The following is a 288,358-nucleotide window of genomic DNA, read 5'->3' as shown; positions in this document are numbered from 1 at the left end:
ATTAAAAGAGAGATTAGAGTGAGGAGTTAAAGGCACAAGTGCAAGGGAGACCACAAAGAGGGATGTGACTGTAGGACAAGCAGAGCAGATGGACAACAGAAGAGACCTGTATGACAGGGCAGAGAATGGAAGGACAGCTGAGTTAAAAATGAAGTCATAAGACAACTCCTTCTTTGGGGTTCAAAGCAGGTGGAGAAAAGTTGATTGGAAACTTAGATACTAGAAGATGAAGATACAGATGGGATTTAAGGTAAGATTTAATTAAATAGTAGTCTTTAAATGTTTTATTCACATGCAATTTGTGGTTACCATTCTTGATGCATTTCATAGAAATGTGGTAAAATCACAAATCCAAAGAAGCCTGCAGAAAAATTTGCACTAATTACAATGAAATTTATACTTTGGCAACAAATATTAGGTATGTTCTATTCCTCCCCTTCCATTCCCCAACAAGGCAGGTTGCTTCTTTTCAAATAACTCCATTAAATTAAGTTGCACGTTCAGCCTCATTAGCCACCATCTCTATCTTCCTGCAGTTTTAATTAGATAGGTCTTTGTGCATGGTTACCTCAATCCTTCCCCTAAACAACCCCCTAACATTGCTTTTTATTGCACCATTCTTCAAATGCTCCTAATTACACGGGGGGCTGCCAGCACTCTCAGAGCAGAGCTCTCCCATGGAAAAGCCAGGAGGTGCAGCCTGCACCAGAGGTAGAGAGGCACATGTATCCTTAGGGCAGGTCTAGGGGGTTAGATGCTTTTCCATGCTGTTTTACCCACTTTAACCAAGACAACAGATCAGGAAATAGGGTCAAGTGAAGGCTCAGACCTGCTGCAGGGACACCAAGCCACATGGAGCTGACTTCTCACTGCAGCTCCACTCCTGCTCCATGAGCTCACCTGCTGGTCCACCACCTTCACATCCAGCACACAAACACAGGGCAGGAAGGAGGTCCTGCCACCCCACTGGAGTCAGGGGGACATCAGAGACCCCTGAATTTCAGATTTGTGCCTGACCGCAGCATCTGCCACAAAGCAACCCCCGAGTGAGCCAGCATTTCCCCATGGGAAACAGGATGTGGCACTGCCCCACAAGACAAAAATCCTCAGGAAGACCTTCTCCAGCAGCCTTTAATCAAGGGTCTGACCTAACCTTCAGTCCATTATTTTTTTTTTTTTTTAAATCAAGCACAGGAGCAAACAAATGTGCCAAAAATCACACAATTATCTGCTTCCAGCTGGAAATTGGGAGGTAAAGGCTGATTGAGCTCCACCCCAGGAGCTAAGCCCCATTGAGGCCATTCCTGGCCACCAAAGGTCAGGGCAGATCACCACAGCTGCTGGGATTTATGCAAGAGACATGTTGCTCCCAGCTCCTCTCAAATCCCAAAGACACTGCTGTTATGTAACGGGAACAATCAAACCAGGCAGCTTTTCAGAGATTTGATTCTAAAACTGCTGAGCAGCTAAAAATGAATGTGCCGTGGTGTTTTCTGCCTGCACCGGGTTAACCTGAAAGCTGCTGCAGCTCACAGTGACTCAGCTAGCACGTCACCCGAGGCATCGAGATCCAGAAGGTGAAATAAAGCAACATTTGCCCATGTTCCCACCAGGTCCTCAGGGGAGCACAAAGCTCTGTGTCTTCTGACCTGAGCCTCAGGGCTTTCATTTCTTCAGTATCAGTGGCTGGCTGGCTCCGCTGACATTAAAGGATTACTCACATGAATAAAGGCAGAGGGCCTGGACCTGAACTTTGCAGCATGGACAAAGCAACGCTGTCCTAGCTACTAGCTCCTGTTCCTGCAACATCCCCTGCCTTGTGCATGCAGCAGTTTGAATTCAGAGGCTCAGGTAGATTATTTGACTACTGTTCCCTTTTTTAAAGCCTCGCTCTATCACATTGCACCAACAGCTAAGCAGCCTTTTCATCGTAACAGCAAGAGAAGAACCTCAGATCCCAGCGGGCTGCTACACCAGAACAAACACGTTCATTCCAAGAGCACGGCTCTGCCGGGTGTACTTGACTGCAATTTACTTGTGAATGTCTTCTGAGCACAGCATCCTGCCAGCTTTCCCTGTGCACAGCATGCCACGATTCCTCCTGGCATTCTGGCATGAACAAATTACATCAGACCCAGAAATGTTGAATACAAAGCTTTATTTTTCCCCCATCAATCTAACTCTTATTGAATAACATCAACGCACCCTGTAGCATAGAAGTACACTACTCAGGAGTCATCCAGTCCCTCTGAAATTTGCTAATAGTATAAGCTTCAGAATTATTATGAGGACTGCAAGCAAATCTCAGGTGGCTTAAAGGGTTGTTCCACGTGCCCTGTGCAAAACTTGGCAGAGACAACACATGCCAGAGGGCTGGAGCATCTCTGTTCATCATCCAGCACTACCAGAGCATCTTTGTTCAAGCTCTCCTGCCAGGTTGGCTTCTTGGCAGCCTTAGTATTTTGCCATAACTTAGAGCTGCCTGGAGGGATAATAACCACAGAAGCCAACCCATTTAGGATAAGCTATCAAACAGTTAAAATCCAAAAGCAAAACTTAATAGAGAAACTAATTAGCCCAGCATGTGTTTTGGATGCTTGTTTACTTTTAAGCTATGATTTCAAAGGGAAGTCATTCTCCTGTAAGTGCTTGCTGAAGTGATACTCACAGCTGTGCAGAGAAAGAGCACAAGTTATGCCTTTCTTCCAGCCCTGCATCCAATGCAATAGCTGCCTCAAAGTTTATCACTGGGTAGAACAGCCTGAAGGCTCACACAAGGAGCAGCAACCTGTACAGCACACCATCAGCTCAATGAAGGGTCACGATCGCAGACTGGGAGCGGAATCCAAGGAATTTTGCAACTGATGCTCTTGCTAGTTTTAGGGCTTGCATAAAATCACTAATCTGCATGTGATGTCACTACCAGCAAAGCCTGGGAACTGCTGCTGCACCAGATGCTTCGAAGGATTAACTCATTTGCAGAGTTTTGATACAGATGACTCTGCTGGAACAAAGTGGGCTTCTCCATGCAGTTCCCAAATGCCCTGCAAGAGTGGGCCAGCATGCTGCTCCCAATTTCTCGAGAGGAAGCTAAGGGCAGTCTTAAACTTACTTTAACACAATTACAGAGGAACTTAGATCTGCTTGTCTTCCAGCCAGGGTGCTACAGAGGTCACTTTCTGCACTGTAGAGCACCTTTAAACACCAGCACACAGGAGCAGAATAACTTCATCTCTACCAAAAGCCAGTTCCTGCCCTGAAATGTGAAGGTTCGCAGGCCCAGGAGCTTTGACAAACTGCCAGCTTTATAGCTACTTAATTGCAATAACAATTCTTCCAATAAATTACTATGACGACTGCTTAAATAAAGCCTTACAGACAGCCCTTCCTTGTATCAAGGAAGTCTTTGTACTTTTTAGATGTCTTCAGTGTTTTTCAGACATACCTTTCAGCTGCACAATGGTAATCTGATTCTATAGCACAATGGACTAACAGATCTTTAATTGACATAAATCAGTTCCTCACCCTGAAATCCAGAACATCAGATGACACCCTTGCTAATTGCAATGGGCAGAATAAATTAGGCTTCTGGAGAGCAAAGCATCAAAAGTATACCCAGTCATAGTAAGATAGTGCTGGAATAAGTTACAAAAATCCATCTGAATTACTTTCCTGAAGACTGTTTCAATAAGTTTGAGTCTGTAAGGAGCTTGCTATTGCAAAATCATCATGCACCTAAGCTTTGCTGCTTGCTACTTTCCACTTTCAACTACTTATGACCTCCTCAACAAAGCTGACTGCAGAATTTTCTGTAAGAGTTGCATTTAAACAAGGCCAGCATGATTATAAATAACATGCTAATGCACAGTCCTTTTGTTGGGAAAGCGTTTGCTAAATCTGATGTGTTTCAGTAGTCTTAGGAGTTGGACTCCACAATCCTTGTGGACCCTTTCCAATGCAGATATTCTGATTCTTGTTAGCAAACCTCAGCATCCAGCCAACGTATCTCCTATTGTACCACTTGTTGCTGACATTTCAGCATCTTTACTGACATGTCCATTATTATGCTTTATTTTTTTTCCTCCTCCAGAGTGCTCAATCAAATATTATACCACTGTACAAGTCTATTGTGCTTCATGTTATCTACCAATGTGTGACTCTCCAGAAAACACATTTTTGGAGCCTGCAGTTTGGTCTGCAGTTCTGTCCTACGCTGATTTCTGGTGACTCCTTCAGGAATTTAGGAAATAAAGCTGAAAGTTTTACTTATGAATAAAAGTTCTTGCTTATTACTATTTCTTAGTGGATACTGAATTCCCTGCCCAGCCTCTGATGTGCTGCTGTGCTTTACAGATGTGGAGAACAGCAGTTCTGCAATATCTGTGCTGCTAATTCTTGCCTCCTTTATCTCATTAAGTATCTAGCATTGGTTGCTATATCCTGATGTGTTTGGCATAGAAATAGACACTCCAGAAACGTGGCCCAGAAGCATTAAACTTCTTTCTTTATACAGTCACTATCACTACAGACAACACCTTACAAAACTTTACCATAGGAGACACTGCTGAAAAGGCAAGTAGTTTCTCTATCAGATCCAAACCTCTACCTGTCATTTGTTAGATCAGTAGCCAAATACCAATTTCTGTCCTTAAAAGATGAACATATGGAAGGATCTGGTATCATATCAAAAGTTACTTCAAATGAGCCACATGGACACAGCCTTGCAAAGCTTTCCTCAGCCCCCCTAGTCTCATGCAGTGATTTCCAAACTCACAATACATTGCTGAAAGGCTCACTTACAAAATCCCCCTTTTGTACATTGTGCTGCAGCTCTATTCTGCTGGAATTAAGGCGCTGATAAATAAAGCAAGAGTGAGAAGTTAATCTCCATCTTCACACACGTAGCTCGCTGCTACCACACTCCTGCAGTACAGGCTGTGCTGCTCTCTCCAGCAGATTGCAGAGATGGAAGGAGACAAGCAATCGGGTATATTTAATGGCATTGGAAAACAACAAACCAGCTAAGAGTTCACAGAGCAGGGGATATAGAAAAGCCCACACCCCTGCTTCAAACAGGGGGTGAGAAACAGTGAGACCCACAAGCACTACACAGAACATACAGAGAATATAATAATTCCTGTAGGAAATCAAACCAGAGCAAGGCATTTCTGCATCACATTACATCCAGCTCAATTGCTGCCAAGTGCTTCCTTCACGCAGCCATCCACCACGAAGTTACAACCTGCGTGCAAACACTTGACATTTAATTATTGTGCTACCGCTACCTGAATACCCGCAAATATTTCCAGCGCTTGACTTGTTGGGAAGTATTTATTGGGGTTTTGATCTTTGAAGTTTCATACAGTGATGAATGGCCAGGCTCTTTTCATGCTCAGAGCAACTGGGCTCAGCTGCTCCCTAGTAGGGAGAGGAAAGGGAGCAGCCTAAGCAGAGTTGGAAATTGCCAGCCTAGATGAACAGCTCTTCAAGAAGAGGTGCTTATGAGTAGGGAGAGCTGCACCCAGAACCCTGTCCTCCACATTTTTGCTTTTTCCCTTTGCACCGAGGGGAAACACTGGCTTGTAACTCACGGTAGAGGCTTTATTTGCCTTTCAGCAGCGAGGAAAATCGAGGTGCACCTCCTCGGAAGGGTCACCGGGCTGGGGCCGTGCCCAGCGGGATGCTCTCCCCCTGCCCCTCTCGCACCCAGCGCCCGGAGGCCCCCAGGACGCGGCGCCCCGCTTCTCAGCATCCTCCAAACTTTCGCAGGAGCGGAGCTCACACCGCACACCGCCCACCCCAGCCAGCAAGGCTTCCTCCTTCCCTGCTCTCCCACCCCACGGAGAGGCTCCCACACACCCGCTACCCCCTCGGAGCACAGCTCGGGGACCGCTGCGCATCCCCGGCGGCGTGGGGACCGCTGCGCATCCCCGGCGGATTTTTCCATCCAACCTCCCCATCCCATCCCCAGCCTCCCCATCCCACAGGGATGCGTGGCAGAGACAGAGGGCAAACCCCACGCACTCCCATGGCGCTGCCCCGAGTGGGGCAGCGATGCTGGACTCTCACCTGCCTCCGTTTCTACCTCCTCCTCCTCCTCCTCCTCCTCCTCCTCCTCCTGCCGGCAGGACGGAGCGGGGGCCGCCGCCGGCCTCCTTTATATAGCGGCGGGGGGCGCAGCCTCCGAGCCGAGCCGAGCCGAGCCGCAGCGCCCCCCCGCGGCCCGAGGCTCCCCCCGCGCCGCCCCCGCGCCCCGAGCATGGGGGGGGGCCGTGGGAAACGCGCCCCGCTTCGGGCCCCGGGATGCTCCAAGCGGAAAGGAGGAGCTGGTCCCCAAAAAGGGGAGCCCGCAAGGTGAGGGGAGGGCGTCGGGGTGGAAAAGCGGGGGGTGGATAAGGTGGAAAGTTAGCGGGGATGCGTGGGGAGCAGGGTGGTGGTGGGAGCTGCGCGTGAAAATTACACGTGCGGGGGGGATACAGGAAAAATTGGGGAGGGTATTTATTGGGTATGTAGCGATAGGACAAGGAGAACGGCTCTAAAGTAAAAGAGGGAGGTTTCGATTAGATATTAGGAAGAAATTCTTCCCTCAGAGGGTGGTGAGGCCCCGGCACAGGCTGCCCAGAGAAGCTGTGGCTGCCCCATCCCTGGAGGTGCTCAAGGCCAGGCTGGATGGGGCTTTGGGCAACCTGGTGTGGTGGGAGGTGTCCCTGCCCATGGCAGGGGGTTGGAAATGGGTGAGCTTTAAGGTCCCTTCCAACCCAATCCATTCTGTGATTCCATGATCCTATGAAATTAAGGCTCTGTAACACATAAATGGTTCATAGCAGATTACTCAGTGGGGATCTTGGGCTCTCACTTTCCATGCTTTCCAGGGAAAACCGGCCTCTGTGTGCTGTCACTCCCTCGGGTCTGGAATCCAGGTACAGGTCGGCATCTGCTGGGGAAGGCACGATGTGGGCAGAAATGTTATCGGGCAGAAATGGGGCTTGTCCATGGCAAAGCTTTTCCACGCCTTGTCTGGCTGCTCTCCGGTTCTCCCTTTCTCTTTCACTTCAAAACAAACAATAAAATGTAAAACTAAGTGGAGGCACAAATTTGCTTTTCAGTGAAACTCGCAACTCGAACAGCAATCCCCATTGCTTTTGCTATGTTTAAATTCTTGCCCTGGGGTTTTACTCCTGTTAGGGGAGTAAGCTGCATGGTGCAGGCAGGGTCTCTTTGTTGTATGTTTAAAGCCTTATCTGCACTGTGTTACAGCTATCTCGGTGAGTGTTGTGGTATTCTTGATGAGCTAGCGCTCATTGCCTCCATCGGCTGTTAAAATCAGCAGCAGGCACGAGATCAGATGGGAGCTTTATGATCTGTGTCTAATGCTGGGCGACGCAATTAATTTTTATGAAGTCCTCCGGGCAGATGCACGCAGAGCTACTCAGGAAGAGGATGCCAGCCAGATGCCACATGGCCTTCTCTTGCCTAGGAGCCCCCACGACAGCTCTTGGAGACACCAGGAGAAGAGCCAGGACTTCAGGACATGCATTCAGAGGCGTGAAATTACATGTAACTGGAAGACTGGGGAGACCTGGGCAGGAATATCCATTGTCTGCATCCCTAATCAAACCTAGCCCTTTGGCAGCTGGGATCCAGTACAGTGAGCATCCCCGAAAAATATCCCTTGCCCGGTGCCCACCTGATCAGGCTGATGTTACGGTCTCATGTGGCAGGGCAGTCGTATCACAGGGTGTATCCTTATTTCCCAGGAATGCGATAGCTTCCTTATTTCTGCCTGTGCTCAAACACGCTGTGCTCGCATCTGTCTGCAGTTTAAAGTGCCAAGTACATCCCTGTGGCACCATCAGTCTGTCTCCTATCCTTAAAGGACCTTCGTTTAGAGTTTGTTCTTCCCTGCTGAAAAAAAAATTAGCTGTATTTCCCACCCTCATCCCCACCACCACCACCTTGTGGACTAAATGATACTCTTGAACTATAAAGACAATGGAGATGAAGCACCTCAGCTGGTGAAGTGGCTGAGAGCATCCCTCTCTCCGGCGTGAAGGAGGACCCTGATGAGACCGGCTCTGGCAGCTTTAGCCGTGGTGGGTTAGGGATGGAGAAATCTTGCTGTTGATGTTTCCCTCTCATTTACTCCAGCCCAGCCACCCAGACACCTTGTACCCCCAAGCACTTCAGCCACTGACTTTCAGAAAGCAGCAACAACGCTTGTCATATCCAAAGGCATCGCCAGGAGACTCCTGAAGTCAGGGGCTTACATGGGAGGCAGCCTTTCACTACCCTCATTTTACACTAGAGCCTGAAAGGACCCACTGGCTATATTAAAACAGTGTCATAATTGTGGAAGCCCAAATTCATGCAAGATATTAATCAGACTGCCAAGATCTGTTATATGAAGAAAAAACAAATCCGTGCTGGCATTGAGTTTCTCTCCTCAAAAGAACATTTTAGCAAACAATTATCACGCCGAGTGCTTGACTTCTGATCGCGGAGCTACCGCAGTCTAAAAGATAATTCATGCTATTATCACACCTAATTAAAAGCTACTTAGCTGCAGAATGTGGGCTCCACTTTATTTTTAGATTCCATACAGAGGTGAAATTATCTGCTGGAGATAATTCACCTAAACTTGTTTTTCTTAAGCATTTGAGAGAGAGATTTGTAGCCCATACAAATAAACAGTGAAATATTTCACCACTCCAACAAACAAAAATACATTGATTGCACTGTGAAGTGTAAAATAAAGTGATGAGAAGCAGTGGGTGACTTTAACAGGGCAGAGCACTTTCCAGTGCTGTTTCAAGCCACAACCACTGTCAGTGTGTTTTAGAGCAAGCTGCTGCAGCTGCAGAGAGGTGGCAGAATAGCCTCACACATAGACCTGCAAATAAAACAGCAAGGAACCTGTGGCCCAGAGCAACTTGTGAGCGAGCAGAGTGTGATCAGAGATGGATGTGACCCTGATGGGGCTGGGAGGCCACATGTCATAGCCACGATGAGCCCCCCAAGCCTTCCTTCCCTTGTCATAAGGGCATGGATCAGAGGCACAGTGGAGGCACCCAGGCTTCATCCCTCATGTTCAAACAAGCGCCCCAATGCATGTGATATATACTCTGCTTCATGCAATAAAGCACTATGCCTGTGGGCTGAAGCACAGCTATTAGTTTAGACAGCATAAATTAAAAAAAAAAAAAAAAAAAAAAAAAAAGCGTCTTCATATTAATAACATTGTCTTAGGGCCACAGGGGCACCAGATGGGAGAGCAGAATCAAGGGATGTGTAGCATGGATATAGCCAGTCTGTGTCATTTGGCCTCGGGATCAGAGAGCGGCTCCTGGCTGTGTTTACTTAGTAGTAAATGCAGAGCTGGTGGTGCCAGAAAGCTGCACAAGGCTTATTTCTCTGCAGAAATAACTGAGAGGAATGAAAGAATTTAGCTTTGCAGAGTTCTGGGAAACAACATGAGTAAAAAAAAGATAGATAGATAGATAGATAGATAGATAGATAGATAGATAGATAGATAGATAGCCTCCCCACATGCTTAGATCAAGCTGCAGCATCATATTAAGGCTATTAGTCCCGGAAGACTTTTCAAAGGTTGCTGCACCAGGGAAGATGCATCTCAGATCTGCACGAGGGAGGGTGCACAGAGCATCTCCTGGGATACCTCCCCAGGAGCAGGAGCACTACCAAAGGCAAGTGTAAAGAAAATGGTGAGTGAGCAGGTGGGTGCCAAGCAGAGCATGCTACAAACAGGGCAAGGACCCGGTGTGGCTCCTGGGGCCAGCTGGTTTTGTTTAAATGTCACCTTACACTTCACCAGCTAAAACTCAAGTGCTGACTTTCTTGTGTTGGAATGAAGCCATCTGATATTGACTTAAGCATCTTCTGGTCTTGAATAGCTGTAAACACATATATTGCATCAACACGAGGGGTGAGAATGATACTTAAACCGTTATCAGTACAATTAAAGTGGGACAAATACTGCATCAAAATAAACACTGAGGAGCTGGCTTGGACTGTGACTGTTGCTCTTTTCAACAGGAGAGAACCTGGCTCGTTGCAAACCCCCACAACCTGTGCTGGAAAGATGTAGTGGAGCTCTATATAAATTACAGCTAAATCAGTTGAATCCCTCATCTGTGAATGTTGGCTGGCTAATTTAATGAGAAATAAAATGTTGCAGCCAGAGCAAATCTATCATGTAAAGCAAACAGTCTGGCCAGAAAAATATCAGCTTCATCCATCAAGCCAATTGATCCTTGATTCAAAATGAGGAGGAATATCTTGTATGCTGAAATTACTAGTGACTGAATATCCTGCTAAAACATATTGCATTAGGCACAGAAACAGCAATAACCTGATCATTTTTGAGTGGAGTACAACCAAGTGGTGAGGATGAGTGCAAATACTCTTTTTTTTTAAATGGCTCTGATTATTTTAAGCCGTAAATTCAAAGTCTTCTGGGATCACAATAGTTACCTCTCTGAGCTGTGTTACTGCTTGATAACAGCAGCAAAAACACTACAGACACATGATAAAGCAGTTTGAAGTGAGTTCTTGTGAATGACACCATGGAAGAAATCCGTCCCGTGAGAGCCAAGGAATCCCAGTCATGAAGAAGAGCAATCGCAGTCAGATAAAAATGGCAGCTTGCTCAGCGCATCGACCTCCTGTCTGAACAAATAAAATTGAATGCATTTACTTAGACTAAGGGGACTTTTCATGTGAGTGATTTCTAATCACCATGAGTAAGACTGCTCAATTTAAGTAACAAATACACAGTCCTTTCAATTTTCGTTCTAATTTTTAGTAAGGAACCATTATAGTGGAGGAAAATACTGTGATAGTATGAGCAATATGATTCTATACATTTTATGAACTTTCATTGATTCATGACCCTGCTCCCCGTGGGGTCCCTCCCATGGATGCCGTCCTTCCCGAACTGAGCCTGCAGGGGCTGCCCACAGGCTGCAGCTCTTCAGGAACTGCTCCCACACGGCTCCGTCCCACGGGGTCCATCCCCCAGTCCCAAACTGCTCCAGCACGGGTCCCCCACGGGTGGGCGGCAGCTCCCCCCAGACCCCCTGCTCCTGCGTGGGCTCCTCTCCACGGGCTGCAGCTCTGGCCCGGGGCCTGCTCCTGTGGGGGCTCTCCATGGGCCGCAGCCTCCTCCAGGCCACATCCACCTGCTCCACCGGGGGCTCCTCCACCCATGGGGGGGCTGCAGCGTGGAGATCTGCTCCATGTGGGACCCATGGGCTGCAGGGGGACAGCCTGCTCCACCAGGGGCCTCTCCACGGGCCGCAGGGGAACTGCTGCTGCCTGCCTGGAGCACCTCCTGCCCTCCTGCTGCACTCACCTGGGGGCTTCAGGGCTGCTGCTCTCTCATCTCTCACCCCTCTCTCCCAGCTGCTGTAGCTGGCAGAGCTGTTTATCTCAGGTGTATCATGCAGCTTTAGGGCTAGAAGGCAGCTGGTCCCACAGAAAAGCTGCCTTAGCAGCCAGCCAGGCCAGCTCTCCTTCCTTCCTGAGCGCCCAACAAGAAAAGGGGCTGGAGGGAGTGGGCTGGAGAAGGTTGAGCAGCTCCTTCTCCATCTGACAATGGTTGTGAAACCACAGTCTGAGCATTAAACCCACAGCCCACACTTCAGAAGTAAATGACACATGTAGCAGAGTTGTCCTGTACAACCAACAGAAAGCATATACATCTCTGTTCAGAAACCATGGGTAGGAGAAAGGGCCTGGACCTAAACTTAACAATGTGTTAAAGTCAAGCTGGGGACATGCACACACTAGCAGCATCCCTTTGTCCATCATCCTCTCCATCTCTCTGGAGATCCACAGTCCATTATTCAGGCTCCTGCTCCATTCACCATCCTCACTACCACATTCTCCATCCATCAGCTTGACTAGCTCTTAATTTGTCTGAGGATGAGGGAGAGGAGGAAGAAAATGTGGCTATTGAAAAGAAGCAGCTCAACACTCTTGGAAATTTTACGTCAAGTGTTCAGCCTTGCAGGAGAAGTGACTGAGTTCAGTGGATAGTGAAGCAGTTTTGCCAATCAGAATTAATGACATAGAGGAGGATGTGTCAGAGACTTCAGAAATACATCTTAAATACATAGGGATGGTGCATAATGATGTAGAGGATGAAGAGGCAAAAGCAGGATCCTCCAGATCATTCCCTGGAGGGGACACAGGCTTTCTGGAGCAGTTCAGTGTTCAGAAAGGCCTTGGCTGCTTTATCTGTGAGAAGAAATGCCCAGCACAAGTCTTTTCCTGTGAGTGTTTTCAGTGCCTCTTTCTGAACAGTCACATTCAGCATCATCTTCCTCGGCTGAATCAAGATCAGTCAGGTCAATCGAGTGTGAAGGACAGAAAGGCGGATCATGGTTGGGCGCTCAGAAAGAGCAGCCAAGATCATCTCAAGGAGTATTCTGCTCATTAATTCTGATGGGAAAATTGCTTTGCTATCCATTTCAGGGCTAAATCTCACACTTTTCACGAACTCATTCTCAATGGGAAGTGGGGTATGTCTTCATGCCAGTGAAAGTAAGGCTGGAGGCAGTTTACAGCTCTTTCAAGACCCATGATCTGAGTTCCTGAGGCACTGAATGTTGCTGCAGGATGAGCAGGAAAACCCAAGCACATCCACAAATGCAGCTGAGATGGTCCTGTTTTGTCATGGTGTCAGCTAGATTTCCTTTGAGTGTGTTTAGGTTATAACACTGAAGAAAACAGCAGCTGGTTTACAGTAGAGCTGCCATCACCTGTGGTATGGATAATTTGTAAGGAAAAGCTCGGTGTGAAATAAACATCTGAGGGGTGAAAATACAGGCACAGATCAGGAACAGGTGGAAAACAACAGTCATACAGTCAGAGCCAGGAAAGGGAAGGGAACAGACTCTGCAAGATCCTGGAGATGTGGATGCAGGATAATAAGGTTGGTGGAGCTGGACAGGGGGGATTACAGCATTCCTGCCTGGCAGGGATGCTTTTCCAGGGAGCAATGCAGCAAATGAAGTGGAAGAAGGAAAAACAATGTCAGTGACCCTGGCAAGCTCCAAGGCAGCAGAGGGCTTCAGAAACTGTTGGGAGAGCAGCAGTGATGTGCTGGCTGCAGCCTTTGCCATGGGGGTGGCTCCACACAGCAGCCGCAGAGAGAGGGAGCTGGGAAAAAAAAAAAAAAAAAAAAAAAAAAAAAGAGCCCATCTGTGATAAAGTTCATGCTGCAACAACTGGAGATCTTGTGCTATGAGCTGTACTGCAAGGACCTTTATTTACACAGTGTTTATATTAAAACCTGTGCCTGTTCTTTTGTGCTGTCCTCTTATATTCTTATCTGTCAAGCATCTCTGGTTTTGTGGTACCATCCAGTAACACCCCAGTGTTTTACTGGCAGAATTTTGACTCTCGCAGTGCCTCAAACACCAAAGAGCAGCAACTGGGACCAGAGCTGATCCACCCTTACAATTCAAGGAATGTTTGAGGTACTTCCCCTACTTGCTATCCACTGCTGCAAAGCTTCACCAGGCTGCAGAGACAACACAAGGTTCAATAATTCCCTGTGGATGTTGAGGTTACCTCCTTGCCACCAGGGACTTCACTTTGAAGAGGGGGTGGCTGGGGCTTGCTGAATCCCTGCCTACCTGTCGATGTGTGCCTGGTGGTTTCATAGACTCATGAAACACAGAACGGGTTGGGTTGGAAGGGACTTTAAAGTTAATCTAATTCCACCCCCTCTAGGCAGGGACACTTCTCACTAGATGAGGTTGCCCAAAGCCCCATCCAACCCAGCTTTGAACACCTCCAGGGATGGGGCATCCACAGCTTCTCTGGGCAACCTGTGCCAGGGCCTCACCATCCTCATAGTAAAGAATTTCCTCTGGATATCTAACCTAAATCTTCCCTCTTTTAGTTTAAAACTGTTTACTTGTGTCCTATCACTGCACTCCCTGACAAAGAGTCCCTCCCCAGCTTTCTTGTAGGCCCCTTTAGGTACTAGAAGGTTGCTGTGAGGTCTCCCTGGAGTCTTCTCTTCTCCAGGCTGAACAGCCCCAACTCTCTCAGCCTCTTTGGAATTTGTCAGGGATTATCCCAGTCCTGGGGCACCATCAGCCTCCACAGCAGAGAAGAGGGACAGTCCCAGGGGAAGGGGAAAAACTGCTCAAGGGACAAGCCCATCTTACAGAGCATCTCCCCAGGGAGCCCACCTGGTACCTCCTTCCCAATGGACATTCCCTTAGGATATCACCTTTTGTACTTGACCTTGCTTTGTAACAAGGCTAAGTGAACACTGAAGCAATGAAGCAATGGAAAGAAAAAAGAAAAAAGAAAAAAGAAAAAAAGAAAAAAGAAAAAAGAAAAAAGAAAAAAGAAAAAAGAAAAAAGAAAAAAGAAAAAAGAAAAAAGAAAAAAGAAAAAAGAAAAAAAAAATCCATATTTAAAGAACTATAATGCACTTGCTGTTCTGTAAATAATGTATATCTATAAGTCTGATAGGCTCAGAGGTCTGAAATGGATTTTTCTCCCCCTCTTCATCTCTTTACCTCCTTGGTTACTAAGCACACCTGGGTTTTGCAAAGCTTTGCTGAACCAACCTCAGAGGTGGACACATTCTCATTCCTGGCACTTGACCTCTTATTCTGGGTACTGCATTTAACCAAAGTGAGCTCTAAGCTCCTCAAAAACTAGGATTACTGTCTCTCTGCCCCCCTGCCCCAGCAGCTCAGGGGGGACACATTTGGGCCAGGGGAACAGTGGGGGTTCTGGGGGACCAGGACTCTCCCACCTACCACATCTCCAGCCCAGGCTGCTGCCCACCTACCCCTGATGATGCCCAGGTGTCCACAAAAGGTCATGGGGCCTGGAGGAGCTCTAGGCAGCTTGACTGGGGCAGGAAGGAGCTGGAGGAGATCTGCACCTGGACAGTGCACTGAGCACAGGAGCAGGGTGTGCATGTGGTGGTGGGGAAGTTATGGAAAAGTCCAGAAAGGGTGAGAAATGTCTCCTGTAAGGAGAGCATTCATTTTTTAAAATATACATACGAATCAGGAGCAGGAGATAAGAGGAGCTGGCATCAGTTCTTACCCTGAGTGGTCTTGGAGCTAGAAATTACACAAATTTGAGCAAGCCCATCCTGTTCTTAAAAATGAGCAGTATGTATAGATGCCAACTGCACTGACATCTGCTTTGTCCTTAATGAGTGATAACTGAAAATGTCTCTTCCCCTCTAAAATATGCATTGTATTGACATAACCAGAAGTCATTCCAAAATGTGCAGGCAATTAGTGATAATCACATTTCAAATACCAACTAACACAGGAGTTAATATTCATCTAGAGAGTGAGAATCCTTGTGTCATATTTAAATAATTTTATTTAACTAAAGTGATGCTGATGTTAGTTCATCTTTCCACAAGCACATCTCTTACTCTGCTACCCCAGCCAAAACAGTTCTCTGAAGCCCCTCTTTCTGTATTAAATGTATTAAAAGCCTGTAGCATTGAACACAGTTTGATTGTTTTGCAAGCTGCTGCTATGATAAAACTCATTATAGGAGGCTTCACCCCCTTGTTTCAGATGCTCACAGGGAAAAAAAACACCCTTGAAAAAGCTACTGAGCCTGGTGGCAGTAGGGTCTTGCCCTGCATCAGTCAGCTATTGCCTGTCCGAGTATGATTCAGCATTGCCTGCAGCAGTACGTTTAGCTTTGTTTCTCCATTTTTGAAGTCAGGTATGAAATTATATACCGAAAGGTGAAATCTTGTATGAAAAGATAATGTTGCTATTAAGCTGGTATTTCATAGCCATCCCGGTATCAAATGGCTGAGCAGCTGCACTTGCCTTTAGTTTTTAGATGGCACTTATTAGCAAAAAACTGTTTCATAGCCTAACTGGAGCACAAAACCAAACACCTAAATCTGTAAAAGTTGGGCTTTTCTGTATTGCTTTATTAAACTGAAAGAGAGAATAATACCCTCTGAGCTAATAGTTGTTTCTGCAGGGATTTTCTTTCTCTCAGTATGGCTGAGATGCTGGATCTCTCGCTAAATTGGTCATATATGCTCAGCTCAGCCTGTCCTGAGTCTGGATGATTTAAAAAGGATTATGATCCAGGCTGAAATTGCAAGCCAGATCTAGGGCATCTGTGCCTGCTGTATTGTTACTGGAAGTTGCATTGTCCGCCAGCGCCATTCAATCCCCGTGCTTTCTGCATTCAGTTCTTATAAATACAGTAAATACTGCCTCGAGCTTAAACTGTGCTTTTTCAATTGCAGGTCTCAAAGCTGGCAACAAATAGGAGATAAGCATTGCTAACAAGATTTTGCTGAAATCTAGGTAGGGCTATTCAAAGCAATTTTCCTGTGAGCTCCCGTGTTTAAGATAGGAACCTGTCATGCCAAGGAGCAAGCTTATGTTTCTGCTTCTGACACAAATCTCCTGATAGTGTTTTAATAAATGCCACCTCTTGGTCACCTCCTGAGAAAGGATGTGGGTTCAGGACTGCTACTTTTGGGAAGTGATGGAGAAAGCATATTTTAACCCAGTATTGGAGTTTTTTTTTTCAGTTCTGAAAATGAGTTTGGAGTGCTTCATGCACTGAGTACATAATCGCCTCTGGCTTCACATTTCCTTCTGGTTTTCTCTCTTTGCACAGACTTGCATCTATTCTCAAATAATTGTAATTTCATTCTTCTGTCCTTGAAAACTGGCTCTTGTATGAAATAATGTCAAATTCTAGCCTCCCTTCACACAGCATGTCATATTGTGCTTTTCTTACACCCACTGATGAGAGGCACCAGATGACAAGGAGCTTGTTTTAAAGCCTTTCCAATGGCATTCAACTTGCTAATTAAAACCCAAACTTCAATAAAATGTCGACTAAAGTGCAGACGTCAGTGCAGAGGGGATGCTCTTCCATTTGCCGATATATTGGGGAATTCCGAGGAACAAACCTGGCTTCAGGACAGGATTGCAGCTGCTGCCACAGCAGCAGTCCCTGATGAAAGCTGCAGCCTGCAGGCACCACAGGAACCCCACAGGGACCCTGCTGTTCCTCCAGGCTGTCCCCGGTCAGCAGGGGGCAACACAATCCCAAAAAAACATGCGAAAACTTCGCAGGGAATGAACAATTGCAGCTCACACGTTCCTCTGCTAACCTGAGTAAGGATGAGGCTTCAATCTACCGCAGAAAATGAAACTTTTTGTACCAGTAAAAACTCGTTCCTCCAGCTGATAAACAGATGAAAGAACACGACATAAACAAACTGCATACAGTTATCAAGCTCCCAGTAAACTATAACAGACTTTCTGCCTGTAATAACCAACCAGCAGCAGGCTACGGCAAAAACTGCGAGCCGGCTGCATGCACTTTAAAGATGAGTTCACCACATGAAAATGGGGCAGATACTAAGCTGGAGAAACAAACGAATGGAAATTCTGGTGTGAGGTTGACAAGAAATTGTAAGAAAGCAATTTTCATGACTGATGGCAATGGTACAACTCTGGGATGCTCCTCTCCTGGATCCACAGAGCTCGCGTCGGGTTGGGGTTCAGGTGAGGGCAGGCACGTCTGCGGTGAGGATGCTCAGTGGAAACAGGAGGAAATGGCAGATAGGAAATGTGGCAGGAGAGAGTCATCCATGGGAGATTTCTGGGCTTTTTTATATATATATACATGTATATATAAAAATAGTTGCTGTCTGTATGCCAAGTCTTAGAGAATGTAAAAACCGTATCAGCTTGGATCAAGTGCCCATTTATGTTTTTCTGACAATGACCAGAAGTAGACACCTAGATAAATGCTTAAAGCAAGGAAATGCCTGTAGAGATACTGCCCAGAATATCCTGCAGCCATGTATGTTCTCTGTCAATCTCCAGTCTAGATATTCAGGTGAAAACAACTGTAACTATCCCATCCCATCCCTAAATTTCTATCCCCTTTCAGTTCCTAGTACTAGATTTGACATCAGAGACTGCCTGAATGATGGGTGGTATTCACCAGCCCTTCATTGATTCCTCTGGTGACTCTAAACTCTTGGAGACCTTTATCATTCCTTCTCTATTCCCCATCCTGGAGAGGAAAAACCTCACAAGCGAATGCCTTCTTTCCCATTCTGCGACACAGCATCCTGCATCTTACTGCAATAGCATCTGTTCGCATCCCATTCCCGTAGTGGGAGCAGCAGTTCCAAGTTTCCAAGCCATGCACAGCTTTTTCTGCTCTCCTCCGAATAGTGCCATGCCAGCATATCAGATATAATGTGGTTGCTATGGAATTCAGCTTCCCTATTGCTGTGAAAGGCTCTTGCTCGTTTAGCAGCATGCTTCTCGATGGCCAGGACTTGGAAGTATCTCCAGCATCTGGCACACCAGAGGCAGCTGCTGGTGCCTCTTCAGGTCTTGATGACCCAATTCTCATTTTCCATATGGCTTCTGACCAAACAACCGCCCATCGCTTTTATTTTTTTCTTCTTTTCTTTATGAAGCGTGATGAGCTACTAAAGATTTTTGAACAGAAATTTCCATTTTTGGAAAGGGAAAAGGCATAAATGCAATCTGTAGCTTTGCTTGCTACCAGGCTGCTCACTGCCACTGAAAGCATTTCTGCAAACACCATGGCACCCTTTGCTGCTTACTGAGCCCAATCTCTGAATTGATGCTGGAGGGTTTCAAAAGTGATTTGTGACTGCTACGTTGTTGGCTGCCAGGGAAAATGTAGCATCCCACTGGGTCAAACGAACCAGCAGCCTCAGCAAAGGAAAACCAGACACAGTGGACTGCCTCTTACATGTCACTGCAGAGCTGCCTGTGAAATCAGAAGAAAACTGGAGGCTGTCAGGGGACATTGACTCAAAATTCCAGGGTCAAAATATCAGGCTCCAATCCAAAATGTGTAAAAGTGATGCCCTCTAGCACTAGGCTAGCACTCATCTCAGTGAAAGAGAAAAACCTTCAGTTGGTAAGCATCTGCTCGACTAGAGAGCACCGATTTTGTCATAGAAGAGATAGGAAATAGTTAAAGTAATGTAAATGCTTTTTTATTAAATCACAACAACAAGAATAATCCTTATCTTACAAAACAAGTTGGACCTGTTTGAGCGAATAACGAGTTGGCAAACCAGGGTGAAGCTTAGTGATGCCTGCCAGCCGCCCACAGGCTGGGTGGTGGTGGTCAGAGGAGGAGAAATCCTTCTCCTGCTGGGGCTGAACCTGGAAAACATGATTCGGAAGAACACCTCGAGATTTGCTTGTTACAGCCTAGGTAGGTCAAAAGTAAGATTTGGAATATTGGAATGGGGTATCTTCCAATCTGCCCCATCAAAACAATACAAGAGGATGGAAAACCTCATCCCTGGAAAAACCCCTCAGGGACTTCAGTGAGTGCTGGGCTCAAAAGTATGTTCAGTGTTTTCTCATCTCTGGGCAGGTCTGTGGGGGAAGACAGGGCTGTCCTGGGAGATGAGGGCATGTGGTTACACATCATTGTGGTTAGTTAGGCAGCCTGCCATGAGGCCAGGAAAGCCCCGAATTCCCCAAAGCAGCTAACTCCCATGGGGAGCCACTGCACTGCTGCAGAGCATGAAAATCCCTTCCATCTGCTGGTGTAGGAGGGTCCTCATCAGCCCCCCAGCTTGGGCATTGTGGAGGCACAGATACATTTAAAATGCAGATTTGTATTCTGTTGCATGAAAGTACACATAACACCGGCTATTTAAGGCGAAAAAAAAAATAACCTGTGTGGCCTAGCATTTTGTTTGTACGCAAAAACTGTGTCAGCACCATGGAGGCTGGTGTGTGCATGTGATCTCCCAGCAGACCTCATGGTCTTTTGTTTAGAAAAAAATAAGAACCCCCCTCCTGTACTGTCCCTGGGAGATTTTTAATTTGGATTTCTTCCCTCCCTGAAATCCCCTCTTCACCAGGGGAGGTGGTATTTAAGCGCTCTGATGTTTGCCAGCTTATGCCCAGCACAAAGACCTAGAAAGACCTGTGTGAATATTTAGAACAGCATGGGAAAACGGCAAAAATAATAAATCACATTAGGAAGGTTCCATCAGTCACCTAGAGTGTCCCGTTCCCTTTTTACTGAGTGTGCTGGTGGGCTTGTGCTCGCCAAAGGGCAGCCAGGACTTCAGAGGAGCTATGCATCCTGAGCCGCGCATCCTCTGTGGTCGCAGCACAGGGAGGCGGTGTTGCATTGCCCGAGCTGAAATCCTCTCCGTTTCCCCTCATAACTCAAGTCACTCTTAGAACTGATTCAGGGCAAGAGTCTTTATTCAACCTTCTTTGTTTTACCAGTGGGAGCTTTGTGTTTTCCTGCCCAATTTGGAACAATGTGCTGGGTAATACTTCAAAGTCATTTGGAAAAAGAGAATGTGTGTATCGAGCCCTGAAACTCCTGCAGAATAAAGAGAATTTGGGAACAGGGTTGTGGGTGTTTTTTTTGTTTGTTTGTTTGTTTGTTTGTTTGTTGTTGTTGTTTTTTTTGCACGTAGATTATGTTATCCAGTTGACGGGGAATTGTTACTGACAGCTTCAGGGATGGAAATGTGTTTGCTGTGGATTAGACAGACTTTATTGCTCCTGCTCCTAATCACATCAGTGTTAATGAATGGAAAGTTTGTTTTGCAGTTGGGAAACCAATTAATCTAACTCTAGCACTCTAGAAACAGGACTCCGCTGTAAATCTGTTGCCAGTGCTCCCCTGATGAGCTGTGGTGAGCAACAAGTGCTGTCAGAAAGTGTTTCATTCACCGCTGTAGCAGACCCTGCCCTAAGATGCACGCGCTGCTGCTGTATGAATGGCACTCCAAATCTTGAATCATTCATCACAGGAGTCTGCAAATGAAGAATCCAAACTCTGAGGGCTCTCCAGAAGTACTTCCTGAAGTTTGGCTAATCACACGAATTTTTCATTTGTAGTTTGTAATACCTTTGTAGTTGATAATACCAAATGATGCTTTAAGGATATCAGAGGTCGTGCAGCTCCCTGTGACACATTTGCTACTTTTTGTTTTCCTGGAATTATTCAGCCTTTGTTTCTCTTGGAGAACATGTGTGTATCAGGACTGACACAGCAGATAGAGGAACCGCAGAGCTGGGCGTTGTTGCACTTCATGTTCTTCTTCAAGGTCTCAGGGAAGAAAACTGAGATACTGAGATGAGAACCCAGCCTTTGGCTCACAAACTATGAATAAGAAATTTTGTTTTGTTTCTTGCAGTTTGGTTAATTTGTACTCAGCTAATTAAAAATCACCCTTTGCAAAAATAAATCCCATCAATGACTTAATGCCAGACCACAAAACAGGATGTGTAATAATTCATCTAATCCTTTATTCACCTGGAGGGGGAAAAAAATCACATTAAACCAAAAAAACACCATGATGCTCTTTGCTGAGGCTTGTTTACCTGCAGGCCCTGAAGTTTCAACATTCCTGTTTAAACAAGCTTCACTCCTTGGGAGAAGGCAAATCAAGTGCTGTTCTTGTGACTATTCCCACCACAGAGTGGTGGGACATGGGACATGGGACCTGCTGAGTGTTTTTCCACGCACCTCCTCCCCTTCTATGGCCACCCAGACCCACTCCTCAGAGCTGTTAGGCTACGTGGGCTAGTACTGCTGAACTGCCTTTCCAAATTGATGATGCAGAGCCCCAAATCAGGTGTGGAAAGCAGCAAACACAAACCATCGATCTTTCTGCTCACTGCATGCCTGTGTCACCCGTGTCCAGCTCTGCAGTAGCTGCTAGAAGTCAAGGTATCATTGACTTGAGGGTGGACAGAGAAATGAGATTGTGGAGGCACCTTTGGTTGTGCAACCTGCATCTGGTTATAATTTCTAAAAGGATCAACTTTGTGTTTGAATCTCTGGCCAGTTCTCTTGCTTTTCAAAGAAGTGTTTTGCACAGAAAAAATATAAATCCCTGATTCCTAAATTCATCGCTTTCTCCTGTCTCATGGCCACAGCTGCTTTGTAACCTGGAAACCCATCTGAATTTCCTAACTGATAATTTTGTCACGTATTAGCATAATGGTTCACATAAATAGACTGCTTGAATATGAATGCAACCATTGCTGCCACTCTTCACCTGCAGCAGGCATGACGAACACAGTGGGTCTGTTAGTGATTGTTCATCTTCTTTTGCTCAGCCTTTGCAAAACCTTTTATTTTATTTTATTTTATTTTATTTTATTTTATTTTATTTTATTTTATTTTATTTTATTTTATTTTATTTTATTTTATTTTATTTTATTTTATTTTATTTTATTTTATTTTATTTTATTTTATTTTTGAGAAGGGATCTTACTGTAAGCAGCAGTGTCCTGATATACCGTGTTGTCCCAAAGATGTTGCCATGGCCAAAAGATCCGACCCGTGTTTTTAGGTAAGAGTTTAAGATAAATCAACAGCCAGTGCAGGTGGTATTGCTGTTTCTCCATTGGAAATAAAAATCTGAAAGTAAAACAAAAAAAGTGCTGAGATATTTATACTGCTCACCTTCAGGGTTTCTTTATAAGATCACATGTTGGGCATGGGGTGCAAGTAGGATTCTGAGGCAGCATTTCTCCTCCTGCTCCTGAACGTTTATTATTCCACTTCCTGCCTTCATACGTGCATTTTCACAGATTCACTGTAAGAGAACTGCCTGTGTGCCATTCAACAACCAATTCTAGCACTGCAACGTGTGCTCCAGAGTGTCTGCCTGATACTGCTCTCACATCCTTTCGAGATGTATAAAGGCAACAAGAATAGCACCAGATGGCAATGGGAATGGAAATGATATGATGTACGTACGTGATGCGATTTTCTTTTTTTTTTTTTTTCTTGTGAATAAAGCATCTTGTGAAAAGAGGAATTAGATGCAGTATTTATAACAGCCCTTCATAAACATCCCCAAATTCTAAGCAGAAGACAAAAGGCATGAATCATATCACAGCAGGCGCTATAGCTGGGGAAGTGGCCTTTATGAAGATTGCTTCCGTAATTTGGGCTCCAGAATGAAAGAGAGCTGCTCTTACGAGATCTGTAGGAAGTTGATAATGGCTTATTTAATTGTAGTATCACTAATAAAATCTGGGTTTTCATCAAGAACATTTCCTTAGCTAAAAATGCCACGATTCTTCAAGCTGTGGTTTGATCCTGTTAATTTTGTCTATAAATGATATGAAGCCAAAAAGGCAGATTGGGACATTATAGTTTCCTTTAAAAGGAAACTTTTAGGCTGTGGCTGCAAGCTATGCTTTACAAGAAGGTAAAACCCATAGTAAGTGATTTGGTAGGCAGAAATAAAACAATTACTCATAAAACTGAAATTGGAAAGTGTGGAAAATTATTCTCTATAAATAAAAGAGGAAGAGGGACTAAGAGGGACTATACTGTGCTCTGTATGACTTGACAGCTGAATATCTCCCATCAATTGACAAGAATTAAAGGTGATTCTCCTGCATCATTTTCCTTGGTTTGGTGATAATTTTGAGTTCTTACTCTAGAACAGCAGTTGGCCTCATTGAACTTACATTACAGTGCTTGTACCAGAAGAATATCACCACGTTCATAATACTCAAGTAGGGAAATTGAAAGGATTTCAATAAGGCTGTAGGTCAAGTGATAGAAAACAACTTGTGATGACTACACTAAAAATTATAAGACCCTCTCTATCCCCAGCATTGATGGATACCAACTATCAAATCAAAGGGATCTATATATACCAATCACTTTCTGATGGAGCTGGTTTCTAGCATCTACACCAGAAAAAAATGTTGATATAAATATAAGTTAATATTAGAATTTAAATGTAAAGTATTGTTATACCTGTTTTCCCCACTAATAAATAGCAAATAAATAAATAAATAAATAAAAATAAAAAAGGCAAAGATGAGAGTAAATCTCAGGTGATGCAGTGACGCCAGCTCTGGTTTATACCTAGATTTTTCCTTCTGAAAGCAGGTAGTGAATTTTTGTGAAGCAAACAGTTAGGGGCATTAGTGAGCTGTGCATTTTGTTGCACCCAGAGAGCTGCCAGATGTTCCCTGTTATACCTACAACCACGGGCCAGTAGCTCCTGTAAATCACAGGGCGATGCAGGGCAGCGATGGCCAAATACCCAACAACCAGGTGCTGATTTTACTATGATTATCACCGTGTCCATGATACTGTCATTGTGCCCACTTTTTGTGTGTCCTGCATGGCTAAATTTGGTGTTTCCTTACTTTTGTGTCAGCCATCCCCAGTGCAGAGTCCACAGCTGGACCCAGAAGATGCACAGAGGGTACAAAAGATGTATGCACCACAAGGGTGAAGAAACTCCTCTTCTTGCATGTCGACATTTAGCCTCAGTGGCTAAGCTACGGGAAGGCCAGGAGGAAAAGGAGGCAATGAGATGCTAATGGGAATAAATATATTGCCAAGAGGACAGGTCTCCAGCTCGTTAGGACTGCAGTCACCACGGGAAGATAAGGCTGGGGCATTGCTTGGCACTCTTCCATCAAATTGAGGAACTGCAAACGATAGCTGACAACAGCTCTAAGGAAAAGAAGGGATAAAAGCAGAGCTTTGGCAAGCAAAGCTTCAAAGCATGAAAAGGCAAAACATTCTCAGAGCCGTCTACTTGCAAGAAATATCCGTCTGCATGCAGATCACTCCCAACAATAATAATAGCCTCGAGGGGATAGGCAAGATATTATGAGAGGCATGAAATCAAACACTGCCAGCTATGCCACCGCAGTCCCACGTAAGGCATGGCTGAAATGATAACCACCGCTCCCTAATAGCAACTTTCCTGTGATATCGCGCAGCATTCAGAAAGATGATCAGCATGAAAAACAGGGTGGGAGGCAGGGAGATTTATTACACAGAAATTTACAGCTTTGTCGTGGCTGAAAGACATGCGTCGCAATTGCTTTTATGCAAACTGTTGGAGTAAAATTGATTGCATCCAACACTTTACATATTTTCATCAGCAGGGGGAAAAAAAATCTATAGGCAGTAATTTGGAAAATAAAAACTCAAAATGCAATCAGAAAATAAACATCACCTGTCAGTTTTTACTAGCTGAAGAAAATGTCGTGAAAAAATGGCTTTTGGGGGTAATTATTGTTTCCATTTCAGATGTGCTGTCTGGTGGGACTCAGCAACTGCGACAGGCTTGCTCTGATAATGCCAGCAGTGTCACAACGCTCTGAGGCTGACAGCTTATTTTCTCATGACTGCTTGAGATACAGAGGACGAACTCATACCATCTCACAAGAGCCAGTGATGAGGAAACCGAAGCCCTTCATACTTTGCTGCAGCTGCATGGAGCAGATTCCCAAGGGATGTTAGAGCATCCATTGCTTTTCACCTTCCTGAAGGAACTGCAACCGTTTTCTACCTGCAAGCTTGCCGTCCTGCTGAGAGCTTGTATTTCTACAGCACATCCAGTATTGAGGGGGAATGAATAAGGTGTCATAACAAGCAAGCAGACACTTGCTTTGTCTTCCTAAATTCCTTTATCACTACAGAACACATTAATTTATTATAATAGCTACACTCATGTCCTAATCTGCACCCACAGTGTTTGTTCCGTTATGGGCTGTGCTGATATGGTCGTTGCACAGGTATCAGTGTTAACAGCCATGAAACATCACAAAGCACTTTTGGGAGGAGGTATAATATCAGTGGTCCTATAAATCCCACCTTGTTCATGTTTTTTCCATTGCAAAGTCATCTTTGAAGAGAATTTTTGTTGCATTTTTAACAGTTTCCCACGTGCTGCTCAAGAACAATATTACTGTTCAACAGCCTGGTGATTTTTCATCATGAGGAGAGGAGAGGAGAGGAGAGGAGAGGAGAGGAGAGGAGAGGAGAGGAGAGGAGAGGAGAGGAGAGGAGAGGAGAGGAGAGGAGAGGAGAGGAGAGGACACTGCAGTAGCCTCGAAAGATGGTGAGCAGCAACACTGGGGCTGCGCCTTCCCTCCATTTTTCCCAAAGTTATATGGCTTTTTGTCATGGTTAGTGCCCACTGAGGTCTTTCAGTTGAACAAGAACCAACAAAATGCAGGTGGCCTTAGCTTTATGACCCTGAGATTACCCCATCAGAAAATCTTTATTGCTAATGTAAAGCATATAGCTTGAGAGAAACACCAGCAGAGCAACTTCTGTCTCTGACATTTCTCCCTGGAGTTGCCTTCACCATTCTGACCTCCCAACATCCTCACAAAAGCTGTTTCTTTTAACAAACCTCACCACTGAAATGGATGTAATCAAATGGCACTTTCTGGAAAATATGCCCTGCTTTTCTTTATGGTAGGCAGTGTGATTCATTGATCTTAAAATTTCACCCTAAATTTCTACCATTTCATAGCAGATTTCATACTATGTGATCCCAAAATTGAGCTGAATTTCCTACTAGCTTGGGAACAAAATCCACTTGCTCTTGAAATGCTGTGAATAATAGCCTGCTCTCTTTCATGTAGTGTTCTCTGAACCCTGAAAGTACACCCATTTCCTTCAGTTGTTCTTGCTATAAAGGTAATTAGTATAATGGGTTTGTAAAAGTCTGAGGTGATTTCACCAAAAAAGTGTAAAGTGTTTTAAACTGAACTCATCAGCAATGAACTGTGAAATTGTATTGGGCTTAGGCTGAAGAATTGCACTACGATGAAAAATTAAATAGGTCTTTGAGTGCTAATTTTGGGGATACTTACTTTTTTAAAAATGTATTTTGCTCCTCTCAATTAAAGTAGTCTTGAGGCTATGTTCATTTTAGCAGCTCTTCAAAGACATGTAAATAATGCCAATCTTACTACGCAGGAAGACTCGTGTAGTGCAGAACAGTTAGAATACCAAATTTTCATCAGCAAATGCAGAATCCTGATGTTCTGATTACAGCTGCAATTAATAATGTCAGCCTAATGGGCATGCATGCACTGACAAATTTGATTTATGGCTACCAGGTCCAAATGCCCTGTATTTCTTAAGAAGTCGGCTCAGGAAAACTAGTATTTGTCAGCTGTCTTTTCTGGCCAGTCTCTGTGTGCCCATGGTCTTGATAAGTAAAAGAATCTTCTCATTCTCATGGTAAATAAAAGTATTTTAAATATTTCAGGTTGGACCTGTATTGTAACCACTATAAAAAAGTGTGCACCAGTTTCTGAAACCTCTGGAAAACAATTCAGCCCCACCTCATGGGGCTGAACACCGTGATATCCCATTACCTTTGACCACAATCCTGTTGCTTGCATGTCCCACAGCATGAAAAATAGTAATGTTTAGGCAAATTGAATTCCTACTTTAGTTTATTAAGGGACCGAAAAATAATTGTAGAGGGCAAGTGACGGCAGAAGCAGGGGAAAGCAGCAGAGGTGCATCCTGATGCACAGCAGGCAGGGCTTCTCCTTCACAGCTCTGCCACTGACTGCCAGATTGTGTTGCAGGAGAAATGTGATCCAGATTAGCTGCAGGCATTATAATCACACTTAAATCAACTTAAATAGACTTTCTCCTAAAGTCATGTTTTTATACTGGCTCTGCATGGCAAAGGGAGATAGCCTGTGGCTGTCGTGTAGGCATAACACGACAGCGGTGTGGTCAGGCACCATCTGACCTGCAATAAATCTTATCAGCACAAAGTAGCATTGGTGGTTTGGATCCTGGATGACGCACTTGAAATTGGATTTCCTGTTTTGTTAGCCCAAGGCCTAAGGACAAAACCAGCGCCAGTTGGAAATGTTATTCCCGACTAGAGATTAAAAAGAAATAGCTAAGAGTGGAGAGGAGATGACAAAATTTAAGATAATGTTTCTGCTTGATTCTCACAGTAAATCCATTAAGATCTTATAAATAATTATAATTATCAGTGATACTTTGTGCACATGCCAAAAAGTCAGGCCAGACAGCCTGCCAGTCTGGCACAAGCAGCTTACACCCGAGCTGTACATGTGGTCAGGGGCTGCTACAGCTCCTGGAGCATCCCAGAGGAGCTCCAAGCCCTCAAGGAGGCAGAGCTGGGCACGGAGCTGGTGCCTCTCTGGCAATTCCTCCACAGTCATTTAAAGACTAAATAAAATTCCCAGCCAGGAAATATGCAATAGAAAAGACAGACTTCAAGCTGTGATATTTCTGAATGAGCATGTCTCCATTTAGCTCACAAAGTGTTTTCATTTATTTATGTATTTTTGACAAAAAAATAGTAACGTACCTAATGGTGTTATAGTCAAGTCATCCAAAAGCTTAAAACCACAGAAGAGGGAAAAAAAAAAAAGAAGATAATTCAAGTATTCACTGTCTCATGTGTCCAGATTTTTCTGAGATACACATTATTTTTACTCAAATACACTATGTGATATTATAAATCAATTTTATGCTTTTCTTTGAATTACTGAAGACATTTAGTAGTGTCTTCATTACTGTCTTTCTGTTTTAAAATAGCAGAAATGTTCAGTTTTGTAAGAGAAACTTTTCCTGTGTTTGTGCTCAAAAAATTCTTCTTGTAAAGGATTTTGTTCTCAACATAAACTTGAATAAACTCTGTCAATTCTAAAAAGAAAAGGTACGAGAAGGTATAACCACTTCACTACTGAGGCTGAATCACCAGTGCTGAAATAGTGCATGCGGATGGAGCAGGACAAACAGAAAGTGAAACTGGTGCAAAACGAAAGTGAAGGTAAATAGAATCTTACTGCTTTCACCTAGAGGGGGTGGAAAGCAGCTAGACCTGCTGGTAACAGCTTGATTTTTTGCTTTCCAGATCCTTTTTGTATTCTTCCACCCCAACCAAGGGGACCCAGCTGCTTCTGTGAGGTGTCAGGGGGGAATCAGGCATGGGAAAACCAAGAGTTATTCCCAGGTCACAGGCGTGCCAGAGGGAGAGGAGCTGCCAAGGCCATTGCAAGAGCTCAGCCAAAGAGAAGTGGTGAGAGCAGAAGGATGTGTGAAGCTGGGCAGAAGATGCACCAAAGGAGGGCACAGGATAGCAGGGATCTTGAAGTAGTCATGAAGAAAACCCTCATGACATTGTCAACAAGAATAGGAAAGTAAGCAGCAGACAACAGCTGCTTGGAAAGAAAAGGAACAAAGAGCTGCAAGAGTCAGACGATGTTTTTTGTGGTTGTTTTTCAAGAAGGCTGGATAAATTTTGCAATCAAGTCCCAAAGTGCTTTGCTAGCAATCCTTTTTCGCATTAAGCAGTTAAGTCATGGTGTTCAAACACAGTCGGGGGAGCAGACAGCACAGTGATGAACAGGAGGTGACTGTCAAGTCTGTTTTGCAAAAACCCTTGTTAGCTTCCCCACCACAAACCTTACCTTAAAAATAGACAGAAGGCAAAACCTGCTGCCCACAGTGAGGCAAACCTCATGCTCAGCAAGTTCTGATCAAGCTCAGAGAGCCACTTGCAAAGCTATCTGGAACATACTTGTGCCTTCTTATAGAAAAAAAAAAAAGCAGCATGAACAGGCTAAGAGTTTTTGCGGAAAGCTAAGAGTTTCTCCAGTGTTGTCAGTCAACTTCTCACCAGCTTTCTGGAACAAAAGAAGAAAAAAAGACCATATTCAAAAAGTACACTGGCTCTTACTGCAGCAAATTCTCCAATTTTATCAGTGTCAAGTTAATATGTAAAATTGAATATAAAATGGGAGATATCCCATTCATATACTATCACATTTACAGTCAAACCACTGAACTGCATGGGCCTTTTGGCCTTTCCCAGTGGCATAAAAAGTCACAGAAGACAATCTCTACTCACTCTCTGGAAATGGGAGAGAGCCTGTATCTGATAATAAGGCAGCCTCTAGCATGGAATAAAAAGAAAGGGCATGAAATAACAAGATGGTTTTCTGAGCAGGATGTGTGTGTACCTTAATGGAGATATTTCCAGCCTGTGTTATCGCCCACCTCAGCTGTGTGCTGCAACTTGGTGACCCTCTCCCATCGCATACTGAGTAGCCAGAAGCCCATGTAGTTCAAATTCCCCTCTCTGACTAACGACAGCTGCTTAGGAAACGGAATGAAACCCAAGCAAATGTTGTGCTGGCTGTTCTCGATGTGCCTTCCCTGCTTCTAGGAATCAGCAGCTCAGGAACAGTTTGATCCAGGAGCCGCATCTGTCCCGGTCAGGCTGCCGTGGCGAGTGTGTCCCCAGAGGAATGTGTTACCAGGTGCTTAAACTTGGCTGTCACACTTGTTATTAAACCAGGTGAGCTGAGGACCTCCCAGTAATAAGCAGCAACCTTTCCCCAGGAATGGAGCTGCACTATCTATTATTTACTTTCCCTGTGGGGCCAGTAAATAGCTCTCAGTACTATTGTAAAAGAAATTCAGTTCTTATGATGCCTGAAGCTGGATCCATGTGCCTCTCTTGAGGGTGACGGGAGATAGTAAGTCCTTATCTCTGAAGAGGGAGTTCAGCCAGCCAGTCCCACCAAGTTTGCTAGGAGTGAAGAGCACTTTTCTCTAGCAAACTGCAATATTTGTGGAGTATAGGAGATGAAGTGCCCTGAGACAGAGTCCTTAATTGGGTCTCTGCTTGTATCAGGTAACAAGAAACACCAACTCAGAAGCAACTCGTGAGATGTCTGAAAAAGAGCAGATAAAATTTAATGGCTTTCTGCAGCAGCACAGCGGGTGACTCAGTGGCAGCCACTCCAGCCCTGCCTCAGCTGCCTGTTTTCAGTTCCTCATTTCAAGGTGTTGTTTACATTAAATTAAAAATAAAACAAAATAAAGAAACCCACCATTTCAGTTCAAAATTTTTGTGCAAGCATTATGCCTTTGTCCACTTCTGCAAAGGGGTGAATAAGTCGCAAAGAGAAAGCACTTTGCTGATTCACGTCAAGCAGGAATGCCAGCAGCCACTGCTGATCATCCCCACCCAACAAGCAGCTTAGCAGGGAGGGGGCAGAGAGTGACAGGCAAGGCAGCAATACCAATGTTTATTTTTAAAAGCGGTTTTGCACAATAAGATGATGCTGGAATGGAGAAATTAAGAGATGCAGCCTGACTTGTGCAACCTACCTCATGTATATACAGTGGAAAAAAAAAAAAAAAACAAAACTATATGTCTACTACTTCAGTGTGACCAGAGGCAACATAGGAAGGAAAACATACAAACCACAAGCAGAACCAAGCAGCTGCATAAAACAAATTTCAGATCATCGAGGTGCCTGAAAGGCATCCACAGCGTGGTTTCAAGGCTCCATGAAGCTTCGTTTCAGACTGGATGCAACTACAAAGGGCCATCTATGCAGGCCACACCTGAACCCAGTTTGAAGAACTCTACTGCCCCAAGTCATTTAAACAAAAAATCCACCAGAGTGAAGGGCTTTGAAGGCAAAAACCTGAAATCAAGATATGACACAATGAGAGATAAGAACTGAGGACTTGTAAATACCTAAGCATGAGAGGAAAAGTAATTAAAAAGCAAAAATACTGAATATTTTTTGGAGATGACTGCTGTTATTTGGTGTACATGAATGTGAGGCCAGTGAGAAAAATTGTTTTGTTAAGATCATCTAATTCAGAGACAATAGATATATCCTGAGGCCTTTCAATGTCTGAGGACTCAAACAGGTACAAATTTTCAACACAGTACTTAAGAACAGCAACAAGTGCCTTGTGACAGGGAAACTACAGTGCTCAACCTGTGACAGAGGAGTTCAGAACAGCACCTGGGTTGGTGGGATGCCTGTGTTTGTAGGTATTACCTTTCCAGCATCTACTTCCACACCAGATGAACTCAGTCATGTTGTTTCAGATATTCTGGACTCCAAAAAGATAAAAATGTTATTATTTGTAATTATATACATTTAGTTATACCCTGGGACCACATGCTGGGGGAGATGCCATTAGTAAACAGTCAGAGACCAGAGATGCCTTTTTTTGGCTTTAAGCCCTGAAAATTAGTGATGATTTGCACCGAATGAAAATTAGCAAATTAGCGACATGAAACTGGCACAGGTTGAAACTCTGGGTTGGATGATGGCAATTAGTAGGCTCTCATTATCACTTCTTACAAAATAAAGTTACTTCAAAAATGTGTGGATTTTTTTTATTTTATTTTTATTTTTCACAATTTTTGCCTAGCATGTTTTCTTTCAGCCTCATATTTAAATCTTCATTACTACTCTTTGTTGTCAGGGCTTGCATTCAAGCTTCATCGGTCACCTATGCTATAATAAACACAAAATGAACAGTTGCACCTAAAACCCTGCCTCTGCAGAATTCACAGCTTATTCCCTTCTCCTTTTTTTTGCAGCTGTAGTATTTGGAGAACTGTCATGTATCTCCATTTGCCATGCTAGAGAGCAAGATGCAAGGTATGCAAGGTTTCTGCAGAGCTGGGCTTCTGTAAAACTGACTGTGCAGAAAGTGTGTTTTTATTTCTTCCCTCTTTGATTTTTTTTTTTAATTTGTGCTAAACATTGTTATCAAGACAGTGTTGAAAACATGAGATGAATACTACCAGATAGAGTACTTTTTACTGTCATTGTGTAATCCACTAATGATATGTAGAAGGTTAAGGTTCTCCGTGAACTCAGGTGACTGTTAACATGGAAAATTAAAGTCACCTCAATTTGAAGAAATACTTAATATCTTAGAAGGCAATTAAAGTCACATTTTACATGGCAGTACTATTTATTAAATCACTACTAATTCTTTGAGAAAAAAAAAAGTTTAACAAATGAAACAACCCAAATACCTCCAAATTAATTTTCATTGGAAGAACTCACTAGAGAAAAAAAAATGCATTTACAGAATTATTGATTTTTGTAAATATACAGATTTTTTTCATAAACAAAACTATCTGGGAATGTAATCATAGCAATTTCTGAATGCCAAGATCTTGCCACATTAATCATGCACAATTTTTTGAAGTGCAGGACGCTTTCTTTTAAGATTTCTAATGCTGACTGTGTTTGCCCTTTGACCAGTGCTGGTGTGATCTCTTAAAAGGCTCCTAATGTTCTGAACTTTGAATTTCATTACATACCTCCCCTGTAACATATTTCTGCCTGCAAGGAGAATGGTTCAAAACCTTCTAGCAGTTTTTTCTGTGCCCTGACAAGTGAGGTACCACCTTTAAAGATCAGTAATCTGTTTCTTTTTTAAGGTTGTTTGACTGAAAGCTTAGCAAGTGCCCCCAGAGAGGTGACCTCCGCAATGAACACACAGACACAGTGCTTCAATTCTTCATGCACTGAGGGTGTCAGTAAACAAATGATGTACACTTCAGAGCAACAGATACCACATGCCTGTGACCTTCGGGAAGACTGTTCACCTGCATATCACTCAAATTTGGGCCAAATTTTGACTGCAGGTGACTGGGAAGAGCAGCAGCTGCTTTGCCATGTATTGTGCTGTTTGAAAATGCCTGTCTTCAGAGGATAAACACCACCCAACCAAGTGTGACCGTAAAGGTTTAAAATCACACCTGCTGCATTTACAAACGACTTGCTGGACCTAGCAAGAAACCTAATGGGGCTCTGGCATCCTTCTGTGTAAACAACACAAAGCTTCCGTGGACTTAAAATCCCTTCTTCACCCCATCCAAAGAAATGTTAACCACTGCCTGAGTGACCTGATCAGCCCTGCTCACCTTGCAGCTTATTTGCATATAACCCTTAAGTGATCACTTTTGCTTTATCTCATAACAAACAAAATATTGTCACAGGACCGATAGGACTTTGGACCTGGATGGGCAGAGGAGGACAACGCTCGCTGGAGTTGATCTCAGGCCACAGCCCTCCTTCTTTAGAATTGCTGTGTCTGTGAGCAAGCCTACATGTGAGACCAAACCATCCGAAATAAATGATTGAGGCACTGAGCTCATACTTTGGGGTGATCCTGAACTAAGAGATGCGACAGCCCACTGCTACCCCAAAATTTGGGGCTGACTGGCATGTCACATGCCAGTGAAACACATTCAGGTCTTATGACCCATGTCGCTGTTTTCAAATAGGTTTATGAAGGAACTGAAAACTCATGAGGTAATGTTTATGTTTTAAGAGATGCTTCTTGTTTTAAGAGAAAAGCTGCATCAGGGAACCTTCCAAGTTTTGACACGTTTTTAGCAAATATGTCTTTCTGCAACATTTGTCATCGATAATCACAGAATTGTAAGGGTTGGAAGGGACCTCAAGAGATCATCAGGACCGACCCCCCAAAGTATTTAAGGCTGAAAGGAGGCCCTTTGGGCTTCAGTTTTGCAACTACGTCTCCTGTCCTTGTCCACACCAGCATGCTCCAGACTTGGAAGGTGCAAATAGTTCCCATCTAACCAGCAGCACCACAGCTCCGCAGACAGCACCCCCGACACCCAACTGCTGGGAAAACGCGGTGTATGCACCAGAGACGGACCAGTGGCCACCAAACACTGCTGGCTCACACCATAACAAGCCAAAAGCGTGACAGGGTAGTAGCCCAAGCAGTTTGGGCTCAGCCCACCAGAGGAGGCTGCGAGCGGGGGGCAGCGCTGGAGCCCCCTCAGCCACCACCGCCTGCAGCGGGGCCGCCTCAGCCGCCCCCGAAATGGCGGCGCCGCCGCCGCCCGCCTTCCTCCTCCCGGCGACAGGGGCGGGAGCGGGGCTGGCGTCCCCACCGAGGACACTCCTCCGGCGGAGGGACGAGTCCTCCCCTCCCGGCCCGCCTCTCGGTGTCGGGCAGGGCCGGCACAGCGGGCCGAGGGGCCGGGGGGCAGCGGCGGAGGGCAGGGGGCGGCCGGCTGAGGGGAGCCGCCGAGCCGGGAGGCAGCCGGGGCAGGCAGGTGCAGCGGCGGCAGGCTGAGGGGTTCCTGAAGGGAGATTAATTAAAATTACCGCGTGCTGCTCGAGGTGGGTGTTTTGTGGGTGTTTTATGGGGTGAAGCTCGGACTTGTGCCCTTTCGGGGTGGCTGGCACACGCTGGAGCTGAATACAACAGTCGTTTTGCATTCGGTGAATGCTCATGACCTTTTTTATTTTATTTTTTCCTTTTTTTTTTTTTTTTTCTCTGGTGCACAGATTTAAAAGCCGAATCCCGAAATGAGGAAGGTTTTCTTCGTGGAGCCGGTCATTTTCGTCTACATGTTTGCTTCCTACTTGACCAGCCCGGTGGTGCAGCAGTTTATTTACCGGCGGCTGTGGGAGGAGGAGTACAACTCCACTTTCATTAGCAGCAGCAATACCAGTTCCTGCGAGCAAAACAAAAGTAGCCCGGCTTATATCAAGCAGAAGGTAAGAGTGAGGAAAAAATACAGCTGTAAGTATACGAAATGAAACTTTCAGCCAATAGGCGCTGCCTCAACATAACCTCCGTGTCTATAACCTTATTTAACCTTGTATGTGTAGAAAAGCCATAGATTTGCAAACTGCTATCGTTTTACTGTCTCCTTGCTCTTGTGTTGCACTGTACATAGTTGTCATGCTTTAAAGACTATGAATTATGTCCAGGAAGACACAGATAAATTCATCTCTTAATGGTTGAAAAACATCTTAGAGGATCAGGCCCAAGCTGGCACTGGCCTTGCTTGTCAAAGTACACAACTGAAGGCTCCCCTTCCAGTAACTCCAGTAACAGTTGTACAAGTGTTTATGCACCACTGGTAGTGACTGCAACTTCTAGTCTTCTAGATAAATATCTAGTTTACCAATCATCCCATAATTTTCAGGAATAAGGTCCAGTTTACAATGTATGTATATCAGAAGAATTCAAAGAATGAAACGATAGGGGTCAAATTTTTTTTTTTCTAATTTTAAAATGTGAAAAATGACTCCGCTAATCTTTGCACAAACAAATACAGTTGATGTTTAACCAGTCAGAAAATCACTTGTCTGCCTTGTTGAAATACTAAGATGGCACAATGACAGCATCTTATGGTCAATTACATTTTTAGCACGTTTTCATGGTCTAGCATGCTGGATAACCAGATGTTGATTGGGATCTCTGCTGTGGTAATTCAGTGCAGTTTTAATGCTAAATGTAAGGGCTGTGGGCTGTCAACAGAAGAGGTGATCATACTGCACTTTTCCTTTCCTTTCTTTCCTGTTGTTCTCCCTTCTTCACTAGATACCTTCTAGAGATCTTCTTCACTAGATACACGTTGTATCTAGTAATTATTACAGTTAGAGGTTACAGCTTGGGTTGGATCAGAGTGCTGGCTCAACAGAAGGCTCATCATTTTTCGAGTTCATGTTTGTTTTTCTGAAGCAGCGAATTGCGCTGACACACTCTGTAGCCACATGATTGCAGAATCTAGCACGGGGATGACAGAGGGAATGTATTTACAGAAGGATACAGCAGAATTGTCCTTGGCAACAACAGCTGGGACTTAGACTGGATTAAGTGGAACATGAAACTACATAGTAGAGTCAAAAAAGTAGGTGGCTTGGACTGTAAATTACACAGAATATGGAGTTAAATTACACAGAAAATGAAGTTTATGGAAGCTATCAGCCAGTATTCTATGCTGCTGAAAGGGTTTGCTGCAGTGTCACAGGTGGCACTAGAAAATTTTAGTCACATCTGAGATTTTAATCTGATGTGATGTGTATGCACAGGACTGAACACCTGAGCTTATCAACCTCATTTGTCATATATAAAAGAAAATTTCAAATGGTACGTGGCTTCCATTGAAGGTAGTTAAAGAAATAGTTCAGAATTTGTAGCACGGAGTTGGTTCTTCCTCAGGTGACACAAGTAGAAAGAATTTAAAAATAAAAAGGTGAATAGAATTCCAGTCCAGCATGCGTTCTGGGCTGCCTGATCAGCCAAGGGAGGTTATATATGCCACTCATTAGAACTGATTTGGAGATAATAACCAATGATTGGCTCCATAATGCTTGTATGTTCCTCCCCCAAAGTGTTTTTCTTTAGTGTCGTCTCCTCATTTGGTGCTGTATGTGGGCATTTTGTCATATGGTGTTGTGTCAGTGCAAAGGGCAACTATAAGAATTATACGTGGTGCTTGCAATTGCAGTCACAGATCCCATCAAGAAACCTACATTTCACAGACATTTCTGCACTTTGCATTTGCTAGTACACCCTAGATTCAGCCTGATCTTCCAATTGTGATCACAGATGTTTCAGGATATAAAACTTGATTTCTGTTTTGGCAAAACACTGAAGCAGAATGCTTAGTTTCACCTGAATTTTAGATGGCGTCTCTGATTATTATGACAGTGAATTTACAAATTACAGTATTTGGGGCATAAAGGAAACAAAGTGTGTTTTCTGTAAACAAAGGAAACGATACTTGAAAATAAAAGTCCTTCAGGATGGTAGTTGAGTAATGGCCAATAGAACTTCTTTGTTTCCCTTTCCTGACAAATTTCCATTCCCTTCATTTATGTGATTGTCCACAGGCCATGAATTATTGAACAGTCACGCTCTTGTCTGGATGACTAGCCTGTATTTTTGTACCATACTTGTTAGCACAGTATGCAAATATAAAACTCTCAAAACAGCCATTAATTTCAGCAGAACCTGGTGTCTGTGCTGAGCAATAATCCCGTGTATGGTGAAAAGGGTAGCTCCAGTAATGCAGTCCCATGCACTTTGCTGATGATATAAGTAGGTGTTTTGGATTTTCCAAGACCCTCCTAACTGAATTATATATAAACACACTATAAATTTTACTGTTGGGAATGTTTGGTGTTAACTTTTAGAGGGACAACTCTTTTATCAGTTGGTTTAGTTTAAGTCCTTCAGTTTTGAGAATGGAGAAGTTTGTACTAATCTCATCTGTTTCAAAACAGAACGTAAAAAGAAATTGAAGTCAAAATCACTTGAAGCCTGCAAAGAGAGCAGACTCTAGTTCAGAATGCATAGTCTTGGCAGTTTTTAGATTGATTATTTTTTTGGATCCGAAGGAACCATAGTAATTTTTATAATAAATGAAAAGTAATTAAAATACAAGCTGGAACATTCTAATCACTGGCTTGAATAATCATTTTTTTCTAGCTCAGGAAGAGCTGTACTATTAATTAAACATTGTTTATCACTTAGAACACACGTTTTCTGTTGTCACTCACTAATGTTTTTTAATTTAATGAGCCTATCTATTTATCTTATCCTGTACATTGTAGCTTCAGGCAAAACACTTCTCCCGTAATTTAATTCTTATATAAGTGAATCATTTCTTCATTTTCTTGCTTTTAATTTGGAAATCTGTATTTTTGAGAATTACTTCTATACAGTGTGAATGTTTTTTTTCAGAGTAGAGTGAATTTACAGATTAGGATGACTAGACCTTTTATTTATTTTTTTAGTTACATTGACTTTAATAGTTACAGGATTGTAAAGGAGCTGAGGGTTTGAGCAGTCATTTTCTGTATTAATTTCTGTTGGCTTTGTAAAAACTTGAAGAGGTGCAGTCAAGTTCCTTACACTCTTAACAGGAATTTTTCTTTACTCCTGTCTCTTAGTCATCTTGTCAGTAGGCAGCGAGTCATTTATGTCAGCAGGGTTACGGTCACTTGGGGCATCTGGATTTGTAGCCACCTTCTTTATGTTGCACTCCTACTTCCTAAACTATAAGACCCAAGTCTTTGTTGTTTTCTTCCTCCCATTTCATACTTATTTATGTTTTAGTGATATTTGTCTTGTACGGTTAACATCGTTTAGAATAGATTTAGTTCGATTTAGCTAGATTTAGTTTTATTTCCAGTATACTAGCATTTCTATGACGGTCTTGTCTTAGAACCTGATACTAGTAAAGAAGCAATGCCTGCAACAATGCAAGAGTTCTCTTTGCCTGATAAACTGTACAAAAAGCACAGCCTGTTAAAGAATGTGTTTTGTTGTTTGTTTGTGGTTTTTTGTTTGGTGTTTTTTTTTTTTTTTCAGGCTTTATATATGCCTTTACTCATTCCCCTGGAGTTGCCTGTGCTTTGTTTGCTACGCCCCATTTGCTGAGTTGCTTCCCTTCGCATTGACACTATCTTTTCAGAGCAAATAATGTCCCTTCCCGTGCTAGTCCTGCTGCCTTTCTCCTCTGAGTTTAGTAGTTTAAATTGCTTCCTTTCCTACAGCTTTCTTCTCTGGGCTGTCGGGCTTCCCACTGCACTGCTATATTCTGTAGACAGAGGCCCCCAGCACAAGAAGGACAGGGACCTGTTAGAGTGAGTCCAGAGGAGGGCCACAAAGATGATCAGGGGGCTGGAGCACTTCTTCTATGAAGAAAGGCTGAGAGAGCTGGGGCTGTTCAACGTAAAGAAGGCTCCTGGGAGACCTCATTGCAACCTTTCAACACTTACAGGGGTCTTACAAAAAAAAAAGATGGAAAAGGACTCTTTACCTGGGTAGATGATGTTAGGACAAGGGGGAATGGTCTCAAACTAAAAGAGGATAGGTTTAGACTAGACCTTAGAAGGAAATTCTTCATTCAGAGGGTGGTGAGGCCCTGGCACAGGCTGCCCAGAGAAGCTGTGGCTGCCCCATCCCTGGAGGTGCTCAAGGCCAGGCTGGATGGGGCTTTGGGCAACCTGGTGTGGTGGGAGGTGTCCCTGCCCATGGCAGGGGGGTGGAACTGGGTGGGCTTTAAGGTCCCTTCCAACCCAAACCATCCTGTGATCCTATGTTCCAATGGCTTCCTTACCCACTGCATGTAGGCCACATTTTATTCCTTGTTCTCAAGCACAGCCAGCAGGAATGCAGAATAAAGTTCCCTGCTTCCCCCCCAACATCTGGTACTTGTCCCAAAATCTGTCAGCAGGGAGGGAGTTGAAGATCAGAATATCATTTTCCATCTCAGTTTGTTCAGTCTAAATGTTTTTGACTGTTCCAGGGTGGCTACAGTGCTGGCCAGAAGACATCATGGATTCTAAGGTAGTCAGATACCATCAGAGAAGAAAGTAAATTACTCTAAAGTGTTAAGGGACTTGCAGGCTTTCCCTGAGTGCCTCAGCATGAGCTTAATTTTCCTCTTGCAATAAAACCTTATATCTTGTAAACAAAGGAAGATGTTGAGCTAGAAACTGATGGTCTTTGCCTGTAAATATAAATAAGAATTCATAAGGCCTTTGGCAGCCTTAAAAATTGCCCTAAGTACTTTCCTGAAAGTTCTGGTGCTTTTTTTTTCATCATTTGGATGCTTCTTGGTGGAGATTGTGTTGGCTACAGAGGAAACACCAGAAACTTGTAAAACAGATGGCTTAAAGACAGGCTTAGAAGGCAGGAAAGACTTTCATGCCTATACTTTCTCCTGATTCTTGGAGAGTGCAGCCCCCTGCCCAGCTCCATGTGACGCCTCAGAGAAATGTCAGAGAGTGACTTTGCTCCCTGCATCTGAAGGTTTTATTTTGTGGGATGATTCGGTAGGAAGGGTTTGTGTGAATGAAGTTACAGCCTTCTCTGCTGCTGCTCTTTATTCTGGTCTGCTTGTTCTCTTTGAAGGGGCTGTTGGGACTGCTGTTTGTCTAGCCTGCATGAATATATTAAAAGCATGATCTGAATCCTTGCATGCTTGTAATTGTTTAAGTGTAGCATTATATATATCTATGTTTACAATGTATTACACTGTTAACTGTTATTTTTTTGTTTTCTCTTTGCAGGGAGTTCAAGAAAAGACTTCTCTATTTAATATGCAGCTGGACTTAACTGCGGCAGTTCCCAGCCTTGTAGTTGCCTTTATCATTGTAGCTAACGGAGATCGCCAGGGACGAAAAAGATCTTTAGTTTTACCATCAGTGGGAGCTTTGATTGCAGATATTTTCCAGACTTTAATATCATATTTTTCCTTGCCACTCTCTATCCTATTTGCGGCTACGTTTATTTCTGGACTGTTTGGGAGTATGGCAACTTTTCTTGGAGGAGGCTTTGCTTATATAGCGGATCTGTGTCACGATGAGAAGCAGAAAACAACGCGAATAGCTGTGGTTGACTTGATTTTTGGAGTTGTATCCGGGTTGGCAGGACTGTCTTCTGGCTACATTTTAAGAGAAATAGGTTTTACGTGGACATTTGGGACAGCATCTCTGCTTCATGTTGTCAATATTATCTATATTATATTTTTTCTGGAAGACACAATAAGCATATCTGAATCCCAGCAACAAGCACAAGTATCTTTTAAAGAACTTCTAAAAGAAACGTTTTCTGGAGTGTACATGCTTTTTAAAACTGCCCCGTCTAAAAAGAGAATTTTAATAATTGTGTTACTTTTTACATTTATGACTTACTTGTTTACCGTGTTTGGTGGGAGTTCGCTTTTTACACTGTACGAACTGAATGAGCCACTCTGCTGGAATGAAGTATACATCGGATACGGAGCAGCTGCATTCACTTCTGTCTCTCTGACCAGTTTTTTAGGAGTTTACTTTTTTTCAAAATGTCTCAAAGACATTTATATTGTATTTATTGGGATATTTTCTTACGTTGGAGGAATAGTCATGGCTGCCTTTGCCAAAACAACACTGCTCATGTTTCTAGGTGAGTTCAGAATCATTCAGTCCATGCTCAAAAACATAAAAGAAAATAGTACTATGTTATCTTTAGCAACTGTTGGTAGATATTGGATGTACCACCTTGAAAGGATCATAATGAGGTAAAATATACAAGGTTGGGTCATGCCGATTTAGGATTTAATTAAAAAATGAATAGTGTGGAGAGTGAATTACTTGCTTATGTTTTGGGTTTAGTGCCATATAGACATATTGGATTTAGGAATTTACAATTCATTTACCACGTGTCTGTAAAATCCTGGATTTGTATTACTTTGATGTCTCACTACTGATTCGTTGCTTTACAGTAAGAGTGCCATCTTTACTCTGCCTTATGCCTGTTCCTGTTCTCCGATCCATGCTGTCAAAAGTGGTTCTCCCCAGCGAACAGGGTGAGTGGGATTTGTTTTAAAAATATATATATATATATATAATAAAATGGTATTTCAGAACAGAGATGCATCAAGGTTACTTTTAAACAAAAAGATATAGAATTGGTATTTCAAGACTGTTTTTTTTTTTCCTTTAAGTTCGTATAATATGGCCCTATGTCATGATATTAATTGCTTTTGATTTTGAAGTTAATATTAAAAAGTTGTGTTTAAAAGTACTGCAAGTTTCAACCTTAAAAGGAGTTAACTGATCTGGAAATAAAGATTATAGAGAACACAAAGCAGAAAAATGTTCGAGATTAATACAGATATTCATTGTAAATGTGACATGTAGAACAGGTTCTACATTCACAAGATTTTTGGTAGAGAAAGATAATGCTTTTGTTATTTTATCAATGTCACACTTTATAATTTAGAAAGGTAGGCATTAGGTGGCTAAAATCAAAGGCCTTTTGGTACTTGTACTTGTCCCAAGGGATATAACATATTACTTCCAGAGGTACTTTCTGTAGTGGAACACAAACACACAAAAAAAAAAAAAGCACGTGAGGCCTCAAAATGTGGCTCTCATGTCTCATATTTTGCTGTGACCAGATTTTGAGGCACACAGACTGTCTAGAAGCATTCTTGTGAATTGTTTGGTTTTATTTTTGAAAAAGCATTTCTTTAGATGCTGAAACAAAGATCTCATTGTACTGAACAATGCTAACATACACTTGGTTTTGCAGTTTCTTGGCATTCTTCAGAGCTTGGAATTCTTGAGTAGTTTGATGCAGGTGTCAGGTTGCCTCTTGCCACCCTTTTCTGCTTACCTGTTGTGATTTTTGTTACAGTCCCATGAACATGAACGCAGCTTGGGAAAATGTGTTTAAAAGTACACTGATGAGTTAGACTGACATCCCAGTGGGTATTTCAGCACAAAAAAAAAGATTGCTTCTTTCAAAAATGAGAGGGATATGGTTACGTGCTGAACCAGCAGTCTTTGTTACTTTTCATTCCAAAGAGCCTCTTCCACATATAAGGACAAAAATTAGGAAAGGAGGAAAGAAGGAAGGGGAGAGTGAAAACAGAGAGGCGTACTGGAGCAGGTAAAGCATGGGGCTGTGCAGAAGATGTTGAGTGAGGATGGACAGCTTGCGTTTCGTGTGATAAGTAGATTCTGTAGAGTAGGTATGGTGATAGGATAGCAGCAAAGAATAGTTTTCACTAGCAAAACTTTTTTATTTTCATTTAAAGAGTCTTTTGTAGGAGTCCCCATGGAAGACACTTCCATAGCAAAGACATGTTATACATAATATATCATATTATATAGGTGCTTGTTACTTGCAAACTTGCTAAAACATTGCAGCTAGAGAGATCTTTTGAAACAAGTTTTAAAACTGTAGTACTTTGAAAGGTTTTCTGTTTTAATTTGGTCTGTTTGTAACCCATTCATTTGTTTTTGGCAGGTGCTGTGTTTGCTTGTATTGCCTGTTTAGAAGTTGTGACCGGCACTATTTCCCTTTCAGTTTTTAATGTTCTCTATGCAGCTACCGTTGCATGGTTTTCAGGCTTTAGCTTCCTCTTCTCAGCAGGCTTTTGTCTAATTCCACTGGGTGCACTGTGGTGAGTACATGGCAGGAGGGTCCTTCTGGCTGCTTTTACTAGTGATTTCTGTTTTGACGTGAGTTGAAGCTGAATGGCTTAATCCGTTCTCAAACTTCACTATTTTCTAATGTACTGAATGTAATTTGTGTAGCCTTCCCTTTGGTTTCCACACAATTATATATAGCTTATATACATCAGGCCTATGAAAGGTGCTCTGAGACTTGTGTGCAGGGAGCTGCTTGGAGTGGGGCAGAGCTGAGACTAGGGTAAGATGTCTTCCACTTGGGGGACAGGACAGGACAGGAGGGAGGGGGCCCCAGCTGTGGAGAGCTGTTTTGTCTCATGAAGCTTGTGATCGCTTCTCCAAGAGCTGCTGCCAGTTGCTGTAGTTCCTGCTGCTTCTCTCTTCAACACCTACCCTCCAACACCTTGCTGGAGATTTCCCACAGTCAGTCCAGTTCGAGCCCTGATCCAGCTAGCTCCTCACAAATTCATGCTGTGAATTTGTCTCCTAATTCCCCCAAACTGAAATCTGTCCTGAATTCACTACGAGATGGATATGCTGTACCCTTGACTGCATGTGTGTGCCTTCCTTTGGTTTGAGACTTACACATGCCTTCCACATAGAACTGAAGTAACAGATCGCTGTAAGGCCACGAGCGTAGGTTTGCAGCCCTTGTAGGTGCTAGTGGGGTTTATAAATATGACCAAACACCCAGTAAATTCAATGGAAAGCTATCTTTCCATGTCATTGGTCATGGATACATTGTGACTCAGAGCCATTGAAACCTGTAAAAGGTCTGCACTAACTTTAAGCCCCATGTGAATAAACCTCTAGACGTGTTTAAAAATACTATTCTATAGTACTTGCATATAATCATATTTAATGACCATCTAGTCAGTGAAAGATCATTTTTCATGAGTATTCACAAAAGCTGAGTTCACTTTACGTTATTTGAGTATAAATTATGTCTTTTTAGGATGCTGGAACATAGATCTAAATGGCAAAAGGATCACTTCATTAAATAGATTTATATTCAGAAAAAGAAAAAAGGTTTTTATCTTAAGAGGATAGTACTTCTGCAGGAGAATTGTATCTGCAGCAGAAGCGTTTACCTTGCAGAAACACCTTACATAGCCTTTGCCTCAGTCACCTTTTATCTCTACATCAGCTGCATTTTCAGTTTTACACAGGCAGTGATTGTGCTGTAAATCTGGCACAATTCACATACTTTCAAACCTGTTCCTGCACGACCACAGTATTTTACTCAGTTTATTCAGAGAAGTTGCACAAATGGCATCTCAGAAGAAGACTAAGATAGTGGTGGATCTCAGACCTTATGGAACTGAAGGAAAGGGGCCTTGGGCTGCACGTGGAGAATACTTTTTAGTAAGGTAATAAAAGTAGAGAAGTTCAGTTTTATGGCTGTAAGTGTTTTTGTTTTATGAAATATTAGTTTAGTTCAGTGCTGCATGGTATAAAAAAGTTTCTGTTACATCAGTATTCTCTCCTGAGAATGTCCTGAGCAAAAGTTAACAACTACTTACTATGAAATCACATCATCCTGCAATGAAAACTAGTCCATCATCATCATAAATTTAGGAAAGCTATTTATCTTTTTCTTCCATCATTATTGTCTCAAATATCCCACCCTTTCAATAACCTCTCTCTAAAACCTTTCTTCTGAGTGTGTCAGGTAATCTTACTGTTTGAGAGCAGGAAGGGTATTAGTTCCAGTCTGTAATAAATAAGGCCTGGTAGTTTAGTGCTTTTCACAGACAGCAGAAATGATTTCACCTACTTTGAGTAATAAGGGGAAGAAATGTCATTGTTTTTGTTTACTAAGATATGTCAGCTGCTTTGTGCTGCAGAAGATGGCTGTAACAGAACTATCGGGTGTGTTTGTTGCTGAATCAGCACGCTATACTGAAGTATCTCAGCTAAAGATATCTGTCTTATCTGTGTCTTGCAGCTGGCTTCTGTGCACAAGCTGGAATGGGGAGGACTTGGCTCTGCTTGTACCTGACGAAGTATCCAGCATAGACAGTGTTGATAGTTGAACAAAGGATTCAGCTACCTGACTTTTATCTGACATGCAGTGGCAGAGACCACGTCTTATCGAGACCACAGAGATAACACACAAGTTGCAGATGAGATCTACAACTAGCACTGAATTGGTAGCACTCTATATCCAGTCTCTTTTTAGCACTTAGATAAAACAATCTCCTGTACCTAACTATGCAAGTAGGCTGGCAATGGAGATTTTCATGCTGCTTTCAGCATGGAGAAAAAGTAAGGTAGGATGACACTCTTCCGCCACTTACCCATTCTCAAGTTTGAAAACGTCAGCTGGGGATTGTGATACATCTTCTATCGTTCTAAGTGGGGTGACAGAGATAAGTTTATCAGCCCGTTACCCAGAGGGTGTTGGCAATTCTCCTGAAGCCGCTGGAGCTCATGCCAGCTGTGCGTGCAGCCCACTGTGTACATCTGAAAAGGTCTGTCTTAACTGGGGAAGTCCACAAAACTGTCTAAAATTACTAAACCTAAAGGTACTTTTTGTTTTCTTTCTGAAAAACTGGAAGCAATACTTGTACCTGCTGTAAGGAGACTGCTCTGCAGTTAGCAAAGAATGTTTGTGCAAGTTTAATGTATGATGTGTGGACCTCGCCTGTGACTTAGTTCTTAAAATAGATTTTCATGCAGAACTGCCATACTTAGAAAATTTCCAGCTTGCAGAGTGTGAAGTTAGGCCTATGCCTACATTTTACAGAGGCCATATTGCACATTTATTTTTACATTATAAATTTCTCATTGTTTTTTATATATTAGGGACTACATACAGACAAGTCTATTTTTTGTCCCATAGATGTCTTCCAGCTAAGCTGGCTTTAATGAATTTTTTTTTTTTTTTTTTTTTTTTTTAGTGAAAGGCTGTAATAGAATTATTTTCAGAAGATCTTTTATTATTTTTTTATTAATTAAAAAAAAATCTGAACCACATATCTAAGCATTTGCAATGAATGCAATAATTTATTAGCATTTGAATAGCATTTCTTATCTCCCAATCGCTTTACAAATGCTATTGTGAACCTCCCTCCACAATAGATACTATCCTCCCTATTTCAGAGACAGAGAAATCAACAGAGAGGGCCACAGTGCAAATCGGTGAGAGTGCTAACCCTAGAAATCAATCTCTGTGTTGATTCTTCAGCTTTTTGTTTGAGTTCTATATGTAGAAACTAGCTGGAGCATTAGCTTCTGGAATACACAGCACAGCAGAAGTGTGAATGTAAACACCATGTTGAAGACCACAGCCATGTATTGTTTTCAGACTGAGTTTTACAGCCAATATTGTCCTCATCCCTGAAAGTACAGGTAGGTAGTATGTGACTTTCTACTCCTACAAACGACTAGGTAGAAAAATCAAAAGAACAGTAAGTGGTTGACACTTACAGGTGGAAAATTCTAGGAAAACAACTGTGATATGGGAACTGACTTCGCTTGCACAGTGTGTGATAAAAATGAGGACAGCCATGAGGACATAGCATATGCTGTGTTATCAAAGATCTACTTACAGCCATTAATACTTGTCCCATCAAAGAATACTTCTCAGAGGTACTCTACCAACAAATATTAGCACCTCATCATGATGATGCTATTGCAGATCCTTTCTGTTTGAACAATATTGTTTCCATACTGCACATCCTGGTCACTGAGACGTTTGCAAGAGGGGTCAAATAAGGTAAATGAGAGTTTATATTATCCATGAAATTGTAGAATGGCTTAGGTTGGAAGGAGTCTTAAAGGCCACTCAGTCCTAACCCCCTGCCATGGGCAGGGACACCTCCCACCACACCAGGTTGCCCAAAGCCCCATCCAGCCTGGCCTTGAGCACCTCCAGGGATGGGGCATCCACAGCTTCTCTGGGCAGCCTGTGCCAGGGCCTCACCACCTGAATCCAGGAGAATGCTATTAAACATAGCCTGCCCTTACGGACCAAGGCTGACGTTGCCAATTTAAGTTCATTAGCTTTTTCTAGCTAGTTTATATACTAGCCAGTAAATAAAACTGCTGAACTCTCTTCTCCTGAGGTGTCCGAGTTGCTGACAAGTTGCTGAAATGAGCTGAGTTTTAGAATAATCACTGGGTCCAAAACATAGCAAGTAATTGGAAAGAGTTTAAGAATACACTGATGTAAGGGATTTCAGCACAAAGACTTCATTGTCATCCTTTCCTCTTCATCATGCAGTTTTGTAAGACTTCATGAAATTAACTATTTTGCACAAAATGCCTGGAAAAAGTAAAAACAAGTGAAAGGGTATACGCCCTCACTTCTTCAATGCAGACCTCTGCCAGCTCTCTACAGGTAGCAACAAAGCAAGCCAGTTCCACAGCAGCATTCAGTTTGAGGATGAGAAGGTGCACGTGCACTTTGGGAATGGCTTTGATAAGGTTTGATTTTGCTGTATGAAGTATTGGCTGTTTGCAGAGTATTTCTGGTGGACACAGAATGTGAGTTCAGATCAAAGCACATCAATACAAATTGTGTTATTAAAGTGCATGGTACAAGCTGAGGAAATTAGGTACTAATGTGCTTCATATTATTAAATCAAAATCCTCCAAGTTTGTTGTAGTTGTTTTATTTCTATACAAATGCAATTATTTTGACAAATTAATAGCAAAATTCAGTCTTTTGAACTGTGTTGTATGTAGTTCTTGATATGGCTTTTGACAAATGCCCAACAGGAGGACAGGTGGAGTAATGTTATGTAAACAGAAGCAGCAGCACTATGGCATCGTCTATTTTTGCAGTGATAACAAACAAACAGTGGTGCAGGAAGACGTGTTTCTGCTTTCCTTCAGTGCTGGGGGAGAGGCAAGGCTGCTGCCTGGAACATCAGCACCGATAGGAGGTGGGGAACTGCAGAGCAGGGGCAATGTTGCTGCCTGCCAGAAGTCAGGTCCAGGACATGGGTAGGAAGCTTGTGACAGCTTTAAGCATACTGAAAAGCACTTGGCCTCAGCCCTGTTTGACTCCCATTACTTTAACAGCATACCACATAAATTCTTAATGTGCCTCTTAAATAGACCATTTGCTTTCCAGCCTGGCTAACCCTTAAAGGCAGCTTCCTTCAGGCAGGATGAACAATGAAGTTTCCTTGCTCTGAATATGGCTCGATCTCACTGAAGATGAAGTACACTAAACCTTGAACAAAACCACCTAGAAATTAAGGCAGGCTTCCTAATATGTCCACTCTGCTTTCACTAATGAGAATCTCTACTAAATTACTTATCTTGATGTAGTTTTGCTCAGGTGCAACGGCATCCAGCTTTCAACCTGCACCAGGAAAGGCTGACCAGCTACATATGCAGAGGCAGGGAGTTTAGAAAGTAGCAGTCCTTGAACAACTAGGCCAACTGTTTTCTGCACACCCATTCCTGGAACACTGCCAGTAGGAAGGCAGACCTGAAAATCCTCCTACGGTATCTTAAATCATCCCAGACCTGCCTAGGTAATCTCTTAGCCTTTCTGGCCTGACCCAGTTTGCTTTACAACAGCTTACTCTTGCTTTATACATAATTGCCAAGAAACTTAAGCCACTTATAAATTAGCAGCCAATCCCACTAGCCAATGAAGTATACCAGCTCATTGAAAGAACAGCAACATAAGATAGTGAGTAGGTTTGTCCTTTCATGTTAAATTTATACGTCCCATTGTTTAACTTCACTGAGGCAAAAAATACAAGTCTTAATTTCTATTTCATAGCAAAAACCTCTAATCTCTCCAACTCTCAATAGGCAATTTTAAGTTTCACTCAAATGAATATATATAAAGCAAATAAAACAACCAGTAAAGTACCTTGTGTTGTCTCACTTTTTAACTTGAAATGTTTTGCAATAAATACACAAAAAAGCACTGCAAAATTTACAGGGGGATAAAACTAGAAGCTTTTGTTTGAGATTTTGGGATTGTGAAAGGAGGTTTAGAGCAACATCTCTGCAAAATTGATCTACAACAGGACACTAAGTACACTTACCACTCTTCCTAAGAATAATCAAAATCTGCTGGATAAACACATTGTTTCAGGCTCCCTGTAGATATGAGACTAGTCCTTTTGAACCACAGACTTTTTTTCCCATTACAAAAAAAAAATGGAAGGGGCTCACCAGTGCATAGAATCAGATAACATCTGAAACAAGATAGGAAAATCTGGAAAAGATGAAGTAATATTTAAAATCCTAATCTGTAAAATCTTATAAGTTGCCTTACAGATTTATGATGCATGTGTGTGCATATATGACATCAGAATTAATTGTTACAACCTTAACAACAACACCCACACAAGCACACCCACACCTGCCAATGGCCCACTCCTTGTTAAAAAGTTAAAGTATAGGTCTTTTCTTCCCCCTTTATTAAGGCCTGATTTTGGTAAAGCCTCAACATTTTCTGATCTAGTACCCCTGTATCTTCACATTCTTGCTGTAGCAGCTTTGTTAAGTACTGTCACAATGAAGCAGCATTCTTTATTTCTGAACACTGACATACCAGATATAGCTGTTCTTTTTGATTATGTCCCCAAATGGATTTTAAAACACTTTTTTAAACTCCAAGTGGAATTTACTTCTGGTTTCAGAAACCAGAATATCCTCTCAGAAACAGGTTAGAAACAATCCAGACCTTTAACTCCCTTCATACAGCAATACTTCCAATTCTGCACAACACTTCAATGACTCACTCATCAACTGTCACCTTAACAGGAGGGAGAAGATGTATGTAGCAGGATTCCACTGGCAGAGCAGAAGTTAAAGACCTTTAAAGTAGCGGCAAGAAAAACAAACACCACTGTGTTGCGGACAAGAGATTTTTGATTTACAAGTAATTATATTTTGGAACACAACAGTTTATAGCAAACCTTTATTCAATACTTTAAAAAAAGTGTATGGAAGTTTTCATGAACAAAGAGTTACTCAATGGAAAACACCTTTTTTCCCCTTAAAAAGTTCTTCTGCAAGAACATCCATTAAATGCATTTACCTACAATAACCAGTTTTAAAATGCACGGGTATTTCTGGATTTCTTGTATACACAGATAGGATTTCCATAGTTAAGCTATTGTCCTGAGCAGTGTATGAAGAGACATCATTTAAACTATTTAGTTACAGGACATTTATATAATTGACAACAAGCACAGAACAATTTATAGACTTTAAACATTTAATGTGCCTCTTCATCAAGGAAGGCAAGTGATACCTGTATGACTGCTTAACACTGAGTGTCAATTAAGTAATCGTGTATTTAGATCTGCAGTATAAAGACATGCACAAAACGTTTGAGGAGTAGATTTTGTTACAATAAACCAAGCTTGTATTCCATCATCATGTGTGGTTCTCCCATAACCTCACTCTGTGAAGGATCTGAAAAAAAAAAAAAGTAAACAACATTAGGCTTTTACTTTGCCACAAAGACCAACAGGAACTACAAAAGATAAACCATATTCAATTTTGGAATTTTTTTTCATTGTAATGGTTAGTGCAAAAATCATTTGACTGATTCTTGACAGTGCTGTGTAGTGCAGGTCTGTCTAACTCATATGCCTCTGTCCAAAGCAATAATCAGATAACCAATGCACCTTCAGTGGAACACGGGTAAGAGTGTTTTGTGAAGGGGTAGGGGAGAGAACAATTCAAGTAAAACCAAACATTATTACATAAGCACAACCTCCTATAGCCTGAACCTCCAGGCTGAGTTTTGTGTCTAATAAAAAGCAACTCTGGCCAAAGCTCTTCCTCAAGTGCCATACATTTTTTCAATGCAACTTAATCTGAGGTCTAGCACAGTAGGAGCTCACACTCCAGCCCTTCTGCAAGTTGGAACATACTTGTGGTTTCTCTTCTCCTGTCAAAAGGATTTTTGTGAAAAAAGGCAATGTCCTTAAGTATCTTTGAGATCTCCTCTCTATAGTTCATATTAGCCAGTATATTCAAAGGTTAGCAGGCAACATGCAGATGACACGAGACATGCCAATTACTGACAGCATGAACTTCATTTCCATATGAAAGCCAAGGCCAAAAATAAAAAAAATGTTGCACGCAAATCTTGAAAGAAAAGTACCTTTCTTTGCAGGTGTACTTAACTATTTTTATTCCCCCATAACTAAGGTATCTTAGTACTTTTCTGATGTTCATCCAAAGACACCAAAATTACCTAATATAGCTCCCTGTGATAAATATAGCCTTACTGTAAACAATTTTAACTAACCACTCACTCCGCAGCACTCTATAAACATGCGACAGCTTGTTACAAGCTATGGCAAATACCAAACAATTTATAGGAGCTTGGTCATCGCTCCACCCCCTGAACCACGATCACCTGAGATTCCTTCCCCTGCTCCCTGTAAATCCATTCCAGAAAATAACAACACATTTACCCTGTCTCTAGATTCCCACTTGCTCCTTCATTATTCCATTTCCTATATCCCTGTCTTTTTCCATTCTCCAATCCCACCACCTCAAAACACCCTCTGCTTCCTCTTATGTCCTTAAGTGCTGACTAGACAGAAGTCAAAGTCACTTTTTTTCACTTTAAACTATTTTCCCTGGCTTATTCTATTTCACACGTACTGTCAGTCAGTAGCACATCATACAGCTGTTAGCTGTTGAATTAGTATGCAGTGGTGGGAGTTCCATTAGTTCAGTATCTCTTCTTATGCCTTTCTTTCTAATAATAGAACTTATAAAAGCTTTGTATCTTCGTAACCTCTGCCTGCCAAAATTTGCATAAGTAGTTCAAAAATTTCTGGGGAAACAGGCATAAAATGTAAGCTACACATTAAAATACATAGTCTTCTACTCCTTAATAAAGCCAGCCCAAAAGCAAACAGATTTATTTAGTATTTCAGAATAATTTCCACACAGGTAGCAGCTGAACTACATCTATTCCTCCTTCCCCTGGTGCTTCTTTACCTCTGGGAATTCAATTTTTATTTGCATTTTGCATGTTTAAAAGTTCTTATACCCTAGAGGCAAAGAACTTCACAGTTCCCAAATTTTGCCTTTAAATGTTTCTATAACATTAAAGCAAAGTATTTACCATTAAGAATATCCTCGAAACCAATGCATTCATCATTTCCCCTTAGAGTATCCACTGCCATGTTTGAGCTGTGAAGAAAGGGGAGACGCTGGGCCTGTAGAAAGACAACAAGAGTTAAAGTTTTTGCAAAACTGAAATTGAGATTTTTGGATTTCTGCCTGAAGTGACTGAGAAAAGAGACAGTCACCTCTTTGTCTGACCACAATGATGAAATAAGAACTACTAGCACACATCAATATCAAAACCTATCCATCATCACCGTCTTGTGTTTTTATCACTATTTTGAAAACAGCCTTTTACTTGATTTGTAGATTTCACTGCAGTGCAGCTACTAGTAGTCAAAAAAGTTGGTTCTGTCCCCTTCCTTGATCTGTTCCCACATAGCTGGCAAGAGTCTCTGCAACACATCTACAGCCTTGAGTCAGTTCTGGAGACTGACCTTGCAATGTTTGGAAACCACATTCTAAGTTTCCTGCATCTGACAAGTCAGAAATATAATGAAAGAGCTATACCAATTTTCATACATAATCATAATCCTCCTTACAATTAAACTAAATCTGTTTCTCAGATTTCCAACAATTAAGTCTAAGTCCACTCCCCGTTACTTTCAAGCCTATTTTATGTGCCCTTCACCTACAGTATTACAACAAAATCAAGTGGTTACATAAAACATTCAGACTAAGTATTCAGAGAATGGAACATCTGCATTCATTACTAGTGATAACTAGTAATAATGAGACTAATAATAATAAAAATAACAACTAATAATGAGACCTCGGTTATACCAGGAATGCATTTTACAAACAGATGTATCACATAACTATCTCTTTATACACAAAATACTAAGATTTCCATAATACCCTGTAGTACAATTGTCAGAAGTTCAAATACACATACTATGTATTCCCTTAAATTTTAGGTGAAAGGTGAATTTATACCAAAAGGGAGCTTATATATATCTAACATGATACATAAAAGCCAGCAGTGAACAATGTTCTAACCACCATATTGCCCCCCATCATCCCCAGAAACGCCCCTGGAGACACTTTCAATATCCTTGTCCTCACCTGTCTCGCTTTCTACCATGTGCTAACATCAATTAGAAAAATAATGTTCTCACAAGAGAGCAACATTGAGATCAAGAGACATTTTCTTACATTCTGTTTGCCTTTTGCATCTTCAGGACAAGAAGTTTCTACCAAGTTTCACGTCACTCACTGCGGTTCAGCAGCAACTGATCCGCAGGAAGGAAGTACAAAATTAGTCCTAGTCACTTAGAGAAACAATTCATAATAGCTTGACTACCTCCAACAAGCCCCAAAAAAGTTCACTAGGATCACTGAGATCTCTGCGTATCCTAACGGACAAAGTCAGCTACCATCCACTTACTCTCCAACCTAGGAAATAAGAAGGAAGAGGAGGCAGCCCCAGCTTCCCAATTAAAAGTTAAAACCAGTGAACTTATCTCTCTGTAGACCTTCCCTGATCTTACAAGAACAGCTGCAGAATAATAACGACAAATTTTCTGCTTCAGTTTTCACATAACCTCTATATCCATTCCTACATCACTACCTGCTTCAGACCCTTAAGGTCTCCTTTCTCTACAGATGCAGAAATTGCTTCTTATGAAGGTCTCATGCTCCACACAGGGGAGTACTAATTTTAGAATTAATACTCAATTCCTCCTGCTTTTCTCTGAAGGCTTACAAGGAAGCTCATCCACAGAAAACCCAGAGTGCTAAACACTTAACCACACAAAAAAAGAACAGCAGCTGAAAGCCTTTAGCATCTTGACTGATCTGGACATTATGAATTGCAAAAGTTGCTTTTAAACAAAAGCAGTTACATTAAAACCTCTTTTGGAAACAAAGTGGTTGTATTTCAAGACACAAAGACATCTTCCCAGATAAAAACTCCTCCAATATTTTTAAGTTATATCAGTTAGATAAAAAAGCCTACCTGTTTCACTGCTCTGAGTTCCATCTGCAGCTTTAAAGGTGCATGGAGTCCTTGAATATTTCTCAGCGTGGCAAAGTTTGTTTTATCTTGATTTAACTGGAACTATCACAAACAACATTTTTTAGAAATAACTACTTTCAAGTACAATTATAGAACAGATTTGTGACATCCTTCTTAAATGAACATGCTTATAACATTTACATGTAAAAATCAGGGATACCATGATATACAACTGAAATGCACATGGAAGGTAGCAATGCACTAACATCTGTTTTATAAAGCTAAAATTGAGTTTTGCTAGATTTGATTATAAATCAGAAGTGGCAATTTTATTTTTGTTATTTTTAAGTATCAGGACATGTAACTCCACCAAGTGGTGGAGTTGAGCATTACTTTGCTACAATATTACAAGCATAGAATCTAGTAATTTCGTGAAAAGTATTTATCGGTTCACGGTCTGAAAGCCTAGAAATGAAGGTATGTGGCAAACCTAAAGACAAAACAGGAGGATCAGCTTTCCAGATGTGAAAGGAGTGCCTAACTACCTAACTACAGAGGCAGCAAACACAGCCTTTAAAAGGCTACACCTTACTGGGTAAACCACAACTTGGAAGCCCGCCTACAAACTTGAAGAGTCACAAGTGGGAGGTTAAAACTTCATTTAAGTTGCCAACAATGTTACTTCCATACATAAAGTGTTACTATTGCTAACCACCTTCATTTTGTTAAAAGCAAGGCTTTGCTCTTCACTTGCTGCTGCATCAAGCAGCCCCATCAACCACATTGCTAATTTAAAATCCCTAAGTAGTTAAGGGTGAAGGAGACTCCATGTAACACTGTACTTACATTTTTTTCCGACAACTCCAGGGGGTGGCTGGGCAACAACTCACTTCTCACACTTGTAAAGCTAGAAATGCAAGGAAGATTTGAACTTCAAAAACTTAATCAGGATACCAATTTAAGTTGCATTCCAAAGTAACCCCAGATACAAGTATCAATCCTCAGAGACACAAGACACGGGACTGGTACCGTTTGAACTATTAAAAAGAATTAATGCTTGATGGTGAAAAAGCAAATAAGAGCTATTTACAGCACTACCAGAAGACCAAAAAAAATGTTAAATTTCAGACATATTTTTTCCTTAGGTTTTAAGTTCAACAAAATAGAGCAACAGTTGTTCTTGTCTCCCTTCAGAAAGGGAAAGCCATTAATAAATGACAACTGTATAGGTTTAGTTATGTCCCAGCTACATATCTGATTTTAGAAATCTCCAAGCTTTTGCAGCTGAAATACATGGTGTGTTTTAGGCATACTTAGATTAATTTTTATATCAGCGCTGAAATTAACCACTTCATGCACTGCTACAGGGCACTTTTATACATGTATATTACAACTATATTTCATCAGTATTTCATACTGATTAACATTTAGACATCACTTTTCTAAAAAGGAGCAAACGGGTGGAAATCCATTAATACTACCTAGATGTCAAAGTGATGTTTAACAGAAATTTTAAGATTGAAGGACCATCTAACTAAACACACAGGCTTCAGGCTATGGCATATGAAATACACCTGCCAAGAACCTTCTTTAAAAAACAGAAGTTTAGTACACGCTTTCTTCCTTTATCTGAAGTTCAACATCAGCTATAGCACAATTTAACAACAATAAGCAAAGCATACCCTCTGCGCAGAAGATCATGACCTTCAAATGAGCCAGAAGCTGAAAAATCAGTAATTGGGATACTGTCCTTCAACAGAGAAGCAGCTCCTCTGGAATCCTGGAACACAAAGTGAGGATTACTTTAATAGAACCAGCTGCCTTTTGCATATGCTCTTAAGACCTGGTAAATGAAACAAATTGCTAAAAGGCTTCCCAAACTACTCACACACAAGCCTTAGACTTCAGTCCCTTTACAAAAAACTTCCAGTAAGTTCTTTCAGAGAGTCTAATGACAGCTGGAGGTAATGATGAAAAGTTTGGGGGTTCTGGTTAAAACAGAATTTCGCAACTACCCCTTGTTTGTTCCCACCGTGGGCTGTAAGGATGAAAAGGAAGATGGAAGGTCATGCTCAGCTGATGGAGCAGAGCTCTGAGCATTCATTTACTTCAGCATGGACACAATCGTGTAAGATCTGAGTACGGACAAATAGTTTAAGGCTCACATAAAGAGGAAGGTGTGCTCAATCATTCCGGTATGCTAGTTCATCGAAAGAACAAAGATGAAAGAGTAACTTGTAGCAGCAGATGAGAACACCACACCACAGATATACAACGTAAGGCCATCTTAACCTACACTGCAAACTTAAAGACAGCCTGTCTGCTTTTACTGAGGTGATTTTCCGATTGTTCACACAACGTGCCTCAGCAAGAGAGCAACGAATAACAGCCAATAACCTAATAGTTATTAGAAAACCCCTAAACAGCGGTTATAATATGCATAAATACACATGGACTTGGGGTGCGGGTTGACGAGAAGCTCGACACGAGCCACCAATATGTAATTACAGCCCAGAAACCCACCCACACCCTGTGCTGCACCAACAGCAGCATGGCCAGGTGGGTGAAAGAGAGGCCTGTCCCCCTGCGAGGCCCCCCCCGAGGGCTGGGACCCCCCTAAGAGCCATCCCCGAGGCCCCACCAAGGCCGCGCCGCCCCCGTGACTCAGCACAGCCCCACCACCCCCCAGCGGGGCAGCCCGAGGGCCGGGGCAGGCCTTGAGGCACCCTCCATCCCCTCATGGAAAGGAACTGAGGCGGCGGCGCCACCCCCAGCCCCTTCCCCCGGCTCCCGGTGCCGCCGCCCCGCCCGCCCGCCGCGCTCACCATCTTGGCTCCCCGCTCCCGGCCACTTCCGCCTCCTCCCCCCCGCCACTTCCGCCCCGCCCCGTCACGCGCGCGGGGAGGGCTGGGGGCGGGGCCTCGTGACCGGGGGGCGGGGCCTCGTGGATGGGGGCGGGGCTTGGAGGTGGGGCGGGGCTGCTGATGGCGGCCGGTGGAGGGGCCGCCATGATGGGGGCTGCCATTATAGGGGAGGCATTGGGGTGGCCATTAGATGTATGGCCATTAGATGTGTGGCCATGCCAGGCCATTAGGTGCTGCAAGGGGCGAGTGCTCCCAGTTTCTCCCCTGTATGGCCATTCCTGGGTCCCTCCAGCCCTGCTGCCATGAGATCACACCAAGGCGACGATGCTTGATGTGATGCTGATGGGGAAATATGGCCTCAGGGGAGACCCCTGGGGGGCAGCACAAGATGAATGTGGGGTGTCAGGGTGTGCTGCCCACCCCGGGCAGCCCTCAGTTGACCGCTGCACCAAAAGGGTTTTGAGAACTTCAATAAAGGCTGCTGTGTTAGTGGGCGTTAATAGCCATAATAACAATATGGTAACTCCCTTAATGTTAACTTCTACTTAAAGAAGTCTAAAAGGCTTCCTGGAAGCCATAAAGGTTGCCACAGGTTTTGCTGCAAGGCTCCAGATGTACACCTGGCCTATCTATTTTACCTGTTTCTTCTGGGACTTGTAGTTCACTGAAGCCCTTTACAGTTTTACCCCAAATTGACATGGCACTATAAATTTCATACGTGACAATTAAACATTACATCGTGTACACACAAAAGAATGATATCAACAAGAGAACATTATATATGTTTCCATGGCACGCAGCTTTGCATAATAGTTACTCGGATATGCATACCCTTTAAACTCTATTTTCCTCTTGAGCAAAATCAGATCACCACTTAGAAAAAAACACGATCAAAGTTCTGGCCCTTTGTGTTAAGGTCTGAGGCTGAAAGCACAGACTTCAAAAGAATGGGAATGGAGGTTTGGGCTTTTTTAAATCAATTTTAGGAAAATGGGTACCACAAAGGTTTCTCTGATCTTATAATGGGTACTCAGATATTGTGGTGCTGGATTCATTATTATAGAACAGAAGTGAATACAGAAAAACAAGTCAAGTTCCTGTTTAACTGCAGCGTACAGAAAAGCTAGGTTTGTCACTAAATGTATTTATTTATTGACTGAGTTTGTTGATCAGGATATGACTAGAGATGAAACATTTAACTTTCAAAGTCATTCTTGCAGGACACAGACAGGATACAGTCACTCCATGTACATTTTTGACATCACTGCAATCCAGTCAAGGCTGCATAACATAAAAGAGCGTACATTGCAAGAAAGATCTGGTTTTCCTTTAAAGACAGGCTTTCACGCTAGGGAAAACTTCCAGACATAAACACAAATCATGCACATATTTTCTCATCAAATTATCAAGTATTTCAGATTTGAGGAAGGCTTCTTTTAATGAATCTTACAGCGAGCATCTCAACGGTGGATGGCTGTAGTAGTATCTCATTCCTATCTGTGGCTCTGCTGCAACTTAACACGAGTTACGTGAGCGATTGTCAGGCTGACCAAGCCTTTGATGAAAAAAAAAAAAGAGCATGTGGTGAATGATGAGTGCTTCAGCTACTCAGAAGCAATGCGTATGGCTGTCCTCAGTGCTGCAGATGTTTTCAAGGCTGCCCCAAAGCCAGGCTCACCGCAGCACAGACGGCAGCCCGCAGGCATGGCCCCAGGCATGAAGCTGGGCTGCAGAAGCAAGTCGCTGGCCTGCAGCTCTGTCTGTCTGTCTGTCTGTCTGTTGGAAGGCATCTTCCAGGCTGATGGTAACGGCGTGGAAAGTGGGATGCTGCTCAAGAGGCCGTTCTTTTAGTGTTTGTGGACACTCTAAAATTAGTGTGGAAATAACTACCGCTCCTCGAAAATTACTATTTTTGCAAAGTTGAGGTGGTGAACTCCACATGTTGCTCTTAAAGATAACCTGAAAATTATTATTATTTTTTTTAAGAACAATTTTTTTTTTCCAATGTTTTTCATAGGAAGGTCTGAAATGTGTGAATGTTTTAAATTCTTTTCTGCATGTTTTTTACCTCAACATTTTTGGAATGTCAAATATGGTCTCTTTGATTTAGCTGGGGAACTTCCCTAAGGTTTCAAGAGATATATAGACCATGAATTGTTTTATCTTTTAGAAATGGGGAAAATGGGGAAAGTACCTACTCTTAAAAAAAAAAAAAAAGCAAAAACAAACAAACAAACAAACAAACAAAAAACAAACAAACAAAAAAAACCATACTTTGCTTCAAATGCTCTTTTAGCGGTTAAATTGGTATTAACAAACAAAAAACCTCATTAAGCTGGGTTTTAGACAGTCTGACTTAAGGTAAATTCCTGTTTCAATCACTTAGCTATTTCCTGCCTGGATCCCAGCATGGCATCATTTCACACGAGGTCTATAAGGTCACATCGAAGCACAGGGGATGACAGAGGTACATCAGGGCCAGCTGGACAAAGGCTGGAATATCCAAACTTCTGCCCAGACCCGTGGAAGCCAGCTCCTACCTGGGAACTCTACTGCTATGTTACAGCAGTTTTTAAGCCAATATATCCTGCCCCTCCGGTAAAATAAGTGGTAATTTTTACTTCTCCCATTCCCAGAGATTTTTTTTATTTTATTCTATTTTATTTTTTGTGAAAGGATGGAAGATACAGAAATACCCATTTATGTACAGCATCAGTCCTACTTATTGAAAACAAAAGGAGTATGTTGTCCAAGGAAACGTGTCTTTTATCCATAACCTTTAATATTGATGCAGCTTTGTCTCTTTTCAAAATATAATTCTTTTGACGTATCAGTGGGCAAGCTGTTCTGAGTACGTGAACCTCTACCAGCAGAAAACCTTTATCCTGTGGTTCTGGGAAACTCTTTCCCTGGTTTCTGTCAACAGCCAGCTATAACCTGTTAAAGTGAAAGTACTTTTTATTTGTTTTTAATCAAATCAAATAAACACTTTTTCTTTGATCTTTAAGAAGTCCATTCTTGTTAACTTGCTTTATACTTTTATGTTTTGTCATTCATTGTAAATCTAATTATTTAAAAAATTATTTTGTTTTAAATTATTAAACCTTTTCTGAATTAAGATAAACAGGGGCATGTTTTGTTAAAGATTAAAAATAAATTTCACACAAAACTGCAAAACGTAGCAAAGATAATAATGTGTAGGCGTCAGAGTGTTCCAAAACAAGACTCTCTAGGGGCTCTTCTGAACACACGGCTACGTTAAAACCATGTTCTGAAAAGGCTCAGGAAACCCCTGACTCTAACCCACCCTTTCCTGAAGCTGGTGAAAGTATTTAGAAAAAAAAAGTTACTGTTGCAGGGGGAAAAAAATAAAAGGAATCTCACATATTGCCAAAGCAGATGATTTTTTCCTGTTTGTTTACCAGCAAACTCTACAGCTTGCGGGATTTTCTTGAGTCAAAACTTACCCATCCTCATCACTCACATGCAGCAAGCAGTCCAATATATGACAAAAAAAAGTTCATTGTTATCTCCCAATGAAAAGTTAACTTTGTTAATGTGCCCTGGGATCTAGTGGGAAAAGTATGCCAACAACCTCTGTTTCCTTATTTGATGTATAAGTCATAATTAATTTTAAATGAAAAGATAAAGTGTATCTTTAGAAGTGTCTTTAGTTTCCATTTTGGTCGATCAGTCAGGGGCTGCCTGTTTTTAATCCAAGTTAGGTTCTTGGGAAGAGGTCCTCGTTGTCTTGAAGTGTCAGCTTATTTTGTAGCTCGTCGATGCTCCTTTAAGTCCAGGCTTGGCATCTATACTCCTTTACTTGGAGTAATCCCTTGTTGAGACTCGGAGAAATCCAGGCGTCTCTTTTTCTGTGCTGCTGATGCGGAGCCAAAAAAGCAGGAGGAGGCTGCAAGGGGCAGAGCCAGTCGCTAGAGGATGCTCCGGAGCCGAAGTCCCTGGCCCTGCCTTCCCTCTCCTTGCTTGCCAGCTCAATCTAGCCGGCAGCTAGGTGCTTGTGGTACATTTTAAGTAGATTTTCCCCTTTATTCGCAATGCTATGAGAATTATGAAAAAATAGGGTCAAAAGGGGAAAAGCAAGGTATGAAACAGCTGAAGCTGCGAGGGCAGTACCAGGGGAAATGCCTCTACTAATGGCTGAATGAACTACTTTCAGTGAGCTCTGCTACCAAATTGTGATACTGTTAACCTTAAATTAAGCCTTCAGCCTGAGTGCAGTGTTTAACCTATCCAGTGTTCACGTAGCCAGGACCTCACTGCTCTGTAAACTTTTTTTTTTTTTTTTTTTTTGGAACCAAAACCAAGTGTCTCCTGAGACCTCACAGAAAGACATGTTTGTCTGTCCCCTCAGCCCGGCGTGATATACCATCCAGAAACCTTACTGCCCTGCACATATAGGTGAGACTAAGAGCACGTTTCCTGTGAGAGTGTCTTCCTAAGGGAAACCTTGAAAATAATTAATAGTAGTCACAGCTGAAAGAATTGAATGGAACATTACTTCCCATTCCTGCTGCTGTGCAGGAAAAAAAAAAAAAATCCCCCAAGAGTTTGCCAAAATGCCTAGCTGCAAGAGAGAAGTCTGAGACTACTCTGAGTCATAACCATATCCATTAAGCATCAAGATAATCAGAAGTCACCCTAATTTCCTCTTACAGCTGAAAGCAGTACGTGAGCCAGCGACCGCCAAAGTGAAAAGCCAATATTTTGCCAGAAAACAGACATTTTTCAGCAAACAGACATGTATCACTCAAAATAATATTTATTTTCACCATGCTGAAAATTTATTTTCACCAAACTGAAAATTTTCTCAATCTTCTTCTTCTGTCACTTTAAAAATAAAATGACAGAGTGACGAAAGTTTCTGATCCAACCACATTCTTCTTAAGAATGTTATAATTAGCCACATAGATGATGGCCAGCTTAGAAATAGTTAAGGGTAATCGTGAAGGGTAATTATGTGCTGAACTCCCCAGGATGTGAGCCAACAGTGCCTACTTTTAGCCAGCAAAAGCAGAAGTGGGTCTAGAGCCTCCTAAATTTTGGCCAGGCTTAAGTCTGATGACTCATTTCAGAGCAAAAGCTATGATTAGATTGCATGTACATAAACAGAAGTAGTAGCTTACAGTAAGCAGCGTGTGTGCCTAGACTGGCACTTGCAGGGAGCTTTCTTGAATTTCCAAGGGTTTCACACAGATGCAGTGATCCCACTGATTCACTGAGTCCAGATGGGAGCAAAACAGCAAGGCTGGTTTTGTACAGAGGAATTATTATCGTGCTTCCTCAGGAACAGCTTTTAGTAAATTCAAAGCTTTTATATTTTGAAGGGTATCGGTGGTTAATAAGTTGTTTCTAAGGAGACAAATATGTACTGTGAATTTTATTTTTGTTCATTTTTTCTGGAAACTATGATTAAACATTTTCCATGGGTGATTTTATTCATACTTCCTTACTGTAGGTTTTCCACACAATGGGCTTAACATTTTTTTGCTCTTTGTATTGCATCTCTTCATTCCGAGTCTCTACAGCTACCTGTTTTATGAAATGAGTTACCTTTTTTGTTGTTATTGTTGTATTTGTTATATTAACAGCTTAAGTCGTGTTCCTATGTTCAGATTTATGGCTGAAAGATGCTAAATATATGGTGCCGAAACTTTGCTTTACAATGAGATTTCCCATTCGGTTTATATAGCATCATTAGGAAGTGCTTGTGACAGAAACTGTCAATGGATTTAAGCAGTGGCAGCCCTATACTTACTGAATGGGGAATGTTGCAGCAGATAGCCAATATAAGTTTATTTACACTAAGGTATTTAAGCACATCGCTGCAGTGTTGTAAAGGTATTTTTAGTTAACATATTGAACTAAAACTAAAAGGAATTGGACCAAATTAAGATAGTACCACCTGGAAAATTCTCCATTTGAGTTCCAAAAGAAGTCTGGAGCATTGTTTTTTAAAGAAGGACTGTGAACTGGGTTCAGAGGGACCTTCTGGGTAAATAAAATAAAATAAAATAAAATAAAATATTAAAGCAAATATTTTGAAGAATTAGATTTCTGGAACAAAGAAGATGCAAATGAACTGAGAAAACTTGTGTGGTTTCTTCTTCGGAAGGACTTTTTTAAGTTTTAAAAGATTACCGGAAAAACAAACCCCAAGTCGTTTATTCAAAGAGGCAAACAGTCCTGAAAGGGTTTGGGAAATATATACAGTGGACATTTCATGAGAGACTGTCATATCCTCCTCTGAGAGTAAATTTGTGTGAATACCTTTGTGGTGGAGGATCTGAGTGGGCAGATCAAAGTAATATACAGGCTCAAGGGAGACGGGGAGGGGGAAGGGAGGTTGACATAGGATCACATTTGGATTCAAGGGCTCCTCTTGGCTCGTTGAGTCCTGTCCACTGCTGTTACAAAGAGCCTTGTTATATAATTATTTTCATAACATGTTAATAAACTTCCATATTAAGTTAACTTGATCCCGTTCCTCTTCCTACTTCCCTTACTGTTCTTATTCTGGGAAGTTGTGCTGGAACCTCATTGCTCTGGTTACAAAAATTTTACATCTGGGCAGAAATCCTCTACAGCCAGTTTGTACCTATTTGCTCTTGTGGCTACGCTGACTTTTAGCTTGCATGGTTCTTCCTCCACGAAGGGGACATGAAGCCTCTAGGCTGTCTGTCCCCCTACTAATCCCAGTAACCCTTCCCAGAACATGCTCCAGTTCTACATATCTTGAAAATGAGTAATCAGAATTTTGTACAGTACCTCAAATCAGGCCACATCAGTGCCTACTCAGCTTCATTAATGCAATTCTCTTTATACAGTTTAGGATGACATTTGCTTTTTCTTCACAGTTGCATCAGACTGGTGTTTCATAGTCTAGTGACAAACTTTCTCATCACATGAGAACTTGTCAATGACCTTGTTTTATTCTGTTACATTGCTATTATTCTAATGTTATCTGTGTGTGATTAGTCTGATGTTCTTCCCTCTGGCCTGAGATCTCCTGACTCTCTGGGCAACCATTAACTATAATTAACAGATTCTACTTCTTGTGGCACCATCAGTTATGGAAATATAATATAGAAGAGTGGCCGTAAAACCATTCTCTGAGGAACTCCAATATATCATGATTCATCCCATTTAAAGGCAGTTCAGATTATTGACTCTATTGTTATCTAGAATACCCTTTCCCTCTCTTTCTTAAATATTGCTCCTAGGTGTACCAGTAGTCAACAGATTTATACAATTTATTGAATATCCTTATTGTAAGATTTGTGATTGCATTGCTTGTTCCTTGAGTATTTGAGGATGATTACCTAGGTGATTAAATGTTGCCCATTCAGCTTTTATTTTTTTTCTGCCATCTTAGAAATTAGACATTTCCAGTTCTATGTTTTCTTCAAATTTACCATTCAGCCCTACTATTATGTTCTACCTTCTTATTCTGCTTGAAAACTGAGTCAGAATACTCATTTTTGGGGCTCCACTTTAGACAGAAGTTGGATTTTTACCAGATCTTGTGAACAACTATATTTACATTAAAACTATGATTTATTATTTTTTTTCCAAATTTAATTTTCCCTCTAGTTTCCTACTAAATCTAATTGTAGTAAGAGCTACAGGTTTTGGCTTCTGTTTGAGAATATCATGCTGACCATCCTGAAAAGATGAAAAAAAAATCCTTTGAAAAAGAAAGGAAGGAAGAGTGTCTGGAGCCTTCTCCTCTGGGATTCATCTGTCTAAAGAGCATAAATAAGGTCTCTACCCTAGAAGGTGTGCAGTATTGTAGCTTCTCAGTGCAATACTGATTTGCTGTGGGAGATCAAAATATTCTTTTTAAAGTCATGAGGTGACATGGAGATCTGCTCTGTGTCCAAGAGAAACAGCTTAATTTTCATTATATGCTGAGAAGTAGCATTGAGATTGGGTGGCAAAATGTTTCAACTTCTCTCTCCCTCAGCATAGGAGATATTTCTGAGTACACTTATGTTTTTTGTCATTTCACACCCATTTTTATAAATGCAAGACTAAAGACCAGGCCTCACATGCAGATACCATACAGAGGCAATAACTGTGCTATTCCAGCCTTAGTCACACAATTCTTAAAATATATCCATTACATTTCTAAAGCTCTACGGAGCAGCATTTGCCTGCCCTTTAAATAAAGATTACAGACATCAGGTGTACTTCAGCATTTTACATCACCCGCATTTAGCTATGCCTGCCAAATACTTTGTTCCTTGAAGCAGTCCTCAGATCCAGCCTAAAACATGTGCCCCTGTGTTTTCATTAGGTGGTTGTTGAAGACAGACTGAAAATCACAATGCATCTTCAAGATATACACCCAAACGTCCACTATGAGGAGATCACCGGTTCATTTAATTAATAACCCCAGATAGCTTCTTGCTAGTCTGAAAGTGAGAAGCCAATACATTAATATTCTGTTTTGATGCCACATTTCCACATGCCTTTTTCTGGCAGTTTTCCTTAAAGACTTGTGAAGTTATTCATCCTTAGTTTCATGCCCAATGTGCTGCGAGCTTATGCTTTCTTTAGTCTACTGACATATATTATGGAAAAATCTGTTGTTGGTTGATATCTTCATCTGCACTGCTTTCAGCTACAACTCACATATGTTGTGGGGACTGATAAACTTGCCGAGTTCCCTGCAGTTTGTTATCGCTGTGGTTTCCAGAGAAGTTGCCCCAGATTCCAGAAGAAGAAGAGAATTCCTCTGAATGAGGATTACAGAGATAAGGAGCATGAAATTATGTGTTTGTCCTTCATTCTTAGATACACTTATCTATTATTAACTACTGTCTGGTGTGTATGAATGTAATAAGAGGTGAATGGTAGGAGATAAGAAAGAGAAGAGTGGATTTCAGGATTATTTCTCTGTTCAAAGGATTTTGTGCCTGTTTTACCCCTACTCACTCCCTCTTCCCACACCTTTCCTAGCATTTTAAAACTACAAGCTATGAAACGATGATAGGTAAAATATCACAGAATCAATCTTCATACTATTCCTAAAATATTTTCATCAGTTGGAAAATGATGGAGAAAGAAACTCAGCTCAGTAAGCTTACTGAGAAGTGAAAAGCCACAGCAGGAATTGCAGAAGAGAACTCCTTGAACCTGTATCTGTGCTTATTCACAATAAGACATTACAGAATTTAACTATCTTCTAGCCAAGGGGAGGATGTTATGTGTTCACTTACTAAAATACAAAAGCTAGAGAACAGTTTTCCACTGTCTCCATCTCACGTATTTTTGTTTTTCTGAGAATTTTCCTGTAGTGAAATGTAAGACGCTGACTTTGCAAAATATGTTGTTAAAATTTTGGAAAACATTTCCTGTTTTCCGTAAAACTTATGTGAGTGTAACTGCCAGTTTTTCCTTGAAACACTGAGGGAATCAGTGTCTGAGCATGGACTCATGGCACTTTGCTGGGAAATCCCACTTCATTATCAGTCTTATAGTCTTTTACTTTCTTTTTCTTTTCCTGAGTGCAGAGCCCTTTGCTTCTCTTGGAATCCATATTCAGCCTTGGCTGAATATGGTAAGGAGGAAATCCTTACCAGCGGTGAAATCCATATTACAGGTGTGTTTTACAAGACTTTTTTTATCAAGCAGGAGAGAAGCAGAAGAGGAAAACAATAAAGACATAAAATAAAGCATTTGCTTCTTGTCATCTAGGTGAAGATTGTAGAAAGACTCATTTATAACAGGCTGTGAGCCTTAATTACAAAGTTTATAGGTAGGTGATGTTTAGTCCTCACATCGCAGCCTCTTCCTTCCTCACCAGATCACTGTTCCTTGGAGCTCACAATGTGTCTGCATTTTCCTAAAAAATCAGTGCATCTTCCTCTCCAGGAAGTGGCTTGTTCTTTTATAGCAAAGCCAATCTTTGTCCTCTTTAAAGGCCATATATCCTCTGCTGTCTAGGGACAACACCCCTGGACACATCTGTCTAGACATACTAGAGCCTGCCTCCCTCTTCCTATACTCAAAAATGGACATTTCTTTAAGACTGGCTTTATAGAAAACCTCATGTATCCAAGAAGTATGGTGCAGAACTGTGATTTTGAATGGCATTTTTCTCTTTGCTGTCACACAATTTTCTTCATAACTATGCATGTAATACAAACCTAATTTTTTAATATGTAAGCCTGTATGGGTCGCTTCTCATTCCTTCTTTCCCATGCTATAAAACAAAACAAAACAAAATGCATCATCGTATTTTTTGAGTAAGCTGGACCCTAACATTTCAAAAATAAAGGACGGCCCATTAGTTCCCTGTTGATTCTTTGTGGTCCACTGGTAGGGAATGTGGGGTGCCCTATAAATGTTATTTGATAAAAGCTGAGGCTGGGCACCCTGCTGTTTTTAAGGATCATGCTGAGACGAACTGCTGGTAGGATATGCAAGACAGCAGATTTGTTTATCCTTATTTCTCCGCTCACATCCCTGAGCACACATGGTTGCTGTTTTTGTTTTGACTAATTTTGACTTTTTTTTTTTTAAATGTGAGAAAAGTGGTCAAAATGATGTAATCCCCGTCTGAAGTTCGGGCGCGTGTGAAAGAGTGGAAATGCTGACAGGCCTCTGGCTCAAGCTGTCCTCCAGGCTGAAGGCTGCCCTGCCGCCTCTGCCCCCTTCGCCTCATTGTTCTCAGACACCCGAAGGAGGAAACCAGGCAGCGGCGTGAGGAAGCTCGCACGCTTCAAACGTGCGCTCGGTGGGCTCTGTCAGACTCCAAGGGGATTGCCCAAGGCCTTGTACCAGCCCAAAATGTGATATATTCGCTGCTCTTATTTGCTCGGATCTACTTTATGACTTCCCTGAGACCCAATCAGTTGTGGTTTTAATTATTTTAAATTGCATCCTGTCGTTAAGATCTGCCAACAATGACAACAAATGTTGTTCATTTTGTCTTCTAGATTTTACTTATCCTTATATGTGTTGATTTTGTTGGTTTCTTAAATTGAAAGCCATTTTCTTCCTGTGCAGGTTTTTCCTGTTAAACAGACCCACAACAAAGATTTTGTTTATCGATATTAATTACTTGTATTAGTGTAAAATATTCAGGCAATCAGATATTGGACAATGATTGCCTTGTGTAAGGTAGTGTACATAGAGAGAATGAAAGAGATCTGTTCTACTGTAACATGTTTACAGTCAAAGCATAAGCAAAATGTCAAGAGGTGAAGTTTGTAGACCAGCCCTACCACCTTTAATCTTTTTGTGTTATAGCTGAGTAAGTGACATGGATTTAAAATGCCCTAGGTGTAGATTAAGATGCATTTAGGGGCAGAGATACATGTTTATAAGAATGTAAGCAATACTGCAGTAGAATGTGTATGCATCATCTTCATGTTGATTAAATTAAGTTGGGCTAATAGGAACTGGGATTCCAGGAAGAATGTCAAATGGAAGACATAAGAAAAGAGAGTTGAGCTGGGACTTTCTAGAAACATGGTTAGGAAAACAGACTTGGCAGGAGATAACAAGTTGGTGAACTCAGTTTGCTTTTGAGAGAACTCAATAGCTTTGTATCAGTGATAAAGTAACTGGACAATTTTTTTGTTTTGTTTTTCTTTTATTGAACTCAAGCTTGTAGTAGAGGTGCACTCTTGCTTCATATGTATGTTGTTTAGCTTACTGCCCCACACCTGGAGAAGTAATAATCAAGGTAGGATGATGGAAATTGCAGGCAGACAGACCACCAGGTGTAAAGAAAGGATGCAGTCTCTACTAAACATATGGAAGAAGTCATCTCATTTTTGTGGTGATCCTGACATTATAAGAGTGCAGTGCAAATTTAAGAGTGCAAGGAATTTGTGCTGTTTAAAGAACTAGCAAAGATCTCCTCGATATATGTAGCAGTCAATGTATTTGTCTAAAGACAATTCCAAAGGTATTTTTCCCAACCATCATTCAGATTTAGCCCAAGTTAATTTATTGATAATCACTGAGATAATTTTGTGATTGCAATATATATATATTAATGCAGAGATTATCATGTGTTTTTATCAGTGTAATATATTCATCCCGATTCCAACTCCATTCTGATTAATGCTGCATCTGAAGGCTTCTGGCATGAGGAAGTAGTTTTACATTATATCTTCCTGGGTGAGATCCTTCTAACCAAATGAAGATGTCTACGTGATGCATGACCCCGGAGCTAATCCCCCTACCTTTGCTGTCAATGGCACTCTTATGGAACATTTTGTCTTACACTAAGACGGATGACTCAAAACTTAAGGAAATGCATCCTATCCTTTGCTCTGTTGGATTCCACTTGTAAACATCATTTTAGTATTACTTGTGGGATCCACAAGTATCTAAGTATTAAGTGATTTATCCTGTTACGTAGTAGATTGGCAACTGATTTATTGTGAGATTAAGTCATTTACCCCAAATCACAAAAGATATTTTAAGAAATTTTGGAAATGAAAAATTATCTTGGCTTCAACCTTGCAGACTAGACAGAACATCCTTCCCCTCTTCCTGATTTTTTGAAGCTATATATAGGAACTTTATCTCTGTATGTATCTCTGTATGTCATGCAGCTGTATTTACTTCTTAATTCTGATTCAAACACATGGTTAAATACCACTGAAACTAAACTGGATTTCATCATCTGGCTTAGGTTCTTCCCTGAATTTTGCCCTTGTCACAATGTCGTAAATAAGACAATAATTTAGCTTGGAAGGGGTCTTAAGAACCTCATCTGGTCTAAACCCCTTGCCCCACTCAAAATGGAGTCAACTTTGCAATTGCACCATGTTGCCTATGGCCTTGAGTATCTCTGAAGATGGGGAGCCTGTTCTACCTGAGCACTTCATTGGAAAGATTTTTTTTCTTATATCTAATAGGAGCTTCTATGGTTGCTGCAACTTGCCTCTCCAAGAAGAATCTGTTTTCTGTAACCACCCATTAATTAGCTGTAGAGAGAGATCAGATCCATTCTTAGCCTTCTGTAGTCCAAACTGAGTGAATCCAGTTCTCTCACGCTCTCCTTGTATGTCATGTTCTCCAGTGCCTTAAAAATTCTGTTCCCTCTTGTACTGGTCTCTAGCTTGTCTGCGTGTTAGTGCTGAAGATCCCTGAACTGGTCACCATAATTCAGATTTATCTCATAAGTGCTGAGCAGAGGGAAAAAACACAAAATTCAGTCTGTGGGCTATGCTCTTACTAATGCAGCACATGGTTGTTATTCACTGCTGCAGAGTGGACAATATGGCACTAATATCACAAGCATTATGCAGGTCCTGCTTTTATTCATAACCATGCGAAAACACTCCTATTTGTTGCCGAAAGGCTGTATTTCTGCCATGGGCAAGAAGAAATTAGTATGAGAAAATTCCACAAATTCAGCACACGCTACCTGCCTTTGGACTTCAGTTCCAAACCCTGTTTGGTTTCAAAACCATATTAGGTGATTTATTCTGTTTTGTCTATACTTAATGCAATGTACTATTTTAATGCATATCTCTCAGCTGAACAGTGAAATGTTCTCCATGCAAAACTGTCTTGCTCTTGTAAGGTAATAGCATCCTTTATAGGAGCTGACTGCTTTTGGGTGAGGGTTGTACTCAGTGAAACTATGGCAAACTTAAATACACCAGGCAAAAAGTAACTATTGTTGTACCATATTTTACATTTGGGTTTTCATGCCGGAAAAACAAACAAACAAACAAACAAACAAACAAACATGTTTTCATGCAATAGTTTCTATTTTGAGTGATAAAGGCTAAGCTTGTCAGATTGAAGATGCTCAGTAGAAGACCAAACTGTGAAATCAATCAGAAACTTTGCTATTAATATCTTTCTAGTCTCTTTGTAGGTGCTGGGCAATTGTTTCTTCTCTTCTGAAATTCAAAGCTAGAGGGGAAAAAAAGAGGAGAAAACAGAATAAGAATGGTGCCAGATGTTAAAAAAAAAAAAAAAAAAAAAAAAACAGAAAAGTATTGAAAGTATTTTTTAGACCTAAGTAGATACCTGAGTGGACAAATTCCAGTGTTAGCAGCAGGTAGGATGTGGGTTTTGATCCTGAACTGCTACCAAACAGGCTGTTCACTGGAGGGAAGACCTGCATCTGTCCCCTCTGTGTCTCCTCAGGAAGAGGCAGAGATTCAAAACACAAAATTAAAGAGAAATCAAGTGTCCACTTGAGTGGCATATCGCACCAGTGCTATCGTCCACCATTGCATTACCTGTCTTCCAGGTGAGCACATTCACCCCTAAATCATATTTTCCTATGAGTATATCTAAATGAGGGGCTTGGACTTCTCCAATTTTTGCATCTCAGAATTCATGCATCCTGACTTCATGTTCGAGCAAGACTTCACAGCCATCTAACCTTCCTTCTGTGACTTCATTTCCCTAGGGAGGACGTGCAGGACTGCATGTGGTGGGGAGGTGTATGGGTCCTGGTATCTGCGGGTAGCTGGGAGAGGGAAGTAGAGGGCACACCACCAAGAGTGTCTGCCCTGTGGTTCAGACATAGCCTTTGATGTCACCTGCAGTCCTACAACCAGGCAAGGCAAAAACATGTCCTAATTAGCTGGAATGTGCTCCAAACGCTCATCAAATTCCTGTCTAGTGTGTAAAATATTTTCTTAAACCAAATGGAAGAGAACTACATAGGCTTGAGTGTCACGTGTTCCAGAAACTTTCTTGCACTGTTTTCATCGTTTATGTACAGATCCCTCTCTTTTGGATGACTTGGCAGACCCCTAAGGCTCTTTCAGATGTTTAGTATTTGACTTTTCTTTAAACACGAGTTAATTTTCTGGTGATGGGCTGAGTTATTGTTCGTAGCCTTTTGTGGTCCCTGGTTGACATTTCCTATTATTTAAACAGCTAATCAGCCTTATTTTATTAGGTGTAAATGTTTTTCCATGCTCTGACTGGCAAACACTAATCTCTAAACTTCAGTAGCATGTAAGAATTTATTGCCTGTTAATTGTGCCCTAGGGTGCAGTGACTTTTAAAAGTGAAATAACAATCATTATGTCTCCCTGTATAGTCTCCCTATATATATATGTACATATATATAATATACACATTTAAATGCCTGTGTTGTAGCATATGTCTTGCTGGTATTATCAGACATTCAGAGGGCAGCCATTTAAAATTGTACTGATTTGTGGAATTTTGGGTATTAATACTAATAAAAAATACAAAGATATGGTTGCTTTGCTTCTGTCCACAAGCAATTGCTTCTAAATGGTTTTGTATTTTTGGTTCTGACTGTCCTTATGACAGCATAAGTACCAGATTGTGTGGTTGTTACATGATTTTACTCTTTATGCATAATGACTTTAAAGCCTCTTACATTCTGCTGCTTCTATAAGGGATTTCTTGGCATTATACTCTATTATTTTGATATTTTGTATGTTATGTGTCAACAGAAATACTTCTCAATGTGTGACTCAGTGATAACACACTGAGTTTTCACTTCACTTTTCAACTCATTTGCCTTTATGTCATAAATTCTGAATGTTTTGTGGGATCTTATTCAGCCACCCACTCTTCCTTCTACAATCCTTTTCTCAGAAACAACAAATTAGTCAAAATTCCTTCTACTTGTCTCTAAATATATTCCTTAATGTGACTATGAATTCATGCAAGGATTCATTGTCAGTTTAGGGCCAACTTAATATAAATTCTCTTTATTTTCTAGGCTAATGTCTGTCCTTGGAAAATGTACCAGGTGAAAAACTGTGAAGGGACTGGAAGAATGATACCATACTCTAACTGCTGAACATTTTGATCGGGGACTTCCGATGTGGGTTTCTATAGAGTAAGATTAATGCGTTGCTTACACATTTTGGAATCCTAATGTGGTTCCCTTAGAACTCCTAAGGAAATGACTCCATAACTGCGAGTGATTAGATACAATATAGAGAGTGTGTGTGTGATTGGAAGGGGAAGCAGTGTCCTTGATTGCACAGTTTTATTCTTTTTGGGCCTCATTCCCAAGCATCTAAAAATATGCTGCACTGATCCCTTTTATTCTGAGGCTATATCCTACCTCTTACTTCAGCTGCCACTTCCTTTTGGCTTACCTTCTTTGAGTTCTGACCCTGCAAGATATACTGTCTAAAACTGCTTCAGCCGTAGATATCTAAAACCAGACAACCAGGGGGATAACTGTGTCCTGTTATTCCAAAGGATGCAGAACATTTGCACCTCCCATTAACTTAATTTAACAATGCCAATTCTTAGCACCTTTAGAATTAAGGAAATGTTTTCATGATAAGACAAGAACCTCAGTATGAACTTCTTAGCCTGTGTCTCTTCTTACAAGTCTTTGCCACAAGATAAGGGTGTACAAGCAGAAGAAGTTATATAGAACTCTATTAATCCTTTAGAATAGGCTACAAAGTAGAGTTTTGTATTATTTTAGAAAATAAGAAGTTCAATGGAAGTCTTGTATTGCTACCTACCTGTTGCAGTGCTGCTCCAGTAGGCTTCACTTGGGTGGATTTGGATGAGAAAAGGAATGCAAAGAGAGGCTCACTAAAGGTCTTTCAAAGTGTTTACAGAGATGTCACACAATTTTATATATATTAGAGAGCATACAGAAAGGTAAAATAAAAATAGTCAGATAGACCATGTACAGTAAGTTATGCTATCTAAAGGAAGGGGAATAGGGAGTGAAGACATACTGAATAATAAATAATATAGTCACTCTGACAGCAAAAATGGTAAGCAGGATATACTGGAACTTTTTAAGAATATTTTTACAAATTTCTGTCCCAAACTTGCATTTTACATCTAATGGAAATGTTTCTGCTATCCCTTTAGACTAACAATACAGGAGAAAAGGAGTTATCAAAATGACAAGAGGGTTTCAGGAGGCTTGGAAGGATGTCAAGATTTTGCAGCCATGTTACAGGATAAAATATCACATTTACAGTGTGCTTACAGTGTACCAGACAGTGCTAGCCAGGGAAACAAAACCTTCTGGGGTCCCCTGATAAACCTATGCACTCCATTTCTTTCCATTCCATTCTACTTTTATTTTGGTTTGATTTGTTTTATTTTGTTAATTGCCGGAAACTCTAAGGTGAAGAGCCTACTGCTTTTGCTGGCAGGAATGGAAAGGGCGATTCTACAGTCACTGTGTGGGCTGCCACAGAGGAGGTTTTATGCTTCTGCTTAAGTTTCTTCCTCATTAGCTCAACAGTTTCCTGGCTGACACCAATATCTGTTTTACAGTCAGGGACTACCCTTTTCCACTATTGCAGTCTTATCTCCCGACATTACTGTCATCTCTGATTCCCCTGCTGCTGCTCCTCCACAAGTTATGAAGTAAGTACAGTGTTTACAGATTGTCAGAGATGGTTTTATTGCCTAATTTTGTAGGCAGCTTACATGACAGTCTCCAAAAATCTTGAATTTCAGAACCTGGTACTTTCTGAAGATCCGGTCCACTTAATATACTTCTAGTTGGACACTTACAGTTAGGAGCACCCAACACCACTACTTCACTTGTGGAAGTTCTGGCTCTAATGGGTGCATCCATTCCCTCACCACATTAACACTGTGTGCCAAGGTGTCACTTTTATCGGTGTTCTCACAGTATCCAAGCTGAGGCTTGGCTTTGGGATCTTATTTTTCTTATGGTCCAAATACATTTATTATACTGACCATAATCACTGCATTAGTGGTGTTTTCTCTCTCTCATACAGGAATCAAGCCTCATGATGACTTCAGTTCAGCCTTCTTTCTGTCTTCTATACTTTTGCAGCATAGGAAGCTCAATAATGACATTGATCTCCTTTAGAAGATGTTTTCAGATCTATTTCTGTAGCATTTCTGACACAAAGGTTTAGGGTATTTGTGTTTGTTTTTTTTCTTGACAGAGAATTTGACATAGAACAGCTTTATCATTGCCAAGATCCTGCAAGAACCCAGAAGCCCATCATTTGTTGATTGTTCCCATCTCTATAAAGGCACTTCTATTGTTTGCAGGTTCTTACAGCTCCTCCACTGAATTTCATGGGCCCAAGGGGAAATCCACTGGTGATCCATTGCTCTAGATAATATTTGATTAATTAGGGAGAGGGAGGAGGGAGAAGGGCAGATAAACCAGATTAAAAAAGAAAGAAGAAAAAAACACAGCTAAAGCAAACATCAGTCAGTTAGGTTATTAAAACATATAAGCATGCAACAGAGAAAAGGAAAGGCAGTGCAGCTGTTGATTACAGAGCACAGAGTCATCAAAATTGATGCTGACCTTCTGCTACTCCCACATCATGGAGGACCTTGTGGAAGAACATCAGGCGGACTCACACAGCCACCTGGGTGTTCCTGTTGGCGGCATGAGCTGGATCCACTCAAGGATGAGAGTTGGCTCAGTGGAGATCTTGGCAAGGGGATGATGTAGAATGCATTTCCAGCACTGTAATACTAATTAGGGAGACATGGACACGTCCTTAATCTAAATCTATGTTAGTTGTGTCTGAATTAGGATATGTTTAGTATTTTTTCTGATGTATTACTTGCATTTGGCAGAATGCACAGAGCTGGAAGAGGGCCCTGTGAGGCTGAAATACAGACAAGTATGAAATTACTCTAAAAAATTGTGGAAGCATCTTTGACAATGGTAATATAACTTACTTGGTATTACTTGGAAAAAAACACTGCATTATTTGAAATTCTGTATTGTTAAGTTCTTCAGTATTATAATCCAGAAATTAAGCTAAAGTGAACTTAAAGCTAAAGGAACCTCAGATAAATACTACTATTGTTGAAATTAACCCAAAAGAAGTCAATTTTCTTCCAGGTTTTAAACCCATTTTAAATAGTCAGGCTCTGTTCTAGTCTTTATGGGTCCTTTAGCAGTGATACACTGCCAGCAGAACAGGAGGGGCATGTGAGTTTCTGATTTTTTATTACCAGTTTCTGTATGTACCAAAATTTGGGTTTGCTATAAATTGTTTTAGTTACAAGGCACAAGAGGTGGGTAATGTTTTTCAAGAATCTGGCCAGTTGAATAAAATTGTGTTGAACAAGAAGCTTGTGCTAGGTTAGGGGAAGTGGTTCAACAGCAGCATGGGTCTGTGGGTATCTCCAGTCTTTCTTGGCTAGAAAAGGATAAATAGTTTTTGTTCTTGGCCTTTTTCTTCAAAAAAGGAGAAAGATAAGTACAAATGAATGTGGGCAAGCAGATATTTAAATAAAAGATGTTTGTAACGTCTGTTCTCTACATTCTGCTCACAGTGCTCAGAAGTACATTATTAACTGCTGTTGGCTAAATGAAATTCTGGGATTTGGAAGAGGAAAATATGAATTCTTGCTTAGTTGTCTCTAGGAATTTCCAGCTATCTGACCAGAAGAAGTAGATTTTAATGTATATTTTCCATAGTTCTCAAGAAAAAAAGTATACTGATTGGTTCATCTGCCTGCTATTAACCATCAAATCATTTAAAGAGTATTTTCAGTTGGTTTTTATGGAACTATTTTTTTCTTTCTTTCCTGTTTCTGCAGCATTAGTTTCTCTCATGTTCTTTGACTCTGATTCTAGTCTTATCTTTCTCTCCCTGTGATTATTTAATGACTACTTCCATTTCCATAGCAATCATCTTACTATTGTTTTATGTCTCTGTGCCCAGGGCTACTGCTGTTTGCCAGCATACTTCATGTTTTCTTTTTTAATTAGTAGCTGAAAACACCACGCAGAAAAGCATAAAATGATGTATTGCTATGCTCTGGAGCAGTGGCTGTGGCATAGCTTCGAGGAAGTAGTTTGTAAAGCTATTTAAAAGTTTTAAAGATTTAAATCATTACATTTAAAAGGGTGAAGTGATTTACAACCTGGACATTTTTCTTCTGTAATTGTAGCAATTTGAAAGAGAGACTGAGGAAAAGATAAATGTGTACTTATGATACTTTATCCAGATGGTACAGGCTCTATGTTCTTGTATATGACAGACATTTTTTTATTACATGGACATTTATTTTTCTTGTCCTTCTATTTCCTTAAAAGAAGAAGAAAAAAAAAAAAAAAAAAAAAAGGCTAGGTCTCTTTCAGCTGACAATGATAGGTTTGACCCCACAATAACCATGTGTAGTTTCTAGGTAAGTACAACTGAAGTCTAGACAACTAAGAACAGTGCAAACTAAGGGAAACCTAAGAAAGGAAGCATAATCTCTTTAAGGTAAAGAAGCAATTAATGAAATAAAATAAATAAATAACAGCAGCAACAACAACAACAAAAAACAATAACAAAGCACTACAAAAAATAAAAATAAAAAATGAAGTAATATAATGAAAATGTAACCAAAGAAGTCACTTGTGAAAGAGAGAAAAAGGAAATGCTCTGTCATATCTGCAGGCTCCTGGCTTTCAAAGCCTTACCAAACAAGACAAGTCCTTGGAAACAGGAGACAGAGAGAGACTGAGGGAAGAACACTCTTAAAGAATGCCAACCGAAAATGAAACACCGTACCAGACGCTGTAATATTTCCCATCACAATTGAAGTGAAAGATGCCAATATTTTATTTTTATTTTTATTTTTTTCACAGGAATGGTGCAGGTGAAGATTAACTTATGGGGAAACACTTAAAAGTTTGTATGGCAGTGATGAGGAAACATCATGAAGTCTCTTCTGTTAAATAAAAGGAAGTTGTAAACACAATGGCAAAGAAAGGTGAACAAAGTGACGGTGGCATCTGACTGTGTGCTATGTTTTGTTCAGAGACAGAGGAGCTTTCTGCAATATTATCCAAAGCAGAATAAAGGAAACAACTTACGATAAATAAGGGAAGCACAGGCTGAATTTAAAAATAAGGAAGATCAGTTCTTCAACCGCAATTCCTCAAGCTACTGCCTGTGAGTTAATTTTGATTCTGGAAAAAGTAAACCACAGAATAATTTTAATTTCCATATTTCAGCCAGAACACACACACACACATTCTCCTCTCAGGCAGGGAAGCCAAGAGAATCAGAGGAAAATAAACATAAAAGCATCTCAGCCTACTTTTCATTGAAGTGGAAAAAAAACGTAACAACCCTCCAAGAAATTCTCTTTAGATTTTCTTTTTTCTAAAAAGGATAGGTATTCTTTGCATTAACAAAAGATTGACAACCCTTAAACAGAGTGTTAAATGGGAAAGAAAAAGAAAATAGCAGACACTCCTCATTCAGTTTATAGGTGTAAAGATGATGTTTAGACAACAACCATACCAATACACTCGGGAATATCTTAGGAGTTGTGGTATGCCATTATATTGATGAACTTTGTCAGTGGTTTATGTCAAGATTCATGGATTAAAAGTTACATCCAATTTAGATTTCAGCAGGAATAAAAATCAATATCAATTACTTTCCCTTCCTGTTTTGTATTGATGCTGACTTCACTAAGAGTTAAAGTCTATTCTACTGAATTGACATTGCTGGAAGATCTTAGTGGTGCTGGCAAAATGGTGTAGTAAACTCACAAAAGAAGGTTCTTCATCACTGCAAAAGAGATGGGAGAGCCAATGTCAGAGCTTTTAAACTCATTTTCTCAGGAAGGAAAAAAGTTCAGGAGGAATTTCTGTTTTCATACCTTCCAGGAAGAATGCCACTAGTTGACAATGAAGCAGCTACATTCACCACCTTTGACATGACTTGGTTGCTGAAATGCAACCTAAAGTCCTTCCAATTTAAGTGTTGTCCCACCTGTGCTTAGGGAAAACTACTGAGAAAACACAAAAAAACATATCTCCACCAAACACCAGAGCCTGGAAGGCAGATCCTCCTTGAGGCCAGGCACAGTCCATGCAACAGTTTGCAGTAGGGTGCCTTACACGTAGCTCAGGAACAGCCTCAACCAAACATATATGTGTTGTTTCCAGATCCAAGCTGGCTTTCTTTGGTCACCTGAACTCATTCATCTCCTTGGTATTTCCAGTTCTAAGGTTAATGATACTACCTCTGTGAGTCTGGGTCTGTCTGCACCCACTGGTATGATCATGTCCTTGAGCCAGGCAAGCCAAAGCCTCCTTTGGTCTCTGAGCCTTGTGTTTCCTGCTGTTTCCCTCTGGGCCCTCAAAGGTGTGCAGACAGTAGAAAACATCAGTTGCAAGGACTTAGTCTAAATCTAGGCCTAAATGCCTTTGAAAGTAAATTCCTTGGAAAGTATCAGGTATTAAGTGGTATTAAATTACAACAAATTTCAAAAGAACTCAGCAGTGCCTTATCTGTAACATGAGCCAGAACAGAAGATGGAACTTTCTGAGATATGTCGATAAGAAAGCCTGAGGGACAATTCACTTGTCCAAACACTGGCATCTGGAGATGTAGTGGAGTTGTGGAGGCCCCAGTGAACTCTAGGCGTTGGATCTCTCATGAAATCTAGACATTGCTCCTGAGGAACCTGGTCATTCTTGACCCACACCATCCCTTGGTGAATGACTCCTATGCCCCAGGTTATTAGAGGTGGGGTTAGACACCTATGTTTGGCACCAAACTGAGCCCTGTGTGTCCGCCAGATTGGTGAGGGTTATCAAAGGAACACAAAGTATTCCTCTCAACAGAGTTGAGGGGAAAAAAATATTTCATAACACATTTTCAGCTTGAGGGAACTCTCCATCCTGGACAGAGAGGCTGGGGAAGCCTTTTAATGCCCTCAGCAGGATGTAGTCACTGAAAAGCAGGCTGTTTCAGAACAAAGCATGTTCCTTACAGAAATGTTGCACATTTTCATCTGTTGATTCTTTGAAAGAGCTTCAGGATCTTCCAGTGGGAGGAGAAACAGAAAAACAAGCAGGTACATTTCCTGTGAGTCACAAAACTAAGCATTCACTTTTAGATCCACGTATTTGGTTTTGAATAGACTGGGGTTTCACAGACACCTTGCTTTTTGTTTCAATTGTGCAGCAGTCTTCTGAAACAGTATGCAGTTTTGATGGTTGGAAACTATCAGCTACATTTCCAGAGTGTTATCTCCTAATACAACAGTGTGTTTTATTTTATTTAACCTTAAAATATCCTGCTCTTCTTTTCTGCCAAGTGCCCATCTCTTTCTTTAGCAAGGTGAAACAAAACTTTTTGATCCTTTTCTAGCATTACAAATTGCTGTGTAAATATGTAGGAGAGAGTAGATCTCCAATAAAACCACATTTCAAAGTGAAATATTTCTGTACGTAACACTAAAAATAACTCACCAAAATCTCTGAGCCAAGCTATGGTCACAGCCCCATGAGACCGGAAAGCAGGATGGTTCAGTGAGTTCTGCTTTGACTCCTCAAGTATATCTGCTGTCAGTTTGGCAATCATACTTTGGCGATGACCGAGCAAAAAAATCTGGATGTAGTCAGTGTCTCAGAATGGTCACAATGCATCAGTATGAAATTTCCATGAAAAGCTGTGGTGGTTTTTTTATTCTCAATAAATATGAGTTAAAACTGGGATAGATGAAGGGAGCATTTGCTAGAGCAACCCTGTCCTATGAAAGGAGGCAATTATAATAAAAATAAAGCTGATTACCTCTGAAATAAATAATTATCAAGGAGTAAATACCAGTAAATAGATGGTATTTAAGTTAGAAAGACAATGTCAGCATAAAAACAGAAAATTGTAAACTTGGAATTAATTCGCTTAGGCTGGAAATAAGAGTAATTTCTCTAATGTGGGGCAATAAGGTTCTCATACAGTATAGAAAGAATGGGGACAGCAGAAAATGTAAGCATATAGCACTGTTTTCTAAAGAAATGAGAGTTGTGTGAGCACCTGTGTGTACCCACACGGTTCCTACCTCACCAAAAAAGCACTTTGGAATATGTGTTCCAGTATAATTAAAGCTGATATAAAGGAATGGGTTTTAAAGCTAATTATATTTCTGCAGATTTCATCAAAATGGGGGCCAGGTAAAGTAAAGACAACAACCCATAAGGGAAACAACCGAGGGAAAGGCTTTGGTGTGAACTCATACCCTGTTAGTCATCAGCGAGTCCCTGGGCATTTAAATGCCGTATGAACGCTCGCCCATGGGAAAAGCATCGAACAGAGCTCACACTTTCTCAAACACCGAAACCTCAAGCTACATAGGAAACCAGGTTTCCGTCATTCCTGTGGTCACAGCACTGCATTTCTAATGCTGGAGCCTGATATATACTGAAAGGGATTGAATAACGTGTCTGTCTGCAGGAGGAGTACTTTTGACGACTTGACCGAGAGAATTTGTTTTCTGACACCGTCACTCATGCCATGTGTAACTGGGCACATCATTTCGTCTGTATGGGACCTCTAAAATTACAATGTTAGCACAAATTTACCTCTCACAAAGCAGACAGCTGACAACTACAGCCAGATCATGTTCTACAGTGTTTGAATTAGATCTGTTAACGATGGTGACATTTTTTGGGGGGTCATATCGATTGTGAACAGTTACAAATCTTTCCCCATCCAGACACATCGATCATATCAAACACACTGAATTTTTTATATAGTTTGTACTGTACAAAGAAATCACAGGTAGAGGAGAGATTACCTCCTGGGTGTGTTTTTTTTGTTTCATGGTTATGAAATATTTCTGTGGCAACTTCAACAATAGCTTTCATGGAACAGGAAAAACAAAGAGTTTATTTTTAGGTGCTCATTTGGTATATCCTATCCCTTAGGGCTGTGCCTATTTCCTCTCTTAATAAGCCTCATCCATCTCACCAAAATGATGGACATCTTAACTTCGTTGCTGGCTGAATCCAGGGTAAAGCCGGAGATGACTAGCAGAGGCTAACTGGTTCCCACATTTCTAAATTCGAAAGAACACTTCGTATTTTGCCACGAAGAGTTCAGGCACGTAAGACACAGCCGGGCGCAAGGAGGGCATCCCTCCCATTTCCAACCTGTTCCCAACTGGGATCTGAGCTGGGCTGGGTGTTTTTTCCCTGGCTTGGTGTTAGCGGTTTCAGTACGGATCGTCTGATACCCAGTGATCAGCTTGAGTACATCACGGCACAGATGCTGAACGATGGCAGCAGCAACAGCAGCAGCAATAACCAGAGAAACCCTGCCCGTAGCAGCCCATGGCAGCCCGTAGGCACTTACGTGCTCTCTGTTCCAAAAATCGTGAGCAGCTCTGTCGATTATCAGAGGTCTTTAGACAACTCCATCCCTCATTCTGATGGGAGTTAGGCACTTCAATGCCTTTAAGGATTTGTGCCTCTGGGGCTCGTCCTAGATAACAGAAGTCTATGGTGGAGTCTGTGGGAGATAAACTCGAATTGCCCACATCTGAGGGCTGGGGGAAGGGAGGCAGCACCACAGGCAGGAGGAGCACGGCTTTTCCTGCCTGCTCTCCGGCAGCTGGTGTGCTGACAGCCTTAAAAGCTGCTGGAGCTGGGATTACGTGGGGGCTAAGGGCCACCATAGGCAAGAGTAGGGCACAGTGTTAGAAAGAGCAGACCCAAACCTGGGTCTCGGTGGAGGGAGGCAAAGACAGCTGTAGTGTCGGATGTAGGATGTAGGATGATGTTCACCATCATCCCCAACCAGCTGTGTTCAGCAGTCAGCACCTTGCAAGCTGCTACAAACCCAGGTGACCTGCTCTGCCTTGGGGTTTTTGTTCTGTTTTGTTTTCACAGCAAAACAGACACACAAAAAAAAATTAGTCAGATTTAGCATTTTTTTTAAATGAACCCTGCCCCTGGACCCTAGAAATCCCATTCTATTTTATATAATTACCCTTAAGGGTTCCTGTACCCTCTTTCCCCAAAATGTCATTAAATCAGCCCATCTACATGTGTGAAGAGGGACATTAGGCTTTCTTTTTTATGACAAACAGACACATTTAAAGAAAACGATTTGCATTTTCTGGTAATGAGTCGGGCAGAGCAACTCCATCCCTCAGACAGAGCTGCCAGAAAACGGTCAGAGCAGGAGCCTGACCCTGCTGCTCCTGCTGGGCATAGACTTTCCTTGGAAATAGGTTCTTTATCCTATTAGGAACGGCAGGAACTCGCCCTTAATAAGAATTAATAAGAAAATTTATAAGAACTATTTTAAGAATGCAAATTCTTCTTCTGAGAGCTCTTTCAAGGAAAGATTAACTTTTCAGGATTTATTTAACAATGAATCAGCAGCAAGGGATAGCATCAGCAGCACTGAATGAACCCAAGTACCCAAGGATCCAAATATCCTCCTTTGGACTGATGGATCCTTGGAGAGCAGGACTAAAGTCTTTCAGCCATTATTACTTATTTAAGAGAAAGAAAGCCATTATATTTTTAAAGCCTCTGGCAGGAAAGCATGCCTCCCAAAGTGCCTTTGCAAACAACGCGGCTCCTCTTCAGATGTGACTGATCTTTTCCTGCTAAGAAGCTGCTGGGGCTTGCAGCTGGCCCTGGCACCGAGGTTCCCCCCGGGAGGAAGGGGGCCACGGTGTCCCCGGGCCGGGGCTGGCTGTGGGGGGACCGGGACACCCCGGACAGCAGCGGGGGGACCCCGTGAGCTTCTTCCCGGTGCTGGAGGGGCTGCGGGTCCTCGCACTTAGCCTTGGGGGGCAGGCAGGAAGAGGCTCCCCATCCCCGGTGGTTTTGTTCCGGCTCGCACACGTCGGAAGCGGGGTTGAAGCCGTGCGATGGCTTTTTTTTTTTTTTTTTTTTTTTTTTTTTTTTTTTTTTGTGGAAAAGGAGAGGCATCTGCAGGCATTTCGGTGCATCCCCGAGGGCCGAGAGGGGCCGGTACCCGCTGCCCGCCCGCAGCATCCCTCCCGGCCCCCAGCTCGCTCTCTCTCTATTTTTTTTTTCTTTTCCTTTTTTTTTTTTTTTAAAAAAAAAAAAAAAAATGTTCCTCCCCCAAAGATCAAAAGCTCCTTGCTGTTGCACAAGGACTATTTTCTCAGGCGTCCTTCCCCACCACGGCTTTGTGAACAGGACAATAGACTCCTGTGTCAGTGCTGTTGGCACCGGCCTTGCATAATACAGGAAGCAGCATTTCCTTTCGGGGGTGGAAAATTAACTTGGATCGTGCGTTTCTCTTTTTATTGCTGAATCGTCCACACCCCGGGAAATTGGGCTCGCAGGCTCTCGGGAAGGGGAGAGGCACTGCCTCCTCTCCGCATCCTCCCGGAGCAGGGGAAGACCCGAGCCCGGCTCCGCTGCCCGCTCCGCCCCGCTCCGCCCCTCTCCGCCCCGGCCACGCGTGGTAATGGGGCTTGGAAAGGGCTTTTTCCGAGCCGGCAGGGGCTGTCAGGGTTTGCAGGTGGGAAGGAGGTATAGTAAGGCCTGTGGAGGTGCAGAATTTAGGGGGAGTTTCGGCTCCGTGTGTGTGATGTGGTATGAGCATCCCATGGTGTTATGAGCATCCCATGGCGCGCCCGCCCTTCAAGTGACGGGCTCTTCATTACCATGCGATGTTTGGGGGTGGGTTTGGTGAGTGCAGGTGGCTGCTGGCTTCTCAGCCTTCCCTGGCTGCCCCTAACTGGGGCTGGTGAGAAACCAGTGCAGGCTCTGGGGATCTCGGGAGTGGTCCTGCCACTGAAGGCTTCTGGTCCTCTCCTCTGGCCTTAGTTCTTGCACAGACCTAAACTTCAGATTCAGGTGAGGTAGACACACATAAACTGTACAAGCAGCTCCCAGTATCCCCATACCTGTGAGCTGAGCTTAGGCACACACCATTTTCCCCACTAGACCCACACTGGGTCCTGCCCTCCGGACCTGGTGACAAGGGAGCATTCCCAGGCGGGGATTCACAGCTCCAGATGGGCAGCCCTGAGGCTTGCAGTGTCAGCAGGCAGCCCTCTTCTGCCCCCACGTTGTGCTGACCTGCCAGTTATGGTTTTCCTGCACCAAAGGAGGCAAAGATGCTAATTTCATAGCGTGCATCACCCAGGTAATAACCTCCCTCGTCACCACAAGTATCTTGTGGAACTGAAAGTTAAGCAGCCTTTTAACTTTTCCTATTAGCCGGTTTCATTTCTTTACTTTTTTGTTGTTTTGATTGTTTTACCCTCTACATTTTAAAATTACTTGCAAGGAAACCATCATGGAAAAGACCTATCTTGAAACAATTGTCCTAAAAATCTCAGTTATGTCTGGAGAATGAAGGAAAAGACAAATCTCTGTGCATGACAGGGGAAGCTTCTTTAATTCCCCCAGGTGATGCAGCTCCTGTTAGCCTTCCCCTGCAAAGCATCATCCTGCTTGCAATTGGAGCCAGCACAACTCTGGGCAAACACTGCAGCAGACCCTTCCTTCCTTCCTTCCTTCCTTCCTTCCTTCCTTCCTTCCTTCCTTCCTTCCTTCCTTCCTTCCTTCCTTCCTTCCTTCCTTCCTTCCTTCCTTCCTTTCTTTTTTCTTTCCTTCCTTCCTTCCTTCCTTCCTTCCTTCCTTCCTTCCTTCCTTCCTTCCTTCCTTCCTTCCTTCCTTCCTTCCTTCCTTCCTTCCTTCCCTCCTTCCTTCCTTCCCTCTCTCTCTCTTTCTCTTTTTCTTTCTCTTTCTCTCTCTCTCTCTTTCTCTTTCTCTTTTTCTCTCTCTTTCTCTCTCTCTCTCTCTCTCTTTCTCTCTTTCTTCCTCTCTTTCTCTCTTCCTACCTGTCTGATGGGCTCACATCACTGCTGATTTAACTTAGTCGGATGTTACCAGAGCTCCAAACTTGCATCCTGAATCATCCCTCCTGCAACTGCTCTCTTTGCAGGTGTGTAAGTGAACGAGCATGTGGAGCAAGGATCCCACCAGCCCTGCTGTTTGGGACATGTGGGACAACCACACGCTTTGTGCCAATGCTGCAGGACCTTGACAGCCCTGCCTGTATCCTACATTTCCCAGTACGGCTCCCAGGATGCTCCTGTGAACATCGGTTCTGCGGTTGGAGAGCTGTTTGCTTTTGTTCACATTTTGTATCCGACTTGTTCCAAAATAATCAGGACATCGACATTCATGCACATCCCTGAGTCACCAGCTCCTCTGCAAGCAGCAGCTGCACAGGCTCCTGGTTCAGAGGCCTGGTTTATATTATGGGGAGGGAAACACAGCCTCTAGGGGCGAGTGTTTGGGGTGGTAAGAGGAAAAGAGCTCTTCATTGTAAGCCTGGTTTTCTTTTCATGGCCCAATATTTTCTTGGGTAGTTTACCCTTTTTGACATGTTTTGGTTTGGTTTTGTGGTTCTTTTGCTGACCTTCTGGTTGTCTTTCCCACTGAAATGCAGTGACCTTGGCCTGGTTCCACATGGATGAGATGCAATTGCTCCTTTCATGTGGTCTTGCCTCTTTTTAAACACTTTGCCTGGTACGTTCACGTAGTGATGGCTTCAGGAAAGGCATATATATATATATCCTCCCAGATAAAGGGAAGAAGTGATGGTTAGAGACTGGATTTGAGGACCCTGGGGGGTGCAGCTGACAGCACTGCATCCCTACCACTGTCCCAGCCAGTCCCAAAGTAGGTCACCCCCATATTGATGCAGGTGTGCCTGCCTGCGAGGGGGGTCCGGCACGCGTACGTGTGCATGTAGTGGAAATGCTTACTGGCATTCTTCTATTGTGCTTGCTTTCTGTTTTTTTCAGGGACAAAAAATCTCATTCCACTCTTTTTTTTTTTTTTTTTTCCTGTTTAGCAAAATATTGCTGAATACACATATAAAATCAATTGTGTAGTATTTTGAAAGAAAATGTGTATTGTAATGGAGTTTGCTTTCAGTGAGGGGGGCGAAATCACTGGCATCCTGCCGCATGGACCCGAGAGGCAGGGGAATGGGCAGAGTCAAAATCACGTAGGTACGTGACCAGGCTCAGCTGCTGCTGCTGCATGGCAGCTACACAGCATGAGCAGGGACTGGTGGCACAGACTCCAGCAGAAAACATCCCCAAGGACCAGAGGGGCAACCCCTTGACTCTAGCTGTCCCCACAACAGCTATTATCAGCAACAGGTCCGACTTTGCCAGCTAAATTCCTCAACTCAGCCAAAAAACCTCGATGTGGGTACCCTCTGGGCCATGATGGGATGTCCTGGGGGATTGCCAGAGGTCTTACTAATTAGCTTTCTAACCTCCCAGTAACACCTCTGATTAATTGCTTGTGCCAGTTGACTGATTATAATAACTAAAAAAAAAAAGCAGCGATGTATTATGAGCTTCTGTTACCTCTCCTTTCTCGCTGTGGTTAGACAGCTGCCTGTTTTGCCTGCCCTCATAATTAGACCTGGCTTTGATGTGGGCGAGAAGCATGGATGAAGAGGTGACACAACCCGTGCTCTGAGCTGTCATACCCCACTGGGCAGCAGTGCTGCGAGCTTGTCCTGAAAGCACTAAGCCTTTATTGAAGATTTCAGCTGACCTGGCCATACACCCTGACCAGATACAGAGCAAAGAGGCCGGGAAAGCCCATCCACAGCTGCAGTTCGTATCTATGCCTACACCTACCAAGCACGTGCCTGTTAAGCAAGTAGCTGTTACATCAAAACTGTGATGCAGGGAAAAGGGCTTTCAGCTTTCTCTTCCCACAGTACTGAAGAAAATTAAGGAACCTTACTTTGGTTTAAATACAGCTTTGAATATAGTGGGCACCTCTTCTTCATCCATGGTTAATCTGGATAACAGCAGCTAGACTTACGATGATGATGGCAATGACTGACTTGATAACGTGTCGCTTCAGCTGTGCCTGCCATAGGGAGATGGAGCTAGAGGACATTAAAATACTGCAAACTGAAAACATCTAATTGAAAAGAGAGAGGAAAAGAGAGACAGAAAAATGTGCTGGGTAGAGTATGCCCAGTCCTTTTGACCCAGGATCTTGCTCCAGCTGGCAGTCTCCCATTAGAGAGACTGTAAAAATCTCCTGTATTCTTCCAACTGCTGCAGTTCACTGTGTCCCTTTGTGTGGGTATGCTGTAAGCCATGTTCATGAAATGACATGGGTTATAAATGGCCCTCCATGTTATAATCCAAGTTATATTCTGGATTATTTCACCAAACTCTTTTTCCACTGAGCCACAGAAACTGTTGTGCCAGTGCAACTGAGGGCCAGGGCACTACAGCACAGGGAAGGACGGGGATCCCACTGGTGGGCAGGGAGCTTTGGGTCCTCGCCTGCTGGCTCTACTGTTTTCAGGTGATTCACTGAAATATTGCTTTGCTTAAATTTTCAGTCCCGGCAGCACACTGTCTCTTACAAGTTATTTGGCAGCTGCAGATTCCGTGGAAGACCTGCAGAGGGAGATCCAATCTGCTCTGCTTTGACATCCTTCCCTCTCTTCCAACAGCTGGAGCTGGGGAACATCTCTGAGACAATCTAGTCTGCTCCTACGAGGTCTCTACCTCTCTGCTATGAGTATAGAGATCAAGCAGAAATGATTAGGTCCCCCAGCTCCATCTCCAGCCCATGAAGTCTTCTGAGGGCAGGCACCTGCTGCACAGGTGCTGGGGTAACCTTTTGTGTAATGCTCTGAACATTGCAACTGGTGCCACTGGGAGATACTCCGAGCACCAATGCAAATAAAAAATTGCTTCCACGACTGGAAAGAGTCAGGTCGGGTTGGGAGGGTATCAGTTACTGGTGTGAGTGGGATTTTCCAGGCTCTTTATTTTTGCCAGGTCCGCGGGAACTGTCCACACGATTCCTCCCAAGGGACTTGGCTAAAGCCTCAACTCAGGATGTTCCAAGTGTCCTGCTTCCAACGGGGAGCAGAATCCACAGCCTCAGGATGTGTCCCAGTGACTTGGCTAAGTCATATCCGGGTTGAGAGGACTCCCCACCCCACCTAGCTCTTGAAACCAGACACACAAGAGTCATAAAGACTGGCAGAGAGCAGGGGAGAGGGAATGTGCTGGTTAAACATTCATCTATGAGAGGTCCTGTGTTCTCTGGGTGGTGCCTGTCTTCCTTCGCAGCCTGCCCTAGGAGAAGGGTTTGACCCTTTTCCAGCTGAATGCCCCAATTACTCGTCTTTTCAATCAGATTTCCCATTGCTCACTTTCTGTGCTGTGCCAGTGAGTCTTGCTAGCCAGGGAGGGGCAAGGGGTGCATGCCAGGGAGCTGGTGCTTGACAACTCAACCACCTCAGTGCCAGATGTAGAGGTTGTTCAAGCAAAAGGCTTGGCAGAAGCCATCTTCCCCCCCCGAGCAGGGCAAAATTCATCCACAATACAAGGGCTGCAAGGAAACATGACAAGCTGATGTTGTCTGCTGTGAAGGCTGCTCCTTCCCTGTCTGTCACAGCTTCTGGAGTGCTGGAGGCTGAGCAGATGAACAGAAAAGATGTTTGCCTGATACATTTCAAAGAGGGCTCACTCTCAGCTGCTGAATTTGGCTGGTTTCCTTTTGAGTTTTTAGTGATAGTCTTTCTAACATATGCTAGGAAAAGGAAATGTACGCCATTTCACAGCTGAGGGAAACGTAATTGCCCCTAAAACACCAAAGGATAAAAATTGTCCTACACATAAGCCACCCGATTCCTAGCATCACACCTAGGCCTAAGGTCCTGGGTGTGAAGAGCTCATACTGCCTGCAGGATGAACATTTGCCTGGGAGGGGTCTGTGGCTGGCTGGGATCTGTATGGCCATAGCACCTAAACTGCTGTACGGAATATGTTCTTACCCTACTAGGTGTTGCCATTATGCCGTGGTACACAAAAATAAGGGCAAACAGCTTCCACACTGCCCTCGCCTTCACACCTGCACTATCCAGCTGCTTCAGTCTGCATATTTAGAGATGCCCTTCATCCAGGCACAGGTTTCCCTCTGCATTTTCATTTTGCTTCATGGGAATGCCTGCATCCTCTTTCATCCCTGCGTCTCATTATTGGGGTCTTCCCAACCTTCCTGCATGACTCTTCTCTCCCTGGCTTTAGCATAAGAAGCATGATAAGGATTTATGAGTAGATCTTCAGGTTTGCCCTCCCTGTTCCTCGGCTCCTTGGGTGGGTCAGGAGCTGATGACATCCCCTGGAGAAGGAAGGAGGTACGCCTTGCCAGAGCGCTGTGGTCTTTGGAGGGCCGTGACTGAATGCAGCTGTGATGTAGGAGGTGTGAAGAGGGTGGGGAGCTGGTGTGGCATGGCTGCCGGGCTCACGATGGGGCCTGCATCATCTCAGACTCAGCACGTACTCAGCACCACGTAGGTCAAAGGCAGGGACATCCAGTTCCCTCAGCTCCTTCCACAGGGAGCCCTTGCTCCTAGGGGGTCTGAGCTGTCAGGATGCCCAGTGTCCTAGTTCTGCCTGGTCTGTCCTCTCTGCTCGGCTGTTTTCCCAGCTGCTGTCCTCTCCTCTGGAGGAGGTGATGTCTCGTGAGTCATCCTCTTCGGGAAAGAAGCTTCTGGGTTCTTTCCCCCACGGTGCGAGCAGATGAGGGGGAAGGTATCCATTGCTGTTTTGTTTTCAAGGTCTCAGCTGGGAGCAGGAAGATTGGAAAACGCAGCCTTAAATTCTTAGCGTGGGGTGTCACTTGTGAATGGGAGTCGGGCAGAAGCATGCAGGAAGCATTCTCACCGACTTTAAACTTGAAAGTTAAACAGCTCTCGAGTTAAAAACAACACCAACTTCTCATCTTTTTTGTTGCACAGGATGGTCTGGTGGGACACAGGAGATCTGAGCTCTATTTCTGGCTCTTGTCACCAGCTTCCTATGACCTTGGACTGGCTGCTTGTGCCTCCATTTCCTTCTCCTTAAACTGGGGGTGATCACATCTACCTGCCTCCTGCAGATGCTCTTGAGGCTTACTTCATATTGTAAAAATATAGGAAGGGATGAAATTGGTCAGGCCAAAAACCTGCCTTTCACCCCATAGCCTTTCTCTGGGGATGAATGGGAAGATGGGGCTTGAGTTTTGCTGCCAGGCTCCCCGTGGCCTTTCCCAAAAAGAAAAAAGAAAAAAAATCCCATACGGACCACACGAGGTGAGAGCTCAGGGAGGAGAATTCCCTTCCCAGCTCAGACCTGCACGTCCCAGGGGCAGAGAAAGCCAGCACTGGAGCTGGCAGGGCGGGCTCCTGGCACATCCTCAGCTACGTTTGCTCACGGGGAAGGCAACCCCAGGTCCCGGGGGGGTTCGTGCCCCCCCATCGGGGTTCGGGGAGACCCTGGGGGAGCTCCCCCGGCGGCTGCCGTCGGGCGGGGAGAGGGCGTGCTGCCGGCGGAGGATGTGGGGCGGGGGCGAGGGGGGGTGAGAAGGGGCGGGATGGGGGTGCGCGGCGAGGGGTGGAGAAGTTATAAATCAGCGGGGCCGGGGCTGGCCGGGGATTGATGTCCGCGGGAGGTGAAGCTGGCAGCAGGGCGGACACTCCCTTTCCGCGGGCCGGGGCGGGCGGGGAGGGCTGTGGGGCCGCTGGATGCTGATCCCTCGCCTCGCCGTTATCTCCGCCACCGCGGGAGGAGCCCGGCACCGAGGAGAGCCCGTCGGAGCCCAACCGGCTCCTCCGCCGCCGCCTCGCCGCCGCGGGCAAGGGAAGAGCCCTGCGTGGCCGCGGGCAGGACCATGCCCCGCCAGCCGCTCTCAGGGACCGTGCTGCTGGCAGCCGCCCTCCTGCTCGCAGGTAAGGCTCCGACGACCCCCGTTGTCCCCCCCTCATCCCTCTCCGGACAGCCACCGGCTCGCCGCGACGTGTCCTCCGCGGGGGTCCGAGGGCACCTGCCCCTGTCCCTGTCCCCCCACCCCAGGGAAGGGTCCCGGGAGGAGATGCTGGCTGTTTGGAGAGCCTCCCCCCAAAATCCTAAGGCAACCCGAGGAGCAGCCTCCCACCCGAGCCGTGTCCGAGCCGGTGCATCGCGACAAGCAAACAAGACTCGGCTGCAGGGCAGGCTCCTTTCCAGCCCGCTTTGTTTCCGAGGGTCAGCCTCTCCCAGCCCTGCCCGTTAGGAGGAAAAGGTGCCCGTTTCCTCTGCCAAAAACCCCACGGACCGCTGCCTCCCAGCCCCGGGGGCATCTCCCGGAGCCGCCGTACCGCGGGCAGGATGGAGCCGCTCGCCGCGCCTGCATCCCGCAGGGCTGCGTGTGCCGGGATGGGTCGGCGCAAAGCTTTGCTTTTCCTCCCCGAGCTGTTTTTTTTTTTTTTTTAAATATATATATATTTTTTTTCTTTTCTTCTCCCCGAGTTGTTTTATTTTCCTTTTTTTTCCTCTCTCTCTCTCTTTTTTTTTTTTTCTTTTTTCTTTTCCTGAGAGAGGAGCCGGCCCCGCAGGGTCGGAGCTCCGCGATGGGAACCGTGTCCCCTTGCCTTGCCTCGCCGGTCACCTGGGAGCAAGGTAGAGTTAGGATGGTCCCTCGGCACTTCGGGGCAGCCCTCCGGGACCAGATCCCTGTCCCCACAACCTTTCCCCGCATGGGGTCTCCAGGTGCTCCCGGCTCTTCCGCGCGGGCTGCGCGCAGCATCTCCGCGCTCGGCGATGCGAGCAAATCCCGGGAGGGGGCGAGAAGGCAAAGATCCAAGCGGGTGGCCGTGGGCTGGGGCTGCTGAGCCCCGCTGAGCCCGTGGGAGCCACCCGGGGCCGTGCGGGGCCAGGCGCGCCCCCCCGGTACGGAGCGCTCCCCGGGCGCTGCCGGTGCTGCCCGGGGGTGGAAGCTGGCGGGGCCGCGCCGCCGGGACGTTTTCCGGCTCGGGAAGTGCTGATTCATCAACTTTGGTATAGATATATAGGTATTCTTCTTCTCCTTCGTCGTCTTCTTTATTATTTTTTTTTCCTCAGGAAAGTGCCGACTTCCCCACATTATTTTTCTCTGCCAAGGAGGCTCCTCTGCCCTCCTTGGAGTAACACTGAAATAGACACAGGCATGGGACACCCACCCTGGCTACAGGAAATGTGGGTTCAAATCCTTGCCAGGCTTCCTTCACAGCTTGAGCTTGAACTTCGGTGTCCCTCTCCCACAAGGGCTCCCGCGGTGCCGAGCCACGCTGGGGCACCGGCTTCCTCTTTCCTGTCGGAAAGGTTTCCCATTGTGAAAGCTGTGGCAAACCCACTGCCCTGGGAGAAGGTGGACTCCGTGATCTGTGCTGTACGAGACCCTAGTTCACCTTCCTGTTCCAGGGACTGTCGGGCATGTGCACCCTACACCAACTCCAATGGGAAAAACCCAATGGGAAAACCTTGGTGTTCTGGATTCTGGGCTGTGGGGACGCACGTCCTGGGGTCAGCTCAGGGCCAGTAGGCACTGGAGAGGAGCTTCTCTGCTGTTCGGCTGAGTGCCTTTGCAACTGGTTTGCTGGAAACTTATATTTCTTTCCTCCCTTAAAACTATGAGAAATAGAGCTCCAAGTCATAATTCAGACTTTTCCAACCTCTTTGATTTTTTTTTTCTTCCTTTCTTTCTTTCTTTCTTTCCTTTTTTTTTTTTTTTTTTTTGAAAGTAATCCTTGCACAGGTTTAGTTGGACATCCCATATTGGTTGATCATGTTTCTTCTAAGCCAGTAGTAAAACTCTCTACACTTGCATTTGCATGGAGCATTTCAAAGCCATCGGTGAAGTGGTGGGATGTTCTATGCTATGCGACTTTCTATGTGCTCCTTCACATCTCATGTTCCTTCACTGCTTACCCGAAACTCTTACTGAGGCTGTTCAGCACTTCCCTTTTTAAGTGGTCTTGATGGACTACTCTTGTACTTCAGTCTGCGGGTGTCTGCTGGGCTTCCATTTACTGATAGGTACCAGAGAAGATTGACAAATGAGTCAGTGGTTCAGGAGTTACCACAGAGAGTTTCATAAGGAAGAGACAGAAAGAGATCTTCTAGCTTGTTTATGGCTATTTAGTAATTCAAATTTCCCCAAAGCAACATGCAAATTACAAGCCGTAAGAGTTCCCATTTGACATATGCTTTAACATAGGAGTGTTGGGCACTTCAGCCCCCTGATATTTCTATGCACATTTGCATTTTAACTATCAGGGAAAGAACAATATTTTTCGTCTCTGTTTTTCATAGCTCTTTCATATATTTCCTGTATAGTTTGTATATATGTATTCCACAAATTATATTGCACACTTTTATGCTAAAGACTGGATATGTAATGGTCAACATAAAAACTTTGGTGCCTTATTTAGGTTTGATCTCCCAATTGCAGACTTTATATCACAACAGGTTTTATCACTAGTGCTTAGGAATCTGAAGGACTGGATTTAAACCTCAAAAAGATCAGATTCTGCAGGTTGGATCAAGGATTCTGTGTCCTCTTTCTCCAGAAACATGAGACAGATAAATCAGCTTTATTTCCAGCTGCCAACACACCTGCAATACCTCACAATTAGTGGCTAGAAGATAAATAGAATCTATTACAATCTTATCTGTGGACAGTGCTATACAAGCCTGAGTTATTTCAGTTGGAACTAGATCATCAAAATCTCCAGCAAATGATGGACTTTTCAATTTCATGGTCAGCTGGAAAAAATGAAGGAAGAAATTCCAGGTCAAATCTAAACAGCGTTGAGGTTAATTTCTTACAATAACTAACCTGACTTCCCTGGAAGTGCTGTTCAGATTGAAGTTCATATGTTAAGGTTTCTATCTGATTTGACTACTCAGCTGAAACAGCTGTGCAGCCTTGCAGCTACAGTGATCTAACCTAGGACTAAGGCTAGAAATCTCAACAGAGTGCTGAAAAAATGGTTATCACACTTCTGGATCTTCATGGAAATTGGGCTGCCTTAAAAATTTCATACTACATTTGTGTTAGGCAGAGTTAGACACTGTTGTATAACACAGATTTAAAAACAATGCATGTACTGGCACGCTTTTTGGCATTACTAAAGAAAGTCACTTGCATCACTTATGAATGCTTTACCAAACAGGTGCTTTGCTCACATACTCTACAGAAATTTAGATTTCTTCCTCTTATAGGTGGTGTAATCTGAAGCAATTCCTTTGGGCTAAGCTAGCATGTTCCAGCTTTATGGCTCATGCATGAGGAAATCAGGACTTGGCATGTGCCTTCAACTGTGATCTTCACATCTAGAAGCACCCAATACATCTAAAACCTAAATAAATAAATAAATAAATAAATCATTACTGGGGAGATTTGGAGATTTGATTGTGCTTTTGATGATTGATGGTGCTTTTTTGATTTTTGGGGGGTTTTGTTTGTGTTTTGTTTTTTTACATGTGAACAATAGCAAACGAGCTGAGCCTATTTTTGTCAGATGCTTCAAAGACTCAAACCAGTAGCCCTTCACACTGTGTGGGTGTATAGGAGAAGAGGAAATTGTCCAGATTTTCAGGGCAGTTGCTGAGTCCTTACACTTTAATGTGGTTTGGAAACTTCAAGCAGAAATGTTTATCAAGTTGCTAGTTTTTGTGTCCAACTGAGATTGGGAAAGGAAGAGGCTCAGCAGATGAAGGTTAAGGTTTGGTGTCTCAAAAATACGTATCCAGTGGGGCTGCAGTGGGGCTTTATCAGCAAAACTCCTCCTTTGAATCCCCTAAAATTAGGGACTGAGGCTTCCTGTTGCAGCCCCAGAAGGCATGGAAAGCCAGACTGCTGCAAGAGTAGCTTTGCTGCGAAGCCTGGGATGCTCAGCCACCACAGCCACCTCTGCTCTTGGAGGGAAGCCTCTCCCCTTGGTGGGACACCTTCAAGCAGCAAACTGCTCCCTTCAGGTGTGCTTCAACTTCTTGTCCCACTTCTCCCCCCCAGCAGTCTTTTTTTTTTCTCAATTGATATTTGTAAGAGCATGTAGAAATGTTTCAGTGCATATTTGAGCATGAATTCCATCCGTGGACAGCACCAGCCTCTTTTCCCTTGGTCCTTGCAATGCATACTTACTACACATAGTCCTTCAACTGGGAAAAAAACCTTCCTCAAGTACTCCTGGCTAGGAATAGTCTGACTTCTTATTCCACCATGTGGGAACTGCTTATCCTAGAATTGGTTCAGGGATGGGCAGGAAGGTGTCCACAGTTGTATCAAGATGCAGTTCAGTTTCATTCCCCTGAGGCTAGAGGTCAGCACTGCAAAAATCCCTGTGGTTATATCATGCCTATTGTGACTGGCAGAATGAATTCATGCTGCAGCTAAGCAAAGTTGTAACAGATTGAGAAATACAAAAGTGTGGGAGAAAAGATTAGAAACTATATGTCAGAGGCACTATTGCCTGGAACTTAAGCCCTGAACCATCAGGATGTACGGAGAACTTGGACTGGAACTGTAGATGACTACTTCTTCTGTTTTATGCCATGTTTGGTGATGTTTGGTGGTTGTTGGCTTTTTTTTTTTGGTGGCGTGTTTGGTAGAGATGTACCAGTTTTTGATGTGCCACTAATGAAGACAAGGAAGAGGATCTTGCTCATGACACATCTGTATTGCTCAAGATGGTGATTGATTCTTGCACAACGGTTAACCGATATATTCATCATCTTTCCCAGAATTCGGTTTGGTTTCCTTTAATGGAGAAGAAAGTTGTTCACGCTCAGATGACATGGTTTTACTGTCACTGCTGTTTTTCCATCAAATCAAATCCATCAAATAGCAAAATTGTTTGGTCTGTACCCACGGTGTTAAGTCACCCAAAGACAGTCCAGCATGATAAGATAGACTCATTTTTATGTTTATGTGACTCCAATATTTCTCTAGATGATAGAGATACTCTTCTAACATCCACTGATCTGTGACCTTAAGCCCTCTTGTTAAAATCCCTTTTAAGTTTTATTCTCACCCTTGGAGCTATTGCCTTGAAACAAGGTGTTCTTTACCACTCTAGCAGCTGGAGGACAAGGAAGTGCTTAGGAAGAAACTGTGTCCAGGATTTCAATGGGTTGAAGATGCTGTGGCAAAACAGAGCTGGGGACCCATGAGCAGATGTCTGCTCCTCGGAAGTTCCCTTGGGAAGCCCGTGCCCTGGGAACAGGACCCCCCGCTCAGTGCGTGGGGAGAGGCGAGGGATGAGCACGAGGGCGCTTCATGAGAGGAATTCCACAATTTCACATAGCTCGCTTAAGCGTCCTTCCTGTGGGATTCTTCTCTGCCACGGGATGAAGGAATTTGTTCCCTTTGTTCCCATTGTCATTCCTTCATGGAAAAACCTCTCATCAGGGTCACTGCGGACTAATGTTAACAGAGGCATGAGAGCTGCCATCCAAGAACAGACAAGGGCTCTCTGTAGCTCCGCGTTGTGTCTCTGGTGGTGTCCAACATCTAGTCTTCAGGGGAGATTCAACAAACCTTGCAAGAAAAGTAGTTACCTCATAACATTCTCCAGAGACAATTTTTTTTGGAAGTGTGATCTCTAAAACACACTATGACTTACTAAGAGACCATAGGTCTCATGGTCAAGGTAATAAGTTAGAGTGTGGCAAAATTTAGGTGTTGCCTATGTTTATGGCAAATGGATATACCATGGTGGAATTATATTGCATTATGCTATGTAATATTGATAATTTTCTTCTTTTCTCGTGATGGTAGCGTTTGGAGTGGAAACCTACTTTTCTTTGTTCTATGCAGCACTGTAATTCACTTTTGTCCTAATCTATAAGTACTAATGGTTATAATTTCTCAATGTAAATTGAGCCATATACATGCTTACCAGAAACTTTCTGCATGTGTACCTACCATAAACTTTGTATTTTAGATCCCATTTAAATGTAATATGGGTTTAGCCTCTTAACCCATTCATCAGGACGCAATTTTTGCATGCCAGAAAAACCAAACATGGTCCAATTTGCTTCATTAGTGCTGTCCTCACCTTGCCTGGTTTAAAGTCCAAAAGCCCACCAAGGCCAAATGGAGCAGTGACCTGTTTCACAAAAGCTCTCAGGCTGGTCCTTAGGGCAGCCCGTGGCAAGAGGGATGACTTCTGTAATGAAGAAAGATGGAGGATGGCCTCTGCATTAGTTATTTTCTCTTATTTTGAGCTCTGTAACTCTGCTTTATAGGTTAAAGTAGGGTGGATGGAAAGTCAGTTTCAGCTCTGTCTCATTTTATTTTTTCTTGGAGTGTTATAGGACAGTTCAGCTGTAATGATGGAGCATCGGAAATAATAATTGGCAGCCTTGAGCAAAGTGGAAATCCTGCAGTTTGCTCTAAGTTTTATTTAATTTAGTTCTGAATATATTCCTGTGCGCACAGCTTAATGAACAGTACAGTCCCAAATGGATTTGGTAGGCCTGTGCTGCTGGCTGAGCCAGCAGATTACTGGCAGCCAGGCAGTTCGTCTGCTCAGACTTCTGTATGAATCAATCTTCCCATTCAATCCTATTTTATTGCTGAATTTGTCTTGCCAGGGAATCTGTAACAAATCCGAAGTATCAAGTTGGTAAAGAAGTTGAATCTGGTCAAAAAATTTATCCCCTTAATTCCTATATGTAGGAATTTATAATGATTTCTGTGTGTATTTTTAATATGCTCGCTTTGCCTTTATGCCGAATCAGTACTTTCCTACCGCACTAGTTAATGGAGTAAATTTTCCTCAAAATGAAAGCATTGAACTGATAGTTATATGCTGGGACCTCTCAAGGTGGAATTGGAGCAGAGGGGCAGCAAGCATGGACACGTGTCCGCACATGACAGACAGACCTGGTGGCCCACCACACCTATTGTGAATAGGGCCATGCAGGATCCTGTGTGCAGCACAGGCTTAGTTGTGCGTGGAGTTGTGAAAACATCCTCCCGGGTGAATTCCAGTGGCCAACCACACAGCATCATTTCTGGTGGAGTGGCAACTGCTTCTCTTCCACAATGACCTGCTGGTTTTCCAGTAATGGTCCCATTGGGGGTTATACTGGAGGCATTAGGTTATTCATTCAGATCCCCACTTCCAATTTCATATGCTCAGTGGGGGAAAATGTTTGTGACCATGGCTGGTTTAACTTCTTTGTTAATGACTTTCTCCTTATGTAGCCAATGAAACAAACACCTTTGTCACGTTTACTTAGGCAAGATACTGGCAAAATATTTGGCAAATGAGTGGCAAATATTGGGGGAATATGCTTGTTTATATTTACAGCTATTGGCAACACTGGCACAGTAGGGTTTGCTGCTCAGATGCTCTGATAAAGTGCTATCAGAATTGTACGCACTCTATTTTTAGGTACCCAGTGTTTTGCTTTGCCTCTATAACATCTAATCCTGTATCAGCATGTTTACACATTTGTGCACAGTAAGTGTATACATGCAGTAAATAAACTCTTATCACTTGCTCTGAGATCCAGAACTGAGCGGGGAAGGACACTGTCTGAAAAACTAGACACACACAACTTTCTGTACCTGTGAAGACATTTCTTGGTCAGTAACGTGTCCTTTTGCCCTGCTGTCTCTTTTAATTCCAGGGTATGGAGTCAGGGTCAGGGCATTTTAGCCTGCACAAGTCTACAGTGATAAACCTTATGCTTTTCAGACTCTGTTACAATGCAGTATCATAAAGTATCCCAGTTCTTTCATCCATTAACCTATACATTTTCTTGCCTGGATGTTACAACCAAGTGGTACTTTAAATTCCTAAATTATAGTTGAGATTCATCACTCTGAAGTATTCAATTCAGAAATCACTGGGTGTGTGTTGTGCAAAACATCAGACTGGATAATCAGAATGTCCCTTCTGGTCCTGAAAGGGATGAATCAACAGATTGATGATTTTTATGAATCAATGCATATTTCGTTAGTAAACAGCTTTTAACAACTTTCTTGATCTTGAAAGCACTGAAAACACATTTCAGTCACAGCGAAGGCATGTGCAAGTGATGGATCTGTTGAGAAGTGAGACAGCTTGAACTATTTCTTCTGCCCGCAGCGTGTTTCTGTTTGCCAGCACACGCTGAGCCTCTCTTTGCAACACAGCAAACAGGAAACAGGGACAAAGCCACCGTATGGCCCATGGACCCGTGTCTCTTAACCCTTCCCAGTCCCCATGGCCTGCAAAGTTCTGTTTGAAGCTTGTGTCACAAGCATACCTCCATGCTCCCTTGCAGATAAGCTGTCCTGGTTTCTTCTCTGCCAGCTGTAGGTGTGGCATTTGGATTTGCTTCAGAGACGTGGTGTGAAATTAGGTGTATGAAGGGCTGTGAGGCTTCCTTCAGAATGGGGCCTCGATGGCACCTGAAAGACATGGGGATGCTGCTGTGAATTTTAGGGTGGCTCATGGTTTGGCACCATAGGTCTTTCTTGGAGGCTGCTTCTCAGTATATGCAGTGGATACCATGCTTCTACCTCTGTGTGCAGGAGCCAGACCCAGGCAATGAAGACGAGGTGGGGGCTATGGCTGCCATGGGGAGGGACAAGTAGCTTCTTCCCAGCTACCAGCAATCACAGAAGTAGAAAGCTTCATTATCCAGGGCGATGTCTTCTCTCTCTCATCCTGTGGAAGGAGCAGGCTGGACTTGCACATTTTGGGGCAAGAAAATATTTTTTTTTTCCAGTCACTACTGAAACTTTGATAGAATTCTTCCTGGAAACTTTCTTGCAATTATTTCTTTCTAAATGCAACTATTGAAGCTGATGGGAATTTCAATGTTGATTAAACTAGGAGGAAGTGTTGGTCAATACTTTTCCTTATGGTCAGATGTAAATTACAACTTTAAATAGCTCCTCAAAGTTCACCACAAGTTCCTTTTTTTTTTTTTTTTTTTTTTTTTTTTTTTATAGAGTGATATGGCATAATGCTGAAAAAAAAAAGAAAAAAAAAAAAAGTTGTATTTAACCATAGAATGGACTAAGTATCTTTAGAAGAGATGGTAATACAATATCTCATGAAGAACCCTGAAATAAAGAAAACTACCACTATCTCTAATGTTACAAAATGGAGTGAACCTATTCTCTGCATATGAGGATAGCTGGTGGCCGTATTCTGCCTAAGGTGCTTCAGATCGGTCAGCTCGTTTTCACTGGGGCACAATGAAGGTCAACCCTCTGGGTGACTACCATGCTCCTAACCGTTTTGGCCAGACCCTGCGGTTGCTTATTAGTTGCACACGTGTGGGTGTCACTATTCCCTTCAATGAGATGACTCACAAGGAAGTGCTCAGAAGCAAGAGTAAAGTCCTGGGCTGCATTTGAACTGAATGACCCACATTTTAAGGAGCACAGAGAGGTGAAGACCCTATTAAGAAATCATGTGCATTCCCTTTCTACTTTGAGACTGTCCTATACAAAAGACATTTTTGCTGAATGTGCTTGAAAGGAGGAAATTATATTTGTTGGTAAAAATTACAAAGGATCAGTTATGTTTAACAAGCTTCAACACACGTGCAACCCCAACAATGACCAAAACAATTACTTCTTGATGGATAACTTTATTGCCCACAGATGGCACTTTAAACCCAGAAGGTCAGACTCCTTGTATACACTGAAGTTGCAAAGATAAACTGAACATTCTCCTTAACCTCTCGTGGTGCAGGTGAAAAAAGATTAGTCAACATGTTCAGGATATCTGGAGTGGCTGGAAAATCACTTAGCCTCAAATTATGAAAAAGAATTTAAAGACCACCAAATGTGTTAACCTCAAGGAAGTTTCTAATAACTTCTATTATAGTATCTTTCTTTAAGACATAGAGCTAGATTTTGGGCTTACGTTTCTTAGCCAAGGATGACAGAAATTTAAGGTTTTGAAAGGAAATTCAAAAGTAGAAGCTAGAAAAATCAGAACGGAGGTAATAATTCAGAACATGGGCCTGATTTTGAGTTCAGCAGATCTATCCTTTTAAGAGAAACCAAGGTTTAGTGGAAGGTACATCAAATATGCATGGTTACTTGTTTATCTGCAGAAATGAACTCACACATCATACTGGGAAAATATATGCAGGTTCATTTGTTTTATCTTTTTATTTTATTTTATTTTTAATTACTTGTAATCAGCAGTTTTGGTTAACAAATAATTCAAATTTGTTTACTTAATTCAGCAAAAGCATCGCCTTTTATTGCAAGGCAGAAAATAATTAAAGAAAGTTTGTTCTTTTGTTCCTTTGCAAATTACAGGTTATTCCTTCTGCTTTCTTAAAAAAAAAAAAAAAAATTGTCCTTCACTCATTTTAAATAGAATAACTTCTGCAGTCTAAAATGATTTTGCTCATTAAATAAGCAACCCTATTTTCTGACTTTCACATGTATCTAATAAGCCTTCCAAAACAAATAGAATACGCAAAAAAAAAAATCACGCTTTTCCCTATGGGAGGAGATTCCTCAGTTATCAGGATTAATTAGTTCTCTTGCTGTCACACGAAAAGAAGTTGCACCCCCCAATGTAGGTCAGTGTGAGGGTAGGTTGCTGATGGTCGCCTAGTGACAGGCATAATGATAAGTGAACATGTCCTGTTGAGCCATGACCCTTCGGAAACGACAGTATCAAGTAAAATGCCTGGAGAAGGTTCAGAGAAGGTATAACCCACTTCTAAATATTGACAGTAGGAATTTCCTTGCTATTTTCCTTTCTTTTTCTTTTCCGGTAAACATGTCAAACTCCATCACATTTGTACTCTGCATCGGTTTTGTAGCATTTAAAAATGTAAGGAAGCTAATGACCCATGAATAGATAGGATGTCAAATAAAGCTATTTTACTTCAGACTTCGCATCTTTGCTGGTAAAAATACTGTCTAGCATACTTGCAAAAGCACCAATATTGGCCAGAAATAAGATCTTTTACTTCAGATTTTTGTCAGTGGAAAGCTAAATTAATGAACGTATAACAAATCTGATATGTCATGCCAAAAACACTGATGCGAGGTCTTGAATATTATGATTAAATACCGGAGTTGTGTCTAAAATGTTCTCGAAATCCATGGTGAAATTCCGGCTTATATCAATGGGAGCAAAGTTAGACAAACACTAAGCACTCCTTAAAATCCCACCCATAATATTTACAAATACTGTGGTGTCTTTTAGATACACGTAATACGTGTAAAAGGGCAAAAGCTTCAATATTTATCCAGCATATCTGACTTTCTTTTTTGCCTGTAGGACGGGGGTGAAAAGGTCTTTTTTTTTTTTTTTTTTTCCTTTTCATTCAATTTTAATAATTCTAAGGCAGGTCTTCTGACATGCACACTACCAGGCTCTCTTGTTCAGTATGCTTAATTTAAGACAGATCTTGAGATTTTCATGTGAACATCTTATATCAACGTAGAGTTACTAAGAGAGAAGTCTGTAACCTTTATAATGTTTTCTTGCCCTTCACCTTTGGCAGACTTTGGACACAACAGCAGCCCACGTTCCCAGGGCTGGTTTTCTGCTCCTTGCATGGGTCAGGCATGGTCATGCTGGTGCCTGGCTGGCTTTCTCCTGGGCAGGGTGCTGCTGGTGGTGCTGAGCAAAACCGAGCACTCAGCTCAGAGTTTAGCTTCTGATGCTAGGATGACAAGAGAAGTATAAAGAAAATGAAGGAATGTGCTAGTTTCATGTTGGGTAGCTTAGTTGGAGGGCACTGACAAATCCTGTCAACCAAAGAGCCCGAAGCTGTCTGAGCTCTTGTAATGTCTTATCTCAAGTTCCCAGTATTTACCTTTAGGGACATTATTACAGAACTGAAATTCAATAGGCTCATAGACCATATGCATCTACAAGAGGCCATCCCATAAAAGCACAATGCGCTGTTTGGGAGACCCAACACTTCAGAGCTGAGATCCTCAAATGGTAGGTGAGAAGAACATATGCTTGGGATATATCACATAACAAATTGTTCTTCAAAGATTTGCTGTGTCCTTTTTTCTCCCCTGTTAGCAGCGGGAAGAATATATAATTTCTAGTTAAAAGTATGATTGTCTAGACAAATCACAGAGGAAGTCTGTCTATTTGTACAGTATCACCATTCAGTTTCTGGCAATATTTGTGGTGAAGTTCAAAGAATCGCTTTGTTCTGAGAACTTGTTTTGCTCTTCCTTGAGGCCTGTTCAAGTGAGCTATAACTTAGTTTATGCCTATGTTTAAGTGTACGCTTTAAATCTTCTATTGTACAAGCATGGATGTTAGTACATAGAGGAGCAGCATGACAGCCACAGACACAGTAGGAAATACTTACTGACAAATGGAGCACAGCTGATGCTTCCAAAAAAGTTAAGTAAGAGCAGATGAGGGCCGTGCTTCCTTACCTTTTGTACCAAGTCTTCATAGTTTTACCATCTTTCTACAAAAATGTAGACTTGGCTTCTAGGCCTTTCTTGGACTGAACAAGCTCACATCTCAGAACAAAGTTTTGACATTCAGCAGTAGATGTATCTTCAGATACGTCCTTAAATGCATATACTGCTGGGTGAAAGCTGCTGAATTTGGAGTAACTAATTGACTTGGGAAAGTTTATACACTCAAAATTTAGTTGCTCACCTCAGCCAGAGGTGGTGTCTCAAAGTTTCTTCTACGGTCAATGAAAGAGAGAGGACTTTCCAGAGGTGATTCATAGCAGCCACACAGGATTAGTGATTTCTACTGTGTTTGGTACATACAGCTGTTCATATTCAGCTGTGGTAGGAATCTCTTAGAAGTGCTTAAAATAGCTAAGCTCAAACTGTGCTTGACTGCGTTCTAGGGGAAAATCTGCAGTACCCTTGTTTACACGATGCTGCTTCTCTCATATGTTGACTATGAAATATTTTCTCTTGGAGTAAAGTGATCTGGGGCACTCCCTGATCTTCTCTCACAATACTCAAATCTTCACAAATTGCATTTGGGGTGCAGTTTTAGAGTTAAGCTGGTTTTCGATGTTTCAAAATATTTGCTTGTTATGTTCCTCGCTTCTGGAACACTTTGCTGTTGGTGTGAGGGCAGTGGGATCAAGGACTGTTTCTGTTCTAAGGCATGCCTTTCTGTCTGCTTGACCCAAAACCTTTTCTGGCAGTAGCCTGTAATGGTGCAAAGATAAAACGTTATGCCTTTCTAGCACTTGCTGGCTTAATGCATGGAAAGGTCCTGTGGTCCTCCAGTCTTCTGACCGTGATGCTTTTTCGTAGACATCCTAAAAAATGCATTCACATCATTGTGAGAAACCTGCCCTGATGTTTTAAATGTTCTAAGTCACCCCGCATTATACTGACTCCTGGGTGCCCAGGGTGTCATCCATCACACCAGAATGATCTGGCCATAACTGGGGCCTTGTTGGCCTCAATAAGCAATGGGTCTGGTCTGGAGGGTGCCTTGAACTTTTACTTAAAATTTACTGCAGAGCTGTCCAATTGCCTTTTGACACCACTTTACCGTAGGGAAGCCTGAAGCTAGTAAGGGACTGTAGCTAACAGTGCTTCAGTCAGGAAGGGAAAGTCATGAATCCTCTGACTTCTTCCAAAGCAGTTCCAGTTTTTCAGTGAGTTTTCTGAGTGAGAGTTCTGTATCTCAGAGGTCAATATGTGGCTCTTGCTGTGATTGTGTCTGACTTTTGCCCTTCCAATTCAATCGGCTGCCATGGTGGTGCTTCCTAAGGAAATGCAGCAGCGGTGCTGCAGACACACTTCCCTGCCTAGGCGTGCAGCCACAAGGTTCTGAGCTTCACGGTACACTCAGCGAACAACTTGAGAGTAATGTTGTTGACCAAAACCTGCATAGCTGTCATTTCTTCTTTCTTTCCTGAGTAATTCTCATTAGAAAGGATGTGAGTCCTGAGTCAGGACAGCAGGATTTTGCCTAGAGGAAAGGTGTATGTGTGGTGGTGGTGGGGGCGGGGGAACGCCTTTGCTTTGCTTTCTTCTTCCATTAGAACATCATAAATGTGTGCGGATTGGGAGCTGGATGATTCGTCATTGTTAACGACTTTCTTCTTTGTTTTTCTAGGATCTAGTTCAGGATCAAAATTAAAAGTTCCTGAGCTGAGCATAAATGGCACACAGCATGTTGTTCAAGCAGGCCAGACTTTAAATCTCACATGCAGGTAACCAGCTGAGCTGGCTTCTGATAATTTGGCTGGGAATTCATACACCTGATACTTTATTTTTTCTTTCTCTCTCTTTTTTTTTTTTTTTGTAACTGAAATTAGAAAAAAATGAAACCTTATGTTGTGGGGAAAGGTGGGGAGTGAACTTCAATGGCAATTGTTTAATAGTTCTTTGTTGTTTCTGTTGTTGTTTTTGGAAAACAAGATAAAAGAGAGCCCCAGAAATAGCCTGATATAATAAAAAAGAAAGCTTGGGAACTGGAGCTATATAATTGCAGCCCAACATAATTGTTTCTGCTTCCTTATCTGTATTTGCAGGGGGGAAATGGTTCATTCATGGTCTTTGCCTGAAACTCTAAGTAAGGACAGCAAAAGGCTGAAAGTAATTAAGTATGCCTGTGGAAGGAATGGGAAGCTGTCCTGCAGCAGCCTGACCTTGAGCAGAACTCAAGCAAGTGACACTGGAAACTATAGCTGCAAATACCCAACGAGTGCAGCGAAAAAGAAGAAGGAATCTACAGTCTACGTATTTATTAATGGTAAGATTGTGTTTTTTAACACTTCTTGGTACTTTAATTTCAGTACAGCAAAATGGATAAAAATGAACATCAGCCGTGGTTAGATACAGGGTTTTGAATGATATTTTCATCCTTGGAAAATGTCGTGATAATTTGCTAATTTATGCATAAAACCTGCTTTCTCAGAGCTTCCAGATGCAAATGCTACTGTTTTTTCTGTTACAAAAAAAAAAAAAAAAAAAAAAAGAAAAAAAAAGACCAACCAGTCCCCTGGAGTAACTCAAACTCCACATGGAAGTAGACTAGAAGTGAGTTTATGAAATAAGTATTATAGAAATCATAACTTAATCCAGTGATGACTGATGAAACCCATTTTTCTGGTGCAATGTCCACTTTAACCTGTCCATGTAAGACTGCACATTTCTAGACAGCTGACGGACACCAAAGTTGTCTTGCTACATCACTGAATTTTCTTGTGCTGTAGAAAATTAATATTTGCATGCAAGTCACATTCATAAAAGTTCTCTGCAGTTCATGTTACACCAATTGTAAAAATCTAGAATAATTGGATTCAAACCAAATACAAAATAGTGTTCAGCAAACAAGTATTGTGCAATATATGGGAAATGCTGGAATTAGGTCAGTTAGGCTATAACAGAAATTACTTTCTGATCCTGTTTTCTTCCAAGATATCAATCAGATTCTTCTCAAAACAGCTCAATAGAAACAATAATAAAGGAAGATATTATAAACCCTTTAGGTTTTTCATTCAATCTTGTATTATAGCTTTTCTTGATTTTTACAGCAGAAAGTTAATAGGTTACTGTGAGGTATCAGGATTCACAGATTTTTGAAGCCTGTCTTAGAGAGAATGTGCAACTGGAACTTTTCCAAATGATGTGTCTGGTGCTTCTAACAAGTTCTCATCAGAGTGAATTAGCCTTTGTTTTCATTCTGTGACACAAAGAGTGGGACTGGTGCTATGGAAAAACAGAATGAAGTGGACCTTTCACTGCGGTGACAGAAAATAAGATAGCTCTCCCCATAATTTGTGTTGCCTTACTGAGAATTATTGAACAATTTATGCTGTTCATCCAGCTTTGCTTCATCTGGAATATGCCACAGAGTATTTTCCTCACCCAATTATTTACCTGTAATCCTCTGGATATCCAACTACAGGTGCATCCAAGGAAATGTGAGGAAAGTAGAAGGTTATTAATTTAGCAATCAACATTTACCACTGCCTAGGAAAAAATACAATGTGCTTGGATGACTTTTTTTTTGAGTTTCCCATCCTGGGACATTCTTGAAACTATCATCTTGGACCACATCTTTAGCTGAGATCTACCCACAGTCCTCTCTGTTCGCCACATGAGAAGAGCAAGGATGATAGTGACCTTGACCTCTTTGCTAAACCTACTTTAGGATATATCATATGAGATTCCTTCATGTTCCCTTGGTCTCCTTTCTGTTTGAAGTGTTAATTTTTCTGGATCCCAAATTATTACAAATGGAAGACACAACTCGTCCTCCTAACTATTCACTGCTTCCTGAGCTGTGTGTGGCTTCTTTGCACCTGAAAGATAGCCGTAATCAGATATATGTGAATCGGCTGATCTGACCAATTCACGCGTCAGAAGAGAAACAAGTCATTATAGAACAGTTTTTGGTCAACCCCTACCTTCCCCCAAATCAGTTAAAGATAAGGTAAAGTGCCTGACTGCCTTAGTTATGTTGATTTTTTGAGGACAGTTACTAAATGTAATAAGTGTTGGTGTTGAAATAGGCTTAGACTGTGTTTTTCATCCTACCTTACTTGCCAGAAAGGGATAATCCCGTATCAAGCTTAGACATCTTCAGAATCTTAATTTTCACAATTTGACAATCATTTTTATTGAAAGCCAATTTCTTAACACTTAATGTTGATTGTGTCTTACTAAGTACACATACAAATTTGGCAATCTAGTCTTATGTTAGACTATTTATGATGACAAGGGAGGCTGTGATGTAGCTGCTCATGTAATGACAGTTCAAATTGTCACTCTGTCCCAAGATGAAGAAAAGTGTATTGGTCCTTCAAAACTTTACAACTTCAGGAAGAAATGTGGAGTAGATTGGAAAGAAACAAGATTCAGAATACTGAAACTCATCCTTTCTGATCTGTGTAGCACTAACATCAGAAAGAAAATACATAAGCAATCTCTTAATATAGATCAATGTTTCTGTGAACACAGGAAACTTGATTACCAGGTTTGAGCAGGGTGAAAAGGGGATAAGAAAATGCTCTGTCAAGACTAACTTTCTTGAGTTTAGTTTTATCTTAAAGGGATTTGTTGGGTGCTTAGGAAATAAACATTTGTAAAATTTGAGTCCCTCCTAGTTATGTATTGTTTCCTGTGGCAGGACGTTGTGTCAGTCCATTTCCCATATTAGCTCCATGTGGATCACCAAGGTGCCTGTTTCCCATGTCTTAGTATGCTGCAGATGAGAACAAATAGTTGCTATTTACAAACACAGAATCCAAATCAGGAAAGTTGATATTGTTTGTACAGGAAGTCATCACTTATTGTTTCAAAAATGATATTCATTTCCGTAATTAGAGTGATACTGAAAATGAACTGGATAAAATTAATTAAATAAAGAAAGAAATAATAAACCCAGTAAGTCCTTTGGTTTAGAAATAACAGCATGCATTTAGAAGGTGAGCTTCTACAGACAAAAATAAGATGCAAGATGATGAGAAGGGGCCTGCAAATCCCAAGGTCCTATGGATGACTTAAAGCATTTCTGAAGTGTGGAGTTTGGGTGATCAAGAACTTTCAGGCTGGTAACTTTTCTTTCAGGAGCTAGTCCTGACACCACCCTTCTTTCAGCTGGAGAGGTCACTACTGAGTTGCACAGGGGAGTGAGTGTGCAGAGTGTGCTGCAGCAACTCTTGACCACACACAGCTCAGGAATTGAGACATCAAGCGAGGGAAATGAATTCTCTCAAGAGCCTTGGACTTTGCTGTAAGAAAACTGATGTCCTGACTTCCACCATGAGCCATGGGAAAAATCTGAGATGAAGCATATGCCTCTTTGCCAATTTCTCCACTGTCGCAGACCCAGAACTGTTTTGTTACACAATTGCAGCCTGGAAGTTAAATGGACAGATTTGTAATGAATAGTGACTGCATACATTGGAGTAAGACATGGGGAATTTTCTGCTTGGAGAGAGATCATTATGGAATAAAGACATTTAAGAAACACCAGATTATCAGCAGGGTATTTTGAAACCTACACAGACTTCCCCAGGGACAGTCCTAAGGCTTTTCTTTCTGTCTGCCTTTGTTCCGGTAGCTCCAAGACACCCTTTTCCAGTTGCTGGAGCTCATTCATTTTCTTTCTTCAAGAATGTGCAGTCCTCTTCATTCTCTACTCTCATCTCTTTCTTCCTTTGCCTTTGATCACCTGTTCCCATGGTACAATAGAAAAAAGCCAATAAGTTCAATTACATTAATATAACAAGCTTAGATTTTTTGGGAATTTAAACAAACTTTGATTCAAGTTTAAATGTTGCTATTTCCTGTGATGAAGATAGCTTTCAGCTACTATTATACAAGAACAATGTTTTAGTTCTTCTGCAGCAGAGAATTTTTCTCCAAGTGAAGTTGTACTTGATGTAAGGTATTAGCCCATTGCTTAGCTGCAGTTCTTCTGCTCCTTGTCTCTCCTCACACTCCCATGGTGCATATCTTCTGACCACACGCTTTTCGTTACAAAGTGATGCATTTACTGGTACTTCAAATGAGCACCATTTAAAACATTCTGGTTTAAAAACAGACCTCTGTGCTAAGTCAGTTGTCTGTTCTCTTTCTATACTTAACAGAAAGAAAAAGTACCTTTTTTTCTCCAAAACGAAAATGTCTCCAAATGTCATTTCTCCAAAATGACAGTCCAAAATGAAGGGTTTTAGCATCACTGAATGTTTCAAAATGTAAGCTTTTGAAATGCCAAAACATCCGGGGATTCAAGTGCACTTTCAAACTCTGGAGTTGTATCCTGCAAGTGCTAGAAGTATGATGTCTCCTTGGGAGGTCCAGTTGTTGACAGCTAGCTGTATCCAGCCCCAGAACTGACATGGGTTTAATGTCTAGCTTGAATAAACTGACTCCTGAAACATCAAAGGTACTATGTTGCAGAATAGGGAGGGCATTAAAAGAGTTACCTGAAAGGGTCTCTAAGATCTAAGAAGCTTCAAAGTCAAAAGAAATCTGATTAAAACAGTAGGAAGACAAAATATGCTGAAAGCTAATGGTAAAGGAGATTTTCTTCTTCTTCAGATGTGATGTACCAATAGATGAACCTGACAAAGCCTAGGAAACTCTTTCTCTTGTGCCTTTTAAATCTCTGTCTTTGCTTTTAGCACAGTTTTAACCTATGAGCAGTGCTTTTTTGGCTTACACTCACAAAGTCATTGGTATGATAGCACTTCTATTATGAAAAGGAAACTAGTTGGAATTAAACTATGTTACAGCTGTATCAAGTATGTGGACACATTTTTATTGTCTAATGAGGTTCCTGTTAAAAAACAGAGCCCTCTAAGAGTTGCTGACGTAAATCACCTATAATTGCTGTACTTTTGAGTAGTGTCATTGTGTGTACATGGACTTCACATCGCACTTCACTGTGTTGAGCAGAGTATGCATGGAAGCTTTGGCAACATCAAAGGCTGCACACTCAGCTCTCTGAGGTCCTGTTTCCTCACCAAGCCTTATAGCTGCCACTGTAATGGAAATACATTTCCAAGATGACCCATCCTTAAGAAGGGATACAGCCAAAAAAAGTGTTTCTAATGACTGTTAGCCTTTCTAGAGATAACTTACTGAACACAGTAATTACTGCACTGTGAACTTCCTGGTTAAAGTATTTTTTCTTAAGAGCTTTAACCACTTTTTAAACGTGTGGTGGACCTACGTCGATGATAGCATAGTATAACTAGCCTCAAAGGAAAACAAACAAACCCTGCCTAGAAATCATTGTACAATTAATGCTAGCAATGCTTTGTCTCTGGATGTGCTCCAGTTAAAAAATATTCTGCTCCTTTTTATTTTTTTTTCCCTGGCTTCTGTATTATTAATTTATAGCTCTTCTTTTCCTTCAAGATTTAGAAATCATTTGTATTCAAAGAGTATTATTATTTCACAGGCTAAGAAGAGGCAAGAGTGGAAAAGCCCTTGTTGTATAAAGGTGTTGTGCTTCCATGCATACAAAATGGGACTTTTTTTTTTTTTCTTAAGGAACATAGACATCTACATGTGAGCAGGTTGAATATGTGCTTTTCCTAGGGCATGATTCGTCTTACCATCAAAGAGAAGTCTAAAACAGGTCAGATGAATCTCATGCCAGAGACTCACTGCTCTCAAGTGCCTACACTAATAGTTTGGCCACATAACTCAGAGAAGGATGAATGTGTTTTAGATGTGTGAGGTGAGATCCACTCTCAGTATTCAAAGCTCTCCTTTAGTAATTTTTGAATAAGCCTATTAATTTAGCCAGCATAACTGCAATTAGTCAGGGTGAATCCCTGGAAAGGGAAGGGGAATTTGGCAATTGGCCCATTAGGTTTAGCAAAGTTCATGTCTGCACTTTAGTGCATGTGCATGGGGGGAAAAGGCTGTTTTGGCTCTTTTAGCCTGAAAAAAAAAAAATATATATATATATATATATATTAATTAATGACGAGCTGGGTGTAAGTATAGATATTTTGGAAGAGCTTTATAGGACAAATTTGCAGAGATTTCAAGAAGCTCACACTTCCCTGCAGATATGTTTCTTCCTGCAGATGTGTAAGTACTCTGACTTACATAGCTCAAGTTATTAAAAAAAAAAAAAAAAAAAAAAAGGCAAGAACAGTAGCTGAAGCATGAAGAAAAAAAGCACGAGGCTCCCCATCTTTTCTGAATCTGACATTTCAGTGTTGGCTAATTTAGTTGTTTGTGCAAAACCCATAAATAGCCTAGACAGGTTACTGATACCAGACATAATATGGCTTGTGTTAAGTCTCTTATCAAGTTTGTATCTGGCTGCCAACCAGCTTAATAAAAAACTGCTATTTACGTTCTTTAACAATATAGCAAGTGACCTTCGGATTTTCTGATTTCTCGACTGCTCTTTGTGGTTTCATGTTGATTGTAAGTGAGAGATATTGTAAGGAACACAGTCAAACCAGAACACAGTCATTAATTCCAGGCACACTTAAAAATATTCTGAAGTGACTTTTAAAGCAACCTTTGGCATATGCAAACATTTTGGCAATCCCTCTTTCACCTCCTTACCCTTGCAAGCAACTCTAAAGCAAAACAAATAAACAAACAAAACCTCAAAAAGGAAGTTCATCTCAATTAGATCTTGTATTCCCAATCCTAATGACGCTGAATGTGTGACTTGGATGTGGTCTTCAAGACTGGTCAACGCACCATGTTCCTTTTATGGGTAGAGCTTTCTGAACGCAAATGTGTCTGAAGCTGGCTCGGAGACTGCTGGGGTGGGAGGTTAGGTCATCCAAGATGTGCTCCCAGCCAGCTGGTCAAGGAAGGTTGGCATTTACCTCCCCTCAGGAAGGAATTGGGAGGAAATATAGCAGCAGCCACTGCCAGTGGCTATGATGGGCGGGAAAGAAGAAAAAAGAAGCAAGCAGTGTTGTTATTTGAGGGGCAGAAGGATTTCACTTCATTGGCATACCCTGGTGTTGTTCTGGGTTCAGCTTGCACAGATCCTGGTCTCAAAGCACCGAAAATATCTCCTTAAAGCCATTAAGGCAGAAGGAGAATAAAATCAAAGGGAATCAGGAAAAGCCTCCACACTCATTATAAAAACAAAACTGTGCTAGGAAACATGATGCGTATTCCTTTTAATCAAAAGCAGGAAGACATTTGGAGCACTTGGGGCCATCGATTGCCCTCCGGTCCGTGGCGGAAGTCCCCGGTGATGTCAATGGGAGCTCTGCACGCGAATCTTGGGGGCACAGAGTCAGCCCTTGGTGTCCTGATGCCTTGGCATGCTACAGCAGGGAACATAGCAAGGAAGGCTGTCGCTGAGATTTGAAGCCTACCAAGAGAAGCTGGGGCATTTTGTCGACTTTTAATGCAGCGCTTCATTGACTTCTCCAGGCGCAAATGTTAATTTCCATTGAAGAAGAAGGAAAAAAAAAAAAAAAAAAAGCCTAAGTGTGGTATTTTGTGCTCGTTTCCTGTCCCTGCCTTTGGATGGACAGGAATCCTGCAAGGTCTGAGCTGCACAGCCCCCGTGGCCTCGATGTTGGCATCAGTCAGTGGTGACACTCTGTCTGCAGACAGCACCGGTAATCTCCAGAGCAGCTCTTCCTCGCACTTGTAATGATCTGGAGATTATGATACAGGAAACTACTTTGCAAAGCTTGCTGGTTTTGGGCAGGAGCTCTTAATTTTGTGACAAAGACGAACAAGTCTTCAGGGAGTTGTAAATCCATTTGTCTGGTGATGTTAAGGGGCAGGTCACCTCTTCCACGGCTGCAGCCCCTGAAAAACAAAAAAGGTTCTTTTCACCATGCTACAAACAGGTTCATTCTTGGTCTTTCCTTGAATCATATTGCAAAGGAAATGTTAGCCTAACAAGTCCTTAGGGTATTTTTTATTACATGCGCATCCTCTATTACTCATAAGTTCCTTTTGTGATCTTGGTGGACATTTAAAACCTATTATTAAGTAAAACGTTGTGATAATCTTTCATTTCAGAAAATTTGTATAACAAATTCATTAAGTCTCTTAGGGAAAAAAATTCAGTACATTTTTGTATATTTAAGATATTTGTCCTTATGATTCTCCCCAGTACAAATCAAGGTGGAATTTGCTTCTCTTCCTGTTTTATGTCTCAAACAAAAATATTTTTGCATATAATAAAAAAGAAGATCTTAAGGGCAGACCAGTTTTATGTCACTGGGAAGTGCAGATCATACTTCTGAAGGAGAAACAAAAGCAATGTATTTAAAGAACCACTTGAGTGAACATAGGTCAATGTGCAGAATTCTGGGACCAGAACTTTAGCAAAACTTTACAATTTAAGGTTTTGTAAAGGGTCAATTTTTGCTAGCTTTACTTCTTTCTTTTCCAAGAAAGATTTCCATTGTTACTTGTAAGATTTTTGACTCAGTGAAAATAATAGGATTTGCCTGAAAAAACATTGGAGCTGTAGATAAGCATGGAATTGAGATCTAAATGTTCCACTTTTTCAAGAGTTAAAAGCCAGACCTTATGTGAATTTGGAGGTAGTCTATCTGAACTGTGAGTCAAACCAAACCTCCATATCTCAACACCTGCAAAGAAGATTTGGAGTCAGAGTCAGTGGCTTGAGCCCCTCTTTGTTAACTGGTTCAAACAATAGCAGCAGCAATGTTCCTTGTTCCCAGCGCAAGCTATTTATGACAATGCCCTTTGTTAAAGAGATTGTTCAAGGGACGGTAAATTACTCTGCCAAGCTTTAGTTATTGAGTTGAACAGAATGAATGTTTTCCTGGCATTTTCATTTACCTTGTCACTTACAAAAGAGACATATAGGTATTGTGATAGTAGGAAGGAGAAGAATAGTTAACTCTTGCTAGTCCCTTTTCTGAGAGAATGTGGTTGAAAATATGGTTGAATAATCGTAGTAGAGTCCTCCTAGTGAAGTCAACATGTATTTTTTTTCCCATCGATTTCCTTGTTGAAAGCAGGAACATGTCTTGTGTAAGGGTTTCCTGATAAGAGAATTTCAGCTCACATCCCATAACTACTTCTCCTGAAATGCCCTGAAAATAAAAACAGACGTACCAGCAGTAGAGATGATGCTGTAATGAGAAAAAGGTACTTGAACTGCCCTGGATTTTAAAGGAGGTATTGAGCTCCTACTTTTGGTATTCTACTGAAGTTGTTTAGATAAAAGTAAACACAGGAATAATTTGAGGACGATGTCTAGCTTTCATTATAAATAGGCTTGATCAGTTAAGCTGTATGCATCATTACAATTTCCATATACTCCTGCAAAATTTCAGAAATTAACCTTTTCTTTTTCTTTTCTTGCAGATACAGGCAATCCATTTGTAGAGATGAACAGTGATATACCTAAAATAATACACATGACTGTGGGAAGAGAGATGATCATTCCATGCAGGGTCACAGCACCAAACACTGCTGTCACTTTAAAAAAGGTACTGCTATCTGAGAATACTCTGAAGGTGTTATTGCTGCTATGGATTCTGCTTTTTTTGGTTTTGCTTGGTTTTATTTACAACTATTGTGGTGATTTTGGAACATTTAAACCATTTAGTTGTTTTTAAATGAGGTTCCTAGGTGTCAGCGTGTTTAGAAATATTTCAACCTTGGAAGCTTGATGTCTTACACTGGATGGAAATTTTCTGAAGAAACTTAAGCTTTATATACCATTTCATTAAAGTTTCATCTTTATTAAAGTTTAACTTCTCAAGAGAAAGGTTTCTGAAACCCAGGAGGGAATTTCTTGTTAGGAGATGAGATTTCCTCCCACTTCTTCCCCTGCCCTTCCTCCCCTTTCCTCTCTCCCTGTCCTCTGGAATAGCCTGGAGATGTGCTGAGGCTGCACAAGGCATTTCTTCAAGACTTTGCCATTCACCTCCTCTCCCCCCTCCCACTCCAGCAACTTTGCTATCTACTTTTACATACAAATGTACTTATCAGACAAGGGATGGCTTCTCTTTGTAGGGCAACATGTGCAGAGTTTGAGATGGCGTGAGCAGTTACAGAAAATCTAGATATTTTTCATGTTTGGGGAACATTTTTCATGTTTTCATTTCTTTCCTAAGTTGCTTGAGAGTTACTTGGAGAGCTAACTGATCTTCATATATGTAGTAAAGTACCTTGTGCCAAGACAGAGAGGTGCCTCTTTTTTAAAGTTGCTTTGTTTGGCTTAAAAATTAGGCAGAGGTGCCAGTGATGTTTTGTTTCTAACAGAAACAAACAGAAATCTGTGCATAGTAACATAAATATTCAGCCTTGATATAAGGAAGAGATTTTTCTCTTCTTTTTCCTTTTTTTTTTTCTTTTTTTTTTTTTCATTTCTATAGAATAGCATGCAATTGCCAAACAATACCATTTTGCAATGCTTATCCAGATCAATACAAGTCTTTGACCATACTTTGACTACAGAGGTTTACACCAGCCATAGATTTGGTGCTGTGTTTGAACTTGACATGGAGGTTTAAAAATTTTACCCAGCCTTTGTTAACATTGTGCTTTGCTAAAATTGATACTGATTATACCTCAGTTTCCAGCTGCTAAACCACATGGAAGCAAGCTAAATACAGAGAAAGGAAAGTAATCTGACCTAAGAAATGTATCTGCAGTTATATACGCAAACACACACACAATTTTCTAGCAAGAACTGTATCAGAGATGTGCATGGATGATGCACAAGATTCTGTGGCTATAGAATCAAAAGTAAATGAGGCTTGGCCTTCTATAAGGTGCAGGATGTAAAGCGAGAACTTATCTGGACATTGTAGTGTTGCATCGGAAATCTCAACATATTCAATTCCTAACTGAGAAAATTCCCATCAGCATTCTCTCTTATGAAATAATATAAAAGCAAACTTTATTTGGAGGAGATTGAGGCATACCTACTGTCTTTTCTCACTGTCGGCTTGCTTTTAGCTTGGGGTTGCAGTGTATGATACATCTTCACACCATCAAAACCAGATGTAGTAGTCTGGGAAGGAGAAAGAGGAGGTGGAGCCAAGTCTTGAAAGAAAGGATTGGTTGCTTACATGTTTTGCATTCCAGGAAAAAGAAATGTGTTCCCTAATTCATCCCAGAATTTCCTGAAGTATGTAAGCTACAATGCATTACATCATATCTTACTTTATTTATCATCTGTGACACCCATGTATGAAGATTCCATCAAGTTTTTGCTCTCATAGTAATTAAGGGATGTGTTAAATGCATTTCCCAGCTGCAGGCATACTGCTCCTGTAGAGCTGGCAAAAGCTATTCTGTGTTTTCCATTTAGCAATAAAGGAAGAAGTCAGTGTCCCCATAATGCAATCCCCTGGAGCTGGAAAGAAAGACTGAGCATTAGAGCCATTAGAATATGGAATATATTTTGTAATATCTCTCTTCTGAAAGAACTCATTGGTAAAGTCACATGAATACTGCCTCCAGCATTTTGTTCTTGTGAAACGCTAGTTCTTAGCAGTTGTGGACCAGTATGGGAAAGTTTTATTATTCGTTTTCAACATTACACATGGTTTTATTACTAAAACTGCATCTTTACATTGCTTGACCCTTTTGAGATACTGTGCTGTTCTAACTTCCAGGCTGAACATCTCTACAAATTGTATGGTACAGCATGGTAATCATATGCAACATCTAAAAAGTCTTAAAAGTCAGGAAGGAAAAGAGAATGAAACTTTTCATTCCTATTTTAAATCCAGCCTTCAGGTCCTATTACAATCTATATCTGCAACAGCTGGTGGCCCTTTCTATTCCTCACCATATGATGACCTGTAAAATCAATTAATTATTTTGCTATATTTAATAGAAATATATCCAGAATCTTTGAAACCATCATCCCTATCAATATGATTCTGGCAGCCTCATTCAAGATCCCTAAAATATGATAAAATTTGTTGCAGCTAAGGAATGGACTTCCCTTGCTTCTTCCTTTGCTCTTGTCTTACTAAAAAGAGAAAATGTCTTCCTTTGGTACAATGATTTGATCCCTCTATTCACTCCCCTTTTGGAATTTCTGTCATAAAATCAGCAACACCCTTTATAAAAAAGGAACCCCAAGGATGCTGAGAGCCAGATATTTGGGCAGTCTGATTCTTAATAATGCCAATTCCTCCTTCCCACACTGGTGGAAGGGGAAACATGAAGAAAAAAAAAAAAAGCAAGCGTTCAAGACTAATTACAGAATCACAGAATCACAGGATGGTTTGGGTTGGAAGGGACCTTAAAACCCACCCAGTCCCACCCCCCTGCCATGGGCAGGGACACCTCCCACCAGGCCAGGTTGCCCAAAGCCCCATCCAGCCTGGCCTTGAGCACCTCCAGGGATGGGGCATCCACAGCTTCTCTGGGAAGCCTGTTCCAGTGCCTAATATTCCAGTGCCTAATGTATGTTTTTTGCTATACTTTCATCTGGCTCTTTCTAATACAATCTGTCTTTGGAGATGTGGGGAACCAAAACATGACTATGTACTCTTGACCATATATATATACCCCAAACCTTGTGGTAGTACTATGTTAATACCACTTGGAACCAAAAAGGTTCAGTGGCCAGTGCTGAGCAAAGAAGGAGGCACAGGCTATGCCAAGAGAAACTGAAGTCTAGTTTGAAACAAAGAAGGTTTCAAAGAGACAAAGGTCAAGACTGTACAGTGTCTTGGCTTATGCAGATAAGTATGTAGACAGTAAATTCCAGTTTACTGCAGCCATTACAATGAACTGCTTCTCTGAACACCTCTCACTATCTGCTGGTACCCATCTGTAACCTATTATTTCAGCTGATTTTATCCCCTGCTGCTTCAATGGAGACGGTGCTGTTCCAGCACGAAGTTGCTTCATGGATTTTCTGCTTCTGCCTATGATGATCAAATGCCCAAGTTCTTTGACAAGGCCTTGAGCTACTTGTCCTTGTCTTGTCATTGGGGTGGACCAGGTGACCTCCAGAGGTCTCTTTCAACCTCAGTTACTGTGTGGTTCTGGGATCCTTGTCTTGTACCATCCATGCAATAATCATGACAGTGATGATGCCATATCACTAGGTGGTGGCCTACAAGCTGATGTCTCTGCTTCGGGTAGAATAAAGCCCTAAATATTTCTGCAAGAGCAGGAAATAGGACATATGAAACCCGGGGGGTGGCAGAAGAGAGCAGCATGGAGGAGAGCTGGGTAAGAAGCAGACATAAAGGGGAAGGGTTGAGCTATGAATAGACATGAGGGTGAGCATCCAGCCTTTGCCCTGAGACAAAATCCTGGCATTTCTACCTCCTGACATGGACTTGTGGCAATATCTTGGTTTTAGTATCTTGATATCTTTAGTATCTTATCCAGAGAACAGCTGTGCCATAGGGGTCTTTTGCTAGTCTATGGACTTCAGTTTTCTAAAATTCTCCTTACAGCAACAGAAATGTGTCACTTTGCACTTTTACATAGGCAACTTTTTATTCTCATAGCCACAAGTGTACTTCTATCTGGTTTTGGGATTAAGGAGAGTAAACTGTGCAGGTAAGGGTCTGCCTCCAGGGCAGGTGAGCCTGCTGCACAACTCACAGCTTTCTATGTTGCAAATCAAGACCATATTTATAAGCACTTTATTTCTAAGATCCAGACACTTTCTGGGTATTCTGGCTACTTTTACTTTCCTGAAGCAAGACTAATACAAATTCAGTAATCCATCAATTAACTTATTAATGTGGAGTTAATTTATTCCCTGGGTAACATCAGTTTAGGCTCTGAGGTTCTGACTCAACTCTTTTTTCCTGGTTTATATGAAAACCTATAGAGGAGTATGCTGTGAAGCAGTTTGGTTTCTAACAAAGCAGCAGAGGATAAATACAGCTGAAGCTCTTGAAAGCATAACTATGAACTAGTTAAGCCAAAGCTTGGATATTTTTTTTTTGTTTGTTTAGACACAGGAATGGCAACAAAGCTCTTAGAGTCCAAGACATCGTTGAATGGTAGCCAACACACTATAACATAGTGGGCTTTGCTTGTGCTTTGCATGCTTATTATAAAATCTTATCAGCTGTTGTAAAGATGAGGAATTCTACTGCAGCACTTTCACGCTGGCTGTAATTGTTGTCCATTTGATTCACCATGCGTTTCTGTCGGAGGAAATGGTGTGAGATGAGAGGAGGTGATCCCAAGGGCAGCTCGTGGTGTGCGCTGAGTAGGCAGCATGGAGGGTGCCGTGCTTCAGAGAAGCTGAGCCATGCAGGAAGGTGCCAGGCAGCTGTGCCTCCCCCTGCCACTGGCAGCTGCCTGCAGTGGCTTTGGCTGTAGGAAGAGAGAGGGCTGGCCAGTACACCAGCCCTCTGCTCAAATAAAGGGGAAGGAGGAGATAAAAGGGATGCAATGGGTCTGGGAGCATGGAGAGAGGTGATAGTCTGGAAGATATTTAGGTGGACCCAGGGATGGAGGTGCATAGAAATGCTCTTTGCTTAGGGCACTGATTCACTCAAGCTCTGCTATATGGTGTCTTAAAAATATTTATCTTATTTTCAAAATAATAGTGGGATTTATTAAAGTAGAGTCACTGCCAGGCTTTGTAATGATGGTTGATCTGTGTGGTATCCAAATGGTGGCATTTATTCCATCAATAAAGCTGCATAACAACCAGAGAATTGATGTGAAATAAAAGAGGTGTTCCTGGGCCTCAGTGCTTTTGTCATGCTTTGCCATTTCAGTGTTTTTTTTTTTTGTTGTTGTTTGTTTTTGTTTTGTTTTGTTTTGTTTTCTGTTGTTGTTTTGTTTTGTTTTTGTTTTTCTTTTGTTTGTTTTTTAATCTTATAAAATGGGGCTTAAAACTCAAAGGATGCTAACATAAAGTATCACTTGTTCTGCTGACAAAGTGGACACTTGATCCCACTTGGCAAAATTTTAGTCTGAAAAAAAAATAATAATTAATTTCAAGTCATAATTTTATAAAACATCTGATGGTTTTACACTAATTACTTATTGGGTCCTCAACTTCTGAGGGACCTAGAAGTGCTATTTTTTTTAAATGTGATGAATTCTTTTCCTCTGGAAATTTGACATACTTTGTTTCAAGGCATCCTTTCAAAATCTGTAGTCAATATGACTTTCCTCATTCAGTATGATCTGTAGTTCTCAATAAAAGTGCCCACGGTAGCCTTGCGGATTTAAAATTTGTGCTTTATGTTGTATGTAATGACTTAGAGACCTGTGCTCTGTGATCTGTCGGCTCTGGAATAAGCATCCATGTGCTTCACTTTTTTTTTTTTTTTTTTTTTAAAGTCTAGTCCTTTAGACAAAATAAACATGAGAAGCATCAGATTGAATCCTGGCAGAAATTTGTTAAAGCCACCAAATGACAGCATATCAAGTCCATTTGTCACCTCCATTGAAAAATGTGTATTTGTATCTCTGTGGTAACACCGGGACACTTAATTGCAAAGGTTCTCCAAAACGAGCACTTTAGCTGCCAACTGGAATCCAACAGAATAGCAGCCCAAGCACTGAGGCTAATGATAGTGTCAATCTATTGTGTCATAAATTACATCCTGTTATAAATAATGAAATCTTGGAAACAAATAAAACATTCACATTCTTCACCCAGGTTTTTCCTCTATTTTGTGATGAAAACGTGACTTGAAAAATCTGCATAATTAAATGTCATCCTTTCTATTTTGATTGGCATTTTTTCAAGTTTTTTTTTTTTTTTTCTTTTCCCACTTGTTTTTATGAGGCTGTTTTGATTAGAGTATGGCATGAGGATAAGTTGTTTTTATGATGTGTGTTTGCCACTTCCAGATTCCTGGAGAAGCCCTAATTCCTGATGGCAAGACGATCATCTGGGACAGCACAAAAGGCTTCAGAATACCCAAGGCAACCTACAGATTCATAGGGCTCCTGAGCTGTGAGACAACCATTGCTGGGCATAAGTATAGCACGAAGTACCTAACGCACCGAGAAAGTAAGTAGCCTTCTACACCCCCTGTCTTTTGGAAAGCCATCTGCCCTGGTGATGTTACTCACTTTTCCTTCTCTTTATGACATACAGCCAATACAATTTTTGATGTTCAGTTGAGCACCCCTCGCCTCGTCAAGTTGCTGAAGGGTGACAGCCTGGCAATGAACTGCACTGTCACGGCAGCCTGGAACACCCGTGTGCAGATGACGTGGACTTACCCCGGACAGGTGAGTGCTGGGAATGAAAGGAGGAAATCGGGTGAGGGTTCCCATAGATCGTATTACATCTAGCATCCTGGGAGGAATTCTTCCTCAAAATGTTTGCTATGTTTCTCATTTCATCATTGTGAACCTTGCTGACATGGCTTTTAAGTGTGTTTGGTTGTTTTTTTTTTTGTTTTGTTTTTTCTTATGGTGCTTAATTGAATAGGTAAACAAGTTTACACAATGCACTCTGCTATATTGCATAACCACAAGCGAGCGCTAGAAACGTTTCATCCCTGGGAGCTTCTTTTTGACCTGGGGAAATGATAGAAATTTATCACCCTGTCCCAGGCAGGGGCTCTCTCGTGACAAAAAAGTTTTCATCGAGGTTTTCTTTCTTAACACATTCATTTAAAAGACTGGCAGACAGTCAGGCACCCGACTCAAGCATGTTTAGAAAAGATATTTTGATTTAGCTAGCCAAAATCTCATTTGTTAAGTGTCACATGAACAATCCGCTTGTTTTGACAACTACAGGAATGATCTTGAATGTGCTTCTCCTCCCCCAACATTGGGAGCATCCTCATAAATATTTGTCACTTACAAAATAACTGCCAGGGAGCCCGTGTAAAGCTGATAAGAAATTTGACATTAGCTTAAGGTTTACAACTCCCATTCCTTTCATGTCAGTTTGATTTATGCTGGTGATTCAAGTCAAGATCATTTATTATGTCACTCATTGTGTCTAATCACAAGCTGAAATTATGATTACATTATATAAGGAAGATTAATGCAATTGTTTTTTGCATACTGTAGCCATTTTCCTTGGCATTTTTTCATTGCAGAAGTAAACAACCTAGCAACAAGAAACGCCCCAAATATCTTACATTTGGTCACTGTTACATTACCAAGCCCTAGCTAAGCACCAAACTTGTGAAATTCTGCTTGGGTTTTATTTGGACGGTAACTGAAGGGTGCTCAGTGTTTGTAAGACAACAACAATGTCCTGGGTTAAATAAACTTTGAGGCCAAAGGCTGAGGGGGAGTTGCAGGAAATAACTCCTCAGGCTCACATTATCTTCAGTTCCACCCTGCTACTCCTTTGCCAAATCTAGTCACTTTTCCGTCTATAGCCTTTCCAGAATTCTCCCCTTTTGATGTTAATGCCCTCATCGTCTATACATCTGCTGCCTATGGACTCAGAACCAAGGCACCGAATTATGTGCTGCCCTTCATGTGCCCTTCATGTGCTGGCAGTCCAAGGACTTTTATGATCAATGCTGGACAAGGAGCAATGGGGAGCTGGGCATGTTTCAATGGTAGGTCATGCAGAATTGGTGACCTTCCTCTGGAAAGAACTAGTTTGGATGCTTCTGCAACTTGAATGGAGATAGGAATGAATTGCCAGATAAAGTTACTTCTCATTTTTATTTTTGACTGTCTGGAAGTATTAGTTTTTATCAGGTTTGTCCTGTGCAAAGGGATCTGGATACATTTTTTGGAGGTTTGGTGGCAGAACAGTAAAATTAAAATCATTCATAAACATTTGATTAAGCTCTTTCTTGTTCATTTTTTCTTTTATAGACAAAGAAGAGAGGGTCCATAACACAGCGCATTGACCGGAAGAATACAGAAGCCAATATTTTTTACAGTATTCTAGTTGTTGACAGAGTGCGTGATATTGATAAAGGCCAGTATGCCTGCCACGTGAAGAGTGGGCCCTCAATCAAATCAGTTAACACAACAGTCATCGTTTATGGTAAGAAATACCTTGAATTTGTAGAATACTGAGTGTTCACTTACCAAGTTCAGTCATACGGTATTTTTGTACCTTGACACAAAGTGTGAATGAATTTCTAGTATGGTTTTCGTGGATAGAAAATGGAGGAAGATAAGAGAGAACATGTACCTTTTCTTCCATGACTGTTTTGCCTGTTTGGCAATGGACACATTAATGTTCAGTTTGATCACCCTTGTTTTATAAGTCCTGCGATGATCCTGTCCTCAGTTCTGACAGTTCCAGTTCCTCTTCTACAATACTTATCTACTGCTTACTATGAAGCAAAAGAAGGAAAAAAACAAACAAAAAAAAACAAACAAACAAAAAAAAAACAAAACAAAACAAAAAAAAAAAAACAGATAAGCTAGCTCTATGTGGAGAAGATCGCTGGTAAACCATTCACAAAACCGAAACAAGCATAACATACTGCAACTCACTAATGTGGTTTTACAGTGGGAGCCTTAAATAAGTTCTCTGTGGTCTGACCAGGCTTCCTGTGAGATCTGGAAATTCCCTGTGTTGTTTCAAGCTTATGTGAATTAGGACTTTTGTGCACTGAGACTGCATGAGAAGCTACCTTCTTTGTGGCATCCTGTTACAATTATGATTATGTAGGATATTCAGAGCACTGTTGGTATTAATATCCAAATGGTGGCTCCTTGATGGCAGACAATTTGTGGTCACAGTATTGATTTGTTCCACAGTTTAGGTGGTCTACTTTTTCTCTCTCATCTGTAATTGTGGTCTAAGCACCAGATGGTGGTATTTTCAGGGAGTATTTCAAGTACTTTTTCTCTATTTAACCCTTGGACTAAGACGCTGGGAACGTTGGATGAATCATTATTTTAACTTCTTATGTTCTTAAATAAATAAGCCTGAAGCTATCAAAAACTAAGTTTTAAATTAAAACTGAATTCAGAGAAGCTGAAGCTCTTGAAGCAAGCCTATAAACTCATATTCACATAAGCAGTCTCATCTATGGGATGCTCATTAGAAAGAGACAGACTGAATAATGGTTTGCACAATCAGAGTTCAAGTATAACCTAATTCATGTAATGTAACTATTGAGTTATCTTGCCCATGTTAATTTCAAAGTATGCTGCAAATATCACTAATACAACTAAATACTGCACTCATTTAATAGATATACAGTATCTATATACAATTCATAATGTGAGTAAATATTGCACTGTGGGTACTGTCAAAGGACACTGAACCTTTTTTTTTTTTTCATGTTTTAAATGTTTTGATTTGTTTAATTGCATTTTGGGAAGAAAAAAAAAAAAAGTGTTTTTCCAATATACTCTATAAATATTGTGGTTTTATTGCTTCTGGTAAAACCCATCGATTTGTCAGAGTTTGAAATATTGGGCAGTACAACTGGAAAAGAATGAATTCCAGCAGGTTGAGACTGTTCCAATGAAGTGATAAAGATTTGTTTGTTTGATGAAACAGCTGTTTACCGATGACACAGAAAGTTTCTGTCTTTTCCTTTGCTGTTTCTCTGAAGTTCACTTAAACCATCCCCAGCCAAATATTTTCATTTGGAACATCCACTGATTCTCGGCCTTTCAGGGGTGGTGGGGTCACCTGCTCATCTAGTTCAGCTTCCCACGTACCACAAACCACCTTCTTTCTTGTGCTTTGTTTTTTGACTGAAGCACAGTGTGAATTTGGCTAGAGCATACCTTGTTTAGGCAGACTCATGGCCTGGGAACTGTATCTCATTTTTTTGTATGTTTGTGGTAGGTTTTATTCTTGCTGTTATCGTGTGGGAACACCAAAATTATTAAAGATCATTTTTATTTGAATTCCTGTTCTCTTTAGAAGAGTGACTCTTTTTGCAGGCTGAAAATCATGAGAACACTTTTTTCTTTTATTTCTTTAAGATAAAATGTTCATTAATTTGAAACGTCGAAGAAAAACTGCGCTGGAGGCTGTAGCAGGAAGAAAGTCCTATCGTCTGTCAATGAAAGTGAAGGCATTTCCTTCTCCAGAGGTTATATGGTAGGACAAGTTATTTCCACATATGTACTCTGGACCTTTGCTTAAATGAAAAATATTCATTTTTAGACCCTTTAAAATGGCAACAAACTGGGAACAATACAGTTTTTGATTTTTATTGGACTTTTCGGGGTCTGGCTGAGTTTTAAAAATTTAAGAGAACATTATCTTCAGTTTGGAAGTGTAAAATAGGATGCCTGGAAACTTTAAAGTTCAGACCCTCAAACATATTAGATATGCCTCCTGTTGAAATCAATGGACACTCTACAGCTAAATCCCTCTACCAATATTTTCTGTTTTACCTAACTTCATGCAGACCCAAATATGAGAAATTAGTTTGTCTGAGTTCATTCATACAACCATGCACTACTAGAAAAGCTGTGGAAGATGGCTTTACTATATGGAGATCTGTAGGTTTTAGATCTGCTTTAGTGACCAGAGTTTTCACTTTGGCTAAAGTATACTGAGATAACAAATCTTTTAAACTCTTTTTTTTTTTTTCCATTAACTCAACCACCTTTCTAGAAAACAATGTTATCTATTCATAATCTCAAGGTGTGTTTTGTGTGCGTGTTGTTGTTTGTTTTTATATAATTTTAAATAGTAATAGTTCTGGTTCAATTCATTACCCTTTAACAAGCAGTCTATGACAAGAATGATTAAGAAAACAAACCATATATACACAAACAGTAAGTGTTCATGCTTCTCAGAGCCAGAAATTATTTTTGCTCCAAATGTTTTGTTTTATTTAACTTTCTATTCTGCATTTGCAGCTCCACATGGAAAATTAAGGGACAAAAGTGCAGCTGATACTAGCCATTTACATGGTATTTTTGTCTTTTTAATGATTGAGCTTGTTGACTATACATTTAGACCCAAAACTTCTGAATACAAAAAAAAAAAAATAAATCCATTTGATAATAAGAATACATATTTATTGCTGTGAGGTTTGTCAGTCACTGGAACAAGTTGCCCAAAAAGGCTGTGGTTTCTCCATCCTGTGAGATGTTTGAAATCTGACTGGACATGGTCCTGGGCAACTTGCTGACCTTGCTTTGAGCAGGGGGCTGGACCAGGCGATCTCCAGAGGCCCATCCAGCCTCAAATATTCAGTGGTTCTGTGAAATATGTGTGCAGTGAAATGTCTAAATCTATGGTCCTTAGACACAACTTGGAGAAGAGGAGGCTGAGGGGAGACCTCATCACAGTCTACAACTTCCTCGTAAGGGGGTGTCGAGAGGCAGGAGACCTTTTCTCCATTAACACCAGTGACAGGACCCGCGGGAACGGGGTTAAGCTGAGGCAGGGGAAATTTAGGCTTGACGTCAGGAGGGGGTTCTTCACAGAGAGGGTGGTTGCACACTGGAACAGGCTCCCCAGGGAAGTGGTCACTGCACCGAGCCTGTCTGAATTTAAGAAGAGATTGGACTGTGCACTTAGTCACATGGTCTGAACTTTTGGGTAGACCTGTGCGGTGTCAAGAGTTGGACTTGATGATCCTTAAGGGTCCCTTCCAACTCAGGATATTCTATGATTCTATGATTCTATGAACTTTTAATGCTCCTTCAATGACTGAAAAAGTTTTCTGTAAATATTTACTAAAACACAGGAATCAATGTAATTAAGTCCATCACCGCGGTGAATTTTGGTTGCACTCACATTGAGCTTCATACAGCAACCTACAAAAATGTGGTTTATGCCGTAATTTACCTTCTTTAAAAAAAAGAAATGTTCTGCTTATTCAGGAATCTGTTTGTGAGCAACACTTCGTACTTTCTGTGTTGATTTTCTGTTATCTTTAAAAACATTCACTTGATAGCAGGATATCTGATTCTTAAGTTCTTATCTAATCTACTTACTCTTCCTCTTCCTAAAATCACAGCTGTGCTTAGGCTACAGTAATACTTTGTCCTGGGATGTATTCTGAGGTCATAAGAAATGATCAGTGCTGGATGACGCAACCTTTATTTGTGTGAATGACTTTTGGCCAAAATGGTCGTCTTCTTGACTAAATGGCAGCAGAAGTATAAAAGGCTGGGATCTTTAGAGATAGAGTTGTGATTTTTAGCAGCTCTCAGATGTTATAGAATCCTGTCATATAAATTTTCATGTATAGAAAGGTATTCTTCAGAGTTGTCCATAAATATCAACAATCTGTAAGGAAAGGATAATCCTCTGGTAAGCAGAATCTTGGACAGTAAATTCAATCCTTGCTCAAAGATCAAGAAATGTTGTGAAATGAAGAAACACAGGCTGTTAAAGCAGCACTATTTTTCAATTTTTTTTTCATTTCTGGACTTCTTTTAAACAGGTTAAAAGATGGGCTACCTGCTGCTGAAAAGTGTGCCCGGTACATGGTTAAAGACTATTCATTAATCATCAAAGATGTTGCTGAGGAAGATGCTGGAAACTACACTATAATATTGAGCATACGACAGTGGAACTTGTCTAAGAATCTTACAGTCACTCTTAAAGTAAATGGTAAGTTTACAGCATGTTCCCACACTTTTTCTGAACATAAACATCAAATTTTCGTTGAACAGTTGATCTTGCATGGCCCAGGACATTGTGCACTTTCTTACTGACTTTCATGGACACAAATCCAAGCCTCATGTGTGGGGTGATGGACCCTTCTTGAAATCAGCAGACAGACACTGGTTTTCATTATAAGGGTTTCTGTCTTTCACAGTCACATACTTGTTCCTGATGACTTAAATGTGTTAGTAACCACTCATCTGACTCAACTTATTCCTGCTGTTTTTCTTTGTCCTCCTGGGGATTTTTATTTTTTTTATTACTCACCCTGCAGGAATGTAGGATTTTCATGATCTTGTAACACATTGGAAATGAGTTGCTTTTAATAGCTTTCCAATTTTTACCCTTTACAGTGAAACCCCAGATATACGAAAATGCTGTATCATCATTCCCTGATCCCAATCTGTATCCACTGGGCAGCAAACAAGTGCTGACATGCACTGTGTATGGTGTTCCTCAGCCAAAAATTACATGGATGTGGTACCCCTGCAGACAAAACCATTCCAAAACAAGGTAGGACAGCTTCGTTACTTACACTTAGCTTGTCTTCCCTTCCCTTATATTTGGATATTAACTTAAGAAAAAAGCTTACCATGAACATTTGTAGTTAGTAGAGTATGTGTTACTTTATTTTTAAGTAAGCATGCAGAAAAAATTGACTTTTTGTTTTCTGCATCATTATTTAAAAATAGGGTGTAGAGTCATTGTTTTGTACTGTTGCTTACTTTTATTTACAGTTCATTACTATTCATGCATGCAGTGCTCGGAGGCCATAATTGCTTTTTGATTTTTATGAGGGAAGACTTGCAGGCAATGTCTTGCAAAGTGCTCATACTTTCTCAAGGAGGAGATTTCCTTGCTTACCTCCATGCTTTTGTCACAACACTGTGATTCTACTCTGAGGTTTATTTTGAAATTCAACAGAAATAATCTTAGAGATTTTTTCTATTATGATGATCAAATCTTTCTTACAATACAATGACTCATAGGTTTAGATCAGCAAGACAAATGTGACCAGCATTCTCCAGATAATATTTCGACAGGGCAAAACATAAATGGCTATGTGCAAGCCTACTTGATGCTGATGTGGCACTTAACTAATCCTCTTTTATATTTAAGATTTCTTTTGAGCTTTTTGTGACTGATGATGACAAGTTTGTGCATGTTGACTCATTTATCCAAAGCTCTTCCTGGATCTCAAAATCTGACACAATCTTAATGATTAACGCTCTACATCCACAATGGCATTAGCATTAAGCTACTATTGAAGAGTTCAAACATTCAACATATTTGGAGCATAGCACAACAAAGATGTTTAAGAACCTAACAAAAGCTAAGGAACCAATATTTTCCAAGTCTCAGCTGAAGTTATTCACTTTACATAGGATTTAACTTTAACACTTTCACAGAACTGGGTTTTAATGCCAATCCAGACAAACATTTCTGTATGTGCTTAATTTCGGGGATACAAGACACCCTGTTCAATTAAATAGGACAATCATCTTATTTCAAATTAAGGGTGCTTGTAAATTCTAGGCAGCATTTCTTGGAAGCACATGTTGCTTTTCCCATTACACCTTGCTTTGAGATTATGCAAATAAATGGCTTTCTGTGCCCTTTTCACCAAGAGGTGGCACTAGCAATCTCTCCTTTTGCTAGAATAGGTAAAATCTGAAATTCTCCATTTCGAGGACAGGTAAGGTTACCATTTCCTCTCTCTTTTATGTTATTTTTGAAGCATGGGTCGTAGAATTCTACGTAGTAATGTAAAGTGTATGATAAAAGAAAATGCAATGTCTTTTAAGTAGACAGCCCCCATGAAAGGCGTATATGAAAAAATTTCAACCTTTTAGTCTCTTTTAAGTGTTTATACATTTATGCATTCTCTGGATTGAAAACACTGGTTTGTTAGTAAAACAGTTGGATTGTCTTTGGGAGTAGGAGTAGGATTCTTACACAGTCAAATATATCCTTCTGTTAACAAGCAATAAAAATTAATATCCACAAGCAGGTGTTTAATAATGTGCTAAACTGTAGACTCAATTAAATGCTAAATGGAAGTGTGTTTGAACAGGTGATCAAAGGAGAAATGTAGCAATTTAAACATCAGTTATTGGCTCTGTTACAAGGTTGTTTCCAGACTTGCTTCCAAATTGCCTTCATAATTGTTCCGTGACAATTCTTTTTGCCCCCCTCCCCTTCCTTCTCCTTCAAACACTCATTGAAGAAGTAGTTTGGAGAACACCATTTTTAATGCTTTGCATAAGATGACTGGAGTGGCTCCCTGTGAAAAATATGGCAACAATTAAGTACAACAGAATGGCAGGAATCCCTGAATAATTGCATTTTGTCTCCTGCTCCAGGAAGGGAGCAGAAAATACTAGCTGTGCCAGCTGCAGAGCTGACGTGTGTACCGGTGTAGGTGTTCTCCCCAAAGCACTGGAAGACCCCTTAATCCCATCCTTTTCACCATTCTTCCTTCCTTGTGTGAGGTGACGCTTGCTTAAGTAACAGACTAATGATGCAGATCAGAAATCTATCTTGTTCTCCCATTACAGCTATTGCTTTGGATTTACCTGCCCATCATTAAGTTTCCAAGGCTAAAATGTTGTTCTGTTTGTATTCAGCACTAGATAATGTCTATTTTAATGCACAGGTGAAAAAATTGTACCTCAAGTTGATAAACCAACACAGGTTACCGTTATTCACCACACTGCAGTAAGACTCATTGAGTTTCTGGGTCCCATGCCAGAGGATGCAGGAAACACTCTAATTACAAATCTTTTGTTGCTGCAAAACCTTGCAGCACACAGATCTTTTGCTTCCAGATTTATATATATGCTTAATTTTACATCATTTGAGTACTATCACTGAAAGCTGGGGAATGACTTACAGTGAATAAATGAGATTTTTTATTATTATTATTATTTGAAGGACTGTTGCCTATAGTCTCCGTAATAGAAACCACTAGGTTCTCTGGCTGCTTCTTTCAATTGCAGTTTCAGACAGTATTTCTGTTTCAAAAATCCTAAAAATATCTCAGTGGATTCCACCGCTTTAAAAAAAAAAAAAAAAAAAAAGTTCAAATATTCTTCAGTGCTTTGTAATTAATACAATCAATCTGCATAACCCTCCTCTGTATATTGTTCAAGACAGCAACAGGAAGCCAGCCAAATTAAACAGGTTCCATAGTTTCCTGGTAGCAAATAAAATAAATAAATAATAATAATAATAATAAAAAGCTGCAAAATTGCTCAACAGATTTAACTTTTTGGAAAGCAGAGAGACCAAGAATGTCATTAAAATTCCCTGTGCTTTATTTTCCATTAAAATAAGTTTGCTTAACCAACTCTATTACCATTAAGTAGCCTTTTGCTAACCAGCAGATACGTAACTAGATGGATAGGTGGAAAAAATAACTTCTGATTTTCATCCCAATGAGGAAACATAAAAGAGTTAAGAAAAACTGCCTGGGGAAGAAAAAAAAAAAAAAAAAGTAGTTATTTGTTGTTGTTTTGTTTGTGTTTTTCAAGTTTATTCAGATATAGCAATTCAGATATGGCAGAGAAATGTCACTGGAGAATGGAATGAGATAAAATAAAATGAAATTAACAAAACAAAAGATTAGTCTTGCTTAAATTACTATTGTTTTTTCCTGAGAAGCTTCTTATCCAGTGTCAGCTTACTGCAGACAAAGCAGCAGATACATATATTCATTGCTCAGTGGATATAGCAGAAGATTGATGACCTCCCATCATTAAATTGTTGCTTGAGCAGTCTCCTCGGCCTCTTCCCTACCACCCTGCTGTTGCTCTTCCTGGCCTCACTTTTGCTCAGGCTGGGTTATCAGCTGAGTCTTGTGGAGGGGCAGCCACGGCAGGGCTTGCTGATGTTCCCTGGAGCCACCAAGGCTGGTCTCCACCTACAGCTCATCAGCTCCGAGGCTGCAGCATGAGCATCCCCACGCCAGGGATGTGCTTGATGCTCATGGCTCTTGACCCGAATCTCTTCAGCAGATTTGTGTTTATCTTAGGCTGGTCTGGCAGAGATTGCCAAGAAAGGCATGTGGGATATTGATGTTGCTTAGTGTAAGCACTGGTTTCCTCAGCTATGGTGCGGTGTCATTTGAGGGCAGTTTTCCTCTCTGGACATTTCCATGTAGGCAGTTCCAGAGAGACCTTCTTTGTGCTCTGCCCAGGGCTTGACTGATCAGCCCTCCAAAAACTGCAGACAGAAAAAGCAATGAAATTTTTTCTCGGGTGTTCCAGCTCTCCTGTCACCTTTCTGCCTCCCTCTCACCTTGAGTTATCAGTTATGGTTAGCCTCAAACCAAGTGTCAGATTATTAATTTTCAACCCTGCCATCATGTCAGTTTGTTATTTATTTATTTATTTAGATTTTTTTCTGTGTGCATGCATGAAGGAGAGAGAATCACAAAGGTATTGTGGAGGAACCTGCTAAAAGAAGGTCCCTGGAAAGACCTTAATTCTGTCCCCTGAGCTGTAGTGTCAGGATATGAACTGAAAATAACCCAAAATAACCCATAACTATTTCTGCCCCCACTTCCCAACCCCTTCATCATCCCAGCAAGACTGTGAGGTGGATGGGATTGGGGATGAATGGATTGCATGCCTGAAGCTGAGGAGTGGGCAGCAGGAACCAGGGGCCATGCAGCATTGCCACAAGCTGGTACCACTACCATGGAGACATCTCAGGACAGCACAATGTTCCTAACGCTCTGAGGTGGATGGATGGATGCATGTATCACAGTGGAGTTGCTGCTGATTTAACACAGAGAGATAAGAAGGGAATATTGCCTCCCATTGGGGCTTGGCCGTGGTGCAAAGATAGGGTCACATGAATTATTTTCTACAGAAACAGCTCTCTAGCACTACAGAGTGAGGAAGAAGCTTGTTGTGGATCTCAGTGAGGCAAAAATGAGAACTTTTTCTCAAAACTTCTGCAGAGAGAGAAAAAGCCTTGAACTACCATCACGAAAGTGCATGGCCAGACTCCCACCAGCTTCGGTGAAAGAGGAAGCAGGGCATGTGTGCATAGCAGTCTAATTGCATTTCTGTATTGTTTATGTCAGGGTATTAATAAAGGATTGAAAGGCAGAATCGTTAGGATGTGCTTGGATAGATTATCAGGGGAAACTAGATTTGGAACATCACTGAGGTATGTAAAATGAACAAGTAAAGAACAAATGTTAATTGTACTTAATTAGAAATGTACTGAACCACCCAAATTTAATTGTGGATGTCTGCAAACATTGATGCCCATTAGTTTGTCCACAGTGACTGTTTTTGTTCCCCATGCCACCTTCTATTTTCGGGAAGGGGAAGTCTGAGTCCTTAGAGCTGGTAAAAGTAGGTCAGATGCCATTAATAAACAGGTAGTTCAAAAATGCCTTTGTTTAATTTGACATGTGGCCAGATCCTCAGCTCTAAATTCACACTGACTGAGGATCTGGCTGGTGGCCTTTGTGCCTTCCATTCCCTACTACAAGAAAATCCTCTTGCAGAGATCTGATAATGTAAAGGTACTTGAAATGGGTACATGAAAGAAAAAATGCTAGCTATTTCCTTATTCTGCTGCAGTTGTGGAAATGGGTTAGTGTAAATGAAAATCAGGCTCTGTGTTTTTCCCATACTTTTCCAAAAATGCAGAGGACCAGACAGGAGTGTACATTGTGGCAACACGGACTTGCAGAGAATCTGAAGCCTAAAGAAAGAGAGAAGTGAAAGTGTCTGATCTGCTTCAGACCAGCCAAGGAGTTTATTGCAGCATCTCATTCTTTACTTCCACGATGAGCCAGAAGTCACTGCTTGTTTGTGAACACCTCCTGTTCTCCGAAAACATCTAAAAGGACAGCATCCCTGTCCTCAGTCAATATTTTGGAAAAGATCTTTTTTTAATATTTTACTTACAAAATGCCATGTGAATCAGATCAGGCATATGTATGTGGATAAATAAACCCAGTAAATATACACTGTACACTAGGTACAGTTTGCCACAGTCTGTCCCCAGGGTAATGTAGTGAATGCACTGATGAATTCACCGTGCAGGCTGTAAATTTTATCAAAGGTTTCATTATGGGTCTTAGCTGAACCAGAAGATTAAGCTTTCCATTTTTGGTATTGATAATTTTCAAGTCACTTTAAATCATTTTTTTCCAAGTCCAATAGAAAATAGTTTAGCCAAAAATGTATTATATTGCTCAAGTAAACTTTTTCTTATTTTTTTTTTTTAACTGGTTATTGATCAAACTTAAAATATAAGGACTACAGTAACATCCAGATAGTGACAAGTGTCTCTGCTTAGTATCATGTTTTAAAACCTGGTTCTCCTATCTTTTTTTTTCACTCATTTATTTTTTCCAGTTTCTTTTTCTGTGGTTCCCTTCACAGGGTGTTCTCTTGGCTTTACTGTGGACAGTCTGACACCCGTTCTTAAGGGAGAAGATGTGGGTCCGTGCAGGTGGTTGATCATTATTGCTTGGTCTTTTACTCAACGTGGGGCGGCAGCAGTGTCTGAGCCATGGGAACGTCCCAGCCTGTGGCCTTAAACCTCCTCCTGTGCTAGCAGGGGCTCTTGGCCGAGGAAGGCACAGGGTCAAGCTGTGTGTGCTTAGGAATGATTATAAATGGAGTGCTATTATTGGACTGAGTACACCTTTTACAAAAATATACAAACTTTAGCTAGCATCCTTTTTCCTTTTATGTCTATTCCTTTCAAAAACCCTTTGCAGAAGGCTTTGAACAGGCATGGTGTATGAGGTAAGATCATAGTCAGAAAGAAAAATATTCAGTTAAAAAATAGAAAACAGGGGTTAGGAGGGAACAGTCAGTTCTTGCAGTGCAGGGAGGTGACCAGTGAAGTTTTTCAGGAGCTGGTGCTGGGGTCTGTACTTGTCAACATGTTCAGAAATAACCTGGAAAAGGTGGTAAGGAGGTGACAGAGTTTGCTGATGATACTAAGTCATTCAGATTTGTAAGGATGAGGGCTGATTGCGAAGAAACGCAGAACTCTATGAATCTGAGTATGTGAGTGATAAAGTGGCAGATGAAGTCCGCTGAAGATAAAAGGGCATGATGTACAGAGGAAAAAGCAGTCTGACTTTCACACGTAAAATGATAAACCATTGTCTGATCATTAATAACACAAAGAAAAATATGAGCATTGTGGTATGCAGGTTTGTGAAAGCAATGGCAGTAAGGAGCAGCTCAAAAAAAACCAAGTTGAGTGTTAGGAATTATAAGGCCGGCACTGTGTAGCATAACAAATAGTTGACTTGTTTGCTACACAGGAGATATCTACAGACTAGTGAAGGACATGTAGGTCTGAGGATCAGTTGTATATGCTTTTCCAGTTTAAGAAGTAGGGGCCATGAAATGAAACCAAGAGGACTGCGATTCAAAATGTAGAAAGGAGATGGTTGTTCGTGCAGTGGGTGGTTGATCTGTGAAACTCCTTGCCAGAGGATTTTGTGGGTTCTGAAAGTTTGACTGGCTTCAAAGGGAGGTTGCATGAAGTCCTAGAAGAGAAATCCACTGGGAGTTGCTTAAGTGTAGAAATGGCCTCCGATGCAGGAAGTTCTTAGGCTGATAAGAATTGGTGACTGGGGGAGTATTGGGAGGAAGTATCTGAAGTTAGTCCTGTTCTTACTCATCCCCAACCATCTGCTTATGGTCATTGTTGAGACAGGATATGGGGTAGATGGATCCTTGGTCTTATGTCCACGTCTGTCAGTATTTTCTCTTCCTGTTTTCCCTCTAATCAACTCCCCTCTCTCCTTAAAAATGTTTCCCTCCATTCTTTCTCATCCCTTCCTTGTTTTCTGCCTGCACTTCCAGTCCCTGGCTCCAGTCAGCCCAGAGTTGCTCTCAGACCCTTACTTGCAGTGAAGCTGAAAACAATCCATCTTTAAAAGCACAACCTCTGTGCAGCAACAGCCCTTTCATCTCTTCTGTCGATCACTGGGAAATGGAAAGGGTGTTCATTGTGCTTCCAGCTTGTCAGAAAGACAGGGAATATTAAGGACTGTGTAAACTGAATAGTAAAGAATTACCCTTTAATAGAGCCAAAAGGATCCAGTCAGGACAGCAAAGAAAAGGAAGGGAATTTCAGCATTATGATAAGGTGCTGGGGAGACCTGGATCTTGAGTGGGTGTAGATGTGAGGTCACGTCTCAAATTTGAGTGAGCTGTGAGGAGTGACCTGTGTATGGGAAATAACTTATGCCAGAAGGGTCTTAACAAAATCCCAGACTTTATATATAATGATCTTTTTCTGGAAATAGAAGCAGAGTAGACTTTGTATGTAGAGGCTTAGTGGTCTTTCCCTTTAGGTTTCTGACTGCTCATCCAAACTGGAGAAGCCCTCTTCCCTTCAGTACTACCACAGACTATTAAACTCAAACCATTTTTCCCAGCAAGAAGTCCTAGGTGCTTGTGAAAACTTCATGCTTTAATAACTCTGTAGTCCAGTCAGCATTCAGCTCCTCCATGGAGAAAATAGCTGGTGAGAGAAAGTGGAGGCTGAGTCATGGTGACCATATGGGAGACGAGAGTGATTTCAGCCTAGCAATGGAGGGAAAGGAGGTGGACAAGAAGGAAGGAAGGAAGGCTTGGCTGAAATTTTGATCATACTCTGTGTCCACGAAGACTGCTAAGCAGTGTGAAGCAGGAAACACAGGGTCAAGAAGCAAAATATAATTATCTGATAACAAACTCAAGGTGAGAAAATTTCAGGTTACCTCGGGATATGCAAAAATCCTGAAAAACTACATCCAAATGCTGTCATGTTCCCTAATGTTCAGAGGTCTCAAGTATTGGCAAAGGAGTTGAAAGTAAAATGTGTTTTCTATTTTTTTGTTGTCAATGGCTGGTGTTCAGGTTGCTCAGCTCTGCAGATGTAGAAGTGTTGGGTCTTTGTGTGTTTTTTTTTTTGTTTGTTTGTTTGTATGGTCTGGTTTTATTTTTTTGTTTTGTTTTGTTGTCCCCTGTGGGAATGCATGCATGGGCTGATGAAGGGCTGAAAGGTGGGACAGGTAAGACTGCTGCTGATCTTCCTGCTTCCTTTGAGAAAAGTCAGATCAATTGGCTTTCTGTGGCAGCACACTGAAGTAGTTCAGGACAAGCTGTAATGTTTGGAAAGGATGAGTGTGAAAGGGAAGCACCATGCATTAATCTGGTTACATGTAGATTACAACAGAAAAGGCAGTGTGCAGACAGCAAACTTTCTTTTTCCATAGTCACGGTGGTATGCAACAAGGTCATGCATGTCATATACCCGACTATTTCTAATGATGTAGTATGAAAGAGGCTCACCAGAAGGAGTGGGCATTCAGGTCATCTGGGATCTTCCCAAGAGAATGAGCTTTCCCTCTATGTGTCCCCCTCAATGGGGATGCAGAACATCCTATAAAACAGAAAATAACTCAGTCCTTGCTCTGGCAACTGTGCAGTACACAAGAATCTCAGTATGGCCTTATGCATAGAGGCTATTGAGAAATCCTCCAGTCACCCTGCATCTCATCAGTGAAAATCTCAGCACAGCTAATAATATCCTCGGCCACAAGTCTCCTCCTCTTCTGCTGACCGAGGATGAGGCGTGGCGATGGACCGTTACTGCTTTCTCAGGGTCATGAGAGTGTCTGACATGAAATGGGCTGGTGATGTCCCTTCTGTTCTTGGTGGGCAAGTGTTGACTCTGCAGTGGGCATAAGCAAGGGCCTGGGACAGTGAGAGCAGAGAGGCAAAAGTGTAAAGAATGAGATATGCAAAGAAGGAACCTGTGCCACTATCAACACAGCTTCTTGTTTGGTATTCCTTGTTAAGCTCCTAAATAAATATAAATCAACATACAGTATGTGATATAAATACTATCCAATTCCTACCCTTTGTAGGTCTCCTCAAAACCCCTACATACAGGTGTCCCTGCCCATGGCAGTGGGGTTAGAATTAGATGATCCTTAAGATCCCTTCCAACCCAAGCCGTTCTGTGATTCTGTGATACTCGGTGTATGTGTGCATACCAGGGAAGGTGCTAGGGATGAATTCTCAATCAGTTTGGAGCTAACTGGAGCTTTTCCACCGAAAGCAGTGGGGCTGGTGTTTCAACCTGGAACTGGTTATTTTTGGCTGAAAGAGGGAGGGGATGCTTGTACCATGGCTCCTGAATCAACAAGCATGTTATCACGTTGCAGCCAAAGCAAGAGGGAGTGCGCTGGCGGGGAGCCAGCACATGTTCCCCCCTCCCCCAGAAAGCACGTTTCACAGCCCGTTCATGCTCCCTGTTACTATTTTCCCTCTCTTGTTTCCGGCCTCACCGTGATTCAGTGCTCCCAGGGACACGTGGCTACACCAGCCCGGTGCTACCAATCGCACAGCACCGAGCACCGAGGCACGGGGCAGGCGAGGCCTGGGTCATTCAGATTTTTTTTGATAACCTCCAAGTGGGAAGCAGTTCCTATATATTCTTTACAATTCCAGGAATTTCCAGAGTTCCTGTCTTGTAGTTAGTGTCGTCATCACCGTGTCTTGAGAGACGTGCGTCAGCTCAACCTGAATTCGTAATAACGCCTCCCTGCTGCTGCTAGGAATTGATCGCTGCCCTAAAAAGGAATAGGTGATGAGAAAATAAATATTCCTGGTGTTAATCATTCTTGAAAATAGCCACGGTCGGTGACAGTAGGGCTTCCTCTTGCTCCTAGCACAGGCATGATTGCCAAATACTACTCAATAAGTAAGAGCTTGACTGAGGCTGTGGTAGCATTGCCAAAATGAACATTAGGGAATTGGATGGCATTGCACGTGAGGGAAGGATTGCAAAGGCATCATGTAGGAGGACTTGGGGGGAGGAGCTGAAATGATGAGAAGACTGAAGTCATTATTTTTCCAGCTGAAATGGGGGTCAGGGTTGTTATGCTGGTATTTGTCACTCTTTTAGCACTGTTTCCAGAGTGGGGAAGAAGATGTGTCTGGACACAAGCTGGGTGTAGGGCTCTCATTTAGGACTCTGCAAATATGGAAATTCAAATCTGTCCTGTGAATCATCAAAGAAGCCCTTTTCCCCAGCTCCCAGGCTCTGCTGCAGATTGCTGGGGTGACAAGAACACGACTTTTATTTGGAGACCAGCAGTTTCACAGACAGCACTTCAGCTTGAAGCTGGTTTGTAGTTTCACTCCCGTGAAATATATCAAGATGACATGAAGTACACTCTTACCCTGGAAACTTTTCCCCATCAATGGTTATAAATATACCACACTATTGTGCTTGGCATGTTGTATGCTAATAGAGGTGAGGGCTCTGAAACTCATTAGGAAAGGGAATGGGCTGCGGAGCAGAGCGAGGACAGCGTGAAGCTGAGGTTGATAACCATGGCCTTGTCCAGAATAGGCCATGGGAGTTTTCTTATCTCACTTTGGCAGGAGGTGCTGTTAGCTTCCTGTGCGAAATCAGGAGCATATGCTGCTTTCCTCTTGTTGTTTGGCTTCCTCCGCTACACAAGACGGTTCCCAGCACTGTGATTATCTTTGCATCTTCAAACATGGCACACTCTGCTTCCTCAAGGGCTTGATGTATTCTTGAGAAGCAGGCTGGCTCCCCTCCCCCCGGCCGCTTCTCCAGGGCCCCTCTGGGTGCCAGCGTCGCACACCGCAGACCTTTTTTAAAGCCCAGATTACTTCTGGCTGCATAACCACCCTTTGCCCTCCCAGAAAAGGGTAAACTCCCAAAGCTGGAAGGGTCCACGAGGGTCTCAGGGCATCCCTTTTGGAGCGCCAGGAGCATCCCCTGCCGAGCAGCGCTGACCCCTCCCCTGGCCCCCGCGCTGGGCTTCTTCCGAAATCCGCAGGAGGATTAATGGCTCCTGTTTTTTCACAGATGAATAGCCTGCTTCTCAAGCTGTTGACACAAAGGACCCGAGCGTGCCTGTGCGGGTGGGTGTGTTTGTGCACCCGTGCACACTGGCGAACGCACAAGCGAGCACGCACACAGGCACATGTAAAAAAACACTTAGAGGAGGTGGGGGGGGGACACTCGATCGCTCGGAGCCTCCTGGCACTCAAGCAGAGCATCAGAGCTGGATTACTGCGATCTGAGATTACACAATATTTATAAACACACCTTTGCACGCACACAGCCTTTGCTTTTACTATACAGGCTCTCTGCATGTGCAGGGTTGCAAGCACGAAGTAGGAACGTGTAGCTGGAAAACAGGTGTAAGAGCTGCTTATAAATGTGCTGGCAGATACTAGCTTGTTTATCAGCCGCTGTGCACACTGTGTGCTTTTTCATTAACCTGGCGGTAACCCTGCCGCAAACTTTCCTGAATATGCAAAGCAATGAGGCTCATCCCATCAACAAACCATTTCAGGAACACAGGCACTTGGGAGATGTCTGGAGCGAGATTCAGATATCCAAAATTCAGTGGAATTTCATTGCAAACACTGGCAGTTCTTGCTACAAGTAGGATGACCTTGCTCTTTTACTGAGTTGATAGCTTTGAGTTACTTTTAAGACATAGAAATACCTATCTGATGTTGTGTGAGGACACACAAATCAATTATATGAGCTGGAAGATAATTATAAGATAATATTTTGATTCCAGCCAGGGTACTTTTTTTTTTTTTTTCTTCTTCTCTACTTTTTTCCAAGCATCTGTACTTAACACAAACATCTGATTTGATGACTACATCTAAGTGCCGCAGAGCCTTTTCCCTTTCAGTCACAAAATGCCTGTTGTTAAGAGCTGAAGGCAGGTCAGGAGACAGGGCTCTTAATCCTTCCCGTTTGTCACTTGCTCGATTCTACCTGCTGCTGCTGCCTGGAGTGGTGACTTTGTGTGGCACCACTGGCAGCAAGTAGAGGAAGGATGGCTGAGTAATAACCCCAGCAACCCGCTCAGGAGCCTGGAAGTCTGCTGGTGTGTTTTGAGGTTAAAGTGAGAGCGCTTGGCAGCTGGGGAGGGAAAGCATCTGGTTCGGCATCCAAAGGGATGAGTCTGAGCCTTGTCCTAAACTTTGCCTGGCAGCCACTCTGAAACTGATTTGCAAACACTTGCTGAGCCAGCAGACCGTGCAGGTGAAGTGGCATGGGACGAGAGCAGTCCCATCTCCCACTGTGCACTGTGGGCTGTTAGATAATGTAGTCACAGCTTGATTTGGACTCCTTTTTTTTTATTATTATTATTAAAACCATGGACAACAGCTATTAAGTGTATTCGATTTTCTCCTACAATTGCATTAACATCGTAATCAGCAGTTTGGAGTTAATACGGTATGTGAAGGCAGTGGAGCTCACGTATGTGCCTGCAGGGCTAATATTTCATCTAGTGGTTTACATGTGTTTTTCTTGTTATTGTGATGTTATTGTAATTATGATGGTGGCTTGTATTATGGTATTAATGAGTAATCAGCACCCCATTGTGCTAGGCATCGACAAAGACATAGCACTGTCCTCATCCCTATGACACTGCAACCTAAATATATACAGTCCTTTTCAAGGAATTATGAAAAAAAATATAACAATAACTAAGCCTAAGGCTGCAGAGCTGCAAGAAATGAGATTGGAGATGTCTTTCAGACATACATAGGCTGTTTCTGAATATGCATTATACCTTCTTTTTGTCCTTTATGAAAATGTGTCTCAGTAAAGACTTTTATTGTAAAAAGCGCAGATCTTCAACGTTGCAAGAAACACAAATTCATTCTGTGCAGAAAAATACCAGTTCCATCTGTTTGAAAGGATGAACATTTTTTAAATGACTTAGTATGAATGAAATGAGATAGTGGGGTGTCTGTCTTCCTGTACAGAGATTGTCCAAATATCTAGGCACAAGGATACACCTTTGATACTGCCTATTTGTGTGTCTGTGGCACCGGCATGCTGAAATAACTTCTGATATCTGCTATGGTGTGGAAATGTTAATGGTTTACCAACATTATCATGTCTTCTGTGTTCAAGTCCTGTTACAAAAACAGACTTTTTCAAGCATTAAATGTGATAAATAAATGGCATCTACCTTTCTGAGTGACTTTTAAAACATTTTTTCCCTTCTGAATGCATCAACTCTCTTAATGCTGCTGTCTTTCATGCACCCTGGACTCAACAATCATGTATTTGCTGTCTTTCATCCATCCTGACCTCAACAATCATGTGTTAGAAGGTGGCTTTTAAACCAGTCTAGAGTAAGTGGTTGTGTGTGTAGGGCTTCCTTGCCATGATATTTCTCCCTGTTCTCTCTCCATGCACCAATGACCATGACCCGCTCCTGATTTTTGGCTTTTTCATCTCCCTGAGACTCTCAATGCATGTTAAGAATTTGGATGCAGATTCATGTAGTTTGTGCTAATGATTACAGCTCTAGTTAGTTTACTTGTCGTCTTTTCTCTAAGCTGCAGTGTCTGCTAAGACACTGTTTGTTTTGATGCAATGCTGCACAATTAAAAACTAGCATGTAAAGTTAGTGTACCATTGATACTGTAAACAACACAAAGTTTAACCAAACTGCACATTTAGCTGAAGGGAAATGAACCTCATTCTTTGGTCGGTATTGCATCAGATGCTGTTATCCAGTCAGCAGCCCTCAAGGGTCATTTCTCCAAACAACTGATATACATGTCAGGACAACTTGATTATGGATACAACAGCTCTTGTCTTTCAAATACGTGGAAGATCAAAGGAACATATTGTATCAGAAAGAGCTTGACCCCGTTGAAGGGTTAAGCTCTACTGTTGAAGCTGGAATTGAACAAGCAACAACTCAATGTTGGATGAAAAGCAAAACTTGATATACTCAAAGAAAAGGGATGGACAGAATTTAAGAAGCATTCCAATGTGTTTATTTCCATGTGTACCAAATTAGGCTTTGGGAAACAAATTAGCTCTACCATGACCACACCTGAATGTTCTGATTATAAGCCAACTTGTTGTGTAAGGCAAAAACATTTTTCCTGATATTTCCATTCATTAACATGTCTTTGATATTTTTTTTTCAGATAAAATGAACATTTAAATCCTTTCTATTGTTAGATATGGTTTTGTTTTGTCTTTTTTCACTAATTTGCAGGATTATGGTCATTTTTTTATTGTTTATTTTGTAATCATTGAATCACAGTATTGATATTTTGCCATTTTGTAAGCAGAGCTAAAAACAAATCAGAAATGAAAGGTTGCATTATTTTTTTCATAACAAAAAGGACCTGCACATATTTAAATGGCACCCAATTCTTTAAGGAATGGATCTTGAAACAAATATATGTTGTCTTGATTTTAGGACTCAAAATAATATAAACTCATCTTTGAAGCCAAAACTGGACCACTACAATGGCTGAAAACTTAAGAGGATTGGAAATGGCACATTGTTCTCACACAGTCTTATATCTAGGCTTGGATTGTAAATTCTGACCTCCCAGTCTATAGTTGGTTAAATGTTGACACAGACTCTAGAAATGTAATATACTGCGGGCAGCTGTGGAAATGAATCCAACCATCAGGGTTCAAACCTCAAGATTTTTTGAAGTGTAGCCATTCCATTCTTGCATGGTGATCACAACACCTGCAGATTCCCCAGATGATCACTCTTTCCAGAAAAATTCTTTTGGTTTATGTGTTGTATGCTTCAGTCTATCACCAAATCAATAAAAACTCACTTCACTTTTTTGTCTTCAGGCATGGTTTTTGCTCTTATACTGAAGGATCTTTCAACGTGAAAGCTGGCAGCCACATAGGAAACAGGATCCAGAGCATCACTGAACGAACAGCTATAATAGAGGGCAAAAATAAGGTATGAGTCCTAGGCACAAATAACCTTTCTGTATGACAGCATCAGCTGTAAAGGTGCTTTAAGATGCTATTGATGTAACAGTGAGTAAGCCAGTATTTTTATATGAAGACCTACATAAATGTAAGTAACTTCCACACCAGCAGTGATGGAGATTTGGTATTAACCTGCTGAGATGTAGAGATGTACTTTTTTCGGCATGCTGTCATATTAAGGTAAGTGATATGCCAGGGATTCAGTATGTTTGGCTTTCTCAGAGCTGGCCTGCTGTATCTTGGGGCACCTCAGGAGGACAAGGGCAGGGTTCCAGACCATCTTTACTTCATTTTGTGCCATTGCACAATTTCCTGTTGTTTTTCCTATGAGAGTAAAACAATTTACTCTCATTTGAAAGTTTATTCACAGATGTGGTCCTAGATTATTAGATGACCAAGTCTTTTCTTGCAATAAAAAATTTAAAGGGCCAAATGAATCCAGATTTAAGAAGCAAAGTTTAAGAGACATCTCATTCAGAGATTTCAGTCACCTCTGCATGGTGGGATTCATCTCGTCTGCATCAACTGTCTAAAAGTTAAGTGTCTAGTCCAGGTCAAACATCCTTTCATGGGCCATGGGGAGATGTAGGCACTTTTGAAGGGTGATAAGGCCAGTCATGTCATTGTCCAACATGGGAAGGAAAGCCAGTGAGATGACCTTGCCGTGTCATGGAGAGCTATCCATCCAACCTTTCAATCAAGATATTTTTCCCCTACCTTATTCTAGGCCTGTCATTTCTAAGGATGCTGAAAATCTTCTTGTAATTCTAAGGACACCAGGGATGTAGGTGTACTTTCCCTGATGTCTTCCTTCAGGTTTTTTTTTTTGCATGTGAAAATGGATATAAACTGTAACTACTCTTACGTTAGGGCCCTTTCACACACCGTGGAATAAATAGGGCTGTGCATGAAGCCAAGATTCAGGCCTGGAACTGCATTTTCTCCTGCTGTTGTATTATTTAGAAAGTACCACAGGTGTTCATGGCACAGGTCCAGCGTACGGGAACAGGCTGGATCCCAGTGAGACGTTTGCTCTATTTAGCCGGCCACCTCCACATGCTTAGAGATCAAGGCAAAGATGGGAGAAAACAGCTTCCTAGGGGATACTATCGTAGGAAAGCACATGAAAAAAAAAAAAAAAAAAAAAAAAAAAAAAAAAAGTGACATACAGAGGGATTTGCAGGAGGAAAGGGAAATCATTTCAGGCACAGGAAGACAAAACCTATTCCAAAGGGGGAATTATGAACAAAAGCCCATGAGAACCCGGTAATTTTCCAGAAGACATCTAGGTATGCTGTGGGTGAAGCCCTACCTGCTCACAGGGTACAGAAGGAGCTGCCTAATGGCCAGACCTCATTCTCCTTGTGTGTTGTGTATTTTGGAGATAGCATAAGAGGAGTGACTGAAATGTCAGACCGACTTCCAGTCAGCAGTGAAAAAATTCCTCCCCAGAGGAAGATGCTAATAATGGGTCCTTGCAGCAGAACTGCAGATTTTGTTTGAAGTCTTTGGCAAGCTGCCCCTCTTTTAAAAAAGGATGCCCAGAAATGAACCAAGGGATGATCTCTGAATGTGTTACATGGAAATTTTTACAGTGAAATGTAGCAGCTCTCCTGTTATTACTTGTCTTCATGCTGTTTAGTTCAGCTAAGAAAGGTCTGTCTTGTACTGCTTTATCCTTTTTTCTTCCTATGGGGAAGGGCAGGCGAGTGAAACAATCTGTTTGCCCATCTTTTTTAAGTGTACCTGGTTGTGGTGCTGTTAGGAAGAATGCAGCTTGAAGATAGATACTTCTGCCTGGCTTCTGCTTTGCATGCCATCCGTGCTGGAAATATGCATGTCATCTATAGTTTTCAAGTTCTTAGCTTGAAGTGAATTCTCTCTGCTTCTGAGAAATGCTTTTCAAAGGTTTCTTCATTTCTGCTGCTCTTCCGTAGCTTTTCAAGCACAGCTGGAATGCTATTGTAAGTAGAAAATGCTCTCTAAGCCTGGGTTCCTGGCCAAACAGTGAGTTGCATGATTTGTGTGCACACAGCTGCTCTAGAGCATCCAGGAATTTTTTTATTTATTTTTTTTTTTTCTGTGGGAGTCTATAGCTTTTCACTCTTTGCAGTCCAAGAGTCATTCTTGGTCTCCTGGAGCAAACTCCAAGGGACAGAGTTCAGACAAAACCCTTCCTCATGTGCTGGGGGTATTGTAAAACTGTTAATAGCACTGAGCTCACTGAATGCAGCACGTCATCACAAGCGTCTGGCTCTGATGAACTGCTACTGTGAGCAGTTCTGCTACTGCACACAGTTAAGAACAGCTCGCCGAGGCACTTCCACATCAATGGAGTCCTGCTATCTAAACAGAGTGTCTACCCCACTTCCACATCCGAGCATAGCAAGCATGGTACAAACAATCTCAAAGCTCAATGGGAACAACAAAGTAGTAGGAGACAAAGCAGTAGGAAATGGATGAAGAGTCTCAAAAAGTTACACTTTTGGGTTAGCATGAAAGCAGAAATGGGGGTGACCACCGGATGAGATTATTGTAATCAAGGAAAGAGATGAACAAGGAAAGGTCAAAAGGTTTCTTTTATCAATAAAGGTAGCCACTTTCACCTTGGTTAGAGACCTCATGCCAGTTCCTTAGTTTCCTGTATGTGCAGTATATGAATCCTTCCAAAAGTTGGCCTTTCTCTGCGGTAGGTTGATTGGATGTTTGTTTGTCTGTGGTTATCCAGGTAGCCACAAGTATATATTTAAAGTTAGAAATACTTCAAACCTCGTGTCTGTATGGTTAAAGTAACGCAGGAAGCCTGTTCTGCATTATTCTTCTGGTGACAGAGAAACCGTGACAACAGTGTTTTAGTAACATTTCCGCTGAAGCCTCTCTAAACAGACATTGAGAAACACAAGTAGCATAATGGAAGAAGTTTGTAACAGAAGTCATAATACTTGATCATAAAACAACTCCTGAAGTGATTTGATTTCCCCACCCAAATTTTCATTCTCTTTATTTTTGGACGTTTTTGGTGACTTCCTACAAAACTGACCTATTCTTAGGCTTATCATGTGAACAGATCTCAGGCACTCTCTTGTCATTCAACTGCTAAAAACCATCACTTCTCAGTGTTCCTACCCAAAGCTATCTCCTAACTATAGCTCAGGGCTAATATTGATTATGATTATGATTACTACTAGCCTGATCAGTGGTTTCTTAAAATGTTGACTTGTGAATGACCTGCCATAATGAGATGCAAAGAGCTCAGGTGTTCATTGGTACCACTGCAGTATATGCATATTCCCTCCTGTGTGTGCATTCATTAGATAAACCACACATTGGATAATCAACAGCTTTGAAAGAAGGAGGTAGTACTCCTTGTACAGGTATATCAGGGACAGGGAGTTGCAGGAGAGACTGGACAAAGATCCTGGGGGTGGAGAATGCACAGAAGATGGCTAAGAAGGTGGATTCAGATGTATGAAAGTAGAAGGTGTTGGCCAAGAAGAAAGGATGAGAAAATCCAGGGAAGGAGATAGTAGACAGAAGGGCAGATGGGTATAAAGAATACCAATACATGAAGTTGTGCTTATTCATATATATATATACGTATGGCCTTTTTTTTTTTTTTTCCTATGCATAAATACCTAATACCTTACTGACACAAATTTTTAGTGGTCCCATCCTTTGCAAGTGATAAAGCCACCTGATTTTAGCACAAGTGGAAAGTAATGACCCTGTAAGAAGGTTCTACAAGACCAAAGCCAGGCTCGCACTTGTCCATCTCTGGTTTGGCTGGCAATAATGGGTCCTTCTAACACATGCTATCTGTGGGTAATGTTAGAAACTGTCACAACATCAAGGTGGAGAGTCAGTCCCTCTTGGACACGACCTATAAGGTGTAGCCTTGGAATATAGGACAACTCCATCTCTTCTGTGTCTTCTATGCCAAGCCCTAAGCTTCTAGCTCTCTCCGATGTCCCCTCCTTACTGATGAGATGAGGAAGTACATGTTCTGCTTGTCCTGAGTCCCCGTATGTGCCCTCTGACTAGCCCGTACACCCATGCTGATTGGCCAGCTGGTACCCAAAATAAAAGAAAGAGCAGTTTAGTTCATTACAGCAGCAGTTGTTTTAGTCTTTCTCCTCTACCCAACATATAGTTCCCATAAAACATAGGAGAACTTTTGAACTTTGAGATTATCTGTCAATTTTGGTTGAACGCAGGCAATGGGTTAAAAAATTACCGAGGACAGAGGAGTGGCAGACAGATGGATGGGCAGACAGTGTGATCTTCCTAGGAAGCCAGGCTAAAGATAGCACTGGGAGTGTAGCCTGCCTCTCTTTCAGCACATTGTAACTTCTCTTGAGGCCCTCCTGAGTGCTACTAGAAATTCTGTCAACACATTTAAATAGATGACTTGGAGGTGCCAGCAGAGCCTAGCACTTGGTGAGATTAAAACCAGGAGAACTTGGCACTTGCCTCTGCTGAGCTGCAACTCCTGAAACCCATTCCCTTCCTGGGTCTGTGGGGGAGGCGTGAATCTAATCTTGCTTTACTCTATGTACGGCCTGAGAAGGGGAACAGGAGGTGTCTGTGGTGGTGTGTAGTTGTCTGTAGGGCAACCTCCTTGTGAGTCAGAGGGATGCGTTCAGTCCCACGGCCTGCTCAAGAAGGAAACTGAAGCTCTACAGAGGGAAACTGAAGCTCTGCTTGCTTGTCTGACCTGGGGAAAGAAGTGTTATTCTGCACATATTCATGTCCTGCTACTGAAGATATTTTAGTGTTTATTCTGTGGCCATATTGGTGGTCCTGAAGATGAACCATGTTGTCCAGATGTTTTGCACTGATGGTCCTTCCCAGCGTGAGGCATACAGATCATGTGTCTTTGGCATAAACAGAATAATCTGATGGTGTACTGCCAATATTTCAACATTTGTCTTCCTAAATAATGTTCCTTTAGCCAAAGATAAATCCAAGAGGGTGAGGAGATCATATTTTCATTTATTTCCTAGTTAGTACAACAGTCTCTGAATGGAGCATATATATGCACAGAGGCTTTCTAAGAGTCATGCTACCAACTGAAACCTCCACTTGCTTCACTGCCATCAGCTGAAGCAGTGGCAATCCTCTATCTAAGCTACTATGGGATGAGAGAAATTCAAGCAGACACTCCAGGAGAACCATCAGACTGCCCTGCCTCCAACCACAAAGACCACGCACACTGCTTTGCACTTTTTGTACACCCCCCAAGTCTTTTCCTCATCACTTTCCACCATGAGAAAATCTGTAACTTCCTCTTCCATCTCAGGGTGTCTGCTTTATGCCTCTTTTATTTGCTGGCAGAAGCAGCAGCAGTGAGTGATTCACTTCCCCAGGCTCTGAAATGGGCCTGTAGCAAAGTGCTTCAGCTGCGATGGGTGCAGGGAGGAGGCAGAAAGGATCGAAGCTTTGGTGGCAAATGGAGTTTGTGGACAGAGAAGAAGGCTCAACATGTCAGGCATGCCAGGAAGGTTTTTTTCCTCTCTCTCTGATCATGGCAACTGGATTCAGACTTTTTGTGCATTATCTGGTTGCAAATCCATGGCCTGAAACTCTCTGTTGCAAAGAGAGACAACACAAGGCTGTGAAGACTTTTTCTCTTGTTCCTTTTGCAGCAATAGCTGTATAGGGAAACCACACAGAACAGACTGATCTCAACAGCTATAATTACTCAATAAACAGAATCATGCCACGCTTCGTTTTGTATACACCGCTTCTCTGGTGGGTTTTGGCTGGCATCCACAGTGCAGAACGCAGATTGCACCACTGGAGGGCTCACGACCTGCTCAAAGAGATGTTATCTTATCTTTATGACTAATTTATGAGCTCAAAGATTTACACAGAGACAATTTGTCTCTAAAATACTCTGTTATGTTGCAAAGTCAGCCTTGCTTTTTCTAGACACTATGGCTATCTCTGTATTAGTCAATAATAGGGCCTGTGTTCATTACATTTATCTCCCTTACCCTCCAAAGGTGGTGGTTACATGCAAGTTGCTAGTTGGGAATGTTCCTTAGCCTGTGCTCGAGGATTATTTGGGACAATGCAAGTTGTTCAAAACCAAAGCAATGCTGGGAACAAGGTAGAAGTATAAATCTCTGGGTTTCAGTGCCCAGGCAACATCACCTATCATCATTTAATATACAAGTAAAAGTATAATCTATTAGCACTCAAGCCAGTAATTATAGTCTATCTGCTAGAGTATGATTGTAAGAGATATTCTCAATGTAATAAAAGTAATAATCACATTGTAGTGGGTTGGAACAGTAAAATTCAGATTATTTTTTTCATTAAAAACTAATATCTGACAATGTCAGGACAAAATAAACTTTGATACCACCACCACTAATGATAATAATAATTATTATTATTATTAATAATAATATTATTATTAATAATAATATTATTATTATCTAGTAGTAGTAATAATTATTATTATTACTACTACTATTATTATCATTAATAATAATAATAATAATAATAAATAATAATAATAATAATAATTATTATTATTATTAATGATAATAATAGTAGTAGTAGTAGTAGTAGTAATAACAATAATGTCCTGGAGTCAGAGAGGAAGACTCTCATTCTCCTTCAGTGTGCATTTTGGGTCACAGGTCATTGCTACCTGGGCAAAGGGGCCATGAGGTAATGTTGAGTGACATAAGAAAGAATGGTTTTGTTGTGGAAAGTCTGGGAATGGCAGAAGCAGTTCTTAGCCACCCACGTTGGCCCTCATGCAGATGTTGTGGGACTTCCTTCCATCCCAAGTTAGTGTGGATGAAACAGCTGCAGGAATCCTGCCTCTGGACCCTGTGTCCACACTTTATTTAAAAACTGGAAGGAATTCAAAGAGAATGACGAAATACAGGCAGGGCTGGACCCATGCTTTATAATTAGGAATTCATAGAGGTCAGCCTACTGAATTTAGCCAAATTGTATGAATTCTTCTAAGGGCTGTAATTACCTATCTGGTATTACTAACCCTCCTTCAGAAGAGCCAAAAACGTAGATTAGAAAAATTCTAGCTGAAAATGAGATGCAATTTACTAGCAGAAAGGTAGCTGGCCATTGGCACGGCTTAACAGGGTAGAGGTGCTATTAGCATCATTTGTTGTTTTGATGTGGCCATAAGGCAGCTTTCTAAAACAAATACCTTGGCCAAAATTAAATGACTTGACTTCACCGTGTTTGCTTGCATAGGAGGAAAAGTATTAGACGTTTTCAAATAAATAATGTTTTTGGGAAAACAGAAGGTCTGTATTATTTAGGGGTACAGCAAGTAGTTTGGGGACTGCCATGAAGTCTCTGAGTAAGCAGCAGAAGCAGCCCAAATTCTCAGCCAGAGCTTATGTAAAAGTGTAGATAACTGGTCCTTATTTAGTACTGACTCACACTCTTGTGGTTTTCTCTGAGCTGCAGCAATCAGACCTAAAAGAATGTATTAATTACAGAGAAATTATTTCAAAGATTTTTAGAAAAGCCAAACAGTTCCAAGCAACAGGATTCCATGGCCACACAATTTCCTTTCATCATTGTCCCAGTTCTGCCCATAACTCCAGTCAGAACACGTTTTACCAAAGAACTAAAATGGGGACAGAAAGACAGAAAATTGAGCTACTGTTGTATCTCAGAGCAAGTCCTAATGCTGAGCCCCCTATGCATGCCCCATGTCTCAGTTCCATATCAGAATGACACCTCAGCTGCCTGTGCATAACTTTCTTCTCTCACTTAGTGCCCAAGACATTAGATCATGGCTTTCCATCACCATGAAGGTATAACTCTTACTATTACAATGTTTTGTTTTGTTCTTTCTTTTGTCCTCTGGCCTTCCAAAGTCTCATCTTGCAAGTTATATTACTTTGTGAAAATATGTGTGAACCTCTTAAGATGGTGCTAGAGTGCAATGTAAAGAAACTCAACATATTATTACTTAATAAAAGAAGTAGTAAATCCAAGAAGAGGAGATAGTCCAAAAGAGGATGAGTAAACCTCTCCTTTGCCTCTGTCATTTCTCACCTAACACTTACAGGAGAAAATGAAAGAGAAATCAAATGCACGTAGTGCCAAACCTCTTTTTCCCAGTGTTATCCAACTGCCTGAGGCATTCCTCATCCATTCCCTTTGCAGTCATGGCTGCCCTACAGGCTGGTTGTTTCCTCAGGCAGACCACGTTGTGTCATGTTTAATGTTTTGTAGCTTATCATCACATCAGCACCAAGAGATAAATCAACCTGAGAGATACATTCAAAGATTTTTGGCTATGACAGCTCTGATAATATAATGGTCTCTCAAGGAGCTTTTTTCCTGTTATTCTTCCACCCTTTCCAAAACTTTATGTGGTGATACCTCCTTTAAATAGCTTCAGTGGTGCCTGCCACTGAATGAATGGAGAGACTGAATCATAGGACTATCAACTCAGAAAAAAGAGAAGGGAAGCATTAACTGAGCTCGTGATCCAACAAGAGCTGAATCTCTTCTTTCTTTCGCAGACTGCCAGCACTCTTGTTGTAGCTGACGCCAAATCTTCTGGAATCTACAGCTGCGTGGCATCCAACAAAGTGGGAAAAGCTGAAAGAAATGTCAGCTTTATTGTAACAGGTAAGATCTATTCCCCACTAGATCAAAACATGCTTCTTAGTCCTATGATTATAGTTGTCAGGCTGTGATGGAATTTTCATATCCCAAAGTTTGAGACTTGTTTCAATATGTGCACTTATAAACTTATTCCATGCCTATTGGTGCTCCTGTTTCTCACAGCAGCTGGTCTGTATTTCTAAGGTCACCAGGTTTGGTGAATGACTCATGCCTTCATCAAATACCCCAGAGTGACACAAATTGCTCCCAAATATAGCAACCTGTACTTCCTCCTTTTAAATCACCTGGACTCTGCAGTCATGCCGTATGTGCAGTGGTACTGTGTTCTCACACACCAGCATCATGTGTGACACCGACTGTGTCTACAGCCTCATCCTGCTCCCAACCAGGAGCAGTTCACTGCCCAGAGCAGTGCCAGCATCTACAGGTACCAGGGGAGGGAGGCCAGGAGTACCTGGGTGGCCTCTTACAGCTCTCAGGGACTATTTGTAGGTAGAAAAGTGGCAGGGTGCAAGCTGAAGAGTTTTGCTCCCTCTTCTGAGAAGTATGCCCTTGGATAGGATTTGGGCTATGACACTGAGAAGACTCATCGTGCTAGCTGTGTATACGAGCATGTTTCCAGTTATTTATCCATAACTATGTAAGCATTTGCAGGTTCAAAAACAAACAATTAAATAGTTTAACTTTAGGAATTACTGAAAAAAAAAAAAAAAAAAAAAAGAAGAAGGAAAAAAAAACAAAACACAAGTTTAAGATAATAACTACTGCAATATTTAGAAGCATAATGTCTGCAGATGCCAAAACAAAGGATTTGTTTTCTCGTGAAAGATTTATTTTTAGTTTTGTTTACAAAGCAGTAGTTCATGGAGCACTTAGGCTAATGACAGTTTTCAGAATAGGTCATTAAAGAAATGAAAACCATTCAGAAATATGACAAAAGATGAAAGGTTAAAATATTCTGATACCTAATTCCACAAATCATAATCTTGAAGCTAAAAGGAAAAGTAATTTCAATGTATATGTTTTAATTTTTGCTGGTTCTCTTATCTGTTTTTCTTGTCAATCTCCTGCTTATCATTCTGATGAACAATGTTAGTGAAACTCATACTGTTAACTACAGAAAACTACCAAGGGAGAATAGACAAACACCAGACTTGTTTAAAAAAAAAAAAAGGAAGAAGACCTATCTGAACATACACACACACACACAAACACACACCATTTTGTGGACCGAAAATTATATTTTTGAAGTGTTCTGGCTGTAATAGTACACTTCCACATTTAGAAAGAGCCAATTATCTATAAATACATAAATTCAGTACTAAGCAGGAGAAGTAGTCCTTGAAATGTAGACAGATAAGTGATGCATAAGCAGGTTGTTTGTTAGAACATGGAAACAAGACAAATATCTCCATGTTCTGTTAATGGATGTGACAAGAACATTTGCCAGCTCAAAGATGACTGCTGCCCCAGCTCTCAACTCACAGTTTTGCTTTGTTCCCTGCCCTTACATCGTTTCTGTTTGAACAGAAAGGTTAACAATGACACATAATTCTACATAAATTAATGTGCCAGTTGGGCCGTATTCGTATATTCATGTGAGGACTTCCCACATAGCTTTGAGCAGTCACTGAGACACACTCATTGAGGTTGTTGCTCTTTGAATATGACCTTCTCTAACTCTTCCTCCTCAGTCTTCGAAACATCACATGGAAGAAACCACATGAAGCTGAACTTTGATTTGCAGTACGCAAATCTCCCCTTCAAAGTTTTGGATGTTTTAGTGTTGTGACATGAGGGAGTTAGTTTCCCTTCTTAGATCTCACAGTCTCAGATCTTGACCAGGGATAGAAGGAAATCCTTCTCCTTGATACCAGAGCTTGCATGAGAACATGCAGAATATTATGACTTTCCTTTGAAGACTTTGGTATTGGCTGGTGTTCAGAAAGAGGAGTGGCTGCTTTATTATGGCTTGGAAATTCTTAACATCTTCACTGGTGGCAAACTTTCTATATAGGGTGGTGATGTTGAAATGCATTTGTCCTTTTAGTTCCTGGAGCTGAGCACTTCAATTGTGTGACATGGAAAGTCCTGTTCATCCGCTGACGCTCAGTTGCACTGATTGAAGGCAGCTTGTTTAAACAATGCTGTTGTTTTGTTCTTCCAAAAAAATCAAGCTAGATTCATTTTTCTGTGTCGTGCACATAACGCTTCAGTTGATTGCATGGCGTAATCATAATTTTCCTCTGTCAGGCTGAGACCAAACTGCTGTGGCTGGATAACAGCCTGTGTTTCACGTCAGTGAAACAAATGCGTCATTTCTCCAGCATTCATTCACTAAATAACATGCTAAAGAATTAAAAAACAAGAGACCCTAATGATGATGGATGTGAACGAAATGAGCAGGACACTGCAGAGCATTTTGTTCTGATGAGTTCAAAACCAATACTTTCTTGGCGACTGATCTTGGGCGACAGCCTGGGGTTAGTTTAAGTTACGTTATAGGGGTTTCTTGGTGCCACATGAAGTCAGCCTGAACCACACAAAACCTAGTGTAAGAGCAGAAAGTGTCTAAACAGAGATGGTGATCCCTTGTAGGAAGAGGAGCTGCTGCCCTTTTTAAGAGGGACAGGACATAAAGGATCCCAGAGAGCAGATGGAGACATCCCTCTCCTTGGAGTCTATCTTGGTCATGCCTTGAGGATGAAGAAAAGTGCTTGCTCCACTGGAGAAACTGTGCTGGTGTGAGGAGTCTCTTTTCTATAGGCAGAAACCACTGGGAAGGTGATGGGGAGGTAAAACCCATCCCAGCAAACCTAGTTTTGCGGTCAGCCCCTTCATGGGAAGGCAGTTGTGAGGAAATACGAACAAGAAAGTGTAGTAGAGTTGACCCTGTAACAACAACCCCTCATTTTTAAATTATTGTAAATCTCTCATAATTTTTCTAGGTTCGAAGTGCAAGTTTCATGTGGGTTCAAGGGAGGTGTGAGGATGGTAGAGTTTTGTACCTTGTGCCTGAGTGTGTAGGATGTGAAATCCATGGGCTCTGAAGTAACTTTTTCTTATTGCCTTTGTCAAATGAAAGCAATTCTGGGGGTATTGACACACTGACCTATTTCTAAAGCCAAATCTTCATTCTAGGGACAAAAGTAGCTGTGAGCCTTATGTACAAGTGACATGGAAAGGTGATTTCTGAGCATTCCTGTTCGCTGATACTGAAACAGTCTCTGCAACACCTTTATACCAAATTTAACTATGATAGCCCCACTCGCTCCATCCTGCCCCTTTCCCTACATTTTGGGCTGTTTTGCTGGCACACAGCAGGCCCATGGGTGTGTTTGCAATTACAGAGGGTGAAACAGGAACAGCTCTGCCTTATCTCCCTGGTTTCCCAATGTCACTAAGCGAATTTTATTTTGAGATTCCTGATGGCGCTTGGCAAAGATAAACAAAATCTTCCATCAGGAAACCTGGGAGCTATTTCCACAGGAAGCTTCAAATCACTAAAGTAAATAAAACCCTTTTACATTATTCCCAGCTATGTTATTTAGCTAGCCTGAGACGGTAACAATCGGTGAGAGGTGTCATATATTAGGGGGCTTGTAGCCTTTAAACAAACGATTCCTTTGGAATCCTGTGCATTTTACTTTTGTCCGTAGATTTATTCAGAAAATAGTCTTTCTTCACAGAAGACACATCTAGGAAGAGCTCCAGACCTGACAACATGGAAGTAGTTACAACTATATTATTCTGTTGGCACGCTATCCTTCTACGTTAAAAATAGATCACTTGCCTCAGTCCCAGGGGATTTTTAGTTCCATCTTCAGAGTTTTACTTGGCTCTTCCTAGCTTTTACTGAGCACTGGCACCTGTGAAAGCCAAAAATTATCAGTATTCTAGGCCAGTGCCCTGGCTTTCCTAATACATATCAGAACAATTTCAGATACGCTGTGAGTAAGATGCAGCAATTTCTTAGATCAAAACTTTGGACCTTGGTTGGACTTAAATGTTCCAGAATTCAATGTTTTTCAACCAATTCAAGCACAGGATTCACTTAATCTAACTTAAGCATTAAGTTGGGTATCTAAACCTAAACTGGTCATGCAAGAACACTTCATAATTAATCATGAAAGACTGGGATCTCTGGAATTTGACTCATCTGAAGACAATAGGCTACATTGCTTTCTGGAGGTACTTGTGTCATTCCATGACTATAAACTTTTGCCCATACACAAAACTAGTAGATGTCTGCATTTTGAAGTTTTACTTTAAATATGCTGTACCTCCTGTAGGGAAAGGTTTCTTTCAATTTAGTGGCACTTCCAATTGATACATACTGAACTGAAACCAGAATCTGTTTCCACATGCTCTTCCATATCAAAGAATGTGATGATGGTAGTCATAAATAAATTCATTAAAGGTTTTTATAGTTTTCTTTGCCAGAAAGAGGAAAAAAAGAGGACCACAATAAAATATAAAAGGAACAATTCATTACAAATCCAGTATAAAATGTTATTATTTGGGATTTAGGGAGTCAGAAGAAGCTTTCTGGTGGATTGGTCAATCAATGAAAGAGGTTACTGAAAGAGGGTGTGGGATGTTGTTCTCTGGGGACATATTCTTCACCCTGCCGCAGTGACGTTAGGACTGAAGTGACACTGGCAAATGTGAAGCTGAATGAAAGTCTGTGTTGAGCTGTTCATGCTCTAAGAGACAAGAAAAGGAGGCATAATTCTCCCTTATGTAAGATGAAACCGATCTTACGGTCTTGAGGCAACTTCACAGCCAAGTGCCGTAGCAATTAGCAGTGAGAGAACAATTGAAAATGGCCAAAGCCGATTTCACTGGAGGGAGAAGGAAATGACTTTATCAGAATATTGGCTACAAATAAACCAAGAGAGGTTGCATTCTAGGAGAAAAACTTGGAAGTGTTTTCTCTCGGGAACTTGCTTCTACTTTCACTTAGGCTGGCGGCATGGCTGAGCCCCAGTGGAGAGGGCCAGGAGGTGGCCAGGAAGGCCGTGGTTCCAGGCCCTTCTCAAGGCATTGGAGGCTGCTGTAACATTACATCCAACCACCCGTGTGTCTTTGCAAGTCAGGCTTTTTACCCTGTTGGCTAAATCAGTTCCTGCCTGAACTATCTGCTATGCAAAATCCTCGTTAAAACTCAAGTCGTATTTATGCTGAGGAAATGCTTTGGTGCAGTAGTCCTTGATTTCTCTCAGGTGATGTTACTCACCTAAGTTTAATGCTAAGTAGTCTGAATAGAGTGATCTTTGCCTTGATACTGCCTGCACCCAGTTGGCACCAGGCCAGAGTGTATGGATTCTGCTTTCCTCTTGGGTGGCTGATACGCTTTACGTGCATGGAATAAATACCTCTGTTCTGAGGGAAATTCAGGCACGTAACCACATATTCCATATTTTTTCTGGATCTTAAGCATACTAAAAAAAAAAAAAAAAAAAGACATAACTTATCTGACCACTCACAAATAAAAAGGAAATATATCCAAGCGTGATGAACTGCAGAATTTTTCTCTCGCCTTCTAGATATTCATCTTCTCTCACACAGTTCACAGGCTGCAGCTGAGACAAGAATTTCTGTCTTTTTTCACAGTCCCAGAATGCTGTCTATAATTTGGTACCTTGCCCCAGTCTTTCTTAACTTGGCATAACATTTATACAAGCTCGATACTTCCAAGAGCAGCTTCAGTTTACATGAGCTGATGTCCAAGCCCAAGTGTCTCATAGCTCTAAGACAAATTATAAGAATAGCTAGAGCCTAGCATATGAAAGGAAAGATTAGAGACTTCAGCAGGAAGACAACGACATTGATTAGTTCAAAGGCTTCCTGATAAAGGGGAAAATATATTTCGTGTTAATTTTGGCTCATTCATTTCACATAAACTAAAGGGCGTTCTTGATTTTTGACAGATGTACCGAGTGGATTCCACATTAATTTGGAAAAAATGCCCATTGAAGGAGAGAATTTGGTATTGTCCTGTTCGGCCAACAAATTCCTGTACAAAGACATTGCTTGGATTTTACCAAGGACAGTCAACAACCAAACGAAATCAAGAAGGGCCCTCAACAAGGAGTACTCCATCACCCTCACTCTGACCATCAAGAACGTTTCCCTGGCACACTCAGGCACCTATATCTGCCGAGCAAGGAACATATACACGGGGAAAGAAGTGCTTCAAAAGAAAGACGTTACAATCAGAGGTGAGCACTGCAACAAAAAGGCTGTTTACTCTCGGATCCTCAAATATAAGAGCACAAGGAATGATTGTACAACACAAAGCAATGTAAAACATTAAAGGACTCATTAAACAGTAACAGGTGTCTCATATCATCTTGATTTTTTATTGCTGTTGCTACCTTTCAGGCCCTGAGGTGGTGCACATTCCCCCATGGGTTGGACATAGGAGGAATAGCAAACAAAATCATATCGCATGAGCTTCCAGTTGAGTTCAGACGGGTGTTTTCTGCTTTGACAAAGCACGTGGAAGCTGGGGTTTGGAAGATCCCCTGTGCTACATTTTGCATGTTGTTTTTTTTTCTCTTGCTGTGTCTCCTACTGAGCGATCAGGAAAACTTTGGATCAATCTTTTCTTCCACTTTGATATCGGCCTCGTCAAAAGTGTCAAAGCTGAATAAACTGATTAACTTTAAAAACTGCTGTTTTCAGTCAACAACGGACATTTAATAAGTTAACTTTAATGTGCAGAATGAGCACAACTCAGTTTGAGATTGACTGGACTATATATTTTTTATTTTAATCTGATCTTGATGGACTTATAAATATTACCTGCTGAGCAAGTTCTAATGCTTATTTATTTGAAATTATTTTCTACACTAAAGTACATTAATCTTAAAAAGTATCTTCTAAAGGAAGTATGCAGGGAAGAAATAAAAATGTTGATATAATGCACAGACCTATAATATCATTTATAATAATGATGATTTAAAAACTGACAGACGTGAACTGTGTTTCTCCAAATAAATCCAGGTAGATTTCCAGTTGCTGTGTTGGTCAATTTTTAAAGTCAGTTCTGCACTAATGTAAAAAGCTAATGATAAAAAGCATGAGTATTGTTCCTGGCCTGAACATACAGGAATTTGTAATGTTGTAATTATTTTATTAAAAGAGAAATATCCCACTAACATGACTGACAAGGTTGCAGCCAGCACAGTGAGATGTTTAATATGTTTTTTAAAAATAGAGGTTCAAAACTGAAGCCATTAAAAATATTCATTGCTTTTGGTATCAAATGACAATTGGATTTATTATGGGGATTAAGAACCAACTAAACTGCTGAAGGAGAATTAAGGGCAACCTTAAACTTCCTTGTGATTGTTTCCCTTTTCAATTCCTTCGTCACAATTTTGCTATGAGATGTTTCTGTGTATTATAAATTCTGTATAAGGAAGAAGTTACTATTTTTAATAGATCTGATAACTTTATTTTTTTACAATGCATAGCTTTTATTATTTTTGGTTACATTTATGATTGATCATTCATATAGCATTTACATAAGCCATAACAAAACAGACCGTAGTGACCAAAATAGCTACAGCGAAGGAACAAAGTGGCTGTGCTTTTAAAATAGAGGGTGACAACATGACAGTTTCTTGTGCTTGGGAACTCACCAGACTATTTCCTCCTTTAGGTATCGAGACTGTGTCCCACGGCTAAACTTGTCTTTCACGTGGGAATTGCTTTTGTCAAGTGTGAAAGGGTAAACAATAGCATTTCCCCATAATGCCAGCTTCATGGAGCCTAAAATGCTTAGAAAACAATTGATAACCTGGAAGTTGTCAGAGTAAAGAAAAGAATAATCATTTATATCTTGAAATGTCACCTATAGCCTGCTTGTATACAGTAGCTCTTTTGTTCATTATTAGTGTGATGGCTTCCAGAAACAATGTGTTCTTGCAAAGGGACCTGGGTCTCTTTTTTTTCCTAAAATACGCCTAAAAAGCAAGTGAAATCATTGGTGATGGCTTAAAAACGGGGCAAATGTGCTCTTTAGCATTTGCAAGTCTTCAGAAGGATCACAATACAGAATCCCCTTTTTGATGAGGCTATTTTGTGAGAAGACGTTTGATGGCAAGGTGGGCGGTGATGACAGGACGTTCTGAATTTTCCATGGCCTTGGGAGCCGGAGTGTGATGACTTGTAGCAGCCAGTTGCCAGGCAATATGAGTGTGGATCAAAAAAAAAAAAAAAAAAAAGGTCATTAGCCTGCTCCTCCATGAAATGGTTGTGAATTGCAATGATGTGCATTACTGCTGGGTGGACATCCTGCCAGCCTGGTCTTGACTGGTGCTCGGAAGGCCACGCTGTGCAAGGACGTTGTGAAATCTCTGTGGGGCCTCCTCTGTTGGGAGGCACAGAGAAACTACTCTCTGGAAAGCAGTTCTCAGTGGCCAGATAAAGACTACTGTCACTTTTGATGTCCTCAGAGGATGGGGGAACCTCAGTGGTTTGGGGAGTTTCTCTGCCTTTTGTTATGTAATATATTATTTAGGGAGAAAGGTGTGAATTATATTTCTTTCTTTCTTTTTTTTTTTTTTTTAAGTGTTAAAATTAAAGCTTGTATTTATATTTTTGTACTGGTTAATAAAAATAAGCGAAAAAACAACATTAACAGTAACAAAGGGCAAAAAATGGACAGAACGGGAAGTATACCCCAAAATGAACAAACTTTAATGTGTTCTCCCCTCTTGCCATTGTTTGCTTTTGGAAATGGAAATCCTTCCCATACCACCCTGGGTCTGCTGTGTGTTGTGACGCCAGCGTCCCCTTCTCCCTGCTGTGACCCCTTGTCACTGCCCTGGGCCAAACTCTGCCTACCATGAAGTTCCTTGGGGCAACTGAGAGCAGAGTCTGACCCTTGGCATCCAGCCCTGAAGCTTTGGGGCAAGCAGAGCAGGGAGACACAGCCTGCATTTGAAACTCCCACCCCATGGCTACGCTGCAAAACTGAGAGGAGAAAGCAGGTGGCTTGCAAACCTGACCCTCAGGTTGACAGAATCCTTGAAAAATCAGCTGATTGCAGCAGAGAAATTATTGGAAGTATGTGAATGGTGACTGGATTTGAGTTCTAAGAAAGAAAGTTTTTAATATGAAAACCCAACTTTAGTGTATGGCTATAAACAAATTAAAATTAATCACAAATAACCCATGGAATGTGTGGCTTGCCTTTGTTTGTGTCATCTTGTCCGCCTTCATTTTGGATGTCTGGGCTGGGGTGTCCATCATTTATTGCTGATAAATGCAAAACATGGGGATCTTCTCAGCTTGTGTACGTGTGTCAAAAGTTGCTTGCTCATAGATAGGCTGTTGCAAAAAATGGGAATGTGCAAAAACCATGGAGGGTGTCAATGAGAAGGGGGAAGTCTTCTTGTCTGTGAGGCAATGCTTGTTGATCACGTCATTGTGTAGGTATTTGGTGAAGAATTTGCTGTCCAGCCTCTCTCATGAGCACTGCATGTTGTGAAGTGAGAACAGATTGTCTGCTGTGAAGTAAACAAATAATAGCATTACCCGTGGAAATCACAGACTTAAGGCTCAGAAAAGCCCCAGACTGCAGGTTCATGACTATGCTGGATTAATTTCAAGGGATAAGAGCATAGCAAAGGTAGCCCACATTAAATTGTGACAAAGCTTTTAGTTCGGCGGGGTTCATGAACACTGTGTAAGCTGGTGGTGCGTAGGTGCTTAACATTTCAGGAGAGCTTTTATTCACAGCTGGTAACATAATGATTGTGAAGATGGAAATATCTTACAGACAGTCAATTTTTGTGAAAGGATAGAGTGTAATCTTCCAAACACAGTGTCAGAAATTCAGCCAGTATTATACTTGAACATGGTGTATTGATATCTACTGCAGTCCACAAGAAAATATCTGCAAGGGGAGTTTTTTTTTATTATTTTATTTTGTTTTATTTTGTATTTTACAATGTGTGTCTCACCATGTTAGTGACTACTAATCCTGGCAACATCCTTGAAAGGAAAACTTGCAAATAATTCAGTTCTTGTGAGACTGGGGAATTCAAGGGAATCTGCAGTGCATCTGCGAGATTTCTCAGGAGCTCTCTGGATTCTCCACCACTGCTTTTAAGGAAACAAAATACCAGAAAGGATCGTGTGAATGTTGCCAGTGTGACAGAGACGTGTTACCATATAATGCACATAAAAACTGCAAGTACCCTGGTCTTTGTCAGAACGCCTTTCAGCGCCATATGAAATGGGGGAAGGAGTGGTAAAGTGCTGAAAAGAGGATAAGAGGGATTTGTTGTTTTGCTTCTTTCCGGGATGACTTTGACATGATGCCTACAGAGTGTTTTTGAAATGCCCTTCTGCTCAGCCCTCGAGCAGAAGCAGTACAGATGAGCTGCGCTCCCAATAGTCACTGTCACTAAATGTCATGGACGTGTTTTATTGCATTGTGTTTGCCTGGATTTTGGTAGATTAAAGTGAAACAGGAGCGGTGTCGCTATGATGCTTGGCGTGCTAGCATTCAGCTTCGGCCCCTGCCATGGGGGTTTCCAGCGTCCGTGGGCTGCCAGAGGACATGAGTACATTCCTCACCAGAGCAGCTTTGGCAGGCGAGCAGTGGTGTGGTTTGGCCAAGCCTTGGTGTGCTCAGCCAAATATGTGAGACGCAGAAGTGGAAGAATTTGTGAAGACATTGGGACACATAACAATGCTTTTGTGCTCATCGTTTCTCATTTTTGGCTGTGTGGGCTTACTGAATGCAGTTCATAATTGTGTTCTTTAAAGTAAGTAAATGATAAAATTCACATTCATGGGTATCACAGTGTACTGTGCAGTCCCATCGGTGATGCTCTGCTACAAGGGTGTCCTGCTGTTTGTTGACAACTTTGGTCTCATGGTTTGCTTCTTCTGATGCTTTCATAGGAAGGTGGTGCTTTTGATAAACCAGTGTGGTTGATAATGGAACTGAGTAAATCTGTTAAGTTCAACGTTGGGTATTTGTTGGCCATCACAAACTTCCCCTGCTGAGTAACAGGAGTATTCAGCACTCATCGAACACAAACTGGAGCAGTAAATTAGATCTATGAACAAATGACTTGATAGAACAGCCATAGCAGTCTCTAACATCAGTAAAGGGCTGGCAGGGAGGATAATTAAGCCTCCAAGGTTACAGGAATGTAAAACAGAGGTGTTATTTTGTCTCGTAGCTCAAGAGGCACCAGCCTTGCTGCGGCAGCTCATGGATCAGACGGTGAACACCAGTAATTCTGCAATGTTGGAGTGCCAGGTTCGTGGCATCCCTGAGCCCCAGATAACCTGGCTTAAAAACCATGAGGAAATACACCAAGAATCAGGTGAGAGCTCTGTATGTCTCCCCACCTTGTACAGACTTTTTGTTGTGCCCTGTGTGCTTTCAGTGACCATTTGCACTCCAAAATGTCAACCAAGCTGTAGTTGTAGACACATCAGGCCACTGTGAAGTCAGAGGGAAAAATATAGATACAAATATCTCATTTTGCATTTTAGAAGTCACCTCCAGATGACTTGTTTTATTTCTCTTCATTTACTATAGAGGGAGCCTAAAGACCAGGTGTTTTGGCCAGAGTACAGATAGGCAGGAGAAAACCAGGCTTGAGTGAGGTGTGTATGAGTACCAGGGGAAGTCTCTGGCCAGACATGCAAAGTTTGTTCTAGATTCACAGCCCAATTGCCAGGCTAATTCCATCTCTGTGGTCCCTAAAATTGAAATGTGTCTGCCTGAACCAGGGGAATCCATGTTTCATGCAGCAGAAAGGAACAGCCTCCCAGGTGGCATGCTGCTACTGCAGGAAAAAAATCGGGAGATGTTTTCTGCTGTGTCCAAATTAGCTTCAAATATCAGTTTAGGCTACACGTCCAGCTCTGATATGGAAGCAATCCTTGGAGATTTCAGGTGGAAATGAATGATGGGGGGAAAAAGGAAAACCTTTCTCATGCAAATTCATGCACATTCAAATCAGGAGCACACAATGAGGTCATGTTATGGGCTCAGCAAAAATGGTTCAGGAGGTTTGGTCTGTAGAAACTTGAACCCTGTGTAGTCTTAAATACCAGCATTTTAGAAAGTTTGTATTTGATGTTCTGTCTTGTCTTATTGGAAATTGCTATGGCATGAGTAAAGGCAACAGAAAAAACTGCGTATTTGTCAAAGTGAATTGCAAGCATGCACAGATTTCCAACACAGTCACTGAACTTTATATACAGCCAGATTCTGTGAAGTTTTACCACGGCTGCATAGTTGTAGTGTGCATTATTCACACTGTTGTCTAGAATGGATGTTATGTGCTTAACTTGGGCGTAATGCAACACATGAGGTTAGGATCCAGGAAGACATTTCTACAGGGTAGGTCAGAGCACTTTAGTGAGCTGCCTGGAATAGCTGGTGGGAGTACACTTCAATGGGACTGTGGTTCGGATGGAGCCAAAAGCACAAGTGTGTACTTGACTGCACATTTCCTGCCTGTATCACTCTTGAAAGGCAGGCTAAGGCCAAATCTGCTGCCTGCCCCTTCCTTGCTTGCTGGAATATCACCCAGGCTGGCTTAAGGGTCAACTCAGCTGGAATAAGAGAGGTGTTGAAAACTTCAGGTAACTCCTGTGATTTAGGGTACACCTCATGGGACCTTTCCTTGCATTGGCTGTGCTCCTTCTGAGAAGAGGCCCAATGTCCCCTGCCACATGAGCAAGTGAGTTGGGGCTTGGGATTGCTCAAAGCTGGAACTGCTTCTGCAAAGGAACTGCTCTTGTGAGTGCAGTGGTAAGCGGACAGACCACCCATTTTCTAAAACTTGGAGACATGTTATGGAGCTCGCTTGGACGAGTGTCCAACCACAGTGCTAATCAGTACACGAGATACCAACTGCTCCCAGGTTAATTCCCTTAGGCTGAGCTTTTTCACTCACACAAGTGTTTTGTAAACTCTAATTTCCAAAAGGTTCCCAAAGCTTCCAAGCATATTTGGCTCTCTTGCAGAGAACACTGCGCTGTGCAGTCTGCGGCTCAGATTTCTTTTGGGAAAAACTTGAAGCAGATATTATTACACAAGTGCCTGTTTTTGTTTATCCCCTGGCTACCGCTCATTGCAAAATATTTCATTTCACAGGAATAATTTTAGGGCCCGGAAGCCGAATGTTGTTTATTGAAAGAGTAAAAGAGGAGGATGAAGGACTTTACCAGTGCATAGCCACCAACCTAAGAGGGTCTGTGGAGAGCTCAGCGTATGTCACAGTACAAGGTAAAGGTGCATTACATGGGAAGAGCAAGCTTGCCCGAGTGATGTTCTTGCTCTGGCTGGAAAGGTGGGGGTATGACTTGGGGAGCATGTGGTGAGCTCTGAAAGCAGCAATCTGAAGGAAGTCCTAGCGAGGGAAACGTACCAGGTTGGAAAGGAAGCCTAACAGGAAATGCTAACTCAGAGAGTGTTTACACTGACCTAAAAAGAAGAATTGCTTCAACCCAACAAAGATCAGGTCAGGGTAGAAGACAAATGTAAATTTAGCATCATCAAAACAAACAAAAAACAAAATAAGGAACACCCTCCTACCCCCTCATTTTCCCATTTCAGGTTAATTCCACAAAAAGTAGAGGTCTGGGATATTTTCATTTGCTTATTTTCAATATAAAGTGAACTGCCAAATCAGACCAGAAGATTTTAGCCTAGCAATAACTACAAATGCATTCTAAAGGTACTTACTGTAAGAAGTAGGTATGATCTAGTGATTTCTGTAGCCATTACTTGAGTTATTTTGCTATTCCTTTAAACATCCAGCATTGTTCTGCCTTCTGCCAAGCTTGACTCAGACCTGAGTCACCTCAGTGACTTCCACTAAGTAATTGTACATTGCATTAAAATAAGGTTAATTCAGTGACTTTTCAGTTTCGTTGAATATCTTTGTTATGAGATGGGAGAAGCAGGTTGACACTCTCCATGTAAGTCAGTGCTGTGTAAGAATTTTACATAACTTGTCTTATTGATCTCATTTTTAAGTAAATAGTCCTAAGTGCATTTAGTTTCTCTTTTTAGAGGACAGTTTGATTACCACCTGGTCTCTCAGGCAGGGATTATGTCTTTGTAGCTGTTCTCATAGAATTGCTAAATGTATCTGAATGCTGCTGAGTATTTGGATAGTGCCCTACAGCAAAAGACTATTACAGCTGGTAAACCAGTATTGATTTTCTGCCACGTGTTTGTCAGCAGCCCCAGTTAATGGGTATCATTGACGATAAAATGAAGCTCTTTTAAAAGGTCAGGGATAAGAATATGTACATGTGGGCTAGCCTAACGGGTATAATCAAGGAGTTAAAAACCCCCATCTCTTTCTGAATAATGCTAGGGTTTTAATAGCTATTGTAATCACTTAAAGAATGACTTGTCCTTAAGTGCTAGCTGTCCAATGCATCCAAGGCTAATTGATAGCTCTGGACAATGTAATTCATTATGGTATTGATTTTTGTATCATTGTATCTCAGCTATTTATTTCAGCCACACTCGTTCTGTCAGATGGCTTCTAGGAAGTCATATCTCCTTGCACATGAACCAGAGAAAATGAAGACAGAAGCCAGGAAGGCTTCTTCTCTGGTTACATGCCCTGCGGGGACCGCTGACGATGTGCTTGCGTGACTCCTATGGGAGCTCTTAGACGAGCAGGAGATGAAGTCTACCGTATTAAAATTTATAGTCTGAGACTAGATGCAAGAGAGAGAGAGATTTTCTTATCTGTTATCATCAGGGAAAATGCCTTTCCACCACCTCTCTTCCGACTGCACGAAGGGATGTCACTGGAGGAGTTTTTGCTCACTCCAGACCCGGCAGTCTTCTCCAAAGTGGAGTCCCTGTCCTCCTCTTGGGGAACACCAGCCTCCCATCAGCCTGAAGGGACAAAATCAGGGTTTTAACATGGGTCCCTCTCTAGGTTTTACCCCTTCCTTGCCTTTCTCAGCACACACACTGTGCCACTGCCACAAAGCTGTCCCCCATCCCCTGGCTCTCCAGATCAAAGGCAGCAGAGCAACGCCCCACGTTGGTGGCTGTGCTGAGCAGATTGGAAGGGCCGTTTGCAAATGAGCCAGGAAGGAAGCTGTCTGCTCTTTTTATTTCCTCTGAAAAAACATTCTTATGCTCACAGATAAAACAATGCGTTATTTTTGTACCAGCCATGGATGAATGGATGGTGGAATCCAAGGGCTGTCTTTAAATAATCGCAGCCCTTGTTTGGTTTGGAAGCTGTGCTTGTAGGGCTGTCTGAGGAGACAAGGGGCTGTGTTTGTGGATATGTCAGAGCGAGCTGTCCATTTGTTCTTGGCTGAGGAGCTGGAGAGGCAGTGAATCTGAAAGAACAAGGACAAGAAATGGCTGCACGAGCAGCCAGCAGGCAGAGGGGAGTGTGTCCCTCAGACCATGGTGGCACAAGCTGCTGGACACGGAAGGGACATAGGCTGTCTCGGGCAGCTTTGCTGCACTGCTCTCAGCTGCTGCTGAAGCCATCTCTTTACTTCTCCTGGGGACCCTGGAACACTGCTCCCAGTGGGAGCCAGTGAGAGAGCTGGTGGCAGAAGTGCAACCACCTGTGTAAGGGTGCTGGTGAAAGAAGGACCATCACACTCACCGAAATCCAGGCCTGTAACAAGCAAACAAATCCAGCAAAATGCCCTGGATTAGAGCTATTGCTTCATAACTTCACGTGATCCCTGCTGATGGGAAAGGAAAGTGTCACACTTGTGAAGCATCCATTGAACTGCTCTGACACTGTGGAAAGGGTGTTTGCTTCTCATTTAACCATCTATTTCTGTATGTACCCACCTTTCTGACTTTGTATCTCATAAAGTTGTTGTGCTTTCTGGGCCACTCTGATTCTGAAGTCATCAGGAATGTTTCCATGAAGTTTATCTGGAATTCCCTTGTTTACTGAACGTGGTTCAGCCTGGGTTATGTGGATGACCATAAGAGAAACATCAGGGGACACTTAAGACTCCTGATACTTCAGGGGATCTCCAAAGTGGGTTGGAAGAGAGCCCTGAAGGTGTCTAGTCTAGTCCCCAGCTCAAACCATGATCATCATCAACTCTACCTCTAGTCAGAGATGGATGGGCCAAATTGCAAAAAACAACAAGGTTGGAAATCCTTCAGCATCTCTGAGCACCTTTCCTGGTTCTGCAGGGCTGTGACCACAAGATCATGCGGGTCAAGCAGGGCAGGACCCATTAGTGTAGGGTTACGGGGCACTTCAGGTGCAGCAGAGACCTATTGGTGTCTCAGCCATTGCTTTTTCCCTGCTTGACACCTGAGTGCCCTACCCTACCTGTTTTGTGTCAGATCAAGCCCTTTCCTACCCCGCTGCAAGGCGTTCAGCCAGCTCTGGCTGCCAGGCTTTAACAAGATCAGGAACCTAATGTTTATAACCCAACCCAAGCCCAAACTGGAGAAGTTTGTTCTGGTTTCCTAAAGCCACTGGGGCATGTCACAGACAGGGCCTTTGCATCTCTTCACCAACTCCCACATAGAGGAGCCATGGGGAAGCTGCTGCCTCCCACCCAGGGGCGGCTGTGTTGTGTCTCACAGGTTTCATGAGCCCTGCCATATGGAACAGTGGCAAGAAATGAACCATCAGCCCCTCCAGGATCTGCTGAGCAAGCGTTAGAGGCTGTTACTTGCCATCTGCACGGGTGCTACTCAGAGGCAGGAGGAGCAGATCCCCGTGTAAAAGGGAAGCCGGATGATAGCAGATAGGCAAGCTGTCTCAGGCTGTGTCATCTTTGCCATCATTACAGCCCGTATTTAAATTAAGTCCTTTAAAAATGCTCATGCTTTTGAAAACACTCATGTTATTTTGTTGAAATAGGTACATCCACTTTCAGTTGTGTTTTCCTTCAAAAAGCTTTATCCTCAAAACTCCAGAATGGATGTGCCTGCAGAATTTCAGACACAGGGCCAGATGCATCACCTTTAGAGATTAAATACTTAGGTGTTGTGCTAGTCAAGCCACAGCTAAAGGAAGCCATTTAAACTCTGCACAAAACTCAGCAGGCTTGCCCCAAACCAGGTCACACCTCCCTCTCTGTTCCCTGGTGAGCCCACCAGCGCGATGTTACTCCTCCCTTCTTCGTTTGTCAGGAGCAACACCAAGCCGCCTGGGGCCTGAAAGTGCTGCCAGTGGAGTTGACAAAACTGCTGTGAAATCCTGTTCAGAATTACTCCTTCTTGTCCTCTCGTTTTCTCTCTCCAGAGGGTGTATCAGAATAAGAGGCAGAGCATGATTTCTTCTTGCATTTGCTACCAGTCGGATGGCAAACATATTGTGGGAAGCATGGTATTTTGACACGATCACAGGATTTGCAAAACAGACTGCTCCAAAAACATTTTATGAGTCCCTAAGTGGCAGTCTGAAGTGAATTTTATTTTGGATTTTTTTTTTTTTTAATCTGTCAGTCAGCTCTAATACTCTCCAGATTTCTAATGCTCATGTTTTCTCACTGCTTCCTTTTCTGTTGCTGTTGTTTTTTGTTTTTCCCTTCCTGTGTTTGATTTGTTCTGGGGTTTGGAGAGCCCTCTGTGCTCCCTGCCAGCCAGGCTCTGCCAGCTCCGCTGGGCATGGCACGGGCCTCGTGTTCCCCTGGGGAGCCACGGCTGTGACCGCAGGAGACCCAAGGGCACGGATCCTGCTGGGTCACCATGGGATGGAGGTTTGGGCTGAGCCCCGAGCTCCTGCTCCTCCTGATCCATCCAGACCATATGAAGATTTGTGGACTCCTGCCCAGGAAGGCTCGTGGACTCCTGCCAGCCATGCCATGACCCTTTGAGCATCCCCAGTGAGGTTTTGAGTGAGGGCTGTGCAGCAGGGCTCAGCAATCAGCATGAAGGGGCTCCCCTGGCTGTGCTGGAGCAGGCACAGTGCCCAGGGAGAGGCAGAAAACCCCCTGGGCAACAAAACCCAGGCAGCAGGACTGGAGCCACGGGTGCATGCAGCAGCACAAGCTCCTGGCACAGCTCAGGACCGAGTGTTTCCCTGCCCTCTGCTCCTCTCTCTGATGCAGACTTGGCCAGATGGGTTTCGCTGTTGTATCATGAAACTGCATGAGCAGGCCCACACACATTCTCACACAGAGAAAAAAAAAAAAAAAATGGCTAAAAATACCCCACAGCTGTATTTCCAACTCAAAAGGAAATGATCATCTAACAGGCCATCCCTCACCTGGTCAGCTGCATCTCCTGCACCCCTAAGAAGGGCTGACTTTTTACCAAAAAGTTTCCTGATGGATCTTATGCCTTTTTGCTGCATTCAGTACAACGGCTGTGCTGAGGAGACCTTATTTTTCCAGTCCAAACAGCGATTAATGCTCCATTGAATAAAAGCTGGTCCTTCCTGGTATTTTATTTTCATGGCAGAGAACCACAAACCACACCTGGCTTTGCGGGTCCTTTTCTAAAATGCTTGCTGCTTGATTTTCTCAGGCACACCAGAGAGGTCGAACCTGGAGCTGATAACCCTGACCTGTACCTGTGTGGCTGCGACGCTCTTTTGGCTCCTGCTGACCCTCTTCATACGCAAGCTGAAGAGGGTAAGGCTGCGATGGGGGGGAGATCCCAGCTGTGTCTGACTCTCCATCATCTTAAAAATTTATTCCCAGGCTACTGAGGTCACTAGGAATACAAAAACTGGGATTCACTCACTGTGACTCCCTGTGCAATCACCACCAGGCTGCAGACGGATGCCCAGGGAATGACTCATGGGGCTGGGTGTGAGTAAGCAAAGCTGGGCAGGGGGCAAGACTCTCAGGCTTGCAAGTATTTGGGTGCCTGCCTCCCACCAAAGGCATCCCCATTCCTTTAAAAGCTGTGGGAGTTTGGCACGTCAGCATCTTTGAAGATGGGAGTGAGGAGGAATGACAGAAACTCACAGACCCGGTGAGGTCTGGTGTGTGCACAGTGTCTGGTACAGTTACATCACTGGTGAGATGATGTTGTAGCGAGGTTGTTTTGGCAGGGCATTCTCTCATACAGATACTCCTGTATCAGCGTGATAACATTAGCTGCCCTTCTTCTCATCCAAGAGTGCCCAGGATGTTTTAGCTCTCCTTTCTGCTGACAGCCCACCGTGCCACCCCTAAACCCACAGGTCAGCGCCAAAAATCCAACATTGCTGCAGTGCAGAAGGACCTTGGAGCATCTCATGGGCACAGAAGAATTTGAGGGAAAGGAGTTGCTGGGACAATGGGGTTCAATGCAGGATAAGAGACCTGGAAGGGCCACACAAGCCCCTTTCCCCCCTTCCCACCGCCCAGCAGCACTGAGCCCTGGCTGCACCCATCGCCTGGCTGGGCAGGCACTGGGTGTCCTTTCTCAGCCCCCACAGCTGGATGTGCTCCAGCTGGCTGAGTGTGAAAAGCTGAATTCAGCCTGCAAAACCATTTCATCTCAGCCTGCCTGCATTTTAGGTTTTAGATGGAGAACTTCTGTGGACTGATGGGAGTGCAGGACCAGGGCTGTAGGACAGCAGTTGTCCTTCCTGCCTCCCCACAGCTGCAAGCTTTTATAAGAAGAAATGCATGGGAGACTGCTTGGGGGGAGAGAAAAGTAAAGGTTAAAGCTGTGGAGAAACTTTATACCTGTACAGAGACAACAAAGCATTTGGGACCAGTTCTGATTTCTCATCAGTAATGGTAAAGTAATTCGTAACAGGACTGCAAAGCTGTGGGTTCAGCCATTGGAAAAATGCAAGTTTTAAAAGTAGCAAGGAGTTGCAGATTTTTTTGTTGTTGTCATTTGTTTGTTAGATTCTTGACTGAGAACAAAAATAATCCTTCTTGCTACAGAGCAAGGGATTTAAACTAGATGACAAGTGAAGGCTTTTTTCCAGACAAGCCTTTCCAACTAGCATCAGTCTGTGTTTATGGTCTTCTCTGTGTTTCTGTTACCAACTCTTAGTCTCAAGGATTTACTTCTAGAATTAGCTCTGAATTAAATTGCATATACAAATGATGAAAAAAAAAAAAAATCTTCAGTGCTCTTTGAAAAACAGCATTTTCTTAAAGCCTGACTGTTACGCATACAGGGTCAAATGATATGCTTAATAGTTCATTGCCACTCAAAATGTTGTTTTCAAGCTCTGATTGTGCCAAAGGTTTGTTATTCAGTAAGTCTGAATGGAGAAACATAGGAAGTTTTCTGCACCTTCCCACTCTCCTACTGCTCTTTGAGGTGGGTCCACCTAAAATCTCTTCTAAAGTGACTGCTAGAAGCAGTCTGGCACACATCTCTGTAAAAAATGCTACTTTTTGGAGCACCTCACAAGCCTCTGTTTCCATCCATATCCCACTTATCCATGTCCCATCCAGGGACAGTGGAGGGTTTGGAGCCAGGCTTTGTGCCTCCTGACTTTTCTCCAGGCATCACTGTAATCCTTCCTGGGACTGACTTTCTGGGTTCTTGGGATTGTGAAAAGCAACCAAAGCAGGAGCTGTTAGCTACTGCCATTTTAATCTAGTTATGTTTGTAACCAAAGCATACAAAGCCAGCAACATCCTTTTCAAATAAATGCCTGGAAATGCATGTAGTAGGGACATATTTCCAGGCTGTAGAGGAGGAAAGCTGAAAGTCACAGAGGACAGTCAGAGCAACAATAAAAATCCATGTAGACATACCTGTGTGTTCGTTTATATGCTCATATGCTGTTTCTGTGAGTTTAGGGAAACTAGTGTGAATAATCTCGGTCAACAGATTTTCCATAACTTTGAGCTAATAGCCTGGAAATTAGAGCAAACATTAGGCTTTTTTTTTTTTTTTTTTTTTTTTTCTCTAGAAATATCAGCACTTCCTGCATCAAGAGAAGTCTAATGGATTAGAGTAACAATCTCAGTGCTCTTTAAAGAAAAATACACTTCAAAGTGGAAAAGGATGGGCTGCAGAAAACTTTGAGATTAGATTCATTTTTCCTTATATTTAGAATATCATAGAATATCCTGAGTTGGAAAGGACCCAGAAGGCTCGTCGAGTCCAAAATTTCTCATGTGAAGTGGATAATCCATTTGTTCGCTAGAAACTGAATGCCTGGAAAATTAATTTTAAGTTACGTGTTCATATCGAGGTATTTATGAATTCCACCAATTTCCCGTCATTTCAGTAAATTTGTAAGAAATGATATCAAAGTAATGAAAAATTCTAAAAATTTATAAACAGTTTCTGAGATGTGTAACATCTAGTCTCCTGGTGACTGTTCTTGCAAAACTTCTAACCACATATGACCTATCTCTGCTGGGTATATAGAAAAAATAAACACTGGCAGTTGAGCTCCATCTGTTGCATATGGCCACTTCTGGCTTTGCACAATCATGAAGGAAAGTTATTTTTAACAGCAATGTTTAGTCATTTGAAGAAAATAATTCTCTTGTCTGTGCAGAGGGCCTGTATCATAAAGCCATATGTCAATACAGATACACATAGATTTCACTGAGGAAACTGATAAGTTACATAGGAAAAGAGAGAGGAAGGATTTTCTTTTACATAAAAAAGAAGCTTGTAACATTGAAATAAGCCAAAGGGAGCTTAACTAAACCCTCCACTGGGCTGTGAAATGCAGCCCTACAGGCAGAATTAACTCAGAAGCCTTGATCCAAAGAGGAAGGTACTGACAGATACTGCCATCCTCCTTGTCATTTTGAAATACTCTTTGTTCCTTAGCCTTATTCTTCCGAGACGAAGACCAACCATTACCTGTCCATCATCATGGATCCGGACGAAGTGCCCTTGGATGAGCAATGTGAACGTCTGCCTTATGATGCCAGCAAGTGGGAGATTGCACGGGAAAGGCTGAAACTAGGTAATGTTGACATGATTCACGTTCTGTATGTGGCTTCTGAGTGAGGTGTTGGTGTACCTATAGGCGTGAAGGAGCTGGGTGTATTTTGGACATGGGACACCATGTCCAGCAAGGTTTCATGCAAGTGTCCTGTTCCCTGACTGAATCAGAACATTTAGGACTTGCCAACTGTGACTAACTTTCCATACCTTTGACATTTACTGGAAATTTCTTCCCTTGTAACCTGGTATATGCTCATCTGAGAAAAAAAAATAAAAATGCAGAAATGGGTCATTATAGTCTGCCCCTCCCAGTTTCCTCCTTTCCTCCTCCCTCCAGCCCACTCTCTCTGTTTTCCCTCTGTGCTGCAGATTTATAGACATTCTTGTCAGTGCACCATAAAGTGCAAGAATGTGACATACGAGTCCCTGCATAAATAAATATCCATGGAAACTCTGAACCTGCAGGCTAGCTCGCCTATGGATGCCCCACTGAAAGGCATGGGCTTGGGAGCATTCCTGGCTTGCTTAGCCCAGCCTGGGCCTGACGAGGAAAGCAGGAGGGTAGGGATCAGGTTTTCGAGCTAAGGAGTTCTTCCAGAAACCACACAAACTTCAGCAAAAGGGTCAACATTTAAAAAATCAGTGATAAACACAGGCTGTTGCTATAGTGCTGTTTGTTCCTTCAGACAAGCATCAGACTGGTCCTACAGCTGGGGATAGAAAATCCCTGCACTTCAGCTAGGAGCCACAACAGATTCCTCTTGCCCTTCAGGGATCAGGGGCTATGGGTAATTAAAACATGAGTACGGTTACCATCACACTTAATTCTCCTGCTAGAAGTCACAAGGTGACCAGATGTGGATAAGCACAGCTGAAATATACCTCTAGTCATTTATAATTGTCGGACGCAATTCTGGGAATGCTGAGACATAACCTTGTCTTGGAGTGTCTTCAATCTTCAAATAGTTTTCTTACAACGATGGACCAAGAGCTCGATGTGCAGACATCGTGATCTCTGCTTTATGCGATGCTACATTTCTGTGCAAATCCCATGGAAAGAATCAAGCAGAGAAGGAATGTAAACACCGAGGAAAAGCCACATCTCACAGGGCTGGTATGTAGAGTCTGGAGGTGAGGAATGATGACCAGAGAATGAGTTAAAAGTGGAAGAACTGGTGTAAACAAACAAAGAATGCTGACAATGAATGAGAACCAGATTCGGAGAAGCTGGGTATGTGCAGTATGCTAGATTAGCTCAGTGCAAGTCCTGCTTACACGGCACTTTGAATACTCGGACTTTGAATAACCTTGGCAGTCTCCAAGCATTAGAGTCTCACAAACACTGAACATGCTTCTATGTTTTTTTTAATAGATATTTTTAACTTAGAAATGAAACCCCTTCCAGCGTCAGATATGTCTGTCTGTCTCTTTCCACCTACTTATCCTCAAATATACATATTTATTGTAACTTTTGTAAAGTAAGCCTCTACTTTTAGCCCATCTCCCTTGCTACGTGTTCCTTCAGCACACACGTACAGCTCACGGGTGTGATGCAGTGCTTACACAACAGTACTCTCCCTCCAACCATAAGAGCAACAGATGTTACAGAGAACATCGTAAGGGCACCACAGAAGGCTGGATAATTAACATTCAGTGTAGATTAGCCCAACTGAGATCAAAATGTTATCTTTTTTGTTAGATAGAAAAATGCTGGTGCTACAAGTCATTTTCAGTGTGGTTGGTGACAATGCTGTAGTCCAACATCAGTGTTGACCTATTTTGTATTTCTCACCTTGCTCTTGGGCTCAACCATCCTAATCCATGAGAGGTCACAAGCTACTGATGCTGTGGGCAGGACCCGAAGGAGTATTGCCCCATGGCTCTGGTGTGACTGGTAGGCACACCAGGGGTAAATGACTCCCTGTGCCTGCCACCTCAAACCCAGGCTGCTGGCACGGGGCAGCGTGTTGGATGTAAAACAAGGAAAAAAAAAAAAAAAAAAAGCTGCTGAAGAACCCAGTTAAAATGGGATGGAAATAGAAACATCCTGATCCAAAACCCTTTGAAGGGGCTGTTCACATCAATGAGTTCTGAATTGCCCCCAGGAAACCAAAGTCAACTGGAGAAAGCTTAAGTAGAGCATTTCATTTCCTTGGTCTGGATGAAAATGCTGCATTTCATACCTGAGAGTTACTCTGAACCTGGAAAGTGTAGTTGCTTGGGGACTGCGACAAGCTGGCTGCTTAGGTGGTTGGCCATCTTAATAGCTCTGTTTAATTGCTCTGTTTAATAATTTTTAATTACTTTAATTGTCCACATAAGGGGTTTTTCCAAGGACAAGCTGTTAGGATTAGTCCTTAACGCAATCTCTATATTAAACCAGAGTTTGAAAATTTAGAGCACTGAAAATTTAGAGCAGCCCTATTCTGCTCTCAAATTTAGCGTAGTACTAAACAATAGCAGAGCAACAAAGAGCAATACATCAAGTGTTATTACAGCTCCCCAGTAAATCACAGTCGTTGTTTGGAGAAGGAAGTGTTGTTTCCAGCGCTCATTCTCCTTTATGAAAGGTTAGCAGCTTTGTGTAGCTTTATGAGCTAACTGGTATGTTTTCCAAGTGGTGACTAAGTAGGTTATCTTGATGTGGGAAGTGAGTTAGCAGTGATGGAAACTGATTAAAGCTACGGTTTGAACAAAGGTATGGTGAGTTTTATAGAACTTCAGATCACAGCTTCACCTTGTACAAACCATGAACAGTCAACACACTAAGGATGAAGAACATCAGTGCACCCAGAAAACTGAGTCCTTTGTGTTAATATTGCTTCCCTGATAAATCTGCTGAATGAAGAAGCGATATGCAATAACTGAAAAAGACAATGACTGGAGATCTTCAAAGACACACACTGATCCACATGTATTTGAGTGTAAAACTCAAAGCCTTTCACAAACCAAGGCTGAGTCTGTGGGTGCTTTTCAGCCATGAAGATTAAGTTCTTTATGGTTTTTGTTTGCTGTTAAAAAAAAAAAATATTTCTGCAATTCTGGGGGAAAACAAAATCCATTTTTTTGTTTTGTTTTGTGGTCTCTTTTCATCCCCCACAATGTGTATTCCCCTGCTTTAGTAACATATGCTACTTGTCTTCTACTGACAGACATACTGGGAATTGCAGTTTAGAAATGATACAAATATAAAAGGTAGTATCTATTTAGTTTAGTTTAGATCTGGCAGCAGTTCTTTTTCTCTGCTTCTGGGTGTCTGGGTGTGATTCATCTCTCGCAGCTATAGACATTGAGAAGGTAGGCATTCAAGTCAGAGCCAGTCAAACAGAGCCCTTTTGAAGTGACTTTTGAAGTGATTCATCTCTTCTGGTTTAGATTTCCATCATAGAAAAAGGAAATTGTCCTGTGAAGATGGCTGTGTTATATGCACATATCTGAGAAATGAATGTGACCTCAGTGGCATATCTTGTCCTTTGGTTTTGTATGAAAAGCTGCCCTTTATTTTCTGCTCTTCTCCTCTACACTGCAAATTCAGCTGCTACACTCTTGTTAGACTCCGAGTTGCCTGAATTCTGCTGAAACTGGAGCACAAGTACAGCCTGAAATGAGTTGCTTGGATATGAAGTTCTTTACTCACTGACAGGATAGCATCTCTCTGATCAAAACTCCACCACCTACGCAGGAAGGGCAAAAGTGTCCAGTCCTGTCCATGTGAGCATGGAGTCAAAGAGGAAGTCAACCATGTCTGCTTCAAACATTAACAAGTCATGAATGAAGCTGTGGAGATCATAAGATTGGCTTAAAATGCCCACCAAAAATAAATAAATAAATAAATAAAAGTTTACTGCTCCTGAACATGAAGGAAAAGGACACTCAGCTTCTACTGCCGGAAAATATTGTTCATGCCCGCTGATTTCTTTCAAGGGCTTCTGGGTACTTCTCCTGCAGTCTGATGGCAGCATTGTGATGATACCATAGGACAAATGTCTGCTTTTGGGCACTTGGAATCATCGTACCCACCATGGAGCAACCAGCCCACCATTTGTCACTCCTGGTCCTCTCTCACTGAATCCCTCCAGGCCTCATTTTGCAAATGGGAAGGTCTCATCAATCTGCATCTCTGTGTATGTGTGAGTTTAGGCTGTGGCCCTAACTTGTCGGGGACATAATTAACAGTGTCACAGCCTTCCGTATGGTACAGTGTGCTCAGAGAATGGAGGAGCAAACCTTCCTGATGGCAGAACTAGACTGGAAAAATAGGGTCAGAAGCCAGCGTACATCCACTGAATGGTTGTGTTCATTTAGCATTATTTTCAATCACATCACCTATTCCTTTCAATGACCGTGTCTTCCAACATCTGCTTATGCTTCAAAAACAAACAAAAAAACAACTCCAAATACCTTTATGTTAGGAATATACGTGTAGTGTATATATGACTCATTGTAAGGACCTTTCTTCAATTCATTATTTATTAATTAATTAACCAACAAGATTTCTTTTTTAGCAGAATGTCTCTATAATTTATTTTCTTTACAGGAAAGTCACTTGGACACGGAGCCTTTGGAAAGGTGGTACAAGCATCTGCTTTTGGAATTAAGAAATCACCAACGTGCAGAATAGTTGCTGTGAAAATGCTGAAAGGTATCTTGCTGCAAAGCTGGGCTGGAAAAAAATGATGCACTATATCGTGTCTCGCTTTTAATATGATTCTATCTAAAGCAAGAGTATGTGATGTTATCCTACTACCACTAACTCTCTGAAGCTTCCAGAATGTGTACTCCAACTTTCAGGTGCACCAAAGTTTTCCAGAAGTGGCAGAACAATGAAATTGTTCTGAAATTACACTCACAGTAAAAAATGCAATAAATTGCCACACAATATATGAGAAAGTTTCAGATGCCCTTAGAGAATTGATAGCCTGATTTTAATTTATTTTTTGAAATTTTGGTTCCTCTATTCCATATGTCACAAAGAATGAAAAAGCCATTTTTGCCTGATCAGAATTGGGAATTAGATTTCCTCTGTATCCTATGTTGAACCACTATGCTATATTCACCCTGTAATGATCACAGTAAATGAACCTCAGCTGAAGCATGAAGCATCCACCTTGATGTGAAGAGGCTCGTATAGAAGCTCTCATAGTTTCCTTGGTCATTAGTTCCAACGATTAATCATCTCATTGTTAAAAACAGGTGCCTTGTGCCTAATTTACATCCGTCTGGCTTTAGCTTCTCGTTCTAACATTCTCCATTAGATTACCTAAAACACAGTAATTTTTCTACTTGAAGGCCCCTTCTATTAAGCTAAACAGATTGAGTAGTTTAAATCTCTGAGTTGCAGTGCAGGTGCATCCTCTCCGACCCGTCTGCAGGCTCGTTTCATGGTGTATAGGATGCTGACACACAGGCTGGGAAGTGAATTACCAGCGCTCTTCACACACCAGCGCTCTTCCCAAAGTGAAATCATCTTCCAGCTATTCCCTGTGATTTTATCACTGGAGCAGGAAGGACGAAGACCCTAATCGATTTAAGGGGGGCATTTGGGAAGTTAGCAAGCAGGATGATATTCAGTAGCAGCCTGCAGCAGCCATGGCTGAATTCCCTAACCCAGAGCCCTGGTGACATCCCTTCCTGTGCATACAGCTTTCCCTTCTTTATATAGCTAAGGATCACATCAGGTTGCTTTATTATTTTTGTTACTTTTTTTTTTTTCTTTCATTGCTCTGGGATCTTATGCTGCATTGCTTCATCCCCCTTAATCTCTGAATCCTTTTCAGTGTTGCTCTCTGCCAGCACACATCCCCTCTGTTCTGCTGGATCCCCGATGCTCTCAGATGGTTCAGCTGAGACATGGTTTGAATACAACCTTCCTAACCACGGGCTCCCAGTTTCACAGCTGCCCACTTGTCTATCAGAGTTAGCAGATCTGCACCTATTACTTCCAGCCCTTGAAGGGGTACTTCCAGACCTACAGCCTGTCCCTGCAATGCTCTACCTGAAATAGCTTCATCAGATCATTTCTTGCTGGCAGTGACCTGACAGTTATATGCCCTGTTGGTTTTGCCGTCTTGGTACTGCTCTCAACAGGCTTGTTCTGTAGTATTACATCAAATGCTTTAGCAGAGGGTGGCACCCCAAGGAGGGAATTTTCAGCTGACAGGGTTGCAAACCTGTCTCCTCGATCATGTTTAAAAAGCTAAGAAAAACCTTGTTGGCCGATGCAAAATGAACAAATATCCTGCAGTAAGCAAGTCTAGAAAAAATAATAAAATAAAATAAAATAAAATAAAATAAAATAAAATAAAATAAAACAAAACAAAACAAAACAAAACAAAACAAAACAAATCTTTGGTCATTCTGCAGCAATGGGCCAATAGCTATCTGTGTCACTGGTTTCAGAGGATGGCCTGTCACCTGGGTCATCTCCTGGCCCTGCGTGACAGCTGTTTTGCCAACACGCAGACAGATGAGCTGGCAGAGTGGTCTGTCAAATTCAACATTTCTTTATTTACATCAGTAGGCTTTTTGTGCCAGCACCACAAAGGCAGCAGGGCTGCTCCTGGAATAGATGGGAGCAGATGGCAGCTGCAGGAAACCTTCATGGTGGGATTCATGTGTGTGTGCATTCAGGGTAGAGGCTTGCATCCAAGCCAGTCACCCAAACTCCCTTTATTGTCAGTGGCAAGAAACAACATGCCATCCCATCCTAAGGCAGATCACTCCATGTGGGGACACCTGCACATGTTTTGTTCTGCTGGCTACAAAGAGAGCTTGTGGTGACTAGGTCCTCTGTAGGCACCTTCACAACAGGCACCTGAAGTTAGGAAAGACCTGTCCCATTCCTTCTGTCCTCACTAGGTTATCCAGGAACTTTGGGGGCATTCATGAGCTTTGTTTTCACAGAATTCCCATGAGGTGGAGGAAAAGTGTCACCGCCTATACAGATAAATAGTGGGTTACTGGTTAGATGACAAGTTTTGTGGGGGGGCCACCAAGAAAATCTGTTTCCAATCAGATGTTGAAACCAAGCCCTCTAAGACCTAACTCCAGGCTCTTTGCACTGGACCATTCTTAACTCTTGGTGTCACTGAAGTTTTCAGTCCTTTTGGGTCTACACAAAGGACTATTTATTTTTCTTGTTTTCTTGCCAAAATGAAATTATGCAGGAAAACAAAAACAAAACAAACAAACAAACAAACAAAAAAACAACCAAAAAAAAAAACTGCTTGTAGGGAATGAAAAGTTATGCTTGAGACTAAGTAGAAATTTTCATGTTTAGTTGTGGAATTTCTTACATTGTTATTGTTATAATTAATATTAATCTTTACCGGTAAGGGTGAGATGTAGTCCCCTAACTTCAACCATGTAGAATTTGTGTGCCTGGTCTAATTTCAGGCTTCCTGCACAATGAACAGAATCAGAGAATTATTACCAAAGGGTGGTTTATCTCTTCCCTTTACATAAATGGCTAATGTTGAGGGCTGCATCAGATCCTGGAAATATTTTGCTCTTACCACTGACTCCTTGAGAGGTTAATTAATTCAAGCTAGTACATAACTATTAGATAGCTGAAGTCAGGTCAGCTGAAACCTACTTCGGATGGAGTTAATTATAGTCTTGAAATCCCTTTTTATTTTTTCTTTCATTTTTTGGCTTAAAGTACAAAACTATTCATGTGAAAAATTTCTCTTGTTCTAAATATAACAGAGTCTACTGGGAGGAAGTTGACTGCCTGACTCTTTTTATGGGTTTTATTGCAAGTATGAGGATGCTGGGAAGGGAGGAATAGAAAAGGAACATTAGCACACGAAGTACCCCCAACAATGGAAGTGGAAAGTGACAAAAAGTGGTAAAGCTCACCAAGACCAATTCTTTGCCTTTTCACATTGATTTTATTTTGCATTTACAGAAGGGGCCACAGCAAGTGAATACAAGGCACTGATGACTGAGCTGAAAATCCTGATCCACATTGGCCATCATCTCAATATTGTGAATTTGTTGGGAGCATGCACAAAAAATGGAGGTAAAAAATCTGCACTGCATTGAAAATGGTTTTGAATTACCTCCCAGTACCAGTCAGCTAACCCTGTTGCTTTTCATCTAGAGGTCAAATTATTAACCTGAAACATTCAAACTCATCTTGTGATTAGTGAAAAAAAAAAAAAAAGAAAAAAAAAAGAAGAGAAATAAAGATTTATGTTCATTTAATGACATGATTAAACATTTTCCCTCCTTAAACTTTCTCTTGGTGTTAACACGTGAAGTGTGAATATAGAGCCATGCTGAATAAGGAGCCACTTGTTGGCTTTCATCTCACTCACTTCAAAGCTCAAGCTCAGGTTAAACGTGATCTGGGAAGGCTGGGAGCAAGGGATATCAGCTGCTGGCCCTGAATGATGAGTCACAAGGCAACTATTGTAAAATCCTTCATGATTCCTCTAAGAAAATCAAAGGGCCAGTGAGAGTAGTCATTTGTTTTAGATATGTCACCTATTTTAGCTCAATGAGCGTGTGTGGGCTGCGGGACTCCAGTCTGAACTCCGACCGACCGAAGAGGAAATGGAGGGTCCCTCAGGGCCCAGGGTCATGACCCAGCTTTCAAAACTAGGCCCGTCCTTCGTTTTCAGAAGCAGTGCTAGTTTTTGCTAGCATGGCCAGTGTCCTTCAAGCAGCTTTCATTAGGACATGTCTTTAGTCGTCCTGGGCTCAAGCTATGCTGACATGCGTAGAAGACTATTTGTCTTCTCAAAGCTTAACCCCCCATTCATTGCTTTATTCTGCTCAAAATGCGCTTTTTATTTTTTTATTTATTTTATTTTTTTCCCCAGGGCCTCTGATGGTGATTGTTGAATACTGCAAGTATGGGAATTTATCAAACTATCTGAAGAGCAAGAGGAATTTTTTCTGCGCCAGCAAGGTGAGGAGGCAGGTGCCCCAGGTAGGGTTCATCACCCCTGGCATGTCAGGGATGGAGATGTCTGCCTCTGTGCTACTCTCCTCAACCTCTGCAAAGGAGAGAATTGCTTTGGGGTGATACAATACACCTGATCTGCTTCAAATGTTTGGTGTGGGACATGTCATGCCAAGAAAGGGCTCATTGCTCCCCCTGACTGTGCAAGGAGCCTGCTGTGACTAACTTGGACAGAGTCATCTACAGCGAGAGGAAGTGAATTTTATCTGCGGTGTCCCCACGTGCCCTCGCCCCTCTGCTGACAAGCCCATTCCTTCTGAGCATGGGGTCACTTCAGAGGCTCGTGTCAGTCAGGCCGAAGGAAGTGGTTTTGCCCACTGATTTCAGCGCTGCTGGGAAAACAAATGAGATAATGCCATTTAAAGCCATGTTTCAAGACACCTTAATAGTGAGAGATCTGCCAATTATCTCATTGTGTGAGGAATGGGTCTATCCAGGGGAAAAAAAGATTAAATTCTTGTCCTCACATCCCACAGCCCTCTGAATTAAATCTACTGCCTGTTTCTCATTACAAACCTGAACCTAAACGTGCCAACTATATCCCTGCTTTTGCACGTTCAGCAAAATCCCCCAAAGGATTAAGGGATCTGAGGTGGGATTTAGGAGCCTGGATGCAGAGCTGCAGTCCTCAAAACCCCTTCTCAGCTGTGCCAAAAGCTCAGAGGCATCTCAGGACTTTTTCACAAAGGTCCTGTGAAGGCTGCGGTAGGGCATGCTCAGGAGGAACGCCCTCCAAAAGTCTATGATCCCGAGGGGGATGGAGCATGGCAAGGGAGAGGGATGGCTGTGGAAGAGCATGGCCAAACAGCTAGGCAGCTCTCCAGGTTGTAAAGAAAAGCATTTTCCATGCAGTGTTGTATGTGTTGCATTAAAATGTCCTTGAATGTTGCGTGAAAGCACTGGGTGAAAGCATTGCAGAAGAGAGATGGTCAGATCCTTCAGCAGCTGTATTCAAAGTGCCCTTGGTCCTCGCCAAGCACTGCACAGGGATGCAGAGGCAGGTGCCTTCTGTAACCTGGGATGGAAAGCTCACACTTTAATTTGGTTGGGCTGGGATGCCTGCACTGTTGGCACATCTCTCAACTCATCCCCAGAGCTCCTTGTCTGGCAAGTGGAGAAAAAACCCCTTTTCAAGATGTCCTGAGGCTGACACGAGCTTCTGCCCAGAGGGTATGTCCATCCATGGACCTTGCAAATCCTCGTCTCATCAGAGCTAGTCCACCTGGGGTTCCCCAAAATGATGTGCTGGAGCTCCCAAGCTGGAGATTCCATAATTTCTGCCCAAATAGGCAGCAGCCCCCACCTGCTGCTGTGGCGTTGGGCACCCACAGCAAGGGGAGATGCCGCAAGTGAATATCTCCTAGTGGAAATGAGAGAGAAGCACGACTCGGTTCCTCCCTCACCCCCTCCACTGCTCTGATGTTGCACTTCTCTGTTTGAAGGACTCCTCTCTGCAAGGAGAGCTGATGAAGGAAAAAAAGGATATGGAGCCAGTGGAAAGCAAAAAACAAAGGCTGGCCAGTGTGACCAGCAGCGAGAGCTTCGCAAGCTCGGGGTTTCAGGAAGATAAAAGTCTGAGTGATGTGGAGGAGGACGAGGAGGGTAGGTATTAATTCCTTCCTGTCCCTACACGGTCTGTGATATTTTTACAACATACTGTGCATCCCTGAAATTTTTTTCCTCATTTATCACCCTAATAAACATCCGTGGGAGATGCTCACAGGGTCATGTCCAGAGGGTAGAAGATTTAAAAAAAGATTATTTCCAGGGTTACTAAATCTGACAGGAAAATGTGTGATTGTTTCTTCTGACTGCTCCTTATCTTTGGGGAAAACACAGCAGTGTCCAGAGCATGGGGTATAAAGCAAACACTATTTTTGTTTGCAGTGACAGTGGGTTGACCTTCAAATGTTACTCTATGAAGACTGAAATTATGGGAGTAATAATATGAGTAAGAGAGGGGGGAAAATAACTGCCTTGTGAGCAATCTCTGTAACCAACCACATGTTCCACCCGTGCAGATGCTGACGAGCTCTACAAGTTGCCCCTCACTATGGAGGACTTGATCTCGTACAGCTTCCAGGTGGCGAGGGGCATGGAGTTCCTCTCCTCCAGAAAGGTGAGCTTTGCCATGGGGACTTTTCCCCGCAGAAGGATGGGATGCAGAGGTGAAATCATGTCTACGTTTCTGTGACACCTTCCTTGGGAGAGCTCCCAAAGGAAGAGCCGTTTTCCTCTTGGAGTTATAAATATAATGGTGTGTTTATCCAAGTCTCCCTAGTCCATAAACACGGGATCATGGTCGAAGGCACTGGGTCAAGCTCATTCATTCAGAGATGATCTTTTGTGTGTGTGGTGTTGCTTTTTTTTTTTTTTTTTTTTTTTTTTTTTTTTTCTTTACCCTCAATTTCAACACATGTAATGTAGGAAGCCCTAGAAAAATCTGCACTTTCCCTTGAAACATCAACGTGTTTAAAAATTTATGACTTTCTGGATTGCAAATTTCTTTTCTGAAAAGAACTGCCACTGTTTACTGCAATGTCATGTAAACTATAGTTGACTTCCCTAAAAAAAAATTATTAAATTGATCTCTCAAATAATAATAATTTAAAAAAGGATATGGGAGACGGTCAGGAAATTTGTGGGTAGGATTAAGGAAATGCAGCTTGATTGTGAAACTGTTTTATTATAGTGCATTCATCGTGACCTGGCAGCCAGAAACATCCTTTTATCTGAGAACAATGTAGTGAAGATCTGTGATTTTGGCCTCGCAAGAGATATTTATAAGAATCCTGATTATGTGAGAAAAGGAGATGTAAGTCAAGATGCTGTTTATTTACCCAAATGTTTATAACATCATTTCAAACTGTCCACCAGAATGTTCTGAAGATGTTCACATTTCCTGAGCTTAAAACAGCTTGAAAGCTATCACAGTTTTATGTGAAAAAGATGCGTCATATACCCAGAAAGTATGTCTGTCCTCAAGCAAAAGGCTTAGACGTTGTAACTGGTCCACAGCTCTGGTCTGTTGATCCTTTAGAAATTCTTTTGGCATTTGTCTCTTGGCTGGCTCTGCAATGTGACCCCCTTTGCTCAATAACCTGCCTTCAAGGAAACCCCTTCAAAACAAGGTTCTCCTCCTGGATGTCTCACTCAGCCACCTGCCAGCTATGCCCTCATCCACAAAAACAAAACAAAAACTCTGAAGACTTTTAACACTACATATTAGCTGTGAAACATTACTTACGTGACTTGAGTACTGCTCAGGATACAATAATAGGCTGTGCTGAGGGGTCTTCAAGTGTTGCTGGCACAGTGCCCCCAAATTTTCCCAAGAACATCTCCAAAACCATCACAAAATGATTTCTGACTGGCCATAGGGTTTTGTTCCCTCTCTCTAAAACACTGGCAAGAGACCTCTGTTCTGGCACATCTCCACATCCCTGTGAGGAGAAGGCCTGGTCACCTTGGTCACAGATTTCCAGTGCCTGGCTTTTTGTGCCACACATATTTTTTAAAAACAACCTCTTACTCGGACAATCTGTTAAGAAAGTGTCTGAATGAGCGTGGGTTTATCTTGACTGCCTGTAAGGAAATCCCACAGGCTCCTGTTTGAATAGTAATTATTTACATAACAATATATAGTTGATTCATTTATGATTAAATTCTTTCAGTCTCTGGAAATAACAGACAGGTTTGTCCGCTTCATTCCAGGCTCGACTTCCTCTCAAGTGGATGGCTCCAGAATCCATATTTGATAAAATCTACAACACCAAAAGCGACGTGTGGTCCTATGGGGTCTTGCTGTGGGAGATATTTTCCTTGGGTATGTTAAATCTGGAGCTGGGATTGGCCAAGGTGGCTGCCATTAACTCAGCCATTGACTTCAATGAGATTTTGCTGTGTCTTTAATAAGGAAACATCTAAATCAAGCACAGGTGGAGAGTAGGGGCAGAGGGGGGAATTGTCTGTATCACACCTCCGAGAAATGGAAATTTTAGTTCTTTGTTTTAGTTCTTTAGTTTTATTGACCAATGAAGCAAACCAGAAAAATGGGGCAAATTTTGAAGTGTTTTTATTGAAAGTGGGACCCTGCAATATAGCAAGGAACCTGTGAGCTTCTGTCAGTGGCTTCATGCCACCTGAGATGGGTTGAAGCATCACCTTGTGTGCAACAGTGTTCAAGATGCCCTGTGCCATGCACTTGGAGCTTCTTCCAAGGGCTTTTAATTCCGCCATGGGAGTAAAGGGGTCCCAAACCTCAAGGAGGTCTCTGCATGTCCCTGGCTGTGCTGGAGCCATCTGAGCTCTGTGGCAGCTCTGTCCCCACCTCCCCAGCCCTGCACAGCTGCCTCCCCATGAGCAAGGAACCATAAAGATGACACAGGATGACCTGGAGCATGCAACCTGACATTAACACCCAAGGAGTCTCTTTCTTTTCTTTTCTTTTCTTTTCTTTTCTTTTCTTTTCTTTTCTTTTCTTTTCTTTTCTTTTCTTTTCTTTTCTTTTCTTTCCTTTCCTTTCCTTTCCTTTCCTTTCCTTTCCTTTCCTTTCCTTTCCTTTCCTTTCCTTTCCTTTCCTTTCCTTTCCTTTCCTTTCCTTTCCTTTCCTTTCCTTTCCTTTTTTTTTCTTTTCTCTTTCCTACATTAAAAATACAGGATATAAAATGTACACTGCAAGGGAACAATGAACATCATAACAGAAGAAACCTAACTGGGTCCAACACAGAGACTGACAAAAGAGGAGAACAGCAGAGGAAACAATACCATACAATTTGCAGGACAATCAATCATTTATTAGTTTAAATACACGTTGCTGGTCAGCCTGACAACTCATGTGATTTTATGGTCAGCTTCATAGTACCTGTTATTTTTTTCTTAAAGTCCCAGCCCCTGGTGACTGACTCTCAGAGAGGGTTTTTTTGGGGGGTTTTGTTTTTTCCATTTTTCCTTTTCCTGATGCTTTCTCATCTCAAGGAAACAAACAAACAAACAAATAAACAAAAATAGCATGGTCAGGCTGTACTTTACAACTACGGAAACTTGAGAAATAATGCAGATGTGTCACGATCTGATTTTAAACCATGATTTTAGTACTCTAGTAGGTGGGTTTGAGCATTTGGGACTGCTTAGCTAACTAGCATTTGGATTGGTCCAAACCACAGAGAGATCAAACTTGGCTTTTCCTTGGGGATTCCTTTCAAGTCAAAGTCATGTTTTGTTTTTTTTTTTTCTTGTATTGAGGTCAGGTGAACCACTAGCATTTAATCCTGCTCTCCTGTGAAGAGCAGGGCTTAGAGCATCATCATCAGCATTTCCCTGCCTGTGGTCTCCATGCCCTGAACCCTGCAGGCAGATGCTGCACACCCAAGTGCTTGGGGACAACAGGGGGGAGCCTGGGGACAGTAGGAGGGATGTGAGGGTCTGAGGCCAGGTCACAGGTACCAAGCCAGGCTCCCTTTGCAGTCAGTGCTGGGAGAAGAGACCTGCTGAGAGCAGCTCACCTGTCCCTAGGTGGAGGTCCACGTGGGGAGATCACCCTGTTTTCCTCCACCAATTGCACAGGGAGCATGGTGCTGAGCATGGTGCAGGGATGGGGACAGCTGCTGGTGTGTCATATGCTAAGAGGGACGTGTCCTCGTGTGCAGAAACAATTCACCACCTGGCTCTGGCTCAGGGGATGGAAGGCTGGGTGGAAGGATGAATGGGTGGGTGGGTGGGTGGGTGGATGGATGGATGGATGGATGGATGGATAATCCTCTTCTCTCCATGTTGTCCCCAGGCGCCTCTCCGTACCCCGGAGTCCAAATAGATGAAGACTTCTGCAGCAGACTAAAGGAAGGCACAAGGATGAAGGCCCCAGAGCAAGCCACTGAAGAGATGTAAGATGCCTTTCTCTACTTGTCCTGTATCCCTCCACCCTCATAATGTATGAACCTCTGCAAAAAACACTCCACAAAAACATACAGGAGAATAACCCAAGACAGCCTCATCTTCTTGCTGCCACAGGCACCTTCTTGGTCCTCCCATGGGGTCAGAGAGGGTGAGGAGCACCATGACCCTGGCAGAACCTCTCACCAGTGGGATGTGAACCTGAGCCCAGGTGCTTGGGGATCTGCAGGTAATCCTGCAAAGGCAGGGTCAGTGCCATGATGTCCACCCTGCATGACCAGGACCCGCGTGCAGCTTTGGCTGGGCTGGGCAAGGGCTGCTCCAGCTGCAGAAGAAGGAAGGAGGTTCCTTTCCAGGTTTAGCATTTACCGGCACGCGCACAGATAAGTGCTGGAGGAATGTGACATTAGGAACGTTTTCTGAACTTCGGAAGCAGCAGCAGAAGCTTCCTTGCAAACACGCTGGTGGCGAGGGCCCACCCTTTCCTGGAGCCACTGTCTGGAGGAAGGTGGCGGGGACCCGCAGCCTCCCAGCCTGCTTGGTCTGCAGTCTGCCTTAACGTCACAGCGGCGACACAGACAGCCCTGCAGGAACCCCCTGTGACCAGCCAAGTGAGATTCTGACTCTGCAGCACCCCAAAAGATGGGATTTTCCTGGCCTCAGATGTTCCCACAGGGATGATGAATTTCAGCACACCAAACTCACACCCTGTGGGGCAAATCACTCAGGAGTATGAACGTATCCATTGGATTTTACCCCTGCAGGCAAAGCACGTGTATGTCTTCAGTGCCTTTTTGGGTGCTGCCTCATGGCTCGAAATAGCAACACATGCCAAAAAATAGTTCTGGAAGAAGCAAAAGGAAGCAAGCCAGCCACATCTATCTGGGATTATTACCCATTGGCTAAGTTTATTATCCCAATGACAGTAGATAAGGTTTGTTGGGTTTTTGTTTCTTTTTTTTTTTTTTCTCTTCCACATATTTTATTGCAGGAAGGAAAGCTCAACTCAACCAATACGAGGAAGTGACACATTCATATAAGTCATCTTAGGATGCCTTAACTTAAACATTGCCCGTTAATAGGTGTTTAATACAAAGGTTTAATGCTTAATTAGGAATAAAAAAAGAAAGTATGACTAGTTGGCTAAATTATTCTTTTGATGTGGTCTTCCTGGTGTCTTGTGAGAAAAAATCCTTTGCTTTGTCCGTGGAAAGCTTGCTCTTTTAGTGATGGGGAGCACGTTTGTAAAATCATACGGGTTCAGGAGTTAACTCTGTCAATGAAAAGCCATCAGAATTTGTGCTGCCTTGGGTCAAATTGAACCCTAACCTCCCATGTGCTCATTTTGCCCTTGTCTTCACAGCTACCAAATCATGATGGACTGCTGGAGGAGCAACCCCAACGAGAGGCCGAGGTTCTCCGAGCTGGTGAAGAGGCTGGGCGACCTGCTGCAGGCAAACGTGCAACAGGTACGACTGGAAGGACTGTGAGCTGCCAGCCATCCTCTGATCTTGGGAGTAACACTGTGATTTCCTCCCTGCTTTTAGGAGGGCAAGGACTATATACCCCTCGATGCCATATTTACGACCAACAGTGGGTTTCCCCCTGCAACTGACCCTTTGTGCAATGAGAAGTTTCCTGTAACGAGCCCAAATTGCAGAAGCACTGAAAACGTCAGGTGAGATAAGCAGGATTAGGTTTGTTTGGGTTGGTTTGGTGGGTGTTGCAGCATGCTCCAGAGCCTGTTTTGCGTTTGGGTGGAAGAAAACCCCCAGGCACAGCAACTGAGCTTCCCAGCAGTGCTGCTATCAGGGCCAGCCGTTGTGGTCCTGGGCTTGGGGAGGGAGGTTGGGGTGGGCTCTGGCCAACAAGCCCCATTGACAAAAATACCTCGGTGGCTGTTAAGCAAAAACTGAAAGAAATACAGAAATAACCAGCACTTCCTGGTCATGCACTTCATGCTCTCGCCAAAGGTTGTCTTCCTCTTTTTGTTCAACAGATATATAAACACCTTCAAAATAAAACCACCCCAGCGTATAAAGACATTTGAAGAGCTTCCCATCAAGGAAACACTTGCATTCAATGTAAGTGACTCTTGGCCAAGTGATAGGCCATTGATTATTTGTTTGTTTATTTATTTTTGCGTGACAGATTTACACAAAGAGAATCAAGGAGGGGTTTTACTGCCTTGCAGCCTCTCCTGATGTGAGGTGCAAGATCAGCTGTGTTTGCAGCACTCCAGACAAGCAGTTATACACACTGCAAGGTGGGAGGTGAGAAAGGCACGGCGGTGGTCTCAAGGCTGACCTGGTGGCTGGCCAGGCCCTCCCCTTGCTTATAAGCACCTTTCTATTAACACTTGTTATCTGCACTATTGGCATGTGTTTGCTGCAATCCAAAACAAGGACAACTTGGAAAACCAGCAGGAAAACCTCCTGAATAGGAATCAAGTCTGTAAAAGTATCTGCATACAACCAGCACCTAACAGGGCTGCGTTTCTGTTTTTTCCAAGGACTACCAAGCAGACAGCGGGATGGTGCTGCCCTCAGAAGAGCTGAAACGCTTCACCTGGACAGGCAGCAAGCAGAAGCGGACGCTCTTTGGGTCTGTATTTTATGTTCCCTTCTCCTCCTCCACGTTAGAAGGCAAAGGAGGACTTGGGGTCCTTGTACTGAACTGGGCCTAACGAAAGAAGCTGAGGTGCCCCCAGGCCTTTAGAGGCTCTTGCTGAGATGTCTTCATCACAGGATGGTTGAGGTTGGAAGGGACCTCTGGAGGTCATCTGGTCCAACCCCTGCTCAAGCAGTTGAGTTTGATGTGAGACTCCTGTGCCCAGTAAGTCAGGAGTCAAGCAGCTCCTACCACCCTCCATACGCCTCAGAGAAAAGAAATAACCCTCAGCCTCTTCGATGCCCATTGTCTCTAGGGTTTATTAGGGCTCTGTTGATCACCTTCATGCCAGGCCGGGCAGGCGAGTGCCAGGGAGCCAAGACAGAGGCAGGAGGCTGCAGGAAAGCAGCCCTTGGCGAGGAGGAGGAGGCATGTGTGGCTGCAGAGGCTCTACGGTCACTCCTGTGTGTCCCCAAGGGCACCCCAACTGGAACAAGGCTCCCAGCGCTTGTTGTTGCCCTCCTTTTCCATGACTCAGCTGAGCACGGCCCATTTAACACCCATGGGCTCAGGATGCTGAAGTGGCAACTTTACAATAGATGGATGTGAGGGCCTCATTTCTCTTCCTGCCTTTAAGCACTTGAATGTATCGGCCACCTTCCTCCACCTAATTCCTGACAGCTACCCACGCAGGGAGCTAGGACTGCACTAAGAAACATGCTGCAGGATCTCTGCAAGTGGGAAATGTTTGTTTTCTTGGTGCTGGTGGTGTCTCAGCTCACAGGCCTCACGAAGCCGACAGCACCAGGGCCCGACTGAGCTCGTGGCCAGGCCGGGGGCAGCCCAGCTCCATCCCACCGCTCCTCTCAGGCTGGCATTAGGTCAAGGCCATCTTTGCTGTTCCAAGCCTGTCACCGGCCGGGCAGCACTCTATTGTCTCAGTATTGTCTCAGTGAACAATTGTGGACGGCTGAAACGTGCTGTCAAGGCGGGGAGGCCTCGCTTCGAGAAAAATTCTGGTGACTAAGAGGGTGTTGGTTACACACAGAGAGCCACACGTGTGAGAACGTGCATAGGGGCCTGCTCACATGGCCAAAATACACAGTGTGGCAGGGACATGTGCTGCTGGCAGCACTGCTGGTGCAGGGCAAGGCCAGGACAACACGAGCCCCCCCAACAAAGCACAGGAGAATGCCTCGTGCTTTGATTTTTTTTTTTTTTTGAGCTATTCTCCATACATTCCTTGGAGGAGCTGAGTATTCCCAAGCTAGGAACACACACACAGGTGTTACAAGCCTCCAGAGGTTGCAATGTTGTCCTGAAGTGGTTTAACCCACTTTTTTTCTCTCTGTAACTGCGATGTAAATGTAAGGGTGAAGGCTGCTGTCAGCCGCAGGGACAACGCAGTGACCTCCCCCTGTGAAACACGCAAAACGCCTTTTTCTTTGTGTGGCACAGAAGGCATGAAGCATGCCCCCAGCATCACCCTGGAAGGGCTTTCAGGAGATTTTTCAGCTGCATAAGGAAAAGGAATGCTTGGGTGGGGGGAAAAAAAAATGAACTCAGCAGTGGCTGCTAGAATGTAAATCCTCAGGGAAACAGAGCAGTTGGCTGAGAACACACAAGGTCAGCGGGCCTGCAAGCTAAACAAGCATTGCTGTAGTGTTACAGCCAAAAAGCATTCACATATCAGTGACCCTCTGGTGTGCACACATTCCTAAAAGTTTCAGCTTCCTAGCTAAGCATCCTTTAATTAGGCTAAGCTGGAGCAGCAAATAAACACCCCCTGAACACTAGACAAGGTAGAACCTAGAGGGGTTTTACATATGTAAGCTTATCTAACCCACTGCACAGTCCTACCTCTTCCCTTGCATCCCAAGCATCCCACGCTGTGGTCCTGTCCTCTCTCCAGCTCAGGTCGCTGGATTATTAGAAGAATAACGCTAAAATAGAGTCTGAGCGAGCAGTAGTGGCTCATGGTCAGAGCAGACAGTGCCAGGATGAGGAAGGGGTCAGCCTTCTTAGCACCAGCTAACACATTCACTGCAATGCCTGGCCACTCCAAAGCGCTCACCGTCACACTCCATCAACCTCAGCACTTGTGTTTTAGGACACAGATGCAGACAAATGCACTCCCAGGAGTGCTCAGGAGCAGCTGTGCCCTTGCTGCCCCAGAGCAGGTGAGCTGGGAGCAGGTTGTCCAGGCTCACAGGGGGGTAAGCACCAAGCTGGAATTTCCCTGTTGGTTGCTGTGCTTCCCAGGACAGAGCAATTAGGATCTGCATGTTGTTTTTTTTCTCAGTTTGAGGTGCCTGAAATAGCATGCAAGCCAGGCAGATAGGGTGGTGTTTTGATAACAGCCCAAGTGTGTTTGCACGGCCTGGAGTGCAGTGTCAGAGGACCAAGTGGCAGGGCCAATCCTGACAGCACTGAAGTACTGAGTAGGGTGGAGGGAGCCAGAGCTGTTGCGTCTTCCCTGTGCTTCTTCGTGGACACAGGCACAGGACTGAGCTGTCCCCTGAAGTGCACACAGGGCTTGTTTCACAGGAAACTCATCAGTTGTCTCTATGCTCTTGACTCTCAAAGCATGACCTCAGTGTGAGCAACCAGAGGCAAGGGGACAACACAGAGGTACCCAGCTGACCCAGGCCAGTCCCCTTCTTCCCGCTTCTAACACTGTGTAGGGGAAGGTATCAGCATGCAAAGCTCCCCCTTGGTTTTACCCCATCCCCCTACAGGAAACAAGCATCTCCCTAAGCCCTGGTGAGCCCCCCAGGCCCAAGTGGCAGACAGAACAACTAATGACATGGTGGCATGCCTTGGACTTGTTATTGCCATTGAGATGAAAAAAGGTATTAATGGGAACAGCATTAAGAGAGAAGTCTTTCCTACTTGTAAGGACTCAAGTGATGTGATCTCAATGGAAAGATTTGAAGGCAAAGAAAGAGCTCATAAGATTGCTCTTTGACTTTGCAAGTGATCGGGATCCCAGTGGCACCTCTTATTTAGCTTTCCAGTATTGTAGAAAAAGCCCAACCCCTGTTAAGCCAAAATCCTTGGGCTAGAACACACATCTCAAAAACCACAGCCAACCTCCCTCCTCAGCAAATTTCTAAATGCAGACTGTCAGGGAAGCAGCAGCAACTCCCTCCAGCAAATAATCCCAATTAAAACCCAAGTAGACACCTTCCAATGTACAGAGTGGAAATAAAATAGTCCACAGCTGAAGAAGCCAGGCCACAGATGCCAAACCCTGCAGGCTCTCTGAGCACTGCCTGTGGGAGCGTGTGTCCAGGTACACCAGTGCACTCATGGTGAAATGAATAGCTGCAGCTCTACTGGCATAAAGGTTTGTTAATTAGCCTGAGGAGAAGCCAAGTCTAGTACTGAAGCTTTACTCTAGCTCCATAACATGATACTGCCTCAGGCCTTTTAGCTGGCCTTGAGATATGAGGTATTGTTTATTAAAGCATTAGTATTTCCAAATATACTAGGTCTACATGACAAAATGTTATGGTCCGTGGCTGCAAGAAGACTCATATTCTCATGGTGCAAAAGCCTGGTGAGAAATAAAAGGATCAAAGCTTGATGATTTTAAGGCTCATAACTTAGCATGCACATTGCACTTCTGCCAGCCCACCGCTCCCTAAGACTCGACAACTGCAATGTAAATCATGGAAGCATTTCTTTATAAAACCATTTTAAAATGTCCATTGAGGCTGTGACTAACCTTGTCACGCAGTTATGGAATTTATCCCAAGGCAACTACTTGCCATCTGCCAACAGATTAAATACAGAAATATGGGATGCATCCGCAACCCTCATCATGAGGACTCCTCCTCGTGAACCCCATCCATCTACAGACAAATGTAATGGGGTGGTCTGCTTGGGAGGGCCCTCCAGTTTCCTACAGTAGGCAGAGACCTCATTGCTTACAAAGTACAAAGGCTTGTGAGTTCAAGATTCAAGAAAGCATGAAATCTAAGAGAAAGTGCTACTTCTCCATTTCCTAATCTGTGCTGAGCTACTAGCTCTGTACTTCATTTAAAGATCAAACAGCGCAAATTAAAATTAAAAGCAAAATCTTGGGCTTGCAAAGTCTCACCAGATGTTCTGACTGTGTTCTCTGGAATTCAAGACTGCCAATGTTCCTGACCTTATAAAGGGAGAGGACCAGAGTGTCCAGGAACTTATAAACACGAAGGGAACCTTATTTTAGGTACTGTAGTCCAACATAGGTTTAATTTGGGATTAGGGATTTCACATTTAACCAATGATGGAAACTGTCCCATCTTATCATATGTCTGCAGCTAAGGCTTCAGTGTCTAAGTCCAATGGTGTGAGAATTGTCTGTGCCTTACCCGTCTTCATTATTTGAAAGAGCCCTTTTAAGCACTGCACTCTTAGAATATGGGTGAGAACGCGTTGCAAAACAAACAGTGTCTTAAGGAGTGGCTAAGCTGAGAAGACATTTAACACCAACACCACTGTTAAAAAAAAAAAAAAAAAAAAAAAAGGCGTTTTATAAAAGACAGCTTACAGGATAACTGGTCCTTTGCGGGACAGGAGCACTAATTAAAAACAGCAGCTAATGGCTGCTGCCGAGAGCAGGCTAAGATAGGGGATACCCAGAGCTTTTGCCCTTCTCAGAAGCACTGGTCACTTGTCTCAAAAATTCATTGCAGCATTACGCTCTTGATAACCCTATGCTAATAGCTTTCTGGTTTTACCCCATGGCTTCAGACATTGCATTACTTCGCTCCTCCTGGTCAAACACCCCCAGTTCCCTTACAGAGAACATTTAAGTACGGAGACCCCTTCGGGACCCACAGCCCAGCAGCAGGGCAGATGTCGGACACTCCACGCTACTCAGCCCTGCAGTGAAGCTTCACCCCCCAGCACCAGCCACAAATGAACACTAAAGGTTAGGCTGAGTGCTCAGATATTCCCCCGTGAGCACCAAGTCTGTAATACAATGACCACAATCACTTTATTAAGGATGTTCAGTCACAGCATTTCTGCTCAGAGGGAGACTCAGGGGGGACACAGGGCTCTTTCAGTGCTCCGTTCTGCTCTTCCATTGAGCAATCCCATCTGCATCAATGCTGTTTCTTTCCCTCATCTGAGAATAAACAAAGCTGCGACTTGTGATGTGGTTTGCTCAAGTCATGAAAACAAAACATCAGCACATGTTAAATATGCTAACAGTGATGCTGCTCTATTTCAGTGTGAAAGGTGCCAGCAGGAGCAAGGAGTCAGTGCTTTCTGGAATGACAAAGCCGAGAAGCTTCTGCAGTTTCAGTTGTGACCAACTCAGCGACCCCAAGCGAAGATACACTTACGGCAACGCGGTGCTGGAGAAAATGAAAGCGTGCCACTCTCCCCCTCCTGACTACAACTCAGTGGTCCATTACTCTCAGCCACCTGTTTAAGTCATCTGGGCCAGGATTTAACATGCATTTAATGCAAACAGGTTTTTCTAAAAACAATGTCAGTTTAAAAAGTTATCCTGAAGTTTAAGAAGTTATCGTTGGCTTAATCTCAATGATCTGCGTTTCTACAGACTGCAACAAGCATATACAAAACATAGCAGAATACTAATGCTTAGGCCTTGACTTTCCCAATGCTGAACTCCAGAAGCTGTCAGTAAAATTGCCCAGCGCTTCTAAAAACCATAATTGTCATCATTACCGAAAAAAAAAAAAACAGTTCACCATTCGGTCCCTGGCAGCAGGATGGTAGGTGATGCTGCACTAACCCAGACTCTGGCCCACAGCACTGGGGTCCTGGTCAGGAGAGGCAGCGGGGATGAGCCCACAGCGTAAGGCACCTTGGAATGGGTGCTGTATTGCTTGGGCCTACGGTGAGGCTACCTGCATAGTGCTGAAAAATGAAGGAGGTTCTGAGAAGAGGAAAAACAACAGAACAGATCACACTGTACAGTTTTAAGTGAAAACTCCACCTTGAGAAACTTGGTGGAAGGCTAGTGAGGGATGAGGCACTACACGTGTCTTACTGCTTTGGATGACAAAAGACCCAGGGAGTTCTGTGAGGCAAGAGTTTCAAGCACATCTTGCAAAACACAGCTTGCAAGAATACAAAAGAACTCAGGTCAGAGTCGGTGCTGCCAGAACAGGGAATGCAGATCAATTCCCTTTGGTCAAGGCTGCTGCAATCAGGTCAACAGTCTTGAAGATTTGCACTTTGTCAATACACCAACATACACACACTGGAAACAAACAAGCTAGATATGTTAAAGCCAAGCTCCGTCCATGAAACTTAGTGGACTTTCTAACACTGCACTGATTATATTCTATTTATGGGAATCTGTCCGAAAGGACAGTACGGCTATTAAGCTGCATATATTTTCAACAAAGTATTGATTAATAGAGAGCGTGAAGGGAATACTTAGAAATAGCATGGCAATCTCTTTGGAAAGTTTGGGCAGCTTTTCTATGAAGACAGTTGAACTTCTAGGTTAGTTAACAGTATGTATGTACAGGAATAAAAATGCATCATTGATTTGCAACAGACTTCTGTGTAGCATCTCAGAAAGCACATGAATGCTCTCAGTTCAAGATGTGGGGGGGATGCATTATCCCCTTTCATCTTTAAATACAATATTAAGGAGGCTTTGGCCATTTAACACAATAGCTCTGATGTCTTCTGAATCAACTACTGCCCAATGTTTTTTGTGGTCCCTTTTAAATATATATATTAAAATGCTACATATATGGATTGACCTCTTAAAACTCAGTTTAGAAACTGTGAATTTAACCCACTAACAGACAGAGGGAAATGAGCTTTTGCATATTTACAAAGAAAAATGATCTTGTATATGCAAGTAAAAGAAATATGTACTGCCACTTCTAAGCTAAATATCAATTCTAGATCTTCCTTCCCAAGAGATCACCAGTTTTAAATACACCATATTGCACTGTCTCTTGCTGGTAAAGTATATTTGATTTTGATCAAAACAAATGGAATTGGAGAGAACTGTTTCCTAGTTCCATTTCAGCAATAGTCATTATGGGATAATGCATCTCTGAAAGGAAGTGTTTGCACAATGTAAATATATAAATATGCTTTTTGTGCATAATATTTAAGAAAACTGGACTACAAAGATTACTTTTATATGAATCCCCTAAGTTTCTTTGGATGTGAATAACTCCTTTTATCTTGCATTTTCTGTCTTCATATAATGCATTTGACTACTAAACTCATACAATAAAGTTTGCTTTTTCAAAGAATGTGCACAGTTCTGACCAGTTAGTTAATCCAGTATCGAAGGTTACTGCAACAGACAATTCATCTCTGGACAGCACTCATGCATCAAACATACCAGTTTTGTGAGCAAACAGGAATGTGGAATAATTGCACTGAAGGCACACTTCTTGAACAAAGGGGATACAGTGATGGACAGTAGTGCTGCTCCTTGTGAGAGTGAAATCCACTAAATCCAGAATATTTAAGAAATGTTTACTGCTGTCTGGAGGCAAAAAATAAAAAAATAAAAAAAATCAACTCTGCCTCTAGGAGAGCCAAGGTTTCATGGTAGGGTAATTAAAGATTGCCATTCCCAAATATCCACTCAACTACTCACCTTGTGGTCAGTCCTGCAGCTAGATCTGGTACAGATGGAAGGACAGCAAGCGAAGCCAGGTTTCATGAATAAAACCTGTTCCAAACCAACTATGACACAAGCTAGCAACTCAGACCTGGTAGATGTTCTCTTCTTCACAGACCCACCTGAGACCCAAATTCCCAGCCAAGATGGCACAACTTGGAAAAGCTGCCTCCACTGAGATGTTCCATCAAGGACTCTCTGCCATATATCATTTTAGGACCTGAGGGTAACTCTAAGCCACACCGTAGATATAACAATACAGAAGTGCTGGAAGGAAGCAGAGGTGAATTTTCCTTTGTACACAGAACCTAATGGCATTACCTACTGCTGTAGGATATTCTGCATCCATTGATGCACATTACCAAAGACAGACTGTAGAATAGGTAAGAGCACCAATCGAACTTACCACAGCTTTAGTCTCCATGTAATAAAACCTCTAGAAACTGCAATTTAAGGTATAATGACTCCATATTAAAATAATACAAAAAGTATCGACTATTTCACATATATTGCACAGTGTTTTGTGTTATACATGCATAGTCAGGATTGAATGGGTATAGAAGATCTTACCTATGCAGGTCAACTATAAAGAAATAATTCTGGGCACTGAAGTTGTTGATTACTCCACATGCAAATTCTCAAGAGAAATTAACATTTTCTGCTATGAAGCAAAAAAGGTCAACAGACATGAAATTAAAATACTTTCTAATGGAGTTTTCTAAATTAAGGCTTGTCTAGTAACACTGATCTGATAGAATCAGACAGACTTTATCTGGGAGTTAAGGAAGTGTATAGTAGTATGATTCAAGTAAACAGCACCTGTAAGTTTTAGGGTATCTGGTATATATATCTGATGTATACTCTAAGTGGCAAGCACTAAACATTCTTCGTGAAGCATGATTTTTTTAAACTTTGCATTGGAGACACCAAACACAAGAAATACAATTGAATAAAATACAATTCCAGCATTAAAGTTGAAAAACTCCGTATCCAACTTCAATGCTTCATGTTGTTAAAATAAGGCTACATTATTTCTGGTATTCTTTATTAAAAATACTGCTGTACACATGAAGAATGAAAACAGGATTAAAGATGAGTAACACATATTGGGATCATGGCATTAGAACTTAACATACCGGTGCTTTTTAGGGGAAGCAGTTGACACCTGAATTACTGAAACAAGGGCAAATCAAAAATACATAGGTACCCTCAACAAAATATTTACAATATAGTAAATACAGCAACAAAATTTAAAACAGGTACAAAAAATTAAAATGACCAACATCACATGATTTCAAAGGTTGTCCCTTCTGTGCTTTTAGCTGTAAAAATAGGAAGGTCAGAATGAAATTTCCCATCTGGGACGGCACATCCTGGTGGCTCTTCTTTATAAATACATATACACAATTCTTCCTATGAATAGATCAAACTACATCTTTAGGACAACCTTCCAAATGGAATTAAAATGGGGTAGAAGGGCTCTCCCCCAAAAAACACCCAAGTTGAACTTCAGACTGTTCAAATCATTCCCAAATACAGACCAAATGAAATAAATAGAAAACAAAGCTCAACTTTTTTATTTTATGCATCACCTGACACCAAATATTTTCTGGCTGACATTATTTATGTATGAAAACTTATTAGCTGTCTACCTTTTTATTTTTAAACCAAGTCCTGAGGTTATTAGGGGCTGAAGCAAACTGACATTATGCAAATACACACAGGTTTGCAATTTAGACATGTCTTGCAGAGGGTGGTTTGCTGGTCTAAAAAGGATGAGAATTCAAGCCCTATTTTACCCCTGCCTTACACTTTCACAAAATATTGGTCCACAAATTAAATTTTCAAAGGTTCCCGAACCCCACAACTGAACAGATGATCCCCTTTCATTTTCAAAGAAAACAATACTGGAAAAAACCTCAGCCCGCTTATAAATTAAGCATTTCATATTTCTTCTAGAATACAAGTACTTCTTTTTTGTACAAAAGAATTACAATATGATTTGTCAAAAAACATATAAAAGACAGCTGCTCTTCCTCAAATACATGAGCTAATGATAAAAGACTGTTTTGCATGTTCACTTTTCAAAGTTCCTGTTCCTTTTACATTAAAAAGAACATTCTGGCAACTGTTATCGTTTGAATATTAAACATTATGTTCCTTTTAAAATTCATTCGATCAAATGCAACAATAATCGATCTTTAAACTCAACAACTGATGCTACCTAATGTGGATTCAACCACATTTTCTAAAATGTGTAAAGCATGTCCCTAGTCTTCAAAGCTTTCGAAGTGAAGAGAGTTGCTTTTCTTGCTGCAAGTCTCAAGGCGGAGAATCATTTTAAAGCTTATAAAAGTGGACAGAGAAATATTAAAAACTTCTCTGAAAACTACAAATATTGAGAATTATTAAAATTGATGCCAGTAACATCAGTTGCAAGTGCTTAAGAGTCTGTCCTGACCTTTTGAGTTTCCACATTTTCTTCATGGTGAGCACCCAGTGCTATTAAAACATTCAGTGCTGGGAAAGAATAGATACAGTCTTCACTACTGCTTTAAGAAAGAAAATTCCTACATATTTGGCAGTCTTCAGTATCAAAGTGTAGGTGTTTAACTAGAAATCCCATGAATACCCAAGTTTGGAGAGAACTGCATGTCCAAATATTAGAAAGGTAATTGAGGAGGAAAATTCCAGACTTTTGAGACTGAATTACTTCAGGAATATTCATGTGTTGAGTATTATCAAAAGTAATATTACTTTGGGCTAAGCAGTGACTGCAAAGGCACAGCAGATCATTATCCCTCCAGATTCAGGCTGTAAAACTTGAAAAGCTCTTGATGCCAGACAACTGCTGTGTTTAGTTAATCTTCTTTTAACAGTGTCTTTGTATCTGTATCCAGTGTAGCGTACCATAATAAAGCTGTGGTTCAAAGAACAGAACTTTATACAAAAATTATACTGTAAATAACCTAAGTAATACACTCCTGAAACCTCAGGCATTTAAACACAATTTCTTTTTAAAAAAAATCTATTAAAAAAATTGCATAAATGTAAATGCTTCTGACTAGCAGGAAAACATACAAACAGTTTTTTTTAAAAGGCGCTGGTTGTGTTTAGAGCAAATTTGATATGCTCCTTAAATTATAGATGTTTCCCATGATGCTATTTTCGTCACTTCGCTTAGACAAAGTTTAAATCAAATGATGGGACTTTCCTTTTTTTTTTTTTTTTTTTTAAAGGAGGGAGGGGGTCAATTCATTGATACTTCAACTTGATCGATTTCATTTCATCTTCTTTTTTTTTGAGCTAACAGTGGGTGGCATACAGAGCTTGCATACAACACACTTTTACAGAGGTTACGAACTAAACAGTAATTAATAGAACACAATTTCTATTAAATTATTTACCTGGTCCTTTATGCTATTCTGGGTGCAAATAATATCAAAAATGAATAAATTCTGCTTTATCCTCAGTGACAAAAATGTATCCCAGAAATGTCCTTGCAAAGAGTTTCCCTTAAGTATATAATGTGGCAAAACTTCAGAGATCAGAAAAGTCTTAAAAAATTAAAATTAGTGCATATACAAGTGGAAAAAATAAAAGCAGGAACATCATGCACCTGATGTGTTCCTTAATCTAAAATAAATTCTTCACAGATAAAGCCTCCAATGGCAGCCTTAGCTCTAGGATAAGTGAAACATTCTTCCCTTCAAGTAACAGTGTACCTGACTGAAGTGCAAGCAGCTTTGCTCATCTCCTGTTTGTTTCCCAAATGTGAAATGAGATGACAACAACAATTCAGCTGTAGTGCAATTTGCTATTTGTTAAGTTCCTCAGCAATGTCCTGCATGCTTTCAGCAAATACTACAACTGACCATTTGCGGCTGCAATCAGTTCTTGAAAAGTATTTTCAAAGCAGCGTTTTAAATCGCTGTAAGTTACCACAAGTACACTCTTCTCATCTCTGGAAATGAGGCTTATTTTTTCTGGCACACCAGCATCTAACTGTAACAAGAATGCAAAAGATAAAATAAAAGACGTGTGAAAGAAATGGCAAAACATTTCCCCGATAACAAAAACAATCAATTTTTTGGCAAGTGTACTGTTTTGGTGCAGCACAGATCTGTTAACACACAAAGAAAGGATTCGAGTTGCACCAAAACAACACATACCTGGCAAAAAATCCAGACATTTGGTCTTAACCTGATATACATCCCCCACCTGTGGACTACATTAATTGTTTTTCTCCATAATGCTAATAATCCTGCAATACCATCTTATCTCACCCTGTATAGAAACTTAGCATAATTTCCAGATAGCTCCTGATGAACAAAAACACTTTTGACATTACATTTGCACATAGTCCACCACATTTGCATGTAAGATCCACAAGCCTCCTAGTAGGGTAGGTAGTTTACTTCTTGTCCACTCTGAAAATGAATTAACGGATGGACCAGCCCCAAATACTCTGAACAATGGTAAAAACCCAAACCTAAATTTTTTGGCAGTACTGGAAACAAACTAGATTTTAAGCCTTCCGTACAGTGTATTTCTTCCCTTATTCTATGAAAAAGATTGCCTAGTTACAGTCCATAATGAACAATTCAGACGTAAAGATTAAAATTTATTCCACATCTATTTTCAGGTTTTGTTCTGATTTATCAAATTTGGTAATAACATAATTGAAGAACTGAGTTGCACAATCTTTCAAGAGACTGCCATGCAACTGCTCTCACTAACGTTTGGTGACAATTGCCTGTAACAGATGCAGAAGTGCTTTTGTCATGAAATTTTGAAAACACGAAGCTCCACAAATGGCATTGTCTTCCTCAGGGAAGCTGCTGAATTCCTTTTAATAGAAAGATTCAGGAACAGGATAGAAAAGCAGTGATTTGAGAGACAAGCATGTATGTTACACTACATACATTAGAGATGTACTACAAAGTCTTAATTTGGAACAGTATAATATGCTATGTGCCAAAGTCCCTTCCAATGCTATCTTATGACCTCACTTTTCAAGAAATGTTCAGTGGAGAACTGTCTGAATCTTACAATGAGAAATTCGCGTGGCTGTTTTGGTTGATATTTCCAAATACTTTACACTATAAACTTTCGTGTTCCCATACAGAAGATAGGACAGAGGCAAATGGAATATGATACTGTTGAGACAATCTTTGGAAATACAGTCCCAGCAGGATAAAATAAATGCATTGTAATGTTGTACTGAATAGCAGAACAGCAATTAGATTTGGCACAGAGATGTTGGTTGCTGTCTGGAGCAACATAGCAAGTTCGAAACTGCTTGCATTTGTCTTCTAAAAATAACACTGTCAAAACCTTAAAAGCTGGAAGCTCCCAGATTTAAAGCTTCTGCTTTGCTTTGTGAGTAGTTTCAGAAGGACAAAGAAAGCCAATTAACTTTTAGTTTTCGTAGAGTAGGATAAAATCACGTATCTTTTCTAATACCCATTACAAAATACTGGTGAGAAATCATTTACTATTCACATTATCATTCACAAATTCAGTGAAAGCTCTTATGAATTTAGTAACTGGAAGATCTGTATTAAAGAAAGCCACACAGCTGACTAGAAACAACAATATGGCTTTCTTTCTCTTCTCCTGTGGATACAGAAGTCAGCATCTCAGCAGAAAAGATCCCAAAAACACATTGGGAAACACTGAAGAAAAGACTTTTTTTGAACAAAGTTTCGCTCAAAAGGAATGTTTTTGGAGCACAGCAGGGAAGCCCAAATAACCACTTCTACTAGCACACAATTTCAGAAGTGCTTTTTAGAGTGCGTTTCCGAAGTGGAGTTCTCTAAGCCTTACATTTTTCATGTACTGAGCCCACAACCACAGAAGAGAAGAGCCTCTGTTTGAAAAGGTAACTACGAGCATTTACAGAAAAAGGCATTCTTTGGAAGCTCTTACCTACAAATTCAGGACTGTTCCCCACTTGCTACAGAACTGTACTGGTCACTGCTTTCAAATCATGATGACATTTCACTGTCTATTTGGATATCAACACGCTTTTTGATTTAGCATCCCTTTAATATCACTTTTAAAGTGATTACAAACACCAACCAGAAAGATAAAAAGGAGGTTAAAAAAAGCACAGCAGTGGTCTAATAGGAGACAAAAAGCTGTGACAATTTAGAAATAGATATAGCTGTAGTTACCCTGCTGTCATGTGCCAAAGGATCCAAATATATTCAAATCTTCCTGGAAGAGAAAGTTGGCTATCCTAATCCTAGAAAACAACACTATCCACAAATTGCATATTGTCACTATGTAGTGAGTGGAATGACCAGAATGACCAAGTAGCTATGAAGAAAGGAAGTAACATCTTATTCTCCTACAAGTTATTCAAATTTGATAAAACAATGTAAGATAAGTCAAAAGCTGATCTGACAAAAAGAATCAGCTCATGTACTTCTTAATTTATGGAGCAAGACAAGAAGTTCTACAACTACTGAAGATCTTGTGGTCTCTCATGCAACCCCCACTATTAACCACAAAAGCACTCAGCTAGAGTTTTGGTAGTGGTGCAACTTAGAAACTGCAAGGCACCCTGAGTTACCAGAAACATACTTAACATTTGTGTCACAGAAGTTTTCCTTGCTGTCTAGGAAGGTTGCTGGATTTTGCACTAATTTCTATTACACTTCCCCTCCTGATACACACTTCTGTCTTCTGCTCTGGTCAAAACAGTTTAAGGAATGGATCCTCTTGCTTTATGACCATCTTCTGCAATAACTATATCAGCAGAAACCTCCCAGTTAAAGGGGTTTTATGGATCCTTTATGCTGTATTGAAAGACCAGAGTAGCATAAAGGGACCAGCATTGCTTATTCACAGTATTCAATGCATTCTAGGATGAACAAGTCAATACTGTATTTCATGCTCTATTAGTGAATTTCAAGCTTTAATAATAAATATGCTACTAAGTTTATTTAAAACGTCCATAAATGTTTGAATATTAGCTTAGGGAATACATTTTCATCCAAAATAGGGGAGAAATAAGCATAAGGTAAATCCGAATTAATCTGTCAATGACATCTTTCTTTAAAACAATATTCCCCACCAAAGCAAATTAACCCAAGCAATTTTTAAAAGCTAACCCAAGTACAGTGTACCTTGTTAAGACATGAGATAATGTGACTGAGGTCAATCCAAGGAGTACCCGCTTCTGTCACCTGATGGAAAAGGTGATCTCGAAAGAGCTTTAGTAAATACCTGTCTCCAGTTTCTGACCATGTTGGGTCTTTCTGAAACCTGGTGTAAAACAAAGGCTCAGATTAAACCTCGGAAAGTTAAATATAAAGCAAAACCCACAAATATACATGACTGATCTGAATCTAGTAATCATATTGCTCTGCTAAGCTTCCTGTTATAATCTGCAATTAAATCACTTTCCCTCCTGCTATACAGATAGAAGATAACAATCAAAGCAACTCAGCTGAAGTATCTGAAGCTAATGCATACAGAGGGCCAATAAAAGGAATGAAAGAAAGCAGTGGCCATCTACAACGAGTATACTATGAGAATATTAGAAACTAGCTTTATAAACAGCTTTTACCCAAGTCTATTCAGTAATGGGGAAAACAATAATGGATAGAAAACAGACCATGAACATTTAATTTTTATAAGGCAGTTGATAAAAAACAAGCTGATAATTAACAGGCTTAAAGCTGGTAGCTATGCCATATGCTACAGATCAAGGAAGCTATGCATTTCCTCAAAAACTATTGTCACTCACAACAGACCAACAAGAGAATCCATACTAAAAGAGGAAGCAACTTTGGCATACCTATTTGTAGCCTTCTCTTTTCCTTTACTATTTTGGTCAAAGTTGCTTATCTTATTGTTTCAAGGTTTCTTAAACAACTAAATCCTTAAGAGGCAAATATGGGGAAAACGTTTAGCTTAAGTTTACAAAGGAAGAAGCCTTGCATTGCAATCTGGATTTTGCATACTTTACACCACAAAAACAAGAATTTCTTACTCTGGCCTCTCATTGATTGTTCCCAATTTTGCTAGAAGCCTAAACAACCTTCCATTTTGCACCTCCTAGAAAACAAGAAAGATTATTAAAGTATCTGAAATGTAAGACACTTTTTTGGCAAAGATATATAGTAGTAGCGGCAACAAAGCACTATGTACTACAGAGATGGATTTATTCTAAGACTAAGTTTTTCAGAAAGAGATCCAATACATTATATTGTGTATTGGTAGTCCCAAATCTAATCTTGGCAGTTCATAGCCAAGTTATAATGTGGAGGTTTAACAATCAGTGACATCTTGCTGCTCCAGCAGAAGCTGGATCAGGCAACCTAGCCCTATGCAGAAACAAGTCTAGACTCTCTTGCCAGCCTACACTTAAAAGCATGTCAAAATACTGTACATTAAACAATGTTAATACACACGTGCATGTGTGTATGTATATATATACACACACACACAAGCATACGTGCATGTCTATACATACACAGGCACTTATCAAGACTGTAGAAGTGAACAGTATAATAGCTAATTTCAGGTAAATAAGAAATACTCTACTAGATGTGTTCTTGGAAAATGTTCTGTAGGCCAGTGTTAGTTAATATTGTTTAGCAACAACAATATCAGACCAATTGGAATAGCAGTCTAATACAGTATTTTGAAACAAGTTTTTTCAAAAAGCTATAAATTTAATTTTTACTTAATGCAGTATTAATTCCAAGTCCTTCAATATCAGAGGCAAAGCAGTCAAAACAAGCTCATACAAAAGACAGAACAATAGAATTTAAAATGCTCATAATACATGCAATTAAAAATTATTTCATACGTTTTTCATCATCATTTAGGTTACTGTAAAGTGTTGCATCTTAATCTAGCTTGCATTATACTATGGATTAATCTTCCGTTTAAGTTTCCTCAAAGTTTCCGTTTAAGCTCCTCAAAGCTGGCAGGGAAAAAGATTCTCTCTTGATATTTTTCATATTCTCCAGTGGCCCAGCTCTCCGGTGTTATTCATGCTAAACTGCATCTCACTTCATGCATGATCATATTGATTTCAAATGAGTTCAGTCTGGAGTAGATTACTGTGCACAGCTGGGTAAATAAAATAGGTCAAGGTGATAATAGCTTGACCTCAGACAGCCTATGGGTTTGCAAGATTTTTATTACCAGTCTAAAAACACACAGCAGAACAGCTTGTACGTCACTTGAAGCTGCACTTAGAAGTTGACAGAAAAGACTTACCTTGTCCAGCTAGCAGAGGTTTACACAACCTCCAAATAATTTTTTGGCATGTGCCCAAATACACAAAAGCCAGAAATGCATGTATGTGAATGCTACAGCCTTGCAGATTCCAAGTCAATGGTGACAAAATTGAACACCAACACTGACTCTAAGGCTCCAGGTTGCCTCTCTGCAGGCTGAGTAGCCTGTAGGGCAGGGAATTCTTCTACAGACTGTATTAGAGGACTTAAAAACTGAGGCTTTGCATACTTGAGTGCTGTGACATGTAGGTGATAGGAATATTCAGGTGAAGAAGGGAAAGGACAGAGTAATGGGGTCACTGCCATGTGAAATGCAAATAACAATATTCATGGCTTCAAGTGTAGTAAAGTTATTAACTACATACAAACCACTTCAGGAATTAGAAGCCTCTAAGCTGCAGATGACTGCATGCTTGGAGAATATGATGAAAGAACATACATACAAACATTGTTCTAACATTCTTTGCAGCAATGATGAAGAGAGGGTATATGGCTAGACCTAAGTACTGTAGGTCTGATGGTAATGGAATATGTGACAGTGCAACCAAGTTATAGTATGATAGTTAATTAACAACTGCTATTTACCGCTGCTAGATAAGCGGCTACTGCCAAACTAGGGGCTACACAATAACTTGGATTTGTGGTGGCTGTGCTCACCTACCAGTGAAAAGCAACTGCTGTAAACAACCTGACTGAAAATGCACACTCCTTAATGCTGATTACAGGACAATCTCCATTTTTGTTACTGGAAGAGGTCCAGCTACCCAAATTTGTGCAGGCATCTTGGGCCACCAGGACAAGAAGTGATCCTAAACATCTTCAGAGTAGGAGCAGTTGACTATTAATAGGAAGAGTGAGCACCTGTCAGGCATCCAAAGTAGACACCAACCTGCTCTATATCTCTTTGCTTCTGAAAGATTTCCGTATCTTTCACTAAGGACAGAAAAGCAGGTTTCCAACAAGTCTATCATGGAAAAGTTAACAGCACCAGTTCACCAGAATCCTATCTATTGCTTTTCAAATATGCTTATCTGGGGCATGTAAGGGAAAGGAGTTGCAAGACTTAAATCCTTAGAAACGGAATACGCTAGACTACCCAAATCTTCAGCAATATGAAAGCTTTCTGCAATGTTATCTCAGTCATGTTAGAAAATCCTATGATCAGTGGCTTCTGATAAGTAGACAAGATGAAGCTCAAACACTTTCCTACTGAACAAATACACACTAACATAGGACAAAGTACATATTTTCTTTGTAGCTAGCACTCAATACAATGACTGAACTTGGTAGACTAACCAGACCCACACAGCAAAAGGTGCACATTTCAGGGAAACCGAGGATCACAACCTTTACTTCCACAACCATTCATTGGGAAAGGAATGAGATAAGTAAAGTGGCACTGAAATCTAAATCTAAGAATTTGAAGAAAGCATTTGTTGCTCTATAACCTCTAACACAAGCTAGATGATCTAGTGTGAGATGACGTATAAGCATTATGAACTCAGAATACTACTTTTTAACCATTCAGTAAAGAAAATCTTTTCCTAGGACTGTTGGTTGAATATAAAGATGCTACCTAGAGTTAAAGGCCAGCCAAGCACTTTCTAAAACTAGTGGTTTTTAGAACTTTTGGATTTTCAGTACCTTGCACTCAGAGTTAAGTCTGCAAGCAGCTTACTTGGGTTGCTAAACAAACAAAAGAAAAAGTACCTAGAAAACATTCCCCCTTAAAGTAGAGCTGTAGGATTACCAACTATACGTCTTCCTGTACGAATTACCAAATTATTTACCTTTGCAAGGTCTTCCTCTATAACATCATTTCTCATTTGAGCAGCATCCAACTGAGTATAGAATCGCGCACCAATCATAGGCATGATATCATTTACACTGCGAAGCCTGTTTTGGTCAGTCAGCAAATACCTGCCAAAATATCCCCACCCCCAAAAGATTACTTAAACATGCTGCAAGTGCCAGAGAGTTCGTCCTATTATGACTTTACAACTATTGACCCTGATGTCTATTTAATATGAGTTGACAATTTGTGTTTAATTAAAAAGATATTAACGAAGAAAATATTTGTGTTAATTTACTTCTACATTTCCAGACAGTTATTTGTATTAGCTAGGATTGTGCCTTCATGGAACTTCTTAGTTCACTCCACTCAAACATTAAGAGCATACCTGAAAAGAGGGAAGGATGCAAAGATTCAGATTTTCATGCAATTGTGTTTCAAATGAGAGAGGGGACAGATTTCTCTACTTTCCCCTCTTAGGCTGCAAGAGCAGAAATAATGACTGTACTGAAGAACACCACAAAATAATACACGACTAAGAAAAGCTAGTGTTCAAGTCTTTGGTCAAAAAGGAAATGTGCCTATTCTTTAATATCTTCTGAAACTGTGAAAATGTGAGATAAGACCAGGATATTGCTATGGTAGATAACAGGCAAGAAACCCAGTACTGAAGATTACTTATAAGGCTTGCGTGGTGGTGTGTTTCTTTTTTTGTTGTTGTTTTTCATTTGGGGTATGTGTGTTTGCTTTGTATAGTTCTTTAAAGTTGAATAGTAACTTCTTATTAGGAGCTTTAACAACACTCTAATAAAGCAAGGGCACTGATTTTTATTAGATATACCATAAAAATACGCATTATATAAATTAACTTTAAATGATAATGCTTAATAATGCACTGGCTATGCAGACATTCAATGACAGTTCTACCTTATTTGCAACTGAAAATATTATTTTGACTTTTTCATCTGTATGTTAAGGTAATTTCCTTTAAAAGATGTATTTTTATTATTATTTTGTTTAAGACATTGGCAAATAAATGTAGTAGCAAACTTACAAAATCAGATTCTTCAGATCAGAGGAATAGTTGATTGTCACCAGTTCCATTGCTTTCTGCAAATTCTCTCTCTGAATTCCTGATAAAGAATTGCACGCCAAAGCCAACACAACTTTCCCCAAGGAGATCAGATCTGCTTGCTAACAGGGAAAACATGCACAGATAAGATTCATAGTATAGATAAATATTACCTACAGAACTAGATGGCATTTAAAGAGATCATTCTTCAGTAACCTTTGAAGGACTTGAGCAACTGAAGTGCTATAGTTCAATACAGCTGTCCAAGTGGTTAAAACATACAGAGGAGAATTTGTCCTGATCTCCTGTTTGATACCTAAGAGTTTCAAGATAGTATATTTACCCTCGAATGCTTAAAATCCACTTTTTTTTAGCTTAATGATAGTACCAGAGCAAAATCTTCTGTAGTGAGCAGAAGCTCTACACAAAGAGGTTTTCCTAACCACTCATGCACTGCCTGCTGAGGAATCAAGTATTTGGTAGCAAATTGCACAAGCCTTCTCGGCACAAGACACAGAAATAAGTATCAAGGCTTATTCATTAAAACAGAAACATGTCCTACCGGAACCTAGCAGCTCATGTTTTTGTTTTAACAAACAGATCATAGATTTTCATCTCTAATGGCCCGTGTGAAAAGATACGAACTGCCTGAAGTAACTAGACAGGAACAGACCTGTAAGGCTAACAACTGGAGCGGCATCCCATTTTGTGAAGAAATCCTTAGCATTACAAACCCCTTTCCTTAGAGTAAAGCTTCTCAAAAAAAAAGAAAAAGCAGCTGCATAGACTTTGTCACAACAGAAAATTCTACCCATTTTGATTTTACAGGTAGAAGGACAGCCACAAGAAGTTACTGCAAAAAGCTACACCAGACTTGAAGTCACCTCTGAAAGCAGAAGCCTAATTTAGTAGCAGACAGTACTCTTCATAGCAAAAGCTGCCTGATTTTCTCTACAGAAACTTTCAGGTGCACGTAACTTGGCCAAACTTGAAACATTTGCAGCTTTCCATATTGGATGCCTGCTTCAGACTGAATTTAAGAGTCAGATTTCCTGACTTTCCTCTTAGAAAAGATATTTTTGCAAAAGCTAAGAGGTGAATGCTACTATTTGTTGTGAATGTCAACTCCATATTCCGGATGAAAAATGTTTTGCAAAGAACATTGTCACGCAGGGAGTATACCTGCTGTCATTTCTGTTAGGAAGGTCAGAAATTTGGCAGTACAGAAACATTGAAAGTTCTGTTTAGAATTTGGCTGCTAAAACTTTAGGAAACTCCCGAGATGGTGGATTTGCCACGGCCCCTCACAGCTGTTCCACCCAGAGGGGTAGGTAGCTGTGTTTGCGGCTTCCTTTGGCTGCAGCAGCTGAACAGAGCTTTCTTTCCCTTCGGGCACATCTTCCAGATGTTGAGGCACCGAGTAAAGAACACGTTTCCAGGTCTCTGAATGTCCCTGCTGTTTCTGTATCAACTGCTAACGTATGATTAAGCAGCACAACTTAAACATGGATAAGCAATGTGACATAAGTTTAAAAGCATGGAACAGGGCAGTCATTAATGAAGACAGAAACAGGACACGGAAAATAGGACAGCAATAAAGACAATGCATGGAGAAGATGTGATTGGCATTTGTTAGACTTGACTTCCTAAGGAACCAGGAATTCCTGAGCATCAGTATTGCTTTGTACTTTGGCAAAGAGAAATGAAAAAGACCAACAAGGTGGGAACCTACTTGCTGCCACTACTAAGCACAAACAGTTTGAGCAGCAGATGATACTGCTGTTGTACGAAACAGAAGAACCTTGCTGATAAGGTATCTGCACTGAGACATCTTTACCCCGTGCAATGGTATTTTTGTTATTTTGCTTGTTTGTTTCCAAAAGACTTGAGAGAAATATGGAAGTATCTGTATTAACGTTATCTTCTTTCTGCAGTCTCCTACTTAGAAGCTTCCAACTTCTAATAATTGTTAAGGAGGTATCTTATATAAATGCTTTTCACCCAACCCTGACAAATATACCCAAAGCATAAAACTTAAGGAAAGACCCTATGGAGAAATAGTCTCTTTACATAGTTGCTTTCATAATACAGATTGCATTAGATTTTTAAAAATGGTTGAGAAAGAGGTCTATGTTAGCTTCAGCTAGGAAATTCTAAATTCAGACTTTTATTTATTTTCAAAGAGTTTTCTTTATTTTGCTAAGTACACCTAACAGAAAAATGGGCAGAGATAATACAACACACCAATGCAGCCTCAAGCACACAGTTCCAGTTACAACCAATGCTTAACTTGTGTTTTGGTCGAAAAACGGTTTGGATTCATCCCGTTAATTTTAGGGATTTAAACTTGAAGTTACTCAGTTAAGAGTCTGATCAATTGAAGATCTCTGTATTCCACAGGACAATTCAGATTTTAAGCAAGCTGAATCACTCCCTGAAGATGCCTCGCTATTCACTGACAGCTAAAACCCTGAAATAAAGTGTTATTACAATGTCCAGTGTACGAATTCTTACAAGAGCACAGAAGTACACAGATTATTATTTTTTTCTTGTGTCTGATTAGATAATGGAATGGACATCTGGATTTATGGATTTCAGATTCCTATTTCAGAAGGGATCAAACTGCCATCCACTGACAAACTCTATCCATGCAGACAAGGTAAAAACATCCCAAAAGCACACCATCTTTCTGCAAGGAAAAGAAAGCCATATATTCCCATTAAGTCTTACCCTCCTCTCTGAAAAAAAACTAATTCAGATCTTGCTGCTTCAAGGCAGAGGAAGTTTAAAGGATGCAAACAAACTGCTAGACTTTTTTTGAAGCAGGGACACTAGAAGTAAGGAGTACTCCTGCAGTAGCTTTACCGGTTAAAGGTACACATCAGATACGATCCTTTCTCTGCTTATGCTCCGTGTCATGCTTTTCACATATTTAAGGGTCACGAGCCATTAGCTTGCCAGAAGACTTTTGCTATGGTAACTATCAACAGTGACTATTAAAATCATACTAAGTCAATTCACAACTTCAAAGAAAACTACTACATTTTTTAAGTACAGGTTGCCTTTTGTTCAAAAACATATCTTGCATGCAACTAATGACCATTTAAGTAACAATTCAATTAGTAATAACTGTAACCTGTAACAACCTTTCTTTTTTATCTCTTGAAAAACTTTGCAGGTAAAGATTGTATCACCATCATCTAGGGTCATTGATGGAAATATAAAGTAGCATTAGACTAAAAAATAGCCTCAAGGAGATACCCTCAGAAACAGCCTTCTTCATTAACGGTTTCCCTGTTATCAAATGAATTTTAAATATGTCAGTGAGCAATTTAAAAGTTAATTTAATAGGTATTCTTTCTGCATGTTAATGTTAAAAAGATATACGCTCCTGTGCCAAAAGCCCTCAAGATATATGAGCATTTTATACAGTTGGCTGCATCAGCGAGACATGTAAGCTAGTCAAATAAATCACATTTTTTGACAAGATCCATCTTCCATAAGTTCTTTGAAACTGACACTTCGTTTATCCTGTTCCAGTGCTGTGCTTGGATCAGTATCAGCTCAATCACTAATTCTGTAGATTTGCTTGTCCTTTTAAGTACTGGAATTGTACTTAAGTCCCTCCAAGTTCCGAGATTATTTATTAATTTTGAAGTCAACATCAAGACTTTAGATGCCTCTTCTGCTAGTTTATTTAAATCTGGGGAGGTGTATGTGAAAATTATTTTCGTTTACTACATTAAAAATATTTACTTTGAGCAAATGTAACCTTACAGCCCTTGTTATATCAATAGAACCTATGTTTTCTCTTCATTTCATACAGAGAGAACTGTTTCATTTTTATTCCAATACAGCAGTATTTATTAAACCTATTGTTTCCTGTATCACCATTTACAGTTTTACCACCTGAATCTAGTAACTGACACATGACTTAAAGATTCAGGGGAGGGAGGCAGGATGGGGAAGCAATTTCTACAGGTCTAAGCATCTTGTTTTTAATGTAAGTGACCATTCATATTTCATTTATGTATTTTTAGTTTCCTTTAAATCTTAAATGATCATGTAAGCTAACATATTTAACACAGGCTCTGAAAAACAGCCTGTGAAGAACAATTGCAATCCTTTTGCATAGCCCTTCTCTGTTGTGGCCTAACTCTTTCCTATCTATATTAACAATGGGAAATAGCCAGAAAGTGACAAATGCTAACAAAAATACCTTCCTCCACTGAAGACAGCAACAAGGAAATGCATATTAGCTGGGCAGTAAACCAACAGATAACCTACATTTTTTACAGTCCCTGAGGAATTCAGGAACTGGGTCATGGATCGAGAGGAAAAAGGACAAGCTGCAGCTGTTATTTTGTAGTGTTATCTGGCTAGGGCAAACAAAGGTAGAGTGTGATAAACGACTTCTGAATTTCAAGGAATTAACTCAGTCCAGAATCTCTGAAGGAACAAAATGGGTTATGAAAATCTAGCCTTTCTAGAGGAAGCAACAAAAAGGAGGTAATGCAATGTTTTCTATCTCCAGCGTACGTCTTCCACACAGAAGAGTACTTCTCTACTGGTTTAGTGGTGATACTTGAATAATCTGGATAATAAGAATGAATAAAGCATGCAAACAAGATGTGTATCTAAGCAAAACTAGGTGTTAAGAAAGTTAGTTGCCAAATGTTGGGCTGCTATGGTACTAAATGCTTCTGACAGTTTGGCATACCCGCAAGTATTTTCAGATTTGTACCTCCAAGTACGTTAAATATTTTGCTTTAAAATTACTTGAATGCCATAATATCTCAGAAGGATCTCTTCTCTTGTTGCTATTAAAGTAAATTTAAGGAATTATTTAGATCATAATCTCGCCACAGTTTTATGAATGGAATCCCTCACTTACTTGCATCCCTGTATCCTCTCAGTTGGTTTCTATTAAATTATTACCACAAGCCCATTGACGTGTATCTGGTGGGGCACAGGAAGGATCCTTTGATGTCCTACCAGAAGTACACTAAAAATTGCTTTAGTGTATTATTTAAAAAAGTTGATATGTTCTAGGACAAGGTCTCCAATAAGCTAGTTTCTGCCTGGCCAAAGTTCAAACATCTCATTTATTACTGGAAGACTCTGAATGAGCAATTTTCTCACAGTGAATAAGCTCAATTAATGAAAATAAATTAAATCCAACTCCCTACTGTAGTCTTTCTCTCCCAGTATGGACAGGGTACGTGATGACTGCTGAAGCAATGTACTTTACCCTGAGGGGAAGTTAGGGAAAGAGGCACTCCTGTACACAGTGATGCTCCAGATGACTGTGGAACAGTTTTTGTTAAGTCTAAAGGGATTCTTCTTAATTCACGAATTATGCAGAGTCCACACTTCAGAGAACGCCAGGAGAGCACGGAAAAACTAGGAGCCTAAAATAAAGATACACTCGAATCTTTTAGGAGTGAGGAGAAGGCCTAAATGCAGATATTTTAAAAGATCTTTTCCTCCTCTGTTTACAGTCATTCATCACTTAATTATTTGTTAAAACAAAGGAGAAAGAGCAAAAACTGCTACTGAAACATTTTCTGATCTCTATCACTAAATACAAGATTTTTCTTCCTCTTTCTTTAGAGATCTGTGATTCCAACCATTTCTGACTTCAGTTTGTTAAATACTAACAGTTTGACCTGTTCTGTGAGTTTGCTGAAGTTTCAGAAGCAGAAGATAGCAAAATGAGCTTTCACATTTCTAAGTTACAAACAAATTCAAACAAAGATCAAATCAGGAATAAAAAAATAGTTATTTAGAGATAGTTATACCAGACTACGATTCAACTAAAATATTCATCTGCCAAAAGGAATCACATTGGTTTTCTGTACTCTCTGTGCCAAGACACCAACCTCAATAGAGCACTGTTGTCTTACCTGAAACTGAGCCATTAATGCCAGTGGATTATTTTGACTGTTGTCAAATGTTAAAACATCAAAGATTCCAACACAATTAACTCGTAACCTTTGGGAACGAGAAAAAAGAAAGTGTCAGTAAGTTTTGCTGTTTACTCCATTTTTCCCCAAAATATTCATACCTTTCCCCTAATATTCACATGCTTTAATATGACAAAAAGTTATCTTAGTATTTCACAAACTATTATGAAGCAGAAAATACTGATTTTACTGTTTGATATAGTGCAACAGACAGCCTTGTATTACAAATAAATCAATAAGTTTCTAAGCTGGCACTGGTGGATCTCAACTGTACCTTGAGGATAGTGCATAAATCTTCCTGAAATGTGTTTAAATAGAACTTTACAAGTTCTAGCACATTTTCAATTGACATGAGATATTAATAGAACTTCTTAATCAAGCCTTTGCTATTTTGCTAAAAAGCTGCGTGGTTAACAGATATCATGAACACAGACCACAGTATACAGTGAAAATGAATACTTTCTTGCCTTGTTTTGCCAGTTACAAGAATCTTTGTTGGATCCATAACTCGGCATGCTAGTCCTGCTGTATGAATGGTCCGTAAGGCAGAGCTGAGCTGCACAATATATGCCCATATCAACGACTCTGGAAGCAATCCCGCATGCTGCCGTGGTAGAGGTCCATCATGCTGACCTGGAGGAAAAAGACTAAGCATCAACAGATAGCTACTACATATAATTACACTTAGAACGTATTGAATTATACAGTTAATTCACATACTCTTTTCATTGAGCTTTTAATCAACAGTACTCAAAAAGACAGATACCACCTATTGCGCTATAATGATTTTTGTTTAATTTTTGGAAGGGCAATAAACTTTAAAACACTGCAAACTCACTGGACATTACTATTTTTGCTCATATTCAGGAAAACTATGCTGATTTTTAAGTTTAGGATGAATATTCATTACAATAAGAGCACCAGTTAAAAATTCCTGGAATTGCTGAACTGGAATCGTACGTATTTGAGAAGTAAAAATACTAGTGTTGTGAAAAAACAAGCAAATATCACAGCAATTGCAACAGATCCTGTTTCATCTCCTTTACTGTAGGAAGGTAAGGAAGTCAAACATTCTACATCTGATAAAACTGAGGGAAATACAACAAACTAGTTTCAAACTATATGAGCAGAGTGGAAGATTCTGTGGCTAAACATCGTTGAACACAACTTTGTCCACCATCTCTGACACAACTCGCTGACAAGTCATCACTCTACAATGCATTTAATGGGCCACCTGAAAGCAACGCATCCCCCAATTTCTAAATGGATTCATAGTCCTCCTTTCTGAAGTAAACTAATCATTTGCAAACACACAAATTCCATACTGCAAAATTGTTTCCCAGTAACACTAAGCCATAGATGAAAAAAGATAGTTAATAGATGTTATTTTCCCTAAGATGCCTTTAATACAAAGTTGTTACAGTTTGCATTGCACAAATCTCAAATAAAATATATCAAAACCAAAATTCCTCTCCAAACATGTTCCTTGTTGTTTTGTGTTTTTTTCCGCCCCACCACAGCGTTTCCCTATCCATGCATTTGCTTAAAATAAGTTTGGGTGCATGTTTATGTGCCCCTGCATGGGTACACACACGCCAAAAAATGAAATATTACAGAAAGCTTTACTTAAAAATTTTACTAGTTTGGGGTGATGGGCTGAAGATATTCCCAGTTTAAAAAAAAAAAAAAAAAACACTAGGTCATTTTGCAGGTTTAAGGTGTTTTGATTTAGATTATGAAGGTCAAGACACTGTCTCCTTTAAATAGCATCAAGCCTGGCATGTCTACTGAAGGCTGAATATAATGAGATATTCTTTGTGTCTTTTTTTTTGGCCTCCTGATGAATCATTATGCAAATCACTTCCCACAAACCAGCATACCAGAAGTCTCACGTAGCAAACTCCCCACCAGCCCCCATGATTCCCTCTTCAGCATGAGAAAAATTATAAGATGTGAGACATAAGTTCCTGTATTAATCAAGTCTTTTTTTTCTAACCATTAGTTGCTATTATAGAGTATACTTTACTTCTGGTAAACAGCAACATGTCATATGTTTAGCAGGAATAAATATGTAACTGTCTTATGAACCTTTATGTATAAAATAAATACGTGCAGAACAGAAGTGTTGCTATAATATTCTGAAAAGAAAAAAGCCAGAACTTGAGGGTTAGTTTTCTGCATGTGTTTAAGAACACTTGCCCTTTGATTTCCAGATTAAAGGCAATGTAACCAAGAGTACATTCAAAAAAAAAAAAAAAAAAAAGAGCTGGGAGATCACACCTTTCTGTCAATGAGAAAATCTCAGTTAAGTACAAGAAGGACACTGAGGCCCTGGAGAGTGTCCAGGGAAAGGCTCCAAAGCTGGTGAAGGGCCTGGAGCACAAGTCCTGTGAGGAGCAGCTGAGGGAGCTGGGGGTGTTTAGTCTGGAAAAGAGGAGGCTCAGGGGAGGCCTTATTGCTCTCTGCAGCTACCTGAAAGGAAGGTGTGGGTTGACCTCTTCTCATAGATAACTAGCAATAGCACTAGAGCAAATGGCCTCAAGTTGTGCCAGGGGAGGTTCAGGTTGGCAATGAGGAGACATTTCTGCTCAGAAAGAGCAGTCAGGCACTGGGACGGGTTGCCCAGGGAGGTGGTGGCGTCACCGTCCCTGGGGGTGTTCAAGGAGAGGTTGGACGTGGTGCTTGGGGACATGGCTCAGTGGGTGACAGGGGTGGTAGGGGATGGTTGGACCAGGTGATCTTGGAGGGCTTTTCCAACCTTAATGATTCTAGGATTATTTTACTACTGGAAAGAGTTGCTTGTGGCTACAGCTAAATCTAGGCTGCTGCTTTCAGGCTGGTTGGCTGCAGCCTTCATTCCCCTACGCTAAAGGTACTAGCTAAAACACTTGAAAAATCACTTTGAAATGCCCTCTTACGTATCTATCTGCTCAAAACAACCAACATTGAAGGCAGTCCAGTTAGCAGTAATGCTGGTTATGAATTATGTCCATTAAGGCCTACCAGGCCTGCTACAGATGGCACCTGAGCAATGACCCAAGGATATTAGACTCAAAAGCTCACTGTGCAAGTAAAGCACACAGCTAAAAGCTTACCAAAAAAGTGCTAAACAAGTTGAAAAAAATGTTACAAAACCATTAAGAAAAAGTTACAAACATGATTAAAATTCTTAGCCCAAGAAATGGTATTTTAGAGGTTCATGGTTGATTTTAAGGAGGCTTCCCACCTCAGGTTGAACCCACAGCCACAAACTTGATAAGTTTCAGATTATCTCTTTCCTCTGGTGCAGGACAGACTTGCTTCTGTCGGAGCTTTCACCTCTGGATGCAGTACATAAATGCTAATGGGGAAGATTAAAAATGTAAGAACTGCCATTCCAAAAACACGGGTAGTCCATTACCTTCCTTCCTACATTAAAATGAACTCACTGCCTTATTTTTATTTATTTAAAATTCAGTGTTATAATGTTCTCAGCTGAGCAAAATGTGCAGCATACGCTTAGCACTGGTGGTTGTCTTTTTTTGAAGAAAAAAGACATTAAAATGAAGTGCAGTTACCCATTATGAGGATGAACCTAGGGATAGCCCTGGGACAGGACGAAAGAGCTGGGACCCCAGCAGCAGGACCTGTTTTACGTATTCAGTCAGGAACATGGTCACAGAGCATGCTAACACACCCTGTTCTCATCTGACATTTATGAAAAAATCAGAAGTCTAATGAAAGATTTAGCTGATCACTAAATTGAACCTGTCAGGCCTATAAATCAGTCTTTTACATTTAGAACTGTGAATTTAGGTTTTAGTGTTCCTTGGCTATAATACTGGAAGTAAGACACATGCAGTAGCTTTCCTTTCTGCCCCCCTTCTCCAGAAGGGACCTGGGCTTCAGTTTTACATTTCCCAATTTTCTATATACAGAAAGGTTCTGAAATACTAATGCAGCACTACAAATCATAGGAAAAAAAAAAAGATAGCAAAAACTTGATTTGACTTGGAAAGAGTTGCAGCTTTTGGCAGAGGTATTTTAGGATAATTGTTCCATATTTTTCATCAGAAAAGCTGAAAACTGAGCAAAACAGTGTTTACAGTATCTAAAAGTAGTACTTCTAGATTTTGGTTAGCTTTGTGTTTTCAATAGGATACAAGATATTTTCATCTTCTTTGTTTTTAGAATGTCTGTAGATAGAGACATCACGTTGCTTTTAAATATTCATATATGCTTCCTGCTTATCATAGTCCAACTACACAACTTAACTTATTCTAAAATGAAGAGATATCTTCTGAAAAAATACTCAGTGACTGAAGATGCAAAAGCTACAGAGCCAATAAAGTCCACGTTTCTGCATCAAACACTATTATTAATAATGTATCCAAAGGAACTCAAGGTCCAGGAAGCTTGCCTACATTCATCAGAAAGTATTCAACTGCCATAAAGCAGAATCTGTGGTGCTGAAAACTACTGCTAAGTGCATGCACACCGTACTTAATAACTCGGTATTTTTCATACACAGACCAAAGGACATACAGGGGCATGCTCACCTCTGATGCCGATACCTCAAAAAACTCATCAGGACAAAGAAAATACCTAACTGGCAGCAATATCGAGTCACTGTTTATTTGTCACGATTTTCTAGCTATTAGCTTTAAAATACATGCATTCAAAATGTGGTTTAGTTATTGGAAGGTTAAGAAAAAAAGGTTCCAGGACTTTTGTGTTAATTTGCTAAATTAAAGGGAATAGCATTTCTGCAGATATAAATGTATTAACGTGTACTATAATCTGAAACATTGATACCAGAAAGGTGGAGAAAATGGAAGTTTTGGAACAACAGATTTAATGTTAAGTTTAGACTCTTGATAAAAATGAAAGTGCCTTGAAGAAATATGAGGAATGAGAATAAAAAGGGAATTATTCAAATAAATTATTCCAAATTAGCTGAAAAGAAGATTGCTGATTTGAAAACTTGTGAACATTTAGTTGAATATTACAGAACAGCATCAGATTATCACTTTATCACCTGGAGAAGGAATATTTCATTGCAAAAAGAACAACACAAAAAATAAATTGTATAGATTTCAGAAATTAAGACATTTGCTTAGAGGTGTTTAGAATAAAAATAAATGTAAGCTGCTGCTAATTTTTTTCCACACAAAATTCCTTCCAAAGAAGTACTGTAACAGGATCTGCAAATAGCATGGCAAAAAGAAAAACCCAAGACTGATCACACTGACACCAAAAGTGACATGCAAGACAGCCATGTAAAAAAAAAAAAAAAAAAGAAAAGAAAAACAACAAACAAACAAACATAATCCTCAGCCTTTAACCATCAAAGTCTATTGTTGCCAACTGGAGTGTTCAACATAAATAAGGTTGCATACCTGAAATCAAATTCTCTGAGTTCACTGATCAGGTTGGCAGAGTTGTGCCTCCTAAAACCTTAAAAGCAATTGCACTAATCTGGGCCTCATGCTGCAGAGTACCCAACTTCCATCCATTCCCCTGCTTCTCTTGGATGTCTCCTCTAGGCAGGCAGACGGCCAAGAAATTCTGTGAGGGGATGGAGAAAGGATCCATGAAGGCAGGCAATTCCGAGAAATCAAGTATGCAATCTTATTTTTCTCTCTTAAATTGCTCCTTCTACTGAGGATCAGACTAGAAAGCACAAGTTACCAAAAAAGAAAAGCCAGAGCAAAGATGTGCAGAAAGATTTGGCAAAACTGGTGAACTGCAGGGGATTTTTTTCTAAATTAAAAAAAAAAAAAAAAAGACTGGAAGAGCCACAGGCAGGAGTGAGTTATCAGAACTTTGAGATATTAAAGGAGGATGCAATAGTATGTTTTAATGAAATCAGACTTTCTCCTGGCTGAACAAAAATTGATGCCTTATTTTCGGTTTCAAAGACTACCCTTACCTAAAGAAGAAATTTGCACTGGGTCAAATAGGTAGCCTGCTTCAATGATGTACGCTAAAAATCAAAATAGTAGCTCACAATAAATAACAGATCATGAACACAATATTTTGCTATCTTCCAGTGTTTTGCAGCTCTGAGACCTCCTGATGGTCTTTGCAGTTAACAATTCAAATTATTCCTCTTCTGTGAGTAAGAATACTTTCCCCTCGAACACAGGCAAACATCCACAATAACTTGTGACAAATTTATATGACTTAATTATTTTTACCCTGGTTTTGAATTTGCTGCCTGGCTAGGCATTTGCCAATCCCTAGTTTTTGTAAAAAAAGAAAAGAAACAGAAAAGAGTTGCTGCTTTTTTATTTTCCCTGATGATTTCCAGAGACCTACCATATTCCAGTCATTTTCAACCCAATCTTCCTCTCCCATCTTCAAGAGCAGAAGTACTATCCCATTTTGCTGTTCTTTGTATTGATGCTATTCCATGTCTTTGATTACCCCTGTCACCTTTGAGCTTTTTATGTTCCTTTATGTTAGTCAAAGTGGCTAAAGTTGACCACAACTACAGGTATTAGATTTGTGATACAACCACATCTTAATTACAGCATCTTTTACTTCATTGTTTACTCTTTTCTTAATCTGCAACAATTCCAAATCCATATTCAAGAGGACAGTATTTCCCTTGATTCATTTAACTATAACCCTAGATCTATTTTTCAGTTGTAACAGCCATGACAGTGGCCATCAATTTATACTTAAAATTAGGATTATTTTCCCTCAGTCTCTTCACTTTACATTTATTACACTGAACTTCATCCCCTAGATTTTTTGCCAAGAGTTCCAGTCCTGTAAAATCCTTCTGCAATCTATCACAATTGGCCTTTGTTTTTAATCAATCAAAATAACTAGGTTTTGTCAGCAAACACTGACAGAGCATTATTTATCTTCAATATGGATAAGTGAATGTGTTAAGAAATAGAGCTCCCAGCACATTCTTGTGAGACTCCATCAGTGACCTCCCTTCACTGTGAAAGTCAACTGTTCACTCTGTTTCTTACCTTCCAACCAGTGATTAACCTAACTGAGGACTCCTCTTATTACCACTTAGTTTTGGGGTGTTTTGTGTTTGTTGTTTTTTGTTTTTTTTTGTTTTTTTTTGTTTTTTTTTTGGTGGTGGTGTTTGTGGTTGTTTTTGTGTTTGTTTTGTTTGTTTGTTTTTTAAGAGATGTCATTAAAAATGCAAGATGATATCTACTGGATCTACCTTCAAAGATCTTCAATATATTAATGAGGCATGACTGCCTTTTATATATATTATATTATATATATTCTCTTCCAGTGTGACAAATGAATGTGTCCAAAATAATTTTATTATACATTTATTAATTTATCTAAGGCAGACATCAATCTTCTCTATGTAATACTCTAGAGAGGTGTAAAAACATAACAAGGACTGATTTACATGGAAATTGAAAACCACAGGTGGGAGACACTCAGAAGTCTAGTCCTGCACATAACCACTATTAATCTAGCAGTGGGCGTTCCATGTTTATCCTACCAAATGAGTTTCACATCAAGATCACTGTATTTGTAATTACATTCTTTGACTTGCCACAAGATATGACAAGCTAATCTAGTGTTTCTTCTGTCTTGAGACATTACCACCAAAACCAATGGTGGAACTCAAGTTCCAACTTATATTAGTTCAGTGCAAAGCCAGTGTGAACTATTCAATGTACAAGGGACCTAACAAGCCTTTGAATGTATATTCACATGCTAATAATCCATTATACTTTGATCTACCAGATAGCCAAATGAGGTTTCCCAACCTTTGAAAGAGATTGAATTCACAAGTAAAGGCTCTAATTTCAAAAGCCACAATAAAGTAGAAACCTTAGTTTTGGTTCTCTTTAACAACTGGCCACCTAAAGACAATTAAGGCAACATCTACACTAATAAACAAGGTCAGGTCACAGGCATCATTAGTGTCCCCTCTTCATCCATGTGCTAGATCTGATTTCAAGGTTGGTCCAGGTGAGAGGACATTGGGCCATGCAAGCTCCAAGGGTACTCTCCAACCCAAAATTATTCTGTGATACTTTTCAACTGTTAGCATGCTTTGTTCTCAGCATGGTAATGGCCTGTAACAGTTTTGGCCTGCTGCATTCCTGACAACACCTGAATTCACTCTGTGGGACTGTATGGGTCAAGAACTGGTTCTAATAGCATGATTGACAGCATACTATTTTGCGGGGGGGGAAGAGTTTAGCCACATGGATATGAACTCCACTGGGCCACATAATAGGTGGTGACAGGTTTTGCTTATTAATGTAGATGTAGCCTGAACGACTCCTTTGAAGTCAGAGCATACATCTGAAAGAGAAAAAAATCAGACCTATGATACGGAGTTTCTGTCAGAAAATAATACATTAAGAGACTTTCTCTGTCCATTTCTTGTCTTCAACTAGTACTTCATATTTCAAAACATTAAACAAAGCGCTGCCTAAAATTAGTCCTCAGAATGCTTTACAAAAAAGGTATTTTATAATTGGAGAACACCTCAACAAGCATCACACTGACAAAGCATACATCTCTTACAAAAGATCTCCAGGGTCGGGTGTCACCCTGTGACAGACCTGCAATTAGGACCCAGAGCTTGTTTCCCAATCCCCTGTGCAAACCTGTTACCCTGCAGACAAAGAATTGTAAATTTCTTTCCAAACTGACTTTAATTTTGCAAATGAATTGATGTCAAATGTGACCAGGAGAAAAAGCTGTTCATTTACCTTAGGTGAAAAGTTTAACTCAAGCAAAAAGTTTTTAAAAAATATTCAAAAATTTCATTCAGAAATGGAAAATGAAAAAAATTCTGATCCCAACCAGCTTATGTGATATGACAAAACTGATTAGCTAAAAAATTAAGACAACTACTACTTGAAACTTGAAAAATTAAGACAACAACTACTTTTGATCATTTATTTACTAATCAAGCAGTGGAAATAGTTTACAGAAATATTGTATGATAATGTGTTTTCTTACCCCATTTTCTTTTCGTGAAATAGGCATCAGCACTAGGGTCATTGAAGTGTCTGCTCATCATAGTCTCTCCTCCAGCATGAAAATCATATGCAAACACAAGAGCTTAAAAATAGAAACATGTGACAATTACTAACTCAAGCATATCTAGAAGAAAGTCTAAACACATCAGTTGGGGAAAAAAAAAACAAAAACTTACAATGTTCTCCAAATGCTTTAGTGGTAAACACTTCACGCAAGGTTACTATATTTGAGTGCTGAATTTTTTTCCACATGTCAACCAATACCATGCATTTTGTGTTAACAAGACGAAAACCTAGAAAAGACCAAAAACACGGTTTAAAATGTACTGTTTGGGGGGAAAGGGATTTTTTTTTTCTTCTGAAATTACTGAAAAGCAATTAAACATTAAAATAAGACTAGCATACCTAGCAGCACTAGTCCTATGGGATCTTCTTGCTCTCTTAAACCCCACAGAATAATTCTATCAAAGCTGTTCTGAGCTTTACAAGTAGCTCAAAATATTTAAACAAAAATAGCACTGGCATTTAAAAAAATGTCAACTCAATTTTTCTCACCATGTATCCTCCGAAGGCAATATGGCAGATCATCTTTACTATTTACAGCTTTATAGCATGACGTAATGTACCCAAAGTTGCTTGTTTTCTGTATCCGATTGGGTGGTGGCAGTGGTTCTAAAGGAAAGAGACTGTGGTAACTGTCCACTTCCGCTGGAACTGCTAAATAAGCGTAGATACAGAAACATATTGGGTATCAGTTATCTTTGGAAAAAATATTACAAGAGTAGAGATTAAATTGGCTATGTCACTAATACAGAAGTTCATAGTATCTTTTATGTGCATGTAAAGTTAAAGTTCACTATTTCTGCTTTAATATCAATGTATGTTCCTGAAAGGGACTCCACACTGGTAACCGTCCTCATAAAAATAGTTACACCAAGTAAAAATCAACAATAGATGCAGAGTTTCATCTGAAGTTTTCTCACTTGCCTTAAAAATTCACCATTCTGAATGACATGTGTTGTGTTTTTTTCCCTGCAAAGATTCATGGATAAGCACCAATTTCCATACAGACTTCATATCATTGTAAGAACCCTATCCACACAAAAAAACAAATCTGAATATTGCATTGTAACATACTGGTTTCAAAAACAGAGAGGCACTGAAGATTTACAAATCAGATTAAGAGATTGCAAGAAGAGATACACTTGTACCTTAGCTGGGTTAGTACACCAAACTGTATTTTATACTGTAGCATGACCACACTAAACACACAGTTGAAAAGAAAGGATACTGCAAGCAAAACAGTCTGTTTAAATATAAATTGAACAGAATCAATTTTAAGTCCTCAAAAAAAAAATATACAATGAATACTATGTTCCTCTTGCCTGCCAACAAGTAGTACAAAGCCTCTCGAATAAGCCAGCCAATTTGTTTTAAAACAACCAAGTTTGCTACTATAGTATTTGAAAACACATAGTAGGCATTCCTTTAGAGGGAGGATGCATGAACAGAGTAATGCAATACTGCTTTCTATTGCCTTGATGTTTATTTTTTTTCCACTTATTTTAAGCAGTCCCCATCATTTCAGAGTCTCAAACCAGAAGAAAGTTACAGAAATAAAAAAATGAATAGAAACAAGAAACAAATTTCCTATTTCTGAAATACTTTGTATCTTGTTATCTACAGCTCAAGCTTCATGAAAGATTAAGAACAGGTGTGTTGGGTTTGTGGTTTTCTTTTGTTATTGTTTTGTTTCAAGACACTGTTAGCATTGCTGAATACACACAGTTGCAGAACAAAGTGATCACATTTTAACTTAATAAGAAATTAATAAGAAGTTCTTACCAGGAATATCAGCCTGATCAATCTGGGCCATAGTTATTAAGTGTCTGTTGATCAGTTCCTGAAGAATAAATTATGTCAAGTTTTGAACCTTATAACTCATTTCACCATCACAGGTAAATTAACAGTACACTGTCTTTGAAGTACCAGGTACTTGTACTAGAATAGCAAGTTGATGCAAATGTCCCAGGGTGGGGAAAAAAAATACTAGCTTGAAGAAGTTAATGACAATATGGGAAGTCTTTTGTACCTCCTCCCTTCAAGAAATTAGCTCTGTCATTGAAGAGGCATCTACTACAGTAAAGCTGAAATTAAGTATAGACATAGCCAACCCTCAGAGAAGGGCTCATTAACTAACACCTTTCATTTCAGTGAAAGACTTTACAACTGGATAGGATCACAGCTTAAAAGAATGCTACATAGATAATTCATGCATACTAATACATAATATGCAACAAGTAAGAATACCTAAATAGGAAATCATGGCACGCAGGTTAGATTGCAGTCACGTGTGCTGAAACCTACCCCAATCCTTCACAGAAATATATTTTTTAAATTCTTCTTTGGGAAAAGTGACTACACCTATTTTTAGTGGTTATTTCTCTTCTGCTGCTGCTGATTTTCTACTTTTCTCCACAATATGCGATTTTCCTTTAAATTCTCTATCTTACCTGTCTGAGCTCATCCGCCATGAAGAAGGAAGGTGCATTTGCTTTTGGCTGCATGTAAGCAACGTGAGGTGCAGCTGGATGGTAAATGTGATAATTTGGAAATACCTGAAAGAAAAAAAAAAAGCAGTTTTAAATCCTTAAGCACAGGGAAAATAGTTTTGTCATCCTATTAGTTTAAGCTATTGAACTATAAAATTTTCAGGCACAGTGCATGTTACAAATGCACTGCCAGATGCATTAGTTTCTTCTAGTGATGTTCACTACTGATGATTTAAATGATGCGTGTGCAACCACAACATTTTTGTAAATGCCTTTTCCCCTCCACTATGAACGTATGATTTCTTTAATCTATCAGACATGAAAGCAATTTGAAATAATTGATATTTTCTATGTACGTATCCACTAAGATGCATTAAATTGCTTTCTCTACTACGTTACAAAAACAAGACTCTATACAAGGTAAATGAAGAATACACAAAGTTCACTGGTCTTTACATTTCAGTGATCTGAGAACAATTTCAACATTTAAAAGGCCAAATCTTCAGAGAATAAGGGTTCCAGGATATTATAAATAACCTGTATAGTATTAATCAGTTCAGTCTTTGGAAGCTACATACACTTTTGCATTAAAAGCAAACATACCATTCCCGTGAGAGGTGCTGGAGTTGTATCAGTGTAGAAGTATGTCGTTCCACCCACTGTTTCCTTCTGGATCACCTGGCCAGTAGATGGAGGCTGGGAGACAGCATTAGCAACAGAAGCAGAGGCACTAGTAGGCACCATATAGTTTGCTGGGTTAGGAGTATGACTTCTTCGTCGAGGAGCAGGAGATGTGTGAGGAGTTATTTTGGGGGAATGAAGAGGAGAAGATCCTGCTGACAGCGACATTCCTTAGAGAAACAACAGGAGATACTGTTGATCAAATCTCTGTCATTGCTACAAACTTCATTACAGTCAGTTCAGAATTAAATATTACTCTGAGCAGGTGAGAAGTTTAAGGATTGGTATATCTTTATGAAGAATTAAGTGTAAAACCGTAAGAGCAAGACTGGAGCAGATACATTTTCCTGAAAAAAATAACAGAAACACAAAACTTTACGTTCAGAGAGAAAAGGGGTAAGGACTTGGGACCTACACACAAAGAACCATAAAGACAGTAGAAGGGGGGGAGATGAACCAAAATAATGCTTTGTCTGGAAGAAGAGAGTTTATTAAACCGCACAGAGAAAATATTAACAACTGCCTGACAAATGAATGTTTATGTAACAGTTACAGGAACAGTCATGAAGTTTGCCAAGCTCTAATTCACTTAACCTTACACGTGTTCATTTTACTAGAAGTAACTCCACAACTATGAATGACTATTAATGGAGTTAGTACAGCATATAAATAAGCAATACACTACTTCTAATAATTTCAGGGGAGAAATCACCTATTTTCCTGTTGTTATCAAAAAAAAAAATACCCTCCAGAAGACCTATTTGTTAAGTAAGGATAGATAGCTTCTCAGAATATGAGATCTGCTGGGTATGCATACAAATTTGTTTAAAGTGATTTTACTGATCACTGTTTACACTAGGCTTAACAGAATACTGGCAATCAAACTTTAGAAGCTTACCTTCTAAACATAGTGCGTTAGCAAGGGAAAAAAACAAGGGGAACTTGTACCACACACATGCTCTTTAGTTACCAAAAACTGATTTAGTTATTTTATTCAAGACTTATTGTATGCAAAATACTCAGACACGCCTATTTATAAAATTTTAGGTATCAAAAAGCATTTCAGGGTGCTGCTGAGGAAGAGATAACCCTTCAGAAAACTTGTAGTATTTCTGGTAGAAGATACTAGTTATATCTAGGTGTTCCCATCAAAACAAATACAGGACTTTTGAAATCTGATGTTGCTCAGTTCAAATTAGAAGGTACTTTCTCTACCTTAAGAGACAGAAATATATTAGTCATATTAAATTCTTTTGAAAAGATCGAAGATACATAACTTGTATATTTAATCTCTATGTACAGAGGAGAATTCTCCTCTAACTAAAAAAGTCAGTAATTTCTCAGATATTTGCTTAAATTACTTCTCTTTATTAGCTCTGCTTTGTCTTTTTAAGCAGATATACAACTTAAGTTGATATAGAACTTGAAAAGTTGACACATACTCATCATCAGTAACGTGTAGGAGTTCTCATATTCGTGTCTCACCTCTACAACAGAGATCTTTCCCCAGCATTTACTTTTTTTGATTTTTAAACACAAACTATGAAGGCAAATAACAATTTTGGTATTAATAATTCAATCAGTACTTGAGGAAAATAATCTGAAGCCATGTTATTTCTCAAGATATTAGCAGAATATTTGTGAAATTTAACTCCAATCATTTCATTAGTATCTCAAAAACCAGAACAATTACTTCTTTGATTATGCACTTGTGATGAAATAAGATTTTTCATATAAATCATATGAAAATCTGAGATCTTTCTCCTTAGTTGGGTCTCCTTAGTCATTTTATTGTTTTTAGAAAATATAAAACTATTAAATAGCAGCTCTTACAGCTATCATTTCAAACATTTTCCACTGCAAGACAGTTTAAAAATTTATTCCTGCCAAATAATAGTTACAAATCTAAATCTTTAATGTCTTTGAGTATTAACGTGGGAGTGAAATAAAAGAAAGATGATCAGTTACACAAGTCCTTTTCAATGCCCTTCTAGCTTCATTCAAGTCTGATTTTGAAAGGACCTTGAGAGTTCAATGAAAATCATCTGTCAGGCAAAACATATGGGCTTCTCATTTGCCAATATACATAATCAGTTCAAGATATGAAAGAAATTTGACTAGAGTTTATTTTCATACTGCTAGAACACTACACGATGCATTACAAGAAATTTGCTGCAAGCACTGCGGTGGGTTCTGGCAGACAGGCAGCAAATACCCAAGGTGATAGATCCTTTTGAGATCTGCATTAAACTCTACAGAGTCTGGACTTTTAATAATTAATACTTAAAGTCACATGGAAAAGAAAAAAAAGCTAAGCTCTACGTCAGTTCCATTACATAACTATGTAAGTAAATAATAACTCAGATGCACAAACTCAAACAGATCTCACCAACTTCATTAGGATTTTAATCAGTTAAAATCTTACTAATATTAGTATTTAACCACAATAAAATAGGATGAGATGGCAGAACTCAGGCCAAACACCTGCAACAGGCAGCAAGTGGAAGTTACTTCAAGAAAAAAATGATTGAAAGTGGCTGCTTTAAAAGGTGAACGTGATATTCCTACTGACTCACAGGTAGGAAAATAAGAGTAATGAGCATAGATGGTAACCATGTGGTGAACATGGAACACAGCTCACAGCATTAGACCATTTTCAACACTGCGATTTTATGTAAACGTTTATTCACATGAGGGCATAAGAAAAAATGGGGATTGAATCTAGATACAAATATATTTCTACTTACACACTGGTGCAGTTACATAAAACACAATATAACACACAATTGTAAGGTGCTTCAAATTGTCCTTCTCAAGAGCACTCTTTTCTAGTAGATGACACTCAGTTCCTTGTATTGGTGAATTCTAACGAATAATTCAAATACTACCTTGAAAGTTAAGTTGCAAGAGAAAGCTTTTTTTGCTTCATGGTTATTCACACACACACACAAAAAAAAAAAAAAGTAATCATACCAACATGTAAATGGTTGCAGGCTTTCAAGCTTTTTTGCAATATTCAGTGTGACAGTGCAGGTTACCTACACATACCTGAAGCCCTTGCTGCTATACTCATTTTACACAGAGAAAGATCATATCATACCTCTCTATTGTTACATTTTCTCTTCTTGCATTGTTGTGGTGTTTTGTTTTTTTTTAAAAGTTTATTTTTGAAGTTCCATTGAGACTGACAAAAAAGAAGCAGTAGACTTTGAAATTCATTTGAGACACTGCTCAAAGATTTTACAAGGTGTACATTTTTAATAAATACATTGCATACTACAAAGCCTTAAGTTAAATGCCAAGTTATATTTTGAATTTGAGAATTCTATGGGTGAGCAGCATGAAAGAAAAGACATTAAGCTCATTAAGCTTGAATTCTCATTGAGGACTCAGAGTCTACAGTTTTTAGAGTCACTGAAAGTTTACCGTGAAGCAGGATTTCATTCAGCTCATGTGTATGGAAATCAACTACCCTACAACTAGCATTTCAAAAAAGAGTAATCCAGAATGTATATATTTCAAACCTTTATAACCTTTTAAATATGTATATTTTTAAACCTTTGTCTACAAATTTCTCCCTACTGAGAGAGGATCTTATCAATGTTTACAAATGTCTTAAGTGTGGGAGACAGAGGGATTTAGCCAACCTCTCTTCAGTGGTTTGTGGGGACAGGACAAGGGGCAGTGGCCAGAAGACGGAGCCCAGGAAGTTCCACACCAACATGTGAAAGAACAACTTCTTGGTGAGGGTGATGGAGCACTGGGACAGGCTGCCCAGGGAGGTTGTAGAGTCTCCTTCTCTGGAGATATTTAAGGCTTGTCTGGACGCCTACCTGGGCAGCCTGCTGTAGAGAACCCGCTTTGGCAGGGGGTTGGACCTGATGGTCTCTTGAGGTCACTTTCAACCCTTACAATCCTGTGATTCTGTGAAATTCACTTAACTACAACCATTATCACTATACAACTAAGGATGTTAATCCCTGTACAACAACAGATGTTAAAAGTCAGAGGTCAAAAATCAAATGTCTAATATTACCATGATTATGTTCTGTACTTTAGCGATACTCCACACTACTAGGTACACTGAGAAATGACAAATTGAGCTTAATAATAGTTCAAGGCTATTTCAAGGATCTGTTGAAAGCAGTACGTTTAAATTCAGTAAAAATTACATTTTCTATCAGATCATTAGCATTGTAGCTGTGTATTTTCAAGATAATTAAATCTGCTTAATTCCACAAAAAAAATTATAGTCATAAATTCCTCCTCCTCAATTTATTAAAGATAAATATAATTTTATAGTATCTTTGCCTTCCTTTTATTATTTTGCTAGGACTGTGGAACCTTCTCAGCAGCATGGCTGTGCTGTACTTGGTATGGGAGGCTCTGTGCCTCCTGGCTGCTAATCCTGCAGATTCACATTGCTAGAATCAAGACTAGAATCAAGATCTAGGCACATGCACATTATTAACATCTATTGGGATCTATGCATTCTGTATAGGCTCAGATTCTGTCTTCAACTAAATACAGAAGCTCTGGAATCAGCAATTTGCTGTAATTTACACCAATGACAAAGCCATCACCCTTTAGCTATAAGCTAGCTTCAAGAAAACCAAATAAGACAAACACTTTCTCTTTCAGGGGCTATAAAGAGATTCTCTTTCAAGGTTAACTTGGCAGCGATGTCTTACCACTTTGATGACGTCCATTAATTTCTTTGATATGCATTGTCGCCATGCTTTAATGGTGCTACTATTATGGATCTGCTAAAGAGAACTGGGTAGGATAAGTCTTCAACAGACTATTTGAAGACTAAATTTCCCACGCAAATGCCAAATTGAAAGCACTTACTAGCACGGGAACAGAAGGAGCGGGAACAGGGCAGTATCCAGGGGAGCCTGAGAAAAGACTGCTTGGAAAGGATGAAGGAGATCTGCTCAAAACTCTGATACTAGTTTTCTCCAACTTCTTAAATGGTGTTTTATCTCACTGTTTTAATATTTTATTTAAAGCCATGGAGATGAAGATTGACTCTGTATAGAGATTATGGTAGAAAGCACTTATCTAAGTAGATACGTGAAAAAGCAGGAGTAGCTTTTTTCAATGCTGTGTCCTAATGGATATGTCAGGTATGGATACAAGTTACCCATCACAACAGATTATGTTTCAGTTTCTTCCAGTATTTCTGCATTATTGTTGACAAGACGGATGCAAAAAATATTTTCCAGGGACACTCAATTTTGTGACCAGTTACTCATGAAATACTAGATGTCAAAAATGTTTTTGATTTACACCTTCCTTGAGGCAGATCTCTTACATATCTAATTTGTGAGAACTTAATTTGTTCCATCTTCAAGAGGGAAATCAAAGGATTGTTCTCTACTTTGCAATGGTTGAATTGAAGTATGGATCTTTTAAAGAATTCCTCCTACATTTCCTTATTTAAAAGGAAATATTAATTTCCAGTATTCTGTAAACGAATGTAAGTAATCTTAATCTTATGCTAACATTTAAATCCTTAACATTTTCCTGAAAGCTGTTCTACTGGAGAACGTCTCCTTCCAGTTAAACAGTGCATACCTTTATTTAAAGGAAAACTCTTGTAGACTCTTTACATCGATAAGCAAAAGCAAATTCAAATGAAACCAAAAACAGGCCTCCAACAACCATTTTAAAGACAATTTCTGAATACATCTAATTCTTTATTCTGATATCCAGTATAACCCAGATGGCAAAGTTTCCCCACAAAAATACTGATTTTGTGCTTAAGAGTCTAGTCCTCTACAAAGAGCAGCTCCTAACTCACCTTGAGGTAGCAGAAGGTTTTTGTGCTTGTATACCACTGGCAGCTAAGCCACTTAAAAACAAGTATCTGTGGGTATTATTTACACTGCATACTTGGTTCAGAAAACTCCACACACAGTGTAGAGAAAGAAGCTTCTAGAGCAATTCAAAGCACCCAACTCAGACTCCTGCTTTGAACTGATATTCTCTATAACTACACAGAAAGAGCAAGAAAACAAGCTAGTCTTGCCTGAAGTTAGCACTTATGAAGACTCCCAAACCTTCTTCTCCTAAACAAACAATAGTATTTGAACCTAGTTAGGTTTCAGCAATGGCATCTGTATTGTTCAGACTTCTAGTTGTTGTAAGAAGTTCTTTCATCAACAGTGTTATTCATCCTTTCAAGTATTACTTACAGATAGTAAAGAAATTGGACTGTGAAGGATCCTTCTGAGATCCCCCTGGGCACTTTCCAAAAGTAGATCATTTTACTGTATTCTATTTAATCCTTTATAAAATTTTCAATCCAGATGAGAAGGCTGAGAGGCATGTAAACACAACAGTTTTCCAGTAAGACTGTACAGCACAATATAGGATGAATCAGACACAGTACTGTGTTATGCTCAGTTGGCCAGCAGAAGCACCAATCGCTTTCCCAGCCTGTTCCGACACCATCCCACTAGCTAATCCTTTCGTATTGACACTGATTTTTAGTGCTGCTATCAGGAAAGCCTGAAGTTCTGTTGAACAGACAGTAATTGCCAGCACTGCTTTTAAAAACACTAAACATTTTCATTATTTGCCCTTTTGTCTTCTGGCAGCTACCTAATGCTGCTTCTTCCTGAGATAGATTGCCACAGGTTTGAGTACATACAGAAATTTGCTAAAGAATCTGGGACGGGTAACATCCAGACCTGCTCATCTTTTTATCTTGAAACTATTTCATTTTTCTACGGAGCAAATATTAGAATTAACTGTTTAAAGATCAGAAGTTCAGAAGATATATGAACAGGTTGAAGTTAAAGTTTTAAAAAAACCTTGTCAGTGTGAATTCTCTGACTGCATAGAACACATTTAGATAAGAGCTTTAAACACAGGAAACAACCTGAAGTTGATCTTAAAAGTGAAACTACATGATATGACAAATACACTAACAGTTCCAATCATTTGCCTTGCCATTAGGATAAGCTTATGTTCTCTGATAGTTATGTTACTGACCAAAAATGTAAGCTCTATAGTATATATAGTATATATACTATAAACATTGAAAATAGTAGCATCTAGATTACATCCTCTAGAAACAAATCAAGAGAGCAAACAACACATAGTACACACTCATTGTACACCTCAGTGTATTTCTAGTCTAGAGCCAGTTTAAAACTAATCCAGGTACTGCTCTAGCAAGGACAGTGCAGAGCACAGTATGCAGTAATTCAGCACCTCTTTCTCTCCAAAAAAGCAGAGTAAATTAGTTAATTTCAGGGCTGCTGTGGCTGAACAGTTTTCCCAGCCTGCAGTGTGACTTCCGTTCTACTAAGAGATAGAAGTGATGCAACTTGGTGTTTATATGCTGGAAGATTTCCTCAAAATTAAGAGCTGAAGTAGGAGGTGACTAGATTTATACACATTAAACCTGATTATAAGCTGTCCAGGATTATGTTTGGCATAATTATAAATTAGAAGAAGCAACTGTACCACAAATCGTTACTCTCAACTTACCTGGTGCTAGCCCAGCGGTAGCAGGACTTCCCATGGAGGGGTGAGAGAACAAGGCTTGAGAGAAGGCAGACATACTTGACTGGGATACATTACTCAGCCTGGAGGTTGATCCTCCTTTAGGAATAAACTCACTTGCAGTAGGGTTTGGTGTCTGTTTAAAAACAAATGTAAATTAAATGTTTATTTTAAATGCAAAGAGATGGACAATGCCTATTTGGTAGAAAATACGTTCTAGGCAAGCCTACCAAGAGCAAGGGATATTTAAGTTACATACAGCTTGCTGACAAGAACAGAAGATACAGGAAGCTAGTCTGCATGAACAATCTTAAATAGTTTTCTGCCTTAGACGTGAAGTAGTGTTAGCAAGCTTTCCATATGAAGGGCTGAGGTATGAGTTCATATAAACACTTTGCAAAAGGCCTTCCATAAGCATTATATTATAGAAGTTGGAGAACAGACTTGACAGTAAGAAAGCCTTGCCACTGCTGCACAGACTGTTCTTATGTGACTTCAGAGAATTCATCGCAAACTAAGGAGCAGTTTCAAATTAAAGCAATAACAATTATGTTCCTTTTCTATGAAATTAACTTGTTTTAATGATATATTCCATTTTATCCGTTAATAATGACTTTAAATTTGGTATAACAGAAAGAAATAGCATTAAAGTGTCTGGCAAACATCTAAAATTTACTGATACATAAAACATATAACCAACTTTCGATTTCTCTTAAAATCTGTGCTTTTTGGGGGTTGGGGGGAATAAGGGGAATAGGAGTTTCACAAGACATTATTGGAAGCAAAGAAATTAAGACAAAAACAAAACCAATTATTATATGAACACACTGAAGTGTTTGAAGATTATTACGTATTAATTGTCAAAAGTTTGGTATTGTCAAAAGTTTGGTATATGACGTCTAAACAAAAAGAATAAAATGAGAAGACAGTAACAACTTGCTGTAGATAAAGGATACTGCGAAGATAATCCATAATGGTTTTCCAAAGCAAATCATATTGGATCACTTTGGGTTTAGGCAGGTTTAAACCAACTACATATTTCAATGGTTAGTTAATTTACATTTTTACCAACGTGAACAAAGTGACAGAGAAGTTAGTGTCAGGTTAGAAAAGAAGTGTGATTATGAAATGCTAAATTAGTGCAGAAGAGTATTTGAAAAGTGGTGTTTTTTGGTGGTTTTTTTTTTTTTGAAACACCTTTATTTGGACAGGTCAGCCAAATATCATATGATCGATTTATTTCAAAGCACTGGAAAAGAAAAAGGATTCTAAAAGCTGTAAACAAAGAGGATGCTCATGTTTAAAAATAAATAGTAAGAATATTCCACCTTCAATCACATGACCACTAACCACCTTATGTCACACATCACTTATTCCATATGTGCACGTGTCTGAATATTAAAGAACAGCCATAACCAATTATTCAGACTATTGAATTAAAAACACTTAGGACTTACATGGGTAAGAAGTTCATAGAAATCTTACAATTCTTTAATCCCACTTAGTTAAGTGAAGTTTGCTAAGTATACACTAATGCAACAAAACAAATGGTAAGTTGCATTATACAGACTAAATTTGTAACTGATTTCTAATCTCAGAAGGTAATATTCTGGATTTATCTGAATGTTAGGTACAGGAATAACTAAAAGAATGATGTTCCTCTAGATAAAATTTGGCATGCAACAAGTTAACCAATTCTGCACTGGAGTTGACAGAAGTGGTAGAGAGCTGAGCAGAATTTGTCCAGGTAGTGACAGCTGAAAATTCTGACAAAACAACTGGGACAGCAAGGGACAGAATTTGTAGCACCTTACTAAAAAGGCATTTCAAATGACTATGGAACTCAAGACTGTTTATTTAGTTATTTACTGTTAATACTAGCCCTGGCACATCCACAGACCTACCACGTCTAAAAATTTTGTCAATTAGGCAACAAAGACGGGAGATAGCAAAAAATTCAGAATATGTAAACGGAGAGAAGAAACCTTCTAGAAGATATCCTCCGCCTTGAAAAGAGCAGCTGAGTTCCCCAAGTCCCATCCATACCATTCTGGTTAAACTTTTATTACTTTCACCAATTGATTTAATTCATGCCTACAAAATAGGGCTTTCTTGTTTTAAATGCATTCAACAAGTGCTCATAGACACTTGCAGTTTTGCTCTCTAAAACAGTTACTTACATATTCATTACCATTTTAGAATGAAACTACTTGAGAACTCTAACTGGTAGATGGTTTGGTTTAGCCAAGTGGAAGAGAAACCTAGAAATCTGCTAGGGCAGGCCAGATTACACTGTAGAATTAAACAGAGTGGCTCAAAAACCTGATGGAAACTCAGTTTTCATTCAATGTTTAGGTGTCACAATTCAGGGTAAGAACCAAATCCTGCTAAGACTGGGATGTTCCTATAAAACTACTTACATAAAATGCCCTCACTGAAAACAGGTTTGAATTGTGAAGCTAGATTCTTTAGTATAAAGGCCTGTTTTACACCTGAGGTTACAAAATTGGAGTTGTAACCCAAGACTTTCCTCATTGCTCAAAAAATTACAATTGGAACCAATCTTAAATAACAGAACTTTCCACATTCAAGCTGTTTTCTAGGTACAGAAAAAATATCTGAGCTTCAGAGTCACCATCCAAACTACACTTATCAAGCTAAATACAACAAAATTTTAAGAATTTGTGGTGAAAAATAGTTAATACTTCGTCAGAAGATTTGAAGCTTAAGCTCCAGGCCATGTTTAAATACATGTTACATGTATTTGAAGCTGCAGCTCTTACGTTTCCAAAAGCATAAAAGTTTTCATCTGAACTAAGCCACTTTTTCTGCACTTTGTTTCCAACAAAGATAGCCCAAACATAGCCCAATTGATTCTTCATATCCAAAATAAGTGAGGGAATGGAATATGAATGAGTTCTTTAATGCTTTATCTTTTTATTATTTTTCAAAAACTGTAGACAACATTCCATACCAGTGAGTGAGCTAACATGCAAAAAAAAAAAAGAGGAAGCCACATTCTTAATGGCCAATGTGATTCCCACAATTATGTTCTTGGTACTGAAAAGCATCCTACCTTCACTCTGGCAATAAAAAGTTCAAGTGTTAGTTTTACATTTGGATCAGCAATAAGCTTGAAGATCTCATTCTAAAAGTGGAGTATGCTTTCGATGATAGAGGCTATTTTTACAGTTTTCTTGATAAAATCTTAGTAAACTTCCCTGGAGGGGGAAGTTTACTTGGAGGGTAAGCAAAAAATTCTTACATTTTAACAATAATGAAAAGAATCTAATTAGTGAAAAACATTTTCTCCATTCTGTATTATACTTAAATTTCCTACATGCCCGGTTTTATGACAGATTCAACTTAATTAGTCTTTATTTCCTGATCTTCATGCTAGACTGGGCTTAAAGGTTTAAGTCTGAGTAAATCAGGATTGGTAAAAAAAAAAAAAAAAAAAAAGAGAGAAAAAAGGCATTAAAGACTTAAATGCTGTTAGTAATTAAAAGAAAGTAGATTCAAGAAAGAAATCATGTAATGAATTTAGTAATAAGGTGACATTAAAAACAAAAGTGAATGTACTTCCCGAAACCCAAACAAACAAAAAAGCAGCTAGTGCTGTCTGCACTATGCGACAAGACCATATCTTCCAGTTTCAAGTGTCTACAGAGAGGCACATAAATTATTTCAAAACAAACTCCAATTAATGTTTCTGTAAATGAGATAAAACAGAAACAAGCACAGCTCTGTTAGCTACTTTATTTTTTTTCCAAAAAATACCAAAATAAACTAACTAACAACTCATATATCCACTAAAGGTGCCAGCATTCATTTTTTCTTTCAGCTTGGCCAGTTTATATCTCATCCTGTTTCTCTAGTAAATGTATAAAAAATATTGTCAAACTAAAGCAGGGGCATGTCTTCCATAGACATTATCTGAATTAATACCTGCATCACGCATTCTTACCAAAATGATTCTGTGAGAAGATTTCACTAAAAACGTATACTACTTTCAAATTCTGCATGAATGTGTTATTCCAAAAAGATAAGAGCCTCCTTTTAGTCACCTTTGTGAAGAAACTTTCAAAGAGACCACAAAATGGAGTCCATCCAACCCCGTATAAAAAAAAAAAAAAAAAAAAGAGGTCTGTACTTCAGTATGCAAGAGAGCACAAAATGTTATAAAACATAAAAAGTCCAAATTAAGTCTGAATTTAGTCATGATGCAATTAGTAAAGATGGAACCACAAGAGGAGTAAGATGGGAAACACTATAAAATGATTCATTTCCATCACCATTCAGCACAGAGTTGAGTCCGTCTTGTGGCTAGTATGTTTTAAACACTTAAGACAACTGAAGTATGGCGGTGGGGGAAAGAAATACACCTTCTGTCAGTACTACAGAACAAAAATGCAAGATTCCTTAAAGGAAATTGCAAATGAAAATAAAGATGGCAATGAAAGCTGAGGGTAGAGGATGAGGTATCTCAGCTGCATGCCATTGCTGACAGAACTGCACAGCAGCATGCACCTGCACTGGATGTTGCAGTTGTATATATGAACAGCTTTCTGTAGTCTAGAGAATGACAATTCCCATTTCATCAACTAATTTCAATGCAGTTTTTCTATACCTACCTCAATGATAAACTCCTAAGGCTATAGTGCATGAATTCACAAATTAATCTGCAAATTGCCTTGAAGTACAGAGGTACCCTGTAACGCAGGAGGAAACCAAGACAAAGACTACGCAGCCTTTTAAAGGTCATGCAGGGAGCACACAGAAGTACTGGAAACTGCCCTTCTCTCTCATTTCCAGTTGAGTGCTTAACAACAGAGCTGTACAGCAGTGGCAGAGCCGCAGCCTCCATTTCTGTGGCTGTAACACTACTCAGTTATTTCCAGTTACACACTACCAAAGGCCAGCTACCTAAAGCAAAGAGTAGGCAAATTTCATTTGTATTTCAGAAGAACGTGCTAATGTACTTACCATACTAAAAACTGGAAACAAGCCTTTTTGTCCTCTTTTTATGTTGTCCTTCACCTCCAAATTCATGCTGATCTGTTCTGACATCCCGAATTGCATAGTCCTGTAATGGTTACAGAAAGCCACCACTAAACTGTACCCAAGCTACGAGCAGGGCAGTTCTCTGCCAGCCTACTATTTGGCATAGCTTTCAGAATGTCTTATTCATTCAAAAACATGCAAGAGCTTTTGTTTTTTTTTGTTGTTGTTTTGTTTTTCAAATGGATAGAGGTGCCATAGAAGGAGCTTCACTTCACATAGAGAGCATCGCGGCAATCCCTCCGTCTCCAGAAGGATTCCTTGATGACTGTGACATCAGAGAAGGACACATTCTGGGATGTCAGAGCAGCCCATCAGACACTGGAGGTTACCAAGGACTCCAACACAAATCTCTTTCCCTCCCACTACTGAATTTGTGCAACATGCTTCCTTATTGTAGTTACTGTCACAAGTCATTACATTACCCACACAATAAGCTCTAGCAGTTCAAGGCCAGGCTGGATGGGGCTTTGGGCAACCTGGTGGGAGGTGTCCCTGCCCATGGCAGGGGGTTGGAACTGGGTGGGCTTTAAGGTCCTTGCCAACCCAAACTGTTCTGTGATCCTATAAAAAATTTAATCTCACTAACATGACTAGCTATAATCCAACATTACTCTTTCAGAAAAGTTAGAGAGAATTTCATTTAAACTCAGTAAAATGCGTTGGCTTAAGTGCAGACAAACGGTGTTTGCTCCACTTTTTTATTTTAACAAAATACCTGAAAGTATTGTTAAAACTATGAAGTCCATGTTTTTGATGCCAAATATTTGAAAAAAATCATTTCTAAGATTTTATTTAATTCAGGAAGACAAAATGCTATTCATTGTGCTTATAAACTGATCTGTATAACAAAAAAAGCATATCCTACTTCCTTATATATGCTTTGATATTATAATACATGTATGTATCTCATGGCATGGTAGTAGCTCAGAACATTTCCTAACACAGGGCAGGACATACCACTGAAGAATAAACATGGCTTTGTGCTTTTGCTTTTTATGGCACAACCCAGAATGCTGTGCATCCACTGTGTGGACCCCAGTTTTAAAGACTGGGTCATGCTTACATGACTAAAATAAATAGGTCTGGATTATAAATCCATAGCCACGCATGAGAAACAGCTCTAACTTTTTACAATGCATCTTGCAAACTACCTTGTTTAGTAGAACAGCCATTTTTCTGACAAAAATCTCTACACCTTTCAAAACAGCACTTAACAGCATGCCATGAAATAGGGTCTTCCCACACCCTAAATCGCACATTTGGAAGAGTGGACGTTCAAATAGGCACAAGAGCTTCAACATCTGCACAGCATTAGAAGCTTTCAGCAATTCTGAGATATGTCTGCTTCTCACCTTCAAACAAATGAGAAAAAGATGCCCTCAAGCAGATGTGCCTTCATCACAATTTAACCTTTTTACTTATCATTGCTTAGCACTCATCATCAGCCTGGATTTAGTTTGTACCACTTATATTCACACCTGCAAAAACAGCCTGTCTTTCAAAATACTGGAGACCTATGCTATCTGTGGGTTCATGTCCAGAAGTAGAAAAAAAACAAAGTGAATCTGAAATCTCAATATGAAACTACCTCTTTTTTTTTTTTTAAAGTGTAGTTTCATGTACCAAACTTCTCCAATAGCCACAGCCATTTTTTGTGCTTTTACAATTAACATTTCCAATTTTTAAAAGTTCTTAAGCTTTGTTTTAGCAGTGAGTTCAAAACTGTTCACATGAATACAAAGACTTAGAAGGATCAGAGTAACATCAAGACAAAATTCAGCCTCTTATCTATGTAGATAGAGCTTTATATACCCTGAACCTCATGTACAGTCTGTTTTCATACCCTTCTCCATTCACTCTTGCCTAATTTCACTATTACTGTGCTGTCCCTTCCTTTTTCCTATGCCTGGAACTTCCTTCTCCTCTTATTTCTACCAGATACGCATATACATACTTGTTCAAGTCCCACACCTCCACAGTAAACTATGTAATTGCATTTTATAATACAAAATCCTATGTTGTACATAGGTTAACTCATTTATGTAGTAGTGACTGGCACAATAAGGGAGCTTGGAATTGCACCAATGCCACTAACCAAAGAAAGCTTAGGGACCTTGAGCTTTTTAAGACATAGATACTGAAGACAATTGTTCCTGGCCAGAAGCTCCAAATCTCTGACTACTGGTTCTCTGGCCTCCAGAAAAAAAAAAAAAACACTAAGCAGTTCCACTTTATTGTTATGCAGAGTAGATCAATGACAACCCTTGACATTACACAGAACAGCAAGAGAAAACAATGGAGAAAAAAATGGGGCTCTTCCTGCTCCTTAGAAGCCCACTTGAAATTTAAAGACTGATTTCTCTCTCTCTCTTTCAGAGCAGCTGCCTACTAATTAGGGCTTGCACTCCCCATTAGATAAATGTGGTTAATTCAATCTGTCAATCTTCTCTCACTTGAGAAAAGCAGTGCTTCACTGGCTCCAACCACTCTTCTGCAACCTTGCCTGGTCCGTCTACTGATGTTTCCTTAAGGCTTCGTCTTTTTCTGCTAGTGGCTTCTCTGCTTCCCCACCAGCAAAACAACCAAGACTTACGCCCAAGCAACTATGCAGTATATTATCACTTTGCATGCAACGTGCTGCCCATGACTCCGAATTTCAGCAATGCAAAGCTGTCCAAACATTAAGTAAAGCAAAATTTGTGTTGGTATTGCAGAGTTCTAATATCCGCTTCATGTTTGCCCTTCTGTCACGTTGAAAGTTTAGTAACACTAAAGAAATTTAAGGGGCCACAGACTCTAGCTGTAAACAAGTCTATTGTTGATTTACCCATTTCCATCACTTAAACACAAAAAAGAAAATCCTTGCAATGACTAAACTCTTTGAAGAACTTAAGTTCTTTTTCTGAAGAATCAAAAGCACCACTTAAGTGCAAAATAGTAATAGCAGCAGTGTTGTAGTTATGACAACTATGATAATTTTCATCTAAACCCTTTCTAAACCCTGACATTGAGCAGATTCTTCCCAGACAAGAATCACCCTCCATTATCATGCTAAGGACAGCCTGCTACTTCAGAATCAGATATGCTCAAGTCCAGCTCTTGAAGAGAAAGTCAGGAATAAAGAAAGTAACACAAAGGTTTTCAGCACAAGTTGAGAAATGTAAGCTATCCCAACATGAAACTTAAGAACTTATACTTTCTGTTCATAATGGTTACATTCCACACTGCAGGAATTTTTTTTTTTTTTTTTTTTGCATTTTGTCAATCATTTTAACAAAGCTTACTAATTTTCACAGTAAACACTTTGCTCACGTGAAAATTAAAATATGAGATTGTGTTTGCTTGCTTTTAAAACACACGATTGTTTTTGCTTCTCCTCCATAGAATATAACAATCAAACAGAGTATATGATACAGGGATGGGTAAAGAGAATAAAACATCTGAGTCATTCTCCTCCGGGGGCCACTATGCCTGTTTTGCAAAATATTTTATCCTATCTCAAAGCATATTTGGAGTAACCCCTTCTAACATTCTCCAGAATTTAAAATCAAGCATCCAAAGTACTGAAAATTTGACTAATAAAAAAATAATTTTACCTGTAAATTGTTTTCTGTGACTCTGTTCCACCAAACCATATTGATGGGTTCTCCTGTTTTACACCTGTCAGCCAGACAGCCGATAGGGTTCTTTGATTTTCTTGCTTTTGATCCCACCGGAACTATCCTCTCATCCAGCATCCCCAGTCGATACTTCCTGGGCTACGAAAAAGAAGGAGAGAAACCAGGCCACTCCTAACAACCCTCATCTAAAGCTACACTACAACAGGCGTCACACTGATTTCATTTCTGGATTGGTGGAATAGGAAACAATTTGCAAGTAAAATTTATCTGAGACTGTTTCCTTTCAATCATTATTATTTAGTTGCAATAAACAACGTTTTTCAAAAAAAACTTTAGGGACTGCTAATTATTTGTAAGCAAACTTTTCCATCACAAGTCAGCCACTGAAATGAGTATGCATTTTCAGGAATTTAGTAAGAATTAGTTTTAAAAAATCCATATTTCTCTAACAGATACCTTCAACCACATCATAATACTGAACTCCAATAATTCCCTTAAGATTTTTACTGAAGAAGAAGCCCACATTGACTTTCATATGCTTCTTTTTAAGTTCAGATTTCCCAAGACTCATCTCCTGAAGATTAACAGTTTATTTATTAATTAATAAAAGGTAAAGCTGAGAAGCCAATTATAGAACTCAGTAACAAAAACATTTCTGCTCAAGTTAATATTCAAAAGAGTAACTTCAGGTACTGTCTTAGGTGAAGGCAAACAAATTACCATGATAAATGCATAGGAAACAAACAAACTTAAGAAAATAAAACATGCTTTAAGTAGGAAACATGCAGGAGATGTTTAAGCCTTAATAGGAGTTAAATTTCTATTACATTGCTAATGATCTCTACAAATAAAACTGTTTAAAAAACATGATATGAACATTAAATTAAAAAAGACACTGGAAAAAAAATGTTAAAGACTTTCACACAGGTGAGGTTCAGAAGTTCTCCAAATTGCTCTACACTTTCAAACCAACATGTACTTTCTCAGATAGTAAACACAACCACAAGAAATATTTCAGCACACAGGTTCATTTAGACCGAGATCTTTTTTATACCAATTACAGCAAAACCTAGGGGCTTGTGTTTTTCTTTTGCTGTGTTTTTGATGTGCAAGTGTAAATTAGCACTGTCTGGACATAAGACCACTTTTTATTAATTGAAGTTTAACTTACCTGTAGTCAGTTATCTACTTCTTCTGGTAAGAAATCTTAGCAAGATGTACCTTGATATGCATTTTAAAAATGGTTCCTCAATAAACAAGGTGACAATATAATTAAAGACTTCCCGCCCATACACAAAGGAATGGTAAAATACAAGTTGAGACTATAATAAACCAGCTGCAAAGTCATAGCTTAAACAAATTCCCTGATCTCATTCCCTGAAGTCTTTTAGGCTGAAAGTTTTGGAAAAAGTTAACATTGAGACAGATCACTCGTAGCTCATTTGCCTATAAAAGAACAAGAAGGCCAACACTGAATATGAACTACAAAGGCAAGAAACTGCATAAAGATCAAGTTTCATAACAATTAGCAAGACTGAATTTCAGTTACAATTACAAATTTCGTGAACTGTGGTAGACAGGTACAAAGTCCTTCCATAGCTCAAGCTGATCCCAGTAGAGCTAAATACAGGTTGTTTATGGGAAGAACCACTCTACTGTTGGACCACTTCCCATCTTAAACTACTACTATCATAAATGGCAAAGCTGTAAGGTCTGAGAAACCGAATATATAAATAACACAGAAGTTAAGAGCAAGGTTTGAATACAGTATGCTATTTTCTTAGCTTGGTTATAGGAAATAATAGCATCATGAAGATATCTACTGCAGCTCGCTTGGCATCTTCCTCAACTCTCGATGTTCTTCCAGGCGCAGGGCACTACCTGCCTCAGGCTATGGGACTACAATACAGCTTTCAGTCATGTTTTGATTCATAAAGGGGTTTTGAATACTTCATAACAAAAAGGTGATATATAAATATTTGAAGAAGGAGAGCCAAAACAAAAGAGCTGAGCTTTTGTGGAGGGAGACTATTTCCTTTTCAATGTGATTCAGGTTCCAGGCAGCAGAATAGGCTTTGAGGGACCACATTAGGGGGCTGGCAGAAATAAAGGTTAATTCTATGCCATAAATCAACTTTGAGCAAATATAAGCTCTTAAACCAGTAGTTCACAGTCTTACTGAAAATAAAGAAGTCAAACTAAAAAGCCAGAGGGTGAGTGGGAAAGACAAAATTAAAATTTCACTTTTATTACATATTACAAAACATCAGCAGATTACAAGCCCAGCACTCCATTGGTAAAACAATACAACATTAACATTTGGGGGAGAAAAGTCTTTTTGCATTTAAACCATTCTAAATTACACTGATTTTCAATGAGCAAAATTGCATCTGAATCAGAAATCCAATTAGAGTTTACATGAGACTAGAAAACAAAGTATCTGCCAGGAGCAGAAATTCTATAGAAAGGAAAGAACAAATAGACTGAGCAGTTTGAAAAAGACAATCAAGTTGTCTACACTCCTGCCTCCTACACAGAACAGCAAATAAAGCAGAGACAGAAGAGCGCACCTTGGAAAAAGAGCAAGAACTTAGCATCTACTGATCATTTCTGAACTGAGGTGTCTACCTAAGAAAAGGAAACGTGATCATCTAGACAAACCCAATTTCTTGGCATGGGTCAACTTTTTTTAGATGGTTACAAAAGCAATTGCATGTTTGCTTTCCACAATGCTTTTCTGTAAGGTACAAAAACCCTGCTCAACCATATAGATGAAGGGATATATATATATATATATATATATATATATATATAAATAAAAATCAGTGTGCTGAGTTATATGTATTTTTTTTAGGGAAGTGGCTAAAGCATTTACATACTTCATAATCCCTAAGCAAGCATTTCCAAACTACGCTGCAACTCCCAAGATGGTTACATGTTCCAAATGAGTTGTGAAAGGTCAAAAATACCAATTTTAAAATTAAAAATAAAGGTTAGATTTCATATTAATTATTATAGTTTAAGAGGAAAAAAAAAAAAAACAAAGCCAAATTACTACAAGGCATTACTGGAACAGTTGAGTTCCTCCAGGGCAAAGAAGTAAGAAGCAATAGTAATTACTGGTTGCAAATGTTTACATGAAGCAGGGAACAGCTAACTATGTTTAATTGCTAGCAACAGCTTGGCTCCCCAGGGTGAGAAGGGTAAGCATTTTCAACCATAGATAGTAATTATAACCCTTGCCCTGTGAAACCAAGCTGCTGCCAGCAATTAATGGTAGGAAGCTATTGGTTGGCATGATTAGAGGGAAGGTGTTATATATTAGGAAAGATCAACCCCCAAAGTCTCAGAAACATTACACTTAAACAAGAAATCCACTCTAAAAACAACGAGGACCTGAGTAGCATCTTCATATCAGAATACTACTACGAATGAGTAACTTAATTAGCCCACGCTAGAAAATTTTTCTCAAGTCAGCTTAATTACTTGCCTCCCATTCATTCAAAAGGAAGCTTGGGAACATGTTTAGCAAGTCTATTTTCTTCCTACTATCTGCTGTAACAAGGTTATGCCTCACCCTTAGTTTCTCCTGTTTCATGGACAAGAAAATGCAACTAACATACATTAGGCATTGCCCCACTCCATCTTTCCAGTTCAGGGGCTGGACACACCAATGTTATAAGGCTATCCTAGAGGGGAAAAAATAAAATCTAAAAAAAGGTTTATGAAGATTCAAACCATAAAGACTCCTCCTGTCTAATAACCTCCATGTAATATTTAAGTCTGGATAAGGCAGAAAACCAAGACAGACTATTCCAAAATTTTGTTCCACTGAAGATCCGTAGTTGGATTATTTGGGATCACACATGCCCCAAATTATATTTCTGCTCCCCAAAATGTACCTACACTTTGATGGGCTTTGAGTATTTAGATTTCCAAGACGATTTCTATACCAAAACACGCACAACAAAGTTTAGCATACAAACACATGAGCTGGCCATAGTGTTTTTAAAATATTGTGAATAACCTGAGCCCTAATAATAATCTAAGGCTACATGCATATACTGAAGCAAATACTTCATGGTTCTCTATCACAGGCTGACTTAAGCAGCATTACCTTAAATTACAATAGCAAAAATAAAAGATACCACAGTAGCATTACCTAGGACTCATCTCTTGTACAGTGAGTTGACTGTATCATGTACAAACATATACTAGCATTATATCGTCAGACAGGAAAAACTGGGTATACCATGTTTTATTTTCCTTGCACTGCTACAAAATTAAGAAATGTGCTTTTAGTCTCAAATGTTGACTTGCCTCATAGTATTTCAGTTTTGTTTTGCTTTTTAAACAGAAGTTAGTATCAAGTAGACCATTAGAAAAAGATTAAATGCTCAGCTACTGTGCTACTCTACTCAGCCAACATTTTTATTTTCTTTCTTAAAAACTAAAAGCTGACTACAAGCCAAGAACTCCCCTGGCAGAGCTTGCAAATGACTCCTGTTAGATCAGAACTCTCCTCCTTCCTTCCTTGTTTCAAGCAGCTATCATCGGTGGAAGTTTCACCCAACAGCCATAGCAGATCAGCTGGAGTAAGACAGGGAAACAACCAGCTATCGTTATGAACTTCAACATGGGTATAGGGGGAAAGAACAAGTCAGGGCCAGAATCCATAAACAGGCACAATCAGCTGAGTAGCATTCTTAATTAAAAGTACAACTGAACAAATGGATTCATCAAGTATTACCTTAACACCTACCTTAACACTAGGTGGGGTCACTAGGAATACCCTTGTAGATTTTTTAAGCTGGTAATATGAAAAAAGGCAGCTGTCTTGTCATTGCTTTTTAAGCCTTGGAGCTAACATTGCTACAAACCCCTCGCATGGTTTAGGATTTGGTTAGCCAAAGTACTCTCTCCACTTCCTATTTCATTGCAACCTCTCTTTGGTACACAGGCAGCCAACACTCGTTTATCTCGGCTTCTGAATGTTAGAACCTTTGGAACCTGCTTGACTTCGAAAATCCACAGAAAATGGAATAGTAGCCTAACTTTTGGTCTAAAAGTTTCAAAAAAAAAAAAAAGTGTTGTTTAAGAAAAAAAGGAAAGTATACCAACATTTACAATGTTTATATACTTAATAATTTTACTGTTTATAGTGCTATACATTGAAATTCCATGCACCCTTTTTTCTTCTTTTTATTGTTCATAAAACCTTTGTTTTCTCTGGGAATAAAGTTTTCTCTAGTTGAAAAGTATCATGTAGAGACAGCAAGAAATATTCTTCTGAATATTTTTGATTATTCTTTGAATATTTTATATTTTTATATATATATTTAATATATATAATATAATATTTTATATTTGTATATAAATATATACAATATTTTGTATATATAATGTTTATATACAATATTTTATATTTATATATATATTTATAATATATTTATTATATTATAAATATAAAATTTATATTTTATATTCATTTAAAATAAAATTTATATTTTATATTCAAAGAAAGCTAAAATGTCCATGTGGCATGGAAATAGCTTTCACCCCGCAACATATGTAATCATTGCAACAAAAATTGCTTCAGCCAAATTTGAGTGAAAGCTCCAACAGATCAGGCATTACATCTTACAGCTAAGGAAAACTTCTCAGGTGTGAATACAAAAAAGTATTTCAGGAGCATGGAAGTTGAAGACGTGAAAATCCTAAAACATTCAGATGGAGCTAAGTTGACATCGAAGTCTTGACTCAAATTTTGCAGCCAAGCTAGGTCTGCGTATGAATCACAAAGAGCTACCACAGTCACTGATGAAGTTCTTTGCTAAGGAATTACTATCACCTGCTAAATTGAAACAAGGTAGCAGAAAAGCAGGCTTTTTCCATTACTATAGCAGATAGCTCTATGTAGTGAAGACTTACCAGAGGACCACCATCCCAAGATACAGTTAAGAACCAAAAGTATAGGGAAAAGGACTAAAGATTTTGATGCAACTTCTACTCTATTCAGCATATGATTTCTCAAAACTGGTGTACTTTTCTAGCTGTTTTAAGTATTTGCATAGAATTTTCAATTACTGTGAACACAAGCTTAAGAAATCCTCCAATTAATGTACTGCAAATAACTTACTTGAAGACTACTTAAATATTACCATGGAAAGAGTCAAAAAAAGCTTGTAAATATAACCAAAAACATCTTGCACATTCAAATTACCTGACAGAGGTCTAGGTGGCTAACTAAAAAAAATAGACTTAAAAATGGGGAGTGATGGTAGCTTTTGAAGTTTTAGATGTCTGTAGTTCATACAATACATCTGACCTGCTTACACACAAAACCAGATCTTTTTTTTATGCAGTTCTGTGGTAAGTGCTATGCTGTCAATCCATCTTATTCTGCTCTTTTCCTTCAAATACACAAATAGGGGAGGCAACAAAAATATAATGACTCATCAATATAAGTGTTCAACATTTCTAAAAGAAGGTGCTTTAATAACATGATTTCTTACATAATAATCACTAATCCATACACAAAACTCAATGAGCATAAAAAAAATCACTCGTGTCATACACATACCATACTATGTAGTATTTACTAAGATAGCAACAGTACACAACAAAAAAACAATTCCAAAGAAAATTGTACACCAGGTCAACTATCATATCCTTAAAACACATTTTAGACAGAGGTAGACTTCATACTACCTGCAAATATTTACTAGTTTTCTTTAGAAGCATAATCTGTTTTTTTCCTTTTTCCTTCAACAATTTTTTGGCATCACTTACCAACTGTGATGTTTTATTATTGCAATAGAGATGTATAACCCCAGGAGGAAAGTTTCAGGTTTTGAAAGTTAAGTTTAGCCCCCCAGGTGCATTATAAAGTGTGTGCAGCCAAAATTTTGCAGTTTAAAACACAGTGATGTGAGGTGATGTTTGGCAATGACCTCTCAGCTACTCAGAACATGCTGCGTGCTTTTGAGGTGGTATTCCAGGGACCATGGAACATTTTTCATTAAAGGTAAATACATCAAGACCAAACAGCATGCACGGCTCTTCAATGAACACCACTGAAAACTATAACGATGATGTACCAGAGGTGTCAAGACAGAGCTGGAGAAAAATACAGCTTCCCAACAGGTAACAAAACTAGATGGAGGACAGGACACTGAAAAATAGGCTGGAAATGGTTTAGATCTTAATAACTTGTTTTCTGTACAACCTAGAGTTAGCTTTATTATTTTCTTTTAAGAGGAAAACTCTCCTTGTCCTCATTAAAAAAGCCTGCAGTTTTTTGAACTAGGCTTACCGGCAATCTTTTGTTTCAAAATAATGTTGTCTGCATATTTAGTACTGCTGATCAAAGTATATGAATTAAAGAAGGCTGCTGTCCACTCCCACTTGCAATATATCTCTACACAAAACACCAATAGCAGAATCCCATTCTCGGTAAAATTCAGTCCAAATAATCTCTGCCATAATTTCAATTCTAATTAGAGTATGCTGTCCTGGCTTTTAGTCACCTAAAATCAGTGGAAGGAGTTCTAAACAGAATTTTGTAAAACACATAACTTTAAAGTTATATTGAAGTTCTGTTCACTACAGCAAATCTGTTCAGTCTTTGCAACCTGAGGACTAACAGCAATCCTCACTTTAACGACCCTCCTCTAAGTGTGACCGAAACATTAAAAAATTAAACCAGTGTCAGGAGCTTTTCAGAAGAGTTCAGTTTCCATGAGGATTGAAGGTATAAAAAAAATAAAACAAAACTTTAAAAAATAACAATGTTTTCCACTATCCTTTAAGGCTGACTACTGAATAGTGGTGGAACCGTTTAGTCCAGATTGGTGGTAACAGTCTCAGAACAAATTTAAACAAAAGCTTCATCACTTTGTTTTTCTAATACATTAAGCTGTCATTCACTTGGCATCAGATTCTCATCAGTTATGTTGCACATATTTTTATGAACTGTTTACCAGAACCACCAAAATGAATGCAAACAAATGAGTTTTCCAGACAGATTATTTCCAAGTTTACAGAGGAACTTTTTTCTAGATAAAGATCAAAGCCAATTTAGGAAAAAACACCCAAGAACTTCAGATTCAGAATGTTACCCTATTTTTAGCAAGCGTAACATGTATTTGAAGAAAAACAAAAAAAAAAAAGTGACATCATTATACTCAGGGAAGAGGGTTAGTCTAACTCTAGCTTTTGTTCCATGCTTCACAAATCCTATTTGTGCATTGTAAATTAATACTTACCTGAAAATCTCTTATAGGAAATTCACTTTAAGGTTGCTTGTCTTACTGCATGTAGAGTTACAACAACCGGACAGTAAATCCAGCAGGGTTTACAGTTGACAGAACCTCCATCAAGGCTCCATCTATAGAAATACTTAGCTCCTTTGATTTCATTTTAAGTATCCTATAAAATGTCTTTAAATAGTAATCTTAGCTTTCCTGGAATCTAAAATTGAAATGCAATTTAATAATTTCTAGACAGAGAAAATAAGGTTTATGAACATTCTCGAGGTTAAAGGACTACGTTTACTTTTCAAACAAAAGGTAAAATTGATCAAATTTTTAAAAAGCTGTAACCAACGTTTTAAAACATGAAAATAATCATAAGCAACTTCAGTAGCCTAGTCACTACTAAAAAAGCAAGGATATTAAGAATTCTGATCATGTCTTAGTTTTAATATTTTATTATCAAATATTTAAGCTCACATGGCTTGCCCGCTTTTAAAGGGCTGCCAGAATAACACAATCAGTAATATTCAGATACAATATTAATAAACTTAAGACATCTACATATTACAATTTTTATTTTTTTTTTTTTTTTTAGAAACTATTCATGGTTTTATACAAACAACCAGTTTTTACATACTTGCAAGTAACTTAATTCCAAATATTTAAAATAACACATTTCTAATTTCTAAAGCAAAACAATCACTCTTTATTCACTTACCAAGACTGTATTATATCTGTCCTCCAAGTCAGTGATAAACGAAGGAAATGCTGGTTTTGCCAGCTAGTTCAGAACAAACAAAACCTTAGCCCCGGGCTCTTAGCAAGAAAATTGAAAGGTTTTTTCAAATAGTAGATGTTGTAAACACCTACATTTGAGCTAGCCACCAAGGCTCCCTTTAGAGTCATTGAACAGAAACGTGCACTTCTGGAAGGTTATCTAGCTTGTGTTACAGCAGCTATTGAACACTGGCTATTCAAGTCATGTTGCTCGAGCTCTGAATAAAACTCAGTTACTGGAGTAGGGTGCAAATCACAGAATTTTTTTTTAAATACCCAGCACTCAAGCATTTAGTTCAAGGAAATGTATGACTATACTTGAATACTGTACTCAAAAAAAAAAAAAAAAACTAAAAATGGTAAGAAACAACATCCAAGACTATTTGCAGGGTATTGTCTGGTTGTCGAGTCAAACAGCCACAGCAGAAATTCATTTCTGCTAGAGATTCATTTCTAGTAGCTCTATACATCAAGTATTATCCACTTCACCACTCATTGACATTAGCCTCATCTACCTTGCTTTTCTTAATGTCAGCCAAGTGTTCACTTAAACTGCTCGTCTCTCTCTACTGACTATAGAGGGAGCCTTGACGCCTAGATTTTAAGACAGTTCCAATCATATTAGATGAAAACCTCCCCCTTACTAGTATTATTTAACAATCTTTTACACAAATATAGGTCACAAAATGGAAGCCATAATAAACAATAAAAGTTTAATAGGAAAAGCATAACGACACCCCTTTCAATTAATGCCAGTTATGTCTGAAATATTAATGGAGGGAAAAAAAAAAAATAAGTAAATCAGTTTCACAGATAAATGCCTCTCCTGATACTATTTTTGCAGTAAGTGGTTTAATTGCTGATTCTTTCTTGGGGAAAAAAGAGACCAAGTCAGAACAGACTTTCCATTACTAATTGAGCTTTAAGTTTCTTGAGCTTTATATTCAAACATTATCTGGTTTGCTTCCATTTTGTACTGTTTCATTAACTTTGAATTAACAGTCAGTATTAGAAGCAGTGTTTTAGTATGCTTTTGTATGTCATTTTCTTTTGAGCATATGGTTTAATATGCATACACATAAATAGAATACAATTTTCTTTCTTACTGTCCTCATTAACTGGGTAAACACACAGTTGTTTACATCAAACTTCCAGTACAATACAGCTGGCATTAAGGAAAAAGGCAATTGAGAGATTCCATCTAGTTTGGATGCATAATATTGGGAAGTTATCATTCTATAGCTTCATTTTAGTTCAAGAAAAATAGTCTGATGGACCAACTATGGTAATTATCTTCATGCTCAATCTTCACCTGCAGGAACGATACAGAGCTTAATTGCCAACACGCAAATAAAGCTCTATGAAAAGTCACAAGCATGCTGATACAGCATGCTTTCAAAAAAAGGTATTATTGACTACAGGAAAGTTCAGAATCATGTGGCAAATAAGATGCAAAACATGAAAGTCATCACTGAAAGCAAAATCTGATAACTGGCTGGGACAAGATAATGTCTTTTTTGATAAGAGACAGTTTGGAAAAATAAGAAGTAATTCTGGGGTAAACCAAACTTACTCTTATTCCAGCCACTGTGCTTTTAAATGGGTAATTAGGAAACAGCACAGCCTGAGTTGGCACAGGTCAAAGGTGTTCAAAGATGCTCTTTAGCTTTCAGCAGAAGACTTGTCAATAAAGATTAGAGGGGAAAAATACCACACCTTATCTTCCCCATAATATTATTAGAGTATCTTTCAAACTGAAGGCATTTCAAACAAAGAATTATTTTGACAGCACGGACAAATAAATGGGAGGAATGATTCTTCTTGTATTCAGAACTTATTACCATGAAGGTACAAGATAATCCAACCACCTGCAAGCCTCAGTGCAATAAAAATAATTTGTTTTTAAATGCAATGGACCATGCCTGAATTTTCATATTCAAAGCATTCTTATCATCTTCAATTTACAAATGCTTGGAATATTTCCTAATAGCAACAGTCTGATCTGGTGCAACACAAATGAAAGGGATCTCATTTATATTGGCAGTGAATTAGTAAAATAAAACTAGTAACACTAGAAGAATCATCCTTATTTCACCTAGCATTTCAAGTTGTTCCAGATCTTCTTCCCTGTCAACTCATGCACGATTATACCACTTAAAATTTAGCTGTTGCCTACCTTTCTCCTTTGAGACACGGTGAGGGCAGCAAAGTCATTAAACAAGGATGAATTTGGTGAAGTTAGTGGATCTGTAAAAAGAGTGTAAAACATGTTATACACCTACATATATACAAAAAAAAGCTTACAATTTTTAATTTGTTTGAATGGAAAAAAATCCCTCAGGCAAAACTACGTTTAGCAACACTGTTGAAAACTACAGCATTTGTTAGATTCCATGCAACAGCATAAATGAAACAGTGCTCATTAGCATAAATGCAGTACATTTAATTGCTGTTGACACTATTTAAAGTCCACTAAGATTTTAAAGCCTCCATCTCCAGTTACCTGAACTTAGTCACCTTCAGCACAACATAGCATTACAAATAATGGTGCAGATGTTATGTCACACACAAATTTAAATCTGATCTAAATGTAGCAGAAGTCCATACTCTACTAGAAGCTTTTTATTGATTTTCTTTCTCCCTGTGTATCCCCTCAAAAATTGAAGCACCAAAAATTGAACAATCACAGATGCAACTTAAACAGGAAAGTCCAAACTGAATTTATATAATTATCAAATTTATTGTTTGCAGGTAGCATTAATTTATGTTTTAATGAAACACTCTTTAGCATTCATCAGTACTCCTTTATAAGCTAATACTACAAGTGAGGCACAGCTTAGGAGGGGAAAAAATTAGCAGGACCAGAGACACAACAGAATTTAAAGTGGTTTCCAAAAGTCAGTCTGGTTTCTCTCCTTCGCATGCATCACCATCACTATTTGGCTTGTCACACAGTCAAACTGACTGCATTTAAAACTGCAGAACTCCGCTGCCTTGAATAGCTAATTGTGCAGTGGGACAAAAGCACAAAACCTACTGGAAATGAACTAGGAGGAAGAAAAACAAAAACAAACTTGGCTTTCAAATTAATTTTCTAGAACTATATACTACCATGCTTTACCAAAAAAAAAAAAAATAAGTGTAAGTAGCCTAGCTATAGTTTCAGACATGCAAATGAAGTTCTAGAACATTATTAATACACCAATTTTCAGCACAGCAACATTTTAAATGCCATAAGGGAATAGTGCTCTTCTTGAAAGAAGCTGGCTTGACAGCTACAGCTGAAATAATCTGCAGTGCCTGTTATAATTTGGAAAGGAATTCTGAAAAGCACATTATACAAGTTCAATATACCCTTCACAGTCATCTAGTGAATATGCAGGCCAGCACTATAGAGACACCGTTTGGTTGAAAAAACATGTTCCCAATAATAAGAAAAATATTGTAAGAGTTGAAGTACTGCTTAAAGGACAAAACTTGGTATCTATTAAGATTTGTCATTTATGTGATATATTTCACAAGAATTGTATACCCTTGAATTCAAGATTAAAAACCTGTATATTCATTCCACACAGCAGCCTCCTTGAAAAACACAATAAAAAAGGACATCACCATGGAGCAACAAAAGCACTTAAGCTATCAGTGCTTTATGGAGGATATCCAAGCTAGCATCTCATGTGAAACGACAAGACCAATAGATTGCATTTTTTTGTAGTAGCAGTATGTTTTCTTGTTGCTGTTGTTGTTTTAGTTTTTCCCCACTGCAGCAAAAAGGCGGCTGAAAATTTTGAGTTCTGTAGCACTTCAGCTTTGGACTACAAAAAGTAATCATATAATACCCTATAGCGGACAAGAAGTTCTCCTGCATCTTAAATCATATCAGAGGAAAAAACCTATCTTCAGTCTCAATTTTACCAAAGGGAATCTCTCAAATTTCCAAGTATACTTTTGTATGTATTACTTTAAAAGTGCTTACCATGGCCTGCGTACTGCTTGGCACTGTCATTGAGAAGGCTAGGGGAGCTGCTGCTATTTGTCATCCTCTGCAAAAACAAAAAAATTGTACATATAAAACTACAAAATATTAGGACGAATTGATAATTGAGACGGTATGTAGAAAGTTCAGAAACTGTTTGTAGTTGACAAAAATGTTTAGTAAAATACAGCATTTCACATGAGAACAATGAAAGCCAAAACCAACTGTGTACTAAAATGAAACTCTATCCTCATGAATTACTTCTAGTTTGGGAGGTTCTGCCAAACCTTTGGTTTTCTTCCTGTACATCGCCAGCATTAGGTAAGCCAGTCCTTTATTATATTACTGTAACTCTTCCCTGTATTATACACTGTAATCACCATATGAAGCTTTTCTAAGCAAAAATATTCAAATAAGTATATTTGACAGTTCATTGTTTTTTGTCTGTTTTTTAAAAAACATTAACAGTACCTTTCAGCAAAATCATGCAATTCTTGTAAACCAGCAGGACACTTGAAAGCTTCTTAGTATTCCTCCTTCGCTCCACCTGCTTCTCCTGCACTCCTCCACAGATACCAGCTAGCAATCAGCTGGACTACAGAAAGCAGCACTGCTCGAAGAGCTACCACTGCTTTCATGTAAGAGACAGTGTCCCTCTACTCCTCTAGTCTCCCAGCTAGATGGAAAAGTACAAGAAGAAAAGCACAGCAATGCTAGGAAGTGTCCTCTCCATCACCAAGTGATAGTACGAGTAGCTTTTTTTTTTTTTTTAAACCTCTTCCTAGGCATTCTTTTGGCCCCCATCAACTAGGAGTCTCCCAGCCAATTTCTGGGCACTATTCAACAGCAAAAAGCTTTGAGATCCCTTCAAGTAGATAGTTTGCATGCAGCAGCTGCTGTCGTGGGTGAGTATACACCAGCACAAACAGGCCACTTCATGCCAGCTGGCCCCAAGTGTCTCTAGGACGGTTTCCAGACATGCCTAATTCAGTAGTCAAGACACAGACTAAGAATCAGAACTGGTCACTGGAGTTGCACTTTACACTTTCATTTTTCCACTGCCAATCTGAGCACTAGTGGCAGATGGCAAGAAGCCTACTACATAATACTTTAGTGCCATTTCATCTAGTTCTTGACCAGAAGGATCAATATTCTGAAGTAAATTTGGTAAGAACAGAGGAGAACCAATACAAGCTAGTGTCATCTCGCGTGGCAAGAAGTGCATTAGGTTTACTTAAAAAGTTTCTCAGCATCCTGCACAAAACTGAAAATTGCAGCTTTCAAACTGACTTCACCAGAAGCTGCAGCTTTCACTTGTATCTAGAAAAAACAGTAGATTATGTGATGTACATTTATGTGGAAAGCAAGTTGTTAAAAAAAAATCATCATGCACTGTTAGGAAAGTAACTTCAAGAAAGTTTTTGCAAAATGTAGGTACCGAATCAGGTGCCTTATTGTTATCCTCTCAACAGCAGGCTCAATCAATGTCCTATTGTCAACTGACATGCAACTTCTTTATTTCAGTATCCATGCTCCTTCGCTACAGCAAGCCTTGTAAGACCTTCTGACACAACTCTTCATTCAGCATGAGTATGTAGTACTATACAAAGCAGTAGTAGACTACTTGCAGATGTACACGTAATATACGTATGTATATACTGTGTTAACCTCCAGCTTTTTCAAGAATTAACTGAGGAACACTATTTGTTATATGCTTTCACTATTTTAATGCCACTTATCTCCTGTTCTTAACTCACATTAAACAATTAGTGATCATCAAGCAAGTCTTTCCACAAAAAAGATGCCCCTAATGAAACAGTTTACTGATTTCTGCAAAACAGTAGCATTTCATGAAACCCCACTATATTAACAATTTTGATCAAGTTCAGAGAGGCTCATCCCACTGTCTCCACAAGAACAAACTTACAGCTCAAGTCAAAGAAATAGCCTAGCAAATTTTAAACTTCTCATTGCAAGCTGTTTTCAGCAAGGTATTTAGCAAACAAATCAGTATTTAGAGACAAAAGATGAGTTTAGCTTCTGCCTTGTCTGGTGCAAACATTCTGTAATATTGGTAAGTTTACCAGAGGCTGGAAGACAGATAAGACTTTTTTCATCCCCAATTATGATAACTGCAAAAATTATATACAGCGAGCTGGAGAGTTACATGTTGTCGTCTGGTAGCTGGTATTTTTTGGTGAGAACAACCAGTTTCTGGTATTCAGATAACAAGTTAGTTGTGGCATTTTGTTATTTTTCGCAGTATAGATGTCTTGTACAAAAAGCACAGTGATCTTAAAGTAATTATCAGCCAGTCTGCACCCAAGTGGTCACAGCGAGTCTCTGGCTGATCAGTACCAGACAGCGTGTTCTGAGATTGAATCAAAGTTTCCTAACTCACTGGGGTCACAGACCTGATTCAGTATGTCCTTTTGATAGTAAAATTACTGCTTCTATTCTCTCCACTCCAAAATGTAAGTAGAAATCTAACTGTAAAATACCAGTATATAAAAACTATTGTGCAAGGAATTTTCTACTGAATACATAGTAAGTAATTCCTGGATTATAGTATCTCAGCTGTTCATACAACATGTTCTTTTCCTGGTCAAGCAACAAGAAACGTGTTAAAACTTTCACAAAACAGCGTCCCTACTGTGCCTCTTTTCCTAGTATTTGCTACATCCACACTGACCCTTATAAGAGGAAGTGGTTTAGGAACATGAAGGAAATCTTCCAGATCTGCACAAAAATTGATAGTGTTAATGTCTATTTCTGACATACAGGTATTTGTAACAATTTTAATGCAAAACGTAGAGGTCTGTCAGAACAGGGATAGATGCAACTGACATCTGGGCTGGTATCAAAGATGGTTAAGATTAGGGCTAAAACCGGGAACCAAGCACTCTTCTGTCAACAGTATTTTTCCTATTCAAGTAGTGCAGTTAAACATTCAATCAGACCTGAAATGTGAAAATGTGACTGCAATAATGAAAATCTGTGCTGATACAATCAATAAAAAGATATATAGTGTGCACACTGGAGACAGATTGCAGCAGAACACACTGTTCAGTACTCTAACAACACAGTGCAAAGAACTTCCTAAGTCTACGAACATCAAAATGTGCTGTTGCAAAGACAAGGCTTGTTTGAGGTGTAAACATATTTCACACGAGCCACGATTCTGGAAAAATAAAACTTACTGATCCTGGGCAGCTCTTGCTCTAACAACTGCTTGAAAGCTGTAGCTTGCATGAAGTTGAAAAATGCCACTTAACCACTCGCTTTCATGAATTTTTCATCTTGCTCAACATTTATTACGCATGCACAAGCTTCTTACCTTACCATTAGTCATGAAAGTCCCGCATGTAGTGAGCAAAGGATTTTTAAGGTGTTTTAATATTTAAGACTTCCACCACGCTCTAAAACATTTAGTCTTCAGTAGGGCTATTTCTCTACCTCATTTTTACAAAGTCAACAGGAAAATGTCTTCAACAAAAAAATAATATAAAAAATATACCAAGCGCTATTTGCTATTTCTGTTTTCTTGATAACAGGTTTTGCTTTCTAAATATTATTTATCAATCTCTTAGTAGCATTGAGCTATTTTTTATACAAATTCAATTTCAAGAAGAATCTAAGCACAAGAACCTCTAGCCCAAAAGATGAAAGCTCCAGAAAGGTAAGAGAAGCCATTAAGAGATGAAAATGAACTATTCATTCTTAATAAGCCTGCAAGGCAAGGCAAGCAAACACCAAGTTTTTAACTTGCTTTAATGCATCATGACTTTCACCATCTGGAAGCTAATACTGAAAGAACTTTGGCACAACCAAATGCCACACCAATGTCACTCAGGTCCATATAAATTCCTTGCCTGCCTATTGCTATGATTTATTGAGGTTCTTTAAGCAGTAGTTAAAATTCAACTAGGCTGCCTGGCACGCATCCTGTCCCTCTCCCTTTAAGGCAACTAAAAAGTTGTTTCTGTTCACATCTCAAAAGAAAGCTACTACAAAATCAAACCATCACATTCATTCAGTCCAAGGATTTAACCTAAGGCTTCAGCTTAGAGCTTTCTCCACTGCTGAAGCTCTGATCAGTGACAAAATACAGCCTCTTTAATTTCACAAAAAAAAAAAAAAAAAAAAAAAAAAAAAAAAAAAAAAAAGGTGATAAAAAGTTTCAGAATACTTTTTTAATTCCTGAATATTCAAGCAATACCAGAGCAGGAATAAACTCATTCGGACATGTTTAATCCCAGTGTTTGAGGAATAATCGAAATAACAAATCTCCTCTCAGGAAAATGTTGTATGTTGTATGAAAAGGTACAGTGTCAAAAACAAAACTTTTGTCAAAGTCAATCATCATCTCCTCTCCTAGACATAAGATAGACTGTTGGTTCCAAAATTTTCCTGTTCAGAACTGTTTCAAGTTACTGTCTTATAAAAAAGTATTATTTTGACACAGACTAGGACAACACTGACAGTAGATCAACTGTAACAATTTCCATATCATGTTGCTATTTGAATAATCTTCCTTCAAATTCATTCCTGTGCTAAGTATATTATCTCAAAATACTTTGTAGCATGTCACAAGTTCTCTTTACCTTAATACTCTTCTACCAGAATTATATTTCAGTTATTTCTCTAATTTTTGGAACAATGTTAATTGAACAATAAAAGAAGTCATACTGCAAAAGAGTAAGATTGTCACAAGCAAACAAGCCATTGTTCAGCTGTCACATTCTGTGACCTACTAATGGTGACACCTTTCGCTTTTGTTTCTGAACGATCCAAAACTCGTCTTGGGTGCCTAGCATATTTGACTCACAGCACGTCCCACTCAAATGTTTGAATTAAAACAACTGGATTTCTTCAAAAAGCATTATGTAAACAGTCGCATAATTTCATATTTAAAATAGCATGTCTATAGCTCCACCAGGCTCTCAACAGTTAAAAATTGAAGACATTAACAAGCCTGCATGCTCGTGTTAAGGAGAGTTTTATTACTCAGCTCCTGGCAGATGCAACAATGGGAACAAAGGCCTTTGTGTTTACTCAGCTGCAAGGCTTTGAAGCGAGGAGGATCTCTACTTCTCAGGCTTTTCAAGAACTCTTAGTATGCCAATACTAGCATGGCAAAAGCAAGAGTCATTCTTCTCCGTTGCTTGGCCTTGCCAACTTTAATGCTGATGACTTCTCTCTATTTTTATTTTGTTTACAGCAATTTAAAAAAAAAAAAGTGCTTTTACTTTCTACATAACCCGCAGACCAATGGAAGGTGTGTAGTTACAAAACTCATCGTGTCTAAATATATAGAAACATATCTGTAAAGCAATATACACAAAGGTACTTTCTACTGTTTTATGCTCTTACAAGCAGGTTGCTCAACCCTGTTACATTAGCAGTTTTGACATCAAGGTGCTCCTCTGCCTCATCCTGCTCTGCATTCTCCCAGATTATTCACATGCCCTCTTATGATCCCAGCGTAATACTACTGAAACTCCTTCCCACACCGCCTGTAGCTTTGATCAGCCCACGAGCTAGTAAAGAGGCAGTGCTAACGTGACTGGTCCAGAGGAACACGCATACCAGCTCGCCGAGTGGTACACGCAGAGTACCTGAGCAAACAGCCAAGCATTAGAGGCATCCCGGCCAGCCAGCTCCTGCCTCCTCACTGCTGGGAAAGCCAAGTGAAACGAGCTGCTCCTTGAACCACACCTCAGCCCGTCTCTTGGCTGCTGCGAAGCCAAAAAAAAAAAAAAAAAAAAAAAAGAAAAAGAACAGCTTCAGGGACAGCATGCAGCCTGGGAGCCGTGTGTTGTGCAGGCCTGCTCTGTTATTAGTTATGGAGAAAAGGGGAAACAGACGCTTTGATAAGCGGGAAGCCAACGCTGCAAATGTAGCATATGAAGGAACGTGCAGATTCAGGGAAGAAAAGACGTATGAAACAAAACCATATTACAGGGAAATGCAAACTGATGACAACAGGAGACGATTAATCAAGAGGAAGCTAGCCAGTAACAACAGAAGAGACCAACGGGAGGCAACAAAAGGTTGGCTAACAGCGAAGAATTTTGAGGTAGGAGGAGTGGTAGGATGAGGCAAAGAGTTACTATTTTTAGAAAGGAACTAAAAAGAAGAATTAAAACGGCCACTCTGAAAACCCTGCCTCTTCTGAACAGCACTGAGGATTTTCACTCCCATCTTTTTTCCAATGCAAATTGAACATTACAACTAGCTGCACCTTCACCACTAGTCTAAACCCAATGAGAAGTTCTAGACCTCTTAAAATACTCTTCAGCACATACAAATGAGATCTCAGTCAGAAAGATAATTCTGCAGAGATGCTGATCACTACCTACCTCACATTACGTATGTTCAAAGATGCATATTTCCTCCTTAATTCATCATGATACAATTTGCTTTTATTTTCCTTCCTTATGCTGCATACTTACAACTAACACAGACAATGTATTGCACACAAGAGCATGGTGACTGCAAAAATTTGGATAGTAACCTTGCTTGAGGCAATTTGCCTCCTTTACATATGTGCTATGATAACCCAAATACACACAGCCAGTCTTTTTCAACAAACCTGGCTTGTTTCCTACACATGACAAATGCATTCTGAAGTTTAATTAGGACTAGTCAGGAAGACTCGTGTACTGAATCCCTGCTGATAACGTTGGAAGGCACCTAGTGAACAAGGCTTGGACTGTACAATACTGCATAGTGGAAGAAAATGAACATTACTCACAATAGGCTGTTTCTATCCTCACCAGACTAAGGCAGCTACGTCACTTGAACTAAGCTTTCTACATGGGGTCACTATTTCCATTCCTTATTTTCAAGCTGTATAGGTTAAATTCAGAAACTCTGCAGTCTGGTTTGGACAGCAGCACCGGTTTTTGTTTGTTTTTATTGTAACCTTTCTGTTCCCATTCCTCTATAAAATGTAGGCAGCTTTCTTCTTTAATAAGGAAAGCATTCCTTCACTTTTGAAAGGAAATGTAAATATCAGATACCATAACAGCAACATGCATGCTGCCAACTGTCTTTAAAAGAAGGATTTGAGCAGCATGCAGGGGACAATGAAATAAACACTTAATCAACTATCAAATGGATGCTCATTACGTATGCACCATGCAGGCTGTGTCCCGAGTAAGTCCTAATTATAATTCTTCTACTGAAAAGACACAATGTTATGGAGAATACACCTCAATGTAACCACCCCAAGGCTGCATCAGCAGCCTAAACTTAACATTTCTTAAAATCTAACTGTATCTTAACTAGCGTTTCTTTTAGCTGTGTGTTTATTTTGCTGGCTATGCAACTTCCCCAGCCTTAAAAAAAAAAAAAAAAAGCTGAAAAAAGTTTCCTCATATTACACTGCTGATGCATCTATTTGTGAACTGCACAGATCTAGCAGAGATGACTAAGTAACTCATAGATGGAATAGATGTTTTCATCTGCACAAGCAAAGCAGAGGCTCATCAGACATTTTGCAGCAGATTTCTGATGTTTCATTAATAGCAGAAAGCTAAATTTGCAGTATCTTAAGACTCAAGCACCTGGAAAGGAGTATGTGCACAGATGTGTTCTGTTCGCTCTGCTTTGGCCCAAGTTTGCATTATGCCAGCTTGTTTCTTTGTCCCAAATAGTATACATTTAGCTCATGCAATTCTAGGCTCCATTCTGTAAGTATCTCCAGTCCTCCTGCTCTTTCCTTTCCAGTTGTCCTCCCAGCTCTTCATTCATTCATCTTCAGCTCAGTTTCTCTAAGCCCACAGCATAAGTCTTTGTGCCCTTACACATCCCTCTGCTATAGTTAATAGAGATGCAGGTCTTTTTTCCCCTCCACTAAATACAGATCCACTTCCATACTGCTTCAGTCTTAAGTGGAAGGGAAAAAAATAAAGAAATCAGATCAGCATTCCTGCTCAGTGTTCAGGCCAGGCCTAGATTAGGGCAACACTGTAGCAGCAGGAATGTGCTCAAGCTGGAACATGCCAGTGCAGGTTACATCTTTGGGAAATCATCTAGCACCGAGTAAGTCTCCAGTGGGTCTATATAAACCAGTTCTGCAAAGTTAAGTGACCAAATCTCGGCAAATTTGTCAGAAGACAGCAGGATGTATATCCGTGACACAACCACCCATCTATCACACTTCAAGCTTTTGTTCCAAACTAGAAAGCTTTGCTATTATTTAAACAAAAGTCACCAAGATTCTTCCCTCATCTTGTTCTCCAAAGAGCTACATGACAGGGAAAGCCATGCTACAAGTGGATAAAATGTATCACTAGGGTGTGAATTAAGAAACTGACTGACATTCAAAACAGACACTGTTACCAGCTTTACCTATGTAAATAAGATTCAAATAAATAAAAAAAGAAAAAAAAAAAAAAGAATGTTTTTTAAACTGCAGTTCAATGCCCCTAAGCACTTTCCAAAAATAATGAAACCCATCATCACAAGTTCTTTTCTTTAGCCTCCAGTGGGTAAGCAGCACATCAATTTCTTCTGTTTTCTCAAAAAGAAACAGTGCTTTGACTGTGATTCACAGGCATCAGTATTTTTAAATCCCTTGAACATTAATGCTAGATGCATTCCTTATAACATTACTACAAAAAAAAGTTATAATTAAAATGTTGTGTTTAGAAAGACACCAGTGCTGCTGCAGAACACGCTTTAAAGATACAAAACATAACAACTTTGCACTAAAAGGATACAACATGATCTCTGTGATATCAAAATCTGTAACTGTACAAACAATAACATAACCTAACTTCCAGCTTCAACAGTACCCTCTGTGGGATCAGAGGTTAAAAAGTTCTTTTTAAAACATGCATCACTATCAGTAGTAAACATCTCCATAGCTTTACGATTCTGCTGAATGAGAAAAAAAAATGCAGCCTTATTGAAAACATGCATTAAGAAACAAAAACAGAACACCCTTAATTATTTCCCACCTTTTGCAGAGTTATTTTTCAATCCATAATACAGCCACAATTGAGATCAAAGTAAGCTCATAAGGAGAGTTTCCTTGATATAAAAGAGAGCTGTTGTCAGGACTCAGTGGGAGCTATTTGACTTGCACTCTCTTTCATTTACCAGACACTGGTTTGTTAAACCTTTGAGTACAGGGAGAGACCATCTCTGCTTTTAAGCAGCGTAATTTTGAGGGAATTATTATAGTATCGCGTGCGCTGCTTCAACAGAAACTCATTTAGGTTTTAAATAATAGCCTTTTGCTGTAAATCTTTGCATACTACTACCTACACCATAATTCCACCTCATGGAAACTGATGCCTACATCCACAGAGCAGTATAAATAGAAAAAAATAGGACTTAAATATGTAACCTACATCACTGAATGCTACCAGAGACTGAGCTTATAAATTCTGATTTTTTTTTCCCCTGGTAATTTACTGGTTTAACAGTTCACTTTTTGCTTTAGTGACTTTTGGTCTGCAAAACATCTCAAAATGTAATATTTATACACTTAGTAGAAGGCTATCAAAACTAGATATGAACATAAAAAGATATCTAGAAGCACAGAGTTAATGGACGCAGCAATGCCTAATCCAGCAGCTGAAATAAGTGCCAACAAAACCAGGCTAATTGTAAAGCAATGATATTGTTTCATTTCCATTAGCAAGATTAAAGCATGCAGGCTCAGGATACCCTGCGAGATGCCACATACCAGAGAGCTGCATTTTCCCTGACCCTTGGACAGTTTTCCCTTCTTGGTGTAACGCCAGCCAAAAATTAATGGAACACCACACAATTCACTGCCATTACCTGCATCATGGGATACTTGGTTTCAGCGGGACTTCCAAATCCATTAACGCCAATGAAGCTGGTGCTAAAGTAGGAATCTGTGAGACTAGCATCAGCTAACCCACCGCCATCTATTCCGGGAACTAAAAGGAAAAAAAAAGAAAAACATTTCAGACAAATGTAGTTCACCATGGATTCATTTGCTGACATCTATAATTTTTTGGCTGGGGGGTGGGGACAGTGTGAAATAGAAGAAGTTTGGTAGTCCTACTCTTCAAGTCTAACTTCTCATCAAAGCAGCTAAAACCATAAATGCATAAATATCATGAACGAGGTTGCTTAATGACAGCATATGGAGCATGGATTTACAACACAAATGCACAAAGTGGCAGAAAAGTGAAAGGTTTTGAGGGAAATGATGATGAGTTTGAACTTTACAAAGGGTAACAAGACAGGTAATGATATCGAAACAAATAACCAACCAACTAAAAAAAAAATAAAAGGCAAACATAGAAAGCCTGTATCTTAGAAATATATGTGTCAAGTAAAGTTTCTATGGGGATATGCTTGTTATTTTAAAGGGTAACACACAAAACATACATTTAAAAATATCTCAAGTCCTCCCATACAATGCAGAAATACTTTAAAAGCTTCCTTAAGAGCCTACTGCTATTTTCATTATCTTGTACTACACGAAGTGGCAACAGTTTTATGAAGAGTGGCCAAAACCTCCTTTGGAATGAAAGCAAGTGTGAAGGATGTAACTGAAGAAATTAATCCCACGAAATTGCGTGCCTGGGAGTAATGGCCTAAACGTACAAGCACAAATAAATGAATTCACTTCTATGAGACTACAGAGAACAACCAGCAGCAGTCATAATTAACATGAAACATTCAAGCAGGTATTACTTAGATAACAAAAAAGACTTTACAGCTGTACACACGTTGCAATTCAAATTAAGCTTCCGCAAAAACACCCACAGCAAATTATAAAGACACTAATCGGTATGGCCAGGCCACTGCAAGCCAACAGACATGAGTAATTGGTAGCTCTAAGGTAGGAAGGCACACATCCAACTCAGAAGAACATCCTGTACCAAACTATCCAACTTGAACTTCTGCATGGACTTCCAGCCAGCTGGTGACACACTGAAACAGCTTCCTGTCCCAAATCCTCAAGGGAAATAAAGTGGAACTCTGTAGCAGAGCTAATGGCATGCAAATTGTAACCCCGAAGGTCTCACCAGAATGGGAACTTCCACTCCAAAAAAGAGACTATGTAACCTGGGAAGCTGTTTCTATGCTGTATATGCAGAAGACAGCAAAAGAACTACGGCCACATGCAGTCATAGGAAGGACTGGAAGCCAGGATCACTAGCAGCATCCATACTGCAGGCAGATCGGCTTTGAGGTTGAAAAAATTCTTGAAGTAGCACTGCCAAATCCAGAACGTTGTTTGTGTACTCTGCAGGTTTGAGAGAGACACCTAAGGGACTTTAAAGATGCTTCATTACTAATGAAGTACAACATGAAGATTTTCAAAAAAGTTTTAAAACAGCTGAGAGAATCAGACAATAAAACTGTCTCCACCATCCATGCACTGGATACTCCTTCAGAATTTCAAAGCAGCAGCCATATAGAAATTCCAGAAGTCCTCTCACTCTAGCCCTAAAAAAGACAAAGCTGTTCTTCAGGTTAAGGCATCACTTGTTGAACTTAAATTCCCAAAATGAAGCTGAAGACTAGAAAAAAAAGTAGTCTGTGATTGAACTGTTGTATCAGGAAAATTAATAATGCCTGTAGTAACACCAGTTACTGTCTTCTATCTGCTACTTTCAGGCCCTAACTCATCATGTGAAGGTTGGCATTTCAACACAATCATTTTCTAGCATCATGAAAAAGTGCTAAGATTTCTCTCCGGAGAAAACTGAAAAATAGCAGATCCATGTGTAATGAGTAGCTGCAGCCTAGTCTGCCCAGAAATTTAGAGTCCACACTGCATTTTTTTTTAATACTTTTTTTTTTTTAAATGTGTTTCCTATCTAGCTTTCCCTGACTGCATTTCAGCCATTATCAGGAGCTGCTACAGTTTTGATACTACATTCTTGACTGTAAAAGACTATGAAAAGCTTTAATTTTCAGGAAAAAACATCATTTCAAGGTACACTGTATCAGTTCCGCAGTATTATCTGCCATTTCATCATTCTGTCAAACCTCAGATTACATCCAATCTTTACACAAACTATAGGGACTTATAGATTACACGACCAGTCCTCAAATGCTTCAGTCTGATGAACAATTAACAACAGCCAATTGTTTCAACTTCTCCCACTGCTCCTCACTACACTGGAGTCAATGCAAGAATCCATTTAGCTTGATTTCCCTTGGACAAATACAACTAATATGCAAAATCATCAAAATTGGAAAAAGGAAAGTAGAAAACTTTCAAGTGGTTATTTCGCCACGTGCAGCAAAGCGAGAGCTCAGTTGCATGAAATAAACCCCCCAGCTCAGCTCCAGTAAGCCAGGACAGCTGGTACAGCTGCAATTACCCTATTGCATCCAAATAAATCACTGGAGCCAGCGCAGGTAGCCTCACTAGGGCAAAAACAGGCCAGCAGGACCAGATGCTCTTCTTGTCAAGAGGAGGCACCCGCAGTGCCACACAGCTCAGGCTGAGAGGACCAGCAGGCTTCCCACAGCACTCCCAGGGCTAAGCACTGCAGAGGATGCTGCCATGCAGCACAACAGCAATCCTCAACACTGCTCAAGTGCCAGCAGTAGGAAAGCAGCAGCATTTTCTTCATGAGCCAATTCACGCCACTCAAAGCTGCTCTGAACTATGCTTTAGGCTTCTTGTTGATGCACTGATTTATAACTGGGCTCTTCAGACGGGAAAAGCTACTCCAGAGCATTTTCTGTTATCCAGCTGGGTGAAAACTCTCAAGTCCAGTGCTTTGGCTGTGCTGATGGCCTCCTTGCAGGGTTACCACAAATCACTGTGCTTGAGCGCTGATCCATCTTTGTACCGCCGAACTCTGCCGATGCTCCACCTGCTGTACTAACCTAATAAAGTGAATAAACTTCCCAAGAGTCTGGAACACCTCTAGCTAAAGGACCAAGACTTCAAGAATACATTCCACCAGAAAAACATCAAAAAGTTAAGCTCACTAGAGCAGAGGCCAGTTTTCTTAGCAATAACTTGTATTTAGAACAGAGTTCTCCAGAAGCGATGCGTGTAACGATTGTCTTAGAAGGAAAACTCAGCTCTAGCTTCCTTAAATTTAATTTCCCTATAGCAAAAAGAAAGAAAATTAAGGCTAACAGAAAAGACCAAACTTATATAGGTAGAAAGGAATAAGCAATCCCTGCATTGCCTGTAAGAACAAACAAGACCATGTACTCCATCTCTGCTCAAAGGAGGGCCGTTCAGCAGTTACAGTGATGAAAGTTCAGCAAATACCTAAACAGCACAGGCAGTTGTACCGTACTTGGCACCTGGCCTTCTCTGGGAGAAATAGAAAGCACTTATCTTATGATTTGGCAAATCATAAATTCTCACTTGCTTCTGGAAGACCAAGGCAGTTGAGAGCATAGGCAAAAAGCAATTTATCGTTAGTAACCTACAGGAGATCTTCAAGGAAGCGTAAACTTCACCACACACACGGTGTGGTATTAAGAACAAAACAGAGAAAAAGTCCAAACTGGAAAGATTTTAGTCCTTGAGAAGTTTTTGTTCTCATGCATTTATTCATTTGATTCTTTTATATTAGAACCTGCATTTGATTTCTCTGTCCATATTTCTCTTACCATAAGAACACCTTTCCAAACATGTTTCACATAATGCTGTTAGAATGACAAATGCAACACCAAGGCTCGTATTTTTTTTTTCGTCTTTAAAAATCCACTATAACTGCGGGAAAGTAAGTTCAGACAATGATTTAAAGAAAATCTGGAATTGGCAGTTCTTGCCAAAGGAACATGCCTTTGTTTTGTAACAGTACTATCCACCTGTCAAAGTCCGATAAATTTTCAATGGACTCCTCTCAGGAGAGAAGTAACAGCTTTCTTATAAAAATAGAAGGCTTGACTAGGCAGATGTGAGAAAAAAAAAAAAAAAAAGGATGTATGAAGGAACAGAAAGCGTTGTCTCCTTTTTCAGGAGGCATCACATTATGCAAATGATTATGCAAACTGAGAATCCAGTGGTAAAATACATGCTGACACATTAGGTAAGCACATACATCAGAACAAGAAGAAACTTCTAAACAACATTGATATTAAAGCCAGAAGTTACATCCCTGCAATTCTGGAAAGAAATTTAAACATCTTGAGAAATTCAGAAGGTGCTTTCTACATTTTACCTCCACATTATCTAATAATTTTTTGCTTGATGAGTAACACTGCAGCTTAATGTGACAACTGCAATTAAAAATAAATATCATCTTATATAATTCATCACCCACAGAAATTTAGCAGAAAGTAGGCTTCCCTTCAGATGCAGGCACCAAAGAGGAGGGGAAAAGAAACAGATGGTTATTTTTGCCTTACTTTTTTTTCAAATAATTTTTTCAGGTACAAAGGATCTCATCGCAGCTTAGGTGCTTCAGTACTGCTGTGATGAACTCGACACAAATGTTGCAACAGATGTTTCAGTGGGTTTTCGGTTGGTTTCGGTTTAATGCTCGTCTTGTCATAGTAGCACTAAATACTAACAGTATCTGAAAAGGTGGCATTTCTAGTATTTTCACTCTGGACAGTAAACTAATACTGCACTCTCTTAAATGGCTTCTTTATGAACTTGGCATTAGCACTGGTCATCTAGGAAACCATTCTTAATATTAAAAAAGGATCTTTTACAGTAACAGAATATACTGGCCCAAAAACGAGTGGGCTGAAGTAAGATCACAATAGATTTTTGTTGACAGTCTTCAAAACAGCTATTTAAAGATTTCTGGCAATATAATCAAACAGATTGAAATAATCCATTTTGCTACTATCACTGCCTACCAAGCTGTACTATAATTATTTTATGCTGAGGGGAAAAAAAAGCTTGTATTTATAGAGGTAATCTTGATTTCAGCTCCCAGAGCAGCCACAAATACAGGCACTTTTCACCTCGACACAGCTTGGTAAACTTAATCATATGTTCGCTGTACACGTGCACACAAAGAACAAGGCATTATCACAACTAGATATGGCACTGGAGTTTTTACTGCTTTATATCTCCAGTGGAATTTTACACTGAGATAGCCACCCTAACACTGAGACTAAAACAATAAAACTTTTATACAAAGCCCACGTTTGGCAAGTCACTTAAGACTTAGAAAAGTGGCTTTAGTGCTCTAGAAGCACTGCGGTGTCAGAGGAACTTATGCTTGTCCTATTTCGCTTTGTACTGATAGGTTTGTGTCAGGAAACAGGTGCTTGAGGTGTTAGCCCTGCTGTGTACCTCATGAGCACTACACATACTACCAGGTGCATTTTGGTGTTGCTTTCCCTACTGCATCACTACTATTTTTACAGTTTGCTAGGGAAAGTAAATTCTCTGGTCTTATTTTACCTCTCTCATTTAATGCAGCATTTCCCAAAACCAGCCTAGGAATCACTGAAACAGGGGCAGCTGACAGAGAACCTGAGCTAATCCCCCAGGCACGAGGAGCAGGAGCACACCGCTGCGCTAGGATGCTGAGAATGGAAGTGCAGTTGGAGGGCAGACAGCACAAACGAACCAAGTTGGCTGAAAGGCAGACAGGAAGCAAAACAGTTTGGGAAACGCTGCCTTATTTACAAACACTCCCACTAAGTGATGAGATATTCATGGGCAAGCAAAGGAAAACAGCAATCCTTACCATAATATTAAGTGCCTGGGCTGCTTTTTTTCTTTTTTTTTTTTTTTTTTTTTTAATTTTATCTCTCATATTATACAAGCATCCGATAAAGCCCCCCCAAAAAGTACAGCTGCCATCCTTTTGCTCTGTAAAAATCTTTGTATGGCATCCAGAGCAGCAGGACTCCTCTTCATGGACTGAGTCCAAAAGCACAGTGATAAAACAAATTAAAAATGATACTTTTTCAAAAGAGCCATCAGAAGTACTCCTTATCAGAGACAGCAATTCCAGCTATGGAAATCACTTAATAACAAAGCTTTCAGAATAATCCTTCTCCAAAACACTTCACAATTCCTGATGTATCGCATCAAATTTTTCAATATACCACATTCATTTTTTTCAAAACACACATTTGTTTCTTAACAGCCTCCTCCCTGTACATAAACCTCAACTTCTTAAATAAAAATAGTTGTACGAAAAGGATGAAGATGTCCCAGTGACCTATCCAGGTTATTTCTTACGGGAGTGGGAGGGAGAAAACAAAATAAAGGGAAGATCTTCCCATTAGTTTCACCAGCATTAGAACAACTGACACAGAGGGACTCTACCCATGGGCTACAGGGATTTCTTATCTCTTATCCCACCTCACTGCAACATCTACAACGCATGTTTCTATCACCACTTTAGAATTCAAGGATTTTGTTTCTGAATCTCAATTCTCAGAAGGGAAAAAAAAAAAAAAAAAAAAAAAAGGAATAAAAGACCATAAGGAAGCAAAGAAAATAATACAAATAAGATCTAAACACAAAATGTCTTTGAAGACCAGACAAAACAATCACACCACCAGAACTTAACTCCCAAGAACTTAACTCCCAAGAGACGGATGGAACACGGACATGCACGGAGCGTGATCGGCACCGACTCATCTTCAACACACAGCGATTCACTGTACCATTTGTGAAGGCAGTGTAATGTATTACATCATTACCAGAAAACAACAGATAAGGAAAACATCAGCCCCATCAGCTTGCTATCTAAATCCCTCCACTGACCCCCTTTCCATCAGCTGCCTCGAGACCAAGAGTTTTTTCAGCTTCCAAGGTCCTACAGAACTGCTCCTCCCTGCGTTTCTCACCCCACCCTCACTTACCATTCGTCCATTTTTCCCGCAGCAGTCTAAATTTGCTTCTAGGTGGTTCCTTACACAGGGAACTCTTTCTGAGCTGGTCCCCAAGGTCACTATTTTCTGTGCATTCAAATCCTTCCTGCAGGCCCACTCCTACAGTGATACCTACAAAAAATCAGTTATCTAATAACTGCTAGACAGAAACTAAATGGGGATGCTCAGTATCTTAAAAAAACATCATCAAAACTTCAAATTATTATAGCAAATATCACCTTTGAGTTTGCTCATAAGATGTCTATAACTATCCCCCCACCCCAAACACACTGTTTTCCTCTTTCAAAGACAAAGATAAAACCATCAGAACAGTAATAATGCCATTGTCATGTATTTTGATACCCAACACGTGGTAGGTACTACCAGAAACAAATAAGTACCCATACTCCCAAGGGATCTGTGATTTCTGTGCAATATTTGGGCTTGAATGTTTTCTCACCCAATAAAGAAACCCCCTCAAAGTACATAAATACAGGAAAATCAGTTTCAAGCACCATGGCATGTTGTATTTTTTCCTGGAAGTTTTACATGCTAGAACTGCCCCCTTATATATCCCAAATAACTTTGCAGATGTAAAAGTTTTTCCTCTTCTCCTCATTAACCCCTCCAATAAGTTTTCCGTTTCTTCCCCATTTCCACATGAAACACAAAAGTGAGAGAAAAATCCATGCCTATCATTTCCCAGTTTCTGCTGTTGATGTACGAAACAAGAGGCGATTAAGTGAATTCAGTCATTTTCGATTACTCCCATGCATCTCCTAAGTTATTGTTTTTAGTCTTCGATTCTCAATTGTTTAACAGTCTCCAGCTGTCCCAAATGTCTCGTCAATTCTCAGACTTGTCTCCAATGTCTTTAAAAAAAATTGAGGAAAAGATAAAAATTGTATCCTCTATCAGCTCCTGGAAAAGGCATCAGGAATATTAAAACTTGAGTCACCTCTCTAATAAGAGAGCACAGGTATATGACAACTAATACAGCATCACTTGCAAAAAGCACAAACAGGTCTGGAGAAGGAATTCTCAGCCCTTTCTCCTGACTACAATACCTGTTTTCTGCATCAAGGCAAAGAAGAAACAAACCCAGGGAAAAAGCAACTAGCATATGGCACACCACAAATATATTTACATTAAAAGTTTGATACCTGTTTCTAAATATTTTGAGCTGTAAATACTCAAACACTACCAGAGATGATAAAAAAAAAAAATCCATACTTAGAATAATCCTGACCATTGTTTCATTGTGTTAAGAAGCGTAATCCAACAGATTACCTTTAATATCTATTTTGCTGAATGGCTTATCTTCCCATTTTCTCTATATCCGCTATTTCATTTAGTTTGAAGAAGAATGGGCTGGAAGAGACTTAAACACCTTAAAAAAAAAAAAAAAAAGCATACAAATGTATGGGTCTTCCCACCCCAAGCCCAGCCTATTTATGGATTTACCAAAACCTAAGCCCTAATTCTCGCTAAGCTAAGTGCCAAGTGATTGCACACAGAGCTGCTACAGCGGCCGTCAATACCCACTGCAGCTATGACTGGCCTTCTAACACACAGCTTGTGGGCTGTGAAAACAGCAATCACGCTTTTATGAGGCTAACCCAACGCAAACCAAGCCTTCGTCGTCCTCCTTTCCACCCCCTCACGGACAAAGCCTACCTAGGCAGGTTTCCTCAGCAGCTGTGGAGAAACAGAGCAGCACTGCGGGCACGCTGTGGAAATAGGGGCCTGGTTTAAGCACAGTTTTCCTAGAGGAAGGCTTTTTGGGGAGAGAACAAGACTCGGAAAGCTGGAAAGGAGAGGCAGCAGCAGCACCGTGCCCGTGGCCAGCTCCTGCGTGCTCCTCGGTGGACAGCAGCACCGGAGCCCGCTGCGGCAGAGCTGAGTGCAGCGCTCAGCCCATCGGCCCTCCTCCGGGGCTGCGCTCAGACGAGTCAGGCACCAGGCTAAAGAGCGAGCACTGACAGTAACTGCTGTGTATCGTGTGCTTCACAGCAAAAAAAAAAGAAAAAAGCACTGTAGCAAGCAGTAAACGCTTCTATTGGTGTAATACAGTGTTTGTGAGGCCCATGTGCTGAGGAGTATCACATTTGTATTCATTAACTTTCGAGTAATTTAACAGCTGCAGTTGTCTGTACAGCTTTAACTTGTCCAGCTTACACACAGATGTGACAGATTTCAGTAACAGTGACAATTTTCTTCAGACCCTCCCTCGCATGGCACCAAGTGCTCCGGGAATGAGCCATCAGCAGGCAGTAGCACAGGCTGCCAATCTGCTTGTTACTCAAGTTGTAAAGGTTCAAACGGAACAGAGGGCAGACACACGAGGAGAAATTGCTCATGCCTCTCACCTATCCTTTCCTGAGCTGCTCCTTAAAACCCTGCCGGTCATATCCTCCCCCCTAAATGCCAAGGAATGGTAATTTTCCCCATCTCCACTCCTTCTCCACTCCTCTCAGGCTAGGTACCTCTGCTACTCTGCCCAGTACCTGAGCTGACAGTCAGGACTTGTGGCTAGCAGAAGACCACCGTGCACAGATTTTGGCCACTAACAAAACTCAAGGAAACTTTTTCTGATATTTTCTCCTTCCTTTTTTGTTATGTGACAAGGACTTCTTTCTAAAATCAAATGTTGGTGAGGCAGTTCGCAGCTGCGCTTCTTATTTTGCAGACGGGCAGCTGGACACTTTGCGCCCAGAAGGCTGAGCACTCGCAGCACCAAAAGAGCAGGAACAGTGCTTTGAAAATGCATGCTTCAAACGTCAAGTGCTTTAGGGGCAGGGGTGCTACCTTCTGAAAGTGAATGAAGTTCATCAGCATAGTCAGTCTCGTTCCCCAAGAACATAAAAAGCCACAGCAGTCAAGCCAAAGACAAATTTAGCCTTCTGCATCACCTCCGAGGCTGGACCACAGTGGGCATGTAGACAAAAACATAAGCTCAAGGTGAGGATGAGGCAGGGGTTCCCTGGAGGCTCTCAGCTATGCATAGTAGAAAATGAGTTTGACTCAGAAATGATTTTTTTTCACATTTCATTGTCTAAGGCAGAGTTTTTTCCCAATAATATCGGATGACTTTTTGAACCCCTGTCAGATGTTAGTATCTAAACCATCTCTGTCACAGAACAGTTTAACCACACGTCACGTGAAGAAATCTCTGTTGGTTAGCTCTGGACATGTCACCTGCTTGTTTCACTTAATACCCTTGTACTGGAATACTTCTTCCCTGGAATATTTCTTGCATTTTCACTGTCCTTCTCCTTATCATTCAATGTTCCCATCATCTGTGCTCTGAAAAGAAGTCAGTATTTGGGGAGTCTTTGTGATTACTACAGAAAAACCTATAAGTAAATTAATAATCCTGTACTCAGAGCAGGATTAGAGTAACACGCATGTTAGAATGAGGCGCTGACCCACTTTTAACAATAAATAGGGCTGCACAGTTAATTACTCAATGAGCATTATCTGCTCCGTGCACTGAATGATGCTGGGGTCCAGTGAGGAAGAAGGGAGAGAAGGCAGCACACGCAGGTGCCTAACTGGAGACCACCCCGATACTTCTGCATTAGGGAAGACTGGCAGTGAGACTGCACAGGCAGGATACCTTTTGGCACTTCCTAATTCCACATTCTTTACTTCTGAACTTCACTGTTCAATAAAAGTTGGCGTATAGCTTCCTACATCCATAAAAAATAAAGCTTTCATTCCATCCACTTGGAAATCGTCCTGGTAACACCGTGAGCCATCAGCAAAATGAGAATTATAGAGATGAACTTGTCAGTAGCTATACTGATCACCTCCAGATTTTGAACAAGTATCTTCCTTATTTCTTTCACAACTGCATACTGAAGCCAGGAAGCAAGACTGGGCTCACTCTAAGGCTCTTCACTTAATTTGTCTCTCCTTCCTTTCCTTACTCTTCTTTCCCAGCTAGACTCCTTGATATAAGGACCCTCCTCTACTAGTCCAGGCCTTTGCCTCCTGTAACTTCAAGCAGGGTGTCTTTCCCTGCAGGCAATCACTGATAACTCTGCAGGGAGTTTGCCCATTCTCGGTGCCCTCACAACAGGGGCAACCGCTGGGAGCCCCATGCAGTTTTAAACCTCTGACAGGCTGATACATACTCAGACACATGGTTTCCAAATAGTTTAACTGCTCAGCAATATCAACCACTGAGCACACAAATTCTTAATTTTTTTTCTTAGGTTTAGGACTTGAGCAACTTTTAGACTTCATTCTTAGGAGAAGAAAGAAAGAAAATCCTTCATATAAAAGCTTTTATCCCCAAGTCAGCTTATTAACCCTCTCCACAAGCCTGGATACACTAACTTAGCAGATTTTAACTATTTATTTTTACATTTTTATTCACCTATACATCTCACAGCTAATTCTGTTCAAAAGGAAAACAAGCAGAGATCAAATGATCACTGCTAGATCTTTCCCATCTACCTGTAAAAAAAAAAAAAAAAAAAAAAAAAAAAAAGGCAGCATAGACTTCACTTTGAACAACTGAAGTTTGATAAAACAATCAAAAATTCTGTCTTTTAATAGAAAGCATTAAGCAATTCTATGTTTTAGGGTCGTCCTGGAAGAGCAGACATGACAGTGCTGTACTAATACAAGGCACTGTCCAGCTACCAGCTCCACAGACAATATCGCTCAATGGCACGAGCCCACTACACCTGGTGAAAAAGCAGTTACAGGTTCCTGAAACATATCGAGTGCTGAGAGCTATACACAGGATGTTCGACGTGGTTGCACCTTAATTTCAGCAAAAGCATGGCTGTGACCATTTAGCAGTTGAGTCACTTCATGTAAACAAATACCAGGTTTATGACAGAAATCAATAATGCAACCAAGCTTAATGTATTCATTTAGAGCATGACGTTTCTGAAGAAGCTTTATAAGCTTGCTGGACTTTGTTGTTCCAAGTGCTGCTGCTGCTTTTGCTACAAACCGAACTGTTCTTGAAACCAGCTTGCTACAATCAGCATCTATTCAGCCACCACAAAACCGACCAGCAACTGTCCTGCAAGGCACGCAAGCACCCCAAACTCCTACCGGGGAGGGAATAAAGGCTGTAGAAAGTCAGAAAAAAAAAAATCAGAAGCCATTTCTCCTTGTAGCAGCGGATAGTTTGCATACATCTAAACTGTTACAGCTTCAGGATTTACAAAGTGACACGCGCCTGCAATGTAGTAATATTTCAAGGCTGAAGGCTCAAAACTTCCAACAGCTGAGACCCAACTGGGGCTGCCTGGAGGAGCACACCAGGCAGCAGCTGCACCCTTGCAAGAGCTGTTCCCCAGCTGGGGGGGGGGGGGGGGGGGGGGCTCCCTAAAGACACCCCAAACCCAGCACCGGGGCAACCACTGCCCAGGAGCCCTCCAGAAGGGGGACAGGAGGGCACCCCCCTCCAGCATCCCCTTTCCAGGGGGGTCTCCTTCCCTTTCCCCCCACACCCGTCCCCTCTCCCTTTCCGCCTGCCCCTGGCGGACGGGGCTAAGATGGAGGCACCTCATCCAGGAAAAGGGGGGGGGGGGGGGGGGAACCCCAAAAAACCACCCTTGGGGATGCCGCCAGGCGGGCGGGGAGGCCCGGGGGAGGGCAGGGAGCGGCCCCGCCGCCACCATGGCTGTTATTTGTTTCCGGTAGCACCACAGCACGCTCGGGAGCCGCTTCCCAAGGCGGGACCGGGGCTCCCCCCCCACCCCCAAACCTCCACTCCCCACACAACCCCGGCCCCACTCACTCGCCAGCCGCGGGCCGTCCAGCCCCCCGCCGCCTCCTCCTCCTCCTCCTCCTCCTCCTCCACCGTTGCTGCTTCCTCCACCTCCTCCACCTCCTCCTCCTCCTCCTCCTCCCGCCCCCAGCTCGGCTTTCTTAGGCCCCACCACCGCCACCACCGCCGCCGCCGCCGGGCCCGGGCTGGCCCCGTGAGGCGAGTACCCGGGCCCGGCGCTGGCCGCCGGGGGGATGCCGAGGGGGAGCCCGCTGAGGGGAGGAGGAGGAGGAGGAGCAGCGGCGGCGGCGCCGGGCTCCTCATGCAGGAACTGGCACTCCTCGCCGTAGAAGCAGGTCTTGTCCTTGGCGTAGTAGCGGCAGAACTTGAGCTTCACGGCCCCGCCGCTGCTGCTGCTGCTGCTGTTCACACCGCCACCGCCGCCGGTCCCCGCCGCCACCGGCCCCACCACCGGCGAGGGCGAGGAGCAGGGCAGGCCGCTGCTGTTCATCGCACCCGCCCCGCCGCCGGGGTCGGCACCATGGGGAAGGAGGGAGGGGAAAGGGGCGAGGGGAGAGGGGCGGGGAGAGGAAAAAAAAAAAAAAAAAAAAAAAAAAAAGGGGCGCGGGGAACCGCCGGCACCCCGGGCTGCGGCTCGGAGGAGGAGAAGGAGGAGGAAAAGGGGGGAGGAGGAGGAGGAGGAGGAGGAGGAGGAGGAGGGGGCGGGGGGAGCCTCCGCGCTCCGCTCCGCTCCTCTCAGCGCGGCCGGGGGCGGCGGCGGCTCCTGGGCGGCCGCGGGTTGTTTATGCCATTTTCCTCTTCCTTCAGCGGCCGCCCGGGCGCGCCTGCGCCGGAGCGGGGCATGCCGGGTAGCGCCCGGCCGGGCCGGGGCTGGGGGCGTGAGGGGAGAAGCGGGGAGGGACGCGGGGAGCACCCAGGGGTTGCCCTCAGCGGCTCCAACTTCTGTTTGTTTTTTCCTTCAAAGTGCCGTCGTCCGAGTGTTGTGTGCACACTGGGGGGGAGTAGCTGTCAAGTTTGGGAAATAAAGTTGTTCGGTGTGGGGGTTGAGAGCGCCTTGTTGCCCTTTCGTTGCGTCCTCTCTCGAAATAAAAAAATCAATCTGCCTCCAGAGTCTGCGTGAGAATAAAAGTAATAAGTGAGCTCTGAAATGTCGCGCTGGAAGCTTTCTTCCTCAAAGTCTTCGAGAAGTAGTGGTGCCTTAAGCTGAAATCTCAAAACCATAAATTTTTTGCAGTCAGGAGGATGGCTTCTCCTGCTTACAAACTGGCTTCTCCAACCTTACAAACCAACTGAGGAAAAAAGCTGTTTCTTTGCAGAAAGAAGATTTGACAGAAAACTGGAGCAGAGCAAGGTGACGAGAGTTAGCCTCCGATGCTAGCCTGGCATCCCAAGAAAATAATATGAAGGGCATCATCTCTCTGTTGTTCCCTAACAATTTTCAGCCTTTTGCTTCCTTCAACTGTATACGGCAATGGTGCCACAGGTACTATGTTCCTACAAGTTTAGAAAAGTAGGCAAAAGGGAGGGAAGGTCCTGTTAGTTTCTCCATTAAAATGTCTCAGAAGGAGCTCAGATACAAACCACAGCAGGTTCCAAAGCGAAGAGAGCCCTCGTAAAGGCCTCGACTATGAGAAATGTTTCAGTCAGGACTTGTTCCTTCTTAGATAACCAAAAGCAGTTTGCTTTAGTACACAAATCGGAGGCAGTCCCAGCAGCTTTGCTGAGTGCTCACAGCAGTGCTTAGCTGCGTATCACTCAGACCGCTGTCATTAGCATTATGCCTCTGAGGGGTGAAGCTAAGGACTTGGTTGCACGAGGAGGCACAGGTATGGGTGACACGTCCCTCAGCTCTTGCTGTGGCTAAAGGGAGGGCTGGAAGTGCTTTAGCGCATTGCTTTCTCTTCCTTTATCCTGATCATCCATGCCCTGGGAAGGTACTAGAGAATGGCAGAATTCTCAGGCAGTTGAGGCTTTTGCAAGTTTGGGGTTTTGCAGAGGGGAATGGGAAGCAGAAGGTGCTGTGCTGAGGTAGCGCCAGGTGTGGGGAGCAAGAGGAACCCAATATCACCTGCAGCTGAAGTCCTATTGTCAGCAGTTTCTTTATCACACCTCATTCCAAGAATGACATCCCCTGAAAAAAGCTCCTTCCCTCCAGAAAGATCAGACTGAGAGGCCAAGTTATAGATGTGAGTGAGGAGTCTGGAAGGGGTACCAGAAAGATGTTAATAAAGGGAGAAGAAAATTTTCAGCTTTCACCCAGAGCTTTTCCAAGACCTGTGGATCTTTTATCCAGGGCTTTAGTACTGTGGGTTTAATGGTATCAAGTTATCTTACAAGAGATTTCATGATACACATAGGGAAATGCCTTTTCTGGGTAAACTGGTTGAGCATGAAATAAATACTTCCAAGCAAAGACTTCAATTGTGTAGCCACTCCCATCACTGAAGTGTATTCTAACCTGTGTTTTCAACCTTGTGAATCTGCTTTTCCCACAGCTCTTTTGCTGATCCATGCATATGTCTAATACTGCACATACACAGTGAGGTTACTGTATACAAGACCCACATTTTTCTGTCTGCATGCTGTGGTTCAGGCTGGAAACGTTCACCCTGGATGCAAAAAGAGTTGAAGCAGTGGACTTGGCAGTGGCATGTGATTCTGCCAGCGAGGTAGAATCACAGGTAGCAATGAGATATGTGGTACGGAGCAATGGGTGTCTGAGTTCTTCTTCCCCCCCCATCGGTGGAAGTGAGCATCAAATCCCTACCAAACATTAAATCAGCTTGGAAGCGTCCTTTGTCTTTTCTTGGCCAGCAGAGCAGTGCCAGTGACAGGAAGAGGCTGAAGATGGCATGAACCTCTTTTTCTGGCCCTGGCAAGCTCTCACCTCTTCTGTCCCTTCATTCTGGTAAGGCCTTGACCTGAAGGCTGACCTGCAACTATTGAGTGTCCACGTGGGACCCTGACACTTTCTCATTAATTGTAACTTCGTGTCCCCCTCCAGAGTTTTATTTCCATTGCCTGTTCGTGCTGGCCAGCCAGAATGCCAACGGTGTCCCATCAGCCATTCGGTGTCTTTGAACCTGCTCCACTGCCATGTGCAGTCCACAGAGATTTACTGGGCATTCCTACAGACCAGTGACTGATGATGTTAACTTTTATTTTTTTTTTTGCAAAAGAAGTCCCCTGTTTATTGAAGCCGGCACCTCTCCAGGGAACACTGCAGCTCCTCTCTTGGGCACATACCCAGATTTACCTTGCACAAGATCCAGGGAGAAAGAAAAGGATGAACAGATAGATGCCCCTGGGTCTTGTCCCAGTTTGTAGTCAAGTCATAAAGCGGTGTGCTTTTTGACCCAGAAAGGGCGAAATACTCCTGTATGCATGCATATAGGCATAGCCAAGTGACAGGGCTATTGTGAGAGAACAAAATATGAGATTAACAAAAAAGGGGGGAGGGAATCCTTGAGAAGGAAAGCCTTGCCAAGAGATCTTTTCCCCAGCCAAATCAGGTTGCAAGTGCCAAATAGCTCTCCCCTAACATTAGATTCAGTGTTGAGAATGCTGCGTCTGCTATTGAGAGTGACAGTTTCTCTTTGTGTTGACCAAAAATTGACATGTTCAGTAAATCATGTGGAAACAGATCCTGAAGTTCATGCTAGCATCAAATAATACAAATGAATAACAATACTTTTTGAGTGATGGTGTTATAGTAGTTCTTTCTTTTTTTTTTTTTTTTTTTTTTTACAGCATAGGCAAGACAAGTTTTGTAGGTAGGAAGCTTGTTAAACCACCAAGTAGTTGAGAAAAGCACTGTTTTCTTTTCAGCAGTACCAGTTGGTATATTAGGAGATATTATCTCTACTTAAAAAACTGTCTTTCCTTAATGTTATTGAAACAGATCAAGAGAAATATTTTTTTAAAACGTTTTTACATAATCCAACTTTAACCTTTATAGTCTAACATAGTATATAAATAGGAAAAAATTGTTAGCAAGATTTACAAACATACAAGCATGATCAGAGTCCACAGTAATATTAGACAAGAATTTAGCATGTGTTGATTTATTTTTTGAAGGAAGAGCAATGAAGCCTGATAGCTCAGGATATAAACCAACTGGTGTCTGAATTCTACGGGAAACTGCCACTCTTGCGATTATTCCACAAAATTATATTTTTTTAAAATCTCCCTTTGAAGTGTTTGAGACTAAATAATAGGGCAGCCAGGATGTTAGACTGAGTAATGAGTGGGCCAACCTGCTGTGACAGTTCCTACGGGTCCTTGACAAGGGAGTTGCCTTTGCTAGCAGTAGAAGGAAGAAACCAAATGTTGCTGCTAGCCAGATTCCCATTCACATGCAAAACCAAATTCATGCCAACTCGGTGAAGTTTTGAATTCAAATCAAGCAGCAAGTCAGGAGCTGACCCTGAAGTGCTCCTGCTAACACCTACGTTAATAATGTATGCCAACACCTAAGTTAATAATGTATGGGGGGAGGTCTAGCCTTGGGCTAGAGTTCATATTAGTACAAGCAATAAAACGTTAGCCTAGTTTCACGCTGCTGGTAACCCATTCACATGGTTTAGCTAGGGAGTTTTTTTACCATGTGGCTACTCCCACCAGAGCTGGCTTTATCTAACCGTTGCAGTGAAGGCCATGCCATAATGTGACATATCTTGGATAAAATCCTTGGTAACAGAAGCCACTGTCCCATGAGGGGAAAAACAGAAACTTGCAAACTCAAAAGAGTACTTAATGGTCATTTACACATGTATGGCATTTTTGAACCTCCTCTGCCAGTATCTTCAGGACTAAATATACTGGATATTATATATTTATTTTGTCTACATTCAGTAGATATCAACTCTTTTAGCTACTGACATCTTTTGCAGAAGCTTTTCAAGTGAAAACAAGACGTATATCGAGACTTCTGATACCAGAACAGCTGCATCACCAGTGACAGGTTCTGTTACTTAAATGCGGGTTCTAATAAGTTCTGATTAAGAAAGTTAATGTCATGTTATACCCGTTGAAATAATGAAAAGGCAATTTTTTTTGTCAGATTTTTCTCACAATGTCTTTAATAAAATCCCCATAGTTTCCAGCGATGCATCAGGTGGAAGAGAAAACAAAGCACTTTGCACACTTGCAAATTTTAAAACAAAGGGCAGGCAAACACTGTTTTGGTACACGTGTAGGTGTTCAGACAGGTCACTGCTGTGTCACCTCACCCCACAAGAAGTCAGTGACTGGGGCAGATGTCTGGTAGTTTCAGAGCAGAAGCACAAACTGTCTGCACTCTGGTTTCTGAGGGCAAAACCTCTGGGTAGGTGTGCCATTGAAGGGGATGTGCAAGAACATACAAGAAAGTTGTGGGCTTCCTGGAGCGGGACCAATGAAGAACCATGAAGATGATTAAAGGTTTGGGGCATCTGACAGATGAGAAAGGGGTGAAAGGGCCGGAATCACAGCCTGGAGAAGAGAGGGCTCAGGGGGGATTTTATCAACATGTATAAATACCTGATGGGGAAGAATAATGAGGATGGAGCCAAATTCTGTGGAGCCCAGTGCCAGGACAAGAGGCAATGGGCACAAACTGGAAGACAGGAGGCTCCCTCTGAATATAAGGAAGTGCTTCTGTGCTATGCGGGTGGCTGAACACTGGAATAGATTGCCTGGAGTTGTGAAGACTTCCTCCTTGGAGATGTTTAAAACTCAGCTGGATGTGGCCTGGGGCAGCCTGTTCTAGCTGACCCTGTTTTGGGCAGGGATTGGGCTAGATGATCTCTAGAGGTGTCTTCCAACCTCATCTGTGCTGTGTCTGTGTACAAAGAAAAGGCCACCTGCAAGCCAAAGACATAGTAAGACCTCTGAAAGCTTGTTCCCAGCATGGTATTTTCCAGTTTGCAATGATTTCTTTAAGGCCTATGGAATCCTGTGCTTCCTTTCCCAGCTTTTGAGTTCATGCAAATATGTCCCTCCCTAGTTTGCAAATCACTTCAGCTCCTTCCTATGCACTGCATCAAACTCAAACTTGTCTTCAGCACCTGAGTACAGTGTTATTGCTTCAGTCTGTATTTCTGAGGCAGTCTTGTGAGAGACCAAGTGCTCACCTCCTCTAACAATGCTGGCCTCAATGCTGTTTCTCCGTTTCTCCTATAGTTATCTTTGGGACATCT

At 40.9% G+C, this 288,358-nt stretch overlaps 4 protein-coding genes across 7 annotated transcripts; 2 read left to right on the top strand and 2 right to left on the bottom strand.

The window, feature by feature from the left end:
* Positions 1 to 34,657: 34,657 nt before the first annotated feature.
* SLC46A3 (solute carrier family 46 member 3) lies at positions 34,658 to 49,247 on the top strand. Its single transcript, XM_082784882.1, has 6 exons — positions 34,658 to 34,823; positions 34,992 to 35,204; positions 40,521 to 41,394; positions 41,714 to 41,797; positions 43,246 to 43,402; positions 45,358 to 49,247. Exons 2-6 carry the CDS (start codon positions 35,013 to 35,015, stop codon positions 45,443 to 45,445), a joined length of 1,395 nt encoding a protein of 464 aa, XP_082641008.1. The 5' UTR covers positions 34,658 to 34,823; positions 34,992 to 35,012; the 3' UTR covers positions 45,446 to 49,247.
* A 1,046-nt stretch (positions 49,248 to 50,293) lies between these two features.
* Positions 50,294 to 57,318, bottom strand: POMP (proteasome maturation protein). The gene is made up of 6 exons (XM_082784883.1): positions 57,267 to 57,318; positions 56,124 to 56,221; positions 55,288 to 55,348; positions 54,442 to 54,543; positions 52,483 to 52,576; positions 50,294 to 50,807 (listed from the first exon to the last, which is right to left on the bottom strand). Exons 1-6 carry the CDS (start codon positions 57,267 to 57,269, stop codon positions 50,740 to 50,742), a joined length of 426 nt encoding a protein of 141 aa, XP_082641009.1. The 5' UTR covers positions 57,270 to 57,318; the 3' UTR covers positions 50,294 to 50,739.
* Positions 57,319 to 91,521: 34,203 nt separating this feature from the next.
* Positions 91,522 to 199,760, top strand: FLT1 (fms related receptor tyrosine kinase 1). Its single transcript, XM_082778650.1, has 30 exons — positions 91,522 to 91,801; positions 105,929 to 106,025; positions 106,347 to 106,567; positions 115,624 to 115,748; positions 122,071 to 122,233; positions 122,321 to 122,457; positions 124,018 to 124,192; positions 126,103 to 126,220; positions 128,529 to 128,698; positions 129,106 to 129,265; positions 144,431 to 144,545; positions 153,103 to 153,211; positions 159,142 to 159,432; positions 164,422 to 164,568; positions 166,356 to 166,487; positions 171,702 to 171,808; positions 174,927 to 175,065; positions 179,584 to 179,688; positions 182,956 to 183,069; positions 183,875 to 183,963; positions 185,460 to 185,619; positions 186,039 to 186,136; positions 186,710 to 186,832; positions 187,732 to 187,843; positions 189,800 to 189,899; positions 191,273 to 191,378; positions 191,457 to 191,587; positions 191,909 to 191,993; positions 192,422 to 192,513; positions 197,747 to 199,760. The coding sequence occupies exons 1-30, from the start codon at positions 91,744 to 91,746 to the stop codon at positions 197,949 to 197,951; spliced, it is 3,984 nt and encodes a 1,327-aa protein (XP_082634776.1). The 5' UTR covers positions 91,522 to 91,743; the 3' UTR covers positions 197,952 to 199,760.
* Positions 199,761 to 201,178: 1,418 nt separating this feature from the next.
* PAN3 (poly(A) specific ribonuclease subunit PAN3) lies at positions 201,179 to 282,779 on the bottom strand. Of its 4 annotated transcripts, XM_082778660.1 has the most exons (21): positions 282,189 to 282,778; positions 276,413 to 276,553; positions 269,453 to 269,574; positions 259,652 to 259,718; positions 257,852 to 257,922; positions 255,617 to 255,679; positions 246,620 to 246,781; positions 237,945 to 238,095; positions 230,364 to 230,611; positions 229,722 to 229,826; positions 229,054 to 229,111; positions 227,764 to 227,925; positions 227,385 to 227,501; positions 227,189 to 227,290; positions 218,707 to 218,872; positions 218,180 to 218,267; positions 212,256 to 212,395; positions 211,200 to 211,329; positions 208,152 to 208,216; positions 207,283 to 207,421; positions 201,180 to 204,151 (listed from the first exon to the last, which is right to left on the bottom strand). In XM_082778660.1, exons 1-21 carry the CDS (start codon positions 282,667 to 282,669, stop codon positions 204,011 to 204,013), a joined length of 2,919 nt encoding a protein of 972 aa, XP_082634786.1. In that variant the 5' UTR covers positions 282,670 to 282,778; the 3' UTR covers positions 201,180 to 204,010. The 4 variants fall into 4 exon arrangements, with proteins under 4 accessions (XP_082634788.1, XP_082634786.1, XP_082634787.1 ...); XM_082778662.1 differs by lacking the exon at positions 246,620 to 246,781 and having other exon boundaries at positions 201,179 to 204,151; XM_082778661.1 differs by lacking the exon at positions 276,413 to 276,553.
* Between the last annotated feature and the right edge of the window lie 5,579 nt (positions 282,780 to 288,358).

The sequence above is a fragment of the Aythya marila genome, assembly GCF_965140915.1.
Source record: "Aythya marila genome assembly, chromosome: 1".
NCBI lineage: Eukaryota > Metazoa > Chordata > Aves > Anseriformes > Anatidae > Aythya > Aythya marila.
The sequence above is the reverse complement of the archived record's forward strand: the minus strand, read 5'-3'. Positions and strand labels throughout refer to the sequence as shown.

What these genes read in the sequence shown, in the direction of transcription:
- SLC46A3 (XM_082784882.1), top strand. Translation starts at nt 35,013, where the DNA reads ATGAGGAAGGTTTTCTTCGTGGAGCCGGTCATTTTCGTCTACATGTTT. An exon ending in AACACTGCTCATGTTTCTAG is followed by an intron (nt 41,395 to 41,713) that starts GTGAGTTCAGAA and finishes GTTGCTTTACAG; the next exon opens with TAAGAGTGCCATCTTTACTC. An exon ending in GGTTCTCCCCAGCGAACAGG is followed by an intron (nt 41,798 to 43,245) that starts GTGAGTGGGATT and finishes TGTTTTTGGCAG; the next exon opens with GTGCTGTGTTTGCTTGTATT.
- POMP (XM_082784883.1), bottom strand. An exon ending in TGGAGTTGTCGGAAAAAAAT is followed by an intron (nt 54,544 to 55,287) that starts GTAAGTACAGTG and finishes TGTTTGTGATAG; the next exon opens with TTCCAGTTAAATCAAGATAA. An exon ending in TTTCGAGGATATTCTTAATG is followed by an intron (nt 50,808 to 52,482) that starts GTAAATACTTTG and finishes TTTTTTTTTCAG; the next exon opens with ATCCTTCACAGAGTGAGGTT.
- FLT1 (XM_082778650.1), top strand. Translation starts at nt 91,744, where the DNA reads ATGCCCCGCCAGCCGCTCTCAGGGACCGTGCTGCTGGCAGCCGCCCTC. An exon ending in CGTGGACTTACCCCGGACAG is followed by an intron (nt 122,458 to 124,017) that starts GTGAGTGCTGGG and finishes TTTCTTTTATAG; the next exon opens with ACAAAGAAGAGAGGGTCCAT. An exon ending in TGCAGGCAAACGTGCAACAG is followed by an intron (nt 191,379 to 191,456) that starts GTACGACTGGAA and finishes CCCTGCTTTTAG; the next exon opens with GAGGGCAAGGACTATATACC.
- PAN3 (XM_082778660.1), bottom strand. Translation starts at nt 282,669, where the DNA reads ATGAACAGCAGCGGCCTGCCCTGCTCCTCGCCCTCGCCGGTGGTGGGG. An exon ending in GCGGGAAAAATGGACGAATG is followed by an intron (nt 269,575 to 276,412) that starts GTAAGTGAGGGT and finishes TTTTCCTTTTAG; the next exon opens with TTCCCGGAATAGATGGCGGT. An exon ending in ACAGATATAATACAGTCTTG is followed by an intron (nt 246,782 to 255,616) that starts GTAAGTGAATAA and finishes TCTTTTTCGTAG; the next exon opens with CCCAGGAAGTATCGACTGGG.